Raw genomic sequence first — 218,488 nt, forward strand, 5'->3', positions numbered from 1 at the left:
CCAGTTCTTAAGTTCTAATGATCTCCAATATCTGGGTTGGCTTCAAGGAGGCTAATTTCTCACTTCTATAAGTTTCTTGTCCGAAGCAAATTCTGCGTTGGCTAGTGATTCCGTCACCATCAGGTGATCCGGAATTTCTTCCTGCACTCGTCATTTCTCAAGAGGTGTTTCCTAAGGCGACAATGCCCTGTTAGGAATTCAGTGAGAAGGTGTAGTATATTCTTGCTAAGACCCAGATAAGTATCTGGGTCTTAGCAAGTGTGTAAGTGCAGTGTTAAAGTTCCGAGTAAACTTTTTGGAATGATAATAATAATAATAACTGTAATAACTAGTGTTTAGTATTTATGGATTTAATAACAGACTGTAGTTTGATAACAGAATAGACACAGATGTTTGCATATCAAAGTTAAATGAAGAATGATACATTTTTCGATCTAACACACACATTCCAGATGTCCGCGTACGCATTGGAATTCTCAGGTGGGATTAAAATCCCTTCCTATTAAAAATTCAAATTTTTGGCGGGCTATATCACAGATCCAAACCAAGAAGATTCCGCCAGTGTGTTCCACTTTCGGTTTTTTCCTTCTCCTGAAACTTTTTCTTGTAGGTACATTTGCATATACCACAGAAAGTTTCCGTGCCGATGAAAGGAATTTGTGCTCCTTTTCTGGTAAGTGTGTTGGCTTCATCATCCCCATCAATTCCCGAGTGGCCAGGAACCTATACTGATAAGTCCTTGTTATTCTTGCCTCTTTCATTGAGTTTTCTTCGGCACTCTAATATCATCTTCTATATGTGAGCTCAAATCATTGATTGCAGCCTGACTATAAGAATATATCACTATATCACATTTCTGATAGTTTCTTTTCTAGGTTAATTTCTACACATATTTCTATTGCAAGTATCTCTGCCTGAAAGACACTAAGACAGCGACCTAACGATATTGAACATTAGGTACCAATCCCAAATACTCCAACGCCAGTCCTCGACGTGGTTTAAGAACCATCTGTGTATCATTTGATGGTATTCTTTTTATGATCTGGGGTTGTGGACTCCTTTTCGCAATCTTCTTTTCTACTTAGTATCCTAATGACGCTTTTTTCTATGCTAATTTTCTTTATCATCTCGTCACTGGGAAAGTTCTCTGATTGTATATAATTATTCCGAGTGGACCAGCCTCTTATTCTTTATTCCCTCGTTGCCGGTACCATAGAGTGGCCTCATATGTCACTCGATGAAGAGATCTGTAATGATCTCCAATGCCCTAGATGTTCTCATAGCTCCAGTGATACAAACACAGGCTAACCTTTGTATTGTATCAAGGGCTTTTCTCTTGCTGTTCTGACTTGCTCTGGCATGCCAGACTATTTCCCCATAGGTTATTATCAGCCTCACAATCATGACGCACATCATCATCATCATCATTCAGCCCTAAACCGTCCACTGCTGGACATAGGCCTCCCCAAGGCATTTCCATCTTTCTCTATTCTGTGCGGCTTCCATCCAGTTGGTGTGGATTCTTTTCAAGTCATCGGTCCATCTCGTTGGAGGTCGGCCTCGGCTTCGCTTGTCTGCTCTTGGTCGCCATTCCAGAATTTTCCTCGTCCATCTTCCGTCGTTAGATCTTGCAACATGTCCTGCCCACCTCCATTTAGCTCTCGTCACTCTCTCCAAAACATCATCCACACCCGTCCTTCTGCGAATCTCCTCGTTTCGAATTCTGTCTCTTAGACTTATTCCCAGCATCGATCGTTCCATCCTGCGCTGCGTTTTCTGCAGTTTTCTTGCCGATGCTTTGGTCAGGGTTAAGGTCTCTGCACCGTAGGTTAGAACGGGTAGAACACACATGTTGAAAGCCTTTCTCTTCAGCTTGGTTGGAATATCGCTCTTGAAGACATCACGAAGTTTTCCATATGCTGCCCATCCTAAAGTTGTTCTTCTGAGCAGTTCTGCTGTTTGGTTGTCTCTACCAATCCTCACTTCATGCCCCAGATATATGTAACTATGGACCATTTCATGACGCACATACATGGCAGTATTTTTGGGTTACATCCCCAAGTTTTACCAACCAAACGTCTGCACACCATCAAGGCCTTTGTTGTTTTGTTAGCCTTAACCTCAATGTGCTTCCCCCACAGAAGCTTACTATCTGGTGTTATTCCCAGATATTCGGCTTCAGATTGCCACTCTATGATAAGTATCTCCATTTAGAGGGAGGGATTTCGTAGCCGAATTTTATTTTTCCGAGTGAATGGGATTACTGTGGTCTTCCATGGGTTAACGTTCAGCACCATTGTTCAATTAGTCTAAGGCCCTCCTGTATTAAAACGCACAAGGTGCTCTCGAATTTTCCTCTACATATTAAGATTATATCGTCTGCATAGCCCATACAGTCGAAGCCAAGCTCTGAGAGTCGGTGAAGTAACTCATCCACTAATAGGCTCCATATAATAATAATAATAATAATAATAAAGTTTATTTGCTTTCAACACAACCTAAGGGGAGATATTACTCCCCCTTGAGGTGTTTCGCGAGTGGCTCTAACAGAGATGGTTTGATAACCCACTTGTTGACAAAGTTGATAAATATCGTTTTTTCTTTGTTCAAGAACAGTCGATTTACGAATTTTTTCTAACTTTTTTTTGGAGTTATTCCTTATTCTTCTGGCTATATGGGTATTGGGTAGATGATACAATCTACAAACCTTGGCGATCAAATACCATTCATCTATATCCGGTAGGTCATTTACAAGTAGTAAATATAATAGTAGTCCCAAGACCTGAGAAACACAAAATTCTATGCTTTTCGCATCTATCTCCACTACATGTGCTCTATTGGTCAAGTAGGAATTCAGTAGATTATTTATTTGCCTTCTCAATCCGTAGGCTATCAATTTTTCGAGTAGCAATCGATTCCCTCGAAAATATTCCGAGAACAGAAGAATTCGGTGTACAAACTTAGGATTATCAAAGCATGTAGAAAGGCTTTGCTAACGGTCGAATGGAAAACTGCCTGAATGCCCATAAAACTCGGCATTTCAGGGTGAATAAGGCAAAAATCCAGAACACAGTCGAGTAAAGTGAAAACGGCACCAGGACCGGACGGCATCACTAACTTGACGTTGCGAAACCTCCCTCGAAAATCCTTAGTAGCACTGACGAATATAGTCAATGCTACGCTACGACTAAGGTACTTTCCGAAGGAATGGAAGAAAGCCAACGTGGTTTCAATCCACAAGGCCGGCAAAGATGCTAAATTTCCACAGAACTACCGTCTGATCAGTCTTCTCTCGTGCATAGGGAAGATTACGGAAGCGGTCATTCTGAAAAGATTGAAGACAATAACGGAAGAAAAGAAGATCATATAGTTGAAACAGTTCGGTTTCCGAAGCCAACATTCCACTGTGCAACAAGTACTCCGAGTAGTGGAACAAATCACGGATGGATATAACAGTAAACAAGTCACAGGAGCTGAGGCAGGTTTCCCACTCCCTATGGTCCAACTTTTAGCTTCTTACCTGCATTCTCGCAAGTTTAGAGCCAGAGTTGACGGAGTATTTTCTTCAAAGAGGTCTCTTTCAGTTCCACAGGGATCTCTGTTGTCTCCAATACTATTCACAATATATATCCGACATGCCAAAGACGGTGAAAAACTCCATGGCACTGTACGCTGACGACACTGCCATTCTTGACAGTTCTTGGTGCCCCAAAATGGCAACGAAGTAACTACAAGAAGCCATCTGCAGACTCCAATCTTGGTTTGCTCAATGGAGAATTGAAGTAAACCCTGAGAAGAGCGAAGCAGTACTTTTGAGAAAAAAGATCCCGTCGGACACGTCGTAATGTTCGGTAGGAGGATCGAATGGAAAAACGAGGCCAAGTATCTGGGAGTGATACTTGACAAGAAGCTCACTTGGAACCAACACGTCACGTCAGCTGTGACGAAGGGAAAGACAGCAGCGGCAGCGTTGCATCCGCTTCTTTGCAAAAACAGCAAAATGTCTCTTTCCAACAAGCTTCTTCTTTATACGTTCACCATTCGGCCGGTCATGTCCTACGCATGTCCAGCTTGGGGATACGCCGCAAAGACGCATCTGCAGAGACTTCAAATCGTGCAGAATACGATCCTTAGACGAACCGTAAATGCACCATGGTTTGTCAGCAACGTACGGATACATGAAGACCTGCAAATACCTTTCCTAGACGACCATCTGAAGGATCTGAGCGTGAAGACCTTCATTAAAATGGAAAATTACGCAAACCCTCTTTTAAGGAAGGCTTGCGACTACCATGAAAAAGCTCCTAGAAAACACAAACGCCCGAAGATGGCACTTCCCTAGGAAGTTTGTGTTAAAGCCAAACCCTTAATGGTACAGAGATTGTGTAATGATTACACAAACTTTCTGAGTGGCATATTGCCACCTGCTAGAGCAGAATCAAAATAGCTCACCAGAGGTGAATTATATTGAGATGGAACAGTAAAAGGCTAATAGACTGACTGCAAAAGAGAAAGAAGTTCCAAGAATAAGGCAATTGAGTTCAGACCAGTCTACAACTACAACATATGTTCAACACTTGCACCGACAACGGGAAGATTAAAGATTTTCACATCTGTTCTGTTCCCGAGTCCGACGAAAAAGTACTTGCAACGACCTAAGTGACCAGCGATCCTAAGAATCGATTAGACAAATTATCATCTTCTTCACACATTTTTAGTGGGTTAGAAATAAATTGAACAAGTGTTTTTATCCCATTCTTTTATTTCCCGAAATTAGTAAATTGTCCTTGGCCGGACAATGTCCATGACTGTGACTTTAGTCACAGTATAAGGACCGCAACCCACATATTGAAGAGTCATATACGATACTGGCTGTACAAAATGGCGAAGGCGTCGGGGCCATTTCATTGCAACATAGTAGAGGAAACAATAGTATATTCCAAAATAAGTTGCAGAATGGGCTCCTATCCCAACACGAATGCGAAATTCGAAAACGAGCGACGAAGGAGCGAGTTTTGGAACGCATGAGTGTTGGAATTGCCTTCTGCAACGAGTATTAGACGATATTTTCTCTATTTCAGTCAAGTTTTGTGAAATATTGTCGAAATTCAATGATAAATTCAGATTATACATCCTAGAGACATTTGTATTGTATCTTGGCAGTTGGTGTGACTGTTACGAAAATTGACAGATTACGGAATTTCAGTCTGAATCGTACGATTCGAATTTTGAAATAATTTATAATTACGCATGAAACCAATTATGTCTGACGAAATCGATTTAACACCAACAGAATCAAGAGAAATTGCGAATATAATGTCGCAAATCATTTCACTATATCCAAATTATATTATATTGACAATTTGACGTGTGTTGAATTTTGATAGGATTGGAAGTCATAGATAGACAACCAAAACACGAAAAATATAACTGAAAACAATGCTGTAATGAGTTCATTACAGTTTTTTGAACTGTAATAAACTCATTACGATACTGAAATAGAGAATAGTATATTCTAAAACAAGTTGCAGAATGGGCTCCTATTCCAACACGAATGCGAAATTCGAAAACGAGCGACGAAGGAGCAAGTTTTCGAACGCAAGAGTGTTGGAATTGCCTTCTGCGACGAGTATTAGTCGATATTTTCTCTATTTCAGTAAAGCTTTGGGAAATATTGTCGAAATTCAATGATAAATTCAAATTAAACATCCTAGTGACTTTTGTATTATATCTTGGCAGTTGGTGTGACTGTTACGAAAATTGACAGATTACGGAATTTGATTTTGAATCGTACATTTTGAATTTTTAAATAATTTAAAATTACACATTAAATTCATGAATTATGTTTGACGAAATCGATTTAACACCACCTGAATTAAGAGAGATTTCGAATAATGCTGCAAATCATTTCACTTTATCCAAATTATATATTATGTTGACAATTATTGACGTTTATTGAAATTTGATAGAATTTGAAGGCAGTAGAGACAACCATAAAACGAAAAATATAACTGAAAACGATGCTGTAATGAGTTCATTACAGCACTGTTTTTAGAACTGTAATGATCTCATTACGATACTGAAATAGAGAAAACATTTTACGTGTATACCTTCCACTGAACACTGAACTTTGAACTTTCGGTCTCTTCAAGCCACTTCATAAAATTATTTTCGGGCTGTGCATTGTTCTTTTTGACTTAATTACCGCATTTTTGACTGTGTTAAATTTCATTATATATTATATATTTCAAAAATAAGGGAAGCACTGATATGAAGTCACGAGCTTTTGAGCACTTATTTATTAATGAATCAATTGTGCCTTCGGAAACCTGTAAATAGGTATATATTGTATACAAGGGCGAAATTGGCGCACGGATGAACGAACGCCCAAAAACTTTTCACTTCAGGTCAGAGCATAAAAGAAGATAAAGCGATAGAGGAACTGATAGTACAATTTACAAACCTCCATAACAAAATATACCAAAATTGATATTTGTCTGAAGACTTGTAAGAAGCATAACATGCCGACCGAGTTATTGTCATTGGCGATTTTAATATTGATTTCGAAAACGAAAGTTTCTTGAAATCGTGCATGACTTCATATTTTGCAATATAGACATCGATGGAAAATCAATAGTAAGACACAATGGCAACTTTTTCAAGTTTCCACGCGGTTAGCGTAAAACATTCTTCCGTGTTATTGTACCATTGAAGTATATGTATAGTAAGAACCATGATTCTTGAGTCACTGTGCCAATTGGATTTCGGAAGAAATCAAACTAACACTAAGACAAACTGCGGAGGAACTAATTCCCATAGACGTTGATTGCTGGATTTCTAGCTGTAACAGTTCGCTGTTTGAGAAATATAGTAAAAAAACTTTTCAGGCCAATCAACTCGTTAATTTAATTTCTAAATCTATGGAGAATCCTAGAATGAGCTCAAACTAATACAAATATTAGTATATACAGGGTCTTTCACGAGGAACCTCACCCATATTTATACGGGAAACTACTGAACGTATTTTCATGAAATTCAGCACTTATAAGTATTTCACGATGCTGATGAAATCTAAAATATTTTCAAGGCATGAGCACCTCCGGTTTTTCCGAAAATGACGTCAACTTCCGTTTTTCAAACTAGAACACCATTTTTTTATTGCAGAAATAGATTCCTTAGAAAATTTCAAGTTATTTTGATGTAACATTTTTCATTTTTGGTTAGAAAATTCTCTCTGAGCGTGAAAATTCGAAGAAAAAATGGAAAATAGAGCTCCGCTGAAACAAGAATAACTTCGAGGTTTTTGGATGGAAAATTTTCATTTTTGGGATTTTTCAAGATGTAAGATTGATGTATCCACTTTAAAAATCGAAATCGCGATTCATGATACAGGGGGTGATAAAATCGCTTTCAAAGTTAGGGATGACAAAATCGTGAAAAATCAATTTTTTCAAATTAGAACCCCATTTTTTTATGGCAGATATTGAATTTACGTTAAAAAATAATGTGAGTGTATGCATCACACCCTTGCCCTAAAGTGAATATTTTCTGAGTTATTCACAAAAAACTGTTTTTCGTCTTGAATTTTCAGCTATTTCTTTTCCCTTCACGCCAAAAAGATGAAATTTTCAGGAACTGTTATTTGAACCATGCTGTAGATTTTTCACCCCTTCTTGAAACCGACTTCAAGTTACTATTAGGAGAACCATGGCAAACTCTCGCAGTTATAACTAGAGAAGATGCTCAAAGTTTTGACCGTTAATTTCTAGACATTTATTTATACGTCTTAGGAATGCTTCGTGCGTTGCTCTTCTTATTTCATCGGGAGGAAGAGATCTGCAAAAGTGTTTAAAAACCAAATTGAGTTTCAAAACTATGAATCTAAAAATCTAAACAAAACTGAACGCATTTCTGACTCGTTCTATGCAGTCCTCTTTATCAGTCAGGGGAGTTGAGGAGACAATATTTTTTATCCTACCCCAAACATAATAGTCTAAAGGAGTTAAATCGGGAGAACGTGGTGGCCAAAGATGTGGACCATTGTTCGCCAACCATCGATCTTCAAATAGCCTGTAGAGGATATTTGACACATTGAGTGAATTGAGGTTTCCGATACAAATTCGAATCAAAATTCGCCATCTATTTAGGAACAACCTGTAACTTTTTTCTCTTGCATATTAGGGTAGTAAAATCTAAAACATGGTTTAAGTAACAGTTCCTGAAAATTTCATCTTTTTGGCGTGAAGGGAAAAGAAATAGCTGAAAATTCAAGACGAAAAACAGTTTTTTGTGAATAACTCAGAAAATATTCACTTTAGGGCAAGGGCGTGATGCATACACTCACATTATTTTTTAACGTAGATTCAATATCTGCCATAAAAAAATGGGGTTCTAATTTGAAAAACGGAAGTTGGCGTCATTTCCGGAAAAACCGGAGGTGCTCATGCCTTGAAAATATTTTAGATTTCATCAGCATCGTGAAATACTTATAAGTGCTGAATTTCATGAAAATACGTTCAGTAGTTTCCGTATAAATATGGGTGAGGTTCCTCGTGAAAGACCCTGTATACGAAGTAACATTATACAATCTCTACATCTATAATCGAACAATCCCAAAGACCTATTCGCTAAACTCGGCGCTAAAGTTAATTTCTTTTCATCCTAGTGTAGATTAATTTTTCAGCTACAAAGACCACCAATCCAACAAAACTTCCAATCACCACAACAAACACAGGCGCCACAACAGCATCAAATTGCAACCTGGGATTCCTGGAAGTCATCGATCTGTACCTCTTACTGATAGGCTGATCGTATTTCGCTATCACTTTCTGAACAAATCCGTGCTGCAACAAGAAGTGCACGTAACGATCAATCAACCGATGCATAGGGTGTCCTTTGGGAAAATAGAAGCTGTTACAAATTGTAAGAACTGGAGCCAACAGTCTATGGTGCAAGTAATGACCATGATCGTCGGTGAACAAATCCATGATGTAGGCAACCTTCTTATATGGCTTCAGAACTGCCAAATCCCTCTCCAGAGCAGACCTGTTCATACAAGCTGGCCCAGTATCGCACTCTACAAAATTTCTTTCGATATAATCTTTCAATTCGGGTGCTGTGAAGTAGGCTCGGATCAAGAATTTGGTTGATCCGATCTTCAAACCTGCCTCCATAGCCTCCTCAAGGGTTTCAATAGTCTTCTCGTAATTCGTACCGCTCAAGAAAAAAGTATACTTCGCCTTGAATAATGAATTGAGAATCACGAGAGATTGGAGCAGCAGAAAAACGAGGATTTTGAGAGTGACATAATCCATCTTTAACGTAACTTCTTGCTCTAAATAAATCGTTATTATACTCCAATATATATTAAGGAACGATCGGCCCAATTTTTTGTCTTCCATCAGGACTTGAACAACTTCCCAGATTATACACATGCAAATAACTGTAAGTAGGATGGCCAAATTCACTTCTAAGGAGAAGACAGATAATGCCAATTTCCACTTAGGTATAGCCTTCGGTTGTGGGACATACCAGTAGGTTGAATCACAAGTATAGGGTACTGTGAAATCCTCTGACATATTCGGTCCTAAAGCTATGTTTCCCAAACGTATGTCGAATTGTCCCTTATCTATCAAAATAAATATCTGCACTGAAACCTCATCTTTTATATTCACATAATAAGCATCAATACCTATTCTCTCAAAGATGAGTTCTAACAAGTCTATTTCTATTCCTTTCTTATGTCCCTTGGTGTCCATAGAATAAGGAGCTTCGTAGCTATAAATTAAAGTGAGTTCAGCTCTGTTCCAAACTGTTGGTACCTTGTCAGGAAACAGGGATCTGTAGGATTCCAAGAGATGCAGTGTTCGATCTTGACATCGCCCAATTTTCTGAAGTGCCGTTGAAATATCCTGAAAACTTCTATCTTCATAAGGAAAAACTGTGAAAATATCTTGCGTGTTGGACTCTAGGAATACAAAGTTAAGGAAGTAGTTCTCCAATAGATCCGCTACATCTTGTCCTTGAATCATCTTATCGACTATAAAAATGTATTTGGCCGATGGATTCGAAGATTCGTATTTCAATAAATCTTTAAGAAATTTTCCAATGATCTCTGTTCTCAAGTCAGCTACATAGAAATCGTAACTTGAACGATTGAGGACGTTGGTCGTGGCTTGATAATTTCTTAATATGACGGGAAAGTCCAAAGGGGCATTGAGTCCATATTGAACGATGACCGTGTTATCATTGACCGATTCTTTAAGGATGCTGTTGATGCAACCAACTACTTGATAGAATTCTACGAATGTTATTGGATAAAATTTCATCCTGATATTCCACGCAAAGAGTAAACTTTTGTATATGAGACACTTCCGAGTGAAATACTTGCAATTATAAATCTCGATTGATGGGATTTATGAACATTTTCTGTATTCCTGATAACCACCGTGTTAAATAACACGATTTGATTTATTATCTGATATGATCAGAGAATGGTAATTACCTTCCAACACGCAATACTAGCATATTTTTTTATTGTTTGATAATGTATTTTTTTTCACGGGAATAGATTTCAATAGTTGCTGTAAAAAATTATCGTGAGAGATTCACTCGAAAAAAAGTAAATTATCATAAAAACCTATACTATGCGAATTGTACTGGTTGAACTTTTTTAGGGTGGTTGTTGATTTTGTACCATTCCTGCCATTAAAATGAAGTAATACAGCTTAATATTGTAAGATTATCCTATAGCTGATAACTGATTTCTTCTCTCGGTTATTAGACATGGGTACTATGGGTATGGTCCGTATATCGCCGAGAATTTGAGAGCGGTTACTAGTGGTTTTCAAAGTGTCAGGTAAACTGCTTCCAATTTACGGACCACTTATCAATGGTCAACTAATTTTTTCATTGACAGAATTTTGGAGTTTATAAATGGTTGATCTATTTTGATTTGTAAATAACTAATAGTTCTCAAAGGTTCTGAATGGTATTTGTTTCATAATTAATGTTGGAGAATTGTATATTACTCACAATTCTCCAATATGTAATTCGGGTTGCCTACCCAAATATCTTCACTTTTATTATTTTGCTTTGTTTTTATAATTATTTACGTTTATCTTATTCATCACTTATTATCACTTTGCTATATTTATTACATTCATTTCTGGTACTCTTTGCAATAATTCAAGTGGAAATTATTCACATATAAAGTGCGTAAATTAGTCCAAGCTAGAGACTTTTAGTTATTACAACTTACTTGGAGTTGAAGTCTAGACAATTAGGTCTGCTCCAGTGGTGAGGAAAGGATAAGAATTTCCCCACCAATTAAAATAATAAAGTTTTTGAGTGTTAGATGTCATGGAAAATATTCATAAACAATAATCTGAAAATTAAAATGAAAACTGCTAACCGGAGTGGGCGTGGTTACCGAACCTTTTTTTTAAATGGAGGGAAATCCACCTTATGGATACCCAACAAATCTCGACGAGTGTAAAACATCTATCAGCACCTACTGGGTAGTGTGAGGCTCTCCTGAAGGGCATACTCACTAAAAACCTCCATTACTCCTCCGCCGAACCCGTAGAGAAAGATTCCAAGGACGCCAACCTTCCTCTTACGCATTCAGCCTCAATGCGACCGGCTTACCAAGGGTTTGGTACTCTACGGCGGAATGTCCTTCTTGTTTCACGCTGTCCTGCCCTAACGAGTCTGGGATAGGGCAGAAGCAACTCGTTGAAGGTGGTAGAGTCATTCAACAGGTAGCCTAAAAATCGTGAGGCAACTACCCATCAATGATCTCCCTCGTTCCGTGGTTTCCCCATAGTTCTGATTACGGAACTCGAGCCTAAGGTGGTCGGCAAGCCTGCTCCCTTCGAACTTAATCTTCAACGAAGAGACGCCTCTTGACCCTGGTCTTGCGACCTTTGCGAACTTGCACAACTTACGCAAACCGTAAGTCCTCACAGCATAGGATCAGCCTCAGTTTGCGCAAGGAAGTTATAAGGATGGGGGTTTTTAGAGGGAGTTTAGTAGTTTTGACTGTGAGCAGTGAGGTTGAGCAGAGTACTAACATACTTTTTTATTATCCTCGTTTCCTAAGATTCGAGGTCATTTAAGTCATAGTTACTCCTCGAATAGTGTACCGAGAATTACACTTAAGATCCTAAACTAGCGCCCGCGTAAACATAAGTGACCCCTATTCTACCACGTACTCACTGCCAAAAGTCAGCATCTTCTTGCTTCCTTCTCGGCCTCTTGTGTCTCCTTCTGCTAGACCTGTCGATGATTTCCATCTACCTTTATGGCCTCTGTCTGGTCGGTTCTGCGCCTCTCTGGTGGACCCTTCTGATCTAATTTTCTTCTCATGTTGCTCGTTCTGATTGAACCTTCGCTTGAAGGGGTAGAGATAATTGATGTTATTAGGGATGGGTGAGGTATTGGCAGAAATGTGGTGTTTGGGGGAACATGGGATTGTTGAAGTATGATGAATATGATGAACCAATTAGAAGAGAATAAATGGAATTTTATAATCTATTCTTTGAACATGGATGAAAGATTTCTTCGCTGAGATACAATTATGAACTTCGTAAAATAAACCTTTATTTTTAATAATAATATTTGTTTCCTAAATGCCTTTAACATATACAAACATAAGAAAAAACTCCAAATATATGAAGAGATTCTGCATAATAAGCTTATAATTCATGAATATTGTATTTGTTTCCTAAATGCCTTTAACATATACAAAAATAAGAAAAAACTCGAAATATATAAAGAGATTTTGCATAATAAGCTCATAATTCATGAATATTGTATATTTATGATGATTTATAAAAAAATCTTAAATTGAAATGAAACTTATTTGAGAAATTTGTTTCTCTAATTCTGTGGTTATTCCGTTCATTCTTCCACATCTTGTAGAACAAAATCGTGCGAGAATATATCAGAAACGCACAGTTTTCATGGTTATATTTTATAATTCTATGTTGGCACTCCGAACTTTCCGCTACGGCTTTATCTGTCAATTCATCAAATTGCCTTAAAGAAATCAGTTCTGCCAACCAACATTTTTCAATGCAAAAATCGCTAAATTATATTTATGGAAATATTTCATTAATTTCAATGAAATTGCAATGAATTAGAGAAAATAATGTATAATACTCGTACAGAAGGCTCATTCTACCACTCGTTCATTCCAAAACTCGCCACTTCGTGGCTCGTTTTTGAATTTTGAACTCGTGGAAGAATATCAATGCCTTCTGCACTTGTATTATAAATAACTATTCTCTAATTCTGTGGTTATTCCGTTCATTCTTCCACATCTTGTAGAACAAAATCGTGCGAGAATATATCAGAAACGCACAGTTTTCATGGTTATATTTTATTATTCTATGTTGGTACTCCGAACTTTCCGCCACGGCTTTATCTGTCAATTCATCAATTTGCCTTAAAGAAATCAGTTCTGCCAACCAACATTTTTCAATGCAAAAATCACTAAATTATATTTATGGAAATATTTCATTAATTTCAATGAAAATGCAATGAATTAGAGAAAATAATGTATAATACTCGTACAGAAGGCTCATTCTACCACTCGTTCATACCAAAACTCGCCACTTCGTGGCTCGTTTTTGAATTTTGAACTCGTGGAAGAATATCAATGCCTTCTGCACTTGTATTATAAATAACTATTTGAATATTTAATGGATTCGGTCCTTACTTGGCGGAAATTCATTATAAATAAAATAAAACGAAGTAATTTCCACTATGTTATTTAATTGTTAGCAACAATTGTTTCGCCACACTGTGGCTTCATCAGGCTACATTTCTGAACTGATAAGAGTACAAAGATTTTCGGAATCTTATATAGGAACAAAATTGACACAAAAATATTCGAAAGGGTATAAATTACAAAGTTATATTGGACCATTTACAGCCTGGGATTTCCAAACTATCGGAAGAAATTCAATAAAGGGGATGAGTTTACATCCGTTTGTTCGTTCAACAGAATATTTTGGGTAAATATTCTGTTGAACGAACAAACGGATGTTAACTCATCCCCTTTATTGAATTTCTTCCGATAGTTTGGAAATCCCAGGCTGTAAATGGTCCAATATAACTTTGTAATTTATACCCTTTCGAATATTTTTGTGTCAATTTTGTTCCTATATAAGATTCCGAAAATCTTTGTACTCTTATCAGTTCAGAAATGTAGCCTGATGAAGCCACAGTGTGGCGAAACAATTGTTGCTAACAATTAAATAACATAGTGGAAATTACTTCGTTTTATTTTATTTAACTATTTGAATGCGAAATTGAAAGTAATCAATAGGTTTTTCTCAGTTATATCTCTATACCAATATTGATTCTGAAACAACCATAACAATATATAGATAAATGCTATTGCCCTATTGCTACTTTATAAAAAATTTTCAAGTGCTAAAGAGAGAAAAGTGCATATGCATATTTTATTTGATATTGTATGCATGTAACATAAAATGAATTCAATACATTTATTGTTTTTATTTTTCATCTATAATCTACTACATCACATATACTTGCCCAAACTAGTCAAACGAGCTTTCTTATGATTTAACATAAATGACATCAGTAATTTGGTTTAGTGTATAATTATATCATCTAAGACAGTTTGTGATGAATATTGAATCATAAACAACAAAGTTTTGTATTTGGAGGGGCGCCACTTTTAGATCTCGCATCACCTAAAATTTTTAATAGGACCGCTAATATGGCCTTGTATATCACCCCCCTAACGATAAAACGCCATAATTTGGAAGTTATAGTGCTTAATAATTATCTATTTTCTGTTAAATTTCTATATTATGCCATTATATCAATACATCTTAATTATTATTGAAAAAGTACAGAAGCTATACTTAATGAGTTACATCCCCAAAACAGATTTAAAAAAATAAATAAATAAAAATGAAATTATATTCTTATGATCCAATGCCAAATCACTTATTCACCAAATTTGGAACGACTTTTACAAATAAAATATACACACCATTGAAATAATGAGAACACATAAAATTCTATTCCATCATTGGCAAAAAATAATTAACATAAAATTGAAAATATTTTATTTATATTTTCAAAATTTTTTATCAGAATAATAAAATAATATGAATTAACATAAAATTCAATAGCATAATATAAATAAATATGTGAAGGTCTTAAGCATAATCATCCTTCCTGAAAGAATCATTTCAGAGATGTTGATCTTGGTAATACATATCCCACAAATTTACAGTTTAACTTAATTCAATTAATTAACTTAAATTAAAAAAAAATCAAAGTTTCAAAATTATGTTTTTAATTATTTACAATAAATTGAATCAATCCCTATGACTAAGGCAGTGAGAAATGGTTTTTCAATATGGAATAAAAATGATAGTGATTATTAGATGAAGCTGAAGTTCAAAAAAATTGTAAAAGTATATCGACACTTAAAGAGAAAACAAAAAATATTTATACCATAAAAACTATATACATAATGGTTTACCATAAAACTATATATCTAAATTGTAGATTAACAATTTCGAAACGAAATCAAAGTTAAAGTTAAATTCGATGAAAAGTATTAACCTCATTTTTTAATATCATTATCACGCATTACAAAATTCGACCTAGATTTCAATTTCTGTATAGTGGATACAAAATCTAGTTTCTTACGTTTAAACGTTTCTCTTCTCACATTTTGTTGATAGAGTTTCCTCTTTTCATGAACTTTCAGATCCCTCCCTAAAATTGGATATTTTATTTCTTTCGGCATGTCGTCCAATTCGAACATTGCATCATGAACAGATGTACCAAAAAAATTTCGAATTTTTGTGTCCGCGCCGTAATCTAGCAGAAGTGAAACCATTGAAGCTGAAAAAAAAATATATTAATACTTACACAACACAATTGAAGAATAAAAGGAACAATTTCTCACGAGTCTAAAATTAATATTATATTGAGAGAGTAAAAAAAGAAACTCTATCAGATCTGTTGTCACAGAAGTATTGAGTTTTTTCGGTATTGCTTTTGAATTCACCATGGTTCTTACGGTGCTATCAACTCAAAATATTACACAAATCTTGACATGGTTGTTCCATATAATAAGAATATCAATCCAAACTGTTTTTATTTGGTTATATATTTGAGTAATGTAACCCCATCAAAAAAAAAGGCGAATGGAATTAAATCCGATGAACTTGCCGGCCAAAGTATAATACTTCTAGTACAAATGAACCGCACAGGAAAAGTTCTGTTCAAAAATTCCAGAACTGAACGTGCACTATGAGCATAGGTTCCTCCCTGCTGAAACCAAAATTTTCCTAAATCGTCATTAAGCACAAAAAAGACTTAAATTATTCAATGGAACCTTGAATGAAAACAACTAAGTGAAAACATATCTTCTTTATAATCAAGAAATAGTTTCATTTGATAAATACATCATTGTAAAACCACAATTGAATACTTACCATTATGACTTTCAGCTGCATGGAATATGGCAGTTCTGCCAGACTTCAAATCTTTTAAGTTCATTTGGGCGTTTTTCTTCAAAAATTGTTCAGCCATATCTATTCTATCATTGTGAAAAGCACACATCATCAAGGGTGTAAGTCCTGAAAATATCATAACACATTTATAAGAATCAACTAAACTATGCCCTTTAATGTATTCAATGTGAATTTCAAAGTAAAATTCATTTTTGATGTAGGTAGGTATATATTCGAAATTATAAAACAAAAAAAAACCTCGAATTTTACACTATGGTTTATTATTTCTTTTATATGCTTCTAAAAATCTAGAATAGACACCATATATTATACAGGATACGCCACAGTATCCTGGACTTTCATGGAGAACGATTTTGTTGAAAATTTGCTTTCTTAGATAGGAACACTTGGTACTTGAAAAATCTTAGAAATCTGAATTTTCGGGTATGGATTACCAATATCACATGTGCCACTTACGTGGAAAGAAATACACAGGGTTGTTCAAAATCAAGGGTTTCAACTAGACATGCTAAAATGATAAAAAGTTTGTTGAAAACCTTACAATTTGAATATAGGTATACGTTGTTTTATCATCTGAAAGGGAACCATTTTCTTTCAATCCAATGTTCAATTGAAGCTAAATCTTGCACAAAAAAGAACTAAATCAATCAATTACTCGAAAACCTCTAGAAATAGGGACGAGGAAGTAAGTACATAAACAATCAAGAGATTATGGCAATTAAAAAAAGTAATGATAGACAGGGTGTTCTTTTTGAAATATCTGAATTATTAATACTTTTTGATATGAGTTGCAATACTGCAGCACCGAAAATATTTTATATCGATAGAGCAGTGATTCCTACCTAAGAAACCAAATTTTCAATAAAATCTTACATTTTTTTCCCGGTAAAAATCCAGGGTACCATCGACTGTGGCCTATCCTGCATATTAATAATAAAAAACTATAATGAACATCTGGCGATAGGATCGAATCCGGGATCATTCATCCCGAAATCCTAGTAAAATTTTCAAAGATTTAGAACTGCAAAACTATAAAGCCATATTGCGGTAAAATGATATTATATTAAATTAATTTCACGGCATTCAGACTATTTTTCATTTCTAGAAAAAGTATCTCCCCGAGCGGGATTCGAACCCGCAATCTCCGAATAACTAGTCCGACGCTCTAGCCACTGAGCCATCGAGGAAACTGAAGATTCTCTGCAAAGAGGAACCACTAATTCCAGAATGATATTATGTTGGGTATAATCATAAAACTTCTTAGATCCACAGTCAAGAAGAGATGCTTCATAGACAGAACATTGATGTTTTTTTTAAAATGAGACACCCTTTCTTTCAATATTTTGAATCACATTATAATGAATCTCTCTAAAATGTGAATTTTTGGACAGTCAAAATGCCTAAAATGGCAGAATACAATAATATTTTGAAGATTTCTAAATCAGAAAGTTCATAAGAAGCTTTGTTACTTGTTGTGGACTAGATACAAAGCAGTTTGTTAAGAATATCGATGATATCTTTAACATTGTCTTAAACTAACCAATTCACAAAACTATATGTTTGTAAAATCGTTGTTATTTGATTTAGAATGTGTACTCGAATGTTTTAAAACCAAGGTACATACATATATGAAATGATATTGTTGATAGTGAACATTCGATTTACATTTCATTTTAATATTATTATAGCCAAATCGTATTTGTAATGATTGTATGGAAGAAATATTACCATAAAAACAATTTTCATTCTTCATGGGGAGCATATATATTTTCTAAGTATAATGTGCAAAATCTCTTGGAATTGAAGTAATGGTATTTCCATTTAGTTGATATGGAGATAACAAGATGGAAAACCCAAACTCTGATTTCAAATCATTGAAAACACGTAGATGATAAAGAATTGAATGACTCACAGTTGTGATTAGAATGTAGAACTGCAAAAGTTATAAATTACTCAAAAACAAAAGAAATTAATTCCCCCCAACACTCTTGTCTACGAATCAACAGGAATTACACCCATTAACCTTCGAATGGGGGGGGGGGGTCTCCAAGAAAACCTATAATAAAGAAATTTTGAGAGAATTTTGTGTAAACAGAGACCAGAATAGAAGGACAAGCAGAAAGCTTCCACAAAACACCATATGGGAGGAAATACAGAAGATGTAATATACATATATTATATATGCTTTGTTTTATAAATAATCTCCACGTATTGATTTTTAAATGGTTGTAGAAACTACATATAATTGTCGATACAGGCTGAAGGAGTTTGGTCTATGGCCATTGTGTGAATAAAGTTCAGTGTTGTTTGTTTAAAAGAAATTATTGCATTTAAGCATTATAAATTCAACTGATTGATTATCTCTTATAAAAATCATTTTTGCTCTAAAATAGACTTTCAAAAAGATTAAAGCTTGTACATTAAAGACTTGAATGTGTCTCCTCCACTCACACTCACAAACTTTTCTTAGTAAAGTTTTACGAATAAAGTAAAGTCATGTTCACGCACAGCTATAACTTCATGATTGAATGTTCAAAAGTTTATCAAGATTACCAGAAGATTTTTAAATTTGACATCAACATTCTACACTACCCAAAAAGTGAACTGTGACTATTTCATTCGAGTTGAAAATTTTTAAATGAGGCTCATTCATTAAGTGGTGGTGCTTCAAATATATATTATAATTATAATATTACACCATTTGAGCATTGAATTTTTTTGTGATTCTATTATTCAATTTTAAATTAATACTCACCATCATAATTGAATTGATCAATATCTAAGTTATCGGCATTAAGTTTTTCAAGGAAAATTTGGACTAAGTCATTCCTATTATGCTCAACAGCCAGATGAAGAACATTGTTTCCTTCCGAATCTAAAACTGACATGTCAGCATCATATTTAAGAAGTACTTCAACAATATCAGTCCCAACACTTTGAACCACAGCTAATTGTAATGGAGTCTGAAAAAAAAATTATAAATGTTTTAATTGTTCTAAGCCTCTGGGTGGCCTTTCAAAAGCTTAGAGCTTGTGTGTTATGATAAAAAATGTGGTGTTTATAACCTAATGGTGAAAATAGCTTGCCATATTTTTTTTCATCTTCATTTTTCTTAGGTAAATATTGATATTTTGTATCAGCAATAGAGAAAGTGGCTTTTCACAATCAATAATTTTTGACTACTTCCTAAATCAAATAAGTGAATATATAGAATACATTATTTCCATTAAATCCACGAGTCAAGAACAATCAATTTCATTTTAAATAAAAGTTTCCAAATAATACTTCAAAATTTCAATTTTAAAAACCAAACTAATATTCTAAAATCAATTTAAAAATCTCGAGTAGAACTCCTGTGATAAAGGAATACTTTTAAGTTGAATTCTGTACAGTTTTGAAAAAAGTGCAACACCTTCGTTCTTAAAATTTTATTTTGTTTCAATCATAACAATGTATGTACTAAATTATCTATATTGAATTTAATTTTAGGATAAGCCAAACAAAAAAATTCAGAATATAAGCACAAACAATTCATAGAAAGTGTTCTTAAAAATGTTTACTGAAGAAATACTAACAATCTCACTGATTAAACTGTTTCAATTTCCAATAGTTTAAGATCCCATTTATCAAAAAGGCCTTTGCGTGTTATAAAATTTCTTTTTTTCATTGAAAAAACGAACACGGGTTCCTTAATAATTTGAAATTTTTCAAGTTATACGTTAATATTTTCATTATTTCTCAAAACAATCCTGAATTTAATTACAAGTAATTACAATTTCTAATGAAACTACAAGTTCATTGTTGAAACTATAAATGAAAATATAAACAAAAAAGTTTATATTTTGGTCATTTCTACAAATGAGCAGAAGGATAAATAAAATTGAGGTATTCCCCAACAATGGCCGCACAATTTAGCAGAAGGAACAGTTGTAAATATTCTATGGATTTCCCTCTGAACACATTCTATTGGTTTCCAAGTAGCTAATGCTCAAAAATTTAACAAGCGTTCATTTAAATTCGCGGTCAAGAGTGCTGTAGAGGTAAAAGAGTTGATTTTCTGTGATTACAACTAGTGCTTAGCTTGTACCACATATTTTTTTTTATTTTATTTATTCATTCATTCCCCTCTCCCAAACAGCATATTCTGCTGTTGTCAGAGACTTAGTTTACATAATAGTTTTAATACAACAATAATTCAATAGTTCTCAGATTCGAAGTATGTAAACAAATGTTAGTGATATGGTACAAGCTAAGTGCTACTTGTAATCATCGAAAATCAACTCAATTTCTCCACAGCACTCTTGACCACAAATTCAAATGAATACATGTTATAAAATATTATCTTGATCAAATTCTTAAAAATATTTCCAAAGATTGGAACTTCCTTCAATAAGAATATACAATATGCATACTTACATAATCATTGATGTTGGCTATATTTACTCCAGCTTTTCGAGCTTTAAGGACAATACACTGACTTTTTACTTCTTTCAAATTTTTCTGAATGACTGCCCTATGAATTGGTCTGCAAGCAAAATTAAATAGTAAGAAGATATTTTAACACTTTCGCGGTCACAAATGACCGATGGTAAAAAGTTCAGTCAGGCTACGGCGGTCACTAGAGACCGATCTCAATCGGAAGGTTTGTATGGTCATTACGCTTATTATGACAAATAGCATAGTTCAGATGCATGTAGTGATAAGATTTGCAAGAATGACTGCCAATAGGACCGCTGTCTATACGTCTGAATTATATTCCTACAAATTGCACAGTGGTCATCAGTGATCGATGTCTTTTTTTTTTTTGGAAAATGAAGTAAATGAAAAAAAATTTATATTAACTGAATCAAACTGAAGTAATCAATTGAAATATATTGAAAAATCGAAAAAAAAAATATTTTTGAACATTTTTCATCAAATGAGCTTTGCCACGAAGTGAATAACCTTCTAATTTTATTCTATACTTTCTAAAAGGTGATTCGACTTAAAAGTCAGAAAATTTGATGTGAGATTTATCAAACTACACAAACTCAATGAATAAATGTGAAGATATTGTGAATGAAACTAGTTTCTTCATATAAATTAATGAAATAATTGAAATTATTGCAACAGATTATATCTATATTCTTCATCAAACTGATCATTCTAAAAGGAATAATTAAGAATTCAAATGAAAAAAGTTACTCACAAGTTCCCTGAATCCCATTTAAGACATTGATGAATATCGTTGAAAAATTTCATCTTCAGTTTTTCGGTATTCAGGGAATAGATTGAAGGAGGCCCATGTCCCATATTAACATCATCACCAATTATAACACCACCACTATAAAGTTCACTAAGACAATTTTCCACTCTAGTTTCTTTAAGGGGCTCGTTCTCAATTATATCTTCTGTTTGAACTCCTATATGAACAGTGTTTGGATGTTCAGTATTTGTTGAAACTGATACCGACTCATGGGTCTTTTTAATGCAATGGGTGGTTGTCATTTGACTGATATTCTTAACTTTCAATGTTTGAAGTTTATCAGGAGCATTGCTACTTGGTGCAATATCCTGAATCAGGGGAATCCCCAGAATTGATGTGTTTGGACTATTTACAAGTTTACTTTCCCCCCCCACCTCTTTCGTAATGAGAGAAATGTTGGGAGAGAATTGATTTTTTTTTATTGAAACAACTTTATCACTATATTTGGGTAAAATAGTTCGAACATGTTTAATGGTATGAACCTTAATTTGTTGTGGATCTTTAATATTTAACTTAGATGACTGACATTTAGATTGATCTGGTTCTATCTTGCTCCCGGCAGTATTAAAATTAATTGACTTCAAATTTAGGATATTGGGAACTGATTTATATTCAGTGTCCACTACATTATCTTCCACTTTACCTGGAGAATGTTTAATTATTTGTAGCTTCTGTCCATTCAAATATATGAATTTTTTCCCATTAGGATCAAAGATTAATTTTGCTTGGCTCATATCTTTCTTTTCTGTATCAGTCACATGTTTAATACTGTCGATTACAAAATGATTAGAAGATTCACATGTAGTTGAATTTTTAATTTTACGTGTTGTTTTATATATATTCAAATTTTTCAAGTCAGTTTTTGAATGATGTAGAACACCTTTTTTCAAGGCTGTTGAACTGATATTTTTGAAACTTCGATTGAAAGTTCTCTTCTTGAATACCATTTGAGTATTTTTGAATCCCATCAATTCCCAATCATCGGGTACTGTGGAAAGTGCCACATTTCTTCTGAAATATTGGGTGTTCTGTATATTGAATTTTTCAAATAAATTGCAGTTGAAAGTTGATGAATCCATAATTATTGAAATAAATGTCTCTGGTTGCAAGATTCTTTTTGGTTATGATTAGCATTAACATGGATCTTTTAGTAATTGGGATTAATAATAACTCCCAAATTTTCGAACAATTCAATAATATTCACTTCTTCAATGACACACTTCAGTAGTAGAGTTCAAATTAATCAATTCACTAAAAAGAAAAATAATTCACAATTAGGTAATTCCCCGTATACATTTAATTCATGGAACACAATATAACATAACAATTTTATTTACTTCAGATCAAGTCAAATTTAACGTGGACGATCATAGAAAAGCACTGAATGTCGCAATTCTTCTTTTTTTTTGCATAAAAGTGTTTATGTTAAATAACAGACGGCCTTCAGGGCCTGATTATTTCATAAAATATTAGAATATTTGTATATTTTCACCATGTATTATTAAAAAAAAAGTTTCTTTGAGTTAAAAAATATTAATATATGTATATATATTCCCGATTCAAGGGTAGGCTGCGCCCTCTACAGCATTCGTTTTCAAATGTAGGTAAGGTCATTGTAAACAGAAGTATTTCCTGGTTATTTGTAATACTAATTGGCGAAGAATATGATGAATAATTAAAATAGTTTTATTCTCAGTTCAATTGAATATTTCCGATATTTAGAAGCAAATCCAAATAATAGGAATGTAATAGAGAGTTCAAAAATATTTTCATATTTCAGCAGCGCAAGACTCTGGCCTGGTGAATTTTAAATAATTACTTAAGAAGAATGATGATTATGAAAAGAAAACAATAATACTTTGGCCAAATACAGCTAGGAATGGCATTTCCAAATTTAAATGTTTGTCATTTTTTACTTTTTTTTCAAGAATAATTCATTTTTAGAAATCAAGATGCCTTTGATAAAGAATACACATATATTTTATCTTCTTTAAAAAAATATATATCGAGAAAATGTTGCACCATATTTGTACTTCTGAATGATTGAATAATATTTATTAAAATTAAATGATTGTTGTGTTATATTTACATTTTTTATAATTTAAATAACCATTTTTTCGCTACATAGCAGCTTTTTAAGATTTCATATTTATATTGCTACTGATGGAAATAAAGATACAAAATAAAAAAATATTCAGGAATTATCTTCATAAAAATGCGAATCGATAGGTTCACAGCAGGGCAACATATATTCAATATTTAATCAATTTTAGGATCTAAGTTCCACGGCAAAAGAAGATTTTTATCCCCTGGCACATGCATTCTATAAGGACTATGACTATATGAATATATTTACTTTATGTTTCTCATAAATGGTGGGAAAATCAGTAAAATCACCATTTTCTTTCCGCACTCCAAATTTTGCGTATGTCAACTTTCTCGACAATGCCTTTTTCCCGGTTATTTCTAGTTTACAACTGGGGAAAGCAAAGGAATGAGACGAGGTCCCCTAATATCAATGATATTAACTGTATATGTAGTCCAGTAGATATATACATTTTTACCTGGAAAAAATTCCGAACTTAATGAAACTTCTACAGGTTGTTTTGGGGTGCTGTGGGATGATTCTGTCAGTGTCAAATTATACAACACGAGGATACTGTGCCGAAGAACCTCAACATTTTCGAACTTTTTTCGGTTTTTGCTCATAACTTCTAACCTAATAAGTTTTCTACCTGAATGTTCATTTTTAAAGTTGTAGAGCATCAAATTCTCTACAATTTTGTATTCAAAAACTTTTTCGTAAACTCAATATCAATTGAGATACAGTCGATCAAAATAATAGTCCAGTAAACAAATCAAAAAATGTAGGGTCTGCTGGAATAAATTCCGAACTTGATGCAACTTCTACAGATTGTTCGGGGGTGTTGAGGGATGACTCTGTCAAGTTATCCAACATAAGGAGCCTGTGCTAACTTGAGGAGGGCCGAATAAACCCAACATTTTCGGACATTTTTTCGGTTTTTTGCTTATAACCTTTAACTTAATTAGTTTTCGACCAAAACGGTCATTTTCAAAGTTGTAGAGAATTGATTTCCTTATAATTTTGTTTTCAGAAAATTTTTTTCTAAACTTTATATCAACCAAGATGCAGCCAATCAGAATTAGAGGAATTTTCTCAAATTGGCAAAAAACGAAGGTTTTGACCCTCTAACAATTACCAGCCGTTCTATGGTAAATATAGTAATTACTAATCAGTATCGACATATTGAAACATAAGGAGGTGGAGGGGGGAGGCAACTTTGACTAAAAGCCTCTGTTTATGTGAAGAGTAGATATTTCAATGTTATCGTGGCATGTTATTACCTTACTGTGAATTCCTATCAATCCATAATTATTTTGAACTTATTAATCAAATCAACTGGGTAAAATCAATAAATAATAACCAAGAATTAATTGAAAATAATGGTTGTATATAACCGAAAAAAGTCCGAAAATGTTGAGGTTCTTCGGCCATCTTCAAGTTAGCACAGGGTCCTCGTGTTACATAACTCGACAGACTCATCCCACAACACCGCCCGAATAATCTGTAGAAGTTTCATTAAGTTCGGAATTTCTTCCAGCAGGCCCCACTTTTTTTGTATTTGTCTACTGGACTAATGGTCTAGAATGAAAACTCTCATGCTCTTGAAACTAATAAAATAAGCGCGTAAATTCAAAATGTTTTGTATTGAAAATATTGTCATTTGATTTCAGATTTAGAAAGTAAAGACTACAAAATTAAACTATTTAAATTTTTTGAAAATTTCATTCCTGCAATAGTTTTAATCAGGTCACAAATACAGTGAACGCTTGAGCTTTTTGAACTTTTTATCAATGCCCTTCACATGCTTGACCATAGACATGCTTACATCAAAAATTGATAGTGCACTTAACAAATAATTTATAGGCAGTTGTTGTGTAAAAATTTTTCCAATAGGCATGCTATGGAATGAGGTAATACAAACGTGAAAAGCACTGATTGTAAATACTTATACAATCAGAACATTTCAAGTTTTAAAAGGCATATCACCAAATATCCACTAATTTCTGCTTCTCTTGACATTCCCTCAGAGTTACATTTAGTGGAAGACTAGAGATAAGAGTTTCTATGGAGAGTCCAGCCTCACCCAACAAATTCTCATCTAAGAATGCATCCAAATTGTTCAAAGTTGCATCCAATGTATCATTCTCAAGATTTGCATTAGGAGAATGATGCAGTAAAAAGTTATTCATATTAAACTTTTTATTACTACAAAAGAATACAAAACTGAACAAAAAATAAATATGAGTATAAATTCCATAACAAAAATACAATGAGTAACAAATAGTTTCTATCCAACATGGCACTGATAGCGGTTCAAATGTCCAAACAAATAGAAAAAATGTCATTTATTGTTATCATCATCCATATAATTTATAATCCAGATATATAATGTATAAATTAAAATATCCCAATACCTTATCGTTGGTCAACTTGGAAATAAAAGAGGTCAAATGTTAATGCCATGTAAAATACATATTAAATATTCTCATTTTGGAAGATCCAAGTAACTGATATAAGAAAATATTCAAATATTAACAGGTAAATGAGCAATATTGCAAGCTACCACTGTCACATGATCCAATTTTCCAGGGAGGTTCAACACTTTTTCAAGGCCTTTTTTTCTCCTGTGCTTCTTTTCCATGGGTGATATTTCTACTAACACCCCATCTCTATTATCGAAATAAAGATCCATATCTTCCAAGGTTCTCCTCTTAGCTGCAGTGATACTGATTGTGAAATCTACCAAATTCTCACAAAGTCTCTTGGAAGTGGTGCATGGAGACTCTTGTCCAGAAATGCCATGTTTCAATACATCTTCCATAAGCAGCAGCTGGAGCTCGTATCTCTGAACTGGTGATACATATGGTATACCTGATATTTGAAAATTAAAGCACAAGTTAGTTCCTTTTAATGAATGTTAACTTGTTTATTATATTGACTGAAATAAGGTTAAGGAAGTGTTTTGATTTGAACAAGTATTAATTTATTGGTATTTTATGACTACCTTCTACATTTCTCAAGATTGGTTTCTTAGATGTCGAATGAAAATCTAATGTTGTCTTGGATCGTAGAAAATTATAATTCTGTTGTTGTGTCCTTTGATTCGATAAGGGTTTTCTCATAGATACTCCACTGGAAGAAGGTTTCTTCTCAGTATTGCTAGCTTTACCCACTGCTAAATCTTGTACTACAATAAAGAAAAAATCGTGATTACAGCTTTAATGAACTGAAGGTAACCTTTTTCAATATATGAAGTATATCAAGTTCATAGTAGATATATTCTACTGAAGTTGTAGTAACTTTTGTTCTGCATGAGTAAATATTTCTAAATTTTCTGTGGATTAAGAGTGTGGTTACTGCAACTTTAGTATCTTCAACATCATAATACCTGTTTTTTTTTTCATATCTGTTTCATCAATGGAATTCTGTTTCATGAAATGAGCAATCAATGGATTATCTTCATGTTCCTTTGAAGATCCATTGATTTTCTCAATCATTGTTCTCTTAACAATACTTGTTGAGTTATTAGAACTCTCATCCGACTTCATTAAAAGTTTTGATTCCTTACTAACTCCATCATTTCTGTTCTGATGGCTCCTTCTTGGAGGTTTTATTGGACAAGTAGAGGCAGTGTTGTTGATGGAAGATTCCTGAAATGAACCTTCTTGAATCTTAAACTATACTGGTGTGTAAAATGATTAGATTTTGTTTCCAATGCAATCTCGAATTGGGCCAAACTCTTTCTTTCTTCTCTTGCTTTCCAGTCACTGTTCGGAGCTCCTCCGAATTTTTACTGTTCCAGTAAACAGAGCGTCGAATTTGTGGGGCTTCGAGCACTGATAGGTGTGAGAGAGAAAGAAGACCGTTACTTCGCATAAAGTACGAGACAGCTGTTGAACGCTGGTTTGTTTACGTTTAATTCGACAGTTTGGTTTTGGCGCTTTCCAGTCATAGCGAAGGCGTAAGGCTCTAATGCGCCGAGTCTCAGAGTGACTCGCACCTGACTAGAAAGCACTTTATACTTTCTCCATTGAAGGGATGGAGCTATGTGGTTCATACCCTTTCCTTCTTACAAGTTTAATTTTTGTGCAATCTACCGCTGGTAACCAGATGTTGTGAACTATTAGTGTTTCTTCTCTTCTGTTGATGTTATTTGAATTTTTATATATTTTTTATATTTGATGGCAAATGAAAACTCATTCATGGGTAATAGCTCTTAATATCCAAAAGAATTTCAGTTTTTGAGATAAAGACACTAGGGACCGTATTCTCGACAAGTGATCTTTCAAAACGTATATGTTCGTTCAGTGTTCAGAGCACTGAAAGAACGTATACGTTTTGAAAGATCACTTGTCGAGAATACGGTCCCAGTCTGCACTCGCAGAACTTCCGTAATAGTAAGCAAAAAGTCAGATGAAAATCAGACTAGACCACGTTTAAAAAAGACGGAATTTTTCAATACTGTTGGACACTCAGGCCGTGAAAGTCAGCAGAATAATATAACCAAGTTGACATCCCTAAATATTCACAGCAAAATGTTTTTTTCTTACTTATTCCATTTCAGTTTCTTGCCAAAAATTTACTGTTCACATAGACAGTTTGAAATTAATGAGAAATTGGAATACTTGACATCTGGACGTAAAAAGTGGCTTGGCAAAAAACTTGTTAAATTTACTATGAGAGTTAACCACATATTTTCATAGAATTGACAGAGAAATGTCCAAAAGAGCCTATAACAAAAGTTGCCGGTTATATCTTTAAAGTTTTCAAGATAAAATAGACACACTTGTGTTTCTAGAAATTTCATATCTAACTTAAAAAGTGCATAAAATAAAAATATACCTTTTTTTCTGTTGTTTGAGCTCTGCTTGATGTCTCTTTGTTATCTGCCGGATTGATTTTAGTTGTGTTCACTGTAAATCTACAAACACTTGGATCAAAATTGTCTGTTAATCCATCACTAGCAACCATAACTATATCACCTTTGCTCAGAGTAGTTATCGATAATGTAAGATTGCTCAATTCAGGATTTATTCCATCTACTGGTCCTAAAGCCCCGAGTGCATCTCTCATATCTCTGTTGGAAGTGATATCGTGAGATCCTGAATTAAACAAAAACAAACCACTAACTAAAGGTCATTAAATAAAAGATGATAAGAACATTTTTCATAAGACAGTATTAATAGAAAAATTCAATCCTTAAATGCCATAACTCAAAGAATTAATATGAACCAGTTTATCTTTCATACTACAAACTTGCCTCTGGTAAGTTCTCTGATGCCATAATTTCCAGAATAAATATAAGCCAGTGTATCTCCAACGTTACAAACACAGCAAACATACTTTTGCTCTTCGCTGTTCGCTTCCTCTCCTGATAACCTAGAACCCTGACATAAGGGCAGAACAATTGCAACTGTTAAAGTTGTCAACATTCCATTGTTCTCAAGTATGAGATCATGGGCACAGTTGAATGCTCTAAGAAGGCATATGAACACTTCTTTGGTGTTTGAAATATGTGTAAGAGGTTCAGCAATAGAAGGAGAAGTAGCTTGTTGATCTGTCATAACAACCAAGTTTTCGAAAAGTTTTGTATCATTAAAAATAGTCTTGTTCAGATAATGAAGACATCCGTGTATTGCAGACTTAGCAGCAATGCAAGCCTTTTCTCCTGAAAAAATAATAAATGAACATATTTGTAAAATCTTATGTCAGAAGAAATCAACATAATATCTCACCCCAGTTAACACCATCTGCTACAGCTAAAATAACAGAATCCTTTCTTGATATGACACCAAAACAATCAGCTATGGGTTCTCCATTTTTAACTTTAGTAACTAAATTTGTATCATATAATGAATCTGATATACCAAAGACATAATCACTTTTCTTATTCCACTCCTGAGGCAGTTTAGATTTGTCATTTGAGCCACTTTGGGATGTTGCATTACCTGTAAGTATTTATACATTATTAGGATGATGAGAAGACACTATCAAATATCAGAAAAATTTGTTGAGCTAACAATCACTTGTCTCATGAAATAAAAATCTCTTAGTTTGAAATATACCAGTTGATTTTTTTAAGCTGAATCAGTTGAAAATCTCGAAAAGGAAATACCTTATGGAAAAATGTTTTGAATATAAAGTTGATCTTTTTGAGGAAAGTTCACTTATGCTACAACCTCTTACATTTCCTTCACTCTTGGGAGGGGTTAACACATCAAGCTGTTTTACACAAGAAACATAAAATAAATCTATCAAAAATTGATCTTACTCCTGATCTGGGTTCTGACCATCTTGCGATGGTGATAGACCTAAACCTGACTCTGAAACCTGGCATGATGAAGAAAGAAATTGTTTACAACTACAAAATGAACAATTTGGACAGAATCAATGAAGAAATAGAATTATTCATTGCAAAAAATGAAAATACATAAGAGCTTTTAACAATCGTTTGTCAGAAATTGTTATGAAATACACGCAACTACCAGCAGGCATCTCTTCCTACATGAACTTCCCCCATATATAATAAAATTATTAAAATATAAATGAAAACTCTACAGGGAGAACTGCGTAAATAGAGACGCAATCTTCAAAAAGGACATAAATAGGTATAATAAAGATATTCAAAATATGATACAGCAATATAAAGAAAACAACTGGATTAATGCATGCACAAAATAAATTATTTCAAAGGAACAAATTTCTACAGAGAAGTGAATAAACTGTCCTAGTATAAATGTCAACAGCAAATGCCACCTTAATGAATAGAAATAAAGAATATAAAACAGCAAAAAGTTCAAGCATTCGCAAATCACATTAAAGAGATGTTCAGATTCAACCATGATAGCACCTATGATGAAGAGAATCTTCAAAATATTCTTCAATAACCACAATTGTCTAGAAGGTAATTTTAGAATAGAAGGGACAGATTATAATGAACTACTTCATAGCAGCAAAAATAGCTGTTCAGGAAATGATAATATAACATGGCTGATAGTGAAACAACAGTGAATCAACACACCAACACCTCATAAAAATTTATGAACACTCCCTAAATAACAGCCTATTCTCAGAAATATGGAAATTACCTATAATAAATTACCAAAGCTAAACTTGGATACCAAAAAAGTTGAAAGCTATAAGCCTATCACAATAATAACAATAGTTTATTAATCATAAACATTGATCGCAGAGGCAAGAGCCTGAACTCGATATACTACCAGTGTTAGGAAAACTGTATGAAAAAATCATAAGAAAAACACTTTCAAGACACAACAATATATTCCCAAATTTCAATTTGGTTTTAAGAAAAAGAAAACAACATCGCATCCACTGACAATTCTTGTGTCAAGCATTGAAGAAAAATAAATCTTCAACCTTGAGCCTAGGAACTCACGTAGATATCAAAGAATATATTCTCAGTATTCCTCCCAATGTACCCAAAATAGAACCATTAATAGTAAATGAAGTAAAACAAGAAATCGCTTATTTGAACGTCCGAAAAGCTCCAGGTATAGATGGGGTAACACCATAAAATGATCAAAGAACTTCCGGGAATAGCAGTGAAACTATTAACTTACATCTTTAATGCAATTACTGAAATACTGGCCAAAGATGCTTAAGTTAGCTGAAATAATCATGGTATTAAAACCAGGTAAGCCGCCAAATGAAGTGTCATCATACAGACCAATAAGCCTATTATCAACGATCTCAAAATTGCTTGAAAGAATTATACTGCGCAGGATTGAGACAGACATCTCCAATGACCAATGGATTCCCTCTCACCAATTTTATTCAGGCAAGAACATTCAACGGTTGAACAAACTCACGGAATAACCAGTCATCAATCAAGCGTTCGAAGATAAACAGCACTGCACCTCAGTATTTTTAGATGTAAGTCAAGCTTTTGACAAAGTCTGGCATGCTCGGTTACTGTATAAAATCAAAACTACTTTTCCTCTAAAGTATTTCAGCAATTTGAAATCATATCTTATGGATCGAGAATTCAGGACAAAAATAGGCGAGGAAACATCTCAAAATTACCCAATTAAAGCCGGGGTTCCTCAGGGAAGTGTATTGGGTCCAATCCTCTATCTTCTGTACACTTCTGATCTGCCAACAACCGACAACACAACAACTGGAACTTATGCAGACTATACAACCATAATGGCATGCCATGAAGATCCCACAACAGCAACAAAACTTGTACAAGAACATCTTAATCTGGTAGAATCTTGGAACAGCAAATGGAAAATAAAAATAAATGAAATAAAATCAAAAAAGGTAGACTTCACTTTGAGGAAAGAACGATGCCCACCAATTCACCTGAATGGCAAAGCAATACCAGAAGCAGAAACGGCCAAGTATCTAGGTTTCCACTTAGATATCAGAATTACTTGGAAAGAGCACATAAAAAGAAAAGAAAACAAGTTGAACTTAAAATCAAGGAAATCTATTGGCTTATGGGGAAAAATTCAAAACTGTCTCTAGAAAATAAAATTATAACTCCAATTTGGACGTACGGACTTGAAATTTGGGGATGCGCAAGCAAGTCAAATATAGCTATCATCCAAAGGTGCCAGTCTAAGATACTTCGTATGATAGCCAACGCACCATGGTATGTTACTAATCAAACACTTCATGAAGATCTGAAAATACCCTCTGTTCAGGATCTCATAAAAACAAGAAGTAGTAAATATCAGTCTAAACTGGAAGTTCACACAAATATCCTTTTACAACCTTTAACACAAGTCGACGAAACAAGAAGACTACAAAGGAAATGGCCAACTGACCTGATGGACTACTAACAGATTCTACTAATGAGGAGAATATCTTCACGACATGTTGAAATAGTTTTCTTAAAATTGGCTCATAGAAGTTATTCTGATTGCTGATAAATAAACTCTTATATAAAAAAAAAACCTTGAGCCTAGTTATACAGAAAGCTTTCGACAACATATGGCATAAAGGAGTATTATACAAATTACACAGAATAAAAGCTCCCCACCCACTTATCAAATTATGCCAACAATTCCTAATCAACAGAAGACTAGGTGTCTAAATTGGATCAAGCATTTCAGAATATTTCAGCCATGAATAAGGTACCCCTCCAAGGAACCCCACTGTCAACTCTTCTGCCACAATATAGTTCTCACAATTGATAACAACTCATACTTTTTGCAGTTTGCAGACGACACAATAATAGTAGCACATGATAAATCAATCACAACCTTAATCCAGCACCTTCAGATACTCATAGATAAGATTTGTAGATGGTTTTCAATTATGGAGTACGAATCGTGGAAATTTATTCACACAAAACTTTTATTTTTTGCTGTAGAATACGAATCTTCAATAAAAAACGAGATATCCCATTTAAAATTCCAAAGTTGAATCCCCCTTCCCCCCAAGGGTGAAGGAAATAGGAGACGCTGTAGCATAATTGCACTTCCCCCTCAAAACCATCAACTTTCTATTCGAAACATTTTTCCATAAGAAGTTTCATTATCCAGAATTTTAACTAATTCAACTTGCAAAAATCATCCAGTATAGACATCTAAAGATCAAAAATGTAACTTAATTCTTATTGCCTGCCAAAAAACAATGAAAATCATTCCAATTAAAATATTTCGTTTCTGTTGAAAAAAAGCCATTCAAGTATGGAAAATCGATTATTTTGAAATGTATTGTTTTAACTAGGAGTATTTACATCTTCCTTAGTATTCTTAAAAGGAAATTATTTTAAATTTATAAGAACTAGTTACATTATTTATTTCTTAATATTTTTTCTCAACTTCTCTAGACTTATTTAGTAATTTATGCAAACGAAAACAGGAATTTTCTTCGCTGAACAGACAATGGACACAATAAAAGCATTCAATTTTTTTTTTAATGTGCATTTTCCAGTTCTATGATTTCTAATCTAAGGGACACCAAAATTTTAGCTGGAAACAAAATTTTGCATCTTTGAAATGAAAAATTGTGATTGGTTAGAACAAAACAAAAAAAACCAAATAACGAGCAGCGTTCATTAAAATTCGTGATGTGGAGAAATTAGAGTTGATTTTCTGTGAGTGTGAGTAGTGCTTAGCTTGTACCATATTCTTCCCAAATTCGATGAATGTGAACAAATGTTAGTGATATGGTACAAGGCAAGCGCTACTCGTCACAGAAAATCAACACGAATTTAAATGAACGCTTGTTATATTCAGTTAAATTTCAGAATAATAAGTACAGAATATTTTATGGATTTTGAGTGGCTAATAACTCATTATGAAGAATATTTTTTTCACCATTAGAAATAGAAATAATGATAAAATCAAATCTCCTCAATTTCAATAAAATATAATTTTTACTAAAAATTGTGGTTTCATTAGGTATATGACATTTTAACTGATTATTTCTAAAAAAATGTGGAAATTCAAGTTAACCATTATTTCATGAATAACAAATTTCATCAATAAACAGGGAATCCATCAATTATTAGTTAGAAAATTATAATTTATTGGGAAAGTATTCACCAAAACGTAGTATAAAAAGCAAAAATATAAATCATAAAGTTTGTTGAATGATATCATCTCTATGTGTACCCTAATCGATCGAAAGGGGGATTTTTGTATATCAAGAAAATATTACTTTCTTAGGTCCTTCAAAACTTCTCACTCAAAATTCAAAAGTAGAAAATCAAACTGGAATATTTGCTTTCAAGCACCAATAGAAATCAAAGTCACCTTTATTAGTGAAAGCCATGCAGAAATAACTAAAATCAAGCATTTAGTTTACCGCATTTAGGCCTTTCCAAAACTTTTCTTGTGCCCTTATGTTTGTAGGGATTCCCATCACTTTTTGATTTTGCCAATTCAAAATTCTTCTGGGAATGAGAATTATGAGTGCTCTGTCTATTTGACTGGGAGTCTGTCCTTGAGAGAGATTTCCTAGTCTTAGATGATCGGTACCTTATACTATCTTTCTCATATAATCCTGAATTTCTATTGTGAACATTCTTCTCTTTTTGGCTATGTCTAGCCTTCACACAAAATTTCTCTTCCATATTATCCTTATCATTTATTCCATCTCTGCTCTGTTTTTCATTTTGTTTTTTTGATTTCTCATTTTTATTTTTAGATTCTCCATAAAATTCCCTATCTATTTTTGTTTTTTCTATTTCAATGTTGAAATCTGATATACTACCCAAACTTAAGCTTTTCCTATGTTGTTTTGTATCATTTTTAACAAAATATTTTTGACCAGCTACCTTGATTACCATTTTGGTATTATCTACAGGCTGACCAGGTGTTCTATTTGATGAATTTATTGGGAATGTTGGTTGTACTAGAAAAGTTCAAGAGTTGTTAGTTGCAGAGATTCCCATTAAGCAATAAAGTAAATAGTTAGTCTAGAAGATTTGTTTGCTAGGGTTTAGACTTGGAGTAATAAAGTAATAAACATAGATGAAGTATACTCAATTCTCAAGATTCACCCACGTGGTTATCTTGATGTCAGGTTATAATTTTCAAATTTACGATAAGTATATCAAACTAAATGAAATCTATTCATTTGAACGATTCTGATTAACAATGAAATTTTAATAATTTGCCTTCGATATTTTCCTCCACTTTTCAATTTATAGAAAAAAAAATAGCTATTTCCTATATCTACCTACTTAAAACAGAGCTTTGGAATCAATTAATAAATTTGTAGATTTTTTCTGTATTTCTTGTTATTTGCTTCAATATTTTTTGAGATATTACAAAATCTTCATTCACATGGAACATAAGAAGTGTGCTCTCTGTGAGTAAGTCAAAAATTATATCACAGGTTATTCCTCCCCATCCAACAATTTTGTTAGCACATGTTAAGGACAATGTTTGCTTACTGAAAATGACACACGTTCCTTCTTTCTATATTTATTAATCTGAGGGGTTAGGCAGAAGTTTAAACATAACTTAACAGTAGGGGATTTATCTTATTCCTTTTTAAATATTCAATACTCATCACAATTGACTGAAATATTGTTCATACAATGAATAGTATAGTTTTATGTAGTAGATGCTTTATCGCAGCATTATATTAGAAAATAGATGGACTTTTTCAAACACCTATTATCTGAAATTATATATCACTTTACGGGTAATGGTCCTGGCAGTCGAAGCTGTTGAACTTAAAACTGAACTAAACTATACTGGGTGTAACAGGATCATGGTACAGCCCCATATCTCCGTTAGTTTTAAATGTAATAGATTGAAATTTGGGATATCCCATATGCATTATAAACGGCACTTTTTGTTCTATAAATGATTTTTTTTTCATTACAACAATTGTTCGAAATGCTGTCCATTAACCTCAATGCACTTATGAGCTCCCATAGCTGCTTCTTGAAGAACGTTTGCTAATTGCTGGGCCGTTCTTAGTATTAAAGCAGAACAAAATAATTGTATTTTCTTATAGCTGTAATTTTGATTGTATTGATCGCATATTTTATTACCAGGTATGGATAAATTCCTTATTAATAGTACTCAAATAATATTCTCAAAAATTAAACAATAACAAATACTAATAAATGGTACCACGGTACCAACATAGTTCCATTTGAAAAAATTGAGTTTTACCCCAAAAACGATTACGATGAACTTTATTTGCTCATAACAAACGCAATTTAGTATTTTTAACGGAATTTCGATTTTTCTAGTATTAAACGGGTCAATTGGAATAAATCGGAACCATCATGGCACACTTAAATGGAAAACTAAAAATTGAATTATAAAAAATTTTGATGTTTGAAATGTCACTTATGAGGTATCATTGGATTCAGAAATGTAATAATATACAGGGTGTTTCATTTGAAAATCAAAAGTTGGTATCACTTCCAGCAAAATCGGAAGTGAAAAAAAAATCATTTATAGATCAAAAATTGCCGCTCATTATGTATATGGGATATCCCAAATTTCAATCTATTACCTTTAAAACTAACAGAGATACGGGGGGTGTACCATGATCCTGTTACACCCGGTATATCACTTTATAGGTTTTTTAATAAGTGAACATCTAAAGCATTAAAAAGAGCTTCCAATATACCAATATTTAATTAATAGGATATTTTTTTAATTATTACTGATTTGAGGAAAAAATAATTGGATACATATGTTAGTTTTAAGACCTTGTCATCACGTACTCACCATTTTCAATTTGTGTATCAATAAAATCAAAATCATCTGCATCAGGTATTGACAAATGCTTCTCTACTCTTTTAACAGTTGTTAGACCTCCATGAGGTCCTGAATAACATGATATTATTGATTCATACCCTGTTTCGTACTTAGCTAATTCATAATTGGGAAGATCAGTTGGATTTTTTCCATAAATAATAGGTGGTCCTTCTTTCACACAAATGTGTCTGAAAATTATTCAAGAAAAAAACGAGTCTGAATTGTAATAATGATACAAACATATTCTAAGATCAGATGATTCATTATCTATTTACCCTTGCAAATATTTGGTAACAAATGCATTTTCGTTGATATTGTTTTTTTTCTGACGAGGCTCATTATTAAAACTGAGTTGCCTAAAATATGTTGATACCCTTTTTCTCAATGAAGGCATATTGTGTATTGAAAAGAAATATTGGAACACCTATTTATCCTCAGTTAAAGATTATTAAAAAATTGTAGTAAAATTGATATTATCATAGGTTCAAATTGTATCGAAAACATTGAATCAATTGTTCATTCACATTTTCCAAACAATATTATGGTTCAATGGTCCACACCCAAAACTTTTTCTCCAAATTCCTAAATCACAATATTCCTAATACATATCATATCTGTCATGCTCGGAAATTCATAGGAATCATAGGATTACAAATTGAAATTACAACCACAGAATACGAAATGTTCATTAGAACTACTTTGCCTATTTTTTATTTTTCTTTTACGTTGGTGATCCCTATATGTATATGTAGTGTTCTGTCACAGACTAATCTGTTCTGTCACAGAATAATCTGTGTAGTAATCTGTGGTTCTGTGGTGATCCCCCTTTGAATCTCCATACCAGCGTTGCCGTTCGTACGATAATTATCGTTTTGTACGATAATTTGCTGCTCGGTACTATGTACGATACCGCATGTACGATAATTTCAGTGTACCTATCATTTGAGTTGAAATTTCTATAGATACTAAAAATATAATGAAACTGAGTATGGCCAGATTTAGTAGAAATCTTCTTTTTCAGTAGATTTTTTGCATTTTCATGAAGTTTTTAGTAGGAAGAAATCATTTGGTAGATTTTAGTAGTTTTAAAAAATCTAACCGAGACGGTTGGGAATGTCTAGACTTTAGAATGTTCCGATGAATCAATTCGTAGTTCATTGGGGTTCTACGTTCTACGTGGATCTAGAAGAACGAACCTACTTAAACATAATAAAATCATAAAACTTCTTTGCTGGCTGTCGGCTGAAAATAAATACAAAGAATCATGGAATATCCGAGGGGTAGGTGCCTGATTAAAAACAGATGGTGTTCAAACTTCAGTTGAAAATATACCATTATCTCATATTTCGTATTCTATTTAGTGAAAAAAAATTGTTGTAACAGGTATTTCATTGACATATTTGAGTGGCTGAATATTTCAGATTTGAATATATTCATTTCACACAACAAAATCGTTATTTTGATGACCCTTATTTTATAGAGAATTAAGATATTTCTTCGTATTTCCAATCAATTCAAGTATTTAGATTCATATTATTTTATAATATGTGGATATGGGAGCAAATGTTCAATTGTTGAAAGCACATAACAAAGACCATCAAAAATATACTGCCATTTCAATTGAAAAGGGCGTATCTGAAAAAAAGCACACTAGAGATATTTAATTGAATTAATATGAAAAAGAAATACATGACAATGCATGTTAATTAAATTCATTAATTTTAATTCAGAAAGACTATTGAAGTCAAATATAATTATCAAAATAAATTTGTTACTTGAAATCGTACTTCAACCCTAAGTATATGTATAGGTATCATTAAATAATAGGATCCTTGAATTATTTCCGAAAAACGTATTTTTCATTAGTATTTCAGATTCAATTTCGAAACGTATCTAGTACCTCGAACACCCATATTCAAAGAATTTTGTATTTGTAATTTCTTGTTTTATTTTCGAATCTGTACGTATCTCTACTGTCTATCCTATTCATGAAGTAAAATTTAACCATAAGAGACATTACAATAAGGTGTATTCTGAATAAAGTGAAAATACCGACAATCTGTGAATAGGAAAATGCAGGTTCTCTGATCTTGTCTGATAATTAATTAATTATTCATTAACCGTTTCGTCCAAATGAAAAATATATTACTTATTCGATACATTGCTTGTTTTTTCATCCTTTTCCACAAATTGCCATATTCTCGCAAAAATTTCCTTTATTTCGAATGTGTACGATAAAAATCAGTGGGATACGTTAATATGTACGATAAAATACGATAATTTTAAACACGCGGTACGATATTTTAGGCTTGTCGACCTGGCAACGCTGCTCTATACAGTGTATAAACATATAATCACAGAGGCGTGAGCCTGTACGTGTTATTGATATTACACATCAAAAATTCCTTAACAAATCATTGAAATATCGGTAAATTATACAGAAAAATTTGAACCGATCGGAAATGCATAGATTATAGAATCACAGACTACTCTATGAAAGAACATAGATAATTAAAAATAGATATAATTCGATGATTTCAAATTGTTTACAGACTCCCGAACTGTCATAATAAATATTTCTTTAATACATGTTTGATTTGCGATTTTCTAAACTGTTGTCTTTTTATATTCAATGATAAATTGGATCTTTTTTCCTTAAATCTTCAAAATGAGTCCCCAATTCGACCGATTGTCAGATTGTGTACTATTATTCCTGTTAGAGCATTTAGATAGCACTTCATTATATCAGTTATCACAGTAAGATTCTTTCTTTGATAATGTGATTTTGTCCTTATTGCTTTAAATTTTCAGGGTTACCCCACGTTTCGAACAATTAATTTTGGAAAAGAGCCTTTGGAAGAGAATTGATGCTAGAGATGAACCGAATGATAAAAAAAAAATCAATTATATTTTGGACAGAGTTCATAATCTTACTGAAATGTTACTATTGAGAGGAAAAATAGTTTATCCTCGAGTAGTTGAAATTATACAATCGGGTGCTTTCAAAAAATTGACTATTTTATCGTTAGAGAATCAAACTATAAGTCAGCATAATGGGGTAAGAAAAACCATTTGAATATATGATATGCTATGTGCTACCTATACTTGAAGAAGAATTAAATATTATTTATTTTAGGTGAAATTGAGTGATTTTCCACATTCCTTAGTGGAACTCAGTTTGAGAAACTCTTCATTTGAAGCAAGTAGTGAATTCTTCAAAAAAGGGTTTGAAGCAATGGAGAATTTAAAGGTACAATATATGCTTTGACTGTTCTAGCATCAGGCAAATTTTCAAAAGTGGCCCATAAGCATACATGCTTTTCTACTGGATTATATTCTATTTTAGGTTCTAATAGTTGATGGTTGCACCAATGTTAGCAGTAGTGTTATAATGTCTGTATCTAAATACCCTAACCTGGAAATATTTTCTTGTTACAAGTGTCCAATAGAGAATTCTGTCGCATATTTCAGTATTGCTGTTGCAAATGGTTTTAAAAAAATTAAAGTTTTTGATGTTCGATTATCAGGTAGGAGTAAAGTCATATTATTGCAAATATAAATAATTTGTTTTTTTTTCTCTTCCATTGATTTTATAGGTTTAGGAAATACGTTTTTGAGAGCTATGATGAGGAAGCCCAATGTCTTAGCTATTTACTTCCAAAACAAGGATACCTCCTATGAATTAGACTTTAGAAATAGAGCAGCTGAAGTTACTCGTTTGAATCTTCAAGTTCCGAAGGTTCAATTCAATAAACTTTCTCTAACAGGAAATGAGGAAAATTTGATTTCTGACTTTGGGACACTGGAGTTTACAAGAACTATAGCAGATTTTGAGGATCTCCAGTTGCCCGATAGTTTCTTATACTCCTATCCTTATCCACCATGTAACTGTGGCTTCAAAGATAGACAAGAAAAGTGTAAATTAGGACTAGGTATTATATTGAATGAAATTATATCAATATAATACATAATATATTTAGGTTTGATTTCAGATGAAACGGAATCAATGAATCCTACAATATATGTTCGTGAAGATGAAAGGAAACTTATAGAAATCATAGATTCAGGTAATGCTCTCCACTTTTATTTCAAATTTTTAATTTTATTTATTTTTTCATTCATTCCCATCTCTCAAACAGCAAAATCTGCTGCTATCAGAGACTAAGTTTACATAATTAATTAATTGTCGACTGTGCAATAACGCTGAGGAAACCACACAACATCTACTAACGGGATGCTCAGTAATAGCCAGCACAAAATATCTTTCACATGATAACATGGGGAAGGTGGTACATCAACTTATGTTCTCTTGGGTACCAGCCCATTGGCACTTATAATCAGTATTACTATTGCAACTCTTTTCAAATTACACATATCTCTCATCTGCCTTGATAATGTTTCATATTTCATAGTTCCCAAGACAGTCATTATCATGAGGTCCCAGTATATCTTTGTTTCGTCCTTTTCCACAACTGCTAGAACGTAAAGATGGTGTGGCGTGAAATGTTGGTTAAGGTTCTTATCAGTAAATTACTAATTTACATAAATTTCTTTATTTAGGAGAAAAGTTGGACCATGTCGAGGAAATTGGTAATAAAAATGAAAATTCAGAAAGAGGTAACGATATAGCAAATGGCAGAACTGAGATAGGGCAAATATGGTAGGTCAATATTTAAAGTTCACAATGGACTCAGTTTTCTACATAAGTTTTAAATAACCACACTCTTCTCCACAGAATCTTTATTTGTATTTAATGTAATTTCAAGAAGAAAAGTGTTATTCTGAATATTGAATGGTATTAAACACAGAGATTTCATGAACAAGAGTGTTATAAATGGGATATCAGTCCTAAATTCCAGTCCTGTTTTGTATAATAATTACATTTTTGAATAATTTAAATTTGGGCAACATTTAAATGCATTTTCTGAAACTAAATATAACAATATTGACTAGCTGGTTACTATTACTCAACAATTTGTTTTGCAGTGAATCAAATCAATACCAGAATCAAAGAACTTCAAGAGGTGCTTCACCCAGCTCTGATTCAGATGCTAATTCTCTCTCGGATGCTGAAGAAACAAACCATCCACGTATATGCACAGAAATTATATACAGAATATTTTCAAGGAGGAAATTAATGAGAGACCAGGCAGTAGGAACAGATTTAAGAAATGACTGTAGAATAAATACTACGACAAATGCTAATTCCAGCAATGCATCAGATAGATCTGTTAGTAATGATGTATGCAGAAATTCGAATAGACATAATCAGCCATCCACATCTAATTTGTTGCCTTTAAGAAATGACAATATAATAAATATAACAGATGTTGATTCCAATAATGTATCTGAAAGGCCTGTCAATAGTGATGTTGGCTGCAATTTGAATAGGCAGGATCAGCCTTCTACATCTGGTTTGTCAATGCCTTTGAAAAAGAGAAAGCTCAGCAGTATTGTAGATAAAGATTGGAAAAAAGCTAAGATAGATCATTTGAGCAGTGATTCTTCCTCAAGTGATGAAGATGAAAATACTAGGAAAAAGATCTCAAATAGCAAAACAAGTCTTCATTGCCCTTTGCAATCGTCAAAATCATTTGAAGGTTGCAAAAAAAAATATGGGGCTGGTGAAAATTCTGATGAAAATGTTCTCTGTGATTCAAAAGGAAGTGATGAATCTACACAAAAATCTCTAAATAGGAATACTGACAGATTAAACCATGAATCTGGTGCAAACAATTCACCTGAGGGAGATCGACGAAGAGGAGTAGTAGTACGAAGCAGTAGGGGTAAATATTTATTTTTTTTATATTTATTTTTTCCAATACACTTTACAAAGTTCGAGCTCAATTGTTTGACTGGATCGTGAGGCTGATTCAATTTTCCAAAATAAAAGGAATCAAAAAAATCGAATCGACAAAACCACTTGTTCATTTATACAATTAGTTATCTATATATATTTTATATATGTATATATATATACACAGTGGACTCTCGTTATCTCAAACCTCGTTAACTCAAAATCCTCAATAACTCGAATTATTTTCAATCCCCTTGGAAAACCTATCTAAGCCAAAAGAATTTCCATGCTTAACTGGAAATGATTTTACGGATATATTTTACCCCTATAAGTTGAAGACACACAAAAATTACCTCTATAACTCAAAGGTTTTAATTCCAAACCTCGCCGCACAAATTGAAACATGTCGATGAATCGAGCGTATTTAATGATGCAATATTTGTATTGTGAGGTTTTATAGAGTTTAGTTTAGTTGTTTAGTTTTGTAAAGGCTGTAGGAAATACATTTTTTTAATGTTTTTCATCCTAAATCTCCAAAGCCTCTGAGAGACCTCTCAGAAGATAGGAATTTTTACGAAAAACTTATTTAGAGTTTTCACTCTCAATTGCTGAAATAATATTATAATACTACGTACTTGCAGAATCGAAAAACAAAAAATTTTTTTCGAAAGAAGCTTTTTCTGCCGAAATATTCAAAAAATGTGAGTCCTCATCGCCACCATTTTTTTATAAGAATCCCATTAACTCATGAACCGTGGAGTTTTTATCCTAGGTATGGCATATTGCCAAAAATGTCATCAAAAAAGCTATCTTATGAAGGAATAATATACTGAGTGTCATTTGAAATAATGAAGTAGTAGTCTTTTCCGGTAGTTATACCGGAAAAGACTGCTACTACAACTAGACTACTACAACTTCCGGTTACGGAAGTTGTAGAAATCTAAAAACATTATGGGGAGATCATTGTCTGAAACCCCAATATCAAAATTTTCAGCTCAAAATTATGATTAGTTTTTCATAAACCTTTAATAGGCCATCCGGGTGAATCACCCTGTATACAGGGTGAGTCTTTGACTCATACATATATTTCAACAGTAGATTCTTGAGGTCAAAAGGAACACTTTTTTCCGATTTGTAGATGAAAAGATTTTCATAATGAGCTATGCCACCCTGGAACCTGCAGACTAAAGTTTTTCCAACCATAAGAGAAATTCACTTCAAAATTATAAACTAACTCTATGTACCTGTACTCATAAATATTTACACCGTCAAGTTTTAAGGTTTTATGTTATATATGACTTTGATTACTAAATAAACTTCATCAAATTTAAAGAAAACCAACAAAATTTTGAGTTTTCATACATAATTTCAGAAATTTAAGATAATTGAGTACTACTATCCAAAAAATTGTATGGATATAAAACAAATAACTGTGAAATGTACAGGGTGGGCAAATTTCGATGTTTTAGCACTACAACTTTTGAACCAGAGGAAATAGATAAAATCTGATACCCACTTCTCGATCTCTTTTGGCCACCTTCTTTTGTTTTCGAGTTATAAGCGAAAATTGGAAAAATGGCGATATCGAAAAACATTTATATCTCCGCTAATACTGAGGATAGAGCTTTGAAATTAAAACATTATACAGGCACTTTTTAACGTAGAATCCAGTGGCGTGCTCGTATTTTCAAAAGGGTTTTTAATTACGAAGCTATGACCCAAAGTTATGTTTTTTCAAATGGGAACACTAGATTTTTGTGCCATTTTCTGAAAGCTTAATTTTTCCTGATTTCAAAAATATATAACATCGTATGATTCGTATCAAAATAAATAACAGAAAATGGTCAAAAACCTTTTTTCACTTAAGAGTCTCAATATTTCTATGGTTTCAACTGTTGATGAGCCTTTCTATAACAAGAGCAGTGTCCTTCCGTCAATCTGATTATTTCTATGCTTTTCACTCATTTCTACAAAATTCGAATCTATATTTATTTTATACAAATAGTTTCGAAAAGATAAACGAACTTGGAAAAAGTTTCCTAGGTAGCTTGAACACAGTTTCAAATATTCATCTATTGAAATATCGAGAAGAGGTGTCGACTGTGCATTGTGCAATTGTTATCATTATTAGGTTAAATATTATTTCTTGTTTGTCCCTTCGTAATTAAAATGTTGAGTTCAATCATATATGCATTGTTTCATATGCTGTTTAAAATGGATTGGTACTTGTGCATATTGATTCTGGAGACCTATGTAAATCTCCTGATACATGCATCTCAATACAACTCTTTCGATTGAAAAATTCGATCTTGTGGTTTCTCCGTTATTTCCAAATCAATTTTTAGATAAAAAATTTATAAAACATAATCTAGATTCGAATTTTGTAGAAATAAGTGAAAAGCATAGAAATAATCACATTGATGGAAGGACACTGCTCTTGTTATAGAAAGCTCAATTTTTCTGTGTTCATCAACAGTTGAAACCATAGAAATATTGAGACTCTTAGGTGAAAAGAGGTTTTTGGCAATTTTCTATTATTTATTTTGATCCGAATCATACGATGTTATATATTTTTGAAATCAGGAAAAATCAAGCTTTCAGAAAATGACACAAAAATCTAGTGTTCCCATTTGAAAAAACATAACTTTGGGTTATAGCTTCGTAATTAAAAACCCTTTTGGAAATACGAGCACGCCACTGGATTCTACGTAAAAAAGTGCCTGTATAATGTTTTAATTTCAGAGCTCTATCATCAGTATTAGCGGAGATATAAATCTTTTTCGATATCGCCATTTTTCCAATTTTCGCTTATAATTCGAAAACAATAGAAGGTGGCCAAAAATGAATACTACCCTTGGTAGTTTCTTAGAAAAAGAGATTGAGAAGTGGGTATCAGATTTTGTCTATCTCCTCTGGTTCAAAAGTTGTAGTGCTAAAACATCGAAATTTGCCCACCCTGTACAGTTTATAATGAAAGCAATTCATCTATTAAATGGAAAGAATTTGCGTTGTTACGTTTATACCACTTAAAAATATTGATTGATGTTATGACTAACGATCGATAAGTTGGACTTCACTTGTGATTAAATCTCTTCAATGGGTACCTTCCTATACCTGAGTGAATATAAATATACACATTTGAATATTCTACTTCTTTCAACTCACATAATTGATTTTACATTAAAACAATTATGGCTCTCTTAAAAGTAATGCCAAATTCACACAGAACATCATGCCAAATTCACGCAGACATAACGTCTGCAAACCTGCATTTTTCAAAACTGGTGAAAAGTATCCAAGTGAACGATTTTGGTGCTCGCGGTCATTTTGTCCAAAAAATATTCTCCTGCATTAATTTTCACGATTGTATTGATGAAATCAACTCGTATATTTATTATTGTGAATATTCAGATAACCGCAAGAAAACATCTGTAAGTACGTTCTGCGAATCGAAAGTGTAAAGTGAATTACACACGTCAAGATATCGTCACGAAGAGAAAATTATGTCTAGTGGAGACCTATCTAAGCTTATTAAGGATGAATTTGTCAATCAAAAGGTAACAATAAAGAAAGAACTTGCGAAGGTAAGAGAGGAGATAAGACTATTGGCAGAGTCTGCGAAAGTTCGAATAGAAAGCTGTGAAGAACGAATCACTCAGGTGGAGTACGATATTCTGGATATTAAACGAAGATTTTTAAAGAATAACATCATCGTTTTCGGACTGGAGATTGATTCTTCTGATCTGGTACATTCCGTTGTTACCCAACTGAATAGTTTACTTGAAATTAACTTGCAGAATTTGGAAATAAACAATATCTATACACTTGGCAAGAATAAATCGATCATAAAGATCGAATTTTTATCATTTCTGTCAAAATCGAAAGTAACTAACAATCGCTATAAACTTAAAGGTTCTCGCATATTCATTAACGGCGATCTATGCAAGGAAGATCGAAACAATCTAAAGCTCCAGACAACATCTAAACTTAGCAAAAGCAGACGGTCACAAAGCTTACATTCGGAAAAATTACTTGGTTGTAGATGACGAGAAATTTTCTATTGACCAACTGAAAAAACGAGAAGTTGCTAGTGTTCTCCTAAGAAGAAAATTGAATTGCCAAGCTCTAAGACAACAGTAGATATTGAAGCGACAACCAGTGCACCAAATAGCCCTGCCCCCATTGCGCGATACAAACAATTGTTGGGTGAACACGACCATTTACAAGAAGTGGAGGATTCGAGAATCAGCAAAGAAATCTCATCCATCAAACAAGTGTTGAAAAAAAACCAAGGATTGGGAGGAATTAGCTAGGACTAGGTCACAATCCTCAGGAAGTATTAACCCATTAAAGCCCATAATTCCCCCGTGAAGATTTTCAACTGAAACTTTGTCTGATGAGTTATTTAGACTCAAAAAGTGATATTGTGTTATAAAAATAATGATCGAACATGCAGGAGAGTTACTATGAAGCGGCAACTTAAGTTGCCACTGGGATAATTCATGAAGAAATTTTCCAAAGTACAATAAAACTAGCATATCAATCGTATACATCTATTGTGATTCAACCGTATAATATTTCCTATGAAATTACATAAAATATTATTATTTTACATCATGAAAAATTTTGAAACACTCATCAGGATGAACAGGAACTTCACACTTCTTGCATACAAAAATTGTACGCCTGCCACATACTTTACAACGGCGATACTTGGATTCACCTTTTTCGATGAAATGATCTGTTCGATCTTTTCTTATTTCTTCGAGAGCTGGTGTGAACTCTAGAGATGATCGAACTCCTGCTACCATTGGAGGACTGCCGTAAGACTTCAGAATGAAAATAGCACACTGACGTCTGAAATCCAATAGAGGAATATCATGCCCAAGGCGACGATACAGTAACCAACCTTGTGTGCTGCATACATCCACAGTCCAAGAGAAATAAGGCCACCACCATTTTTTCGACCTGATTCTGTTTCGGTAGGAAGCCAAAAATTGATCAGAAAGATCTACTCCACCCATGTTACTATTGTAACGAGCAATAGGACCTGGTACTTTGACAGAAATGACCTTCTTTTCAATTCTGGAGTATCGGTTTGACTTTGACATAGGATGTACATTATCACAATTAGTAAGTACAGTAACAACATTGTTGTCATTCCAACGGACTGCTAAAATATCTCCTGAAGAACTGGTGGATGTTTCACCTCTGGGTTTATTTTTCCACGTTTTTTTATCTGGAAGTTTCATTGAAACACTACAGCGATTCTCACGCAGAGTACCAGTTCCACCAAGTCCTCTAGAACTAAGCTCTTCCAACAACCCAACCGATGTAAAAAGATTGTCAAAGTAGAGTCGAATACCCTTTGACAATTTCATGTGGTCTACAAGTCCAATTACTACGTCACCTCCTTGACCGAGTCCAGTTTCTGGAAGACGAGTTGAACTTCCACAATAGGGTTCAACATGATGGATGTATCCAGATGGATCCGCGGCAACCCATAACTTGAACCCAAATCTGATAGGTTTTCCGCGAATAAACTGTTTGCACCCATGCCTTCCGTAATAAGGAATCATACTCTCGTCGATACTAATAGTGGGCCCAGGACTGATTTGTTTGAAAGAGTTGTTGAGGTGATCAAAAATAGGTCGGACCTTGTACATTTTATCACTTCCATCATTGTTTTCATTGTTGGCAAGGTGAATAAAACTTATCAGTTCATCGAATCGGTTTCGACGGATGGCATCGGAAACTAAGTGCGAATGAACATCTGGATCTTGTTTCCAGTAGAGTCTTCTATATGGAAGAGGGTGGTAACCTGACATCAACATAATTCCGACAAATGTAATCATTTCTTCAGCAGTGGCATTCAGGTTGTGAACGAGTTTCTGCATAGCATAACGATTAGTTTCGGTTACGATATGACTCAATAAATCTTCCGAGAAGTAAGCCCTAAAAGCCTCAATAGGGCTTTTTACCGTTTCTTTCAGAAGATCTTCTGCTACCGGTCGGTATTCGCATTCAAGTTCAGGAATACTTGAAGATAACCCATTCATTTTCGGCTTCCAAGTACGTTCTGTGGGACGCTTACGTTTGGTGCTTCTTACTCTTGTCTGCGAAGAAGTCGTCGGTCTAGGTTCTTCTGAATGGTTCTCATCTTGGACGACTGGATTGCCGTGATCATCATCGATTTCTGGATTCTGCATTTCCACCTGAGAGCGTAATATACGGGCAGGAAGGTGGTCAAAATCTCCAACTACCTCTTCATCCGATAAATCAGAGTCCTTATCTGTATCTGCACCAGGAAGTTCATCAGGTGGACATATGGCTATATTGGTGGCTGATATGTCCTCATCGTTCTCGATAAGGTCAATTAATTCATGAAGAAGTAATCCAGTGCCTGATCTTCCACGAGTATACCTGTCGAAATCATTCAGTAAGAAATGTAAATATTGCAGAAACCGTTGTCACGTGTTCCCGTTGGCCACTTTAGTTGCCATCAAACTTTGCCCGTATGGCAAAAGCAAAATATTGCATGAAAATATTACTGTGAAGAAGAAATATACTGCTGAATTCATATTGAATAAAACTGGTACAAAAATACAAATGTGCATGCATTATTGAAATAGAATACTTACAATCTCTCATCGACGGCCATTATGGTGAATGAAAAAGTTCAAGAGCTCTGAATAAATCGTTATACACTAACTCACTGTTTGACAATATCTGACTGACGTTTGTGCTATTCGAGACAGGACATATCACATGACCGGAATTTACCAATGGAACTTCAATATCTATGCGCGTGCGCATAGAATGTAGTCGAATGCGCCGTGGCAACTTAAGTTGCCACGGGGCTGTAATGGGTTAAGAAGGGACAGAAGAGTGAGAGCACCGGAAACAAACCGAAGAGGGGTAGCTAAGACATTCAAGTAATTTTCACTCTATTTTATTCTTGTTGTTTTGAAGTTAGATTTCCGTTGTTTTGTTTTTATAATTTTTTTTTCCATATTTTGAATTAGATTTTTTTTTTTCATTTATAATTGTATGGAGCAATATCTCAGGGATTTTGATGCGGAAGTGCACAGAGCAGAATGTTTAGAACAAGGGGAAGATTTGGATAATTTCAGTGTTGAAACAAAATTCAAGATAATACATAATAATATCAGAAGTATTGAAAAGAATTTTGATGAATTTAAGATAGTATTGAGAACATATTCCGAGAAATTCCACGTAATTGTATTGTCGGAAACATTCACGATACCAGACCTAGATTTATATGAAATTGAAGGGTACACATGTACCAGATTTTTCACCATAATTTGACCCCCCCTTTAACTTTGTTACTAAAAGAGGTACAAAAAAATGTTTTCTACAAAAGTTTCTCGAAATCGACTAATGTTTTTTAAAATGATTTCACAAAACGAAATATATACAGAGTGGGCCACATATTGATAGCAACTTCATTTTTTCAAATGGAACACCCTCTATATTTTTCATATTTGACTAGTTCTTTTTCCCTTGATTTCAAATATATAACATATAAATAAGAAAATATTGGGAATATTGGACACAATTTTATTCTATTGTTTAATTTGTAACAACGCCGACGTTTCGAAACAGTTCGTTTCTTTTTCAAGGCTAGTTACGACAAACAATATTGTACGTTTATTAAAATCATTAAGACAATCTTCAAGGAGCGGTGTAAAAGAATTTCGATTCCTTGAAGATTGTCTTAATGATTTTAATAAACGTACAATATTGTTTGTCGTAACTAGCCTTGAAAAAGAAACGAACTGTTTCGAAACGTCGGCGTTGTTACAAATTAAACAATAGAATAAAATTGTGTCCAATATTCCCAATATTTTCTTATTTATCAAATAACAATGGATGATAACCAAGTAATAATTATATAACATATGTTTGGCCTATCTTTCTTATTCTGAGTAACACAAAGTTTCAAATTTTAAGAACCACCTAGCATGCTCAGTAATCAGTTTTCAAGTGGTAGGCTGCGATAACTCAAAATGTTCTTTTTTGAGTTATCTCGTTGGCAACGATATGACATATAGTCAAACGAGATAACTCAAAAAAGATCATTTTGAGTTATCGCAGCCTACCACTTAAAAACTGCCAGCTTGCATGCTAGGTGGTTCTTAAAATTTGAAACTCTGTGGTACTCAGAATAAGAGAGATAGGCCGAACATATGTTATCTATTTGAAATCAGGGAAAAAAGAGCTGGTCAAATATAGAAAAAATGGAACACCCTGTAGTTCCATTTGAAAAAATGAAGTTGCTATCAATATGTGGCCCACTCTGTATATATTTCGTTTTGTGAAATCATTTTAAAAAACACTAGTCGATTTCGTGAAACTTTTGTAGAAAACATTTCTTTGTACCTCTTTCAGTAACAAAGTTAAAGGGGGGGTCAAATTATGGTGAAAAACCCGGTACCTATAATGAAGGAACATACAACAGAAACGATGGCATAGTTATGTATGTTCGAAATGATTTGGAATATAGTGCAAGGGTAGTACGCATTGGGGATATTAAGGCTCTCGAATTGGATATTTTAGTAGCAGATAGGAAAGTTAAGATAACAGGAATTTATCGTTCACCACAGGGATGTGCAAGAAAATTTACCGAAGATATGGCGGATTATATTGAGAAGATGAAAATATGTGATCATCATGTGGTCGTAGGTGACATGAATATAAATCTTTTGTCAACCAATGAGATTGTTGACGAATACAAGAATTTATTCAGCTCTTTAGGTTACCACTCGTACATAAATTATGTAACTAGACCTTCAATCCGTTCTTGTTTGGATCATTTTTTCCTTGGTTGTCGGCATCCAATAGTTAATCGAGCAAGATCATTTATAGTGCACACCGATGTTACTGATCATTTTGCGATCATGTTGTGTCTAGATTTAGAAAAAATACCAAAGCATAAAAATTATATAGATTATAACCAATTAAAGAGTGATCTGAAAAAAGTAGATTGTAGTAATTTAGTAAGGGACAGAAACGTGGATTCATTTGCAGAGTTATTCATTAGTTTATTGATTTTTGCATTATACGCAAAAAAACACAACAGAGATCAAATTGACCTATAGAAAGTTTGGAAAAAAAGACTTTATCACTCCAGGACTATTAAAATCTATAAATAAGAAGAACATCCTATACAAGAGATTGATGAAGAACCCACTCGATAGAAACTTGCAAGATCAATATAGAAAATATCGAAAAACTTTACAGGGGCTGATAGGGGACGCTAAAAAGGACTACATTAGTAGATTCATCAGTAAAAATGGTTCAAAGACAAAATCTCTCTGGTCATTCGTTAAAAACGTTTGTGGGAAGACTAAACTGGTGAATGATATGAAACTAATTGTTGATTCTGAAGGCCAAGAACTAACAAGAAAAGAACAAATTGTTGAGGAATTCAGCAAATATTATAGTGAAGTAGGAAAAAAATTGGCAGAAAATACCGAACACACCTAAAGAAGAACTATATGGAAGATCTTGTGATGCAACACTTTTTCTTTTTCCAACATGCACGAGCGAAATAGAGGATACAATTATGATACTAAAAAGGGGTGGAGCCCATGGAGATAATGGAATTAGGACTGAATATTTGAAAAATGTAAACGAGGAAATATCAACACCACTAATGTTATTGACCAACCTATGCTTTGAAACTTCCAAATTTACAAACATTTTTAAGATAGGTATCATCAAGCCAGTATTTAAATCAGGAAATAAAAACATAGTGTCAAATTACAGACCGATGTGCCTCATATCTAATGTTGCAAAGATCATCGAAAAAATAATGAAAAACCGTATTGTAAAGTTCTTAGAAAAAAAACAGAATCTTATCACAAAGACAGTACGGATTCAGAGAGGGAAAATCGACAGAGGATGCGATAATAGAATTAGTTGAGAGAATATATGGTTGGTTAGATGGAGAAAAGGTTGATCTAGGTGTCTTTATAGATCTCGAAAAAGCGTTCGATACGGTTTCCCATGAAATTCTCCTCCATAAGATCCATCATTATGGTTTCCGAGGAAATGTATATGACTCAATCAAGAAGTACTTGACTGATAGAGTACAGTCTGTAAAAATAGGTAGTCATATTAGTGGAAAAAGATCCGTCGAGTATGGTATACCACAAGGAACCGTGTTAGGACCAGTTCTGTTCATTATTTATATGAACAGCTTACTCTTTATGAATGTGAAGGGCAAAATCATCAGTTTTGCAGATGATACTGCAATATTGTATGAAGACAGCTCCTGGGAAAACCTGAAGTCTTATTCTGAGAAAGATCTTTACAATATAATGCAATGGTTCAAAAAAAAAAAAAAAATTAACAATCAATATAAAAAAGACGAAATATCTACCATTTGCATGTTATGATACTGGACTTCCAAGTATGGGAAATTTAGAAGTGGACAACAATATATCAATCCCTGAAGCTGAGTATATGAAGTATTTGGGTATAACAATTGACAGACAGCTGAAATGGGACAAGCACATAGACAGCTTAGTGGGAAAACTAAGACATCTTCTTTCGAGATTCAGATACCTCAGAGAACACCTAGATGAAAGAAAACTGTTGATATTATATACTGCCCTTTGTCAATCTCATATAAAGTATGGAATACTGACCTGGGGCGGAGCATATCAATGTCACATGGGAAGAGTTGAGGTGGTGCAAAGATGGTTGTTGCGAGTTATCCACAGGAAGCCACAGTTGTTTCCGTCAGAGGATCTGTATGCCATTTCGAAGGCGATGAGCCCTCATAAATTATTTGTATTTCAGATACTAAGTGCAACCTGTTCCAAAAAGATTAAACTCCAACTAAATATGTATAATTATGAAACTAGAAGAAGAAATACTCACTGCTGGGTTCCTAAAGCAAGGAAAAGAATTGGTCAGAGATGTTACACCTATCTCGCCCCACGCATTTATAACGAGGTTCCAAAGGAAATAAAAGAGATACAGAATGCTAAGGAACGAAAAGGCAGAATCAGGGCATGGGTGGATGAGAAAGATAGACAATATTTCCACTTACTTATCAATCCTTAATAGATGATTCTGGACAATAAGTTGCATATGTTCCTGGAGAAAAATATTGGTACCTTGATTTGTTGGTTCTTACATACTTTTGCTCCATCTTTTATTCTTAAGTTGAAATATAAGGGAATTTTGGTTTATTTTTATGTTCGCGGGAGTTCATATTTTTTATAGATATACTGTAAACCTTTGAAGAATTGTAAATTATCAATCGCGTACAGGCTCTTGTCTCTGCCATCCATGATTATGTTTAATAAACTTATTTATTATTATATCTGTTGGATAGGAAACAATTTGAACAGGTGGATAAAGAAGGTGAGACAGGTTTATCAGAATACAGGACTATTTATACTGGCGTAGCACAAGGTGGGGTGGTTGGACCCTTGCTGCTCATCGTTTATCGTTTATCTGAACGACATTGCTGAAATCTCGGATGAAACTGACTGTTTCAGTCTTACTATAAGTTGTGTGAATAAGTCTTTCCCGTTTTTTTTTCAAATTTTGAGGCTTTATTGTGAAAAAATGGTTACAAATGAATTATTGAAAGTATTGGCCATCGCTAGCTACAACTTTTCCCCATCTTTCTGGCAACATACGAATCCCGTTGCGAAAAAATTCGACCGGTTTGGCCTCTATCCAGTCATCCACCCATTTTTTGGCTTCCTCGTAGGAATGGAAGTGCTGGTCAGCCAGGCCATGCGTCATCGATCTGAAGAGATGGTAATCAGACGGAGCAATGTCTGGACTATACGGCGGGTGGGGTAGGACTTCCCATTTGAGCGTTTCTAAGTATGTTTTCACCGGCTGTGCAACATGTGGGCGAGCATTGTCATGTTGCAAAATAACTTTGTCGTGCCTGTCGGAGTATTGTGGCCGTTTTTCTCGCAGTGCGCGGCTCAAACGCATCAATTGTCGTCGATAGACCTCGCCTGTGATCCTTTCATTCGGTTTCAGAAGCTCATAGTAAACCACACCTAGCTGGTCCCACCATATACAGAGCATGAGCTTGGCGCCATGAATATTTGGCTTGGCCGTCGATGATGATGCATGGCCGGGTAGTCCCCATGATTTTCTTCGCTTCTGATTATCGTAACGGATCCACTTTTCATCGCCAGTTCACGATACGATGCAGAAAACCCTTTCTTTTATGTCGCTGAAGCAGCTGTTCGCAAGTGAAAAAACGCCGTTCGACGTCTCTCAGCTTCAGTTCGTACGGCACCCAATTTCCTTGCTTTTGGATCATTCCCATGGCTTTCAAACGCTTGGAAATGGTTGTTCGGTCAACTCCCAATGCTTCAGCAAGTTCTTCTTGCGTTTGACACGAATCTTCATCAAGCAAAGTCGCCAATTCTTGATCTTCAAAGATTTGCGGCCGCCCGGAACGCTCCTTGTCTTCCACGTCGAAATCGCCACTTTTGAAGCGTCGAAACCATCCGCGAACACTTGAATCATCGACACAACCTTCTCCATAAGCTTCCTGAAGCAACCGATGCGCCTCGGCAGCAGATTTCTTCAAATTGAACCAATAAAGTGAAACTTCCCGCAAATGACGTCGACTCGGCTCAAATTTCGACATTTTCACGATTTCAAAAATTTATGATGCGAAAAAATTTCAACTAATGTGTTAGTGTGGAATTGTTGACAGATGAATAAGCTTTGATTATGACATATGTAACCATTAAATACTCGCACAGTATTGGTGGCGCCATCTCTTACAAAAAACGGGAAAGACTTATTCACACACCTGATAGTTACTCAGATGATACGAATATCCTGATCAGACAAAAACTGTTTCCAGACCTACTAAATTCAGCTGGCAAGATACTGAAACAAATGAAAGAATTTTTTACCTCAAACAAACTATTCCTCAATGACGAGAAGACGAATGCGATGATAATCAGAACGAATCGCCCTGATTTTACGCCACCAACGGAGATCGTAGTTAAAAAGGAGAAAATTAAATTAACAGACAGCACCAAATTTGCGAACTTCGAATCAGTCTCCCGCTATGGGATAGTTTTTTATGGAAATAGCAGAGACATCAAACAAATCTTTGTTGTACAAAAACGGGTCATTAGAATCATGACAGGAATAGGATACAGAGAGTCATGCAGAGGTCATTTTAGAAGAGAAAAAATCCTGACCCTGAGTGCAGTGTACATCCAGGAATACTTGCTGTTCTTCTATAGGAATAGGGAACTTTTTACGGAGTATGAACCCCAAAATGTTTATGGAACTAGAACAACCAACTATTCATACTCAATCCATCACCTAACAATGACGAAAAAGACTGACCTGTATAGCTGTTTAAAGTTGTTCAACAGATTGCAGATAAATAGCTGGTCCTATTAATAGATTTAAAAAAGAAGTCCATATGTTGCTGATGGACCTAGAATCATATTCAGTGGAAGAGTATTTGCTGGGGAGACTAACATAGCGCTCACCAATTCTTAATTTTGACATCAATTTTGTTTAATAATTTGCTTACTTATGTGTCCAGGTTATTGCTCCAAATAAAGATTATTATTAATTTCCGCTAAGGCAATCCAACGAAGGAAACTTCGTCTGATCTCATAACTTTTCACTTTCATGCATTTTTTTTTTCAAGTAACAGTAAATTTAGTCAACTTATATAACAACTTTAACTTAAAAAGTCATTATATGAAGCTCTGATTACGAGGTAACCATCCATCATTAATGATTACCAGAAGATCTCAGAAAATAGAAAAGGGAAGAGAAAATGAGAGAGTGGCTCATATCAAAGTATGTATTTATAACTAATTTAAAAAAAGAGTCTTAGAATTTACAATTAACAGGGAGTTATTTACATGGGTCATACAATTATGAGGTGATTGTGGCGGCCATCTTCTTCTTTTGGCTAGTATGTTGTCTCAGTAGGTTCTGTAGGCAGAACAATAGTTTTATATTATACTAATTATTGGGAATAGCTATACTACTCATGAGGAATTCTCAATTGCAAAAATTTACTATATATGATGTCTAGCTGGTTCGCCTTCTTTTAGTTCTTTTAGAGGATCCGGCTTGTTCAGGGAACTCTTCTCCATATTCCAGTTCTAGCTGGTTCTCCTATTCTACTCAGGAGTTCTCACCGACTGAATTGAGGCTTACATGCCCATTGCAGTGGGCGCAAATGTCTGAGCACTCTTCGGCAGGAGTATGCATTTTTGCACCCTCTTTTGCAAGCGCAAAAAATTTAGTTTAATAATTCTTCGGGTGCTGGAGGCCAAGTTTTGGACAGGCATTAAACCATCTGGGGAGGATTCCCATTCCTATTGCTCTGCATTCAACTTTCGGTCTCTCCACATCTACACGTGCATCATCGTAATCGATTCATCAAATATCGCAGTCATCCATTTCTCATCACCAGGCATCAACCGCTTTACAAATGGGTCGATTTTGTTGCGATTCAGCAGCAATTCGTAGATGGTAATTCGGTCCATAGGTTTTTTTTTGCGTTAACTCGTGTGGTACACATACATCGAGCTTCTTCTTGAGACCAGCCTTATGCAAATGGTTCCAAACGGTTTTTTGTGCAATATTTAGCTCTTGGGAAATTCGAAACAGTACTCACATGACGGCCGGACTCAACAATGTTTTTATCGACATTTTCGACAATTGATCTTTCAGTTCTTTTCCTTGACATCGAACTTACCTGAAGGGAATCGACGAAACCTCAATTGCGTATAATTAGCAGTATCAGGACCATAAACACAATTCACATTTTCAACCGCCTTGCATTTTCGCCTTTCTCAAAGAAAAACTATAAAATATAGCCTATTTTTTCTTTACTAGAGTCCATCTTTGACGCGCGCTTAAACTAAACTGAGTCAACTGATCACAAAACTGTCAGAAAAGTTTTTATAGTACGAAATGAAGATGGTGAGAAAATTCCACACATCCAGAATCAAGCAGCAGATAATTTGCCTGATATTACCCATGAAATGAGTTAATCTAGTCGATTAACAGTTTATTTATTTATTTATTCATAACAAGAACATATACAGGTAAATTAATACCCAAAACAATGTCCACTAATTAACATTGATTTACAGAAGTGCAAATACTTACATAGAAACAAAAAAAAGAACAAAATTTTGATATTCAATTGAACAATTTTTATCCTTCATAACTACTTGTGATCTTTCTTTAAAAAAGGGAAAGTGCAAATACCTACATAGAAACAAAAAAAAAAGAACAAAATTTTGATATTCAATTAAACAATTTTTATCCTTCATAATACTTGTGATCTTTCTTTAAAAAAGGAAAAAAAATGATTCACCGAAAATAAACAAAAAAAACAATCAATTAAGTAGAGATACCTCTGAAGTGGTTACCCAAACATCTTTTGACATATTCGTGGCTGTGACCAATTACATTCACCAGATCCTTGAAACTGTTACAACGACCAAGCATTCTAATAATAGGGGAATTCCTGGAGCTGTCTGTATGCCTCAAAGGCAAGACTTCTTGATGATGATGGTATAATTGACGAAGCTATCAAATATGAAACCTTCTTCAGGCTGCTCCTCAAAGTGTTTTTAGAAGAAAGAATTACAACTGAACAATAGGATCGAGCAGTCATAATAATTATTCACAAGAGAGGCAATGTCTCCCATGTGTATAAATTATTCGTGCATATTATTATTAATTAACTTCCAAATTGGATATAATGTAACAATCTAAGGAGCAAGCGGGATTTAGATAAGTAGTGTTCTTAGTTCAACGTTCAAAAATTCACGATTTTGATAGATCTACCATTGTCCAGTCAACTTTTACTCACAAGAACCGTAACGGAAAAGTTTTGAGGTAGTTTTGATTTCTTCGATCACATATGTTTGGGGTGCTGAATCCGAATCTGAGATTCGCCACCAAAATTTCGTGAGGGAACATTGAAAAAAAAAAGTGAAAAATTTCATTTTTTGGTGGTTTTTGCATATAACTCGGAATCAACTTTTCGTGAACGACCTTACTATATAATAATTTGAGTACTCATTTGAATAAATACTACGACAGTATTATTTCCTTAATATATTCCTTAAAATCAATATAAAGAAAAAAACTAAGTTTCAAAAAGTGATCTTGAAAAGGTGTTTTTCTAAACTGATGATGGCTTTATAGTTTAAACCCATCTGGATTATATTGGAAGAAGAAATTATTGAGTAGAAGATATACCATTATTTATAAATTGAAGTTTTGGAGTGGGTTTTTGTAGAGATAGATAAAATACCCTAATGCATTGCATTTTTTCTATATTCCTTCACAAAATTTTAGTGGCAAACCTCAGATTGGGATTCGGCACTCCAAAAAAAATATATAACTAGAAATCAAAACTACCCTAAAACTTTCCTATGAAAAACATAATATATTGACTGAACTACCATACCGTATGCTTTTTGTAATCAGACAGATACATGATCAGTGGACCTTAAATCCTGATCCATCCACACACTTAAGTTTTTAACCTTCATAGAGAATTTTCCCCTCTCGTTACCGATTCACTAACTTACCAGTATAAAAACCTCAATCTGCTAATTTTTTTCCGAAAACCATAGCAAAAGTTAAGCACTCTGTCGCAGGAATTTGGACAATAAATGATTAATCACTTATGATTTTGCTGATTTTTGTTTCGGAACTATTTGTTACTTCTTCAAGGCTCATCATACAACTAACAAAATATATAATATTTCATTATTTTTATATATCACTGACTATTCACAAACTATTTGTTTATTTTGACTATCTGACCATTTCAATTATATATTTTGTTAGTTGTATGATGAGCCTTAAAAAAGGAACAAATACTTCCCAAACGTCGGCAAAATCGTAAGTGATTAATCATTTATTGTCTAAATTCCTGCGACAAAGTGCTTAATTTTTTGAACATGGACGTCAATACTACAGAATCATAGCATGAGTTTTTCTAGCGTTGAGCAGCAAACAGTGCTTTTTTAGATATTTCAAGTATTATGTTCAACGCCTGATTGATTTCAGCAGGAGTAAACGATATATTAACTGTCATCTGTCCTTAATCTGCATAGTGCCCCAAAATTATTGATATGGCTGCTGGAATATATGTTCAAGCAAATAACTTGAATATTTATTGGTGAAATATCGAACCACCTAATATTTTCCTAATATTTCCGACAGGGTGTTCCAAATTAATTCGGCACCATTGCCAACTACGTTATTATTGATGCTACGATTTCAGTTAAGTGGGCAAACTGGTAGCATTTTTAGTGGCCCTTTCGATGCCGAAAACAAAAACAACATTGACAGTCGCGTTGTCATAATATTTCATAAAATGATATTTTTTTCAATGGAACACCCTATATTTTTTCATGCATTTCGATTCGTAATAACATTCTCAACAACAAAGCTCATATCTCCTTTCTTCCCAAAGTGGAAAATGAGCGACTTATTTGTAAATGTTTATTTCTTTCACTAGTACAAAAAATTTCTTTGTTTGGCGAATAAAACCTCATGATTGTCCAAACACCCATTTTTCGTACTTATACGAATGACAATATTTTGTTACTAATAGCAAAATAAGACCTCATGATTGTCCAAACACCCATTTTTCGTACTTATACGAATGACAATATTTTGTTACTAATAGCAAAATAAGACAGTAAAAAAAATTGCACTGGGATGTGAACTCGTGAGACCCGTGATAATCATGTCGCAACACTCAATTGACACCTCTAAGCTATTTGGTATTAATATAGAAAGCGATAATCTTAAAGCCATTCCACTAGCCGCATTCATTTTGTGAATCAATAGTGTCAATAGAAGGGCCCAAATATGTGTTCAACAAGGAGGCGGTGTTTTTGAACATTTACTCGATATTTTATAGCGCTTTATCAAATCCGTTTGTTATAAATGTTTCATATTAATACAAATGTCTTATTTTCACCTTTACGAAAAAAAGTCAAATGAACTTTGTTGTTGAGAATGTTATTAAGAATCGAAATGCATGAAAAAATATCATCGTATAAAATATTATGACAACGCGACTGTCAATTTTCTGTTTGTTTTCGGCATCGAGAAGGCCACTAAAAATGCTACCAGTTTGCCCATTTAACCGACATCGTAGCATCAATAATAACGGAGTTGGCAATGATGCCGACTTAATTTGGAACACGCTGTATAGTATCACCAATTTCATGACTAATAGTAGTGAGCGAGTGGGAGAGGCTATTCAACTAGTCAGATCCTACGACAATGATGGATAAATAAATAGCCCCTTGATTTGGGCAATCTTTGGTAAATTGAGATATGTCTTCAAGTTCGATATACCAGTTTTATTGAAGAAATAAGTGTCAGAAGCACAACGCAGAATGAAAGGAGCTATGCTAAGTCTGTCCCTCTGATATAAAGTACCAAATACGAGATTACAAAAGATAACAGGGTTTATAGTTGAAGTGGAAAAGGAGTGAGGAGACAATATAACAGGATGACTAAGAGAATGATTAAATGAAGCGAAATGCCGATACAAGAAACACATCGCAGTAGAGTTCATCTACGCAGTCTGGTCAGGTGATATCCAAAGAATTTTGAAAAAATTGGCTGGTTGAACGCGAAAAATGGCAGATTATGCAAGAGACTTATGTCCAGCAATGGCAGTGTGTTGAAGATGATGATTATCGATACCCAACCAGCCGTAGTGAGTTACATCAACTTTGAATGAATAATTAACAATAGAATTTCTTACATACGAACTTCATTAGTGCGACGACATTGGCTTCTGTCAGGACACTCCGTTACGGAAATTAGAGCATGGGTTTTTAACTCTGCATTCAGGAAGTAATCATATTTTATTTAATAATTTCACACATTTAAAACGCCACGTTATAAAAAGTTGTGGTCAGAGAAAAGACAGCCTTCATTGATATCTTATGATCTGCAGTACCATCCACAGGCTTTTACAACCATTTCCCATGAAATTGTGGTAGTCTGGTATTAAATACCGCGAGAAAAATCGACCACCGTTTTCGAACAGACCCTAGTTTTAGGCACAGTTTCACCAAATGCTTTAATCTTGACTTGGCTCTTAAGTGAGGCCTTAGATCACGATTAATGTAATGTAGCGTTTCACCACACTCCAAAGCGCCATTTAATCGACCAATCGCGATTTAGCACTAATCGGCCATTTTTGGAGGATTATAACCTTTCAAGTTGAGATTAATAATTATTTATCAGTATGGAACTCTTGTCTATGTAATTATTTTTCCGGAAATTTCTAATTTTTGGGTTAATTTTATCGAAATATGACTATATGTATAGGCTCAATATTTCCCATTTAAAATGTTTGATGGAAATATTATTTAAGAAGCAGTTAAACTTGTTAATAAAAATAAATAAGTTAATAAAATTACTTATATAGTTTTTTTGTTTTGTGAAATGGGATAATTTCTTTTTAACTTCTGCAAGTTTCCGACATTTCGAAGCACATCACTCGACATTTTCGGCAAAAATTAACTTTGTTTTTTGTTTACAAGATGACAAATGATTTGAAATGTTATGAGTTATGAATGAATGACACCTGACACCTAGCGCCAATGGTGGTCATCACTGCTAATACGATACAGAACACTATATAACTTTTTGTTCACAACGTTGCCAAATGGTTTGACTATTTAATCGCGATCATCTTCGGACGGGTTGATGCATGGTGAAACAGAAAACACTGTTAAGCCTGCTTTAGTAACAAGCTGAGTTTAATCAATCTGGGATCAAGTGCTGTTTGGTGAAACTGGACCTTAATGAGTTTATAATAAATCGTTAGCCAAACTGCCGCACTAGGCAGAGACTCGATTCGCCACCCTAACAAAAGTCAATACAAAAAACTGATGCTGGGTAATGGAGTCTTCTACCGAGAGATGGAAAAATTGAGGGCATCTCTTTCAAAAATTTGGTAATAACATAGGCGAAATATTCATTAACAAAAACGCAAAATTTTCAAACTTGTGTAAAAAATTGAATTCATTTTAGGATTGGTAAGAAGAAATAAACCTTTGTCCTTTCGTTTATTCGCATTATCCCCGTACTCTCATATTTTTTGATTGGTAGGAACTTTTTTCTACTTCGCTGACTAAAACTTTTTCAAAATCACCTCCAGCCGGTTTTCCTGAAGGAACGAATTCCAAAAAAATACTCCCTGATTCTCATAATTCCTTAAGTCCCCAAATCCAAAGGTTAATTGAAATAGTAAGAATATGATACCCTGCCTCTCCCCTAGCGACTGCCCTGATAACATATTTTAGTAGTACAGTTTTGCCAGTTATGTCATAATGAAATCCAAATTTTTTTTTCATATCTTTCGAAAATCCTTTATTGTTGTTTTTCATCTTCAATGATCAATTTTAAATCTCTGAAATTATTTATCAAACAAAGAAATTAAACTTCCCTGAAATTTTACTGTTTATGTTTTGAAATATGTAGAGTCTAATAATTGAATGAAAATATTCCGTACACCTTTTCTCGGAAAATATAGGAGTTATTCAAATGGAATTCGGCAAAAAATCGGTTGTTATACTGCATCAATCCAGTTAGCTAGAGAGCATGTTCCATAAATAATCAAATAGGCGAAAATTATTTCTTTAAAACTTACCGTCAATTAATCATCAAATTAAAGTCTAATGTTACTAGGATGATATGAAATTCAATATTTTCACCAAAATCTTTCAGTCCTCACAGCTTTGGAATTATGAGAATTTGAAAATTTTATTCGTATTTCGGCTTCGAAATCCGACGTTAGATATTCATTATAATTGTATGTTGATATATGTTAGGTATAGTTTTTTTTTTTTAAATTAATCATAGAATGAAATTTTCATTGTTTTTCAATAACAGTATGATTGTTGCTTTGTCAATAGGGGTAAGAGATGTTCCAACAACCCGTACACAAGTGTATCCTTGTGCTTGTGGAAACCATTCTGTAATTGTTGTGTTAGCTGATGAGACAGAAGAGGGAGATGGTAAGTTTAATCCAACTTGATTCTATAGCACATGTACAAGATACCATTAATCCCTAAATTAACTTTTTTTTTATTTAGAAGAATGATTTCAAATTTAAAAAAATAGATATTAATTATTGAATGCTGTGGTGAATAAACATCAAAAACATGAAACAACAGTGATATCTATGTGTGTGCATGTGTTTTTGATTAGATTATGTTAGAATTTGTTCAAAAATACTAGTAGACAAACTCTAACAAAGAAAAATAAACAAATAGTATAAATCAAATTTTTACATATATATATAATTCTAATAATATTTGTTTATTTAAACTAAACTTTATATTTGGATTATTAGTTCCTCTTATAGATCCACACCTTAGTCCGCCAGAGAATCTTTTCCGACCAATGCATTGTGAGCAACGCATAAACCTCAATTTTCATCAGTCTCTGCGAGTCATTAATAGAAACGAAAATGCAAATGCTAGACCTGAAATTGAACTGGTAGAGAGGAATAAGGATAAATCTCTCAAGTGTGGGTTGAAGCAATTGTCATTCAGAGGTTACGGAAGAGTATCAAATATGACATTGAAAAATGTAGCAGACCTCCATTTGGACTTGTTAGATGTAACTTATACCAAGTGCACCAAGAAAGGCATTTTGGATTTTTTGAGGACAAATCCGAATTGTCGGGTGTTGCACAAAGAGTTTTGTGTTTGTAGGCCAAAAATGGATTTTTGAGTTGTGCAAAAACTATGTATGTGTTCTGAATTATTGAGTAGAATATTCTAAAATATATATAATTTTTTTTTCAGTAATTATATATTATTATCTAGAAAAAACCTATGGAATTATATAGTTTTGTAATTGAGAATGATTAAAAATATATTATTTTGTTTTAATTTCATATTTCACTAAGATTTATATGTAAATTCACTGAAAATTATCAAGATTTTACTTAATTTATTGTAATTATTGTTGTATAACAGTCTCTTTGATCTCACTACTCACTCAATTATGATAAGATATGTATCTATATGGAGAAAAATAGTGGTTATTTTATTGTAAGGAATGAATATGCTTTGAAGTTATTAAAGAATATCATTTGAGAAAAATATAATGAGGACAATTGTTACAATAGTAGATCTAGTGGTTCATCACAAAGCTATGAAATTCTTGAATAATGTTTTATTATCAGTCCAGTTAGAAAATACTGTTTTGGCAAGCATTCCTTCAATTTCTAAAGATATTTTTTTTGAACTCACTCCCACAAGGCTACAATTATAATATGTTATAATTTACATATGTAAGATAACTTGCGATTTATTCGGTGCTGTGGAGGAAGGTGAGATTAGTGTGTTTGCGTTATTGAATTTCCCCAAGCATTAGACATAGTTGATAATGGGTTGTTTTTTTTTTTCTATACTGCACTGTGGAACTTGACTATGTTTCGGTAGGTACTCTTCTTCTATGATTTTCTCTCAAAAAGATCACAGCTCGTCAAAATTTTTTCCGACATCGGAACCTGCAGACCTTGTATGAGACCTCTCCCAAAAGTATAAACTGTTTTAATTACGCTTTGCCGATTATTGATGTAATTGGTATAATACTTAACAGAAATGTCAATCAAGCAGTGGAACATTTTGTTCCATACTCTGACAGAAACATATCAATACAAATACAGGACACTCGGTTAACATAGACTTAATTCAGACATGTGCCCACAGGGGAGAAATCCATAGATGAGGTAGAATCCTACTAAAATGAAATAGAAACTCTACTGAAGTCAACAAAATCTGAAGAGAAAACTATATAATAATGGGTGATATGAACGCTAAAGATGACCAAGGAAAGTGAAAATATTGTAGGGGAGTACGGTTAGGGGGAATAGAATTTTGCCAAAATCATTGGCACAATAATAAATGCAAAAACTTACCCTGCGACCGATATAGGGAAGGATCACGATCCGTTTGTGGTTAATGTGCATCTTAAGAATAGAGAGAGAGAACTTTATTGATTACATATCAAATGGCTATCGACCGAAGTCTTCCAGTCAGTAATTTACATTTCGATTTAATTTACATTTTATATAAAAAATATAGTATAGCTGCTTTTTTCTGTACCTTCATATGGTGTTTGAAATTGAGTTTGTTGTCCATGTGTATTCCCAAATACTTGCACTTAGTTGTTGGTCTATTTGTATCATTGCCAATTTTTATACCTGGGGAGTTGTTCTTTATATTATGGTGGAATATTATCAAGTTAGATTTTTTTGGGTTAGGTTGTATCCGCCATCGTCTCATCCATGTTACAGTTATATCATAGTATAAGGAATAATGGTTATATCTGTGAGTTTTTGTAGCCTTTCCACACATTTTTTTAGTGTTTGCTGTGGGTAATTAGTGGTGTATCATCAGCAAATTGTAGGGAGTATGCTTCCTTCTCTATGTGTTGTTCTGTTGGATAGTTGTAGCCTCAGAGGAGTTGTTCCTCTGAGGTTGTAGCTATATATATATCGTAGCAGTCAGGGCCCCCGCAAGGGACATCAACGCCCGCGTGCGGAACATATTTTGGCGCCCCTTAAAGGGGGGAGGTGGAGAAAAGCACTGCTTGATAATCGAAATTTTTTTTGTTTTGTTAAGAATTTAGTGTAGAATGGTTGAAAATCTATCAGCAACCTTCATTGCCTTAAGAACTTTATGGTGTTAGTTGTAACATAATACATTTTTAATGTGTTTCAAAACTTAAGCTGTATTCTTCTATAAATTATTCTTAAAGGCATAAACATTTAATAAGGATCAATGCAGAAATTGAATGGATGTTTTTCTAGATTTGGCTGTTGCAAAATTTTTATATAATCAATCAATCAATTTTATCGAGTATCTCTTGCTCTATATCTAAGATTGCCAATCCAGAAAATCTTTCTTATGACATGGTAGACTTCAAAAAGTTTTCAATCATTTTTAATTTAGTGAATGATCTCTTACCAGAAGCAACAGACACAGGTAAAGTGAGAAGGATTCTTGAGGCAATACTAAGATTCGGTAGAGAAGAAGTAAGACTATTTTCGAAAATATATTGTAGAATTTCAAGAGGATTTTCGCTTCAGATAATGAAAACAATCTTAGGGCTTTTATCTCGTTGAATAAATCATTTTCTTTCACGTCAGCCTCTTTTTTTCCTGATCAGTTAGCTTTTGTTGAAGAGCATGACAGCATTTTAATAGATATTTATCATTTCATTTAAGAATATCACAAATAAAACAAAAAACGTTATCGTAAACCTACTATTTAAGGAAATTAGTGTTTGATCAATTATTTTCAAAAAGAAATTTATTTTGAAAGCGATTTTTTGATCTTGAGGTGCCTCATCCGTCTGTTCATAATCGAACAATTTTGGTTTATACTTTCGTCTTACAGTATATAACAGAGAAAAACCTTGATCTATCTCAAGAGCAGCCGCTAGTTTTCCAGCTTCCGCAAGTTTTTACACGAGAACATTATCATCCCTATAATTTTTTAAATGATCAACTAAATTCTTCAAATAGTTTTGGCACACTTTAATGTCAATCGCTACACTTTGCATCATTTTGCTTACAATATTAATCTGGAATGAAACATCATAAGAAATTATTATACTTCAAATAAATTTAAAAGAATGAATATTTAATAAAAGAGAAATGTCTATGTCTAGTTTCCGTGTTGAAAGTATCATTTTCTGCTATTTCTAAAAGGCTATAACATATTTGAATAAAATAAAACTTTAGCATCAATTCTACTTGACCATCTAGTATCACTTAGGGGTTTTAGATGTGACTGAGGATCATGCTTTTTTATAACATTCCAATCTTCTTGTGGATGAAGAGAAATATATATATAAAGTTCTTGTACAATATCAAAAGAGTCCACTGTTTCATTTGAAACCTAAGCAGCATCATTTTCAGTTAAATTTAAGCTGTGTGCAGTACATGGCGCAAAAAATGCCCTAGGATTAGCATCGAGTATGCGTTTTTGTAAACCAATATCTGGCTATTTCATGCCGATTGCGACGTTCGGAAACTTGTATCAATTGCAAAAAAGAAGTTTGGAAAAAAAAATTCTTAAAAAAATTTGAAAGAATCTTTTTCGAAAACCTTTGGTCCCTCGATTCTTCATGCGGTCTATAAGAGGTTTTGGCGCCCTTTTAGAGTGGCGCCCGCGTGCGGTGCACGCGCGGTTGCGGGAGCCCTGGTAGCAGTACAAGCTGTACATTACTGGAGATAGAGGTGAACCCATAGACAAATTAAGATTCTCTATGGGTGAACCCTGTGGAAGGCCTTGGAGTGGTATGAATGGTCTGGAGAGTTCTTCACTCGCACTTGGTTAGTTCTGTTGGATAGAAATTGGTCAATAATTTTGAGCAGGTAAGTGGGGCAGTGCAGTTGGTATAATTTATATATTACTCCAGCATGCCAGACGCTGTCGAAAGCTTTTTGGATGTCCATGAACAGAGCTGCCGATTTGTTCCCCATTTTTTTTTGACACTATATTTGTGGTTAGAATTGTTAGCGGGTGGATAGTAGATGTTTTGCTTTTGAATCCGAATTGGTATACAGGGATAGATTTTCCAATTTCGACGTTGATCCTTTCTGTCAGAATTTTTTCAAAATTTTTACCCAGTACAGAGAGGAGAGTGATGGGTCTGTAATTTTCTAATTTACTGTGATCTGTTTTTGCTTTCGGGATAGTGATGATCGTTCCCTTCTTCCATTCTTTGGGGAAATAAGAGTTCTTCAAGCAGAAATTGTACATTTTTTATTATTCTTTGGTGGCTTAAGAATATATAAAGAAGAAAAAGGGAAAAGAGAATAGACATAGCAACTCTAAAAAAAGAAACATTGAAAACAATTACATCGAAAGAACTAAATAGTCGACTTAAAATCGTGAAAGCAGATATAGATGATGATATAGTCGATATAGATAACGCGTGGAGCAAACTTTAAGATACAGTTTTAGATATAGCAAACAACAATCTAAAAGCAGGAAGTGTGAAGATGAAGAACAAATGGATGACCCAGTAACTTCTAGACTCAATGGATAAAAGACGCGAAGTTAAGAATAACAAAACAGAATACAAAAAAATTAATAAAGCACTGGAAAGAGAACTGGATAATACAAAAGTGTGAAGAAATTGAGCATCTACAACGCAAGCACCACATGCATCGATTACATAAAGCAATTAAAAAAATAACTCGCAGCAATAAAAGAAGACGAAATATGCTGGAAGATTCAGTTGGTAACATAATTTGTGATGAGAGAGAGAAATTACGAGAATGGGAAAAGTACATTGAGGAAATTTTTGCAGATGAAAGACATAAAACAGAGGACAGTTACGTCCATATTGGGGGACCAGAAATTCTAAAGAGCGAGATTTTATATACAATTAATTAACCATCTAAAAAATTTTAATAGCCCAGACTCCGATCAAATAAACTCAGAGATGATCAAACTGACAAAAACATAGATCTGCTTTACTTCTGTTCAACAACATATATAAGTCAGAAAAAATTTCCCGAGGACTGGCTCGAATTAATTTTTATACCATTTCCTAAGATTCATTTTACAAGAAATTGTAACGACTAAAGAATTGTTAGTCTAATGAGTTACGTTCTCAAAATCCTACTCAAAAAAATATAAAACAAATGCGAATATATCATCAGTCCAGAACAATTCGGATTCCAAAGTGGGTGTCGAACCCTCGATTCCAACGTAAGTATTAATGAAGAAATTAAGACAGTTCTAAGGATATTAATATTCGTTGCTAAGCAACGGAAGTTCGTAGCTCATAGAATTCTACTGGTTTTTGAATTTCACTAAATATAATTTCGCAAGTATCGTGACACGAATTTGTTTGGAAACGAAAATGAAATATTCTTTTTTGGAAAAAAATGATATTGTGCAGGCTTATTATGAAGCGAATTGCTCAGGCAGAAAAGCAAGGGAAATTTACTCCCGCAGATTTCCAAGCAGAAATTTGCCAAACTTCAAAACTTCTTATGAAACAGTACGCAAATTACGTGAAGAAGGAATTTTGCACCGGAAAAAGAAACAATAAGAACAAACGATGATCGCACCCTTAATTCAGTAGGAGATAACCCAATGATTTCAACAAGAACTCTTTCGAACCACCCTTCAGTGAATAAAAGTAAAACTACTGTTTGGAGAGTACTCAAAAGGAACAGCTTCCATTCGTTCCATTTCCAACTCTGCCAAACTTTAGAAGACGGTGATTTTCATAGAAGAAAAGAATTCTGTCAGTTTATTTTGAGAAGAGTACGTGGAAATAGGGATTTTCTCCATCAAATTTTATTTACGGATGAAGCTACTTTTCATAGGGATGGTTTCTTCAACAGAAAAAATAATATTTTATGGCATAGAGAAAATCCGCATGCCACGGTATCAAAAAATAGCCAGAAGAGGTTTTCAGTTAATGTTTGGGCGGGAATAAAAGATAAATTCATTATCGGACCATACATTCTTCCTCAAACATTGACTGGAAATGGCTATTATCACTTCCTGACGGAGATTCTGCCAGATCTTGAAGATATTCCGCTGAGTCAGATTCAGGGCATTTGGTACTAGCATGATGGTTGCCCTGCCCACATAACTCGAGATGTAAGAGGGTACCTAGATGAAGAATACCCACGCCGATGGATTGGCCGATTAGGACCTATCGCATGACCTCCTCGTTCGCCGGATCTCACACCACTTGATTTTTATTTCTGGGGACATCTCAAAAGTCTTGTTTATGATAAGAGAGCTCCATTAAACTCAAAGGAAGAACTTATTCAACGAATTGAATCAGCTGCCGAAGAGATCCGGAAAAACCCCGAAATGATACGTTCAGCGGTCGATAGTGTTGCGAAAAGGGCGAGAATGTGTATTCTTAAAAATGGAAACATCTTCGAAAACGATTTATAAATTGATTTTTCCACTAATCTGTTTTTTTTTTGTGTTTATGAAATGTAGAATTATTAGTAAAAAATTCAGGTTTATTCCTTGAATAATTCGTTTAATAATAAGCGCATGAACCATAACATTTTTTCCAAAAGGGAATATTTCATTTTCATTTCCAAACAAATTCGTGTCACGATACTTGCGAAATTTTATTCAGTGAAATTCAAATAACCAGTAGAATTCTATGAGCTACGAAATTCCGTTGCTTAGCAACGAATATTAATATCCTTAGAACTGTCTTAATTTCTTCATTAATACTTACGTTGGAATCGAGGGTTCGACTCCCAACTAAGTTTCACCGAATTTTTTTTGTATAAATACATTTTAGCATCCGGAATTTTTGGAAATAGCAATAATTTAATAATTTTGACTCTAAGAAGCCATTCTAATTTTTTTTGGAGGTTTGAACGAAACATTTGAATGGCTGTAGTAACGAAACCGTTTGATATTTTGCAATTCTGTTTTCATATTCGTGATTGATAATTGAAGGAGTACAATTGTACAAAATTTCATCCATTTCGGGTGAAATTTTTTTATCGCTGTAGACATGTAAAAAAAAAATTTGTGTTCGATTTTTGAAAAAATTTTTGCACAGAAATACTTAGAAAATTGTGTTCATTCAGAAACTAAAATTCAATTTGACCACCGGGAAAAAAAAATAGGAACGTTGCAGGTTTTCCGCCATTTTGTAATTCTTTTTTCGGATTTCATCAACTTTTCTGAATAGAGGACCCAAAAATACTGAGATTTGATCAAAAACCGTTTCTTTGAGTGTTATACAAAACTGACCACACCCATAAGAATCTTGCTCAAAATTGACGTTTAACACCCTGTATCTCGCTTATGCGTCGAAAACGGGATATATTGTATAAGGCAAAAATGATTCTCCCGATGTCCTCTACACGAATATATATGTTTGTCCAGTTTATGATGAAACACCCTGATGTATAATGGAAATTTAATAGCGGTTGTCAAATTCTTTACGGTATAGTGAATTCTGGCTGTTTAATACAGTTAAGAGTAGATTATCACTGAGTTATTCTCAATCCACATTATTCAGCCCATGGGTAGCTATTATATAGCTATGGGTAATTGAATCGTATATATATCAATGCAGTAAATAGTTTATTGTAAGAAAGCTTACAGTTGTTCGAAATTATAAACAATTAATTTTATTAATTTATGTAAATATTTTATTTTGATATTGACTGGTTCTTCTGTCCACATTTGAACATTATCTCTACATCTCCTATATGTATAACATCCTGGTTCAGTTAGAATTCATCTCAATTGTAAATCTCATTTTAATGTTTTAAATTATTTTCTATGAAGTTCTGGTAGTCTGCTTAAATTTAAAAAGAATATGAATTTTCAGTTGAAATTAAAATTTTTGAATCAGTACCATTTTTAGTCCAATTACTGCTATGGCTGGCAAGCTTAAGAAGATGATAGGATGATAGTTTGCAGAATCAATATTTTGGACCATTCAATATTTTGTTTGTCATCAAATGTATGTTTTGTGTTTCTGTAAAAATACCTAGCCATATAGAGAAATGAAAAGATGTATATATATCCTAACATGTTCAAGTAGAACACCTTAACAAGTTGAGGTATTGTGGGAGTCTTATGATTGGCATACCCACTAAAACTCCTACTCTGTGTATCATTATGATCAGATTGGTAAATCTACAACAAAATGAATTTATAGAAAACTAAAAAAATCATGTAATAAGCTGAATTAGAAGATGCATACTATTCATTTTTTACTTGGGAAATAGGTTGTTCCTCAAGTTTTATCTTCTTAGATATTGGTTCTTCTTGGCATTGGCTCTGTGTTTGGAAAATTTCATCTGCCATAGATAGTGCAAATGCAAATAATCTCTTTTTTCCTTCTGGATTTAGAGTCTCTAATTTTTTCCACATTTTAGCTTCAAAATCCTAAAACAGTTGAAATAATGAATTATTCAAAAACTTGAATTGAGCTTGCTTTAAGGTTGTAGACTACTTTGCGCTGAAACTGCAATTCCGCTAGATGGAGCTACCCGAAAATTTTTGGTAGATTTGTACCTGACACACCCATTCTACTTGAAGAACCGCCTGTTTGGTATTTATTACCCCTAATAAAATCTCAACTCTCGATGGAGCCCAGCAAAGAGTAAATTTGTGTTTCTGTAAACTTTAGAAATTCAGTTCAGTTTAGATACAGTGGCGTATCCTAGGGGGGGGATAAGGGGGATCTATACCCCCCAGGAGGAATATCCATTATATGTAACAACCTTATATATCACAATCTTATTATGAGTAAGCAGAATTCTTTGGAAAACTTCTTCAAAAGAAGGAAAATTTGAATCTTTTTTTCCTTTATCCCCCCTCCAAGGCTTATGTCTGGGTACGCCACTGTCTAGGTATATAATACTAAATAAGAAAATCGCTGAAAATATTGTGAAGACAGAAATTAGAAGGAACCACTGTCATGGACTCATTTTGAGTATGGATAATAGAAATAGCAATTTATTCGAATTGAGAAAAAATATATGATCATCTCTGGTTGTAAGATTTCACAGAGAAAATCAGAAAAATTTGCATATTGAGATTTGTAGAATGAAAAATTCTAAAAGCTTTTGAGTTCTCATTTTATGCGCCTTTGGAGGCCACAACACTGTGTATAGGAATATTGTTATTAGGTTATTGTTGTCGGTCTCTTTCTCTAGATAAGAATTTTTTATATTCTCCTGAAATTCAGAATGATTATTTGACATTTGACACGTATTATAAGTCGTAAAAAAAATTAGTGAGGGCAATAAGAAAAGAGTAACAGAATAGGAATGAAAAGTTGTATTTTGTTCTGTCTATCGGGTGTCACTTTGGGTTTTTACAGATATATTCAGCTCATCTAAGTTCAATATTCAAGCTTTGTTTCATCGAAATCGGATGAAAACGGTTATTGTCAAATAAAATTCACACAATAATTTGTTTTACTAGGCGACAAAGTAGTGATTGACTTCCTTAGCTGAATTCCCAGCCACGATACGCTCAGCCATGTATTAGTATTTTTTATAATATGACTCGGCTATGAACTATCATCCGCGGCAATCTATCTACTACTTTGCTACCTATAGTAAAATAAATAACTATTGAAAGTATTTTTTATTTGATAATAACTATTTTCATCCGATATTAGCTTGAATATCGATCTTTTCATTTATTTTGTAGTGATAAATTAAAATAAAATTTGATACAAATTGCAATTGTTGGTATGGTTGGTTGCTATGGAAATGTATATGTCCATAATAAATATAGTTTGACAACTTTTTGAAATGTTTTATTTCCATTAATCATTTCTGATGATGCCTATTCATGAAACTACTTACTTTGCTGTCTAGGCAGGAAAAGTAATGCTTTACTGATTGATATGTGTCTGCAAAATTAATATTTGCTGTCAATCGGAGAAAAAATATTTTTTCGGCAACCGTCCGGGAAGTGCTCACTTCCCGGACGCTTTTTCTCTGAGAAAGTAGCATTTCCCGGCCTAGTCCGGAAAGTACGTACTTCCCGGACTAGGCCGGAAAAGCATCATAGAATCCATAGCAACCGAGATAACGGCTGACAGTTCATATAAAATTAGTTGTCAAAAATTTGCATATTTTTTTATCGCAATTGCAATAAAATATGTAAAGCAGCAGCGATAGTGTTATTTTACATGGTTGCCGAAAAAATATTGTACGCAACACGCCCGAAAATGGTTTTTTTGGACTCACAGACTTCCAGGACTCGCTTACGCTCGTCCTAGAATTTTGTCTATTCGTCCAAAAAAACCCTATTTTCCGGACTTGTTACGTAAATTACTATTACAAATCTCAAGAACTTTTTTTGGTGTGCAAGGGGAAGCCCTACGCGTTATGCAATCTTGATGAATTAGGGCGCTTCGCCATAATTGAGTTATAAAATAATAGTAATATAAAAAATATCACAGTAAATGCACTGTTTTTCGAATAGCTTAAACTAATATTTTTTGTATCATCCATTCGAATATATAGGTACTCATCATATAGAAAATATACTAATTACACAGTTCCTTTTCATAAATGGAATAAGTTATGCCTTCAAAATTGAATTGTCTACAAATATCTTTTCTTATATATTCTAAGAAATAACGTTTCATAAAGCTCTAGTTTGATTTATAGATTCATTGAAATTGAATATATAGATAGTGAGAAAGGGCTGCATATCATATATTTGTCATGTCTAGGAAGGCCTGACGGACTGACCAGAATCGAATTTGAGGACGGATTCATCATCAGTGAGTCAAACACTATCGTTGGAGACCATAACCGTCACAAAATTCGAAAAGTACGGCCATCGTGACGAAGTGATATCTCGGAAACTATCAACATTTAAGAAATCTAAAGAAACGAAAAATATAATGTTGTGAATTTTTTTAAATTTAATATGATATGTTATGATCCTTCCTTCATCAACGAAGGCATCTATTAACTCGAGAGAAAAATGACCGTAGGCTCATAAATTGTTTATGAAAAAATGGAATATTTCAATATTTCATATTAATGAAATTCAATTACACAAATGGCGGATTTTTTTTTGGATTAAAAGATATCATTCGCTAATGGAGAAACGGTATATGATGATGAAAAAAAAAACTCACATCACTTTACATGGCATTACATAAATTTTTAATTTTTTGTTAACGAAAAAAATTATTTTGAAAAAAATATTGCAATTTCTAAGAATTTTATGACATGAAATTTTCAAGGAGGTATGTATACAAGAATGGCTTCACGAAGCGAAAAATGTTTACTAAAATTTTTTTCAAGTTAATATTAATGAAGGAAGTACGAGAAAATTTTATTAATCAAGAATTGCCTATTTTTAGCGTTAGATTAAAACGATAAATATTGTAGATAGAGTTTCGGGAATAGAGAGTTTTTCACAAGAAATTTTTTTTTTTGAGAATTTTTTTTCAGATTTCTCAAATATTAATAATTTTCCATATTTCGGCAAAAATTCAGATACCATTTTTTCATCTTAATTTCTTTATGACTTTTGAAATTTTCTTTATGCTACTAAGCGCTCAAAATGTATTTCTCTAGACATCATTACGAATAAAATCAGCTAGCATATATATTTTTAGGAAGAGTATCGTTTGTAATTCTAACAATAATTTCATCACAAGTTTTCTATCTATCCCTTTCCTCATTGCAATATTGACATGAACTAAGTAATGTCCACAATTTTAGCCAACCAGAGAAACCCTACCTTCATAAATCATAAAAGTGTCATTCATCTCGAACCATAAAATACAGTTCAAGATTCTATTGGTGTTTATGCTGCAAAAAGGCGTAAACCTTTGGGAGGCGTTCCAAAAAGCATAATTCTATTTGAAAAACATCTATAACTAGAGCAAATCAAGCAATTTTTAAAAAATGTTTGCACCAATTCAAAACTCATAATACCACTGAACATTTATCGATGAGTTACTCAAAATGAGAAATCTCTCTAAAGCTGAATAGTCATTTAAAGAAAGTGTTTAATTTCAAAGTTCAATTTGCGGAATACTATCGATTTTTTTTTGAAAATTGAGAAGACACGTTCAAGTTCACTATCACGTCATTGTTCACTCAACAAATGAAATGAATCCGACCTGTATTTTGGAAATGGGAAATGCAGTTGATTAGCACTGAAATAGCAGTGGTATGAACAAGGTATTGAACACCCTTAACTTACATTTTCTGCATCATTACAAAAAGATGTGTCATTTTGCGAATTTGAAACAGTTTCATCTATAAACTGCCCAACATCTTCGTTAATCCTATTTGTTGATGGCTCATTAATTTCTAAATTGTTGTCGTGATTGGTATTTTCATCTGAAACAGAATCACACAGATTAGAGATAACATAGATGTGACTCTCCCCTCCCTAAAGGTGAATTATTTGAAACTTCTCCACAAATAATATGTAATGAATTAGCAGTAACCAGAAATAAATAACTAAATAAAACATAAACAACATATGTATGAATAAATCAAAAATAAATAAATAAAGTAGCATCAAAAATGAAGGAATAAATGAATAAATAAGTTTCAAAAATAATAAAATTACTTTCAACAAAAAATAAATAACAGATAAATTAATATAAAAAAATTTAAGGGGTTGAAATATTAATAAAATTGAGTATATCGATAAAATTACCTGGAATACCGATTGTAGGTATGACATTACATCTAAGACCAAGATGGCTTCCTAGAAAGAGATACTTTTCTTCCTACAACTATTGCTAAAATGGTTAATCATGAAAAGTAGGTATATGACCTTGAGACCTTCGAATCCGCTACGCCAAAATGGCAGCTACATTGCCAGATCCAAATATTAATCAGTTATTTAAGGAAAAGTAAGAAATATTTCACTAATTCCCGTCAACGGTCGCAACACTTATCTTTATCTCTGAATATTTACTCTGATTCTGAATATGAAAAATTCATTCTGCAGCCAAGATGTTTCTGGAAATGCATTGGCCACTGACAGAACTTCAAGTGGAGTGGTTGAGAAAATACATTGTTATATCAACATGATAATTGATTTACGTATATAATTTCCAAAACCAAATGTAATTATGGATCTTTTTTGTAAATTAGACAAAACACTTGTTACCAAAGTTGAAGGTTTTCTTTGCTTAGTTCTTTCCCTCATAAGCCCTATGAAAAAAATGGATGAAATATCCAAATACGTTTTCTGAAATAAATGTTTCGTTTTAAGAAGTTTATTGAAAACTAGCAGCTCTGAATTGAATGGTAGTAATATATCATCATCACACAGCCCTCTGCTAGAAATACCCTAATAATAATAAATGAATAAATGCTTTTTTCAATCTGGCAACGTAGCTGCCAATTTGACGTAGAAAATTGGTCGTCTTTCAAGGGTTTCAAAGTCATATAATAATAATACCTATTCTACATGATTACCCTAAAATGAATACTAAATAACCATATGTATTGTCTAAACCTAAGCAACGTTTAAATCAGAATGAGCTACAGCTCCATTTACATTGGGCAGTACACATGGAAGAAAAATTTATTGGATTTAAATATGAATAAAATTGAAAAATTCGATGAAATTAATACCGATTGTAGGTATGACATTACAAGTAAGACCGCGATAGCTTCCTGGAAGATGATATTTTTTATCAAAATGTGAATGGCACACAAAATGACGACTATAAATTCGATCCCTACCCAATTTTAGCCAATCTTTTGGTTGGATAATTTGGAGCCAGTTATCAAATAAATCCACTCTTAGGGAAACGATGTCTTTGACTTGTCTCATCGGTACATCCTTGTATACAACATTTCTTTATTTTAGGAGAAAAACTCACCAATATTAGATAGAGGTACGTTTTGATCCGTTTGAACAGTTTCTTCATGGATGATCATCTTAGACTCTGATTCAGGAAGAACATCTGATTTAGGTCCATTCACATGAGGAATACTTCCACGCCGAAGCAATATCCGTGGATATATACATTTGAACTGGTTTTCTGTAAAATGCTCACTACACATTCTATAGTCTTTCGAAGCACCCAGGTCAAGATCTTTGCGTCCAGAGAATTCGATCCAACTTTTGGCACTGAATAATAATAGAAATTAGATGATTTTGTTATATTGAATTGACTACTTAAACTTACATTTTCATGTCCTTCGGTAATGTAAAAAACGCGAGCTTTGAGTTTTTACTTTTATTGTTCGGGCAGGTTAATACCATACAATATGAACCACGACTCATCTTGACAAGAACAGCAAATTAATATTAATCTTTGATAAACAGGTTCAATAACACGTGTGCTTAATAACCACAACACTAATCTTTGCGCAGCACGTTTACAAACAAAGATTTAACCATAGACAAATAAATGGATTTAACCCTAATCTTTGATTTAACTCAAAAGCAAAGATTAGGTTAGATTAGATTAATCTAATCTTATATAGTTTATAAATAGCCTCCGTAATAATATTTTAACCAATTTTGTTTACAACTGACAGACCAGATGTCGCTGGCGTCGTCTGGGTCGCTTCGTTTCCTATCTTTCTCTCCCTAATCTTTGGTTCTAGTTCTAGTCTAGTCAACTTTAGTGTTTCGTGTTGTCAAAGTTAAGCAACAAATCCCATAGGCGTATCATAGGGAAGGACAAGGTTTCTTTTTGTTATTACATTTTTTAAGTTTATTATTTCTTCCTTCTCATTCAGGTACCACTGCTAATGAATGTAGAACTCGTTTGGAGGAGGACTTAAAGAACATGGATGAATGGTTTATAAACAATGACCTTGAAATAAACGTCAATAAAACAAAGGTGATTTTATTCAGAGATTGGAGCCAACAGGATGCTTTGAATGTTACTTATAAAAATAAATATATTGCAGCTGAAGAGTCCATATCATTCTTAGGGGTGTACATTGATCAGAACCTAAATTGGAGGTCACAAATCGAACATGTGGCCACAGGCCTAGCAAGATATGAGAAGCCTGTCGAGAACGATTGGTATTGAAGCGGCACTGACAGCATACCATGCCTATGTGCAGTCCAGACTTAGGTATGGAATAATCTTTTGGGCGTGTTAATGTTACCCATTATGCATTATACATTATACTAACAATCTGGAATAAATTACCTCAATATTTTAAAAGTTTTTTTTTGAATTTGTTGTTGTAACGTGATTCACATCTGTAAGATATAATGGATCAAATAAAGTTAATCTATCTATCTATCTATCTATAACTAGCTAGTTGCGTTATTCTGTAAAAAAGTATTGATTATAGGACATCAAAGGAAAAATAATTATAATATATCAGTTATTGTAAAAGTATTTTATTTTCAGGATTTTAATTTTTTTCTGCTCTAGAGGTTTCCAAAAGATGAAAGTATGAGAGCGGCATGGATTAATTTTATAAATGGGCCTGAATTTGTTTCTAAAACACTAAGGGCCAGTTGCACCATTTGCCTAAACATTGATTAAAATTTAAACATTGATTAATTTCTGATTTCTCTTGAGAAATCATAGAGTAATCAACATTTAAATTTTTAATCAATGTTTAGTCAAATGGTGCAACTGGCCCTAAGTTATTTATGCTCTTGTCATTTTGCTGATTTTTCTTATTTTATTTGTCACCTTAGCCTCTGTGCTAAAGTAAGACTACTTCCCATTGCTGTGGTAACAATTGTAGTAGATCGTTTAAATATGTAAATAAATGATATTGACAACCATTTTCCACATTATATAATGGTAAGAAAATAGTTTTACGGCGTGCAGACAAATTTTCAACTCTGGAAAAAGTAACTCCCCGTGCGGGATTCGAACCCGCAACCCCCGACGGACTAGTGACTATAAGAAAATAGTTTTACGGCGTGCAGACAAATTTTCAAGTACTTTTTCCAGAGTTGAAAATTTGTCTGCACGCCGTAAAACTATTTTCTTATATTTTTCTCACAGACGTTACAATCACTTTCGTATTATTATATAATGGTTTCACAATTTCTTCGATTTTTGAACACTTTTTCATTTCAAGATTTAATTTAGTTGACAACACGCTGTCATGCAAAATTATCGGTAATTTTGATGCACTTGTGCAATTACTTACGATAATTGGTAGTACCGATTATGAATTTTTCAATCGATAACGGATATCTGGATATCTGAGTATCCAGACCCAGATGCGGTACGAATATTCGCATTTACCGTTGGTTTGTGGGAGCCTTTATTTGTCAGAACACGCATCCATAATAACCACAGGGATTTAGACCAATCCGAGGTAAATGCGTTCTCAATGTAGTGTAGTATGAGACGGGAATCACAGCTAGGGATGGGAATACCGGTTACTCACCAGTCGCGTTACATTCGCGACCGCTCCAGAAAAATACCGCGATTTTGTAACTGTGGTTACAGGTAACAAAACCATAGGCGATTGCAACTAATTTGAGTATCAGTGACGGAGGAACGAGGGAAACGAGACCGTTGGAATACCTAGACTATTGTGGACTGTCCTGTTGAATGATAATTCATTGTTCATTGAGTTTCTACGTAATTCTAGAAGGACGTATGCAAGCATAACACAATCATAAAACCATAAAAATTTTTTGGTGGCTCAGAATAACAACAAAGGTTAGAATCTTCGAAGGGCACCTCATTAAAAACAGATGGTGTAAACTCCAATGGAAATATACCATCATCGGGTAATCTAGGTATTACGTGAAAGAAATTATATCTATGTGTATCTGGAATTTCATTGGCAAATTGACTGAATATTATAAATTGATAGATACTCATTTCACAAAGATAATATCTAGAAACGATTTTTTGTTTACCGTTATTTTACAGAGAATTTAAAAGTATATTTGCATTTCCGATTGATTCAATTGAGAATAATGTTCAATTGTTGAAAGTAATCTCGGACTAACATACATTTGCTGCAACCAATTTTTATGGAAGAAATTATCAAAAAATATTCAAAAAAACATCGAAAATATTGAAAATCATTAATCGAATTGTTTAGTTCTGATTTTGGAAGATACTATAGAAATCAAATATATTCCATTAGACACTAAAAACACAATGGCAGAATAGTTATTTATGCAACAAGTGCAAAAAGTGAATGTGTGTCGACAATTTCACGTCGAGTGCAATAAACAATTTTTGCACGAGTTGCATACAACATTTTTTCTACTTCCATGCAAAAAGCAAAAAATGATTTATTGAGGTGCGGCACTAGGTGTAGGAAAATGAAAAGCGCAACTTGAATACTTTATTATTAATATCGATTTGCATTGAAACAGGAACTAATACGTTACGAACAATTTAACTCAAACTTTATTTTTACCTTCAATGTTGAAAGTAAATGAACAATTGGTGCAATTTTCAATATGAATATTTCGTAGTGAAGTACTTTTTAAATCCACTCCTTGATTTGTTACTGCTGTAAACGTACTAGTACTTGGTAACTGTACATCGTTATTTCCTTCAGGCTGAAATATTTGTTTATCATGATGACAGCAAGTTGAAGTAGAATGACAGATGAGTGCAATAAAAACTTTATTGCACTAGTGCAATAAAGAACTTCTTTTTCCACTAAATATAGTTCAATAAAGTTTAGCTTTTTGCATGAGTGTAGAAAAACAATTTTTACGAATTTACAGGTAAAAGAATTTCTTCTCATCGAACATGGCGCAAATGAATGTAAAAAATTATAAAAGCATTGACAGCAGGAGTTTTGTAAAAGGCACTGGCGTACTATTTTTATTTCACAAATATGAATGTCAATGCCAGTACGCACAACACTGTAGTTGCTAAAGACGTGGTGTTCAACGTGAAACCTTAATGAGGTATCCATATTTACCAAACCTCGTTCAAATATCCCAAACCGTTTCGATGTTTTTATTCGAAGTCCGGTGCCGGTACGCCGTAACTATCGTTACTTTGGAACCGGTTACTTTACGTTTGTGGAACGCGCGATTACGTTACTCAAAAATACCGTTCCAAAATCGCGGTATTGAAATACCGTCACATCCCTAATCACAGCTAGCGACGTCAGAATGGGATATATGCAGGGTATTTCAAGTTCGACTGCCTATTAGACGTTTCTGGAGATCAGGGCCTATTTGAAATCTGAAAATTTGGAATATGACATGGTTCATGATGCCCTATTCAGCTAAAATATTTTCGAAGTTCCGGCTCTCCCGGTTGTACAAGAAATGAAAAAAAAATTCAAAAAAAACCTTTTTTTTTGTGGGCTGTGGTCCTTATACGGTGACTATCAAGTAGTTCACTGCCAAGGAATTTAGGGAAATAAAAGAACGGGATAAGAAAATACGTATTCGATTTATTTCAACCCACTAAAAGAATTTGAAGAAGATGAGTATTTATCTCGATTCTTAGGGTCGCTGGACGCTTGGGTCGTTGTGGCTCGGTCGCAGGTAGTTTTTCGCCGGTCGGGAACAGATGTGATGTTCTTCAATCTTCGGGTTGTCGCTGCAAGTGTGGAACATCTGGGGAAGTCGAAGTTTCTTGTAGAATGGTCTGGACGCTATTCAATTATTCTCCCTGAAATGCCGAGTTTTATGGGCATTCAGGCAGTTTTCTCTTTCGCCATTCACAACGCCTTTCTACGGATCCCTAAGGGGTGTGGCTTTAATTATTCCAAGCTTTTACACCGAATTCTTCTGTTTTTTTAAGATTTTCGTTCTCGGACAGAATATTTTCGAGGGAATCGATAGATTCCCTACACAGTCACCCACCAGTAACGAAGTTACGAAATCATAGTTAGGTACTTCTTTGGGAAATGTACCTTCCTACCGGATCTGGTTTTCCTCGTTTCCAGGAATATAGCTTGATCATTGGCTTCGTTTTCTACTGGATCTTCTGTGTGATCTTCCTCGTGCTCTTCATTTTCGAGATTGTCAAATATGTAGGCTGGTTTTACACGGTCGATTGTCACCGTCGTTTCCTTGTCATTGATCTTGATGATGAAATGTTTTGGGTCTCTACTCAAAACTTCGTATGGTCCGTCGTAGGGTTTCTGCAAGCCTAATTTTGGGCCCTCATGTCGGACGAAAACGAACGGTGACGTATCCAATTCCTTGAAAACGAAGCTGGGTCGTTCTCCGTGGTGGTTGGCGTTGATAGGTCTAATTCTTCTAATTTGTTGCCTCAGATCCACTACGAAGTCGGCTGTGTCCGCACCGTCATCCGTACTTGTAGATAGAAATTCTCCAGGCAATCTTAATGGCTCTCCGTATACCATTTCTGCAGCGGTTGCTTTCATGTCATCCCGCCAGGCTGCTCTCATCCCTAGGAGGACACTGGGAAGCGTTTCGGTCCATCTGTCGTTGTTGTGGCATTTGATTGCTGCCTTAAGCTGTCGATGGATTCTTTCTACCATACCGTTGGCTGCTGGGTGGTAGGCGGTGGTTCGGATGTGGTTCGTGCCAGTCAACTTACATCGCTCGTTGAACAGGCTTGACTCGAATTGTCTCCCTTGATCTGTGGTGATCCGGAGTGGAGTGCCGAACCTCGCTATCCAATTCGTGTAGAACTCCTTAGCGATGGTGGATGCTTCCTGGTTCTGCAGGGGAATTGCTTCTGGCCATCTGGTAAATCGGTCGACACAAGTGAGGCAGTATCGGTAACCTTCGGAGTACGGCATGGTGATAATGTCCATGTGTACATGATCGAATCGACGTACCGGTGGCGTAAATGACCCTGGTGGAGTGATGACGTGACGAGTAACTTTGGATCGCTGACACTCTAAGCAGGTGCGGGACCATTTTCTGCAATCTGCGTTAACTGAAGGCCAAACGAAACGTTGCTTCACCATCTTCGTAGTCGCGTTGGTGCCAGGGTGTGCCAGTCTGTGGATCGTGTCGAATGCTACTCTCCGGAATGGCTTCGTCAGGAATGGACGTGCTTGGGGGGTCGACGTATCGCAGTAAACCAAGATGGTTGATCCATGCGGCTTCATCTTCCGGACCAGCAAACTTGTATCGCCTCGCAGATATCTCCGTAGCTCGTCGTCGTCCTCTTGTGATCTGGCTAATGCTTCATAGTCCAAGGTGGGAGTAATTTCGTCCACTCTTGAAAGGGCATCGGCGACGACGTTCTGATCTCCTGGGACGTAGCGTATGTCGGTGGAGAACTGGGAGATGTAGTCCAGATGTCTGAACTGTCTGGGCGAGCACTTCTCTGGCTTCTGCTTGAAGGCAAATGTTAGGGGTTTGTGATCCGTGAAGATCGTAAAGTTTCGTGCTTCTACCATGTGCCTGAAATGTTTGATAGCTAGGTATATGGCTAACAGTTCTCGGTCGTAGGCTCCATATCGAGTTTCTGGTGGTGACAGCTTCTTCGAAAAGAATGCCAGTGGTTGCCATTCGCTGTTGACCATTTGCTGAAGGGTAGCTCCGACTGCAATGTCTGATGCGTCGGTCACCAGGGCTAAAGGTGCACCATCCTTGGGGTGCGCCAGCAATGTTGCTGAGGCTAGCATCTTCTTCCCTTCTGCAAATGCTGTAGTGGCTTCTGGGGTCCACTGGATTTTCGCTTTTCCTTTCAACGTTGGAACTAGTAGATCGTTGAGTGGCGCCAATGTCTGTGATGCTCTGGGTATGAAACGACGATAGAAGTTTAACATACCCAAGAATCTTCGAAGGTCTTTGGCGGTTGACGGTTGGCTGTACTCCAGAATGTCTCGGACTCTATCTGGAAGTGGTTTCGTACCTTCAGCAGAGACAAGGTAGCCTAGGAACTTCACTTCTTGTTGTCCGAAACTACACTTTGCTGGATTGAGGACGATGGAGTGTTCTCGGAATCTTTCGAATATGGTGCTAAGGTGTTCCATATGCTCCTCTTCGGACGATGAGGCGATCAACACGTCATCGATGTAACTGAAGCAGAAGTCTAGTCCTCGTAGAACTTCATCGATGAATCTCTGGAAGGTCTGTGCAGCGTTCCTGAGTCCAAAAGTCATGAATGGGAACTCGAATAACCCAAATGGAGTCGTGATGGCGGTCTTAAGTATGTCTTCTTCGGCTAGGGGAATCTGGTTGTACGCTCGTACTAGATCGAGGGTCGAGAAGATCTTCTTCCCTTGGAGGATGTGAGCATAGTCCTGTATGTGCCTTACAGGATACTGGTCGGGGATAGTCCGGGCGTTCAAAGCTCGGTAATCTCCGCATGGTCTCCATTTTTCTGATCCCTTCTTCGGTGCGAGGTGTAGCGGGGACGACCATGGACTGTTGGATGGACGGGCGATTCCTAGCCGGAGCATTGCTTCGAACTCCTTTTTGGCTGCCTTGAACTTCTCTGGTGCCAAACGCCATGGTCTCGATGCAACTGGTGGTCCATTGGTCGTTTTGATGTGATGCCTGGTCTGGTGTGTGATTCGTCCGGGGGCTCGTTCTGGTCGAGTGATTTCTGGGAAAGCCATTAATAGCTGATGGTATCTGGATGATCCGTTGACTGTCTTGACTTCTGGGATGTTGCACTCAGTCACTTCTCCTCGAGTAGTGAGTTGGGTGGTTCCGTCCAAAAGTCTTTGGTTTCTTACGTCCACGAGTAGGTTGTAGAAGCTCAGGAAGTCGACACCGATGATGGGTTTGGATACATCTGCTATGACAAACCTCCAGGTGAAATCTCGGCGTAGTCCTAAGTTCAGCGTGAGGGTAATTGTACCATACGTTGCGATGGGAGTACCATTGGCTGCTGATAGGATGTAGTCAGACTTCTCTCTTCTACCGTGGACTGCACTTCGTGGGAAGACGCACAGATCTGCTCCAGTGTCGACCAGGAACTGCAGCTTGGAGTCCCTATCGGTGATGAACAGGCGGCGCGTCGATGGGCTGGGATCACTGGCCGCTTCTAGTGAAGGCCCCCCTCGTTTCCCGAGGCGTAGTTGCAGGGCTGCCTGCATCTAGTGGACCTGGCTCCAAATCTCCAATGATACCAGCACTTACCGTCGATTGGCTGTCGGCCTCGACTAAGACTTCTTGGGCGATGCTGGGATTGGCCTCTGCTCCTGTCTCTCCGGGATCGGTTGGATTGGGCTGCCAGCTCAGCTCTCATGGTTGCTATCTCCCGGTTGAGTCCGAGTGTGAGCTGGGCAAACTTGGCACTGAGGATGGCCTCGATGCTGGTGGTCTCGTTCACCAGTTGTACGGGAGGTCGGATTGCTTCTATGATGTGGTCTGCATGGACAGCTAACTCTTGGAGGCTGCTGTCTTGCACAATGGCCAACGACACCTGGACACTTCTGGGTAGACGGTTCATCCAGAGGGATTTCATGAGGCTCTCCGGAACGGCTGGATCAGCAAGGTTCTGTAAATGACGAAGAAACTGTGAGGGCTTACGGTCTCCCATTTCTTCTCGCTCCAGAAGGCGTCGGGTCTTCTCCTCTTGTGTGGCACTTAAACGTCGAATTAGCTCCGTCTTCAATTTGTGGAAGGCCTCGTCGGTAGGTGGATTCAATATAATGTCCTTCACCTCCGTTGCGTACTTAGCTGGTAGGGCACCCACAATATATCCAAACTTAGTCCGGTCCTGTGTCACCCCCGCGCTGTGGAAACTTCCTTCAGCCATAGCGAACCATAACTCAGGATCGGTGACGACAAATTCTGGCATCCGTACGGCGACTCTTGATACCTCGGTTTCTTGTGGCATTTTTCTTCGGGATTCGCTTCTTCTTCAAATCACGTCGGGGTCACCAATTTGTGGGCTGTGGTCCTTATACGGTGACTATCAAGTAGTTCACTGCCAAGGAATTTAGGGAAATAAAAGAACGGGATAAGAAAATACGTATTCGATTTATTTCAACCCACTAAAAGAATTTGAAGAAGATGAGTATTTATCTCGATTCTTAGGGTCGCTGGACGCTTGGGTCGTTGTGGCTCGGTCGCAGGTAGTTTTTCGCCGGTCGGGAACAGATGTGATGTTCTTCAATCTTCGGGTTGTCGCTGCAAGTGTGGAACATCTGGGGAAGTCGAAGTTTCTTGTAGAATGGTCTGGAAGCTATTCAATTATTCTCCCTGAAATGCCGAGTTTTATGGGCATTCAGGCAGTTTTCTCTTTCGCCATTCACAACGCCTTTCTACGGATCCCTAAGGGGTGTGGCTTTAATTATTCCAAGCTTTTACACCGAATTCTTCTGTTTTTTTAAGATTTTCGTTCTCGGACAGAATATTTTCGAGGGAATCGATAGATTCCCTACATTTTCATTTTATGTCTTAGGTATTATCAATATTTCCATTCTCAATTACCCCTTCCTAAAATTATTGCGTTAGTTCTTATAGTTTAGATTTATTTTAACATAAATTCATACTGTAGTGACTGTGTCTGCTTCTAGATGGCGCTATGGCTATATGCTCCAACTTACATCGGCCCGGCGGATTTAAAGGGGTCGTCGCATTGCAACTCTTATAGGGATGGGCAAGGGACAGAAAACTATCGATATATATATTGTATCGATATTTTCTGACACTATCGAAATATGTCAGAGTAAAAATATCGATATTGATCGATATATATCGCTGTAATATTTTAGTGTGGGATTATTTTGTTGAATTCAATAAAGTTTCTCTATCGTAAAAGAGAATAATAAGATTCAGATGACGAGATTCAGTTGAAAACGACATATTTAGTAGTTTTCAATATTTCGCATTATGATTTCGACCACACGAATAGAATAGCCTTTATTGGTGATATTGCATAACAATATAGTTGCTGTCACAAGTCATAAACAATACAATTAATAGGTGAGATGAAATTATTCAAAATATATATGAAGAGCATAAGAGCAGCCAAAATTCATCAAAATTATAAATGATATGAATACAGTCAATAAACAATATAGCCACACAAAAATACACTATAAAATACTATACATATACAATAGTATAATAAATAATAATAATAGATAAAAAAATAATAAATAATAGATAAAATTTGCATTTCATAAGAGCCGGATAAAATTTACATATTTTGACCTACTTCCATTAGTCGAAAATCCAGATTTTTAGTAGTTTGCTCCCATTTCATGGAATATTTTCGATATACAGAATTTCAGTTTTGCGATTCTACATTTTGATATTTAGGTATTTCAGAGTTTCAAATTCGATATTTTCAATATGTCGCATTATGATTCATCGTGACCAGATTCAGTTGAAGACACATGTAGTACTTTACTTTCATTTTTTATAGAATATTTTCAAAATGAAGCAGGTACTTCAGTTCTGAAATTAGACTACCTCGGTAGTGCAGTGGACAGAGATGTCGACTGTGGTGCCGAAGGTACCGGGTTCGAATCCTGGCTAGGTCATGGATGTTGTACATGTCCGGTGATGGTTAGGTTAGAGACTAATGACCATAGCAGTCGATGCCTTCAATGAAAGAAAAAAAAAAAAAAAGTTCTGAAATTCTACATATCGAAAATACATGATATTTATTTGAAAGTGTCAAATTCGATATTTTTTAATATTTTGCATTATGATTTTGACCACACGAAACATATTATGCTCTAGTTCCATTAGACGAAAATCCAGATTCATCGTGACCAGATTCAGTTGAAAACAGCATATTTAGTAGTTTGCATATTTTCAATATGTAGAATTTCAAAACTAAAAATGCTTCTTATTTTATGGGTTAATATGGGGTAGGTAAAAGAGATTTTGGGAATTCCAGCAATAACCAATAAATGGTTCAGGACGTTTTTGTACAGAAAGAAAGGTATTTAACAACGGCCGTTGAATTCTATTACAATTTTATTATGCCTTTTTTTTTCTTGAGCTTTCAGCAAGATCGAGACATAACTTTTTATTTTCGATGAGTAGAATTTCAATCATATATTCAATACATATATCGAAAATATATATATCAGGATTTTCGACTAATGGAACTAAAGTATAATATGTTTCGTGAGGTCGAAATCATAATGCGAAATATGAAAAAATATCGAATTTGATACTCTGAAATCTATATAAATATATCGATAATATCGGTTGAAAATATCGACAATCGATAGTATCGAAATTTAAAATATCGACGATATTTATCGGAAATTTTCTGAAAAAATATCGGTATTTATTGCCCATCCCTAGTCACATCTCAACGATGCTGTGAGAAGGTGTGTCTTAGGCAGAGTTCGCTGCACAGATTACGGATAACATAGATGGGACACTCCCCTACCTAAAGTAGAAAGTTATCCGTAATCTGTGGTTCGCTGGAACTCCTAACCGACGAGGCCACCAGCGATCATAGAACAAGTATGTATACTTACTCTATGCTAGCGATCTCGGGACGAAACACAAAACCCCCGGAAGAGGGCGCACCTATAACTTGGCTCGAGAGCGACTCGCCTAAATACATTCTCGAATAACTCTTGAATTATTGAATTTGGGAGCAATAATATTGGGGAAATAATTCACGTAATAGTGACTATGGAAATTCTTTTTTTTTTCGGTTTTTTCTTAATATTTTGAAAACTATGAGGACTAACGCAATATTTTTAGAAAAGAGTAATTGAAAATGGAAATCTTGATAATATCCAAGACAAAATGAAAAAAAAGCTTTTTTTGAAAATTTTTTTTTTTAATTCTTGTATAACCGGAAGTGCCGGAGCTTCGAAAATATTTTAGCTGAATCATCATGAACAATGTCATATTCCGAATTTTCAGATTTCAAATCGGCCCCGTTCTCCAGAAACGTCTAATAGGCAGTCGAACTTGAAACACCCTGTATATATACCAATAGCTTTGCAATTATTTCTTTGGATAAGTGTGAGGAACATTGCTTCCGTATCTTGTCCAATCTTTTTTATGAGAAAAAATGAGCAACAAATGAAACAATGTATACACTTTTATTGACAAAAATACCAATTTATAGTTCATTGAAGTATTGGATGGCGTCAGTGTCAGTACTCTAGTAATTTTGAACCTTAGCTTCAAAATTAACAAAGAATAACTAATTCAATTTGATTTTAATAATAATCTGAAACAAAAATAAAAAAAATAATACAATCAATTCTTATTTCAATAAAACTGAATATTTATACAAGTTGTCATTCTTTAAACCTAACGGCTTTGATCTCTTTACACTTCAATTCTTCTTCCATGTGACAAAACAGGTCTTGCAATTTCTCTGGTGCAACTAGAAAGTATATCCAAATAAGCCTGGAATTTTTCAGCCACTTATCTGCTTCCAATTTCTTCAAAGTGGAACTATAGATATGCAATAATAATTTCAATGTAGAAGTTTGTTTACCTAAATTTGATTGAATACTTTTCAAAGATTCCATCACAGGTTTGGGAATAGTTATGGTTAAATTAGTGGTACCAGATGTTATAAATTGTTTAGCAACATCAGTCTTGTATAGTTTCTCCACTATTTCTACAATATTTCTATTCAAGAAAAGATTATTCTCTAGATTTATCAAATTCTTCTTTAGCTGGTTACAACACAAATATGCATCTTTCAATATATTTTGACCATATATGTTAACAATATTACGAAGAACTTCACAACGCTGCTCTAACGGTTCTCGACTAAAATTGTTGAAGTTATTAATATAGCTCCACATAATTTCTAGTCTGTATTTAGTATTATCTAAATTATGTAATATGTACTTTGAAATATGTCTTATGGTTTGATCTGTCTCCTCAATACATTTTTTTTCCTGAAGAAGCAACATCATTGCACAAAATGTAGTAGATGACACCTTTGAATAATATTTTGAAATTTGATTAAAACATTCTAAATTATTCTCAACATCCTTCAGTTCTTGCAGAGACTTCTTTATTTTAATTGAAGTAATAGGCTCTTCTGCAATAATTGAAGCTTTTTTTTCTATCTTACTTAATAGCATTTCTCTCTCTTCTATCATATCTGAAACAATTGAAGTGTTATACTTCAAGGGATAATCTTGTGTGAAAAAATTTTCTAGAAAATTATTCACTTCATAAAGAGATTCAGCTTCCATCTTTGTTTTGAGACAGTCGAAGTAGGAGGAAAATATTTGAACCTGTGACATTTCTAATTTGTCTTCAAAATTTTCATTATTTGGTGTTGAGTTCAAATTTATATTGCTTTGTGAAAAATATCCAGATAATTCACTATGTTGTTTCTCCACCATATCTTCAAGTGTTGTTTTAAACTCAATGGAATCATAAATATCATTCAAATTTTTGAGATTCAAGAAATGGGTAGGTTCACTAGATTGAAAGTTACTTAGGAAAAAGAGATCTCTCGATAATTTTTCATGAAGACACCTATTCTTTGAATCTAGGTCATGAGACAATTCTTCACATCTTTTATATGCTTCTTCATACCTGAAGTCTAATTCCGCCGATTCTCTTTCTATATTTAATTTGCTTTGTGATAAAGATTGTTGTAAATGTCCATCCATTTTCAATAGGTTATCCAACTTTTGCTCTTCTTGTTCCAATAATTCCAGTTCGGCGACAGATACTTTCAATTGCTTTAAATTCAAATCATAATCAAAAATTCCTGGGTTTTTCTCTTCTAGTTGTCTACAAGCTTTTTCCAGTTCGGTATCATATAGAGGGTTCTCAATAGATTGAAATTCAGTTAATTCCTGTGCTAATAGAATATTTTTTCTAGACAAGGCACTACACATGAAATTCAATAGATAAATCATATCTTGATCGTCTGTATCAAACCAGGCCCTCACAACATTCGGGTTCAAATCACCCAAATCAATTTGTAGGTCTCCAAATATTTTGAGTAGATGGTCCCCATTATATGTGAAATTATCAGACATCTTGTTGAAAAACTTTAATTCAATATTCCAAATCACATATTTATTACAATTTTAAATTTTTTTGTTTTTATTGAATACTGCATCTTTCAGACGTTATTTTCAAACAACTGTCAATATTTATTTAATCTATGGTCTCAACCACAGAACACTGAGACATTTCAACTAAAACCATAGAGACTAAATCTAATGTCCATCCACAGACTACTAGTCTGTGGTCCATCTGTACAGTGTGACCAGCACAGAATACTAAATATATAAGAAGTGCTAACCACAGAATACTGAATATATGACCAGATTTAGTAGAAATCATAGACCTAATATCACAAGGTCTATGATAGAAATCTACTTTTTTAGTAGATTTTTCGCATTTTCATGGAGTTTTTAGTAGGAAGAAATCATTTGGTAGATTTTAGTAGTTTTGGTTTTGAAAAAACTAACCAAGACGGTTGGGAATTCAGATGTCTAGACTGTTCCGATGAATCAATTAATTGTTCATTGAGGTTCTACGTGATTCTAGAAGAACGAACTAAGATGCATAGAATACCTGGTGTGTTTACTGATTCGATTTTGTTTCAGACTTTTTGAGAGACCCACCTGTTGCTTTGGTGTTCTGCTTCACCAGAGTTCTGTAAGGGGGCGCTCTTCATACATTTTCGAATTCCCGCTATCTGCTAGGTGCCGTTTAAAAAGGAAATACTGATTTTAGACACTGCAAACATTCACAATAAATTACAATTCAGTTCATATCGAATTTTTACTCAAATGAATGGAATATAATGAAAGACCATAGAATATAAAATATTATTTTTCTATACTCAAAGTTCACGACAAGAGCGTAGAAATGGGGGGATACTGGGGGTAATTACACGGTGTTCCTAAATTGGTGATACAAATGAAAATGACAGATTCCGGATCATTTTAAGAAAAAAAGTCCTATAATATGAGTCCCCAAACATTTTGTTTTGAGATACATGTGTTAAAGTTTGAGTTTTTTCTCGTATAACCTTCCCTTCACAAGATATTTAATTTGAATTTGCCATAGATATTCCAGTTTGAAGTGTCACCATGTGATATGCTAATTTTGAATGCAAATCTACAGGGTGATATTTTTTCTGCTTCCTTCCTCCAAAAGTATGTATTGGTGAATGGCTGGTGAACTCTGGTCCAGTACAACACTTTTTGGTTTGTTATAGTTTTGTCGTATCTGCTATCGATTTCGAGAAAAAATCTCTAGTAATCCTAAGGAAAATCCAAATTATTATAAAGATCCAGCTAGTAAGCTCTAATGAATGCATTAATTTTAAGTTTTGGTATTTATTTACCCAATCTGTAGCGAAGATTATTAAATATTTGATAAACTGATATAAGCATCACAAAAAGTACGACACACTAGAAACAACCTGTATATTGAAAGCAAAGCGTTTGTGTGCTCATATTCATGAAACTTTTTTTCTCGAAATAATCCGAGTAATTTCTCATTTTCCTTCGTAACTCTAATTTCAGAATACCCAGTATAAGGTAAGAACAACCGAATTAGTAATAAAAAAAATTATTTCGAGTAATTTGGTTCAAACTTTGTTATCAAACTTCTTTTTTTAACATTACGGATATGAGTAAAAGTTGTCGTCAAAAATTTTTTTTTCGATTATCCCTCCCAAGAAAAAAAAAGATTATGGCGGCTTCTCATAAAGCTCCACATAGCAACAATAAACACAGCAGTCGGTGGCCTAGAGGTTAAGAGTGTAGACCTTCTCACCGAGATGCGACAAGGTGCCGGGCTCGAGTCCCGGCGGCTCCCGAATAAATTCCCCAAGCGTCTGTGACACGGCACACACAAATATACCAAAGTCACACTGATGAGTCCGGTGTGTGTGCCAGGGACGAAACGCATAAGTAGGCATACGTGAAATCCTACATTGGTGACCCCGACGTGATGGCGGAAAGCTGCGGCGTTGGAGCGCAGAGGCGACTCACTGCCCCGCTCAACGTTACGGCTACTGGGGTGTCGATCGGACACTAGAGCCGATGGCACGCCGAGCCTCGTATTTCCGTCAATACAGCACGCAAGCCCGACGTGATGGGAATGGCCGTCTTAACGATGTGTCCTGGAAAGCAGAAGGTTGATGCGTAGCTCCCATATATCTGCAATTTCCAACGAAACTCTAGACGCCCATTCCCATGACGTGCAATACGTGCTCCTTGGTCTGCCGCGGTATAGCGGACCTGAATAGGCGGCATTCACCGTCCGCACGATGCCGCGAGGTGCAGCTCTGATTAGGCGGCAATCACCCGGCTGCACCGATGAGCTCATAACACGCATAAGTTTCGTTCCTCCGTCACTGGGGAGGGAGTCATGTGGCGGCTTCTCATAAAGCTCCACATAGCAACAATAAACACAGCAGTCGGTGGCCTAGAGGTTAAGAGTGTAGACCTTCTCACCGAGATGCGACAAGGTTCCGGGTTCGAGTCCCGGCGGCTCCCAAATAAATTCCCCAAGCGTCTGTGACACGGCACACACAAATATACCAAAGTCACACTGATGAGTCCGGTGTGTGTGCCAGGGACGAAACGCATAAGTAGGCATACGTGAAATCCTACAAGACCTACGCCCTTGGTTCACAAGAGTCGAGAATTGAGAGAAATGTCAAATGTAAACGATGTATGCGCCATCTGAAAAAAACGCGATCCTTCGAAATCAAGTAGGTATAAATCAGAAAAATCTCCTGTTTTGTCTGAAAGTTTTACAGGTATATGTAGACTAAGATGTCTAAAACCATGGTGTATGCACTCCTCAAACTTTGAATGCAATGACATTCGACCAAATTGAAAATATTATTATTATGTGATATTAGTTTTAGTTCGGCGGCACCGCAATGTCATACTTGTCATTTCGATCTTTTTCCTTTGATTTTGATTGGATACATTAATTAAAACTCGATACTGACCAATCAAAAGCGATGTGTAACCGAGTATGATCGTGCAAAGTCGTGATATATAGATAGATAGATTGTGATAGATCGTGAAACAAAACACGAAACGTTTACTGGAATGAATTCAAATATTTGAAATAGAGAGAGACTAGAGAGAGAGTTTATTGGTATTTCAATTACAAGAATTACTTCCATAGATCATAACTATAATGAAAGATATACATATATAGGTACATAATGGCACAAAACTCATAAATAATAAATAACAAGAATCTTAATTTGTTGATAGCGCTACCTACAGTTGACATAACGAAGCTTAACTAATATTCTCAACAAGGTCTATAGATTACACTAAATCTATAGACCTTGTATTCTCAAAATTGGCAAAACAAAAGCTAATCAGTCCATAAACCTGGTTTTTAGACATCTTAATGTAGACACACCACCAACTTCTTTGGTGACTGTCGGCTGAGAATAAATAAAAAGAATGATGGAATATCCGAAGGGTTCCTCATTAAAAACAGATGTTGTTTAACTTTAACCTTATATATAATTAATATCATTAAATAAAAGGATCTTTGAATTATTTCAGAAAAACTTATTTTTTTATTAGTATTTCAGGTTCAATTTCGATATGTCTCTTGTATGTAGAATTTTGTATTTGGTTATTTTTTATTGAGTTTCTTGTACATATCATGCCAGCGATTGTATGTTTTTGGCAATATTAATATTTAATTGGGAAAAGAAATTTTATGGAAATGAGTGGTTCTGAAAAAAACACTAATGACAAAAACGATTTTCACGATGTCACAGGTAAAATTCGATTCATTCTTTCACGATTTCCTAGAAATTTTCTTGTTTTATTTTCGAATCTGTACGCATCTCTCTACTATCTATCCTATTCATGAAGTAAAATTTAACCATAAGACATTAGATTAGAATAAAGTGTATTCTGATTTCTGAATATTGTGAAAATATAATGCAGCGTCAACTGTGAAATTTTTTTCAAAAAGTATGTCAGTAGATTTTTGGTAGATTTCTGAAAGATGTTGGTAGATTTTTAGTAGATTCACCTTATTCCAATCTGGTCACGCTAAATCTGTAGGTACATTCAGAAAATTTTAACAAAGACTAACTAGTAGTCCGTGCTAATACTATTAATACCTAGCGTCTCTTATCGCGCCTCAAGATGTCTTTAGACATCTTACTCAAGACGTTCGTTTCAACTTCGAAGTCCGGTACTCCGGTGCCGGTACGCCGTTACTTTGGAACCGGTTACTTTACGTTTGTGCAACGCGCGACAACGTTACTCTGAAATACCGTTCCAAAATAATCCCATCCCTACCAACAATAAACATAGAACATGTATGTATATACTTACTCTATGACAATAAATAACACATAACCTCTTCTAGTAGTCTAGGTAATTTGCTTTTTTTCTTTGAATATAAAAATGTCCATGTTTTTTACGAATGAACAAGTGAGTTTGGAAAAGGATGTAGATTATAAAGGTACCGTTCAATATGACAAGGAAAAGATACCTTGCTTATATGAAATTAATCGATGTATATCATGGATTAGGACTAATAATTTCAAAAGGGTAATTGTTTCTAAAATTATAAAATGGTATACTTAATTATCGATTCAAAAAATGTTTCTCTCAGGTTTGTTTGCAATTTCCTGATCATCTGTTACCAGATTCTTCAGAAGTTGCTTTTAAATTACAAGAAGCTTTGAATCAGCCTGTATATATAATGGGTGACACCGCTTATGAAAGGTAAACCAATTACATTATTGTTGCTCAGTGCAAGGTTAATACTTAAATTTTTTATTTTATAGTTGTTGTCTAGACTACATTGCTGCTGGACACATCAATGCTGATGCTATAATTCATTTTGGAGCTATATGTTTTTCACAGAGTGCTAATAAATTGCCACACTTAAACATATATGAAAAATATTATATCGATGTAGAGCATTTAGGTAAAACTATTGAGTCATTTTTAATTGAAGCAAATAACAATGAGGTCTTCTTACTGATAGATACACCATTTATTCATGAGATTGGTATGTTGTTTTGGATACTATGGGAAAAAAAAATCATTTTGAATTTTTCAGCTCGTATTCGACAGTTAGCATTGAATATGGTAAATGTAAAAGTTTTACAGCTTGACATGGATATTGATTATTCTAAAAGTGGTTTATACATATTTATTGGAAATAATAACAAAAAAATGGAGAATATCATTTTCTCATTGGATGGTAAGTTGTCATTCTATTCAATTGTAGAATTCTTGTTTTATTCAAGTAAACATTTTCAGAACGAAACCTTTACCAATATGATCCTACAGTATCTAATGGTTTCATTGCCGATTTTAAGGAAAATCCAGTTATACTGAGGAGAAGATACTATTTATCAGAAAAAATAAAGGATTCTCAAACATTTGGAATTGTGATGGGAACTCTTGCAATTGATAATTATTTAAAAGTACTCAATAGAATGAAAACATTGCTAAAGTTAAATGGAAAAAAGTTTTATGTATTGAGTGTTGGAAAGATTTCAGTTGCTAAACTTGCAAATTTTCCTGAGGTTGATAGATTATCAATAAATTTATCTTTCATTATTCAAAGCTTGATTTTTTTGTAGATGGATATATTTGTAGTGATAACTTGTGCTATGAATGAGGTATATGATAGCAAAGAATTTTATAAGCCAATAGTTACACCATTTGATGTTGAAAAGGCTTTCAATTTGAAATCAACAAGTTTGAAATTTACATATGACTACAACAGTTTTCTGAATGAAGTGTCTGATGTTTCTAAGATAAAACCACTTGTTGAGCCTGATTTCAGTCTATTAACTGGAAAAATGAGATATAATCAGAGTGATAGTTCAGAAGAAATCTCAACAAAAGAAGGTAGGAAAAGGTTCATATTGAATAAATTTTTATCATCTTAACTCTATTTGTTCAAGATGACAAAGGAATATCCTTGAAGACTAATGGAGTCCTGGCAGAGAATTCAAATTATGGTGCTGGTTTTCTTGCTTATAGAAGTTGGAAAGGTTTGGAACAGAATCTAGGAAAAACTGAAATTAAATTAGCTGAAGAGGGAAGAGCTGGAATTGCTCAGGGTTATTCAAATGAAGAAAAAAATACTTGATAGTAAAAAATTCCTGATATGGGAAAGAACAAGACTTTACAGGTATTGAATATATACCATAATACTAATGCAGGAGTTACCCCTTATGAATTTTATCATTGCAAATAAATTAATAAAAATGATTTCAAACATCTTCATCATGAAATTCTGTGTATTGCTGCTTCAGTCTCAAAATACAGTAAAACTTCATTAAGAGGTTTTCCCAAATAATAAGCTCTTTTGGACGGTCCCTTGAATTTTCTTATTCTAATACAGTAAAAAGTACTCGGTAAGTCGCACTGTTCTGTTGGATAAAACTCTTTTTTGCCATAGATAGATGGTAAAAGAAGTTCAATGGTTGATCAATGAATGGCAAACACATTAGGTTTATTTGTTTACATGACACGTTGAACATGAGTCACTCTTAATCTCAAGCTCATTCTTAAATCTAAGAATGAGCTTGTGATCTCCTATAATCACAGATCTGTTTAAAAACTGGATTCAGCCATTTTCATATTCTTTTTTTGACAACTGCCCTATCACGAGCATAAATATCGTTTTTATGCCACAGCCAAACTACAGGGCTTAGATTAGGCTATTATCAAAGTGGTGAAACAAAGGTAGAGGAAAAAATTTGTTTAACGGTACTTGAGAGATATGGAGGGGGAAATTTCAACCGAAATTAATGTTTTAGAATATATGTATACATTTTATTTTTGGTGCTTGGGATGAACTTGACCCACTAGTTATAAGGAACTATTTTCAAGAGACTGCATTCAGGTTTTCAGACAAGACTGATACCACTAACAGCACAGCAACAGAAAATGAGGAAATTCTTGTATCTAGTGAAACTCATTTTACATTCAAATTTTGCAATCATTTTTTATTATCAAGAATTTTTTTCTACTTTCCTGGGTAACACACTCCTTTGAGCCAATTCCTTGAAGAGTGTCTTCACAATGTTTTACTGTTTTTCTACATAAAATAATCAAATTTATATGAATACATTACTCAATAAAACAAAAGCATCCACTACCTTACACCTCTGACCAATGAAGCTTAAATATTGAATTAATGAAATGTGAAATTGATTGAAACTACAAGTGTAGCAGAAGAAAATATATTTTTGGAATTGTTGATCTCCTCCTAGTTCAATAGAGTGAATGACTTAAATGTAGAAACTTCTCTATACAGAGAGGCTCTTGTTAAAAAAAAATTCCTGCCGAGACGTAAATGGTGTAACTAACAAGTCTAAAACCATTGTCTGTACTAAGAATACTTAGATTTTGTGTTTAATTGTCTTATATTCATCTAACATTTTTGATAACCTATTTTAGTATAAAGAAGTTAATGTTAGATCTAAATTATCCCTCAAACACCAAGAAGGATGAATAACCCAGTAAGTGAACATCTTAGATATAATTGAGTAAACATTTTGTTTTAGGCATGTATTCCTTCCAATTTGAAGACTTCCAGATGAACAAAAGAAGATAATAGTTCTTAAAATTTTCTTATGTATTATGAAGTTTATTAAGAATATTGATATAGTTTAATGGTCATTGATTTATTATCACTGTAATATATTTAATGTGCTGAATATTTAACTCAAGTAAGACTTCAAAGAGGAAAATTTGAAAAATTCATAATCCTAATATCAAATCACATGAACAATTAGATATTCAGATTGAGTAGAATGAATTTCCTAAGAAGAAAACAATAGTTGAAATTTAAAATGATTGGTCCAGAGTAAAGAAACAATAAATTTATTTCATAATATTCCAATGAAAAATTCACATATAAACCATGGTATTATTCGTTTGTTGTTAAAAATGGTAACAAATCGCCCAAACTTTTCAAATAAACATCAGGAATAAGATCCTTATCATCTTCTTTCTCTGATTTTTTGTACTGTTGTACTTCAGATAATGTTGTCACACCTGTTAGCACAAGCAGAGACTTGAAACCACATTTACTACCAAGTATTATGTCTGTGTTGCACCTGAAATAATAAAATATTGTTTCACACTATAAAATAAAGTAGAAAACTTTTAACAACTTCATAATTACTTTTTAGAGCTTAATCAGCCCCAATATTGATCAATTTGTAGAAAACAAGAACATTTAGAGAAAATAAAAATTAGTATTCACCTGTCCCCAATTATTAAAGTTCTTTCTGGATTAATTTTATATTCGTTTACTAGAACTGTTCCAACATACGAACTGGGCTTTCCCATAATAGTAGCCTTTCTCAAACTACAACATTCAACAGCCCTCAATAAAGACCCTGTACCAGGCAATATTTTCGAACCACTAGCTGTAGGTAATTAATATAAATATCAGTACTCTATTCTCATAGGGTAAATGCACTGGTTCTCGACCAGTTAACAGAAACATCGATTTCGAGCACGATTTTTTCACACATAAACTTATCAAATTTTAATGGTGTTGGTGTTCATCGATTCTTTGGCGAGTTTTAAATGATTTGTCATCTAATTTTAAGCGTTCTTTCCGCATTTAACCTTTGAAATGTGAAAACTTATAGAAAATCTCAATAACCTCGGTTCTCGACCACGCCGCAGAGTTCTCGACAATTTTTGTGTTAGTTTTCGACCACTAATAATAGTGGCCGCTCCACTTAAAAATTTTATAAAAAACTTTAGAGCGAGATGAGTGATTAGTTATTACTTTCGTACCGTACCATCGACATCACTACCTATCACTCAGATGGGTTTCAGATGAGGTAATCAAGTAAGAAATACTCGGAACGTAAAAAAAAATTATTTTGCAAAAGTTTCCACTTTCTATAAATATTTCAAAATAACAACTCATACAACATTATTTGGTTATTTTGCTCTTAATATCTATTAAGAAACTAATGAGTAAATAAAATATAAAACACCGACCACCAGTGGTCGAGAATTAAGTACAATCAAATTGGTTCTCGACCGCGAATAAATAAAGGATATAAATAAGTGTTTCAACGTTAATTCGGTGGTCGCAAACTAATATTCACAAAGTAGATATATAAATGAATCATGGTATCGAAAAAAAACGAAAATGATCCAACAGAAATATATCAGTTGAATTGAACAATTATTGAAGTAACATATTGGTTCTCGACCACTTTGGTCGAGAAATAGAAGATGCAAATTTTCCAATACCATTTCGCGACCGCCGAATATTAAACAAAAAAATATACATTTATTTGCTTTTTGATTGAAATACACTCGAAAATATATCTTATAGTTGATATGGAACAAAATATACACACATAATTCATTTAAAATAAGAAATAATTACTATTTTCTGGTCATATATCAGAAAGCACTTTTCTAAGAGAGGACGAGAAAGAACCCTTTTCTATGATAGACGATTATAAACTAATTTTTAGCGCGAAAACTCTGACCTATACCACTACTATGCAAACTATCTTGGAAGGGTAGAATGGTCGAGAACACGTACCGCGAAAATATTTTGCACTACATGATATATTTTTATTATTATTTCATCTCAAATCACGGAATGGTCGAGAACCAGTGCCGGTCGGCTAACCAGTGCATTTACCCTATATGTCCCATTCACCAATAACTAACCTGGAAATCTCTCATCTGTATTAGTTCCAATAAACAGGACTTCTAAATTATTAAGATATGTAGCAGCTTTGAGCATCTTACTATAAGAAAAATATTTATCCATTCCCACTACAACAGCTCTAACTTCAGGATCTATCACAAAATTCAGAGCATCTGGTAGTGATGAGCATGGATCAGGCTATGAATATAAATTTTAAAATTTATATTATCATTAGGGACAGTTAAAATAAACTTACTCCAACTCCTACGTGTTTGATGTGGATTTCATCTAATTCTTTAGTTATTCCTTCTGATCCAACCACATAAACTTTACCTTGGAAATTAATACTTTTTAAGTAACATGCAGTAAGATATGCTGAACTGATGATTTCATCCTGAAATGAAAATATTAGAAACATGTACGATCCACCCAACTGTTAAAAATACCTTGTTGATGGTAAATTTCATACCTCTTCCATAATCTAAAAATTCATCCCTTGTTTTAGTAGAATTGTTTGTCACATAAAAAATCCTTTTGCCAAGATCCCGTAATTTCTGTAAGACCTCTGCAGAACCCGGAATAGGAGCACCCATAATCCAAAGGACTCCATCGCAGTCCGATACTACTGTATCAAAGGAATCCAAAAAACGTTTCACTTCATCCTTTGATAGTTTAGATAAATCAGTAACTGATCTGCGAATTGAATATAAGAGCATACACTTGGAATATGACACCCACTACATGGATAAAAGGGCATACTTACTTTGAATACATTTTTTCAATTTGGAAATATCCAAATTTGATATTTGAGGTCAATTTAGAGAATCATCCAAATCAATGATATCTTGTCTGCCAATATCATATTAAAGATAAATCTGTGATCATATATCATAATCTCTGAAATAACCTATAAAGAGTGCTGAGTAGGAGACGTAGGAGTGTAGACCGCTTCTGCTTGTTAATTCTATAAACAATCTATACTCAAAGTTGTAAATGCTTTCTTCTCCATACATAACAAAAACGGCAGAATGTATCATCTAGAAAGAAGTTTTATGAGATTATTCAAATCTCAAAAACTCAATTGTTTCCTATGTGCGGTTTTAAGAAAAAATGATACAATTCTTCGTTCTCACCAGAGAAATGTCCACATTTCCCCAAATTCATTTACAATTAAAAAACATAAAGGTATAGAGAATGAATTTATGTTTCAGTTCATATCTAGGAATGGCCCTTGCCTACCTGTTTCTTCGAAAATCAGGGAAGTCGACACTATGGGGAAATTTGAAGATCTCTTAAATGAGAATTATAGAAAAAATAGTGATTATTCCGCTACTGATATACTGAATATATTCAAATCACTTCAAACATTCTGTTGCCAGAATCAAATTGATATATCTGATGCTCGGTTTGATAATTTGGTTGATGGACTAATGGATCATTGCAGAGAATTAACGGATAGTGAACTTTTGGAATTTGTCCATCTTTTGAATAGGTACCCAAGATGTGTATCATATAAGGAACACAATTTTCATGATGTATGGAGTTGTTTGGATGATATGAGTCGTGAGCGATTGTCTAATAAGAAAACAGATTATTTACTTAAATTAGCTAATGCATGGTATGAATTAGACCTAGGTAATATAAACCTTAAATTTTTTCAAACATTATTAGATAATTCTTTAATTTTACAGGTAGGATAGGTCAATATGTTTTCGAATTGATTGATGTCTTATGCAAACGAAGTCATCAGCTTACAAAAGATCAAGTAGTGAAGGCTTTTTTTTTCATCAATGTATGCAGAAGAAAACCAGTACCTTTTGAATTGGAGCAAGTTGTAAATAAATATCTGAAGGAACTGTCTATAGATGAACTTGGAATAATTGCACTTGGTTATTTTAAGAGTAAAAGTAAAATTAAGTTTGAACATATTTTGTTGACAATGATGGTGGCAATAAAAAAGGAATGTTCTACTGTTAATCAGATAACTCTGAGTTCTATTTTGAAAGTGAGTTAATTACCGTTTCTATAAAATTCCATACCTTCAGTATTGCATTTTATATAAAACTATTTTAAGGTGAACTATTAACATTGAATTGAATAGTAGTAATCTTGAAAAATTTCAGATTATTAGATTTTCAAATATTGGGAATATTATTAGAGAGCTTGATAAAATGCTGGATGTTCTAGTGGGTGATATAGAGAGATTTTCAACTCAGTGTTGTCTTCATATAGCTATAATAGGTTCTGGTGCAATTCACTATCATGAAAAATCAATGGTTAGAGCAACTCAAAGAATTCTTGATAAGATCGGAAATGTTGAAGAGGTTAGGTGAGTATATTAACAAATATATTCGATAGATCAATGTCAGTTAAAAATTGTGAAGGTAATTAAAATTATGAAAATTTCATATGTAAGTATTTGCTGTGTGCATACAGTAGAATCCCTCTAATCCGCCCACAGTTGGTCTGACGCTTCTGTTAGTCCAACCTTGCTTAGTTACACGATCAAGTACCTACTTGTCGATGACTTACCTTGTTATTATTTATTGAATTCCTTATAAACACCATGATTTTAGTTAAGTTTCCTTCCTACATCTTCTGCAGTTTTATGCCTTGTTGGCTTATAAACACGGATAATCTTAATTGTTTAATGAATTAAATGTTGGCTTTTTGCAAATCTGACCTTGTTCGTGTTCCGACCATACCCCTGGTCCCGACGGTGACGGATTAGAGGGATTCTGCTGTATAAAGGTTGGAGTTTTCTATGTCCTAGTGGTTGAACCATTATTATTATCCCCGACTTTTGCCAATACTCGTAGGAAAAAACTCTCGCAGTTGTCATTCTCACTTACTGCTAAGGGCAACATTCTCTCAATCCCGGATTTTTTAAATATCAGAAGGATAGAGCACTGCTGTGTCCGATACTTGCGGTCCCTCTGGTCCTCTTCCACGCAATTCCACTGATACTTGGAACTATCCGTCGCCTCCCAGAAATTTTCTCACACTCCTTGCTGTACCTAAAATAACAGCTCTTTGTATTATATTACATATGTACTTAGTTCTAGTTCTTCTATATTTTTCTTAAGATTATTAGGTATAGTATATCCAAAATCACTTGAACTAGTGCATAAAAAAGCTTGTTATCGCGATCCGCTAAATACCGGGGGGGGGGGGGGAGTGTTTGAAGCCCCTAAACCAGTCACAATCACTAACAAGACAAACGAGAATGCTTCAAAACATGTGAAACAGCCCGGTACTCGAATGTTAATAGTGAAAATCAGAGATCTCTGGTAAAAGTTCGAACTTTAATGGCGGACAGGGCTCCAACCAATCAAAACGTGTCGTCACTGTAGTATATACAGTCACTGTAGAGATTTCTACAGTGACTTAATAAACCGCAGTGGCGACAAGTGTGGTCCCGTTTTTGATTGGCTGAGCCTAAATATGGCGACTATTTGTTTACATTCTCCATTTACCTGATTTTTAGGATTCATTCAAAATATAAGGCCCATTTTATTTAGCCACTGTAGTTTTCTTCAGTTGAATAAATTTGTTCCATGTACAATCGAATATTTTAAGGCCCAATAACAATTCTAAGGCAGTCAGCCACGGGCATTTGCACACTATGTGCTCGGCTATTTCTACCTCCTTTCTACAAAGTCTCCAGATCTCATCTGCTGACTTACCCATGCGGTACAGAAGGTATTTGCACCGATAGTGTCCTGTCAGCAGGCACACCATTACCGCAAGCTCAGCTCGTGGTAGCTTCAGAAGCTTCCTGATAGAGCTCGGTGAAAGCACCACAAATTTGTTTGCCCTAGAAAGACCCGGAGTATTCCTACAGAGGGTTTTCTTGTTGTCCCTCTCCCATTGTTGGACTGCTGCCTCGTATTGCTATTTTCCAAGCCCACAGAAGGGCTGAGGACCAACAGCGACCGTCATGTGAGCACTGTTTCGATTGTCCAAGAGCTAAAGATTGCACAATAAATCGTTGGAACCATTTGCATAAGACTGGTCTCAAGACGAAGTTATGTGTGGGTACCACACGAGTTAACACAAAAAAACCTCGTGGACCGAATTTCCATCTACGAATCGCAACAAAATCTACCCAAAATCGGTTGGTGACTGGTGATGAAAAGTGGATCACTTACGACATCGTCAAGCGAAAACGGTCCTGGTCGAAACGCAGTGAGCCGGCTGAAACAGTGGCCAAGCTAGGATTGACGGCCAGGAAGGTTTTGCTAAGTGTTTGGTGGGATTGGCAGAGAATTATCTACTTAAGCTGCTCCTTCTATTAACTCGGAACTGTACAGGGTGGGAAAATTTCGATGTTTCAGCCTTGTTATTGTACGTCGGCTAATAATTACTATTTTTTGGCTAATAATAACTTTTAATGCTGTGACTTATACAAAAACAGTTGTACGTCGGCTAATAATTACTATTTTTTGGCTAATAATAACTTTTAATGCTGTGACTTATACAAAAACAGTTTAACTTAGAATAACAACTTTTACTATTACTATGGAAACCTTAATATAATATATTTTAATGATTGAAAAGCCAACTGACTATTAAACTATATAAAACTGTAACAAGCCTAAACCAAAGGAGATAAACAAAATCTGATACCCCGTTCTCGTTCTCTTTTTCTGAGAAACTAAAAAGAGTAGTAATCATTTTTGGACATTCTTTTTTTCGAGCGAAAATTGGAAAAATGCCCATATCGAAAAAAAATTATATCTCGGTTTATATTGATAATAGAGTTTTGAAATAAAAACATTTTACAGGCATTTTACTACGTAGATTACAGTAGCGTGCCCTTTGTGTTTCTTACAGTCGGTAGTTTTTAGTCAGCACCATGACTGGAGTGCATCGAGGCTTTGCCGTTCGCACGTTTTACGAAAATAACCGTTCTGGGATCGCGACCCAGCGGGCATTTCGGCATTTCTTTCAGCGTTTCAGTCCTCTCTGCAAACACAATCAAAATTTGGGCTCGTCAACTTGAGGAAACAGGAAGTAAGTACACGACGAGGGCGAGGACATGGACGACCGAGAACGGTAAGAACACCGGAAAATGTGCGGGCTGTTCGAGTAGCAGTCGAGCATTCACGCTCTGCACGGAGGCATGTGATAGCTTTGGGAATGTCAGACCTATCTTTGAGGAGGATTCTGCATGAGGATTTATCATTCCACCCGTATAAAATCATGCTTGTTCAACAGTTGAGTGCTGGTGATTACGTGAACCGCAAAACACGTTGTAAGGAAATGATTCAGCGCATCTCCCGAAGAGCAACTTTTTTCAGTAGCTATGAGGCACATTTTCACCTTTCTGGAACAGTGAATAAGCAAAATTTCCGGTACATGTAATCCTCTTCAACTCCATGAAAGACCACTCCATTCACCTAAAGTCACAGTTTGGTGTGATGTGTCTCAATTCGGAGTTATAGGCCTTTATTTTTTCTTGGAGGAAAATATAACTTCCCAGCATTATGTTATTAATGTTGGAAAGCTTCCTACAGCCTGAATTGGAAGAACTTGCTAAAGAACACGATCTGGGTGACATCTGGTTCCAGCAGAATAGCGCTACAGCCCACAGAGTTCAAACTCAATCAGCTGTTTTGAGACAGATGTTCCCAGGGAGACTGGTGTCATTGAGAAGAGACGTGGGTTGGCCAGCGCGCTCACCCGATTTGAGCATCTGCGACTTCTTTCTTTGGGGCTACCTTAAAGATAAGGTCTTCAAACATCGTACACTCACCCTGCCAGAACTCAAGCAGCGAATAACTGAAGAAATCCGGGCCATACAGTTCGAGATATGCCGAAAAGCGGTGGAAAACTTCCAAAATAGACTACATCAGTGTGTCGCTGGTGACGGCCGCCATCTTAGTGATATTGGTTTCAAAACCAAGAGCATTTCCTATTGCTTTGAATGAATAAAACCTTTTTCTCTAACTTCTACCATTTTTTTTAAATAGATCTTTGAAACTCGTCAGTCGGCTCTGCCGCACCCTGTATAAAGAGGTGCAGGCATATATTGTGACAGTAGTGAATATCTCCTGTTTCATTGAGCCGCACTTAAGATACCTGATGCCATGTTTTGGAAATGCTTCGACAAATGTGATGACTAAATTACAAAGACTGCAGAACAAGGCAATAAAAAACTATTTTTTCAATTGATTACTATGCAGCTAGTGAAATGTTGTATATGGAGTATCCAATGCTGGAGATCAATAGCCTAAAAATGCTTGAAAAATCCGAACTTATAAGATGCAAAATGATTTGATCAAAGTCAACACAAAATTGAAGCAGAATAAGGACTATCATGATTATAGCCTGAGAACAAGAGATAGAATAAGAAATTACTATTCCAGAACACTTAAACTCGCTTATCTGTCATAGTGTGCAAACGATAACAACGTAGCAAATACATTGTTTAGTGGAAATGAAAGGGATGTGTGTTGCAATATAAACATATATTTTAGGAATAGAATCTGAGTTGAATGGATTTTAAGAATAATTCATCGATTCCTTTATTTTTTGATATTTTTATACATGTTATAAATTATTAGTTGAGGGCATCAGTGCCAGTTATGTACAGGGTGGGCAAATAAGCGAGGTAAGCGGCAATATCTCAGGATCCACTCATCGTAGAGACTTGCGGTAAAAAATTTTAGCACTAAAGTAAACAAAAGAACACACAGGAAATTGTTTTGAAGTTCATACCTCTACCGCTAGGGGGCGTAATAGCTACCGTCGAGTAGAAAAATGAATTTTACTCGAAAATGTTTCATATGAAGTTGAAGAAAAAATATCATCATTGTAATTGTTGGAAAATTCTCTATCATTTTTAATTGTCACTTTCGATTTTACGACATCAAATGAGAGTAGGTGAAAGGGAGAAATCTGACTGATTGAAACGCCTCTAACTTCAGTTTGACTCAACATTTTTGAGCAAATTAGATTTCGTCTGAGAGATAATATCTTGTTGATTGAGGACAAAATATAGTCATGATAAATTTGTTTTTGCTGCTTTCAATAGGAGGCGCTAAGTCAGAAGCTCATTGTTTTGTTCATTTTACTCCGAAATTTCAAATGTAATGATAGGATTTTCTCAACAGAAACATAAATTCCATCAAATTTGCAAGAAAAAACCTGAAGGTCGTAAAGCGATACTTTCAGGCGTTCTGAAGTTATGGCCGAAAGAAGATATTCTTCAACTGATGCACTACGAAAAACCAAATTGTGTCTTTAAGTTCTGACAGATAAAGAAATCCCATCAAATTTGTATGAAAAAACCAAAAGGTCGCAATGCGATAGCTTCAGGCGTTCTAGAGTTATGGCCGAAAGAAGACACAATTTAGTTTTTCAGTGCATCAGTTGAAGAATATCTTTTTTCGTCCATAACTCCAAAACGCCTGAAGCTATCGCTTTGTGACCTTTTGGTTTTTTCATACAAATTTGATGGGATTTCTGTTTCTGTCAGAACTTAAAGACACAAGTTGATTTTTCGCAGTGCATCAGTTGAAGAATATCTTTTTTCGGCCATAACTTAAGAACGCCTGAAATTCTCGCTTTGCGACCTTCAGTTGTTTTCATGCAAATCTGATGGAATTTCTGTTTCTGTTAAGAAATTCCTATCATTACATTTGGAATTTCGGAGTAAAATGAACAAAACAATGAACTTCTGACTTAGCGCCCCGTATCGAAAGCAGCAAAAACAAATTTATCATGACTATATTTTGTCCTCAATCAACAAGATATTATCTTTCAGACGATATATAATTTGCTCAAAAATGTTGAGTCAAACTGAAGTTAGAGGCGTTTCAATGAGTCAGATTTCTCCCTTTCACCTACCCTCATTTGATGTCGTAAAATCGAAGGTAACAATTCAAAATGATAGAGAATTTTCCAAGAATAACAATGATGATATTTTTTCTTCAACTCCATATGAAACATTTTCGAGTAAAATTCATTTTTCTACTCGACGGTAGCTATTACGCCCCCTAGCGGTAGAGGTATGAACTTCAAAAGAATTTCCAGTGTGTTCTCTTGTACACTTTAGTGGTAAAATTTTTTACCGCAAGTCTCTACGATGAGTGGATCCTGAGATAGAGCCGCTTACCTCGCTTATTTGCCCACCCTGTACAACTCTTTTGAGGTCTGAAATAAATGATTAAAAAAAAAGATTGGTAGAACTATACCATAAGTCTCTGCGTTCCATGTTCATTGCTTCATTATTCCCAATGTATTTTCGCCTATCTTGGCAAGCCAATTACTTTGTAGATCACTAGGCATAATAGTTGATCATTTGGTGTTCCTCACTTGGCTACTAATATTTCTTAATTTTTTTAGGCTGAAAGATATTGAAAGGCTCCTTGTTGCATCCACTATGGTTGATTATAGGCCAAAAGTTTGTCCTGACCTATTTGACGCAGCTTTCAAAGAAATACATGAACCTCGAAGACAAGCTGAATTGGTTTCTTTCCCAAGACTTTTACCATGTATTCTAGGTTGTCTAGGCATGGTTAATATGTATTCTTATGAATTGATGGATAAAATACTAGATAGAGAATATATATTCGATACTTATGGTGAGTATTAATACAGATGTTCCATGAAAATGGTATTCACACTTAAAATTAGAGGACATCTTGACGATCGGTGTCGGCGCGTGGATTTTTATTTTGGGAGTGCATGTGTGCAAGTACTGGGGGGTACAAAGTATTCCCCTAGGAAAGGGAGTCTGGGGGAGGAAAAAAATTTGAAAATCAACCTTTAACATTTGCATTTAAGAGAAGTTTGTGACATTCTTTCGTCTTATCTTGGAATAATATTCAGAAAAGAGCTTAACGCAAAAATCCGAAATTGTTAGTTCTTTTTTTATACTGATCAGTCACATCATAAACGAACAAGAATGACTAAGCTAAAAATTGTTTGAAAAATCCTACCTCTTCAACCAGACAGCACATTTTTTCGATCAAGTTTCACGTGTTGTTGCTTTTATTGTCTAACTAATAAGGTAACTGATAACCGAGCTGATAAATAACTAATTAATACAAACACTTAGTATGTACTAATTTTTACACACGTTTTGTATTGGAAATCAGTTCGCCTGTTCTTTCTCGATGTGAATTCTTCAAAAACCAATTCATTAAAGTTTGAAAGATCTTGAATCATTTGTTTCTCAATAAGCAACATTACGAGAGCAGTTAACCTATCCTGGCCCAAAGTACTTCTCGAAAAAGATTGAATGCTGTTCAAAGTGGAGAAACAACGTTCTGCTTCTGCGGCTGTCATCAACCCTTAAATTTTTTTGGTGTTATTCAGATTCATCTTGTATTAATGGAAAAAAAAATCCACAGAAATTCTTGAAAAATTGAGTTCATTCAAAAAATAAAATTCAATTTGGAAACCAAAAAAATCACCAACATTGCAAGTTTTCCTCCATTATGAATTTTTTCTAGAGTTCTTGACTCTAGAAGTCAAGATTCTGATGTAGCACTCAAAAATACTCTGATGTGACTAGAAATCGTAATAGAATATTTCTTAGAAATGACATGCTGTTTCTCACTTATGAGGTGGATATATGCATAGTATATGAGGTTTATTTCTTAAGGCACAAATAATTGTCCCGGTGTCATCTACACAACTATATATGCTTGTCCAGTTTATGGTGAATCACCATGTGTACAGCTTGAGAGAAAAAAATACCAACTGTTAATTCAATATTTAATCCTAATCAAATAAAAAATTTTTTTTTCAAGGGAAAAATTTTGGAAATATTGGCAAAGAAATATTTACTTTGGATTGCTGTATTGATATAGAATGTCCTGATTATAGAGGGAACAGACTACCTCCTAATTTGAAATACCGTTTGGTTAAATGGTTGACTGAGTTTATTCCAACACGTAATCAAGGAAAAAAACTTACAGCTTATGATCAACTTCACTTGGATGTTATAGATAACCTGATATACATTGTTGGAAATGAAGATGCAGTGAAGGTTGATTTTGTAGCACCTCACTTTAGCAGAGCAGGTAATATCAATTAATATTCTTAAAAAAAAACTGCAAATACTAATTTCTCGAGTATAATGGGAGCAGGTGGAAGTTTAAACATATATCTTTTTTTTAAATCACTAGAATTTCAAATATGGAACAAGTCAATTTCTCTTTTCAATTACCAAACAAAAGTTGTTATCAAAAAATAACAATTTTAAAATGTTTGTCATTGATGTATTGATATCATTGTTTTTTTTTCAATACAAACATATCATGGGATACTTCATTTAAAATGTTTTTTATCCATTTTGGGTACATTTAGTAATCATTTTCTAAGGAGTGGGACAAAAAATATTCAAAATAGCTCATTCAAATCATCATAGTATTAATTTTCATATAAATACTGATACCTTAAGTTATCATACTAAGAGTTTCAAAATTGAGTGGTATATTATCAGGAAAAATGTCAAGGTAGATCAACTCAAATTTGAAATAAACATCTTTCAGCTGACTAATTTTGTGTGAATAAGGAAGCCTTGAAAGAGAAGCATACCCTTCTCTCCTTTTGAATGGGGAAGATCTTAAGGTAGGAAATTTATCTATTGAAAACTTACATGTAAGTTTAGCAAATATTCAAAATGCCAACCAGCAAGCTCCATACAAGAATACAAGTTTTGTCCAAAACGTTGGCCCACATTCTGTACCATCCTACCTTAAGGTCTTCCGTCTTCGAAAGTAGAGAAGGGTAGCCTAACCTTTCAAGGCTTCCTAGTTCACAGAATATTTATCGGTTCAGAGATGCACTTTTCAAATGAAGTTACCTTTCCATTGTTTTATATCAGAATTGCCTAGCTTTTTTTAGAAAAAATAACGATCCAAGTAAAACATTGAACAAACTGTATTTTAGCCAAATTAGACAAATAGACACCCCTCTAGGAGAGAATGTTTCACGAATTCTTTGTCCGTCAAACAAGGCCGTAGCTAGAAAAAACTTTCGGGGGTGAGGGTCCGCTCTAGAAAAATATTGTAGAGTTTGCGACCAATAATTGTACAATAATATAATTTACATTTATTTTAATTCAATTAGTCAAAAATCTCGAAAAGGAAAGATCTTATAGAAAAACGTTCCGAATGAAAGGTTGATGGTTTTGAGGGGGAAGTCAACAACATATGCCAGAACCTCCTTCGGTCCCCCTCCTTTGGGGGAAAAAAAATACAAAAATTTTGTGCGAACAATTTCTCACGAATCGTCACAGATGGCTCTGTAATCGAGTTTGAATTTTCCGTCTGAACGACCTTCACGTACCTGTTCGATTAATCATTCACTTAAAATTTTTCTGCTGAACTGTTTGTTTTCAGTACATATACTATCATTGATCATTCAAAAATGACGAAATTATTGTTTTTGTATCAAAAAATTCAACTAAAAGAATGTATCAATTGAAAGAAGTTTATTTGGAATCAAGTAGAAATCTCCGTCAAGCCGTCAGTCTTTATGGGCAGAACTTTTTCCATTGTTTCAACGAATAGTTGGACAATTTACGGCTGAAAGTTCATATAAATGATTAATGGAACTGACACATTAAGGTCTTTTAGACGGAAAATTCAAACTGGTTTACAGAGACATCTGTGACGATTCGTGAAATTTTTTTCGTACTAAAACTTTTGTATTTTTTGCCGTAAAATATGAATCTTCAATAAAAATCAGTGATTGCTATTTGAAATTCCAATGTTGACCCCCATACCCAACACAAGGGCCAATTAAAAGAAAGAGGTTTTGGCATAAGTGAACTTCACTCTCATACACACCTTTTATTTGAAACATTTTCCGCAAGACGTTTCCTTTTCGAGATTTTTGACTGATTCAACACAAAAAATTACCCAGTATATACTCACTCCACAAAACAGATCTGATTTCATTCATTGCGCTTGAGGAATACATAATATCCTTTAGACCTTTGTTAGTTATTTTTTCAGAGAAATGGCAAATAACTCAAGAACTACTCAAGATAGCTAAGGAAATGTACACCAAATGATCGTATGAATTATTGAGAAAAACCTCTGAATATGCAATGAAATAGAAGATTCAATTTGGAAAAGTTGAGAGTATTTTCGGTGAAATTAGAATCCTCCTTTCTGAAATCCCCCCCCCCCATCGGACCTCCCCCCTGGTTACGGCCTTGCCGTCAAATGATTTCCTTCTCTAAGATCGACGACTCTTGGCGTTTCGAACGAATTTCTTCAGTTCGCCTGTAAGTGACTTTGTTGGGTATTCGAGTGACCTCTATATAATACATATATTGATATACAGAATGATATGGAGATACTACCTGTCAAATGAAAAACGATTAAAAATCCAAAATATCTGGGTATTTAACCCAGATATTTTGAGAATGGAGAAAAATCAAAATTTTGACTATTGTGTATGTATTGTATTTTCAAAGCATTTGCTTTGAAAATTAATAGTCAAGTTTGTTAATGATTAGTCTCTATGTGAGTTTTTCAATGAATTAAATATCATTTTGAATATTCTAATGATTCAGACTTAATTTGTTTCAGATATAATCTTATGTAAAAATAAAACCACAAATAAATTTATAGAACCCCCAGGTTTTCAGCAGTACGTTTTTGGAGATGTAATGTATGCATTAAAAGATCCAAATCTAGATTGGTATGCCTTGAGCATAATTGGATGGAATAATACCATCAGAAATACTTCTCATCCTGTTGGAATGGTAACAATGAAGCAGAGGCATTTGAATAAATTAGGATATAATTCTAGATTGGTATATCATTCTTCTATTACTTGAAATATATTTGGCTCATTTCGATTTTTCCTCAGGTCATCTGGAACCAGTACATGAATTTAAGTAAGGACTCTAAAATGAATTATATACATTCTCTCCTCAGCTAGTATCAACATAATATAGTATAATTCTTCCAATAAAAAATTTCGGAAAAGATTATATATTTCAACAAATTTATTTAATCAAAATAGTGATTACCCTCAAAAATTTTTAGCAAAATGAAAAATACATTGATCTGAACACTATTTATTTATAATAAATTCACATGAAATCAAAAATTACAGCCATCATCACAAATTAGTATGTTCCTTAGTACTGTACTATTACAATGTGTAAATCAGGAAACATACGTTTTATCTTGAGATCATATTTCAGGTTAAAACATACTCATTGGTTACATTCACGTCATTGCAGATGGTACACTTTACATTTATCCATGTTACTTTTACAGACAACATAAGACACAAATAAAAGCACAAATTTTGAAACTGACAGATGCTAACTAATTTGTAAACAAAGAGTTGGGGACTGTTAAAAATGCACTCTGCGGGCGTTTGGTCGATTTTTATAAGGTTCATTCATCTAGAATATTGTCTATTCCTTCAACATATATTGAATAGAAGTAGAATATATGATTTGAATTTTATAGTTATTCAAAATCAATGTTCCATATTCAATCTGAATCTTGGCTCTGACTAAATAATATTTCAATTTTGGAACATTTAATTTGTGGAAAAAAATTGTCAAACATTCTCAATAACAGTTTTCAGGCTTTGCAAGAAAATTGATAATGTTTTACTGAAAGTTCAAAGTGTAAACATATCCTGATTTTCAAATGATTATTAGTGAATTCAAGATAGTATACCTATCGACTGGCTTAAAATTGTTCATTACTGTGAAAATAACAGTTTTTCTTATAACTACTTTTCAAAGGCAACTTAGAGCAAAATGTTAAAATTTTTAAATTATAGTTCCTGTTACTTCATGAAAAAAGTCAGAAGTTCTATTAAAATTCGTAACATGTGTCATGACCAGATTGAAAACATGATAACAATTATTACTCCAACTTGTCCAATATGTTGAATATAGATTGCTGAATGCATAGATAGAAATTAAACAATATCCTGAACAAATTTCGAATATTCTATTCAGTGCATAATAAGAGATTGAAGAAAACAATGATGAGGTATTGGAAAGGATTGAGATATTGTAATTATACAACTTACGGTCATGTGGAGAGGCCGTTTAATCAACAATTTATTTCCACTTCAAAAGTAAGTGTATGATTGATTGAGACTAAACCTCTTGAAATCGACTAAACGCGCTCGCAGAGTGCTGCCAAAATCACTAAAAATCAGGTCGAGAGAAATGTGGGCGTCAAACTGCCGCCGAACGCCTCAGTAGACCTTTAACTGCTGCTTCTCGTCAAATCCTGCCGAGTGGCCGGCGTTGCGCACTATGAAGGTGGAGCCATCGTAGTGCATACGCCGCTCACCTCTGCGTACGAATAGATGGCGCGTCTGACCCATGGACCCTGTACAGTGCATGTAGGGTGAGGATACGGACGCTGATCCGTTGGTGGGCGAGGTGCGCAGTGAGAACTTGTTGCTATTACGGCCAACCCTAAAACAATTTATAACAAATTATTATGAGCGTCGTATGTATATTCCACAACACATCAATTGATACCTCTACTCAGTAATTAAAGCCTGGTGGTTAACTTACTTTTTTGTCAAATACTCTTCAATGCTCATTTTGGTAGAGTACCTGTATTCACGTTTGCTAATGATTCGAAAAGATAGTTCGATTTAAGGTTCGTAATGACGAACAAGTAGCTTAGGTAAAAATATTGAGATGTAAAAAAATGGATAAATGATTGGATTAGAAGATGTGATACATTGGCTGCTAATATTTCAAGAGAACTGGCTTTGGAAGACCCAGAAGAATATGAAATGTGTTTGAGAATGGCAAGCAGCTAGAAAGACACACTTTCCTCTGCTAAAACCAAACTTGTGTTTGTTATAATTGAAATAATTTCACATAATTTTATGAGATAAGAGAATTTGACAAACCTTTAAGTAAAATAATGTTTTAACGATACTAGAAATGTCTGATTACCTGACCAGTCCATCGGAAGTTTGCGAAATCCTGACGCTATTGATGATCCAATTATCGGTACCATCTTCGGTCATCCAGTAGTTGGCAGCTTGCAGAATTCCAATCGCGTCATCTACGAGATGGGTGCCATGAGGTATACCCGGCATATCCAAATTGTAGGGAGAATCTCCCGTTGGAAATGTGCTGGACAAAATAATTGTCAATTAACTCCCCACTAATTTTTGTAAATTCCGTTAGAAACTCACTTATAAAATACTCCCAAAGTGAAGTCGGACGAGAGGTCTGAAAAGGTGTCGGTGGTGGTTCTGGTTCCTGCTGAATCTACCAGGTAGACAAGAGCGCACTGGTCGCTGGTGAAGCTAACGCCTTTATACCACATCTTGGCGTACCTTAAAACAAGGATTCTTAGTTGGTATATAAATTTCAGAATTATAATAATTTTTATTCATCTTGAGAGATATTAAACAACGGAAAGGATAAGTCAAACTGAATAATATCAAATAAACATACTAAAAATCCTATAAGAACAGATCCCTATCATTGGTAATTCCCAACAATAAACCAACTGCATTCAAGCACTTTAGGTCATTGTTGGTATATATCATGACGTCATGAACCAGCCCTTCTACGTCGTCGATTGGGACCGCAGATAAGCAAACGTAACGTAACCATAATCGAGAGTTGGGTTAAACTTTTGCTCATGAATGACATAAAAGTAAGATTAAATTTGATGAAATAAGACTTGATGAATACCAGTCTCAAAAATATGCAAGCAAAGTAATGTTAAAATAAAATTTAGGTTATAAAAATTTGTCATTTTTAGAATTGGAATATATTCCAAGACAAAAATAAACTGAATATATCATACGGATATATTATTGTGAAGGATTAGACACAAAGTTGTCAAATTATTTGATTTATAAAATTTAGGTGTTATTGGTTATTCGTGGATATTCCCAAAGGAATATAACCAAGGGCAAGACCAGAGATAACCGGGGTTATTAGAGGTTATTCGTTTGAATGACGAAAAAAAAGTCTGGAAACGGTGACTTTATTTCGCGCACAGGTAGAAAATCGTAATTCTGGTACTTAGGGTCTTTAGTAATTTCGCCCAAGCAATCGATGGGCCCATCAGATTTTGGGCCCAAAAAAGTCTTTTATGAGATACGAGGCCCAACCTTGAAATTTCAAATACATCAAACCCATTTTTTTTTGCAAATTCGAATTCAGCGGGAGATTTCACGTCCGAATTGGTTGAAACCAAAATTTGTGGGCCCTATCGCAGCGTTTTTTTTTTTCAAAAATCCCGGGGCGTCTGAATCATTCAAATCGATATTTTAGTACAGAGGATTTTCGCTGTTACAAAGTTCAATTGAAGTGTAATGGGATATGTTTTATTCTGGCCTTTCGAAACTCATAGGTCCATTAGGGCAGGTAAAGGGCTCAGCCCTTGGAATTTGAATAACAATCTTCATTTTAATGCGGATTTTACTTTATTTATAACTTGTCATGGTACTTGACAAGATTATTTTATAAGGTGTTCAAATTGGTGTCCATCCACTGCAGTGCTGTGCGCGAGCCGTTGGTAGATTTCCTCATTCACCCGTGTCAAAATCTCGGGCGTTATCTTGGCTGACACCTCCACTATCCTTCTCTATAGTTCTTCGATATTCGTAGGCTCTATTTTTCAAATAGCCCCAATAAAAAAAATCTAAAGAAGTGAGGTCGGGAGATCTTGGTGGCCACTCGTTGGCGCCTCTTCTACCTATCCAGCGCCCAGGAAATTTAACATTGAGAAGCTGTCTAACGCGTAATGCAAAATGCGCAGGTGCTCCATCTTGTTGATACCACACGTTCTCAAACTGATCTCCAACAACAGCACGAATTGCTGGAATGACATCACGTTCTAGCATATTTAAATTACGAGCGTGAGTGAAATTTTCATGTATAATAGAAAAACGGCCCAATTATTTGGTTATTCAAAATTCCAGCCCAAACATTGATTTTATCCTACCATTGCGGGTGGTATCTCGTATCCATTGAGAATTTTCATCGGCCCAGTATCGCATATTGTGGCGATTACCTCCCCATTCAACTGAATACCGCCTCATCTGAGAAGCACGCTCAAAAAAGGGGAAATTATCAGTAAGATATCTCACCATCATTACATCGAAATATTCCAGAAGACGATCAAAGTCTTCTTGGGTCTATTTTCTTGGCTCCTGCATTAAGCGGATTTTATGGGGATGCCAATCATTCGTTTTTAGGATTCTTGGGACGGAAGATGTACTAACCCCAAGAGTTTGGGACAACTTTCTTAAGCTCACATGAGGATCCTCGATCACACCGAGAAGAGCATCCAAGGCTTTCTCCTCATTAGTTGCACTTTTACCCCGGCCTGATCTCGGCAAGTCTGCTACAGATCTGGTGGCCGTAAACCTATCAACGGTTTTTTTCACGGTTGATTTTGAAATAGGTGGCACTTCTGGATGGGTGTCATTAAACAAATTCGCAGTACTGTCATATGACCCCTGTTTGCCACCGTATCCGCGCATTATCAAGATCTCTATATTATCTAACGGGTAGTTAAGGGCATATTAAGATCGAATAAAAAAGTTTTGAAACAATTATCGATTGTAACACGATTTATTCAGGTGGTCACTATAATTTTTCACACAATGACCACTGAACCTGAACCACAATACCAATACCACACAGGAAGACATTTTCCGTGTAATGTACATATGGGTAGATGTGCGTCGAGTTTTTTGTTATCATTTTGCTTAGTTCGAAGGAAAACATCAACAAACAAAATCAGTCAGGAGTTTCACTTGTCGAGAAAAAAATGTGGGTCTTCAAATGGACCTACAGAATTCGTATTTTAACCAATTCGGATGTAAAATCCGAATTTGCAATAAAAAAAGATGGGTTTGTATTTGAAATTTCGAAGTTGGGCCTCATATCTCGTATAAGGCCCTTTTGGGTCCAAAATTTTATGGGCCCATCGATTCCTCGGGCGAAATTACTAAAGATCCAAGTATCAAAATTCCTCTTTTCCACTTGTGCGCGAAATAAATTCAACGTTTCCAGACTTTTGAACCATCTAGTAATTCTAGTACATCTTTGCAACAGTCGTCCAGCGTGTGGATCTAGAAAATAGTCGGCTGGTGCACAGCCGTCTTTATACGCTCTATTAGTGATGACGTCACACACCGCCATTTTAGTTCTCCTGTCAGTGTTCCGAATCCAAACAAACAAATTGTCATTCAAATTAGTACATAGTCGTTGAAGAAATTGGCTTATTTTGATAAATAAGATTATTTAAGGAGCGATTTTACTATTAATTGATAAACAGAAGGCACGAGATTAATGCCAGTAAGTTCGAACTTGAAGTTCAACTAATAAACACGGCTTTTTACAAAATCTGGTGAATGATACGGGATTCAAATTTACTGGTATTAACCTCGTTCCTTCTGTCTATCAATTAATACTGAAATCGTTCTTCAAATACTCTTTTTTTTTAATTCCGATACTATCGATTGTTGATATTTTCAACGGATATTATCGATATATTTATATTGATTTCAGAGTATCAAATTCGATATTTTTTCATATTTCTCATTATGATTTCGACTTCACGAAACATATTATAATATCTAGTTCCATTAGTCAAAAAACCTGATTTAGCGGACTATAAAATAAATATCGAATATTTTCAATATATGAATCAGTTTTTAAATTCTAAACATTGAAAATAAAGAGGTATGACTCAATATTGCTGAGAGCTCCAGAAATAAATAAAAACAATAAAATAAGAATATTATTCAACGGCCGCTTTCAAATATCTTTCTGTGTTTTCAAGTGGTAGCTTTAGCTAATCTTCGCCTTTTCAGGCAAATGTATGTACATTTGTTGAATAAAGTCGATTTATTATTATTTTATTACTCCATAAAAATGGGAGCAAACTACTAAATATGTCGTTTTCAACTGAATCTCGTCATCTGAATCTTATTATTTTCCTCTATGATAGAAAAACTTTATTGAATTCAACAGAATTTTTCCACACCAAAATATCACAGCGATATATCAATATTTTTACTCTTACATATTTTGATAGTGTCAGAAAATATTGATACAATATATATTACTTGAAGATTTAATGAGTGTTTTTTGATGTTTTGAACACAAACACTTTTCAGTACACTAGAATATTCGTCGATAGTTTTTTGTCCCTTGACCATCCCTAGTACAGTCAAGATTACTTCCGTGGTTTACCAATGGCGTTATTCACAGTCGCGCAAGGGCGTAGAAATAGGGGGGGGGGGTGTACTGGAGGTTATTACACACTCCTTCCCCAAATTACCAAATCGCGAATTCTCGCAAAAATGAAGAACGAAAATTTTTCCATTAAATGAACCAATAATCATTTTACTTTTCTTCGAAATCCACAGGGCAGTAAAATATCGGACCCTTTTACGGTTTATGAGTTTATTATCGCTTTCAAGATTTCATTTTTTTATTTTTATTGCACTACAGGCATGTCTATGTCCGAGGTTTATTATTTTTCATTATCTATCCACTTTCTCGGCCTCTTATTATTAGCCATCTGTGACTTTTTCATTCGTCATCGGTATACACTTACCCGTTGTTTTCGGTTTTTTTTGTATCATTCTCGTCACTAAAATTTCAATAGTGTAGTAATCAAAGAACTGAACTGAGTAATTCGCATAGAAACATTGTGTGGGATGTGTTATACCATTTTGTGTTTCATTCAAATCGCAATTTATTTGTGAAGACATCAGTTTTAAATTGACTATATCTACACATTCCTAAATTGGAGATACAAATGAAAATGATAGATTTCTCGGATCATTTCAAGGAAAAAGTCCCATAACATGAGTTCCCAAACACTTTGTTTTTGAGATACAGGTGTTAGAGTTCAAGTTTTTTCTCATGGAACCTTCCCTTCACAAGATAATTAATTTGAATTGACCATAGATATTCCAATTAAAGTTTTCACCACGTTATTTGCTAATTTTGAATGCAAATCCACAGGGTGATATTTTTTCTAGAAGGGTGCCTGATTCTTTTCTTCAGAACTATTTTTTGGTGTACCGCTGGTAGTTTAAAAAATGTAAAAAGAAACTCTGATCTAATATTACACTTTTTGGTTTGTTATAGTTTTGTCGTATCTGCTTCGAGAAAAATATTTCAAACAGCTCTCTAATAATCCTCGGGAAAATCCAAATTATTATAAAGATCCAGCTATTAAGCTGTAATGAATGAATTAATTATAAGTTTTGGTACTTATTTCGCTCTGTAGCGAATATTAATAATGATTTGATAAACTGATATAAGCATCGCTAAAAAGTAAGACAGACTAGAAACACCCTGTATCTCGAAAACAAAGCGTTTGCATGCTTATATTCATGGGACTTTTTATTCCTAAAATTGTCCAAGGAATCTCTTATTTTCCCCCGCAACTCTAATTTAGGAACATCCAGTATAAGGTAAGAACAACCGAATTGGTAATAAAAAAAATTATTTCGAGTAATTTGGTTTAATCTTCGTTGTTAAACGTTGTCGTCAAAAAATGTTTTGATTTTTGGTCCAAACCGTAAGCGGGCTAATAATATCACGTATTGGAAGAATTGAGAATGAAAAAGGTTTTTTGGAAAAACACCTTCTCTGCACAAATATTCAACGAGTCCTCGTCACCATAATGTTTTTCATAATAACTCATGGACCGTTGAGTTTATACCCAAGTTATGGCATATTACTGGAATTGTCATCAAATAAGCTATCAAATGATGCATTAATATACTGAGTGTGTCATTTGAAATAAGAAAGTAGTAGTCTGTTTACGGTTCAACCGGAAGTTGTAGAGATCTGAAAACATTTTTTTGGGAGGAAGATCATGGTCTCAAACTCCAATATGCAAATTTTCAGCACAAAATTATGGTAAGATTTCCATAAACATCTAATAGGGCAATAGGCCATCGCGGTAAATCACCCTGTATGTAATAGTCACTACATCCGACTAAATGCTATCGCGCACGTCATATACGAATAAAAAGTAACGTTTTATTAGAAGCACGTTCACATGACAAGCTCTCAACGCACGTTTATTCGAAGCGTACACATGCCAACGCGCGTTGAACGCTGCGCTAGCGCTCGACCGTTGAAGCGCTTTGAAGTCGTAGGTTTCTATTGTAACCGCGTTGAGCGCTTGTCATATGAACCTAGCCTTACATCTCAATATGCTCGCTGGTGTGAGCATGAATATGACACAGTCTACCAGTGAAGTGTTTTCAGTGGTTGCACTAGTTGCATTTTCGCGACTTTTGTTTTTTATCGTCTTTTTTGCATTCCATCGTTCAAATACGTTTTCACGTCATTATTTTTAATTTTACCAAAACCAGATTTTCAGCTTTTTTGTATCATATATTAAAGTGAGAATTCATAAAAAAAAATAAATGTTTGTTTGGAAACTTATATCATATGCAAAAAAAATTTTTCTTCCATTCAATAAAACTTAAGGACTTTCCTCAATGACGAACTCTTCAAAGTAAATAGTAGTGACTACTCTACAACCAATTATTTTAACGCATATGATACTAATCATGTGATTAGTATCAATGAACCAATATTTTTGAATATCATCAATGCAATATTTGTATGTGTACTTCAGGTTCATGAGAATATTTTTGTGACGTTTTAAACCATTACCACTTGCCATGAGAGATCCAAAATTAATAATTTTTTTTTTGTATTATTTCTGCTCTACAATTGGAATTGAGTGTAATATTTTTCGGGAAGGAGTCCTTCATATACCCTGTGCGCTTGCCAAATTATCGAATATTTCGAATATATAAACATTCGAGTATAACTACTGACTATTTCCTTCTTCTTAATTTTCGACCAAGCACAAACGCTCCATTTTGAATTAAAAATGGTTTCCAGATGGAGAAACTGTATGACAGCACCTGTCGGCAGTTTTTTCGAGTATACCCGCGACAAAACTTAACAGTTCTTGTCACCAAAAACTACAATACATTTGATAAGATGTAATTATGGTCTCATGAAATAGTCTTGTCAAATACCATTCGGGCATTTAATTTTTTTCTATGAAAACAATCTAAAAAACAGAATGCAAAATAATATTTTTTCAACAAAAAGCTTTGGTGCATGTGCGAAAACCCTCGTTTTCAACTCAGATTTTAGTTGCCACCTGCACTCATGCTTCTTGTGAAAATATTACTTAGCATCGTGTTTTTTCGATTTTTTTTCCGGAAAAATTAGATGCCCTAATGATATTACTTACGAAAATCTCATATGAATCGATGGTCCCCGTAGCATGAAGTAGACTGACGGTGATCTGCCTAGACTGTGTGTGTGAATGGTTGTCCCTTATCTTGACGGTGATTTGACCGTGATTTGATCGTTCGTGACTGTTGGTATGAATCCAAGGTCTGTAGTGTAGAGACCTTGGTATGAATCTACCTTTAATTGGTGATTGTGCGTACTGTCATAGCGCTCTGTGCTAGCCAAGTATATATTTGCATATGATTGGCTGTTCAGTTGGAGGAGAATCATACAACAGTAATACCAGATTAATCTATCAAATTAAAAATATTTCTCAACTTCTTCTCTGAGCATCCTTTATCTCCGTTATGGAGCCAACTATTCATTATTCATATTTTTCCTTGAAATAACATAAATAATTCATTGGTGGAATCTATCTACAAAAAGAAGACCCAAGGATAAGATCATTAAAAAATTTCAATCTTGACACCTGACATGCATACCTATTCTTTTTTAATTGTAGGTAAATATCAGAAACTCGAAATATTCGCAAGCTTTGCACACGTGTGCTTAGCTCTTGCACATCAAAACAATGAAAACCACAAGTGGCAGATGTTAGTTAGATGAATCTCAAGTAGATAACCTAGTTAGCAGAATGTCCAGTAAATGGCGTATCTATTGATTCCAATCTATAGATCACAAATCGACTCACTTATTGTTGCCTTGATTGTCATGAGCTAAAATCTCCACTCGCGAGCCATACTGGTAAACTCTGCCGTTGGGATGGATCAACGCAGAAGACGATCCGCTCGAGTTCAGGGCTAAAATAATCGCATTTTTCATGTTGACAATCCTGATGGCGCGATCTAGGGATATATCCACACGAATCCTGTTGTGCAGGCGTAGGGATATGACGCCGTGTGGAGTTACTGTGGTGCCACCTATGTAGCCATCGTCTGCCCAAATCTCTCCCTGAAAAAAACATCTGTATAATTGTTTCTCGAAGTAAAATATTATCCATCAGGTAAATTAAAATAAAATTTCACTATGATGATAAAATGTCTATCTACTTACATTGATATCATCAGAATAAAAGTGCTTCACTGTGATCGGTTTAGGGAGAGGACAATGCCAGTTATGGGGGCCTTCATACTTTGCCAAGTCTCGAGATGTAACTATATCATCGCTCACGTAAGAATTGGCTGTGTAAACACTTCGACTTCTTGGGCGTACGCTACCCTTATCCCTGCCCATACCTACGCCACTGGCGACGTTTTGTCCGTCATTGCCTATTTTCGTTACACTATCTGAAAAGACAACTTGAGAAAACAGAATGTATAAAACTTTAATTGTTAAGTAATAGTAAAAGATTCGAGATATAAGTTCATGAAATGAAAAACAGCAGTAGATCTTTTCAAACAATACGATCAATGTTAAAAATTATATATGAATAGAGAATAAATGATCCTACCTTTTCGTCGGAATACTTTTTCGCGAGCTTTATCCATGGTAAAATTCACAAATTAGGGAAAAAAACACAACTGTCAAACTTATTTGTTTATGTGATTAACAACTTCATGGCGATGTGATGAAAAACTGAGAATTTGATTTAAACACACTTGATCTGTTACCTATCGACATAAATACAATCCTGCAATGTTATTTCGTTTGAACACGATTAATTGTTTTTTTCTATAATTGGCATTAATTAGTAATTCATAGGTTGAATAATAAATTATTGATCAGAGACTTTCAAAAACTAGATAAATATCCATAAAAACTTCGATTAGAGTGCCATGTGATTCGACAGCATTTATTATTGACAGAAAACAATATTGTCACCAAAAGTTTTTTAGAGTTTAATTCTGTTCAATAATTAGAAATATGGTTCGTACAAAACATATTCATAGTAAACAGAAATTTGAAGAAACAATCCAAAAAAAGATATTTCAATCAAAACGTGAGAAAATCCGTAAGAAACCTGTGAACCATGTACTTGACGAGATTAGACATTACCAAAAAGTTACAGAAAATATGATATTGAAGAAACCATTCCAAAGACTGATTAAAGAAATTCTTATTAATGTACAGATGGACAATTACCAACCTTTGTATCGAATGTCATGTGCAGCAATGTGTGCTTTACAAGAAGCTGCAGAATCTTATTTAACAGATTTGATGACTGATGGTGTTTTTTGTGCCCTACATGCTAATCGAATCACACTTTTCCCAAGGGATTTTGATTTAGTATTAAGATTGAGTGCTAAATATTGAATTGAATGAATGATTTAAAAATAAGTATACATACAGATATCAAAGAAAATAAAAGAAAGTAAATTATTTATGTTTGTTCAATTCGTGAAAATTGTTATGGATTGCAAATCTTGTTCCTACTATCCATGAGGAAATTTATCAGAATTCAAAAGAATGATTCAATCAATGCCATGGAGATATTTTGTATAAAGATTATAGTTCTATTGATCGTTGACCAACAACAATTACTTCAATAGAGTACCTATTACAATGATATTACAATTTTTATAATTTATTAATTGGCAACACAGAATACTAAATTATTTACAACTCTGTTTCCTATATACTTGGAACAAAGAGATTAAACAATTCATTAATATTCTATGTTCGAAAAAGTTACATGGAGATTAAATTATGAGTTCGTGTCCTGGATATCGTAGATTATTCTTAGTTAGGCTACTCTGTGTCAAAAATTAAATCCACGTCAGTGAACTCAATACAAAAAACACAACATACTGGTGAGTTTCATGAAACTTATTATGATATGCTCGATCAAATCATTTCGTGTTCAATTTCAGTTCATTTTTTACACTTCCATAGATTTCAAACAACAAACGACGAGTTGATCGGTCAATCAAAGTTTTATGAAACTCGTCGTAAGTTCATGAAACATTTGGAATATAATGAGCGTTCATTTAAATTCGTGGTCAAGAGTGATGTGGAGAATTTAGGATTCTGTGAATACAAGTAGCGTGCTTAGCTTGTACCACATATGCTAATTTATCCATTTCACTTGAAACTTCAAACGGAAGCGAAAGTTATATTCGAAATTGTTTTCAGTACGGAACATTTCGACTATAACTTTCGGTTTTTTTTTTTGAGAAACACTCAGTATATTTTTTTGAATGTGATGTAGAATAGGATTCATAAACCTTTTTTTGATTTTGTATATCGCTAAGGCGATTTGTAACCATTTTCGAATAATTGTAAGTAGCTGGATGAACACACTGTATAGTTGACCAAATATTTGTCCTAATTTTTCTATGGTTTCAACTGTTGATGAGCACAGAAAAAAAGAGCTTCCTATAACAAGAGTAGTGTCCTTCCGTCATCTGATTATTTCTATGTTTCTTACTAATTTCTTCAAAATTCGAATCTAGATATATTTTAAAAATGTTTTATTTCAAAATGGATTAATAATGAAAAGATCCACATGATCGATTGTTTCAATAAAGTTGTGCTAAAACATCAAAATTTGCCCACCCTGTACACATCTTGAATACTCAGAATAGTGATTATCCAGGATAACGTTTTGCGTTGTTTAACAATGAACAAAAAATTAGAGTTTTCAGGGGCCTAGCATCAAAACTTGTTTGGAATGCCTTGGACTATAACATATCAAAGATTCAGCCAATTTGACAGGAGGCCACTTTCCCCAATAAAGTGTGTAATTGTTAGATCAACATATACAAGAATTTCTTCCCTATAGCGTTCTGCTGTTGATGTTCCATTGAATAATATTGGACCAATAATTTGCCTCCACTCATAGTGCATCAAACTCCAACTTTTTGTTGTCGTAAACTCCGACATGTACTGAAAACAACTGATATCCCAATGTGCTTGAAGAGGAGAGTCTTCAATAAGTGTATGGAGCTGAGACACTCACATTGACAAAAAGGAACATCTGCAGAAACAAGTAATGCAAAGAAGAATGGAAAGGTCAATGCTGGAAGTTACCCTCAGATATAGAATACCTAACCAAACCATAAGAAGCCGAACAGGAGTAAGAGACGCAGTTGAAGCTATCTTACAGCTCAAATGGAGCTGGGCCTGGGCTGGACATGTGGCGAGAATGAGCGATGGAAGGTGGACGAAGAGACTGGTGGAGTGGAGACCTAGACATGAGGCATATAGAAGTAGAGGACGACCTCCTAGTCGGTGGACAGACGATATAAAAAGAGTAGCTGGAAACTGGATTCAGACGGCACAAGACCGAAAAAGATGGCTAGAGTTAAGGGAGGCTTTCGTTCAGCAGTGGACGGGATAAGCTTTATGATGATGATGATCCTCTGTCAACTAAGCGAGTAAAATAAATAAATATGCTGAAATAAATGTTTCTTTTTCTTTCTAAGCAGTTTATTCAAAACTCACAGCTCTGAATTGACCAGTAGTAGTAATAACGAAAGACTATCAATATCATCAACTTTCAATTCTTCCATACATTTTAATGTTTAATATATATAATATATATAAGTACTAACTTGCTCAGTTGCAGATATTGCCACAGTATCGTCGCACTCCTAGTCTGAGTACAGTGACTTAATAACACAATGGCGACACGAGTGGTTTCGTTTTTGATTGGCTGTCCGATTCTGATCCGAAGAACAGAGTGAAGCGTTACTGAGACGAACTTGACGAAGTGTCAGTTCAACATAGTTGTCTCTGAGTTCAATACGTTCGAATTATGGTGGATTTATGCACCAGTTCTAAGAACTAAGACTTAACCTAAGAACTAAGAATTGAACGCTAACAAATCAATGAGGGCATTTATGTACGTTTCGGTTTCCTAAGAACTAACAGTACTAACACTAACACTAGCAGACCAACTGTTAACTAAGAACTAAGGGCACAGGTAAAATATAGAAGCGCGCGTGCGTCGCATAGAATTTCAATATTAAGGAGTACCAGTTTATATCATTTTTTGTTCTTTATTCGTGTTTATCGATGATGAGTATTAGGTGTATTTGAAAAAATTAAATTAAATTTTTTCACAATAAATATCAATGTCAAACATCAAAGTATAGAACAAATAGAAAGTAGTTCGAGTACGTGCGCATGTCTTAACTAAGAACTAACAAGTTAGTTAAGGCATGCGCACACGCTCGAACTACTTTCTATTTGTTCTATACTTTGATGTTTGACATTGATATTTATTGTGAAAAAATTTAATTTAATTTTTTCAAATACACCTAATACTCATCATCGATAAACACGAATAAAGAACAAAAAATGATATAAACTAGTACTCGTTAATATTGAAATTCTATGCGGCGCACGCGCACTTTTATATTTTACCTGAGCCCTTAGTTAGCAGTTGGCCTGCTAGTGTTAGTTCTTAGGAAACGTGCATAAACGCCCTCATTGATTTGTTAGCATTCAATTCTTAGTTCCTATGTTTAGTCTTAGTTCTTAGGACTGTGCATAAATCCACCATTAGTCCTTAGGTACGGAGCATAAATCCACCATTAAGTCTAAAAACGGCGAATGGGGTAGGTTTAACCATAGAACTCAAGAATATCATTGACTGAACTGACACTTCGTCAAAAATGAAATTATTGGGACTGAATGAGATATCTAAGACATCTTAGGCCTGAAAGATTTATGTATAGAACAAATTTATTCAACCTACTACAGTGACTTAATAAAATGGGCCTCACACAGGCGCGGATCCAGGGGGGGGGGAACGTTACCCCCCCCCCAAAAGGCCCGGGCACCTCTTAAATTTTGCCGGCCCTCCTAGAATTTGACATACTAAGGCTCAATTAATTACAAGATCCGCATTAATTTCACCTTCAATACATTTTGTAAAAACGCATATAATGAACGGAAAAAAAATGACCTTCCAAAAAGGCGGAAGTGTCTGGTGTCCACATTTTCAGTATTTTGAGTATCTAAAAGTCCCCCCCCCCCAAAAGTGGGTCCTGGATCCGCGCCTGGCCTCACATATTGAATAAATCCCAAAAATCAGGTAAACGTAGAATGTAAACAAAAAGTCGCCATATTTAGGCTCAGAAACCGACAGCCAATCAAAAACGACTACTCGTGTCGCCACTGTGTTTTATTCCTTAATCTTAATTCTTTACCAAAAAGTGAGGTTAACGCGTGAGCTGATAAAAAAACTTTTAATGCTTGTAGCAATGAACATGTATACTTATTACTTACTCTATGGATTGTACGTAGCTCCTGCATGTTTGAGGGATTAGAACACAGCCAAAAGACATGCTTTGTCCCTCGTTTTAAATTCATATATATTTTTCTGGTCAATATCTCTCTCATTGAATTTATTAGTACCAATAATAATTAACTGTTAGTGTACTGGCAGTTTTTTAATCGTAAGTCAAAATGAATACTCGATATTGATATGTTTTTTTCTTCGCCTCACGAAAATCTTCAATTTTATTTTCCTTCGAATTATTTTATATGTATAATGGAAAATAAGAAGTTCAATAAAGTTTATTTTTCAAAATTATTGAGTAGAAATATATCTGGAAACCAATTTCGAAATTACCTACCTTGCTTTCACTTAGTTAAGCCAACATTTTCAGTTTCATATCCAAAATTATAACAATTCGAATCCTGAACAAATATCTAATCAGGCTTCCAAATTGTCCCCTTATTCTTCACAGCACAAAAGCACATTTTATATATTTATTATTTTTTTCTTACTTGAGGAATGTTGGATTAGTATAAGTGAATTGATATCAATGATCTAACAGTATTATTAATTATTATATATCATGACTCTACAAATTAATTATTGGATCCAATATTTGACTCTTGGAGAGGTTATGTTATTATCAACATTAACTTGACTTATGAGATTTTATTTCGTTCCTACTCGATTTAAACAATTAATTAAATGAATAATTGTTACTCTAAACGATTAGAACTTGCATAGAAGAGACTAGTTAATACGACAATTTAAATTTGTTTTGAATTTTTAGGAAAATACTGAAATAAAACTAAGGTCAGAAAAGCCTACGAACGGCGTAGTTTGTTTTGTCTTCTTGGGCAGTTGCCTGTGCAAGTAGACTATAGAGAAGTCAGATTTGTGGACAGAACTTCGAAATTAATTTTCGTTTCTTCCAGTTTTCAGATATTCGTCTACGCAAAAGGTTTGTTGTATGATAATAGTAAATTTGCAATTTATAATTCGTATAAATTTTATAGATGTCATTGAATAATTGTATTTTCTGTAAGATAATATCCGGTGTTTCACCTGCTAAAATAATTTACCAAGATTCAGAAGTAATTGCTTTTCATGATATCAAACCTGTGACAAAGTTTCATTTCTTGGTAATACCAAAACATCATTATGACAGTGTGAATGTATTAGATGCAAGTAATATTGACCTAGGTAAGATATCAACCATGGGATGATTAGAGGAAAATAATAATTTTTAATCCTGAAAATTTTCAGTGGAAAATATGGTCGATACTGCTAAAAGAGTATTAGAAGGATTGGGAGGCGATTTGAAGGATGTCCGGTTAGGCTTTCACTGCCCTCCTTTTAATTCTATTAAACATTTACATCTTCACTGTTTGTCTCCTGTAGAAAACATGTCTTTTCTCCATAAATTAATGTTTAGACCTAACTCTTGGTGGTTTTCTTCAGTGAGTAGTAATGAACATGTATCTTAATCTCTAATTCAATGAAAGGTCATTGTTACTATTGCTTGTTTTTCATATAAAGTTGATACATAAATTACTTGAGAAAAACATTTCAGGCAGATCAAAGTATTGATTATCTCAAGAGCAAAATCTAAGATGCAGAAGGACAATTTTGATGAAGTATGCAGTTAACATTGCAAGGATTGGTCATTTATCTAGTTTTTTTTTTAGTCAGGACAAATATATTTTACCTGTTTTATAAGAGGTTTCACTAACCCAGATTTGTATCTTGCAGTTGTAAAAATATGTCATTCAATAACTTTGAATTTATTTTTCAAAAGAAATAACATAACATAATAATCAGCGTCATATTTTCAACACACTCGTTTTATAAAATCTACATCATGTATAAATGCATACACAAAAGAAAAGATGCATACTCATAACGAACATAGTATGGTAAAACGTTATTTATGGAATCAATTTAAGGAAGGCAACATATTTTTATCCCAGTTTACCTCGATGTTAGGCCACTTAGTCTGAAGCGCAGTTAGAATGGGATTCGAGTCACAAATTGATTTTATATCCATCTCTAATAAAATGGCAGAACCGACGTGATACTGTACCTGGAAAATAATTCATTGAGTATAAACAAAATTTTGTTAAAGACCTTTTTATAACCACCAACCTCACTATTTATATTACTACTGGATAATCCATTATAATGTATCAATCTGAACATGTCAGGTACAGACGATTCTTCTTTTGGGAAGAATTCTTCCATAAAAGCATTTAGCAAGATGATCCCCAGACTTTCTGAGTCCAATTTCCTTTTCATAAGATCTACACTGAAATAACACATTTTCAATTTGAAATATTATTTATATGGGAGTAAATGGAATGGGATGTATAATTTTTCTACCAATAAGAGCATGGTTATCTTATCACTCACTATTCTTTATCACTACAAAGTCCTAATGTCTCTAAAACATTTCCTAGTAAATTTGAATTTATGAAATTGTTGCCATCTGGATCATAACTCTTGAAAACTCTTCTTGCCTCTTCACTCTTTGTCTCTGGACTAACCAATTTGAATTCATCACTAAATATAACTGAAAAAAGTTCATTTAATAAAACATAAATAAAAGAAGTTAACAAATATTAATTCAAAAAATGGTTGCAGGGTTGCAGAATTAATTGGAACACTGACCATAGATTCCTTTTAGAAAAATAAACTTAAGATGAAAGGTAACAAGAATTTTTTCATCCCAGCTCCTTTATAACCTTTTTTGAACTCCTAACTGATGTCACAGTTTCACTTTCAATTCTTAGATTAGGGATATCAACCCATTCGCAACTGAACCATGTTATCCTTGTATAACATTGCAGCCTTCATGAAAAGAGCCAAAAGATATGTTTTGGAAGCTCAAAATTCAATTTTTTGTTAATTTTTGGTTTGATTTTTATTATTAGTTTTAATAGTGACTGTGAATTTGTCATCTGCTGCATCAGATGAGAGGCTAATTTGTAGTTATATTGATAAAGAGTTTTCCAATAGGACTTATAGAATTTGAAATATGACAACACTGTGTGTTAACCTTTCCTTTGTTTTTGACCAATCCCTTCGTTATCCTTTACACATGTATTGTTTCTGGACTCGGATGTCACGCAGGTAGCTATATAGCAGTCTACGTGTTGTTGGATCTGCCTACGGAAAACACAAATAAGCGGCTGGCTTCTGTTGTTAACTCCGTTTGTTGTTTTCCTTCAAGTGTAGTTAGCACTTTCCTTTGGAGGATGTCCATTAAACTTTCCTTTATAATCCCCTCGTTATCCTTTACATATTACCTGTTATTTTTTGACATTTCTTATATCATTTATGTTCAGTATAAGTTATTCTATTTAATCATTGAAAGATTACCGCATCAACAACGTTTAGAAGTTCTTTTATCAAAATCAATATTCATTTGTCACTACTGAGAAAAAATTACGTTGAATTCATGGACGATATTATTCAGTTGATCGACCCACTATTAATCGTAACGTAAATTAAAATTCGTGGTCAAGAGGGCTGTGGAGAAATTAGAAGGGATTTTCTGTGATTACAAGAAGCGCTTAGCATGTACCATATCAAGAACATTTGTTTACATACTTCGAATATGGGAACTATATATGGTACAAGCTAAGCGCTACTTGTAATCACAGAAAATCCACTCTAATATGCTCTATTAGTGTGACGTCACACACCGCCTTTTTTAGTTCTCCTGTCAGTGTTCGGAATCCAAACAGATGAATTGTCATTCAATTAGTACGGTGTCGTTGAATGAATTGGCTTATTTTCATAAATAAGAGTAATTGAGGAACGATTTCAGTATTAATTGATAGACAGGAGGAACGAGGTTAATACCAGTAAGTTTGAATCCTGTATCATTCCCCAGATTTTGTAAAAAGCCGTGTTTATTAGTTGAACTTCAAGTTCGAACTTGACGGTGTGTGACGTCACATACTGCGTTCGGCAAATCCCCACCGGTGCGGAGCGTGCGGTATAAGGTGTAAACGGTTGATAGGTCACGTGACCACGGAGCAATAGGTGCGTTCGTGATTTGCCGAACGATGACGGAGCTAACGGAGCTGATATCGAAGAATTTTTGAATGAAGACTAGATCTAATTTGTCTCCTCGTGATATCAGGATGTATTCTAGATAATGTGTTCATCTTGAAAGAGTTGAAAGGAAATAATCCTGAGGATATATACTGCGTTCGATATATGCCCACCGGTGCGGAGCGTGCGGTGTAAACGGTTGATAGGTCACGTGACCACGGAGCAATAGGTGCCTTCTTGATTTGCCGAACGATGACGGAGCTAACGGAGCTGATATCGAAGAATTTTTGAATGTGTTTTGTGAAAAGAAAAAAAGCAATTTCGTCGATTGAAATTATTGGAGACGGCCAGACTAGATCTAATTTGTCTCCTCGTGATATCAGGATGTATTCTACATAATGTGTTCATCTGGAAAGAGTTGAAAGGAGATAATCCTGAGGATATTGTTGATGAACCACTTAATGAATAAGTTGGAAATTTTGTAGACATCGAAAATATGTATCATCAATCAGGGAACTAATTAGAAGAGAGTTAAAGGAATTTTATAATCTATTCTTTGAACATGGATGAAAGATTTCTTCGCTGAGATACAATTATGTACTTCGTAAAATAAGCCTTTATTTTTAATAATAATATTCGTTTCCTAATTGCCTTCAACATATACAAACATAAGAAAAAACTCTAAATATATAAAAAGATTTTGCATAATAAGCTTATAATTCATGATTATTGTATTCCAAAATTCTCAGATTCGTGCATGATGTTCAAAGACAACCAATGCATGTACCTATTTTCAAACCAATCCTTAATTTCTAATTTTTATGTTCAAAGCTTAATACGATCTACCGGATTTCAGGAGAAAATTAATGTAATCAAAAACGGCATCAATTGTAATATTTGTAATGCCCGGTTTAGTCTTCTCTATAAAAATAAATTTATTACTTATTAAGAAGCCTCCGATTTTCATTTGTATTGTCCTGAATATAAAACTTATTTGTGTTCAATACAACCTTTTGAAATAAAAAATTCCTATCCCACAGAATTCGGCGTACTTCTTTTCTTCATTTTTATGTTAATATTATTGTAATCTATGGTCCATAGTTCGCACCATAGTTTCTCCGTCTACCTAGGCGGTGCGAAAGGTTAAGCACCGGTGCATTTGGTTGACATTTAGCGAACGCAGAAAAGTGCAGACCGTGTGAAAGGTGTGATTTGCCGAACGCTTAGGGAGCTTACGGTGGAAATGGTACGAACGGTGTGGCATATACCGAACGCAGTAACAAATGAGTACTGATTTTGATGGAACAATCCAACAAATTTTCAAAAGTTGTTGAAGCGTGTATCTTTCTATGGTGAGATGAAATGGCATAGCCTACCGAACACAAATGACATGAGAAACGTCAAAAAACAATACACAGTGTTTCCCTGACGTAAAATAAGGAGCTTTTGAACACTCACGTTCATGCGCCAATTCCGACCTTGGAACCTATAGTATAGTATAGATATATGTATAGAGAATTGTATATAGGTGTTAAATAATGATTGCAATATTTATACAATGATATGGTATGTGCGTTCTTCAAGGGAGCATGAATGCGACCGCTCAATAGCTCCTTACTTCACGTCAGTGCTTTTCTCCTTATGTATTTTTTCGATAATCTTAATTTTTTTCGCATAAAATTTCAATTTGGTCGGATCTGTTATGACAGGTTTCTTTTCGAAATCTTCAATTTTCTATAGTTCTGATATCAACACCAGTGGCATACCGAAGCAGGAGAAGGGGTTGTAAGGAGGATATATCCTCCCTCCAGGAAGAATATCCATTATAAGTCACAAACTCAATAATTTAATCCTGCAAAAATTGAATCGACGAATTTATCAACCAGTGGTTGATAGGCACGATCTGATCCGACTGATCTTGGCAAAATCATTATTTACATAGCGCTATAAATGCCCAAATTGATTACAAACAATCGCGTAAAAATTAATGAGATCCTGAAGTAAAAGTAAAATTGAATCGGCAGCACCCATTATAATGTAATTCCTTCAATTTTTAGGACCCTAAAGTGAATAAAATTATATTATATCTAATTATTTCTTTGTTCCAAAGACTATCTTTAACCGCACTTTGGATTCCATTACTTATTTTGTTAACATTTTCACTCACAAAGATAGGTCAGTAGGTTTAGTATATTCTGTTGATTACTTTCAGGTGAATGACTGAAATTTTTCTATTATATTCCATGGCTAATTTTTAACGTGTGTTGCATGATCTCAAAACAAGAGATTTATGTATCTGCTGACAGAAGAAAAAACAACTGATTCCGATGAGTACGACGAACTTTTAGATTTTTATATACCTGATGTACCCAGAGATATTTCGAAAACTGAAATCAAATTGTGGCACATTTATCCGAGTAATCGTCCCAATATCAAAAGTGATGGTCAAGCTTTGGTTCATCTGGAATTATGCAATCATCCTAATGTGCACTAGCTGTTACCAATAATTTCTACAATGCTAGTTTACATAGCCACCCCAGAGATATCATTAGCAACAATGAAAAGAATAAAGAACTATCTCCGAAATACTACTTCTCACATCAGGCTGATAGGTGTAGCAATGTCTATTCATAGGGAGTTGCCTATTTCCGAAGATGATTTTATTGATGAACTTGCAAAAAGACCTAAGCGACTAGATTTTGTTATATAAAAGTTTATTTGAACAACCAATTTTTTTTTCATTTATTACACTTTCATCTCCCTTCAGTTGATCAACACGAAATTTTGCACGAAGATTGACATGGTATTGCTAAATGAACATGCAAAATCTCAAATAAAATTTTTAATCACGAAAATATTGCGTATTTCTTTTCCAATATCTTTTTCGAAAATTTGCATGGAAAATGGAATTGTTATTTCATATCAACATCCAAAATCTCAACTCCGGCATTTTTTCGATATTCTTGAATATGGTTCTGCGAAAAACATGAAATCTCGCACTAGGATTCAAACAATCATTCTACATACAAATGCAAGACTTCATGTCCATCCAATCTTCAATTTTTATTCAAAGTGAATTTGAAAACAGTTTGTCACCAAGCTTATTGCTTGAGACAATAACCGGCTCAAAAATCCGAAAATTAGGCATTGTAACGAAATTATTGAGCAAAATGAATTACACACTTGCACAACATATTGGTACTGTTCAGAGGTGCTCATGTCATAATGTGTGACAACTTCTGCCCAAACAAATGGAGATAACTCAAGCAAAATATTGAGCACCCAACATCAAATCAGTCATCAGATGAATATGTAATGCATGTTCGACATTAGGTCAAAAATAAACAAACTTTTATAATGTATTAACTGAAATTTAGATCTAAATTATAATGAGTAAAACAGAAGAGGAAAGCAACTTGTCATATTATAGCAGTGAAGTTGTTACTCAACAGACAATTAAGACATTTCGTTTTGACAGTGGAGGGTATTATTTGATTGTTGCTAGATATCAAAAAAATAAAATACCCAATGGCCATACAGTCATGGGAGTTGTGGAAAAAGAAGCAGATCTGATTTACCTGTAAGATGTGTGTCCGATCCAATCACCCACACTGGATTTTTAGGATTCTTATAAAAGGAACCGACAGTGCAAAAACGTAGATGTTCCATCACTGTTATGAAGCCTATTGCACTTTGTTCAGCAATCCCTTTTAGCCCTTAAAAATGAACTTATGAAACTAGATTAATTTGATCACAGCTATCCGTACAGATAGTTTGGAACATGGTTTGGCAATACCGCATTCTAACAAAAACAGTGGGTTAGTTTAGTGCAATATATATATATATATAATTTTAAATTACAATCATTAGCAAAGTCATCAAATTAATTAATAACTTACTGGAAAAAAAGACACCAGGCCCTACTTAGACAATAATTTGAATATCTGAGTTACTCCCACACAATAATCTCATAATGAAATTGAGGGTATTCCTCTAAATTGTTATTAAATTTATTGTTTAGCAAGAACCACGGGTAAGTGTAAGATATTTTTTTACCAAAATAAAATTCTCAACATAAATTTTAACTATCAAACATAATAAATAGAGAAACAGATAGATGAATTAAAATTTCTAAGAACTGATAATAAAGTTGATATTCTTTAGCAATTGTAATTCTTTGCTATCTCCCATTCTCCATTAGCTTGACATTCATTTCAGAAGTGAATAAGTAAAAACAGAACAAATTGAATTCAAAATGAATTTCACATTCCAACTGCAACTGCAAGTTTCTGTGAATTGTGAATAATAAAAGTCTAATTCAATGCTACAAAAAGTCAGTTCACATAGTGATTCGTTAAAATTCAGACAAGATTGATTGATCAGTTGAAATATATTTCAAATTCAAACGCATGTGAACAAATATGAATTTACTGGTAATCAACAAACTGTTTCCTTGTAGATTATCGAAATAATTATTATTTATATTAGTTCCTTTTTCTGCTCTAAATAAGGAAATGCACTGGTAGCATTCTATTTTATTATTCTGTCAGTAAATAATTTCCTTTCTTTCGAACTGGGGATTAGTCTTGTCTTTTGGAATTAATACTGTGGTAAATTTTTAGATTGACGTTTTGTTTTGAGTACTCTTAATGATATCATTTGGATAGATCCATACAATTGTGAATATTTGACATTCTTTATTACATCATCTTCAAAAGGACCTATGAGATATATAGATGAAATTTTTTCTCAGGATAGCTGTTAGGCATAGGAGCTACAGTTCTTCATCTCTAGGAAACAACACACATTATTTGTATATTTAAGATACAAATAATTGCTCCTGCAATTTGGAACACATGTTTGCACCATGTTCCTCAGTAGATGGTTTGAAATGCACTCAACCAAATTATCAAAGAAAATACACCAGAACCCATATCACACTGATTTGTAGCCATTATTTATTAAAAAATAAAACGATTCACATAAATAAAAGACAGGTTCATACAACTCACAATATATATCCACCAGCAGTGATATTGCCAAATTACTCTTGTTCCAAATTTCAGATGGCTGTGTTTCGAAATAATTTAACTTACTCAAGCCTCCTACATCCTGTTCATGGTCCCAAACATAAGTGGTAGCTCTTCCTGTTATCATTAGATTGATGAGGCTTTGACTACCATAACCATAAGTTTCATCAATTAATGGTTCTGAAGTTTCTGACTCTATTTTGACTTGCTCTAAGCCCTTAAAAAATCAATGAAGATAGATGTATAATCAACCATATAATTTCACCTGCAAATTTATTCATATAAGAAAACTAGACACTCACCTTTGTATGTATCACAGAATAAAGGAATAAGAGTACTCCATATTGAGATTTAATACTGCCAATATTCTCTATAAAATACTTTCTCACATCTTCAATTCTTTCATATACAACCACTTTCAATCTATCATGAAAATCAAAGGGAGTCGTTATGCTATGATAAAAAAATCTATCATTATCTTTTTTCTCCAGAATATCACAATTGGCTTCATTTGCTTCTGTGCTACCATGCAGCACTTCACTGTTCAAGTATACCAAATGATATTTTTGTGTTTTACACTGTTCTAAAATCTCTATTAAAGCATCTATTAATTTACTGCTTATAATTTCCGAATTGACCTGAAAGACTATTCGTTAAGTCGAATATCATACAATTTAATTAAAGATTGAATCTTGCCAAATATACCTCCAATTATTGTTTACAGATATCTTCACACATAGTCGAAGTAAAAGATATGATTGGAATATTTACCCTGTCTCTAAATGATAAATCTTTGTATTCTAGCAAGAAATTCTTTAAAATAAATGCCTGAACGGGTGCTAGTATCGCACATGGTCCACCACTTATTTGTTCTAGAGCACTTGGTTCGCTTTCGCTGAAGTAGAATCCTAAAAACGATACTTTCAAGTCCTGCGAAATCACAAATTTGTCAAATAAAATCTTCATTATAAAAATATTTATTCAGTCTTAGAGAATTCATTTCGAATAAAACTTGATAAAATCATACCCTGGGACCATCTTTTGAATATATCTGGCTTGACCTCATTTCCCCATAATAAATGCTTAATTCCCAATAGTTCTTGTTCAATTGCAGACGGTAATATTTCTGCCATTGTGATAATTTCACTATTTTAAATCTAATTTTCAAAAGATAACGTAAAATCTTATGTTAAAATCTTGAGGTTAGAGTAAATGACAAGAATGATTGCATTTGAGGTTCTGCAGATAAAATATCACTGACAACAGAGAAAATTTTAGTTAATAAAAAAATATCAGAAAACATCTGGATATACATTTGACAGATTTCATAGTAGACGTATTGTGGCAATATTTCAATAATTGCAAATTTTTTGTTCAAATTACATAAAAAAGTAGATCATCCACCTCATTTATTCTTATGGTTACTTTTCATATCACTAGGATATTTTCAGAAATCATCAGATGTTTGTTGTCTTATTGATAGTAAAAAATATTTCATGTGAGTTATGTGATTCGGTTATTTTATTACTATCTTGAATCACTTACATTATTATTATATACTATATAATTCTGAAATTTGAAATGCGCATCCACCAATATTGGAATAAAGCTATGAATGCCTATGCCTAATAAAATTATTCTGCCGTACTGAAGTTAATTTCATCTTTTACCAGCAGCAAAAACGTTATAGGTACTATTTATTTGCTTATCCATTTAAATTGATCTGAATGATCAATTTAAATGGATAAGATTTCAAACAAATAGAATTAATTTGAATTTTTCAGAAAAAAAATTGGAAATAAGGATTTAAACAAACACACTATAATCCTCAATGACGGACCAGCCATTCTGGGTGTACGGCAAAAAATGATAGAATATATCCAGCCATATTGCGTATCAGTTTATATCAAAGGAACTCCCTTTTAATCGATTTACTAGCCGATTGCCACATTTTTCCTACTGCAGTTAAACGTCGGCTAATGTCGTCTTAGCTCATATTCCTTCTTGCTCCAATAACTGTCGAAGTAAACAAAATTGTTCGGGTCAAAAACGTTGGAAAGATTTGTTATCAGACAACATAAACTAAATTTTGCAGTTTTTCTATTAAAATCTTTGGAATAACATTCTCGATAGACGAGTGCAACATAATTTGGGCGATGATGTATCGGCTTAGAGCAAATAGGGAAATTGAATAGAAAACCAGATATAAACATTAAAATTCGTGTATGTGAAGTTATTTTCGTTGAAAGTTTTCTTCAAATGATGTGATTGTCATAATATATAAGTTTGAGAGTTAAATAATTATTCAAATAGGTTACGTGTTTTGATTTGACATAAAACAAATTTTGAGGACTTCTGCTCTCCTTTTTCTATTGTTTTCTGTGCTATCAGATTATCAATTTTTGAATTTAAATATTTTTTATATGACACAAACAATTTACAATTGAACATCCTTATGTATGAATTATCTTGAATTGAACAATTTGACCTTTAAATATAGTTGTTAGGAATGTGAAAGAACATATAAGTAACATTTAAAAAATCCCAAAGAGCATGGCTTCGAAAAACAATACAATAAAAGTTTCAAAATTCAGAACTAACTATGATGCTGACTTCAAGAGTCTTGTTGTAAAATACGCACTTCAAACAAACAATAAGGCAGCAAGTGACCATTTTGGAATTAATGAATCTAACGTAAGAAGATGGAAAAGATTAAGTCTTAAAGCTGAGTTTCTTGAAAACACTATTGGAAGGAGGGCTTTGACTAAAAAAAATAGAGTCCGAAAAAAAACATCTGGTAAATGTAGAAGAAAACGAAAAAGGGCTACCCCAATTAATGCTGCGGTCGATCAACAGGAGAGTTCTAACGATATTGGTAAGTTATGGTAGTTTATAAAAAATAAATTGGGGAACACTAATTCATGCGTTAATTGAATTGAACATTGGGGAATATTTTTTTTCATAAATTAGCACTAATACCAGATATATTTCCTATAAAATTCTGGTTACTTCAATTTCCCAGGTGACTGACTGAATCTTTTTAATTCTTATGAAACTGTTTTCATAAAAAAATGTATCGTGTTATCGCAAACTTTTTATTCTAATATTCAGTTACGGATCTGTTCTTTAACCTTACTTCTTCAAATTGAAAGCGGCAACGTTGCATGTATATTTATGACTCCAATGATTCTCGTACGTACAACGGACAGTTGACAGAATTTGTGGTTTGTTTTTGTTGTTTCCATTTAAAATTAACGTAATAAAATAAGTGAAGTGGTGTGTTGGGCGAAAATGGGAACAGTGACATATGGGATGTGTGAAATATATAATAATAACAATTAAATCGCGTGCTCGTCTTTCCGGAATTATTATTCAAGTTGAATTGGTGTAAAGTGTAGCAGAGTATCGCGTATGTAGAGTAATTTTTGAGATCCAACACTTTCATTGAACTGAATTTAGGCTTTTATCATTAAATACATGTTAATTTCCGAATAGTTTAGAGTTTAAGGTTATTATTGACATTTCAGAAAACCTTCATATTATTTGCGATGGAAGCTGATGTTGCCAAGTTGTTGGCATTTTCTGTTTTCGATTGAATAATTCCCATTACATTGTTTTATGTCATTTTTGTATTCGGGTGTACTTATTAAAATAACTCTTCAATTGCCAATGCCATCTGTTGTTTTGATAGCTTAAAGACGAAGAAAGCCAAGATGAAATTATGAAATGTACATACATATATTTGTTTGCTATTTATTTTAAAAAGTATCATTACTTTTCGTTAGTGATTTGGAAAAAAAAACATGGGTATCTACTTGCTATTAGTTAAAGATCGTATAGGAGAGAGGCAAATTTGGGTTCACGGCAGTGAGGCGCACAGCATTTATTAGAAACTCTGACAACTGATTGACTCGAGCTCTAGAAAAATATTGTGGAGTTTGTGACCAATAATTGTACAATAATATATTGTACACGGTGTTCCTATATTGGAGGTATAAAAAAAATGGGATAATTTGAGGAGAAAAGTCCTATAAACATGGGCCAGCAAACGCTTTGTTTTCGAGGTACAGGGAATTTCTTGTCCTACTTTTTTGTGATGATTATACCTACCAGTTTATCAAATCTTTATTGATCTTCGCTACATATTGGGTAAATAATACGTTGGTATAGTATATCCAAAGTCACTTGAACTAGTCCATAAAAACGCTTGGCCAGATGTCCTTTTGATATGGATACTGCGATCCGCTAAATACCGGGGTTCATTTGGAAGTATTGTTAGGCATTAAATTCACTGGCCTCAAAGGAATTTCTGAAAACTTGGACAACTCTTGTATAATCGAAATATTCTGGCTTCCTCCAAGTGACTTCGGATATACTATACCAAAACTTACTAACTGGATATTTATAATAATTTGGATTTTCCTGTGGATTACTGGATAGTTGTTTGTTTTTTTTTTATCGAAATCGATAGTAGATTCGACAAAACTATAAGACACTAAAAAGTGTAGTCCTGGGTCAAAGTTTTTTTTACATTTTTCTAAATTACCAGTACTCCACCAAAAAGAAATTCTGGAGGAAAGACAAAATATCTTTATTGCATTCAGAATTAGCAAATTACAAGATGATGACTTTAAATGGATATTTCTATGCCAAATTTAAGTTGAATATCTTCTGAAGAGGAGGTGCTCCGAGATAAAAACTTAAAAAAAAACTTTAACGCCCATATTTCGAAAATAAAGCGTTTGCGAGCCCATGTTTGTCGGATTTTTTTCTTAAAATGATTCGAGGAATCTGTCATTTTCGTTTGTACCTCCAATTTAGTGGTGATTTTTTTTGAGTTGAATAAGTCAAAAATTTTGAAAAGTGAACATCTTACGGAGAAATTTTTCGAATAAAAGGTTGAATTTTATGTGAATGGAATAATGTAACGCATACATTTAGGTCGTTTAGACGGAAAATTCAAACTCTATTACAGAGCCGTCTGTGACGACAATTAGAATACCTACTGCAGTAGGTCATGATTAAGATGCATAGAATCCCTGTTGTGTGTACTGATTCGAATTTGTTTCAGACTTCTTGAGATATCCACCTGTTGCTTTGGTGTTCTACTTCACCAGAGTTCTGTAAGGTGGCGCTCTTCAAAAATTCCCGCTATCTGCCTGATGGAGCCGTTTAAAAATGAAATAGTGATTTCAGACTTTACAAACTTTCACAATAAACTACACTAAAATATCCTATTTTGATGAAATGAATGAAATATAATGTCAGACTACAGAAGATTTTCACGAGCATAGAATATAAAATATTATTGTTCTATACTCAAAGGTCACGAGAGCCGAGGAGCGAGAGAAATGTCAAAAATATAAACGCGTTATGCGCCATCTGAAACAGACGAGATCCGTAGAAATCAAGTAGGTATAAATCTGATAAATCTCCCGTTTTTTCTGAAAGTTTGACAGGTACACACTAGGTTTTCTATGCATCTTAGTCATGATCACAGATTACAAATACCATCTGTATTCTGTGGACATGATAATGTCATGACATGAACTGACAAGTGTATTACGCTTGTTTCTACGCGTTTATTAATAAACCATATCAATAGAATAAATGTAAATTTTGAATCAATTCATGTCCTTGAATACTTACTTGAAAACATTATGTTCTCATAATGTTTTTTTGTTAAAATTACATGATCTTTCATATGGAAAAGTAAAAGATCACCCTGTATCTAATTCAGTTCAACTGAAAATATCGCTTATTCTCCTTTGCCTTTCAACCGTCGATATGTAGGGCTCAACTCTCGGTGGCATTTCACTTATAAATGACATTTCCATCGATCTGAAATAGGTATGTAATTCTGAGCTGAAGCAAGCTTTTGTCCATTCAAAGGCAGATACCGCTTAAGCTTGATCTTACCAATCTCTGTCGTTTCTGAATTTATAAATTTTCTTTCTAAAATGACTCTTATTCACAATGAATCCACAACTCACACTAAGAATACTGTAGAAAATGAGTCAGTTGTAAACTTAAACTTGTTCAATAATTCAATAATGTTTTTGCGATAAAAGAAAATAAAAAATACTTTTTATTTCGCTCCATAACGAAGACACATGATGATCAAGTTCAAGAAAAATTACAAAAATAATATTTCTCTAATTCTGTGGTTATTCCGTTCATTCTTCCACATCTTGTAGAACAAAATCGTGCGAGAGTATATCAGAAACGCACAGTTCTCATGGTTATATTTTATTATTATATGTTGGTACTCCGAACTTTCCGCCACGGCTTTATTTGTCAATTCATCAATTTGCCTCAAAGAAATCAGTTCTGCCAACCAACATTTTTCAATGCAAAAATCACTAAATGATATTTATGGAAATATTTCATTAATTCCAATAAAAATGCAATGAATTAGAGAAAATAATGTATAATACTCCTACAGAAGTCTAATTCTACCACTCGTTCATTCAGAAACTCGCCACTTCGTGGCTCGTTTTTGAATTTTGAACTCGTGGAAGAATATCAATGCCTTCTGCACTTGTATTATAAATAACTATTGTATTACCTATCCTTAAATCATGGTGCTGTAATGAACTCATTACAGCATTGTTTTTAGTTATATTTTTCGTTCTGTGGTTGTCTAACCAGACTTCCAATCCTATCAAAATTCAACACACGTCAATTGTCAATGTGATATATATGTAATTTGGATTTAGTGGAATAATTTGCAATATTATTCGCAATTTCTCTTATTTCTGTTTATGTTAAATCGATTTCGTCATAATTCACGAAGTTAATGCGTTGTTATGAATTATTTCAAAATTCGAAACGTACGATTCAAATTCCAATTCCATAATTTGTCATTTTTCGTAACAGTCACACCAACTGCCAAGATACAATACAAATGTCACTAGGATGTTTGTTCTCAATTTTTTCGACAATATTTTTATAAAACTTGACTGAAATAGAAAAAATATCGTCTAATACTCGTTGCAGAAGGCAATTCCAATACTCATGCGTTCGAAAACTAGCTCCTTCGTCGCTCGTTTTCGAATTTCGCATTCACACAATCGACATATTTATTTAGTTGAGATTTTGGGTGGAATAACGATTTCAAGCTCCTTGCGGAATTTGTGGCTGATCACAATATCATCTGAATCAAAGAAAATTCTAAAGAATCCCAATGTTTTCATGATTAGAAATCCGATTCTTCTTCTTAGTACGCCGTCTCCTAACAAAGGTTGGCGATCCATCTGGCAATCAAAACTCTAGATGTAGCTGCCCTAAAAATGTAGGTGGAGGTGCAACCAAACCATCTTCTCAAATCCTTCAGCCAAGAATTTTGTCTTCTACCCACCGATTTTCTGCCCTGTATCTTTCCTTCTATCATCAACCTAAGAAGCTCAATTTTCGCACCCCTCATCACATGCCCTATGTATCTGGTCTTTCTTTCTTTGATACAAAAAAGGAGCTCAAGTGGTTTACGCATTAAGGAAAGTACTCTCTCATTGGTCATTTTTTGCACCCAAGATATCCGCAGCATGCGTCTATAAAGGTACATCTCAAATGCCTGCAGTTTCTTCTTTGTAGTTGGATCTAGAGTCCATCCTTCACACCCATATAACAAAATGGAAAACACATAGCACCTTACTATTCGCATTCGGAGGTCCAGTGCTATCTCAGGTTTCGTAAAGAACTGTTTCATGTTCATACAGGCCTTTCTGGCTTGCTTAATACGTGATCTTATTTCTGTTTTAGGGTCGCATTGGCTGTTGATGTTCGTGCCCAAATATTTGAAGGAATTCACCTGTTCTATAGTACGCCCGTTTATTTTTATTTGCGCAGTTTTGTTTTTGGAAAAACTAGTAGTTTGTTTTCGCTTCGTTGATAAAGAGGCCATATTCTTCACTGCATCTAACAATATAGTTCATCAGTATTTGCAGATCCTCTAAATTATCTGCAAGAACTACGGTATCATTGGCATTGTTCACTACGACACCATTTACCTTAATGCCTTCTGATCTTTTCTCTAAAGCTTCCCTAAAAATAACCTCGGAGTATATATTGAACAGCAACGGAGACAGGATGCAGCCCTGCCTTACACCCCTTTTAATAATTGCAGCTTCAGATGTTTGATTCTCGATTCTAACTACTGCTGACTGATTCCAATACAGCTGAGAGATGATGTTGATTTCCTCCCTGTCAATGCCTAACCTAACCTAACCTTACTTCGGAGTATATATTGAACAGCAACGGAGACAGGATGCAGCCCTGCCTTACCTCCCTTTTAATAATTGCAGCTTCAGATGTTTGATTCTCGATTCTAACTACTGCTGACTGATTCCAATACAGCTGGGAGATGATGTTGATTTCTTCCCTGTCAATGCCGGTCTTACAAAGAACTTCCATAAGTTTATCATGTTTCACGCAGTCGAACGCTTTACGGTAATCAATAAAACAGGCATACACGTTCACATTAATGTCTCTACACCTCTGAGTCAGGACATTCAGCGAGAAAAGAGCCTCACGAGTGCCATAGCCGTTCCTGAAACCAAACTGCGCCCTGTCTACTTGAGAGTCACATTTTTAAAAAATACGTGTGTGGATAATTCTCAAGAAGATCTTAAGTACGTGTGACATCAGGCTTATCATCCGATATTCGTCGCAGCTTGAAGCGTTTGGTTTTTTAGGCAAAGTTACAAAGGTGGACCTGAGCCAGTCGGATGGAATCACACCCGTTCTGCGAATAGCATTGAATAATGATGTTAGTATATTCAATGCGGTGCCTTCCTTGTCTCCAATCAACTTAATCAGCTCTGCATTAATGTTATCCGGTCCAGTTGCCTTTCTATTTTTTGTGCTTTCACAGCATGTATGACATCACTTTTCGAGATTTCTGGCCCTTCCTCATTCAATTCGATGTTTATATCAGGGGGAGTTTCTGGTCGGCTATCTTGAAAGAGTTTCTCAATGTATTGCTTCCATCGTTCTAGTTTCCCCTCTATTCCCAGGATGATATCACCATTTTCATCTCTTTAGAGAGTCACAGGACGTCTACGATGTTGATTTATCAGCTCTTTAACCTTTTTATGCACATTAAAAAATGATGCTTTTTTTGGAAATACTCTATTTCTTCGCATCTTCCAGAGAGCCATAGTTCCTTGGTTTTTCTACACTTTTGGCGGATCATCTTATTGAGTTCTCTATATTTCTCGACATCTGTTTTGTTTTTTTTCCTCTCCACCATAAGTTCCAAGATCTCTGATGTCATCCACTCTTTCCTTCCTTCGCTCTCCTGACGTCCTATATCCTGTTCTTGTATCTCCACAACAGCTGTCTTGATTTCTGTCCATGTATGCTCTATTCGAAACCTCTATGTTCTCAAGCTTCGTTTCCAACTTTGTCTGAATTTCTTCCGATTGGGTTGATTTTTTGCGTGTATATTCAGAATATCCATAAGCGTAATCAGTAGAAAATTCAAGAATCATATGGAAAAAACTTTCTATTGTATTGTGTGTGTGTATATAAAGAAGCATAATGTCAAGTCTCTTGCTGAATTTTGTTACTGTTAGCATCATTAAAATTGGATATTTTTTCTCTAGGATTTCATTGAAATGGGCTGTTTCTTCTTTGGGCTCCCTATTATCTTGCGCGTACCTGCTGAAGAGGTGCAGTTTCAGTATCCAGAGTTATACTTCCAAGTGTCTTTCGTTGATGTAGTGTATCTCCCAATAGGCTACTCGAATTTGTCAGATAGTGATAGTATCATCAGTATCACAAATTTAATGATATAAAAAGAATATCGACACTGACGTATAGCCAGGAGCTTTTTAATTGAAGATTTTAAATTTACGAGCAATGAGAAACTGTAAGACGAAGGAAAAAGTACATACTTTAATAAATTGAGTTTTTTCTTTGTGATCATCCTAATTATATGGAACGAAATAGGAGGACTGATACATTTACATTTTCAGTTACTCAATATTTTACCAAAAAGTAGCATAAGGTGAAGATGGCGCAGCGGAAACTGATAAAATTCATCAGAAAATTCATAGAGTATTGACAACTGTTAAGTCTGCTGAAAGCACCATACAATGTTCGGCCAAGATGCACAGTTGAAAGCGAAAGTCAAGTTGAACGCCTGAGAACACTGCTTAAAAGATCGGAACCTTCTTATTTCTTTACACGTTTTTGTTTACAAAAAATGGCGAAAAGTTACCGAGTTTGAATATGTATATGATCTTCGATAGATAGTGATGATGGAAACGACTAGACTTAGAAATTCAAATTCATTGAAGAAAAGTGCAATAGGTATATCATTCCATTTTTGCACTTATCGCACGATTTAATGGTTATACAGGGTGATCCATTGGTGAATGGGCGGAAGCTAAGGGTAGATAGAGGACACTGAGATGAATCAGAATAACCTATATTTGAAGGATCTGTCTCTAGACCGGACCTTAAAAAAAATCAGTTGATATGTCTGTATGAAGGATGGTTGTTGCAGAGAATAAACCTACCAAATATCACTAAAATGTATAGGGTGGTTCGTAAGTTATAGGTAATTGAAGAAATTGACAAAATCAATAAAACACTTTAACTTGATTATAAAGAGAGATAGACCCTTCAAATATAGGTTATTCGGACTCGGCTCAGTGGCCTCTATATTCCCTTAGCTTCCCCTCATTTACCACCCTGTATACATAGAACTGACACAACAAAAATAAAGTATATTTTTATAGGTTATAAAAGTAGAGTTATATTTTAAGCGCCAAATTATTCATTTATTGTGGGAATAGATATAGAGCTGAAATATTATTTTGGGTGAAAAACAATGTTCGATAAAATCGTGACAGTTTCCGATCTAAAAGACCTTAATCTATCGTCATACGGTTGGTATGGTCAGTGATTCTCCGCCAACTCCAAGTTGGTTTGTCTCAGTGTTTCTGATGAGAGGAACCCTATTTTCGATTCAATTTTTTTGAAACGATTGTGATATGAGGTAGATATTTCATGACCTATCAAACTTCCCAAAAACCACCACCCCTCCATTTAGAAGTGAACTATCGAAATTTATCTATAACACAATATGTATATTTATACTGAAATAAAGAACTTCAACATATCCCTAGAACACCACTTTGAGAATGTTATGGGTTGTAGAATTTTTCGAAATATTTCAAAATATAAAAGAATGAAGAAAGAACTGAGGTAAGGCCAAAAGCTTTTGGGTGTCTGTCACCAATTGAACTCTTGGATATCACAAAACTGTAAGGGTATATTCAAGGGTGTAACCGGCGCATCAATGAACGGGCGCTTAAAAGCTCTTGACGCCAAGTATAACATTTGGTTACCTATAGAGAACGTGTTCAGGTGATGCCAAATAATTTCTATGAATTTATCGCCAGCAATGAACATTTTTAATTTTCGCTGGATCATAATTTCACTCCAATTTAATGATGCAGTTTTGGAGTGACTTTAGCTCGGTTTTTAGCGTCAGACATTATTTATAGGGATAGGGTAGATTAAATTTTTACTAATCGATTAAAAAAAGTTGCCAGTAATGGACATTTTTACAGCTCACAGAAAAGTGTATTTCTTATATCATATATGTACGTAGAAATCGCTTCTAGAAACCGTTGCTGTTTTCACATCCGTATTTTTTTTATATTAAAAATCTTGATGGCCTAGTGGTTTATACCTGGATAACGACTTTCAATAAGGAAATTCATTCTTCTTCTGGAGAACATGATGTCAAGTCCCTACGTCAAAGTATAACACGTTTCGCGAGTGCAGATTAATCTTTCTGATTAAGTTGACAACACTGTTTGTGATCCTTGGTACTTACTCGAATAATTCTTTTCATTATACTTATTTATACTTTTCTATACTTATGAGGTAAATTAATACAAGCTGTATAAAGTGTATCGAATTTATCCTTGGCATTCCTAAGATTTACCCGAGGATTTACCTAATATAATCTTTGTGTTGGTCTATAGATGATCTCTCAGTACCTAAAACACCCAGCCAAGCAAGAGGGTGATATTTTTTTAACTTCTAGAGTGAATTTGATATTTGGGTATCTATTCTTGATATGGTTATGAAAGACATTCAGATGTTCTTTATCGTTGCTGTAATTATCGTTTGAGTAGCATTCTCTTGGAATATTTCCATAAATAAAATCTCTATTGCTGGACACAGGAATAAAAATCGATCTTATTTGTCAAACTGCTATCTTCAAACTACCAAGGTTTAAGAACCTACGCTCTAGGCCTATCTAGCATGAATCTAGAGGCATAAACGGCGATGCCGACTAAATCAAACGGATTTGACTATTTCTAACATAATGTGTACATCAAAAGATATATTAAGTAAGCGTTTATTTACAATATAGGTACTACAAAACTAGCATTAGGACCAAGGTATCAAATTCCAGAGAGTAGTCATTTTTAACCTGTTCCTTCGGTATTTGAAAAAATTTACCCAAAAAGCATGACATTGAAGAAGTCTACAAACCGACGCGAACCTAACCTAATCTGTTCCTTCGGTATTTGAAAAAATTGACCCAAAAGGAATAACATTGAAGCAGTCTACAAAACGACGCGAAGGTTTGGGCAATTATTATTAATTATAAATAGGAGTTGAGGCTAGGCATATAGGAAGCTCTAAACGTATAGAATTTCTTTGAATAATTAGCCGATTGAACCATTTTCTCAAGCTAGTATTAGAATACCTTGTAAACTGGGGGTCGCTTTATATTGGGACCACAAAAGTAAGAATTCAAGTGCGAATTAAAATCAGGAATTGTGTTGTCGACTTAATCAGACGTATGAGTATTGAGTTTACAATTTGATGCATGGACATAATCATCGAATTTCCCAGGATAAGAATAGTTCCTAACGTTAAGAGTTATTATACGAGGATAAACATAAAGGACATTAAGATTTGAGAGAGAAGAGACTCCCAACGCTCATAGCGCTAGCTTTCCTACCATCAGCAACACGAAAGTCAAAACAACTAGAATTTGTGATGAGGAATCGCTGCCACCAACCATGTCAATGGTGGGACTATAAATACTCAATACCACAAAATTATCAGTCGTCGAGTTACGTTTTTCACATGAGATTACTTTCAAGACGGCCATCGCAATTGTGGATGAAATGTCAGGTGCAATACCTTTAAAATTCCTGCCGTGAAACCTTCTTGAAAACTAACGTGCGTTCATCGCCTTAGGAATCACTGTCTTAACCTCTTAAGATGCCGGACCGTTGCAGCATACCAGAATGTCGCGCTATATCAAACAGGCTAAACGGAAAGTTATCCATGTTCCGCTTACCGAGAGATGCGTCTCTTAGGGCCAAATGGCTGAAGAGCATGGGCAAGAAGGACTGGAATCCGGGGGACAAGGCAGTAATCTGCGAGCGGCATTTCGAACCTTCCTGTATATCAAAGAGGGCCGATCAGGACGGCCAAGTTGACAAGAACGGTAGAAGGTTGAAGTCGAAGATAACTTTGGGTTCCCTTCCCACCATTCTGATACCGCCTGGCACTCAAGCGCTACCAGTTCTGGAGAAGGTCAGGCGAAGGAAGAAGGTTAGGAATAAGAAGTTGATGGAGGGGAAGAGAAAAAGGGGAAGGAAGAAGAAGACCCTCGGAGATTTAGGTATGTAGTTTAGAGTTATCTCGGAGGATCTTTGCGATTTAATTTCTTGTGGTGGTGTTTGAATTACAATCTTGAGTATTGATTTTAGGTCTTTTGTGTAGAAATACCTATGAACTATGTTAAATTTTTAGATCCACTTTTTGAGCACCGTTGTATTTCTTGAGAAAATAATTTTGGAAATAATGGTATAATTGAGACCTTGGTTCTTAAATGTTGAACTTTTTGAACAGGAAGAAGGTCAGGTCATTAAAACAAGACCACTAGGACTAGCTTTGAGTTTATTTTAAAATCATCCTCAGGGCTCTACAATGAACATACAAAATTTCACATTAATACATTCTAGATTCAGATTATCTACAGTACCTGCGCGAAGTTTGGTCGATAGTTGACAGTTCGCCTCTTTTGGTGAGATCTTCACATTTCTAGGGGGTTTCACCCCCTAAGTAGTATCTCAATGAATACATTTCATTTCAAACTAAGCGAAAGGGTTCATAAGGTTTACGAAAAGTTGGAAGCTCTTATTCTGACACAATGTCATATAATGAGTGCTTATTAATGTAATGCAGATCTTTTCAAGCACCATTGTATTTTTTGAGAAATGGACAATTGAAGTTTTTGGTACTTCGCACAAATACCAATATTTGCAAATTGACCAAAAAGTCCTATACCATCAATTAGTGCTTTTGGAACCATAAAAAAACTATTTTAAAGATATTGGAGATTTTTTCTTTTGGTGTTTACTTCGTACTTAGAACCATTATTTTCAAATTCCTCTACCATCAATTAGTGCTTAATCAGTGAAAATTAACTTTGTACTTAGAACCATTATTTTCAAATTCCTCTACCATCGATTAGTGCTTAATTAGTAAACATTAGTGCTTTTTGAACCATTAGAAAAAAATTAACTTTTTTCAAGATATTGTCGATTATATATTTTTTCATTACCATGCTGATGATATCTATGGAGTACTTATTACACAAGTTCTTTGTATTCGTAACTTGAAGGCTGTATGATCCCTCATCGCTGGTTTCTAACATATTTCATTTCAAACTTAGTGAAAGGTTCATTCAGTACCGATAATTGCTGAAATTTACAATCACTGCATTGAATTAATATATCGAATTATTGTGTAGGTAGTGTGCAGATGCAAACTATTGAACTACGTTATTCATTACTGATTTTCAGGCCGTTAAGAATCTCCAGATTGCGATGAATGCTGACGTGCTACATTGTTGTTGCCTAAAGCGTCCTAAAGTCTAAAGACTACATGATCTGGTCGGCCCCACAAACTTCCTTATTCGAGAAATGATATTTGAAATTAAGGACCTTCATTTACTTTCACTTTATACATAGAATATTATTATACCTATCTTTCTCCTTTTTGTCAACAAAATTTCAATTTCTATGAAATCCGATCAATCGCAATGTAGGATTCCGCGAAATTGTCTGAACCTGTTCGGCTTTATTCGTAGGTGGTGGGTAAGATGCATAGAAAACCTGTTGTGTCTACTTATACCTGTAAAACTTTCAGACAAATCGGGAGATTTTTCAGATTTATACCTACTTGATTTCGAGGGATTATATTTGACATTTCTCTCGATTCTCGGCTCTCGTGACCTTTGAGTATAGAACAATAATATTTTGCATTCTATGCTCATAACAATCTTCTAACCTTTGTCATTATATTCCAGTCATTCGATAGGAACTGAATTGTAATTTATAGTTAAAGTTTGTAAAGTTTAAAATCAGTATTTTATTTTTAAACGGCCCCAGGCAGATAGCGGGAATTCGAACATTTCTGAAGAGCGCCACCTTACAGAACTCCGGTGAAGCAGAATACCAAAGCAACAGGTGGGTCTATCAAAAAGTCTGAAACAAAATCGAATCGGTACACACACCAGGGATCTTAGTGGTGGGGTACATATTAAAACTAAGATGCATAGAAAACCATGCATCTTAATAAAAACATAACCAAAGAACTCCGTGTTTAGTTGAATTTCAATTGCACATCCACGTTCCATATAGTGATGAAATTCGTTTGAAATAAGATGGTCGGAAGAAGAGGAGCCCTAGATTCCAAATTAATTATAAAAAAGTTGATTTCACACAGAGAAAATGTATTGCTTAAACTTGGAGTTCCAAGTGATGACATATGGAAGAGAAAATATCTCCAAAAGCTTTGTACACTTTCGTTCGACGAAACAGCGACGGTTGTTGGAATTATTTGGAGTTATCCGAAATTAATTTCAATCGTAAAAAAAAGTTGATTAGTGAAAACAATGATTTCGTAAACGAGGTGCTGATAACATTAAATTTAGATCCTTCAACAGTAATATCACTAATTGATTTAGAAAATCTAAAGATGAATCCAGGATGGGGTGACAAACTTTTGACTTTATTGGATGGTTATGATGCAGCTAAAAATTGTATTTGGGCTTTCGAGAAACATCATTTTGGAGTAGACATATTTTTAAAAATTTTCGGAAGATGTGAAGAATGTAATGCTTCGATGGTTGGAATTATTTATAACAGAAAAACTGAAGATGAATCCTTAAAGTTATACATGAAAATAACACATATAAATTATGATTTGCATACAGGAGATGAAGTAAGAACACAGACAGGACCGAGAAGAAAAAAAATTGATGCTATATTAAGTTCAGGTAAATCATGTATGATTTATTTAAAAGAATAGATATCCAACAGCACAGATTATAAAAATCTTCCAAAAAGTTTCATTAATCAATTTGAAAATATCATAGTCGTCTAGTTTTTGTGAAATGTCATTATTTGTTTATTGCCGCTAGACAATAAGTATTTTTGATAATATTGTTAATTTAACTAATAAATAATGTTACGCGTTACTTCATGAGCACACACAAAACTATTGTATTTTTGTCCACCCTATACCAATTGGAATCAACATGTGATACATTTTTGAAATCAGCTCATCTAGAGTAATCAGAAAATTGAGACAAAATGGGGGCGTTCCATTAAAAAAAAATGACGGTGACGTCATTACTCGAAAGTAATTCACCCTATATATTAGATTATTATTTCAAAATACGGTCAATTAAAATCAAAAATCGACGTGTTTCAGGATTATTTCTTGAAATGGTCGGTTTAGCTGAAAATGAATTCGTTCCATACTTTACGGGCACAGTGTATAAGATGTATATTATCATGATGTCATTGTTGTCGGTTACTTTACCTGAATGAGGGGTGTTCGTGATATAATGAATAAATTTTCGCATGAAAAGAGTGTTCAAGTTTAAGTGTTAAAGGACCCCGCACGGTTTCTATGGAAAATAGGTCCCAGTCGAATTCGCTGAAAATTTAGTATAATGTAGTTAATGAAGTCCTGATCGAATGTCTCCATGGGCACAACAAGATCTAATGTACAGTTTTTGAGATACAGGGTGTCAAACATGCAGATAGAGGGTTGTTACTTACCTTTAGAAAATCAATAATGTGGCGATTTTTTGTTACAAAAAGTTGAAGATAATAATTACAATCTCAATATTGTCGACACGAGTTGTAATAAAAAGTTATAGGACTCCGTATACAGGGTTATTAATAATTACATAATTTTTATGTAATTCTTTAAACCAACTCAGTCAAACGCAAAAGCTCGTAGACTTGCAAAATAAGTAAAAAACATTTGATTTTAATATTGGGTGATCTGAGGTTACTATTATACGGGGTCTTCCACTTTGTTAGTTGTAGTAATCTAATTTTTTTCAGGAACATATAGAAAAACATAAAAGTAGAAAACTAAATATGATATGATCAATACTCGGATCAATATTCTGTGGCTCTTGTCTATTTGAATTTTTTGGAGTCTTTCCTCAAGGGTAGATACCAAATAGTAGATTTGGAAGGTAAACGGTCTTCGGGGATGAAAGTTACCGCAGGAATTCCCCAGGGATCGGTGCTTGGGCCCATCCTATTTCTAATATACATCGATGATCTGATATGTAACGTTGGTGCAGATGATGAGACCTTCTTCGCTGATGATACAACATTTTTGAACAGAGCCAAAGAAAGAAATCAACTCCTGAATAAATCCCAAGAAACAGTCAGAGATGCTATCCAATGGTTCAATTCCAATGATATGAAAGTAAACGAAGAGAAAACTCAGGAGTTGGTTGTGAGCTCAAAACGTCATGAACCGGAAACTATTCATCTACTTGGGGTTTCAATCAGCGGAAATTTAACTTGGGCAAAACACATCACTGAATTAAGTCAGAAACTCTCTACGGCATTATTCTCAATAAGAAGAATTAAGAACCTGCTCACAGAAAAAGAAGCGTTACTTACTTACCACGCACATTTTCATAGTAGGATGACCTACAGCATCATTCTATGGGGTGCATCTCCAGAGGCAGAAAGAGTGTTTCTGAAACAGAAAAAAGCTGTAAGGTTGGTAGCGGGAGTGGACTATACCACTAGCTGTAGACCTCTTTTCAAAAAATATGGTATACTTACCTTATCAGGCTGCTATATACTGGAGAGTCTTATGTATATACACAAAAATCGGGATACTTTCCACAAACACTCAGCGGTTCACAATCATGAGACCAGGTTTAGGAACAACTTTATTGCCCCAAGACATAGACTGAAGAAGACTCAAAACACGCATATATTCAATGGAATGAAAATGTACAACAAACTTCCACAATCCCTAACATCACTGGATCATAAAACATTCAAGCGGAAAGTTAAAGCCATTCTCACTAAATGTGCATTTTATTCAATGGATGAATTTATGAGTTACCAGTTCTAGTCATTATCTTTCTGTGTTTCAGTTCGTACCTATGTATAATGGTTTGTTTTATAATTGGTTGTTGTAAATTTTAGAAGTATTTATTTATTGACTATTGTCTAATTTATACACTTTTTTATATTATGATGTAGATTATCATACAATTCTTTGACACTCCCTGTAAAATTTTGAGGGTATCTAATAAATTATTATTATTATTATTATTTGTTGCATCTTGTATGGATCATGGTCGACCGCATGATGATGCAGCAATCAAATGGGAGACTATTGCATTAAAATCTTAATCTTACCAGTTCATACCATGTCTGTTAAGACATTGTAATTATGATTATGTATGGATTCTATTATTTGTTGATGGCTTGCATCCGATATAGGCGTTATGTGGAACGTACCGACACTTTCGAGCACCTGATTTACAACTGGAATAATAACGATTTCTTATCTTTTATGTGTGTATAAACATTCAAATTCAATATCACTCAAACTACTTTCATGGTTTTGTCTCGTCAGATTTTTTGTCATATCTCTGTAAGAATGACAAGATCTCTCATCTTATGATCGGTTAATGTAACGTAGTCCGATAATTATTACTGAATGAAAGGTTCTAAAATAAACCCTTGCCTATCTAAATGATGAACATGATTTAATCCTTTCCGAAATAAAGCCCCATATTCGACAGATAATGAAGATCTTCATCGCCGGTACATACCGTGTGATTCACGAAATATTCGGCATTTTGGGAATTTACCCCATCTTGTACAGCATTTACTCTTGTACCAATGCTTGTCCCAATTCTGTTACCCCAAGCAATGTTGCTGATTTAACAGTTTCAATCCTAGCATCTATTATTATTCTAAATGCTTCAAGATTTTGTTGCAGATAATTGCCAAAATTCCAAATCAACATAAGTGAGCAGGGTGTTGTAGTATAATAAATAAATTATATTCATCTTGTAATTATGAACCCCCCTATATGTGTAATCTGTATACTTATATTATTTTAATATATTGAGTTTGAAGGCCGATATGTTATGTTTATTTGATTTAACTATTTTTGATAACTTTTATTGAAGCTAATAATAAAGCCGGTCGTCGCATTTAATAAATCGCCCTGTATATTATAACGAATCAATGTATCACTGGTGTCCAACCTTAATCCAATACCCTGCACAAAAAATGAAAATATAATAATAATAATATAATTTTTCTATATGTTCCTAAAAAAAATTAGATTACTACAACTGAAAAAGTGGAAGACCCGTATAATAGTAACCCCAGATCACACAATATTAAAATCAAATGTTTTTTACTTATTCTGCAAGTCTACGAGCTTTTGCGTTTGACTGAGTTTGTTTAAAGAATTACATAAAATTTATGTAATTATTAATAACCCTGTATACGGAGTCTTATAACTCCTTATTTCAACTCGTGTCGACAATATTGAGATTGTAATTATTATCTTCAACTTTTTGTAACAAAAAAATCGCCACATTATTGATTTTCTAAAGGTAAGTAACAACCCTCTATCTGCATGTTTGACACCCTGTATTTCAAAAACTGTTCATTAGATCTTATTGTGCCCATGGAGACATTTGATCAGGATTACATAAACTACATTATATTCAATTTTCAGCCAATTCGACTGGGGCCCATTTTCCATAAGAACCGTGCGGGGTCCTTTCAACCTATTATTACCGAAATATTTGAAACTGAAAATATAGATTTTTTTCTATATTCTACTTGAATTTTCTCTGGTTCTGGTCACACGATCACCATGAAATTTGCATGAAGCTTGAAATTGTTATTTCACATCTAAGTCCAACAATATAATCTCGATCGAATTAATGTATTCAATTTCTGAACTTACTCTGAAAATTTCAAGTTTCTAGATTGTTCAGTTTCTATGGGGAAGATCATATCTTTTCATCCTCCCCATAGGTAAAAGACCATAGATGTTAGGTCAGGCGACCTAGCTAGGTCGCCTGTTGGGGCTTCGAACATGACTTCAGAAAAATGTCAAGTACACTATATTTGTGGAATGGTGATTTTTAGCTCTATCGAAATATGTAGAAATATACGGGGTGTCCCATTTGAAAAAATATTTTTATAGCGATATCTCATGAAATTATTAGTCATAAACATGGATGTTTATTACTCTATTGGTACCGGGTTTTTCACCATAATTTGACCCCCCCTTTAACTCTGTTACTAGAAGAGGTACAAAAAAATATTTTCTACAAAAGTTTCACGAAATTTACTAGTGATTTCTAAAATGATTTCACAAAACGAAATATATACAGAGTGGGCAACATATTGATTGCAACTTCATTTTTTCAAATGGAACACCCTGTATATTTTTCTATATTTGATTAGATCTTTTCCCCCTGACTTCGAATATATAACATATGTTTGGTCTATCTCTCTTATTCTGTGTACCACAGAGTTTCAAATTTTAAGAACCACCTGGCATGCTCAGTAATCAGTTTTCAAGTGGTAGGCTGCGATAATTCAAAATGCCCCTTTTTGAGTTATCTTATTGGCAACGATATGACATACGTTTCTCACTAAAAACTGGAATTGGATGATTTTGATGCAACTCTATACAGGGTGTTTCCTAAACATGCGGCAAAAATTCAGGGGGTTGTTCCTTGGACTATTCTAAGAATATTTTGTCCTTTGATGATTTTTGAAAAACCTATTTGTTTCGAAGATATAGGGGAAACAAAATTTCAGATAATAACATTTTATTATGAAAAATTACATGAAAATTCAACTCAACCTACAAAAACTGTTGAAAATGGCCACCTCTAGCCAGCATACAAGCATCCAATCTTCTCCTCATTGACTGCCGAACCCTTTCAAAAACACCAGGATCATTTCTTATTAAGTTACACCCAGCAATGATCCGATTTCGCAAGTCTTCCACATTTTCTACTGGAGTGGTATAAACTAATGATTTTAGAAAAAACTGGCCGTTTTTAGTAATTGGAATGTTGTTAAACAAATTTAAAAATAAATTGTACCTACTTAGTAAACACAGTGCGGTACGCATTTTTATTTAAACTATTATTAATTTTAAAAATATGAAAAATGTTGTTCGCCCTGTATCTTCGAAACAAAGAGGTTTTTCAAAAATCATCCAAGGACAAAACATGCTTAAAATAGTCCAAGGAACAACCCCCTGAATTTTTGCCGCATGTTTAGGAAACACCCTGTATATTCTCTTCTTGTAGCTTTCTTATTTTTATTGTTCTTCACATAAAGTGAAAATAATTCAAATTTTTCCACTTCTGTGTTGTGCATATTCGATGAATAGTTTCATTCAATGACCAACGTATGTCATATATGCCAACTTAAAAACGGGTATTTTGAATTATCGCAGCCTTCCACATAACCCCCTAAACCAACCAGTCACAATCACTAACAAGACAAACAAGAATGCTTCAAAGCATGTGAAACAGCCCGGCACTCGAATGTAAATGGTGAAAATCAGAGATCTCTGGTGAAAGTTCGACATTTAATGGCGGACAGGGCTCCAATCAATCAAAACGCTGACGAGCCGTGTCGTCACTGTAATATATAAAGTCACTGTACTTCATCTTTCATTAGGTTTATAACCTGTTCATTAATCCCTTCCGCCTCAGTCTCCAGTCTGGGACTTTTTGAGAGACAGAAGTCCAGATTTCTGACCATCTCTCTGCCACATTTCCCTTCTATCGGAGTTTCTTCTCCTGTCCATCAGTGTGTAGCCGGTCATCATTCTCAGTGTACTCATTTCAGATGTTCTCAGCAGTATTTTCTTGATGGCTGCGTCAGCTCTCTTTTAGCCTTATATGTCATTATTGAGCGGATACATGTTTTATGAATACGGGCCCTAAGACCCGTATTCATAAAACATGTAGGCTAACCTCCATGGTATATAGTAATGAAAAAAATTGTTCAAAATCTACAGTGGTGCTCTCAAAGTTTTATACGGCACTTATTCGGACTGTTGAAGCATTGAACATAGTTTCAGAGTTAATACTTTCAACTTTTGACTATTTATATTCATTATTTCACCTCCACTCAAAAACAACTCCAAAATTGTTAAAAACTAGAAAAGATACTGATCAAACACTAAATTAATACAAATTATTTTGAAATGTTGCTAAGCATTAATCAGGGCCGCCGCCAGACATTTAGGCGCCCCGGCAAAATAAAATTTCGCCGCCCAGCTTTGCCTAATTTCTCTGAAATTTCGTTGAAGGAGCCTCTGTATTTCCCCTCAGGCATCTTTTCAATTCTATATGAAATCGTGTTTTTTGAGGTAAACTCACCTTGTCAAATGAATCAAAGAAAGTTTTTTCGATATCATCAAAAATGTCCAACATTGTTTAAAAGTACGACGCTCTATAAGTCTATAGTAAAAGGACGACGTAGTTCTTAAAGGTGTATTTAAGTACCTATTTGTATTTTCATAACAATAGTTGAGAGCGCTTCTGGTGATTTTTTCATTTTACTACAAAGAGTGGAATTTTCACTAGGAAAACAGTTTTGTGTCAAAAAATATGTCTTGTTTTATTAACTGACTGCGCCCCTAACATTTGGCGCCCCGACAAAATGTCCAGTTTGCCGGTCCTGGCGGCGGCCCTGGCATTAATTGCCACCAATTGGTGTTATAGGAATATTTGGGTAGTTTGAAAATGTTAGTGCTTAGTTGGAAGCTTCAAGTTAGCACCAAAAATTTCAGTTGTAGTTTTTTCGAAAAATGGAATGGTGCTTGAAAAGTTTCACAACTATTTTACATAGTTTCGGAATCAGAGTTTCCAACTTTACGCCCCGAAATGGATTATTGTCAGCTATCAGCTAATATGGGAATAAAAAAACGGATTTCATATCAAACTGTTTGCTAAATCTCTTCAATGTATTTTATATATGAAAAAATTGCATTTAAACTGTTCCTTATATAAAAGTGTTTAATAAACCCAATATTACTATGAAATTTTTTGGTACAAAGCAATTGGATCATTTTTAATTACGAAATATTTGTCCTAGCGAAGATTATCTCAGCAATTAGTCAACACAGCAACAAAAGCAAGTCTTAGCAGCTCTAATCAATCAAAATAGGATTTCGGTAGTGTAGAACGTTGATGATATTAGCAATTAGGTAACAAATTTGACTTCCAATTGTATTTTTATCGACAAAATTCGCTGATGCCATTTGCTAAAATAACTGAGAATTAGCACACTTATAATTTTAAGTCAATGATTTCCCCTAAGGGAAAGGTAACTCACATTTTTGCATATTCCTTTGCAGCCAAGATATTTTTATGATTCCAAAGTCATCATAACTCAGTAAAACAAGAGCTTATGCTATCAATCGCGATCTTTTAAAAAAAAAATACTCCTTTTTTCCAGACTCTATGCCCCTCCAACAGCGCTTGACAGCAATTGCGAGCACAAGCACCATTCACGAACAGGAAAAACCAATACCAACGTTGAAGAGTCAACCGTTATCCCCAACCAAATTGAAGGTCACTAGACAGTCCACTTTGAAACCACAGCTGACACAGCCTAAAGTTACAGAAGAAGTCCAGAAGTCTGTAAAGGAAGAGATCTGCCTAAAATGGAACACGCACCATACAAATATGCAGACTGCCTTTCCAGCTTTACTGAATAAAGAACAGTATTGTGATGTCACTTTGGTAGCAGAAGGCATATCTTTGAAGTGTCATAAGGTGAAACACTCATTGACATTTCGAATATTGAAAAGTTGTGATATTAATGTTTGGTTATGTTTTTTAATCTTTGTGATATTTGTGAATTCCAAAAGTTTGGAGTTTTTAAGTTGCATATTTATTTGTTTCTTATTACAGCTGATACTTTCCTCATGCAGTTCTTACTTCGATGAAGTTCTAGAGAAAGTAAACCCCTACCAACATCCCATCATTTTCATGAAAGACATTCCATTCAACATCATGAAAGCCTTATGTGATTTCATGTATGTTGGTGAGGTTAACATAGTGCAGAATGATTTGGATCAAATACTTGCTGTGGGAGAGTCATTAAAAGTTAGTGTAATTGATCATTCAAATATTCCATTAACTCATTATTATTATCATAATAGATAAAAGGCCTGGCCAACAAATCTGGCGTTGATAAAAGCAATAATAACAACAACCATGCAGATACAAGTGAGCCTCAAAAGGTACCCATGAAATCTTCTAGAACCTCAACAAAACCTTCACTCCCAGAGAAAAACGTTTCTGTTAACGATGTCGACATAACAGACCCCTTGGATTTGATGGAACCAACCTATGAAGAAGCAGCCACTCCTGATATTCCTCCACCAGTTCTCAAAAGAAACGATCAACAAACTAGAAAATCTACTGGTAGAAGGGTCAGGAAAAGGAAGCACATAGAAGATGACCATGAACCTGTAAGATTATAATTTTCTTATTAAAACATCATTAGTATCTGTAGATTCATGATATCCAAAACAAATTTTTTGTGCTCTTACAATTGTCTGCTTTAATTACAGTTAGTCAGTATATTTCCGCTGATGAAGAATTAGATGCTTATATTTTTAATTCAGCGTTTTTGAAGGTTGATCAAAGCAATTTTTAAATGAAGAGAAGGCAATGAGCAAAGCATGATAATCATTTTTAATGCATTTCGCTGCAAAACTGATTAGTTGACAATTCATTTGTGATGATTAATCATCAATATCATCAATCAGTCATCAAATTTGGGATTAATGGTAAGTCGGTAATTATCTGCGTTATGTATTGACCTCCATCCGGTAGTTTTTCAGAATTTTTTAGTTCTTTTGAGGACCTTGTTTTAAGATATCATCCTTCGAGTAGTGATATCGTTATCGGTGGTGATGTAAATGTGGACTTTTTAAGAGTTGATGACTTTAGGGTCCGGAGATTGTCTGAACTGTTCGTTCAGTTTAATTTGGCACAAATTGTTGATTCTGCCACAAGAATTACGAAAAGGTCTGCTACGCTGATTGATATCATTTTGACTTCATCTGAGGGTGAGGATCTCATCCATGGAGTGGATACTGTGGGACAGTTGTCCGACCATTCTTTGGTTTATGTTAGGTTGAACTTCGAACGGAAAGTACTAGAGAACCGTACTTTGAAATTCAGATCATTACGTAGAGTGGATCGTGATGTTCTTGACCAATTATTTGCGGTCACTCCGTTTGACAGTTTACTTTATGTTGATGATGTCAATCTGAAGGAAGCAACATTCACCAAACATCTATGTGATCTTTACGATCACATCGCACCAGAGAAGTTGATAACCATAAACAATAAATGTAAGCCATGGTTCACTGAGGCTATCAGACTGATGAAAAGGCAGAAGGACAAAGCTTATAAAAAATTCAGAAGGACTAGTTCCCCTAAGGACTGGCAGTTCTACAAGCAGATGAGAAATGCTGCTACCAATGCAATAAATGCAGAAAAAAGATCGTACCTCAGCTGCTCCACAATAAAATCCGGTATGAAACACGTTTGGAAGCAATTGAATGAGGTGGGAGTATATAGCAAAAAGACGAGTTCAGCAGCCTTGCCCGAAGCTTTGAATGACCCTACCTCTATCAACAACTTTTTCCTACAATTTCAGAGACTGGGGACTCCTGATCGAGATTTGTTGAACTTTTATTCTACCATGCCCTTGAGACTTGTTGAGGAGGAACTTACTTTCACCCTTGTTGGTGAGGAGGAGGTAATCTCTATTATATCATCAATGAAATCAAATGCTGTTGGATCAGATCGAGTGAGTATGGAAATGATAAAATTGTGCTGTCCTCGAGTTGTGCCGTTCCTACTCAATATTTTTAATTCGTGTTTGCTGAAATCAGTGTTTCCTGACTCTTGGAAAATAGCCCGAGTGATGCCTTTGCAAAAGAAAACTGAAATACACAATCTGAATGATCTCCGCCCTGTAGCTATTTTGCCCACTTGCTCTAAGATCTTTGAAAAAATAATTGCTTCTCAAATAAGGGCACATTTGGAGAAATACAACATTCTACCTCAGCGGCAATCGGGATTTCGCAAGGGTAGCTGTGTAGCTGTGGTACTACACTCCTGGATGTGGTTGATGAGATCTTACGCGCAATTGATTCAGGTAAAACGTGCATTCTTGTGCTGTTGGATTATTCGGAGGCGTTCAATCAAATTGATCACGTTCTCTTATTGGCAATTCTTGGGCATATTGGGTTTGCACCTTCGGCGGTTGAGCTCATTCGCTGCTATTTGATTGGTCGTACTCAATACGTCGAAACAGATAAGGGTTCTTTGACGCCGGATCCGGTTTATTGCGGTGTACCGCAGGGGTCCGTGCTTGGTCCCCTGCTCTTTTGCATTTATACCTTCTTCCTCACGAACGGCTTGAAATACTGTATCGATTTCCGTTATGCAGATGACACCCAGATACTCCATACTTTTTGTCATCAGAGGTGGAAAGTGAATGATGATCTGAGAGCTCTCGCTTGCTTTTCTCGCCGGCATCACTTGAATTTGAACTCGTCTAAAACCAAGATGATTGTATTTGGCAGACATAAGGAACAGGTTCAATCGCGACTGAATGTTGTATTGGATGATGTTAAGCTGACTTGCGTCAGCTCTGCGAGGAACTTGGGACTTTTGATGGACTCGGAATTGAGATTTAAGGAACATGTAATAATGTGCATTCAAAGGGCTTATGCAAACCTAAAAAGATTATACCCTCAAAGGCATTATCTGACAACAAAATTAAAAATTTTGCTGACGGTGTCTCTGGTTCTTAGTCATTTCAACTTTTACGACGCAGTTTATGGTCCTTGTTTAACCAGAGAGTACAGTAAGAAGATACAGAGATCGTGTCTGAGGTTTATATATGGGATCCGGAAGTTCGAACCAGTCATTCACAAACTCAAGGACTGTAACTGGATAGATGTGGAAAAGCGTAGGAGACTCCACTCGATGATTTTTTTTCACTCGATCATTCTTTATAAAACTCCACCATATCTCTTCAATAAAATTAAATTGCGCTCGGATGTTCATACTTTGAATCTCAGACACCGTGGTCTCCTCTCTGCGCCCACCCATTCTACAACCATTTTTACTAGGTCGTTCACGTACAATATTGTTTCTCTCTATAATGGTTTACCTCTTCCTCTGAAATCCTTTAGTTTATATAAATTCAAAAAGTCATACACACAATTTTTGTTGACAGGTTCACTTTAGGCTTAGATCCTAAGCTATGTGGGAGCAGGCTTGATCTCCGATGATTTTTTTTTTCTCTTCAAATTCTTTATTTGAGTTCACTAAATGTACAAAGGGAATTTTTTTTTTCTCATTGTATCCAACTATATGCTCAGTGCTGGAATCTTTTTTTTTTTGTTCTTGGTGAACTTTTGGGAGCTTACATATAAACAGTCTTACTGTCGTAAGTCTCCTTTTGCAGATAAAATTATAGGATATATATAAGTATGTTTTTTGATTGATTGGTTATTTTTTGTATATTATCTGCAAATAAAGTTTATTATTATTATTATAATATATCAATCAGTACTAGCAGATTATTAGAATACATACTTCATTAAGCAACTAATTGCAAAAACTGGATCAATAGTGTGCACAAGTCAATGAGAAAGGGAAAGTCTATTGAGGGTGCTGCATGTTCAACAGCGTGTTAGCAATTTATGTATTTATATAATTAACATGTTTAATATGATACAGATCAGGTTATTTTGAGGGTCAAAGTAAACAGTTAATATGATATTGATTCATCTATCTTTGGCATTATTTCAAAAATGTTTTTGAAACTTAGCATTTTGTATGATGAGAAAGCATAAAATCACTAATGAATCGATCATTTCATTGAAGTAGCGCCAGGCCTCTTACCTATTATTTTGACCATTGATAAATATGACACTTTCTCTTAAATTTTCGATAGCTTCTTTGCAACAGAGTTGAGATATATGGCTACCAATTTCAATATTGGACAAACATACATCTCGTTAGGCAACCAAGTGAGTGTAATGTAATTGAGTATATTTTTTCTGTATCTTGTTTCAGTCTCCACCAGTATTCCGTCTAAGAAAAGGTACAAGGTCTAGACCGAATGTGAAAGTTCCACGTTACTTTAACGCCAATTTCGATAACTCTGTACCAGCATCCACCCAGGAAACTTCAGAATTTTTGGAAACAAATCAGGCTGAGGAATCATTTGTCGACCCTTACATGAACATTTTGGAACAAATTAAAACTGAACCGTTAGATATTGAAGATAGTTTTATCACTTTCGAAGAGAATACATTCAATCATGAAATGTCGAATATAGAATCTGAGATTGAGCAATATGGTACTGTACACGAAATTCAAGAAACTCAAAAAGAAATTAAACTAAAAAAAAAAACATCTAAAAGAAAAATGAAGGGGGAATTAGAAAAACCAGATCCATTGAATATTGATCATAACTTGGAACGACATGAAGAAGTAGGGGATACAACAGTACCTGAGAGCATTGAAATACAACCTCAAGGCATTAACAGAAGAGAAAGACTTGTGGATAACTATGTTACTGGAGAATGTAGTGATACATATCATATGGAAATAGAGAATGGTGAAAGAGAAGAAATGCATCTTGAAAAAACTGATGTAGAGAATGGACATTATGAGAAGATAATAGATGAAAGTGCAAATCTGGTAAAAAATCAACTATCTAATAGTGACAAGGAAACAGTAGGTGAAGAAATGGAAAGAATTGAGACTTGTATAGAGAATAATGAAACTGATGAAACACAAACAGAAAATCCAATTGAAGAAGAAGAAATAGCTCAGAATAGTACTCAAAATAATTGTGAAATAGATATGTCCCAAGTAGAAGAAAATCATACAGAGGAAATGCAAATTAGTCATAATGATTTTCCTGGAATAAGAATCGAATGTAGTTACACTGATACTATCCAAGAGGAGAAAATAGAATTCAATGACGAAAATGAAATTGCAGTAGATAATAAGGAGGAAAATAATGGCCAAGAAAAGAGTAACAGTCATTCAGTGGAAAAACAAAATGATGTCAATGATAGAACAGCTGAAAACAGTCATGTGGATACTAGCTATATACCAGATTCAGAAACCTTGATGGTTGCGCAGACTAGTGCTGGAAAATTGGATTCAAGCCAAGGTAATAAATGTAGAAATACCACAAGAATGTGGTTTTCAATTGATAATTATTTTAATAAGTTTCTGAATATCTGTGTTTTCTCCTAGATAAACCTTGTACAGTTCGGAATATACCAACTCTCGAGGAAAATTCCATTGATGATGTCTCTCTTCATTTACCCGAAAGATGTAATAGCAGTGAAGTTTCAAGTTCAACAGTGAAAGATTCTTAAAAAAAAAAGATTGAAATATTGATAATGTACAAAATGATTTTAAAATAAGTAGGTGTTATTTTTTTTCCTGTAGACACCTGAAGTTCAATCTTTTGAAATAAAAACTGTTTTATGTTTTTTATGTTCTTGTTTGAATTGTTTGTTTTTCTTTCAGTATTGAGAAGTACTTTTTTCCAATTAAGTTTCTGATATTTTCAATTGGAGAAAACAAATTTGACCATATTTTTATGTATTGATTAGTAAATCAATACAGTTTCATAATTAGCAAGATAATTTGGTAATTAACAACTGGTATGTCTGAATAAAGTTTCTGTTTTTTTTTATGAATTCAATAATTATGAAAGGAGGTTTTTTGCCCTCTTAGAGAATTGGAACAATTATTATTACTACTACTATTCAAAAGAATTTTATATGAAACAACTTCCAAATATTTATTAATGTCAGATCACAAGATATCTATTGAAATAGCCAACTTATTACAATGATATACCAGATAACTATAATTCGTCTTTGCTGTTCAGTACATGAAAACTTTTAAGTATATTCAGTCTGTTTGATAGATCTTGTTTTTTCTTCTCTTGAATTTTAGATTCTTTAAGTAATTTTTTTAGTCTTTCTGTTTCCTGTTTGATGAAATTTATTCCATCAGATAATATTCTTTTCATATACTTCAGGTATGTTGTAGCAGTTTCTTTTTCTTTCTGGAAAATGAACGAAATAATTAAGAGAAAAAATGTATATGTAGTTCAGTTCAAGTGGTAGTCATACAAATAAAAGAAGAGTTTTTTTCTAACACCTCAACCCTTTGATCCTTATTGGTTGCTAATTTTCAAGCATTCTTGAATATTCCGATACATATGGTTATCTTTTGAAACTACAATACATCACATGCTTAGGTAGGCCAAATGCAATGTGTGCATTTTTCAGTGGTAAAAACTGAACGGTGGTAGCACAGAAGCATTTTTTCGTAGGGTGATGCGAATTGACAATAGAGTTTAAGGAAAGTATGTCCAATCTTACAAATCTTTCTCTAAGCAAATTGCTTAATAAGTGGACAAGCCAATATATTTTAATTAATCATATTTGCGCCCATATTTTGATAGTCAACTGGACAAAAATATATTTCCTCATTCATTAATAAATACAAAAATTACATTTATTCACATACTTGAAGCTCTTAACAAATGTAAGGCCATATCTTAGACTATAAGAAAAGTTTAATGAAAATTAATCCGGCACAAAAGCAGAGGTTTTGTTTTAATATAAGATATCTTTGGCAGTCTACAAATATTTGCATGTCGATAGTCATGTAATGACTCTTATACAAAGAAAATATCAACGTACAAAGTAATTCTTGTGTTGAACCCAGCAAGAGTCAAATCAGCTGCCCAAGGTACAAGTAATGACAAATAAAGCATAAGACATCTTATTTTAAGTAGTTAAGAAGATTAATCCCATCAAGTGAAGTGTCTATATCTACAATGTGTCCCAAGTAGCTATTCTGTGCAGGGCCGTCGATAGGAATAACGGGCCTGGGGGATATAAAAATGCGGGCCCCTAGACGCTTCCGCCATTCTGTGTAGGACTCTTACAAAATTACTTATACTTATTCATCGTCTTTGCATTTCTGTTGCTGGATAACCGAATTATTTTTTCCTTACGCATAATTTTTGCATAATCTAATTGTTCTTGTGGTACATTTTTTATTTATCTCCTATTAATTAATTTTTTTTCCTTTCACTCTAGCCAAAATGCAACTTTTCAATAGATATCCTTCAATTTTCACTAAGAACTCAGTTTCATTCATTCGACGCGAAATGCCACCTAGAAACTCAGAAACTTCTTTCCTCTGAGCCTAGAAACTTTTCGAAAAAATTCAAGTGGCGCAGAGATAATTTTGAAGGTTATAATTTATAAATGATCAATGAAAAAGAAAAACTGTTGTGTAATTTTTTGCGAACTATCAAAAAATTCTGTAATTATCGATCGCAACTTTGGAAAAATATTCGAAAGGAAAAAAAAGTTCTTATAAAAAACCTAATTCCCTGAATATGCTTCGCCAATATTTACACTACTGAATAAAATTAAGGGATCAAAAGCAAATTCCAAATTTTAAGTGGTTTTTCAAATGGCTGTATTTTCGTTGAAAATTGGCGTATAAGAATTAACACGTTAACTGCCGCATAGGATTTTCAGTAATTTCCAATATTGACATCCTCTACAGCCAGCGGCCAAATGGTAAAATATGAATACGAAAATCTCTTGTATGCCACCTGTACAGCGGGCTACCATTACAAAATAATAACCGTATAAAAATGGAAATTCAAAATTATGAAATGCGCTTTTAGCTTACAATGATATGTCAATATTTAGTGGAGAAAAGCATATAGCAATTTTCGGGATATGGCACAAAAAATACTTTGTTCGATCTTATATGTATATAGATATTGTTAGATATATGTATATAGGACTTTTTTTTTTTAAATCTCTCATTTTCCTTTGTACCTCCAATTTAGGAACATCCTGCACAAAAAAACAGCAAATAAATTAATATGGGTTTTCACAAAATATTTTGATGGTGATTTAAATATAAAAAACCCCCTGTATTTTTTCTAGAAATTTTACTTGTATTTTCACTAAACCTATTTTTCCACTTCGAAGGGATCACCTCTTTCTTTAAAATGACACTAGGTTCACTCAGCATAAAAAAAGAACGAGGTGGATTGAATGAAAATACAAATCTGGTATTATAAAGGAACATGCCTAATAAAAAGGAAAGAACTGTCTTTTCTATTCATAAGGTATAAGAAATTAAGAAATCGTTTTTTTCCTAAGATTCTTCAACAAAGCTAAATACTTGTTATGATAGTAAAACAAAATAGAAAATATGTGCCTCCTTGAAAACCGGGCTTGTTTTTATTGAAAAGAACATTGTATTTCAAATTCTTATTTCCAAATTATTTACAAAGAGGAAATATTCCGCACGCACGTGTTGTCATTATTTCATAATTGTCTATTTTTATTGCCTTTCGTTGGAATCTGTATATACACCGCATTATGTACCTGAATACATCATAAGAACCAAAGAAAATGGATAGATAATGTTGAGGGTTAGCAGAGGGCCCCGACGTAAAAGAAATATTGCATGACTGATGATGTTTCATAAGATAAGTGAAAAAAATTCACTCAGAATTTTTTTTTGTGTATTACGGGATTCTGAAAATTACGGGCCAAGGGAGAATCACCCTCCCTCCTCTTGACAGGCCTGATTATATGTCAGATGATTCTGCTTTATTGCATTTTAAGTTAGTAATCTTGCGTTGCTTTATTAACACTGATTTTTTTTGTTGATGTTTTGAATACACAATATCATGTAAGCAAGTATGGTTCTATTGGCCCACATCACCTCTATTCTACCATTCAATACCTTATTTCTGTATGCCATAATACAATGCTTTCTACAACAGTAAGGAAATAGTATGAATTACTTTGCTTAAATTTTGAAGAAAAAAGTTTTATTGAAGATTATAAATTTCTATTTGTATTATTAATTTTCTGAGGATATTCCGGAGAGATCCAGAATGACGTGGTTAAGTAACAAATGGTATTTGAAGGCGACATAAGGGATGATGTAGAGAGGAAACAATTAAGGTGGTACGGACTTGTGAATAGGAAGGTTGACAAACGTTTACCAAAACAACTAATGGAATGGCCACCTGACAGAAGAGGACAAGAGGACACCTAAAAGAAGCTGGGTTAATAGCATAAGAAAAGCTATTAGTATAAGAGAACTGGATGAGAATCTAGTCAACCACAAAGGGGAATAGAGGAGGGTTATCAGACGACAACGACGCAAAATGTTTTAACCGACATATATGTATATTTACACAAATTTCTTGATACCAACAAAGCATAAATGGGTACATTACCTCAACAAGCATGTGAGTTTCTTTCTCAATTTCCTTATACTTTTCATTCTTATCCTCTGCTTGAATAAATTCTTCTGCAAATCTGTCCATTTTTTCTAAGCATCCAGGAAGGCCTATGTAAATATCACTATTGTCTTTGACAAAAGTTCTTAGCATTTCAACATCCCATTTTTCCTTTAGAGGGAAAGATATTGATTTAGTTGTGATACCATTCACAAATAGTCTCAAAGCAGGGAAATCTTCCTTAGATCTAATAGCATATTTTTGAGCCAGCTCCTCATTATCTTTTTCACCATAATCTTTAACACCGACTTCACCTACTATCAAATTTTTATTATCTGAAATTTCTTCAGCAAATTTCGTGAAAACGTCATGTTTTTCACCGTAAGGATATGCCATATCGAATTTTACTAATACTACTTTGAACCTAGATATAATCTTGTTGAAATTATGCTCGTCCAAGTTAACACATCCTTTACAAGATTCTACCACTCTGACTGTCAGTAAAATTGAACATAATAATATGAAGGGACTTTTTGGTAATGAATACATTTCTTATTCGGAATCCTAATTAACTCTGATGATTACAAATTTACTGAAGAATGCCAAAAATCTTAGATTTCTTTTTTCCTATTTGAAATTTGATTTATTGTTATTATTATTATGTGATTACTGATTGGTGAATACTAAATCTGTATATTTTCTGTTTACATCACGGGACACGTCAAGACGTTGTGATTGGTGTTTTGATATGAGCGATTCAAAGGTAGCTGGCGACATCTGTAACCAAGCTCGTTAATGGGTAATATCAGTAGTTCTGCATGTAAATAAAGACCCCCAACTGATTCCTGGTTACCACATTTTTTTCTGATACATTACGGCCACATACTGCAATTATTTATTCAATTGTTTTTGAAGTAAGTTCTAAAAGAATGTGTGCTATGATCCCTACAGTGGCGTACCCAGATATAAGCTTTGGGGTGATAAAGACTTAGGGCCAATTGCACCATTTGCCTAAACATTAATTAAAATTTAAACATTGATTAATTTCTGATTTCTCTTGAGAAATCATAGAGTAATCAACGTTTAAATTTTTAATCAATGTTTAGGAAAATGGTGCAACTAGCCCTTATTGTATTCAAAAGCATAAAACTTGATGATTCGCCTGCATCAATTCTCCTTTTTTTTGAAGAAGACTTCCAAAGAACTTTGCTTAATCATATTTTGATTAGTTTCGAGATCATGCAACATACATTAAGAGTTAAACACGGAATATAATATAAAATTTTCTCATCATCCACCTCAAACCAATCAACAGAATATACTGGACCTACTGACCTATATTTGTGAGTGAAAATGTTAACGCAGTAAGTAATAAATCCAAAGTGCCGACAAAGAGATTCTTTGCGATAAAGGCATAATTATATATAATATGGTGTTATTTATTTTCTTTAAGGTCCTAAAAAATGAGAGAAATTGCTATCAGGGGTGCCGGCGATTCAAGTCAAGTTCGGAGTTTTTTCTTCAGGATCTCATTGATTTTTACGCGATTGTTTATAATCAATTTGGCATTTATAGCTCGTATGTAAATATTGATCGAGCCGACGACAGATCAAGCCCTTTGATGAATTCGTTGCTTCAATTTCTGCACGATTAAATTATTGAGCGTTGTGACTTATAATGGATATCCCTACTGGAGGGGGGTACATCCCCCTTATCCCCCCTTGGGTACGTCACAGATGATTCATCCATATCCAATAATTCATCCATAAAAATATTTTTCTTTCTCAAACTTAGATTTTGAATATCGAGAAATTTTTTTAGAAGTGTATGATAAGCTCATTTCCTATTTGCAGTATTTGGTATTTAAGCCCTCCAAGTTCGATCTATGAGCCATGATAAATACAGTGTCTGTTTGGAATTTAAGTTCTCATCACTACATCTAATGTAGTACAAAAATATGTAAATATCGGCCATGAAAACTATGTGGTGTAGAATTCCACATTTTGCTTCAATATATTTGAAAAATATATGTTCAAGTGTACCTTTCCGATTAGGAAATTACTAAATAATTATTATTATGTAGCAATCCTTAGATTAATGTAATGTACTATTTCGATATAGGAAACATGCAAGAAACTGGAAACAGTTTAAACCCTTCACCAAACTCATCCAGTGGTGAATCCAGGATTTCTTCAAGGGGGGAGCGCGCAACCGAATTCATATAAAAGTTATACACAAGGAATTTTTTCCATTTATCAACATGAATTGAGTTGGACGAAGACAAAGCGTCATCACTCAAAGGGGGGGTGCCCCTCTCGCGCCACAAGCTTATCCGCCAATGAACTCATCAATGACCATCACTGTTATGAATTCAAAATATTGTACATGTTCAACACAAATTGACAAATGTACTTTATCTGTTGCTGTGCTCAAGAAAATCAATCATGATAATATTGATAATCTGATATTGCAAATATTGTTAAATAAAATTCTAAGGTGAAAGTTGATTTCAGGGTTAATACTTAATATATTTATTGTTTTATAGAATTGTCATATAGCAACGTTTCGGGCAGTGCCCTTTTTCAAGCCTGTAATCTTAGAATTATTAGTTCAATGCCTGTAATTATCAAGCCTGCAATTTTACAGGCTTGAAATTTTTATTTTTATTTTTAGTTACATTGTGATGTTTTATTAAGGATGTTTTTTATATATTTATATAAAAAACATCCTTAATAAAACATCACAATGTAACTAACAATAAACGGACAAGTTAGTAATATAGATAAATTTCTTTATATTTTTTATATTGAATAGATATCTAATTCCATATGTACAATCATTACCTTCTTATTTAGATATTTATATATAATCTATCTTTGTTTGAACAACTCATTTCGTTGGACGTTGTTGGTTGTTGTGTTATGAAGTGAGGTTATGATGTTTGGTTTATGCCATAGACCTAATATCCATATTAGGATATTAGGTCTATGGGTTTATGAGTTAGGTGTTGGTCAAGGTCTATAGATTTAGACAGGTTGTGTCGTAACTTTCAACCAATCAGCGTCAACCATTCGTGACGTCACTCGGTTTACACATTCAAATAAATAACGTTTGGTTTGGGTTTCCACGGATTTTCTTATTAGTTTGGTTGCGTATATCGTTTATAGACTATCCTAAATAGTCTTTAACCCTTTGTGACCGGAATTAATTTTATCGATATTTTTCTGTTGAAAATCAAATAATAGTATTCAAGTATGATTGAATAAAGTGAATAAACATGTTTTTGAGTTTTCGGACAAGGGATTTTTGCTTTAGGACGTGTCCTCCTTGTGGGGACACTAGGCAATGAAGAAATTTTACACAATGTAAATCATATTATTATTTTTAATGAAACCTAATACAAAAGTTTACTTCGTATGAAATTCTAAAAAAAAATTTAAACAGTAAATAAGATCCTTTTTTTATTTTGTGGGCAGTACGAGTTTTCAGATGTCCAAATAGTATTATTCCGTAAAATATTTTGCTTGAACGTATTCAAATCAATTTCATCTTCGCTGCTACATAAATCTTGATCTGCAGCTACATTCATTGAATTATTGGAATGATGTACAACACCGACATTCACGCGAAAAATAAAATTATTATTAGATGATATTCACATTAGCTCACGAACATGACAATTTATAATAAGTTTTTATATATTTCCCAAGAAAAAACCTACCTTCCATGTTTTTTTTCACTTCGAAACACGATAAAATAGCTGTTTCATATAGCTAGTACACAATCGTGGATATTAGTTTCTCTAATTCTGTGGTTATTCCGTTCATTCTTCCACATCTTGTAGAACAAAATCGTGTGAGAATATATCAGAAACGCACAGTTTTCACGGTTATATTTTATTATTATATGTTGGTACTCCGAACTTTCCGCCACGGCTTTATCTGTCAATTCATCAATTTGCCTTAAAGAAATCAGTTCTGCCAACCAACATTTCTCAATGCAAAAATCACTAAATTATATTTATGGAAATATTTCATTAATTTCAACGAAAATGCAATGAATTAGAGAAAATAATGTATAATACTCGTACAGAAGGCCCATTCTACCACTCGTTCATTCCAAAACTCGCCACTTCGTGGCTCGTTTTTGAATTTTGAACTCGTGGAAGAATACCAATGCCTTCTGCACTTGTATTATAAATAACTATTACATCCAATGCGTTTCCGTATGGATCAGCGATGTAGTTCGCGCTCCTATGTGTAGATACGGTATTTACGCGAACTAAGCAATATGTGGCTATACGGTGAGCGCATTAGGCGTCTGAGAAAAAAATTATTAACTTGTGTCCCCACAGTGGACACACTAGGACACAAAGGGTTAATATCTTCAATCATAAAATAGCTACGATAAAATGTCTGTCAATGATGGTCAAACGCGATAAAGAGACTCTATAGAACTTGACAGACACCGGATGACGCGTTACCTCACTCTTCAACCTAAGTTACGAGACAACCTGTGTAATCTACAGACCTTGGGTGTTGGTCAACTTCGATATCTTCTTCTTTCTAATGTCCGGTTGTCTGTTTAATGTTGGTCAGTAATGTGGAATAGATGTTATGTAAATTCTTTATGTCGGTTCTGTCATTGATAGAATTTTCATGTTGTTTTATATGTATCATTTCGAGAAATTCTCTAGATTTTCTGTTTGGTTCTCTGTCTAATATTTCTGTTTGTTCGTAATTGAATGTTTCTTCGTGCGTGGTCTTGTGTTTAAATAGTGCAGTCGGTGTCTTGGAATATTTGTGTCCTTTTAGTCTGTCCTTCAGTTTTTGTTCCGTCTGCCCTATGTATACACCTTCACAATCATTACAATTGATCTTGTAAGATTGGTCTTGTAAGATCAATTGTAATGATTGTGAAGGTGTATACATAGGGCAGACGAATTTTTTCACCAGCAAAAATGTTCGCCATGGGCAAAAAATATCATCTTTCTGTCATTTTGTGGAAACTAAGATGCATCTTAGAGGAAACCTATCAGACTTATATAACGATAGATGCAGATAGCTGAAGCCATCTATTGGAAACATTATGAATTTCTTTTTACTACACCTAATAAATAAAAATATATTTCTCTCCAATATCAATTAAAACATAACCAAATATGAAAATATGTGAACAAATAATGAAATATTGAAAACTAAATAATAAATTCCTGTCTAATATTCTTTTAACTAGCCTATCTTTGGATAATATTATCAACATTCAGACTGTTGCAAATGGCCCTGTGTATATGCATTGATGAAGCCAATCAATTTAACCTTTCTAGATTGTAGATCTTATCCAATCTTTCAGCCTTCTGAATGTCCGCGTGTAATTTTCGGTGATTCAAAGTTACATTTTTAAATTTATAAGGTCCGCGAGGGAAGGGCCATGGCCCCCCTTTGGATCCGCCCCTGATTCGTTGTAAACCAGAAAGAGCCCGTCAAATGTTTTCTTTAACTTGAGCGGATGAAAAATATCCAATTTTTGAGTTTTTTTCAAATAATATATGGTTCTATGTTTTTTCGGATGGTGCGGATTTTTTTGGATTTTTCGACGTAGAATTCGGAGTTTTCAGTGAAGTAGCATTGGTATCACTGCCAACATGGTTAGATTACGTTGTCGGATTGTGATGATCATTTCAAATCCACAATTTTACTATATCGTTATGAATGTATATTATATTGAGTGAAATATATTTATTTGAGTGATTCCCGATTAAATATGCAAATCTGAATATTTGGAATGCTATATTTTTCCTAATACGCTCTATTATTGTGACGTCACACACCGCCATTTTTGGTTCTCCTGTCAGTGTTCGGAATCCAAACAAATAAATTGTCATTCAAATTAGTACGGTGTCGTTGAAGGAATTGGATTATTTTCATAAATAAGAGTATTTGAGAACGATTTCACTATTAATTGATAGACAGAAGGAACGAGATTAATACCAGTAAGTTTGAATCCTGTATCATTCCCCAGACTTTGTAAAAAGCCGTGTTTATTAGTTGTACTTACTGGCATTAATCTCGTTCCTTCTGTCTATCAATTAATAGTAAAATCGTTCCTTAAATAATCTTATTTATCAAAATAAACCAATTTCTTCAACGACAACATACTAGTTTGAATGACAATTTGTTTGTTTGGATTCCGAACATTGACAGGAGAACTGAAATTGCGGTGTGATGACGTCATCACTAATAGAGCGCATTGTCAAATTTTTAGCAAGCAGAATATTTATTATTTTCTGTATATCCTGCTGAAATCCAAGGTTTGGCAGCTATTGCTGTCATCGGTTGTTTCACGTCGTTTGGCTAGGTTGAAGTTCGTTTTCTGAATTGTGCACGGACGTAGAAAGGAATATTGCATTGAGTGGAATATACTGCTTCATAAAAGGGAAGTTCAAACATTTTGTGACCGTTTCAAATGTTGCCGATTCTTGTCCACCAAATGTTCATTTATGAGAAATAAAATGTTTACTTTCTTATATCTGAATGGTGTTTTTGCTCCCCATTTGATAAAGTTCTCAGTTCCAGTTCCGTCTGCATTTCTAAAAATATTGGATCATTTGTTGTTTTACGTTCTTAAAATCAACTTTTGTTTTGCAATAATGCCTTGACGTAAATTTATTGCGGATATAGCGAATAGGGCTTCAGGGCCCCCGCAAGGGCCATCAACGCCCGCGTGCCGAAAATATTTTGGCGCCCCTTAAAGGGGGGAAGTGGAGAAAAACGTCGCAGGATAATCGGCAAAAAATGTTTCAGTTTTTGTTAGGAATTTATTTGTAGAAGGGTTAAAAAAACTATCAGCAACCTTTATTGGATGCTTCAAGAACTTTATGCTGTCAGTTGTTGCATAATACATTTTTTAAATTTTTCATTATTTTATTCAAGCATTCGATCAAAACCGCATTTTATTTTAATTTTGTAATGAAACTGCAGAGTTTTCAAAACCTGAGCTTTATTCTTCTTTAATCTATTCATAAATATATAAACCAAACAATAAACAAATAACAAATAAAATATTCAATTAAAGGATAAAATTGAATGGATGTTTTTCTAGATTTGGCTGCTGCGAATTCTTTTATTATATCATCAAAATCAATTTTATCGAGTATCTCTTGCTCTATAGCTAAGATGGCCAAACCAGATAATCTTTCTTGTGACAATCGTCAAAAGTGTCGCTTGTAGTCGTAGTTGTTAGGATGGCCGACTCTACAGAGGCTAGATTTTCAATACTTCACATGTTGCAGAAGATGGCGATGGCGCCGCTTTAGAAACTGTAATTTCTTCTCCCTCTATCGTTTCAGTATTAGAACATACTCCCAGTCATCTTCTCCCTTTGTTGAAGTCTAGCTTTTTTTTGCTGTCGAAATTTTGCACCAGAAGGTCGTTTTCTCTTGTATGGCTCCTAGAATTTAAGAAAAACTTGATCCAAAATTGGTAAGGACATTCACCCATGATTTACTTTGCGCCATCTCTTTGAGAATAACCCGTATGTTTTCATTTTTATGAATTTAAACCTTAAATCCGAGCCTTTAAACCTAAACGGAGTTAATATTAATAATAATAATAAGTTAAGACCGATCTGAAGCACATACCCTGTTCCTGTTATAATAATTAATTTTTGGCAAAGGTGAAATATGATTTTTTTAGAATGTCAAACGGCTACGAACATCAAATAAATAATACAGATCCAGGATGCATATTAAAAAAAAATTAAGTATAATATGATGGTGGGCCCAGGTAACAAATTCAAAATATCGAAGTCGATTCAATTTTTTCACGATTACAAACAATACTTCCCTATTTGAAGCAAATAAAAATAATATTATGGTATATAGGTATGGGCTAATTTAGGATGTGTACCATTTTAAACAGAAAAAAAAATATCGAATTTTATAGACTAATAGAAATGCTAATACTGTATGTGGATAGGTACTTACCATTTCATAAAATTTAATTTAATCACAACAAGAAACAGTAAAACAAACCACAATTACACAAAATACAAATCTTTAAAATTATCCGAGCATTTAAATTTTTTGCGTCTTGACCTCAACCCCTAAACGTTTCGAAACAAAATAACTATTCTTTGGATAGGTTTCTGCTGTTATAGCATAGCAAGCAGATTTTAGTAGTTTCAAAAATTCTCTGTAACATGTAGTATTTTTCCTACAGATGGTGGCGAAAGTTTCAGTAATTCCCCTGGCTAAAATCTATCGCTTCGGTATTTATGATTGTTTATGTGTACCATATGCGTTTTAGTGATGATCGAAGAAATGGTGCCCGCCGTCCGGTGCAAGGTGGTCCATAAAGAAATCCCGTACCGACAACGGGATGATTATTTATGATTTGTTTACTCGAAAAGAATCGTATAATTACAATCTGTGGCCGAGGTTATTCTATAGGGATTGTGACGTTCGGGAACTTGTTTGGATGTGTAAAAGATGTCTTTGCACGTTTAAAATTGTTGAAAAATTAAAAAAAAAATTTTTTCAAAAACCTTTGGTCTTTCGGATTTTCATGCGGTCTATAAGAGATTTTGGCGCCCCTTAAAAGTGGCGCCCGCGTGCGGTGCACGCGTTGAACGCGCGGTTGCGGGGGCCCTGTTTGTACTACAAATACTAAAAATAAATTTTCAACTGAAACTGTGAAGCTCATAAAGGAATGGGAAAAAAATTTAGATCTATCATATTTAAAAAATTACTGAAAAAAAAACTTTTGAAACAGTTTCAAAAGCCCTGAACTTCCTTAACTTTTGTGGATCAGTATGTCAATGGATGGAGGTGAAATATATTATCACTGATATGAGCTAGTGATATGTTTTCATTTCCGCGCGCTTTTTGTCAAATTTGATAGTTCATGTTGGAAACAATATTTACATACTGAAAATGACATATGCTCCCTCTATCTATGTTTATTACTATGAGTTTCAGACAATCGGATCCGATTGTAGTGAATGTGCAGTGTCCGGCCTAAGTGCATACCGATGACGAATGCAAAATTAACGGATGACAAAACAAGAAGCGACAAAGCGGATAGATAGAGAAAATAAACCTCGAGCGTGACATCCTTGTAGTCCAATAAAAGTAATAAGTCTTGACGATGGTAATTAGAATTACCCCCAGTACACCCTATATCTACGCCCTTGTCTGTGTTATTTGCCTATGCCTACCTAAAATAAATTTCGTTCGAATTTTTGTACATTATCAAATTTTTTATAGTTTAACTTTTGTTTCAGGTCTGAAATGAAAAGATTCAATACAATATATAACTGTTTTGAATTTTGTTGTTTTTCTGTGTTTTATGTCTAACATGATGGTTGTATCTCTGGCAACTGCTCAGAATATAGGAAGATATTAATGTTCTAAGGATAACTGTAATGAAATTTTCACTTCTCTTTAGTTTAATAATAATAATAATAATAATAATTTATTCATACTTATCTCACAAAATACATGTAAAATAGCGTATAAACAATAATAAAAACAATAACAATATTTATGCATTTTGTTACATACAATTCTAGGTTCTAATTTCAAACACTACAAGCAAACAAAATAAATAGAATAAAACCAATAAAAAACAATCTATGATCTCGAGATTGCAGTATCACATATAAATGGTTGGGATTCACAGATATACAGAATCACAGAAGATGAAAAATGGAAACATGAACTCACTTAAGTTCATTGAAGAACTTGTCCGTGAGCACACCTCCATCCTCCATCTCTTTCCATGGTTTCAAGATTTCTCAGGGGATACAGTATGCCATTAAGGCTTTGTTCAAAATTTTTCAACGGAAACAGTTCTGTTTAAAAAAGAACAAATAAAAAAAAATATGTATATACATATATATGACCATAAGTAACGTCACAAACGAAATTACAGGATATCGGCCAGTTTTACAGTCCTCAACAAGAAAACATGCTAACAATTTTTTCCTCTTTATGTAGACACATTCGGAAGGGTTTCGATGAAGTGGATACAAGGGAGATAGCAAATATATAGAATCAGCAGTTGATAATGCTATGAATTCTTGCTTTATCGGTATTCAGAAGCCAACGTTTCAGTCTTTTCTTAAATAATGATTTTGAATTGATTCCTTGAAGTTCATCAGGCAACAAGCGGAGTAAACGAGGAGCAAGGTAGGAGAAACATCTCTGGCCAACTGACTTATTTGCTTTGGGCATGAACATATTGGTCCCTTTGTTATTTCTGGTGGGATATTTATGGTTCGCTGAATGGATAATGTTTTTTTTTCAGAAATGAACTGAAGAATATTCTTACAGAACAATTGTCTGAAATCGAGTAGTTGGGATTCAGAAAACAGTTGGTCGGTTGGATAAGTTCTCGGTTTTCCCAGGATTATTTTGATGAACCATTTTTGGAGTACCTCTAATGGTTTCAGATGACAACTTAAAATGCCCCCCCAGCCAACAATACCGTATTGAATGATGGACTCCACCAGAGCATGGTACAAGATCTTGAGATGAGTGAACCCCAAAAATCTCTTGAACTGCCAGAATCTGTATATCAGTCCTCGGATTTTCTTCACTACATTGGCCGTGTGTACGTCCCATCTAAGAAACGAATCAACACAGATCCCCAGATATCTCACCGATCTCTCCAACGGGACACCCACACCGTTCAACGTGAGGGTATCGTAATTAGGTAAATTACTCTCCTATGACGTAAATGGTACAACCTTAGTTTTCTCTACGTTTACTGTGAGGACACTACACCTGAACCATTCGAAAACATTCTCTAGATCGTTTTCAGCTGTTTCTCGCACCTGTCGCCATGATTCTCCAGTATATATATAATCGCCGTATCGTCAGCGAATGAAATTATAGTCCCAGAATTTTTTCTAGTGAGTATTTCGTTTATATAAATTATGAATAGGACTGGGCCTAGCACGGTCCCTTGAGGAACGCCATAAGTTATATCCATTTCACTGCTCACATCGTCTCCTATCCGAACTCTTTGCTTGCGGTTGGTTAGAAAATTTTCCAGTAATCTATAGGTAGACCCTCGAAAACCCAAACATTCCAGTTTTTTCAACAGCAACTTGTGGCAAACAGTATCGAAAGCTTTCGCTAAGTCGATAAAAATTCCTAGACACGCTTTTCTCTTGTCCATTGCTTGGTTTATTTGGTAGGAGATAGCAGCAATGGCGTCTTGAGTGGATAGGTTATCTCGAAAACCAAACTGCGATGGCGCAATCAGTTTGTATTTATCGAGGTAGTTTGTCATTCGCAATTTTAGGATTTTCTCAAAGATTTTAGAGATTGTAGAAGTTAGTGATATGGGTCTATAATTGTTGACTTTTCTCTTGTCACCATTTTTGTAGATTGGTGTGATAATCGCGTTTTTAAAGTGAGTAGGGACGTCACCAGTTGCGAAACACTTATTTATTATGAAGGAAAGGGGTCGTGCTACATGTTCAGATATGGACTTCAAAATATCGTTAGTGATTTTATCTGGGCCAGGTGCCTTTTTGGATTTTAGTTGTGTAATTATTTCTGTCACTTCAGATGGGTCTGTTTCAGTTAGGTACATTGATTGAGGTTGTCTTCTGGTAGCGGGTTCATTTATTCCATGATTTTTTAGTTTTGTTGCTAAGTCCTTGCCTACATTCGTAAAATAAATATTGAAACACTCAGCAATATCCTTCCCATCATAGACAATGCCGCCGTTCTCCTGTTCAACGCTGTCAATATTCTGCCTTTTGGGATCGTTTCCTGCGTACTCTTTTATTGTTTTCCACATTTCTTTGGAATTTTGGGAGTTTTTGATTATTTTGTTTTTATAAAAGTTGAATTTAGTTTAGATAACGTAAATGTCGTATATATAAAAAGGTCTTATATAATGTAAAAAATTATCAATTTTCTTTTTTTTTGGAGTATTTATACTAGTGCACAAGTAGCTTCAGAAACCTTTGAAAAAAGTATCTAGAAGATATCTTTAACAGCAACCAATTTGATGTAAATAGCTTTTTTTGAGCTCTGAAATGCATGACCTATTTTTACTCAATTGAAAATAAAAATCCTAAAATTCCTCATAATTTAAATCAATAAGTATCTCTAGGGACATTTTCTATGTTCAGGCCATTTTCGAAGGACAAATAAGGATGTTCGTAAAGGAGGAAGTGACTATATGGATTGTGCAAATCAAATGACATAGTACAAATAAACTAATAATTTATTTGCGAAAAAAAAATATATGGTGTAATGACAATTTAAGACAGTGACAATGCCAACATGGCATAAAGGATTGATGTTATAACAAACTCTTGAATTCCAATCAAATTTTTTGGTTGAAGATCGAAATAGTGAGTTTGTACAATTAATGATCAAAACAACCTGATAATACTAATTCAATTGAACAAACAAGTGGAAAAAGGTGCCAAATGTTATATCGGACAATACAGATTTCAAATGTGGATCAATCATATTAAAAATTAATAAATGAAGTCGATAAGGCACCTTAGTATAAGTACCTGTCCAATTACGATATATACATTATAAATTTTGGTTTTTCAATAAATCGTATTGGTCAGGATTTGGTACTTAAAAAAGAGCTGAAATGACAATTCACATCAAAATGATGTTTTATTTTAGTCGATGACAAAATGATAGGTGGAACAACTAAAGAATACAAATTGGAATTTTTTTTTAATATGTTTGAAAATTTAAGAACCTACAGTTTAGTTGAGAAAAATAGTCCTCATATTATAAGGTGTGACCATTTATATGCATCTTATAATTAATTCAAAAAGGCAATATTCATTCCCTTATGTATGTGACTAGTGTTTAGGTCACCCCCATTCAACATATTACGCCATTTGGATTTTTCTCAAACAAACAGTTTCTATTCTTTAAAGATACAATTTGTTTTAAGAGTCCCAAATTCCCCTTTTTTTTAATTTTAGATACTTATATCTGATGAAGATCAATATTTTTTTATTAAACTTCCAAAATATTAACTAGAAAATAATTAAAATGGAATGGAAATGTAGTTTAATCTCAATCTGAAATTTTATCAAACCTCCACAAAAGTGAAAAGTTCTATAGACGAAATGAATATGTAAAAAATTAATCGAAAAACCTCATAAAAAAATTAGAGGTTCCATAATTCAAAGAAGCATAAGTAGAGAGCTGCTTCTTCTGAAAAAAATTTATGTAAATTATACCTGATTATTCTGTGAATACAACCATTATAAACTTACTGCACAACTATTAAGCTGTTAGTTTACAAAGATGATTGTATCAGAACGAACAGAATATATTTTTAATGAAATTTGATATTCCTAACTATTTCTTCTGTGAAAACTCCATATTAAGAAGAATTCCAACAAATTATAAAAACAAATAATTAAATCTAAAATAGATAAATTAACAATTTTGTGTAACTAACAAACGTAGTGTTCCAACGATTCCAAAATAGTATTGAAAAATAAAACATTGGTGTGTTCTTCCTTTTTCAAATTTACATTTTTCCAGTTATTCAATAGAGAATTTTCAAAAAAAAAAAAAAAAAAACCAGGGCTAACATTAATAAAAAATTTCAATTACTCATATGAACTTATTAATATTATTTCATTATTTGAAGATAATGATGTACATCAAATATGAATTTTACAAGAATATGGTTGGAATAGTAGAGCTTTTTTTCTTTGAAGTTAAATTTGATAAAACAAAATAAAGCTAATCAATGACTCAGTTGAGTATATTTAAAGAATACACTGTTTAGAAACATGAGTAAGAATGTAGAAACTAATATATTGATAAAATTATTTTCAATGTATTGTTTGAAGAAATTTATAAAACAATCCTAGCAATTCAATATGACATAATTTTGTGATGTTCAAGCGGACTGCAGTCAGAATATAATTTTCAGTTTAGGTTATCTTTTCTTCAACATACATCAATTTTATTAGTTTCTGGTACTTCACAAATGTAACAAAAACTATTCCAAGTAATGAAAAAAACAATATATATATACTAATTCCTCACTTATTTTCTCAACTTCTTTTGTTTAATATAGCAGAGGGTATCAAGATATTTTTTTTTAAATCAAATCAAATGGTATAGAAATATAGATAGTTTCAAGTGAAAACACATAGATGAAAATGAAATTAATCTATAAATTCATACTGTTGTTTATTATACAGGAAACTCTGTGCTATACTAAATCAAAAGAATTTACTGAAACAGTAACAGAGAATTCTTATTGAATTATATATTGATCACACCATATATTTTTTCACATTGGCAATCCTAAAAATGTCGCTGATAAATTATTCAGCTCCTAACTGACTCTTATGGAACATTTCCAGGATTGCCAACACAAATAAATAAGTTACCACCAGGGTAAAAGGTCAATCTCTAGTTACTGCAACCTAAGCCATCGTCTAGATATGCTATTTCGTCAATTGCTCCCCATAAGGTCGTCTAGGCGGAAAGAAAAACACACCAAACCCCAGGGTTTTAACAATTAGGAACTATAGGCATTTGATCCTTGTCAAGGAAAGGTCCAGAAATCGATCAGAACACCACTTTATGACCGTAGGTCTTAGGGAGACCCACGAAAATACGATAGAGAAAATTCAATTATTCCTCAATTTCAACTAACGCACTTCGCACCTTAGTCCTCAAGTTCAGGGCTATGCCGGGCCTTGATGCACTTGATGTTGTTGATTGTGCAAAATCAGTGGTATGTGATGCTGAGGAGGTGGTACTTGCGAGAGGTATTGCATGCCTTGAAGCATGTGCGGCTGAGGAATTAAGTTGCACATCGGCAGATACTGATGAGTTGGGACTCCTCCTTGAGGAGGTGGAGCCGCTTGATATTGTTGGGGAGGAGCCTGTGGAGGCTGACCCTGCGCATACTGAGGCTGAGTGGGTTGTCCTCCTGCCTGTGAGGCTTGTGGAGGAAGATACTGCAGTTGGGGTGGGGCGTCGTACATTCGGACACCATGCATCTGATGGTAGGTGGCAGGGTTCAAGCCTGGCTGATAGACAAATTGTCCTATCGGAGCTGGGGCTAGGAGTGGCTGACCGGTGGCTGCAGCGACTTGCATCTGCGTACAATCCCCCCTAAGCTGTCCCACGGGTACTGTAAAAGAAAAAATGTAATAACACTAACGAATTCACTAAAAATAATAATTTATCAAGACAAATTCACTAACTCGAAAGAAGTTCGCAACATCTATCTGATTAGCACTATTCGCTTCATCCGCACTAAGTTTAAGTCAAGGCATTATTGCAAAACAAATTAAGAACGTAAAACAACAGATCAAAAATTTTTAGAAACGCAAACGGAACTGGGAAATTTATCAGATGAAGAGCAAAAAACCATTCAGATAGAAGAAAGTAAACATTTTATTTCTCATAAAACGGTCACAAAATGTTTGAACTTCCTCAACTTTTGTGGAGCACTATATTCCACTCAATTCAATATTCCATGCTATGTCCATGCACAATTCAGAAAACGAACTTCAAACTAGCCAAACGACGTGAAACAACCGACGATAGTAGGCGCGCAATAGTTGCCAAACCTTAGATTTCAGCAGGTATATACAGAAAATAATAAATTTTCTGCTTACTATAAATTTGACAATTAAAATTTCTTCTGATGTTCTGCTTTAATTTTTTGAGGACACAATCAAAACAGAATTTTGTATGAAGCTTGAAATTGGGATTTCATATACACGTTAAATATTTACTAAATAGGATTTACTTTAATTTAAATATTAGGAAAAACAAAATGTGGAATGGCTATATTTACGGAACCCTGTTTCATCTATAAGATTCTACGTTTTCCCTTTTAGAGTTGTCATACTAACAGATCGGTGGGAAATACGAAACTGAATGCGGATAAAATGAAACAGCTGGAAGGTCGAATCGAGAGCATGCAACAAGCAGCGAAAATAAACAATATCTGTGTTTACAATTTAAAGGAGGAAACGAATGAAAATTTGTCGGGAAAGATTCTTGATTTATTGAATTGTAAAATGAAAACACAAATCACTAGAGACGACGTGGTGCGATGTTACCGAATTGGTGAGTCTGGTCAAAAACCGCGACCAGTGATAATTAAATTCGATAAGTTTCAAAACAAACTGAATGTACTTAAAAACACATCGAAATTGAAAGGAACTAAGATTGGCATTACGGAAGATCTAAGTAAACACAGATTAAATTTATACAGAGAAGCAACTAAAAAATATGATAGAAAACAAATGTTTACACGCTTTGGCAACATTTTCATCAGATTAGATGAAAATACAATTAAGAGAATTTCTTCTAGCGAAGATATTTGATCACTCTAACCACGTATTTTAATATTACAAATTTTGATGCAGCACAGGGGAGCTAAATGGTTTACATGAATACAGTTGATTTTTGGTGATATTCTACGGGGCATTTGTTATTTCTAAATTTTTTCTTCGAATTATGGTGGAGTTGGACTATATGGAGATGGTGGATGAGCTTGCAGAGCTTGATGCTAAAATCGTAGAGGATCCTGTGGAGGTAGGCGCTATCTTTACTGGGAAAAATAAACTTAACATTCTACATATGAACATTCGTAGTCTTCAGAAAAACTTCGATGAACTTGTTATCTATTTAAATATGATAAACTTAAATAATATAGATGTTATGATTTTTTCGGAGACTTTCATTTTGGAAAATGTGAATAACTTTCAACTGCAGGGCTTTAAAATTTTATATAATGAATCTCTATTAAACAAAAACGATGGTCTAGTGATTTATCTCAGAGAAAATTTTACTGTGAAACATTCATTATTTCAACTAAATGAAACCAATATTTTACGATGTGAAATTGAACTAGATGACAATACTTCTTTTGGTATAACCGCATGTTATAGATCACCATCCGGCAAGTTGGATACATTCTTAGGCGAACTGGAAGACTTACTTTCTGAGATTAAACCTACTGGAGTGGATATATTTGTTGGAGATGTGAATATAAATCTGTTAGATATAAACGATAAACAAGTGAACAAATACTTGAATATAATGTCACAAAACGCTTATTTCTCGTGTATCAATAAACCAACGAGGGAAACAGAACTGTCTGCTACCCTCATAGATCATCTATTTATTAAAGTTAAGGATTTTCACGAACAAAATAATACAATTACACCGTTTGTTCTACACTCGGCACTAACGGATCATTATACTATAGGGTTATCCATTCAAAAAGAAAAAAATTTAAAACATGATAACGATAATTTCAGACAGAGACTTGACTTAAATCAACTCAAAAAGATTCTCAGCAAGGAGGACTGGTCGGGGGTCTATCAGAGTGAGTGTGTTGGACGGGCTTATGGGTTTTTTATTGAAAGGTTGAAGAGTTACATATTGCAATCGACTCAAACAATTAGGCTGAATAATAAAAATAGAAAGAGAAAATTGTGGATTACGGAGGGCATTATGGCATCTATAAAGAAGAGGGATCAACTTAAGAAATCACTAAACGTAAATTATTCTGTCGAATTACTAAATGAATATAAACATTTTCGAAATACCCTCAATAAGATAATTAAGTTGGCCAAAAACAATTATCTTAGGAATAAAATCGTCGAATCAAAAAACAACTACAAAAAGATATGGGAGACAATAAATGAAACGACCAGAACACGAAAACGAAACAAGCAGCAAATTAAAAAAATTATACATAATAATGAAGTAATACATGATGAACAAAAAATGACTAATACTTTCAATGAGTTCTTCATTAGTATCGGTTCCGATCTCCAAAACAATATTGTACAACATAACAATCAGAGACACACGGCATATATAAATCCGCACTCTATTTTTTTACGTCCGGTTAACGAAAATGAGCTGATTCAACATATAAACACTCTTAAAGATAATTCAAGCCCGGGTGATGACGGAATAAGAGCCGAGGTTATCAAAAATATTCATATATATATATTAAAACCTTTAGAGTACATGATAAATCTTTGTTTAATAACATCTAAAATACCTCAGGAATGGAAGACTTCTATTGTGACACCTATCTTTAAGGATGGGGACCCAACACTACTCACGAACTATCGGCCAATTTCAATAATAAACAACTTCAATAAAATATTCGAAAAATGTCTTAAAGATAGAATCGTAGAATATTTGGAAAAAGATAATCATTTTTATGAAAACCAATTCGGATTCAGAAAGAATAGAAGCACTGAGGATGCAGTATTTACCTTAATAAGAAACATCAATGAGAATTTACAGAGAAAACAAAAAAGTCTAGCAATATTTCTTGATTTAAGGAAGGCATTTGACACCGTTCCTCATAACATTCTTCTCGATAGATTGGAGAGGATGGGAATTAGAGATGGACCATTGGAATTAATAAGAGACTACCTAACTAACAGAACACAAAAAACTAAAATAAATAACTCCTTCAGTACACATAAGACGATTACGACAGGTATACCCCAGGGCACTGTTCTCGGCCCTATTCTTTTTTTGATCTACATCAACAATATTGGAAGCTTAATAAGGAATTGTAAAGTTATATCCTATGCGGATGATACGGTATTATTGTTTGATGGAAGGTCTTGGGAGGAAGTATACGGAAGAGCTGAAGTCGGAATCGGTATCATGCAAGAATGGCTGAGTGGAAGTCTTCTGAGTCTTAATATATCGAAATCCTACTTTATGACTTTCTCTGCGACATCCTCAGATCAACCGGATATTTTTGAAATTTGTATTCATGAAGAAAACTGCACCAAACCAGATTGTTGTTGTTCAACTTTCATAAAAAAATGTGCAATGATAAAATATCTTGGCGTGATAATAGATCAAAACTTGAAATGGAATTGTCACACTGCTTATTTATGTACTAGGATGAGGAAAGTTTTCTATAAGTTATATCAGTTAAGAGACGTTTTAAACAAGAGATTAATCATAATTGTGTATAAATCGCTAATAGAATCAATATTGAAATATTGTATAACTATGTGGGGAAGTGCTTATGACAATGCTTTATACAACTTACAAGTCTGCCAAAATTCAGCTTTAAAGATCATATTCAGGAAACCACGCATGTTCCCAACAATAGAATTATATTCCGGTAGTGGTTTGTTCAACCTGAGAAACTTATATGTGAATTCTAGTCTCTCATACTTTCTGAAAATAATGCAGCTATTTCCTGTCATATCACATGGACATTCAACAAGATCGAACCTCAATGAAAACTTACAATTGCCTTTGTTTCACTCTAACGTTTGCCAGCGGTTTCTGACTTTTTTGATTCCGAAAATATTTAACATTTTGCCATTAAATATAAGAAGATTAATCCATCGCCAACGAAGATTTAAAACCGAAGTTAAAAATTTTATTGCAGAAAATCCACAATACTTTGCCCAGTTATTTACATGATGTTGCGCATCTTACATTTTACAAAAAAACAACAAAAAAAAATGCCTCTCTATTGGTCCACTCTGTCACTATAAAATAGTTTGTATTAGAAGTAATAGTTATTTTGTTGGGTTGAAAAGAGTAGCACACAAGTTGTTATGCAACTTAGGCGAAATTTTCTACCCTTGATACATGCTCAATTTGATGTACATTAAGTAGGTTTGTTATAATTAAGTTATGCATACACTGTATGAATCTATTGTACTAACTTGTCGATGAGTAAATTTGAATTTGAAATTTGAATTTGAATTTAAAAAATAAAGATATTGTAATGAAATGATATAGCGTTTCATATGGGAAACTAGCTATCAAAAACGGTTGTTAGACCGCATTCAGCTTCAGAATAGAAACGATAATTTCCAAAAATTGATGATCTAAAACAATTATTCAAAATATATACAATGACAGTGCAAAGTTGAAGCCTTAAGAGTTTCACAATTCAAGTTCATTTACTATGGAACTGTTAACATTTGGATATCATTTATTGGATTGAATGCAATTCTTGAAAATGAATACTTGCAAGTATCTCTTGTCTACACCAAACTAATTGATTTTAGGCGGTTATTGCTTTGAAGTCTTTGCCAATAAGCCCACTATTATGTTTATGTAATTTACTAAAGCATTGATTCTGATATTGCACGTATTTGAGTGGACGAATTTATTCAAGTTTTGATGTTTGGGAGGGAGCTGAATATGCACATCTCAAATTCGATGCTCACTGAAAGCATCTCGAAAACTATAAGACTTAAAAAAAATCTTCAAGGACCTCCAAGCTCTTTTTTCGAAATAAGATATCAGAAAGGTGATCATGGATATGTTGATTTATTGTCAAGTTACAGGGCGTTTCTGAAAAATTACTTTTGAATATTTCGCTATATATTGGTTTCTGTTCGAGATATTAAAAAAATTCTAAAACGTTTTTTTCAGTAATTTTTATGGATTATATCATAGTCTTAACAGATAATAGAAATTAATAACCGAGCAGAGACCTTTCTTAAATTGGACACTATATTTTTCAACACAGTTTTTTGTTTGCAAATTTGTCGAAAAGCATCCCCTTATCGGTTTTTCAAAAATATCATCCATTTCAAAGAAATTGAGTTTTTTGACTTCATTGTTTCGATTCGCTTTCTAATATCTCATTGTTTCGAAAAAAAGATCAGGGTCCTTGAAGATGTTTTCTTCGAGTCTTATAGTTCTCGAGATGTTTTCAGAGAGCATTAAATTTGGAATACTACATAATTATTATTAATGAGATTTCAAGAACGATTAAAACTTGTCTATTAAAGCTTGAATGTTGTTAGATGAACGTTGAAGTAACCATACTCTTGTCTACGGGATTAGCGTTCGACGCAAAATTTGGCAGCTTAATTGAGATCATCAAAAACTACAGGTTACTAAGCTTATTGAATGTAACAAGTTGATATAATGGTAATGGGAGTTTATGACTACCTATAATTCAGAAGATATAACTGCTTCTCCAGCATACAGAAACAGTGTTGCTGTCAAGGTTACATAATTATCGATAGAATGGTAAGTAACAAATCTGTACATATTTATTCATGTACATTATTCAATACGATATTCTGAATTCGAAGTGTCAGATGACATTTTCAGTAACTGGAAATGGTCAGTTCTTGTTGCCATAATGATTAATAAGTCATAACAATACGAAAATAAATGTTGGATAGTGTCATAAAACACCAAGTGTATAGAATTACTAGGTATTCTACTTTCAAAGTGCCATGATTTCTTGAAACATCAATATTAAAAGACATTGAAATTTGATACTTCAATAGGGAAATGAAACACGATCATTTCCAGTTAAATAAAAATCTATAATAGAATAATTACTTTTTAGGATGCCATTCTTGAAGTAAATATTGATAGGATAGTTTTCTTAACCACAATTGTGGGATTCGATTATATTTATTTCACAGAAAGATTAACTCTAGAGTGGTGTAGTGATCATTACGCTTTGATTAATTCGGAAGTAAATGTATAGTGAATTTTACAGAGACAATTCTTTCTTTGTATTGGTAGCACCTTCTGATTCTCAGCCATACACTAGGATGTTATTACTCAGTAAAAGCTTTTGTCTCTCTTCTACTCGAGAGTCCAAGTTAATCAGGTTAATCCTTAGGCGTTTCAAAAGAACCAAATGGAATTCAGTTGTGCAAATAATTTTTAAAACTGAATTCCTTTTGGTTCTTGAGAAACCCCTAATGATTAATCCTGTGTGAATGACATTGTATACGTCAAGTCATTCTACTAAGCTTAATCAATCGACGTGTTTCAAATGCGATTTTCCAATTATGACAACATGAGAAATACGCGAAGCGGTTAAATAAAATAATGAATTCTCAATATCATAATCTTTTACTGTGCACTTCTCTTATAGTGAACCGTTTCTTAGGACCCCTTGAAGCTCGTTATAAGCGGACACTACTGTAGTTGGAGACAAACTAAATTAGCAGGGATAATTTTCATACAATCTAAAATAATCAAGCCCCATGCTTTCTAATCTATGAATTTTTTGAATGCATGTCTTTAATCTAATCGAAGCTATTTCTTGTCAGCTTTGCAGACAAAAAATTTCTCAGAAAGGCCAAGAGACAAAAAATTTCTATATATATTCACATAAATCATTGCAATAAAATAAGCTCATCAAAAAATAAAGAAGAACAAAAGAAGGGAATATCGAAGTAGATGCTGAAACAACTTTTTTGCAAGACAACAACAACATTAAGTAAAATTTCAATCCGAGTAAAATGGGTGTAATTGACCTCACCTTTGATTCTGATCAAGCAGGGCCCCATCTTGATGGCTAAGCAAAGAATTAAATAATGTATATTTTGACAAAATCTATACTAATACATTTAAACAATAATGAAAAATGCAATTTGACCAAAGATATCAACTGAAAGTTTTTGCCAATATAAATGAATATTTCTATATTGGTTTTGAATTTTTCCAATAAAATGGGGAATATAACTAGATGATAGTCATTTCCATACTGAGAATCATGGATCGCCGATTTTCAAGACATGCATTTAAAATTCATAGATATTTTGATGATACAAGAAAAAAAAATCAAACTCCATTAGTTTCTAGATGATGAATGAGTACATTTGAAAGCTACCTAATAATTAGTTTTCTGGCGTTTCGCCAGATCGAGTGCTATCTTCAGGAGACGTTATAATAAATATTTAGAATCAACAATTGTACTTATATCAATTATATATCAATACTTGTCCACGAAAACTTAATCTATGTTTTTGACAACAGTATTATCATCTTCGAAAACTAAAGGTAACCGAGGACAAGACCTTAGTTCAGATGTTTCTGCTTGATGGTTAATCTAATACATATGGCCAGTTCCTCAAAACTTGAACAATGCAAATGTTGATCAAATAGGTTTCTGCCAAATCATGATAATTATGCTTCGCGGAGAATTTGACAACAAACAAGTTAACATTAAATCAAGATTTTAATCTAAGATTAACTGACCAGCAAGTTACATTTCCTGAAGAAGCCAGTCACACTTTCTGGCAATTTGTCCAAAATGACTCAAATAAAACAAAAAACTGATTGCCAAGAGGAGTTAATTTACAAAAATTAGAAAATGAGACTAAAAAAAATGAGGCTATTCTCTGAAGTAAAGGACAATTTTTTCCTTTTTACAATTTCATTACAATAACGGTAGAATAAAACAAGTTTCAGGATATTTTCTTTCATTTTGAACATGGAACATGAAATAATAATTCTGATTTAGCACAACACATATACTAGTGGAATAAATTAAAGGATCAAAATAAATACGAAATTTTTAGCGGTTTTTCAAATGGCTGTATTTTCGATAACAATGGTCGTATCTCAATTTGAAAAAATTGTTTTTGAAGCTTGTAGTTTATAGTTTAGAGATCTCATGATGAAAACATTTTGCAAGCAAACGTGTAGCGCTCAATCCTAATGAATACAGTATCTAAAATTTCTGCGAAATTTCTTCAGTTTTTATTTTTGGCCTACAGACTTGGAAAAATTTTTTCCAACTTATTCACTATATGATGAGATGACTTGTTCATTCAGCTTCAATATCTCTTTTTCAAAATTTCGATACGAGCATTTGGAGGCTTTTTGGATAATCAAGCGCTGAATTGAAAATATCGAAAAAACCATCAATGTTGAGTATGCGTTTTACAGTTCAATATCACCACATAAAAAACGCATACTCAACATTGATGGTTTTTTCGATTTTTTCAATTCAGCACTTGATTATCCAAAAAGCCTCCAAAAGCCCTTTTTTTTATCAACTTTTCAAATTAATGTAGAAAACGAAGAAATTTTTTTTCCGATAATACCATAGCTACTTCTTGTAGAGAATTCATTCAAGATTTCAAAACATCCCCTAAATTTTCTGTGCAAACATTGATTGGTGAGAGACAAAAGGTCAATTTCAATTAAAACTTCGATATTTCAGAGAGAAATGCTCATATTGAAATGTTGAAAAAAGGTTTTTGAAGCTGAATGAACAAGTTATCTCATCCATATAATGGTTAAGTTTGAAAAAAAATTTCCAAGTCTGTAGACAAAAATAAAAACAGAAAAAATTTCGCAGAAATTTTAGACACCGTAATCATTAGGATTGAGCAGTACACGTTGCTTGAAAAATTTTTTCATCATGAGAAAAAAAAAAAAAAGTACAAGGTTCAAGAAGCTTTTTTCAAATTGAGATACGACCATTGTTATTATCGAAAATACAGCCATTTGAAAAACCCCTTAAAATTTTGAATTTTATTTTGATCCTTCATTTAATTCCCCTAGTGTATATTATCATGCCAAAAATTGTAAGATTTTTTTTACAGCTAATGACACAGGTTCAATAAACAAACCAATAATGATATAAAAAGAATCATTTACTTACTTTTCCTAATTCTATTACCCTGAGGCTGCTGAGGATACTGAGCCTGACCCGGAACCATGTAGCCCATCGGTACGATCATGGACGTAGGCGGTTGACCCATTGGTCCATTAATGGTCGTAGAGATGAACTGAGTATGGCTCGGGGTTTGTGGCGTGTGAGGCCTGCTTAGCGACGGGGTACTCGGGGACCTGGAATTCATTCTAATTTGATTCAATGAATCAACTTGTGCTCGGTACCTATTATAATGTACCAACCTAGGCATGAAAGGCTTGGCGGTTGGATTCAGAACAAATTCTTTTGCATTGGGATTCAAATTAGATTTCTTCAGTGTTGTAGTGATTTTATCCACCGCTGTATCTTGCTGTGGAGAGGGAGAGGGCTGCGGTGGAGGTATGTCACCTGCCTGTGGTTTTATGCTGGTTTGTGTCGTTTGTTGCGATAAAATCTACAAAGAAAAAAAGTCTCAATAACAATAGCACACTTCAACTTTTGGATATTATAGAAAATATATACTTAAGGAAAATTGCTGCACTACGAAACTTCAGCAAAAAAATAATGGGGGATCCACTGGAAATTATATAAAAATACAGAATGGGTCTTTGGGTCTCATCTTTGATTATTCCTACAGAAATATTTATGACCGAATCCCGATACTAGATCTATCTTATAAAAATCGTATCAAAAGAGATACAATGCCTTTCAACACAAAAACAAAGTTGTTCAGAATAGCCTAAAATGCATTTTGCTAGTGGAAATGTTGAAATTGGCATTTTTTTTTAGGGCTCGTTCTTTGGACACAAATGCATAAAAAAAACAATTACGGAATTTACCATTTCAATTACTAAATTTAGAAGCAATTATATGGAGGAAATTGCTACTAACTCATTTTTACCAGTTAATGTTTCAAGTTCAGATTTACAAAGGCTGTTAAAGACCCCAGCTTGTACAAGTTAGAAGAACTTTTGAGTGTTCTGTGTATATTTTTTCTTACTGTATGAAGTATTCAAAGAGAAACATGCATAGTGTGACCCACTGGTATTACTCTTTAGAAATTTAAGAGTAGTTTTAGAGTTATTCAGTTATTTTAAAAAGATTACAGCTGAAGGCTTCCATATCTATAAGCAACCAATTCAATTTGTATCTTATTGAAAAATTTGATGTACATTTATTCGACATTCCTTTCAGTAAGTGTAGGAGTGTGGTTAATGTAACAAAAGTCTAAGTATGGACTTATTTGTATTTTCATGTTCTTTGAAATAATAATTTTTTCTTTGGTGCCGAAACAAAAGGCATCTAAAGATGTGAAGGCCGGCTAAAGTTAGGGACTTATTTTTTCTAAACAAACCTCTATATGCTGAATTATTCTTATGACAGACTTTTGCATCACAAAGATCCATTAAATACCAGAAGCCTCCCCAAGCAATTAATTCAAGTGTGCTTGGAAGTTGGCTGAATAAAGAACTTTCAGCACACTTTGATTAACTTGTGATAACACACAAAAAGAATATATGACTGTTATTAATTTTTGTTCAAGGCTTGTTAGATATTCACCCCAGTTCATAAAACTATCCAAAGAAATTTCGAAATATTTAGTGCTAGCCGACAGCTGAATGTTGTGACCTAGCCAATGCAATAGAGTTGACTATCTCTTATTCCGTTAGAATTTTTTCAAGAGTAACTTCGAGATCCAAAAAACACTCACAGGAACTTCACCATCCTCGAATTATTTATACAAATGGCACGATCCAATGCCCCCCCCCAGATCACCAGATTAATCTCTCAATGATTTTTTTTATTAGGGGATAGCTGAACAATTTGGTTTACGGGCAATAAATTGATTTTCTTCATATTTTGGGGGTTACTTTGCACAAAACAAGTGTTTAACACTGCATGTTTGAAAATGTAGTGTTCTATTATCGAATGTATTTACTGCGATCGGCAAATCCACACCGGTGCGGAGCGTGCGGTGTAAGGTGCGAACGGTTGAAAGATCACGTGACCACGGAGCAAGAGGTGCGTGCGTGTTTAGCCGAACGATGACGGAGCTAACGGAGCTGGAATTTTTGAATGTGTTTTGTGAAAAGAAAAAAAAAAACAATTTCGTCGATTGAAATTATTGGAGACAGTCAGACTAGATCTAATTTGTATCCTCGTGATATCATTGATTGCAATCAATGATATTACTAACAATTGTTAGTCAAGATGGCGAAAAGTGAAGAGGATAAGGAAAGTTGCACCGGCAAATCTGAGAAAATTTATGAGAACAAGTGTGCTTATTGCAAAAGAAAAGTTGTGGAAGATGCCAAGTGCGCTAAATGTGAGGAAATATTCCATAATAGTTGTCTGACACAGTCGGCAAATCGAAAACAAGCCATTTGCAAGCATTATGTGACAAAGTGAACACAAAAATGAAGAGAAATATCAAAACGGAATACTAAGTGTGGAGAATGCATACCTAAAAAAGTTACTCAAAGCAGCGGAGGAGAAAAATCAGATACTTAAAATGAACAACCAACTAATCCTGGAAAGAATTAGGTTAATGGAGTCGGAAAAAATAAAAAAAAATATAAAAAGTTATTCGCAGGCGATCCAGAATAAACCGAATATAAACAAAGATAGCAAACAACTAACAAGAGACAAAGCCTCTACTCTGTATACCAACAAGCTACGAGCAAGTGAACTACCTACGAATGAAAGACAGACTATGATAGATCAGAAAAACGACATGACAAATCTGAAATCTAATTTCTTATCATCAACTTTGACATCACAACATAACCTAGATAAGGAAAATCATGAAATCAAAATTATTTCGAGTACAAACACAAACAAACCAAAATTGGATGTAATAATAATCAATTAAATCAACGGAATCCATTTTTTGCAGTTGAAGAAGATGGAGAATACAGATTGGTGGAAAATAGAAGACGATCAAAATATGAAAAAGCTAATGTAGGAACAGCCCAATTGGAGAAAAATAACATAGATAACAAAATGAATCAAAATATACATATAAAAATAGTATATCTCACAGAACACTGTAAAACGGAAGAACAACTCGGATATTTTGGTATAAAAATTTCACACTTAGAGCTTATTTCTGCAGGAACGATGGAGAACATGGTGGAGAGTTACTAAAGTGTTACAACATAAACAATTTTTAACGCTACAAGATTAACTGAAACGAGTGCCTCATGTTAAGATGGAATATTCAATATACACCAACCTAGATATCCCATATGAAACAAATAATTGGGATACAAATTAATCTGATCATCTGGCTCAACAACTAACTTTTCAAACAAGAGAAAACAAAAATCAATATGCTTGGAAAAGAGTATTCTCCAGAGGAAATATCGAGAAATTAAAAGCATTGATAATGGACCATAGATGAAATTGAAGATCCATTAGAATACATAGTCAATAAATCATTGAAACTTGGAATTTTTCCCGATAAATTACAAAAGAGGAGACCCAATTAATTATGAAAATTACCGTCCTATAAGCATACTTCCATCTTTTTCCAAAATATTTGAGATGGTTTTCTGTAGACAGCTACTGCTGGATAACAATGTAATATCCAAAAATCAGTTATCTAAAGGGAAGATCAATACAAACAGCAGTATACCAGTTCATCAAAAAAATATTAGATGCTTTTGAAGGTGATGAATTGTCTCTGGGTTTATTTCTGGACTCATCCAAAGCTTTTGACTGCATTCATGCTGACAAACTTCTTGAAAAACTGGAAAGGAGGAGGAAAATTAAATTCTCACCTGTTGGTCAGAGATGGGTTGCTGCGGTGGAGGTCCTTGAGGATGAGCATCTTTTTGTCCCAACTGAAAATCTTGAGAGAATTGTTGCAAATCTTTCACCTCCTCCCGGTGATGCCTAATATGATTGCTGTGGTTGATTTCGCTCATCTTTGGAGGTATTTCGCCTCCCTGAAAAGCAGGTACAGGGACGGGAGGTGGCTGTTGCACCTGCGCCACAGGGGGAGGCCCTGATGGATATACATTTCGGGGACCTCTAAGTAATTGTTTGGTCTCGCCGTTCATATGCTGGCCCTTTTGTCCACCCTGACGGCTGTAAGTATGATTTTGTCTAGGTTGGTGGTTTTGGTTCACCACCGGCGTTTGGGAGGGCATCTGTTGTGGAACTGGAACCTGATTTTGTGGAGGTGGCTGTACCGTTTGGGGTGGGGGCATGTGCTGTATAGGCACATTAATCGGCTGTTGCGTGTAGGTTGTAACCGGTACGGTCTGCGCGCTCTTGGGAGCTGACGATTGTTGCGCCGGCGGCGGCATGGCGTTGCTGGTCGGCGAGCTATTTGAAGATGAGCACTGCGTCTGGGAAGGCGGTGGACTAGTTCGCGCGATTTTGCCAGAGTTCTGGTTCTTCCGCTTGGCGGGGGGGATATATTTCCCGTTTGGTTCGCTTTGGGGGCGAACTACTGCGGCGTATATACTCTCCTCGTCGCCGTTTTCTAGTTCGAGTCTCGCCTTACGACTCGGCTGGCTTTCTATTTCTGTAGCGATTTGATTCGCTTTAGCTTCTGCTTCCCTAAAAACATTAAGTTGAATCAGAAACTTAAGACACTGAATCAAACTGAAAAATTTCTTTAATTTAAACAACTAACCTAAGCTGTACTCATACTCTTATAATGTTATCAATACAGACAATCCAAGAAAAAACAAATATCTTCATTAATTACAACATGTACTTTTAGTCTTACAATTTTAGAATACGATATAAATTTTTATGTTTGGTTCATTTTCGCTGAAACGCATCTCAAGTCATGTTTCACATTGAGACAGTTTATCGACTTCGTTTTCGGTATAACCAAATGAAAACCATTCACATTTATAGGTGGTGGTAAAAGTTATTAGCATTTTTAAAGCTCTGTTGGCTATAACAGGAAGTTCGGTACTAGCTTTTTGCCAAAATGCGCCGAGATCATAAATTTGAATATCCAAGAGTTGGATACAAATCATGATTGATCAAATGATTTCATTTGTTGATGACAGGAACCTATATACAAGTCCACTACTGCATTATGCTGAACTTCAAATGGACCTTAACAGCGTCTTAAGGTGGACACAGGAATGGTTGATGCCCTTGAACATTTTCATACACATAAGGCAAAAAAACCCAAATTAAAATACATCTTTGAACAAACAGAAATAACACCAGTCCAAAAACAAAGACTTAGGAATCGTTATAACATCTGATCTTAAGCGGGAGACGCATATTACAAAGATGACCAAGAGCGCCAACTCAATGATCTATCTTATCTAAGCAGCCTTTAAAAATATGTCAGCGGAAATGATCCTGAAACTCCATAAGGCCGCACCTACATTAGGTCCGCATTTCTCCCGATCCGATCCGACGTTGTCCGATGGTCGGACGACGTCGGAAGAAAAACAAACACCTTTATCTTAATGCTAGTGCCTACAATTGAAACGAAGCTTCCGAATTCTCGATTCCCGACGACTCACTCAAGATGGACGGATAACTTCGGATCGGATCGGGACAAATGCGGATCTAATGTAGGTGCGGCCTAAGTCATATGTGGGGCCAGATTTTGAATACGCACAAACTATATGAAATGCATACTACATCAAGGATATTGAACAGATGGAGATAGTGCAGAGAATAACTAGGATACCTCGAGTGCTTGGAGATATGCCCTATGAGGAGAGGTTAGCAAAATTAAACCTGACAACTTTAAGAGACAGAAGAACTAGAGGTGATCTCATTGAAACCTACAAAATACTAAATGGCCATTATGATTGCAACTTGGGAGACATCTTCCATTTTAGTTAAAATACAAATCTGAGAGGTCACAATAAAAAAATGGAAAAATGCAATAAACTTCTGCGGAGAAATTTTCTTACCAATAGAGTTGGAACCACCTGAGTGATGATGTTAATTCTACCTCCAAAAATCAATTTAAGAATCGCCTTGACCTCGAGTTAAGGTTTTGGACCTCAACCTTCTTTGTGCACTATGGGGTATAGACAGTGGAAAGGACAGAAGAGGGGAAATGACAGTGATAAATAAGTGATAGAAGACTAAATAAAATATGATAGTGTCTCATCTTACTCTTTGTGATATTTTGTAGACAATTGTTCAAACTAACACGACAGTCTTATCGGTATAAACCGTCTACTGCCGTTAATAAATTATAATATATTGAAGCTAAATAAACTTTTTTAGTCTTCAGTTACGCAATACTGAAAAGTCGAATTCCAAAACATTTTTGCCGAAAATTTACCCTTTTTAACAGTGTAAACTAGGTTTTAATCATTAGATTCTTTGTTAACCCAAAAGAATAGCCGAATTACCCCAGTTTGGATAATTCAAAGTTTGGACTCTGGAAAGGTTAATCCATGAATATTCATACAACACCATAACATAAACTATCACAGGATTTATAAATAGAACCACAAAATTATCGGTGCTTCTCAGTCAGGTGAATGGAGCTTCATGCCCAAGCTATCACGGGAAATAGTGAAAACTAAAAAGCCTGGCTTTTCACAGCTGTCAGTTCACAAAGCCCCGCATACTTGTGTGGGCATCATCAAAATTACAGGTATGCCCTAGCTGGTGACTGGAAAGCACCTTATATCATGACAGAGTAAGTTAGTAAATTGCATTGTTAACAAGTGTTTTAAGCACAACAACTCCAGTACTTGCACTTTATTAGAGGTCAAGAATAAATAAGATAAATAATAGTAATTTTTTTGTTGTTGTTCCAATTATATTGTGGATATTCCATTCGAGATTTCTATTTGAGAATGAACAAATGAATCAAATTTATTCCTTACCTATAGTCTGCACTGTCACAATGCTGCAGTGGCACAGTATAACCTCTAAGCGAAGTATCGAATGTACTGGTAACGCCATATTCCAGTTCATTTTTCTTGAACATATCATTTGCGTCCCATCCATTTGCCGTACTGTCCAATTCTAATGGAGTATCATTTCCATTCAGTTCGCCTTCCCAAGGTTCTAACTCTCTGTCTTCCCGATTGGCACCATTCAATCTTGAGGATATGGCAGAATCCGTCTGAAAGGTATCTCTTGTGGCGTATGTGAGATCAACGTCTCTCCCCGAAATGCTAACGACATCTGTTATTGGAAATATCAACTTATCCACCAGTGTTCCTATTTGAGCAGAGGCATTAGGACAGTCGGCTTTTCCGATCAGGGTGGCTACTTCCAACACTACGTCAAAATTACTAGAGAATGTCTTGAGGATACCTGCAAAGTTGGTTTCATATAAAAATCTAATCAATTTGGATTATTAGAGAAAAAAGTCATGCTAAAATTACTGTTTTGGAAGATAGAAACAATAATCAGACTACAAACTCTATTGATGGTTAACAATGGTTATCTCATTTCTATAGCTGAATTTGTTCTCTTTGTTTTTTTTATTTCTATCTGTGTTTCTCAACTGATATTTGAATAATATCAAAAGAATGTATCAAGTCTTCTGATATTTTTACTCTATCAAATTACACCACGAACCATACAAGACAATAGTATGAATATGATAATAATGAATACAGGAGTAAAAAATTTTTAGCAGGTCATGAGTCTTCCTAGTACCCACCAATGCTCCAACAGACCTTATAGGTATAGTTCATAGAGTAATAAACATAGATAGAGGGAGTATAAGCAATTTTTACATGGCCCCAACATGTTTAGATTATGTTATTGGATTGTGATATATTTTCAAATCCACAATATTACTATATCTTTATGAATGTATATTATATTGAATGAAATATATTTATTTGAGTGATTCCCGATTAAATAGGCAAATTTATGCTGAGTTATAAAGGGTTGGCAAGAGGACATCGCTCCGCGACATGCCCCCATTGCACATTTTATACACACTCCTTTAATATATGAATTTGCAATAAAGAGTTCTAATAATAATAATAAATTTAGGACTGCCTCGGTAGTGCAGTGGACTGAATAGTCGACTGGGTGCCAAAGGTACCGGGTTTGAATCCTGGCTAGGTCATGGATGTTGTACATGTGCCGTGATGGTTAGGTTAGAGGCTAATGACCGTAGCAGTCGATGCCTTCAACAAATGAAAAAAAAAAATTATAAATTTAAATATTTGGAATCAGATATTTTTCCTGAATGTCGAATTTATAATAAGCAGAATATTTATTATTTTCTGTATCTACCTGCTGAAATCCAAGGTTTTTGCAACTTTAGCTCTTCTAGTGTCATCGGTTGTTTAATGTCGTTTGGCGCGCTTGAAGTTTGTTTTCTGAATTTCTGATATATTTAGGTGTTTATTTCAATATATTTTGAGTTAATTAATATGAAACGTTGATTCACTCTGGGACATAAGAAGTGCGTTCATTGTGGAGAAACTCGCGAATTGAGTGAAATATCGTATCACTGATATGTTTTCATTTCCGCTCGTTTCATGTCAAATTTGATAATTCATGTTGGGGACAAAATTTGCTTACTGAAAGTGACATATGCTCCCTCTATCTATGTTTATTACTCTGAGGTATAGTTAGATATTTTATAATCTACAATAGTTGAAAATAAGGTATTACATTGAAATATTCGGATTGTGGCAGAAACTCAAACATTTTATGAAGCCTCAATTTGAAAATTCAGTGGGCAATACTGTACATTCTGCATAATAGTTGTGAACTTTTTTGAGCCTGCAACTTGGCTTGTGTATCGTACTATTTTAAAATGATGATATAATATTACTGTATAACTTTTCATTATCTCCAATAAGGAATGGAGAATTTTTGTCAAGAACCACATAATATAATATGGAAAATAAGCAACTGAACAGAATTATTCATGTAATAATTTTATGGTAAATGAAAATTTTCATCACATAAAGGTTTTAAACTCACCTTCCCAAACGTCTTCTCCTTTAGTTTTTAATCTAACAATTGTTCCCACTTGGGCTGTCGCTGTGTGCATAAAATGATGGTTGCCATAGACACCTTCTGCAGTAACGGACCGATTTCTTTGTGTCCTAGAAATTAATATAGAATTAAATTTGGAACTAAAATTGAGATAACGTAATTACAAATTAATGTGAAATATTCCTAACAAGTTGTTGGACTTTGGCAAACTTGAGGCACATGATTAAATTTGTCAAAAACCTTGCATACAATCAAATATTACTGCGAAAATTTCTTGCGTGAATATGAGCGGTATTTTTGTCAATTATATGAAAATATTATTCACTGAACTGATATATCACATATAAACTTTTGCCATTATTAATTTGGTGGAAATTTTCATTATTATCTAAATTGAAGAATATCATCATAAGGAAAATACTGATATGTGAATAAAAACACTACTGGAGAATCATTGGACTACTATTTTATTAAAAATCAAGATGGGAAATTTGTTAATTTTATTGATGATTTCATTTGAGATGTTTAGGATTTAAAAAGTAATTCACATGAACAATGGAAATGTTTTCCCTAAAATGGTTAATGGAAAAATAAATAGGTAGAATTACCTTCTCCACAATCAAGTAATTCTATTAAAAAATAAAATTGTTCAGTTCATATTCATATAATGAACTTCATTTTTCTATTGCAAATTTGAATTTTCCTGATTCACCCTCCGAAAAAATTTAGATGTTCTCTTCCAAGTATACCTATATTTCATTTGATGGGATGTCAGAATAATAAACTACTTATACAGGGTGATTCACTGGGATGGCCTACTTGACGTTTATTGAAAACTAATCATAATCTTGAGCTGAGAATTTGCATATTGGGGTTTGAGACAATGATCTTTCTGCGTAAAATATTTTGAGATCTCTACAACTTCCGGTTATAACGGAAACAGACTACTACTTCCCTATTTCAAACGGCACACCCTGTATATTATTGCATCATTAGCTTTTTCGGCAATATACCATACCTTGGTAAAAACTCAACGTTTCATGAGTTAATGGGGTTATTATAAAAAAAATGGTGGTGATGAGGAATCACATCTCTTTCAATTATTCGGCAGAAAAAGCTTTTTTCGAAAAACATTTTTTTTTTCGTTTTTGCAAACACGTAGTACATATTATCAGACTGTTTGTGGTTCCGACCAAAAATGTACAGGGTGTGAATAAGAAATTAAATTCATCAAATTTCAAGATTTTCTAAATAGAACCCATATTTTTTATTATTTCAGTCGATTCTACGTACAAAAATAGTGGGGGTTACTTAAGCAAACTCTATACCTAAGATGAATAATCCAACAGTTATAGAGGAAGAATTTTGAATGAGGAAAACCGCAATTTATAACTGTGTGGAGTAGTCTGTGATTTCCGAAAAAACAGAAAGAAACTAAAATTCGACGTTTCCATAGCCAAATTTGATATTTCAAGAATTATAATGAATTATTCGTTATTGAAAATTGTATTGGTTTATGGATTTCTCAACAATCCCAACGAAAAAATTAATTATAATTCATGAAATAGAAAATTTTGTTATCCAAACATCGAATTTTAGTTTCTTTCTGTGTTTTCCGGAAGTCACAGACTATTACACACAGTGAGGAATTACGGTTTCTACTCATTTAAGGTAAAGAGTTAGCTTAAGTAGCTCTCACTATTTTTGTACATAGAATCGACTCAAGTATTAAAAAATAAGGGTTCTGATTCGAATATCTTGAGTTTTTATGAATTTGGGTTGTTCAAGTTCATGATCTTCTTATGACCACCCTGTACATTTTTGGTACTAAAATTCGATGTTTGGATAACAAAATTTCATGAATTATAATTAATTTTTCGTTGGGATTGTTGAGAAATCCATAAACCAATACAATTTTCAATAACGAATAATTCATTATAATTCTTGAAATATCAAATTTAGTTATGGAAACGTCGAATTTTAGTTTCTTTCTGTTTTTTCGGAAATCACAGACTACTCCACACAGTTATGAATTGCGGTTTTCCTCATTCAAAGTTCTTCCTCTATAACTGTTGGAGTATTCATCTTAGGTATAGAGTTTGCTTAAGTAACCCCCACTATTTTTGTACGTAGAATCGACTGAAATAATAAAAAATATGGGTTCTAATTCGAAAATCTTGAAATTTGATGAATTTAATTTCTCATTCACACCCTGTACATTTTTGGTCGGAACCACAAACAGTCTGATAATATGTACTACGTGTTTGCAAAAACGAAAAAAAAAATGTTTTTCGAAAAAAGCTTTTTCTGCCGAATAATTGAAAGAGATGTGATTCCTCATCACCACCATTTTTTTTATAATAACCCCATTAACTCATGAAACGTTGAGTTTTTACCAAGGTATGGTATATTGCCGAAAAAGCTAATGATGCAATAATATACAGGGTGTGCCGTTTGAAATAGGGAAGTAGTAGTCTGTTTCCGGTATAACCGGAAGTTGTAGAGATCTCAAAATATTTTACGCAGAAAGATCATTGTCTCAAACCCCAATATGCAAATTCTCAGATCAAAATTGTAATAAGTTTTCCACAAACGTGTAAGAGGCCATCCCGGTGAATCACTCTGTATAAGTACATAGTTTATTATTCTGACGCTTCATCAAATAAAATATAGGTATACTTGGAAGAGCACATCTAAATTTTTTCGGAGAGTGAATCAGGAAAATTTTAATTTTCCCTATTTTTCACTAAAGCCTATACTACCAGTGTAAGATAAGGAGACATTTTTACCAAATACCAAAAATTGATATTAAATCTTTAAAGGAAGTATTCCAGGAAAAAATAGAAATAAATGAAAAATTGCCAAAATTGAACGTAAACTATGAGGGAAAAGATATTATTGGCCCTCCAGTCTACAGAGTTCTGCACGCAATGCATTGTAGGAGGAACCCCTTTTTTCGAAAGAATCGAGCAAACAACAGGAAACCTGTTTAATTTCGCAATTAATAGTAGGACATGTACCTTGCACTAAGATTGACCTTGTGAGAAAATTCAAACATGATGCTTCTTTTCAAATTTTCTTATGATACAACAGAATACCTCGGAATAGCTGATATAATGAAAATAGTATTTTTTTCGTTAAGATTACTAAGTGCTATTCCCATATTATTGACGTCACTAGATTATATAGCGCAAAAAAATTTGAATAAATGTTTATGACGTGCTTGCAAATGACACGATATCTTTTTGCCGTTATTATTTTATTTGCATGTCGAAATCAAGATATTTTATCCCGAATTCATTGAGAATCTCGACATCTATGCGTTATTCAAGGAATAATTCGATTTAATATTGCAATATTTCAATATTATTTCAGTGCATTTTCAATATGTATTGTAGTGCCATTCTAGTTGAAACTAGCTTATAATACGACCAACTACATTGTTTGGCTGTTATTGATAAACATTTTCAATAAAAAAAATCATAAATATTTACCTTACATATCTAGTCAAAAGCGCATTCTCATCATTTCTCAAATTTTATCTGGACTAGACACTCCGGTGCCTGACCTTGAGTGATATTCTACACAATTCAAATATTGAAAAATGTCTCTGTTCGAAAGTTATTTTTTATGAAATTGTGAATCAGTGTATTAATGAATAAATTCATAAAACTACATTTTCTTCTCTACATATCTTGATGTGGAGGCTGCATAATTTAAAGGTTGATATATATTACCAAAGTGATAATATTGATAAGAAATGACTCAACAATCAAAATACATAGATGAATTATTATTTGTCCTATTTGTGTGCATATGAAATATAGAAAAAGATAATTGAAGAATATTTGCTTCATTCCTGAACATGAAACCAAGTGATTGAATTGGAATCGGTAATAAGATTCTTGAGAGAAAATACACCGAACTAAAATTGTCGAAATTTTTTAAACCTATTGAAGTATTTTTACATAGGTACATAATTGAATATAGGACTCTTTAGGTTTGAAAAACTCATTTGTTGTTGATTCAATATTAACAATTGATCCTCCTTATTCAACAGCTTTATCACAAGATGGCCAAATAATCCATGTGACAGCTCAAAATAATTTAATTTTGAAATGTGTAGTAAAAAACGTAATTAGAGAAATTTATATGTATCAACAAAAAAACATAGGTGATTTGAAATCTGGCCATATTTCATTAAAAAAGCTGGACATTCAAAGGAATGCGAATATTTTTTGATTATCATTTCAAACGAATAATCATATAATATAATAATAGGATGAATGTTACACTAAATGGTAAAACCATCAACTTGAAACAATAATTGCAAAACCTGCCGAAATATTATATGGTTCACAAATAATGTGAAAATCTTTTCAGTGGGTCTCTTGAGAGTGATAAAAATAACACTATAAAATTTGGCGGGAAAAGAAAATCTACTTTTTCTTAAGAATGAACCTTTTGAAAAATGGATGCGTATCTATGTTCTTGAAGCAAAAAACATCAAATTTTCTGTGCTTTTAGTGATATAATCTTATCAAAAATTGACAGATAAACCTATTCAAGCTCAAGCTGCAAAACCTTTCTCTAACACACTTTTGAATCAACAAGAAAGACGATAATATTCGAAAACATGCAATAGGTGATCATAGTTATCCAAAGATCTGAAATGAGGAAGCTTTTCAAACATTTTCTCTAAAATAAAACCAAACATAGAGCACAGCACACAAATGGTTAAAAAGACGCATACAATTTTTGAAAACGACTTTCCAATTCTGAGGGTAGTTCTTCCCTTCGTAGCAGGTAAAAAATGTATTTTACGAGTTCCTAAAATCCTGATAACAAAAGGTTTAGGATTTGCATTGCGAGGAAACGAAGGTAAGTTTTATGACCTTGCAATAGAACTTTGGAACGACCATTGTATTTGCAACAGAAATGCAAATAAATGCAACTGAAGGTTCGAAAACTTTCAGAAATACAACGTAACCGAAAATTGCCTCTTTGAATTTGTTTGTTTATAACATTGATGTAAATAGACGATGATTATGTATGAGAAGATAACTACATATTTGTGAACATTATTAAAACGAGCATAATAAAAATCAATTGACAATAATTCTGACAATATCTACTTGCAATTAACATCTTCAAGTGTATTGAATTGATGACATACCTGCACGTAATCAAACATTTTTCCAAATAATCCGAGAAAACTTCATCACAATGAGACTTATTTGATATGCAACTATTAGCAAAAATTTAACAAGAGGAAGTGACAATGACCTATAATTTTGACAAAGCAAACTCAACATAGAATGCGGTGGTAAACGAAACACTAAATTGAAATTGCACAAACAATGCAGAAACATTTTAAACAAACGCATTCGAAGATTCACTAAATCGCAACAATTAAGCGAATCTTCATGTTTTCGTAATTCAAAATGGGGAAGTACTAACCTTACAGGACCCCGCTTATTCCTCTTATTCATCTCACCACTACCGTTTGGTGCGGTATGGTCTCTGTTTTTCGTGGGGACAGGAATTTTGAAGATTTACCCTGGAACACTTTTCAGAAACAAGTTATTGAAGCTTTCGTTAAGAAAACTTCCGCACACACCAAGTTATTTAGATACCAAACAAAGATTTTCAAAATGGCTCAGTGACGTAACTAATTCGGCAATTTGCAATCACAGGACAACACGAAGATATTTGAAATAACGCGGAAGAATAGCTGAGAATGTTGTAGTAGTGGGTTATTGAAAGAAATTTTAGAATTTTTTTGTTTGATTTAGGAATTCGATGATAACTAAAGTCTGCTTAGCAGATATGCCAGGCAGCTAATGTCACAATTGACATAACCTATTTGCGACTGCGTCACAGAGTTAGATCTATCCAATGGCGCGTTCTGCTGTTCTTTGGACGTTCACGAACTAGCGTAACCAATGATCATCGGCATCCGAATATGCCCGAAAGATTTTGCTTTAAGTCACTGGGTGATTCATATTTTTCAATTTGAAATTTATTGTACTAGAATTAAGTCTGAAATGACTAATAAATATGGTTTTCATTCGTCAAAAATTTTGTATTCAATTTTACTGTATTCCGAAATAATCTTTGGCATTAAATCAGATGAAAATGGATCAATTTTTATTTTGAAGATCTTGGATTTCGCTGCTTATCTAAATAGTTTGGATATATTTCGCCAGATGTCACCAAGGCCGTTTTTCATTTTCTTTATTTATTGGAAGCGGGAGTTCAAACTAAATTTAAAAATCAATATATAAGAGTTGCCCGATGTGTGATCAGTTCAAAAGAACCTGTTGGTAAATTAAGCGACGTTAATATCTGAATTTGATTCAAGAAAGAAAAATCCCGTTGCTCCTTGAAAAATTTTGCTGAGGTAACTGAATTAAATTTCATATTCATAAGAGGATAATATTGTTGAATATTAAAAAAAAGTGCATGAAAGTATCCCATCTGCTATAAACATATGGTGAAAATTCTCCAACAAGTTTTTGAATTTGTTTCAAGAATATAAAAGTCCAGTTCTGACTACTTGGAAATTTTGGTCACTCGAATCATATTTATTAGTAAATCAATTTGTAAATAATGAAAAAAAAATATGAAAATATACCTCGTATCGCAAACATATACATAGTGAAAATTTGCCGAAAAGAAAATTTGCTTCCCCCCATTACCTAGTGATAATTTTTAGATCTTTGGTTTCGGAAAGATTGATAAACATTTTCTCTAATTAGGTACCTACTTTGCTTTAAAATTTACATAAAAAACAAGGATATAGAAATAGCAATTTGAACTTTTTCAAGAACATACCCATCTAACTATAAATTAATGTTAATTAATATTACTAATTAATTTAATTAATTGAATTGTCTACTTCATATATTGAAATTTTTTAGATGAAACAAGTTACACATGAGAAGTCAACTTTTGACCGACTTGACGAAGAACTACTCGAACTATACCAATATTTGAAAAAGAAAAATTTCCAAGAAGGAGAAATCAGTCAGATATTTGAACCGTTGTTGTCAGAAAAGAAGAAAGCAATAAAAAAATATATTCTCATTTTAATTTCCATATTTTTGCTTATGAATGCACTAGTGAAAACTGAAATTGGTTGGTGGTACATCTTGTCCACTTCAAGAATGTTTTTAATTAGGATTAAGCCAATTTATGAATGGAGTCATCTTAAGAATAAGGAATGTCTGATTTTCAAATGGTGGCAAGAAGATATTACGAAGAATTCGATACCAAATTGTAATTTTTGCGAGAATATAAAAGAGATAGAAGTTCTTCAACGCTTGGACAACGATGAATTAGGAGAGTTTTATATAGAAGTACAGAAACCTGTAATATTGGATTATGAGGGGTTACCCTCAGTGTATTATGTGTGGACTAGTCTTCTTCAGGAGGACGATTTCTTATCATCGTTCCCGTGTTCTTTGGAGACTAACGTAATGGAAGAAGGGAGTGTGAGAAAAATCTTGAGGAAAATATCGCTTTTCAGAAATTTTTTCGTTCATTTTCAAAACTGTGCTTACGAAAATATGAAATATTTAAGAAAAATCGTTTCAATGCCTGACCTGGCTTCCAAACACATTTCTCCAGTACAATACAACTGGTTGATATGGTCCAAAAATTACACGTTTTCTGAATTTAAAACAATCGATTTAGTTGATTCAGAAAATGTAAAGTTGATTTGCCAAGTGGGTGGTGAGGCTAAGTACAAGCTTTCTCCTCCAGAGGTCTGTAGACAAAGTTGTCGTGACATTGAGGTAACGTTGCGAAAGAAACAAATTCTTTTTTTCACAAATTTCTGGAGATTGGCGTATAAAATATCCCAACATGATGCAGTCATTGAGAATGTTGCATTCATATCAGAAGCACATTCAATTTTTTGAACATTAATCAGTTGAAAATACTTATATAATGTATTCTGATTCAAATTATGGATGATGTATTATTATTGATGTAACTATATTCAAAATCCAGTGATTAATAAATATTTTATTGACTAAATTACATTTTATTGTCTGAACAAAAGGAAATCAATTTTTAATTGAGTTACTGCAATGTGGATTATTACAGTTTATGTTTACCTAATCTTTTATTTCCTCGTTTATAAGTTACTAGCTCCTGCTCCGGCTCCGCACGGGTGGTGTAACTATTAAAAAAAAACCTATCTATCTATACCGGGTGTAACAGGATCATGGTACACCCCCCGTATCTCCGTTAGTTTTGAAGGTAATAGATTGAAATTTGGGATATCCCATATACATAATAAGCGACACTTTTTGATCTATAAATGATTTTTTTTCACTTCCGGTGGAAAACCCTGTATATTATTACATTTCTGAAATCTGCATAATTATCTGAATTCAATGATACCACATAAGTGACATTTCAAAGGTCAAAATTTTTTTAAATTCAATTTTTAGTTTTCCATTTAAGTGTGCCATGATGGTTCCAATTTATTCCAATTGACCCGTCTAATACTAAAAAAATCGAAATCCTGTCAAAAATACTAAATTGCGTTTTTTATGAGCAAATAAAGTACATCGTAATCGTTTTTGGGGTAAAACTCAATTTTTTCAAATTGAACCATATTGGTACTGTAGTTCCATTTATTAGTACTATTATCAAGGAATTTATCCATACCTGGTAATAAAATGTGCGGTCAATAAAATCAGAATTACAGTTAAAACAAAATAATTATATTTTCTCATTTTCTTTTAGTTATAATTTTGATTGTATTGATCGCACATTTTATTACCAATTATGGATAAATTCCCTAATAATAGTACTAATAAATGGTACTACGGTACCAATATGGTTCCATTTGAAAAAATTGGGTTTTACCCCAAAAACGATTACGATGTACTTTATTTGCTCATAAAAAACGCAATACAGTATTTTTGACGGGATTTCGATTTTACTAGTATTAGACGGGTCAATTGGAATAAATTGGAACCATCATGGCACACTTAAATTTGAAACTAAAAATTGAACTATAAAAATTTTGACGTTTGAAATGTCACTTATGTAATATCATTGGATTCAGAAAATTATGCACATTTCAGAAATGTAATAATATACAGGGTGTTCCATTCAAAAATCGAAAGTTGGTATCACTTCCGACGAAACCGGAAGTGAAAAAAAAATCATTTATAAGTCAAAAAGTGTCGCTCATTATGAATATGGGATATCCCAAATTTCAATATATTACCTTCAAAACTAACGGAGATACGGGGGTTGTACCATGATCCTGTTCCATTGAAAAAAATATAGGTTTGTGTTGAATCTTCAAAACCATACCCCGAAAAAAATAATTGAGTACGCCACTGGATTCTACGCAAAATCCTGATTCAGACGTAGTTTTCACCTCAGCATTATTCCTAATAACTTCGGAGACAAAGGAGGGGTCCGAAAAGTATGAATTTCCAAAATGACCCTGTATATCTTGAACGGAAACAGTTATGCAAAATCTGATTAGATCAGCTTGAGTTTCACGAAAAAGTAGGAGAGGAACGTGAAAACCGCAAGGCTCTATCTTGAATAACAAGCGAGAAACCTGGCAGTCTCACCCAAAATGGGATGCACTGTACAATTCAACAACATTTTTCAACCTACACAAATTGGTGGTGGTGGATTAGGTACAGCTTGGAGTATGGAGAAATTTTGAAATTCTATTCAGGGATACTTTTTCCAGACCCGTCTTGATGTCAATAAAAGCACAATTTGAAAATCTTTGTTCCGTTAAAAATATCAATTCATCTGGAAATGTTGAATACTTACAGTTCTTTCCTTGCGTCTACCTGAAATCAAATATATCTATTAATTAGGTCATTCTTTAAAAACAGTTCATTGTAAATAAATATATTTATGGAAACATTAGATAATAATCTAAGTACCTACTTATTTTACCTACTGATTTCACTAATATACAACATTTTTTCTATGTGAATAATATTCAGAGTAAGTTTAGGAATAAGCCCCTCATTTACAAAGTTACTTCAATTTGGAAGATTCTCAAATATATTTAGAAGTGTGGCCGAAAATGTCTTTATCGAAAAACTAGTTTGGACCATTGTCTCCGTGAAAGATTATCGTTGAATGACTTTTTGAGTTCTCGTTTTCCAAACAGATCATTCAATTATTTCGCCACGATGACAGTGAGTATTCTGTGGTGTCGGCTCGGTCCGATTCGCTTCAAATTCTGTTTGTTATGTCTGTTCGGCCTTAAACACCAGAACTCTCGACCGGAATAACCCAGAAATTATATATATTCAGTGTAGGTTAGGATCCGACCGAAGCTTGCATAGTATAGCCGTTCGAATTTTTGTTTTCTTGTTCATTTTAAAACTATGACTGAATTTATTTGTATAATAACAATTGCAAGCCTCATGCAATTTCATGTCGATCACTTCACCAAAACCTGGGGGATTTACCTAAATACGAATTTCTGAAGAAAAATACTTAATATTTCGATGACAATAAATCTTATGTAGTTGAGGAGTTGGGTATTGCCAGTTCAAAGCTTTTTTTGCAAAATTTAATGTTTACCGCGCATCTGAAGAATTTTCATAAAGAACTTGAAGTCTTTGGAACAAGCCCAGCTAGGGAGAGTCTTTAGAGATTATCAAAAATATTAATATAGTTGTATAAAATCAAGAATGCGAAAGAACATAACTATATTCGGAACCTGAATATATATTACCCAAAATCTGTATGGAATAGTGTTAAAAACAATACCATTCTGAGTGTAAGAATAATATTTCCCCAGATGCCTACGACAATTTTTCCATTGATGCAGGTGCATCACTAATAACGCTAGCTACACTGGTGCAGCCCCTTAAAGATACTAACATTTTAAATTTTTTCCAATGTGCATTTGAAATTCAATTTAGAGACCTACTAACATCGGCAACGGCAATTCTCTATTTAGTTTTAAAACTCTGAATTGTGGCCTATTATCTACCTATAGGATCATTTCAGACTACTTTAACGAATAACGTAAATATTGTACATCATAAATCAAATTGAACTTTTCATTTCGGAACCGGAAATCCAGACTGCGCCACTGACCAGCTAGAAAATCATCAGCGGAGTTGTGAATAATTGGGTACCTTATGTATTTCAGTTAAATAGGGCCCCTTATTATAAGCAATTATAAAGCCGTTCAGGCTTTGTTTGAAATGATATTTGATGAGTTAATATTTCTTCATAAATATTTTTGTTATGATTTTGAGCATCTTTTATGAATGTTCTTATCTTTCGTAATTGACGTATCATTTGTAAAATGTACTAGCACGAAATTATTATTATTATTGATGCAAAAACCATTCATCGTTTTTAGAGATTCGTGAAATGATAGATACCTAAACAGATCTATTCAACTTTTGTTGGTATTAATGCTTCGTGTTCAGAGGCACTGGATGCTTTTTTTAGGAACTGACTATTTATTGCTCAATTTTCTGAAAAAAATTATGGTTCGCAACTGAGATATTTTAAACTAAAAATTGAAAAATTCAAATTGTGACAAAAATCGCCTAGGCTTTTATTTTCGTATGTCGCTTTTTTTTTTGTGAAATATAAAACATCGTAACTTGAAGACATTATTAAGCACTATCCACTAATAGATAATTTATTGAAGAAAAAAAATATTACGCGTTAAGATGATTTATATTTTTGCATAAAACGGCGCCTCATATGAACAATCAGAGATTTTTTTGTCATGAATTGAACGGTCAAGTCAAAGATGATTTTCAGCTTTACATGTGTAAGTGGGGTACACATTTTTTCACAAAAAAAGGATCATTACATTATGATGAGCATAAAATACTCAATTGCATGTCAATAAATGCGCTGTAACAACCCATCGAATTTCATTTGAATATCTTGACCGGTTTTAATAAACATTCTTAATTTTATGTTATTTTGATGTGTGAAAAAAGCATTGGCCTGCAGAA

General features: G+C 34.0%; 16 protein-coding genes, 2 long non-coding RNA genes and 1 other non-coding gene across 39 annotated transcripts; 8 read left to right on the top strand and 11 right to left on the bottom strand.

Annotated features, from left to right (window-relative positions):
- Nucleotides 1-14,442: 14,442 nt before the first annotated feature.
- LOC123675663 lies at nt 14,443-23,102 on the bottom strand. The gene is made up of 5 exons (XM_045611110.1): nt 21,721-23,102; nt 20,949-21,057; nt 19,288-19,495; nt 16,494-16,637; nt 14,443-15,897 (listed from the first exon to the last, which is right to left on the bottom strand). Exons 1-5 carry the CDS (start codon nt 22,854-22,856, stop codon nt 15,614-15,616), a joined length of 1,881 nt encoding a protein of 626 aa, XP_045467066.1. The 5' UTR covers nt 22,857-23,102; the 3' UTR covers nt 14,443-15,613.
- Nucleotides 17,647-17,719, bottom strand: Trnat-agu. Its single transcript has one exon. It is a non-coding gene; the product is annotated as a tRNA-Thr (tRNA).
- Nucleotides 23,103-26,050: 2,948 nt separating the features above from the next.
- Nucleotides 26,051-37,699, bottom strand: LOC123674915 (PP2C-like domain-containing protein CG9801). 2 transcript variants are annotated; one of them, XM_045610072.1, is made up of 9 exons: nt 37,344-37,699; nt 37,039-37,256; nt 34,646-35,194; nt 29,599-29,811; nt 29,124-29,531; nt 28,706-28,965; nt 27,252-27,513; nt 26,868-27,050; nt 26,051-26,734 (listed from the first exon to the last, which is right to left on the bottom strand). In XM_045610072.1, the coding sequence occupies exons 1-9, from the start codon at nt 37,460-37,462 to the stop codon at nt 26,388-26,390; spliced, it is 2,559 nt and encodes an 852-aa protein (XP_045466028.1). In that variant the 5' UTR covers nt 37,463-37,699; the 3' UTR covers nt 26,051-26,387. The 2 variants fall into 2 exon arrangements, with proteins under 2 accessions (XP_045466028.1, XP_045466029.1); XM_045610073.1 differs by lacking the exon at nt 34,646-35,194 and having other exon boundaries at nt 37,344-37,696.
- Nucleotides 37,700-39,597: 1,898 nt separating this feature from the next.
- LOC123674825 lies at nt 39,598-64,814 on the top strand. Of its 3 annotated transcripts, none has more exons than XM_045609925.1 (10): nt 39,598-39,825; nt 39,880-40,126; nt 40,205-40,318; nt 40,415-40,595; nt 40,665-41,000; nt 41,049-41,135; nt 41,629-41,728; nt 42,055-42,854; nt 63,847-63,948; nt 64,299-64,814. In XM_045609925.1, exons 1-10 carry the CDS (start codon nt 39,737-39,739, stop codon nt 64,667-64,669), a joined length of 2,427 nt encoding a protein of 808 aa, XP_045465881.1. In that variant the 5' UTR covers nt 39,598-39,736; the 3' UTR covers nt 64,670-64,814. The 3 variants fall into 3 exon arrangements, with proteins under 3 accessions (XP_045465881.1, XP_045465879.1, XP_045465880.1); XM_045609923.1 differs by having other exon boundaries at nt 39,599-39,825; nt 64,287-64,814; XM_045609924.1 differs by having other exon boundaries at nt 39,599-39,825; nt 41,061-41,135; nt 64,287-64,814.
- LOC123674826 (piggyBac transposable element-derived protein 3-like) lies at nt 47,203-49,738 on the bottom strand. Its single transcript, XM_045609926.1, has 2 exons — nt 49,507-49,738; nt 47,203-49,288 (listed from the first exon to the last, which is right to left on the bottom strand). The coding sequence occupies exons 1-2, from the start codon at nt 49,524-49,526 to the stop codon at nt 47,470-47,472; spliced, it is 1,839 nt and encodes a 612-aa protein (XP_045465882.1). The 5' UTR covers nt 49,527-49,738; the 3' UTR covers nt 47,203-47,469.
- A 7,215-nt stretch (nt 64,815-72,029) lies between the features above and the next one.
- LOC123676409 lies at nt 72,030-78,817 on the bottom strand. 4 transcript variants are annotated; one of them, XR_006746932.1, is made up of 7 exons: nt 78,620-78,816; nt 78,311-78,561; nt 77,131-77,209; nt 76,666-76,805; nt 72,677-72,861; nt 72,326-72,609; nt 72,030-72,268 (listed from the first exon to the last, which is right to left on the bottom strand). XR_006746932.1 is itself a non-coding variant. In XM_045612289.1 (7 exons), coding segments are annotated over exons 1-6 (726 nt in total). In that variant the 5' UTR covers nt 78,718-78,817; the 3' UTR covers nt 72,030-72,265; nt 72,326-72,608. The 4 variants fall into 4 exon arrangements, 3 of the variants coding, with proteins under 3 accessions (XP_045468245.1, XP_045468244.1, XP_045468246.1); XM_045612289.1 differs by having other exon boundaries at nt 72,030-72,265; nt 77,131-77,181; nt 78,620-78,817; XM_045612288.1 differs by having other exon boundaries at nt 77,131-77,181; nt 78,620-78,817.
- A 52-nt stretch (nt 78,818-78,869) lies between these two features.
- On the top strand, nt 78,870-79,611 carry LOC123676410. The gene is made up of 3 exons (XR_006746933.1): nt 78,870-79,124; nt 79,179-79,282; nt 79,353-79,611. It is a non-coding gene; the product is annotated as an uncharacterized LOC123676410 (long non-coding RNA).
- Nucleotides 79,612-90,301: 10,690 nt separating this feature from the next.
- Nucleotides 90,302-92,363, bottom strand: LOC123675893. Its single transcript, XM_045611450.1, has one exon. The coding sequence runs from the start codon at nt 92,238-92,240 to the stop codon at nt 90,522-90,524; it is 1,719 nt and encodes a 572-aa protein (XP_045467406.1). The 5' UTR covers nt 92,241-92,363; the 3' UTR covers nt 90,302-90,521.
- A 4,185-nt stretch (nt 92,364-96,548) lies between these two features.
- Nucleotides 96,549-99,873, top strand: LOC123675209 (2-(3-amino-3-carboxypropyl)histidine synthase subunit 2). The gene is made up of 8 exons (XM_045610531.1): nt 96,549-96,770; nt 96,835-96,947; nt 97,010-97,236; nt 97,288-97,431; nt 97,491-97,759; nt 97,817-98,087; nt 98,144-98,373; nt 99,755-99,873. The coding sequence occupies exons 1-7, from the start codon at nt 96,624-96,626 to the stop codon at nt 98,329-98,331; spliced, it is 1,359 nt and encodes a 452-aa protein (XP_045466487.1). The 5' UTR covers nt 96,549-96,623; the 3' UTR covers nt 98,332-98,373; nt 99,755-99,873.
- Nucleotides 99,874-100,057: 184 nt separating this feature from the next.
- On the bottom strand, nt 100,058-102,802 carry LOC123675212 (glycerol-3-phosphate phosphatase-like). The gene is made up of 6 exons (XM_045610536.1): nt 102,647-102,802; nt 102,330-102,576; nt 102,140-102,277; nt 101,904-102,081; nt 100,459-100,624; nt 100,058-100,309 (listed from the first exon to the last, which is right to left on the bottom strand). Exons 1-6 carry the CDS (start codon nt 102,655-102,657, stop codon nt 100,120-100,122), a joined length of 930 nt encoding a protein of 309 aa, XP_045466492.1. The 5' UTR covers nt 102,658-102,802; the 3' UTR covers nt 100,058-100,119.
- On the top strand, nt 102,781-114,850 carry LOC123675208 (FAST kinase domain-containing protein 5, mitochondrial). Of its 2 annotated transcripts, XM_045610530.1 has the most exons (7): nt 102,781-103,518; nt 103,575-103,888; nt 104,007-104,212; nt 110,236-110,474; nt 111,648-111,920; nt 114,444-114,670; nt 114,727-114,850. In XM_045610530.1, the coding sequence occupies exons 1-7, from the start codon at nt 102,912-102,914 to the stop codon at nt 114,796-114,798; spliced, it is 1,938 nt and encodes a 645-aa protein (XP_045466486.1). In that variant the 5' UTR covers nt 102,781-102,911; the 3' UTR covers nt 114,799-114,850. The 2 variants fall into 2 exon arrangements, with proteins under 2 accessions (XP_045466486.1, XP_045466484.1); XM_045610528.1 differs by lacking the exons at nt 114,444-114,670; nt 114,727-114,850 and adding an exon at nt 113,862-114,090 and having other exon boundaries at nt 102,789-103,518.
- A 71-nt stretch (nt 114,851-114,921) lies between these two features.
- On the bottom strand, nt 114,922-126,244 carry LOC123675211. Of its 2 annotated transcripts, none has more exons than XM_045610534.1 (6): nt 125,586-126,244; nt 125,189-125,433; nt 124,827-125,086; nt 117,055-117,198; nt 116,810-116,992; nt 114,922-116,314 (listed from the first exon to the last, which is right to left on the bottom strand). In XM_045610534.1, exons 1-6 carry the CDS (start codon nt 125,620-125,622, stop codon nt 116,089-116,091), a joined length of 1,095 nt encoding a protein of 364 aa, XP_045466490.1. In that variant the 5' UTR covers nt 125,623-126,244; the 3' UTR covers nt 114,922-116,088. The 2 variants fall into 2 exon arrangements, with proteins under 2 accessions (XP_045466490.1, XP_045466491.1); XM_045610535.1 differs by having other exon boundaries at nt 125,189-125,421; nt 125,586-126,193.
- Nucleotides 117,260-118,277, top strand: LOC123675216. The gene is made up of 2 exons (XR_006746766.1): nt 117,260-117,608; nt 117,740-118,277. It is a non-coding gene; the product is annotated as an uncharacterized LOC123675216 (long non-coding RNA).
- A 4,696-nt stretch (nt 126,245-130,940) lies between the features above and the next one.
- LOC123675215 (adenosine 5'-monophosphoramidase HINT3-like) lies at nt 130,941-132,017 on the top strand. Its single transcript, XM_045610538.1, has 4 exons — nt 130,941-131,262; nt 131,318-131,504; nt 131,568-131,761; nt 131,875-132,017. The coding sequence occupies exons 2-4, from the start codon at nt 131,318-131,320 to the stop codon at nt 131,911-131,913; spliced, it is 420 nt and encodes a 139-aa protein (XP_045466494.1). The 5' UTR covers nt 130,941-131,262; the 3' UTR covers nt 131,914-132,017.
- A 52-nt stretch (nt 132,018-132,069) lies between these two features.
- Nucleotides 132,070-140,936, bottom strand: LOC123675210 (ubiquitin carboxyl-terminal hydrolase MINDY-3 homolog). 2 transcript variants are annotated; one of them, XM_045610532.1, is made up of 8 exons: nt 140,418-140,936; nt 140,162-140,298; nt 139,693-140,028; nt 139,457-139,607; nt 137,939-138,076; nt 132,711-132,870; nt 132,447-132,606; nt 132,070-132,384 (listed from the first exon to the last, which is right to left on the bottom strand). In XM_045610532.1, exons 1-8 carry the CDS (start codon nt 140,521-140,523, stop codon nt 132,238-132,240), a joined length of 1,335 nt encoding a protein of 444 aa, XP_045466488.1. In that variant the 5' UTR covers nt 140,524-140,936; the 3' UTR covers nt 132,070-132,237. The 2 variants fall into 2 exon arrangements, with proteins under 2 accessions (XP_045466488.1, XP_045466489.1); XM_045610533.1 differs by having other exon boundaries at nt 140,162-140,320; nt 140,418-140,717.
- A 420-nt stretch (nt 140,937-141,356) lies between these two features.
- LOC123675206 lies at nt 141,357-169,256 on the top strand. Of its 6 annotated transcripts, none has more exons than XM_045610525.1 (7): nt 142,140-142,265; nt 152,627-153,056; nt 163,240-163,559; nt 163,698-163,892; nt 163,949-164,260; nt 167,898-169,008; nt 169,095-169,256. In XM_045610525.1, the coding sequence occupies exons 2-7, from the start codon at nt 152,651-152,653 to the stop codon at nt 169,217-169,219; spliced, it is 2,469 nt and encodes an 822-aa protein (XP_045466481.1). In that variant the 5' UTR covers nt 142,140-142,265; nt 152,627-152,650; the 3' UTR covers nt 169,220-169,256. The 6 variants fall into 6 exon arrangements, with proteins under 6 accessions (XP_045466482.1, XP_045466481.1, XP_045466478.1 ...); XM_045610522.1 differs by lacking the exons at nt 142,140-142,265; nt 152,627-153,056 and adding exons at nt 142,557-142,799; nt 155,049-155,720; XM_045610524.1 differs by lacking the exon at nt 142,140-142,265 and adding an exon at nt 142,559-142,799 and having other exon boundaries at nt 152,530-153,056.
- A 373-nt stretch (nt 169,257-169,629) lies between these two features.
- On the bottom strand, nt 169,630-173,881 carry LOC123675213 (endoplasmic reticulum resident protein 29). Its single transcript, XM_045610537.1, has 2 exons — nt 173,149-173,881; nt 169,630-169,920 (listed from the first exon to the last, which is right to left on the bottom strand). Exons 1-2 carry the CDS (start codon nt 173,698-173,700, stop codon nt 169,717-169,719), a joined length of 756 nt encoding a protein of 251 aa, XP_045466493.1. The 5' UTR covers nt 173,701-173,881; the 3' UTR covers nt 169,630-169,716.
- Nucleotides 173,882-185,378: 11,497 nt separating this feature from the next.
- LOC123677152 (ataxin-2 homolog) lies at nt 185,379-212,364 on the bottom strand. 5 transcript variants are annotated; one of them, XM_045613689.1, is made up of 7 exons: nt 211,956-212,364; nt 206,481-206,605; nt 204,407-204,842; nt 201,353-202,139; nt 197,834-198,024; nt 197,580-197,767; nt 185,379-188,312 (listed from the first exon to the last, which is right to left on the bottom strand). In XM_045613689.1, the coding sequence occupies exons 1-7, from the start codon at nt 211,985-211,987 to the stop codon at nt 187,861-187,863; spliced, it is 2,211 nt and encodes a 736-aa protein (XP_045469645.1). In that variant the 5' UTR covers nt 211,988-212,364; the 3' UTR covers nt 185,379-187,860. The 5 variants fall into 5 exon arrangements, with proteins under 5 accessions (XP_045469645.1, XP_045469644.1, XP_045469643.1 ...); XM_045613688.1 differs by having other exon boundaries at nt 197,580-197,779; nt 211,956-212,350; XM_045613687.1 differs by having other exon boundaries at nt 197,580-198,024; nt 211,956-212,063; nt 212,116-212,340.
- Nucleotides 209,995-214,538, top strand: LOC123677154. 3 transcript variants are annotated; one of them, XM_045613692.1, is made up of 2 exons: nt 209,995-211,376; nt 213,419-214,538. In XM_045613692.1, exon 2 carries the CDS (start codon nt 213,419-213,421, stop codon nt 214,418-214,420), a length of 1,002 nt encoding a protein of 333 aa, XP_045469648.1. In that variant the 5' UTR covers nt 209,995-211,376; the 3' UTR covers nt 214,421-214,538. The 3 variants fall into 3 exon arrangements, with proteins under 3 accessions (XP_045469648.1, XP_045469647.1, XP_045469649.1); XM_045613691.1 differs by lacking the exon at nt 209,995-211,376 and adding an exon at nt 212,519-212,898; XM_045613693.1 differs by lacking the exon at nt 209,995-211,376 and adding an exon at nt 212,915-213,256.
- The last annotated feature ends 3,950 nt before the right edge of the window (nt 214,539-218,488 follow it).

The sequence above is a fragment of the Harmonia axyridis genome, chromosome 3 (genome assembly GCF_914767665.1).
Source record: "Harmonia axyridis chromosome 3, icHarAxyr1.1, whole genome shotgun sequence".
Taxonomy (NCBI): Eukaryota; Metazoa; Arthropoda; class Insecta; order Coleoptera; family Coccinellidae; genus Harmonia; species Harmonia axyridis.

What these genes read in the sequence shown, in the direction of transcription:
- LOC123675663 (XM_045611110.1), bottom strand. Translation starts at nt 22,856, where the DNA reads ATGGATTCATCAACTTTCAACTGCAATTTATTTGAAAAATTCAATATA. An exon ending in AAATGGGATTCAGGGAACTT is followed by an intron (nt 21,058 to 21,720) that starts GTGAGTAACTTT and finishes TTTTGCTTGCAG; the next exon opens with ACCAATTCATAGGGCAGTCA. An exon ending in TGATCAATTCAATTATGATG is followed by an intron (nt 16,638 to 19,287) that starts GTGAGTATTAAT and finishes TGATATTTTCAG; the next exon opens with GACTTACACCCTTGATGATG.
- LOC123674915 (XM_045610072.1), bottom strand. Translation starts at nt 37,462, where the DNA reads ATGCCTTCATTGAGAAAAAGGGTATCAACATATTTTAGGCAACTCAGT. An exon ending in TTTGGAAAGGCCTAAATGCG is followed by an intron (nt 29,812 to 34,645) that starts GTAAACTAAATG and finishes AAATACTTACAG; the next exon opens with GTAATGCAACATCCCAAAGT. An exon ending in CTCAAACAACAGAAAAAAAG is followed by an intron (nt 27,514 to 28,705) that starts GTATATTTTTAT and finishes GGTTCATTTCAG; the next exon opens with GAATCTTCCATCAACAACAC.
- LOC123674825 (XM_045609923.1), top strand. Translation starts at nt 39,737, where the DNA reads ATGAGTCCCCAATTCGACCGATTGTCAGATTGTGTACTATTATTCCTG. An exon ending in AAGCAATGGAGAATTTAAAG is followed by an intron (nt 40,319 to 40,414) that starts GTACAATATATG and finishes ATTCTATTTTAG; the next exon opens with GTTCTAATAGTTGATGGTTG. An exon ending in AGTAGTACGAAGCAGTAGGG is followed by an intron (nt 42,855 to 63,846) that starts GTAAATATTTAT and finishes CTTTGTCAATAG; the next exon opens with GGGTAAGAGATGTTCCAACA.
- LOC123674826 (XM_045609926.1), bottom strand. Translation starts at nt 49,526, where the DNA reads ATGGCCGTCGATGAGAGATT. An exon ending in ATGGCCGTCGATGAGAGATT is followed by an intron (nt 49,289 to 49,506) that starts GTAAGTATTCTA and finishes TGATTTCGACAG; the next exon opens with GTATACTCGTGGAAGATCAG.
- LOC123676409 (XM_045612289.1), bottom strand. Translation starts at nt 78,717, where the DNA reads ATGAGTCGTGGTTCATATTGTATGGTATTAACCTGCCCGAACAATAAA. An exon ending in ACCTACAATCGGTATTCCAG is followed by an intron (nt 76,806 to 77,130) that starts GTAATTTTATCG and finishes ATTCTGTTTCAG; the next exon opens with ATGAAAATACCAATCACGAC. An exon ending in TTTGTAATGATGCAGAAAAT is followed by an intron (nt 72,862 to 76,665) that starts GTAAGTTAAGGG and finishes CAACTGTTTTAG; the next exon opens with GATTTTGAAGCTAAAATGTG.
- LOC123675893 (XM_045611450.1), bottom strand. Translation starts at nt 92,240, where the DNA reads ATGTCTGATAATTTCACATATAATGGGGACCATCTACTCAAAATATTT.
- LOC123675209 (XM_045610531.1), top strand. Translation starts at nt 96,624, where the DNA reads ATGTCCATGTTTTTTACGAATGAACAAGTGAGTTTGGAAAAGGATGTA. An exon ending in ACCATTTATTCATGAGATTG is followed by an intron (nt 97,237 to 97,287) that starts GTATGTTGTTTT and finishes TGAATTTTTCAG; the next exon opens with CTCGTATTCGACAGTTAGCA. An exon ending in AGAAATCTCAACAAAAGAAG is followed by an intron (nt 98,088 to 98,143) that starts GTAGGAAAAGGT and finishes TATTTGTTCAAG; the next exon opens with ATGACAAAGGAATATCCTTG.
- LOC123675212 (XM_045610536.1), bottom strand. An exon ending in TGAAATTTACCATCAACAAG is followed by an intron (nt 102,278 to 102,329) that starts GTATTTTTAACA and finishes TTTTCATTTCAG; the next exon opens with GATGAAATCATCAGTTCAGC. An exon ending in TACAGATGAGAGATTTCCAG is followed by an intron (nt 100,625 to 101,903) that starts GTTAGTTATTGG and finishes AATTACCTACAG; the next exon opens with CTAGTGGTTCGAAAATATTG.
- LOC123675208 (XM_045610530.1), top strand. Translation starts at nt 102,912, where the DNA reads ATGTATCATCTAGAAAGAAGTTTTATGAGATTATTCAAATCTCAAAAA. An exon ending in CTCTGAGTTCTATTTTGAAA is followed by an intron (nt 103,889 to 104,006) that starts GTGAGTTAATTA and finishes GAAAAATTTCAG; the next exon opens with ATTATTAGATTTTCAAATAT. An exon ending in ATATATATTCGATACTTATG is followed by an intron (nt 110,475 to 111,647) that starts GTGAGTATTAAT and finishes TTTTTTTTCAAG; the next exon opens with GGAAAAATTTTGGAAATATT.
- LOC123675211 (XM_045610534.1), bottom strand. Translation starts at nt 125,622, where the DNA reads ATGGATAAAGCTCGCGAAAAAGTATTCCGACGAAAAG. An exon ending in AAAAGTATTCCGACGAAAAG is followed by an intron (nt 125,434 to 125,585) that starts GTAGGATCATTT and finishes TGTTTTCTCAAG; the next exon opens with TTGTCTTTTCAGATAGTGTA. An exon ending in ACTTCCGATGGACTGGTCAG is followed by an intron (nt 116,315 to 116,809) that starts GTAATCAGACAT and finishes AAATTGTTTTAG; the next exon opens with GGTTGGCCGTAATAGCAACA.
- LOC123675215 (XM_045610538.1), top strand. Translation starts at nt 131,318, where the DNA reads ATGTCATTGAATAATTGTATTTTCTGTAAGATAATATCCGGTGTTTCA. An exon ending in TGCAAGTAATATTGACCTAG is followed by an intron (nt 131,505 to 131,567) that starts GTAAGATATCAA and finishes GAAAATTTTCAG; the next exon opens with TGGAAAATATGGTCGATACT. An exon ending in ACTCTTGGTGGTTTTCTTCA is followed by an intron (nt 131,762 to 131,874) that starts GTGAGTAGTAAT and finishes AAAACATTTCAG; the next exon opens with GCAGATCAAAGTATTGATTA.
- LOC123675210 (XM_045610532.1), bottom strand. Translation starts at nt 140,523, where the DNA reads ATGGCAGAAATATTACCGTCTGCAATTGAACAAGAACTATTGGGAATT. An exon ending in ATTCTGTGATACATACAAAG is followed by an intron (nt 139,608 to 139,692) that starts GTGAGTGTCTAG and finishes TGATTTTTTAAG; the next exon opens with GGCTTAGAGCAAGTCAAAAT. An exon ending in ATCGGACACACATCTTACAG is followed by an intron (nt 132,871 to 137,938) that starts GTAAATCAGATC and finishes AACTTTTTTCAG; the next exon opens with TTATATTTAGTGATGAATTC.
- LOC123675206 (XM_045610522.1), top strand. Translation starts at nt 155,210, where the DNA reads ATGGAAGAGAAAATATCTCCAAAAGCTTTGTACACTTTCGTTCGACGA. An exon ending in CTGTGGGAGAGTCATTAAAA is followed by an intron (nt 163,893 to 163,948) that starts GTTAGTGTAATT and finishes TTATCATAATAG; the next exon opens with ATAAAAGGCCTGGCCAACAA. An exon ending in AAAATTGGATTCAAGCCAAG is followed by an intron (nt 169,009 to 169,094) that starts GTAATAAATGTA and finishes GTTTTCTCCTAG; the next exon opens with ATAAACCTTGTACAGTTCGG.
- LOC123675213 (XM_045610537.1), bottom strand. Translation starts at nt 173,700, where the DNA reads ATGTATTCATTACCAAAAAGTCCCTTCATATTATTATGTTCAATTTTA. An exon ending in AAACTCACATGCTTGTTGAG is followed by an intron (nt 169,921 to 173,148) that starts GTAATGTACCCA and finishes TTCATTTTCCAG; the next exon opens with AAAGAAAAAGAAACTGCTAC.
- LOC123677152 (XM_045613687.1), bottom strand. Translation starts at nt 211,987, where the DNA reads ATGAATAAGAGGAATAAGCGGGGTCCTGTAAG. An exon ending in TGTGACAGTGCAGACTATAG is followed by an intron (nt 202,140 to 204,406) that starts GTAAGGAATAAA and finishes TAATGTTTTTAG; the next exon opens with GGAAGCAGAAGCTAAAGCGA. An exon ending in GGGTAATAGAATTAGGAAAA is followed by an intron (nt 188,313 to 197,579) that starts GTAAGTAAATGA and finishes TTTCTTTTACAG; the next exon opens with TACCCGTGGGACAGCTTAGG.
- LOC123677154 (XM_045613692.1), top strand. Translation starts at nt 213,419, where the DNA reads ATGAAACAAGTTACACATGAGAAGTCAACTTTTGACCGACTTGACGAA.